We start from the raw sequence: 255,707 nt of genomic DNA, 5'->3' as shown, positions 1-255,707 counted from the left end.
GGACTGGAATCTCCATGTTATTCTCACAGAACCAACCACTTAGGTCCTTCTTCCACCTTGGACCAAGCTGACCAGGACCACCTGTCCAGTTGCAACACCAGAAAAAGTAGCATGGATGTAAGTCTCTGGCATCCATTCCAGGCCCATTGGTGCTTTCCTCTGCACAGAGAGAAACAAACAAAGCAAAGCCAGTTAGAGCATGTGGGAACCAACGAGCAAAGTTCAAGAAGCCATCTTCATATTCACAGGCAAACAAACTTGAGAAATTTCCTTTCGCACATTTAAAAATCCTGAGCACGTGGACATTAGACAGCAAAAGTCTCTGGGCTGCACCTCAGATTCTGGGATCAGTTCTGGGCCCCTCAGTCAAGAGAGACACTGAGGGGCTGGAGCATATGCAGGGAAGGGAATGGAGCTGGGGTAAGGTCTGGAGCAGCAGGAGCAGCTGAGGGAGCTGGAGGGGCTCAGCCTGGAGAAAAGGAGGTTCAGGGGGAACCTTCTCGCTCTCTGCAACTCCCTGACAGGAGCAGGGAGTGGAGGGAAGAGGGGATGTGTGTCAGGCTCTGCTCCACAAGGAATGGCCTCAGGTTGTGCCAGGAGAGGTTTAGATTGGATACTGGGAAAATTTCTTCACTGAAAGGGTTGTCAAGCCTTTGAACAGGTTGTCCAGGGTTGGGGTGGAGTCTCCATCCCTGGAGGGATTTAAAAGATGTTTGGAGACATGGTTTAGTGGCAGACTTGACAGTGCTGGGGTAGTGGTTGAACAGAATGATTTTCTAGGTCTTTTCCAAACCAAATGGAGACCTCACAACAGCTTCACATTTCTGAGAGTACAGGCAGAAGGGAAGAAATTATCTCATTGGAGGAGCAATTGCTCTGATTTCTTTTCCTGCTTTTATTTCTGCAGGGTCTTTTCATTTAGTATGCTGAGACATCATCACTTTCACTTTCCCTGTGTCTGCTAAACTGTTTGGCATTATGTCCACAATAGTGAAGGACAGTCATTGCCAATGTTTCCCCTACTTATCAGTTACTATTTACAGGAATCTTTCAAAAAAGGATGTTGTTTCAGCATAGAATGCCTAAATTCACTTCTACTGGGAAATGAGTATTCAGTATCAGTGTCCTTATATTCTAGGGGGAAAAAAATAGTATCTTACTCAGTGCCTTGATTCTGTCTTAAAAACATAAATGGCAATGTGAGACCTAGCTATGGAAGATCACTTCCTGGTTTATTGCTTTTTCTTGCCAGACTCTGTAACTCATACAGGGTGGAGTAGTATCCCCCCAAAATAAATGTCAACATTTCAATTTTAGAATCAGTACATTAACATACAGCATTTTTGAGGTAAAGAAAACCCTTACACCATCACTCGAAAATAGCAGAGGCCAGGATAGTGGGAGACCCTTTCCTGGGAGATACAAAAACCATGTGGATTAGAACTACACTTTTGACTCTTCCAGAAAGAGTAATGGTGTAGTAGGAAGGAGTCTGAAGTTCCCTGACTTGCTCATGATTTCTCTCCCACCAAAAAAAAAAAAAAACAAACAAAAAAACAACAAAACAAACCAACAACACGCATCTCAGATCCTTGCAGGGTTTTCAGCTGACAAGTGTTGCTGGCCATGCTGTCAGTAGGGTAGGGCCTGCCTCGAGAGATCAGTTTGCTCTGCAGCCTGTGATGGACAGTGTGACAGGGAAAGCTCAGCCCCTGCTGCAGCAGCTTTTCTGCTACCTTTGTGTAAAATGAGATCTGCCAGGAATGTTAGCACAGGGAAGCAGAAATGTCAGAACAACACTCTGCAGGAATACTGCTCATCCCTGTACTTCTGCTAGGATGTGGCTGGCCAGCGAGCCCTGGAGATGGTAAGAGCACCTTTTCCATGTTAAAGGGTTGTTTGTCAATTCAGTATTGCTCCATTAAGGTGTATGCTTCCAATATTATGTGCAGAACATGCTCGGTCCATAATTTTGGTGTGACATGGGTTTGGGAAATTTGCTATTAAACTAAGATTTCTGATAAATATGGCTGAAGGAATGGGCTGGGGGAATTTCTGGAAGCAATATATGATATTTCAGGAAGAACTACTGAGGACCATAACTAATGAGACTTAAAAGCTGAAGGCTGAGAAGCAGTGTGTGCCATCTATTCTTTACCATGGCAAATGTAAGTGAAAATTTCTTAGTCTAAATGTGAGCACCTGTGAAGACAAGCTGATGTCACAGGCTGGCCATGGAGGGGCTGTAATGGCCTTGCTGTCTTCTGCCCCTTCTGCTCTATTCAGATATTAATTTCTGCAGATCTCAATACAGGTGTGATTTACCTTCACTACATGTCAAGAAAAGTGAATGTTCCTGTCCTAGGGGGACCTTAAATGATAAATTTGTTTCTAATCAGCTTTCCACAGAGTGGTATCCTTGGAAGTCCTCAGAACGAGTTAACTGAACACGAGAGGTAAATACACCCCATAATCTGGGATTAGAGGCTGGGCAGCTTTCAAATGTGTACCACAGGTGCATGTTACTCACAATTCTCCTGTGTTCACAGCCAACGCCAGAAGAAGACGTGAGGGCAGGGGATTCAGCCAAGGAGATGACGCTTGGGATGCCCTTTCAATTTCCCAGCAAAGTTGCTGAGGGGCTCCTGTTACAGAGCTAGTGAGTGGGGTGGGCAGGCTGGCAGACAGCTGGGTGGACAAAGATAATTGAAGAATCAAGTGACTGTAAGAGGAGGCAGGAAGGGGAATGAAAGGAAAGTAAGGAAGGAGCATAGTAGTAACCCCTGCAGGAAACTGTATCGTAACCTAAAATAGGCTGTACTGAGATCAAAAGTCCACATAGCCCAACTTTGTGTCTTTCAAAGTGATGGCCAGAAAGAGGTATCAAGATAGAATGGCACTTCTCCAAAACTCTCCAAACTCCCAGGAACTTGTATTTATGGCGCCCCTGAGAAGAATGTAATGTCTGGGTATTTAACAGCTCATGGTGGATTTTTAACTGCTGAATTTGTCCAGGCACTTTTTGAACCCAGGAAGTGTTCTCTGAATATATGGCATGTTACTCTGACACTCCACTGACTGAAACTAACCCATACATCCACATATGCAGTTCAATTACCTTTGTTATTATCTTTGACAGGCTGTTACAAATATACATGTTTTATGCACTTCAGCCACGTGTGCATAAGAAGTCGTATGTTTGAGGAAGTAAAAATAGTAATTAAACTGCAGAGAGATCTCCCAGGTGCCAAGACAGTTGGTTCTATAGTTAATCAGAAGGACAGATTTATACTACAAGTATCATATTTTCAAGGAAATTTTCTTTCCAAACACTAAGGCTCTTGTCACTTCAGAGACTCCATCACAACGTTAGCAGATAGATTTCCCTGGTGGTCAGGCTAAACATTTGTTTGATTGCTCTCTGCATCCATCTCAGATGCCAAGAGAACAAAAGTCCCTGCTCCTCATGAAGGGCAAGTCAGTTGTGTAAAGCAGAACAGTTCCAGCAGAAGACAATGACAATGACACTGACATGACAGCCCACAGCCAAGGTGCCAAGGAATGGTGACCCCTGTGAGAGACTGGCAGCTGGGGATTCTAACAATGCTTACATCTCCTGTCCTGAGATTTCCTACCCACCTCACTAAAGCCAACCTGGACAGAACTTTCTCTCCATGTGGCTTGTCACAAAGTCCTTGGACATGTCTGACTTTATACCAAAGGAGAAGGGAATGCCTTGTCCAAAGGAGGAAGGTCATTTTTTCACATCTCCATCAGGATCATGACCTGAGAAAATGTCTCCCAAATCTGCTGTAGCTCCAGATGTAGTGCCCAACTTCACTTCATCACTGCTTAGCTGAGCAACACAGCCACTGCATCCCTCCCAAATCAGTCCCTCAGGTCCCTTAAAGTGCCCTTGCTCCCTGAGAATGCCTCCAGGTAGGCAGTATCTCACAGGGTGCAAGGTCTCACAGCAGAGCTCTGTCTCGACTGCACTGCTAAGCCCGAATTTCACCCCTTAGTGCCCCCAGTGTGTGTATGTTGTCCTCAGTCCTATCTGTGCTGAAACTCTGAATTCAAGAGAACTAAGGTCTGTAGAAATGGCAAGAAGTGAAGTACATCTGTGTACACTCTAGTCCTGGATATATGGCAGGTTCATTAGTAAATTCATGGTGACTTCAGCTCTTGAGTTTAATTTTACTTCCTCGACCTCTTTGTCAAGAAATTTTTTCCTTTAATACAGAACATTTTCAAAATATTGTGTAACTGGAATGGTCAGATGGGGAGATGCAGATGCCCCTCTATGCAGGAGTTCACAGGTCTGGGACATGTGTTCTGTTGGAACACAGGCACTGTATCTATTGTAAACTCTTGCCCTGGGATGGTCCTTTATGGCCACTTTGGAGCTGTGTTTCCCCAGGGGTCAGGCAGCACTTGGCAGCTGCCGGGCAGCCCAGCCCCATAGGGCGCCAGTGCCAAAGGCTCTCACCACTGAGTATGGCAGCAGCTATCCCAGAGGAAGGAATCTTTGCTTTCCCTCCCCTGCATATGTTATTTGGATCCTTATGACCTTCCCAAGTGAATGTTACAGTTAATTCAGCATCAAACAAAACCTGGTAATGCTGTTTTTTTCTGTATGTTCTCTGTATTTGTGATGGGTCATTTTTAAGCTGGAACATCACTATAGTTCATATTGTACCACTAGAGACATAAGGAATGCTGAAAAAAAGAAAATATCATAATAGACCCATAAAATTAACAGGAGTTCTCTTTTTTAAAGGGTGTTTATAGTATTTCTTAAGCTAAAAGCAAATTATTTATTTATCAATTTGGAAAAATCAATGTTTTAATATCCCTTAAAATGTATTCCCAAAACTAACATAATGTCCAGGCAAATTATCAGAACTCTCAAATGAGAACTCTTTACAACTGAAAAAGAAGCTTTTATTAGAGAAAGTCATATTTCAGATATTAGAAATCAAGATACAAGGAAGCCAGAGAGGGACCCTTCATCAGAAACTGCAGTGATAGGACAAGGGGCAATGCCTTCAAACTGACAGAGAGCAGGATTAGATTGGATATTAAGGAGAAAATCTTAGCTGTGAGGGTGGGCAGGCCCTGGCACAAGTTGCCCAGAGAAGCTGTGGCTGCCCCATCCCTGGAAGTATCCAAGGCCAGGTTGGATGGGGTTTGGAGTGACTTGGGCTAGTGGAAGGTGTCCGTGTGTATGGGAGTGAATGATCTTTAAGGTCCCTTCCAACCCAAACCACTCTGGGATTCTATTATTTTGTATTAACATGTCTAACAGTTTTCCTGGGTATTATGAGGCAAAGTGGGACATATAAACCTTCTCAGACTTTACAGCAGAATTAGTAACTATGAAATGTAAACATAAAAATAGACATGATGCTCATCACAGTTTCAGTTCCAAGAAAGTAACTGATATACTTGGAATTTTTCTATAGAAGTGCATATGACATGATCCATATCTCCACAGTCCTTGAGACATGCTTGTCTACACCAGATGCTCAGAAGTACAGTGTAAAGGAGATCCTGCAACATTACAGACACCCTGATTTACTGTACATTTTTTCTCACTCAAGTATTTCTTTAATATTAACTCCAAATCCTTTTCACTTCAAATTAAACAGTTTGTGTGCTGGTTTTACAACCCTCTTTGTATCTTAATGAAACTTATTTTCACATGACAAAGTTTTTTCATATACCCAAGACTTTACTTTGCTCATCTCTTGACTTATAAAACAAATTTCTATCAGTACCTTTTCCTAAGTCATATTCTTCATACTTGTCATTCTGGCTCCTCTCCCCCTTACTCTACAGGAATATTTTCCTTTTTTCAGAAGAGGGCTATGAAATGTTCTCTACTCAAAGTACTGTCAGCTGTTTCTAAGATAAGCCACTGCTAAAAGCAGCACACATTCATATCCTGCACCACAGAAAGAGTACTCGTGTTACTACTGTAAAAACTAGATTCAATTAACATAATAGAGTAATTAAGTAACTTTCACAAGTTAACATTGTTAATTGTGTAAAAACCTGTGACCCCCATTGCTTTTATCCCTGGCTCAGGCGACAAACCACATGGATTTCGCTGTCTGATTTCATCCTCGCAAAGAACTTTAATTCTCTTCATTAAATTTCGCCCTGAAATTACAGATATTTTCTGCAATTTTGCACATCTGCTTCCAACTTTGATCCCATTCCAGCCTGCCAAACTGCTTGGATGCGCCTTTTCGCAAGGAACACAACAGCAGCGCCCGCTCCTGTCAGCGCAGGGTGTTCCCTCCCAGCGCTGCTGCCCCGACCATTGCCCGCTGTCCGGGCCCTGCCCCGAGCCCGCAGTGACGCAGGGCCCTGCCCGGCCCAGCAGTGCCCGCGTCGGCTCCGGCTGCAGCCCCGGCACTGCCGGGGGCCGGGCGGGGAGGGACAGGGGACAATTCCGCCGTCTCTCCGCCGCCGGTCCCGCACGGTCTCGGCTCTACCTGAGTGACGGGGCCCGGGCCGAGGGTGCATCCGAAGGCCCTTGTGCCGCCAGGGCGGCAGCCCCAGGGCTGAGGCAACGGGCAGAGCCCTGTCCCGGCCGGGCCGGGCTCGGCACCCTCGGTGTGCGGCCCGCGGGGCTGTCCCGGCCGGGCCGGGCTGTGCCGAGCTCTGCAGGGCCCCGGGCGGTCCCACTGCGGGCAGGGCGGGGCAGGGCCGGCAACGCCACGGCCATGGCCACTGCCACTGCCTCCGCCACTGCCACCGCCACTGCCACTGCCACCGCCACTGCCACTGCCTCCGCCACTGTCACTGCCACCGCCACAGCCCGGCCGGAGCTGCTCGGGAAGCACCGACACTGCTGGGCCCCGCAGGGAGCCCGGGTCCAGCCCCGCAGCCTTCTCTCGGGCACGGCCCCAAAAGCACGGCTGGAGCAAAGCCCCCGCAGCGCTGCTGAGCCTCGGAGCGAGCGCTGCCCCTGCCTTCGCCCTCACCCGGACAGGCACTCCAGCGGGGCAGCTGGAAAATCCCGCACTTTGGGAGCTACAGCCCAGCCTGCCCTCTCCATGTGCTGGGTCACAGAGAGGGGATGCCCCTCGACCCCGGGGAGACCTGACTGAGGGCTGGAGGGCATGGAGAGCGCCCGGGGGCTGGGCTGGCACAGCCCCATGGCACGGGCTCCAGGGACCACTGTGGATCCACACTGACCAGGGAGAGCGCGCTCCAGCCTCATGCTGGTGTTAACCTTTCCACTGGGAATGGAGCTGTGCTGGAGCAAGTCTCTGGGTAAGAACACCACCTGCTGTCTTGGGACACAGCACAGTTGTCCAGCTCCTCCAGGGCAGCACGTTGCACTGCACAGGGAAGGCAGCCTACCCTCCCAGGAATGTCTTCAGGCACTATTAGTAGAAGTGAATCACGCCCACGGAAAGGCACGACCCTGAGCAGAGTTTTGTGAGAGCAGAGCTATTTTGGGCCTTTGACATTGAGGATGAAAGGAGACACATGATGTCTTCATGTACCTGCCTCCTTCATTTTCAACCCTGTCCATGAGAGCTGGGGAGATACCAGAGGGAATGTAACTGGGTGCAAGTGAAAGGGGCAGGAGGCTGGAGGAAGAAACAGTCTAAAGAAGGCTGTGCTAAGTCAGAACACACAGTTATACCCATGATGTGAGAGCTGCTTCCGCAGTGACTGTCCTTTCCCTCTGAGACAGTGCATTTGAACCAGTCATCAAAGGAACTGTGCAGGTGTCCCACTTGCCGGTAGGGCCAGGGCTCACTCCTCTTTTCCCTGTGCCTGGCTTTGCTGGCTGCATTCCTTCATCCTACTGACACATCCTCAAGCTTCCCCAGTGCAGGCAATGAGAGGCAAATCATGCTGTAGAGTTTGTAGAGCAGACTCTCCAAAGTTAGTGCTTGCACCATCCATTACAGCTAACAGGGATGCTGTGTGCCATCTAGACTGTGCCCAGCCCTGCCTGAAGCTTTGGAGATGCCTGCAGGTGGCACTGCCACCCAGGAGGAGCAGTCAGCTCACAGGTGGGCTTGGGCAGGCAAACGCTCAGGCCAAGAGGCTCTGGCTGTGGTGGCAGATCAGTGCATGCTGTGTCCTAGAGGACTAGCCTGGCCAGGTGTTGAGTGGCTTTCTTAAGGTGTTCGTGATTAAAAATCTGAGGTTTGCTCCTCCCGTTGCTCTCTGCAGAGATACAGCACTAACAGAAGTGCTGCTCACCAATGCCCACAAGTGACAGTACTGGGAGGAAAGAAAAGGAGGAGTACACTCATCTGTTTTCCTCTTTTCTCTTGTCTGAGCCAATGCCATGTGCAGCCTGTTGGGCAAAGGTGTTAAGGCTGACCTTTGAGGTGACATGTTGAGGAGGTGTGATGGTGCCATGTGCTGTGCAAGAGGTGGGTGCTGAGGGAGAGTCCCTGCAGCACATGGCCCCAGACAGGGCTTGGCTGTTTGCCCACTAAAAGGAAACTGGGAGCAGGTGGTGGCAGCAGCTGAAGGAATCCTGGGTAAGGGAGATGGCACAATGCAGGGACACTGCTGGTGTGCTGTAACCGTGCTCTTGGTGACTGAAATCGTCTCTATCAAGGAACTGTCAGTTCTTGATGGTGCAGTGCACTGTAACTTCTGATTACTTCTCAGGGACTGGTGTTCAGGGTTTGTGAGTGCAGCATCAGAAACACGGGCAAGGCAAGGGAAAAGGACAGGGATCACCCGTTCTTGCCTCTCATGGGGGAAGGAAGCTATGCTGAAAAGACAATGGGAGAAGCATTAAAAGCACATGAAGGCAGGAGCAGGACGAGAAGCTGCTGGAGGCAAAACCCAAAGAAAGCACTGGTCATGGTGTGCATGCAGAGGAATCTACTCTTTATTCACTAGACACTGAGATGGGTACAAAGACTAATTGCAGAAGGAAGCAACCCAGAGGCTCACATTTTGTGCAGCCCTCCGGTCACTTTGCTGCCTCATGACAATCTCACTCTTCCTCTTCTATCCTCCTGTGAAACTCCCGACTCTTGGCTCGGAGCTTGTTGACCTGCGACTCTGCAATGTCAGCCCGTTCCTCGGCTTCCTCCAGCTCGTGCTGGATCTTGCGGAACTTGGACAGGTTGACATTGGACAGCTGCTCCTGGGAGGGAGAAGGAGTCAGTGGGGAGGAGCTCAGGGCAATGATGTCACTGCTCCTGGGCCTTGGCCTGGGGGAAGGCACAAACCTTCATCCCCCACCCACCACTGCTTATACGTGAGTCTCACAGTCAGGTCCATGAGATCTCCTCAGTGTCCCTCTCACAAATCCCCTTAACTGAGTCCAGAAGCCTTTGTCTGGGCTGGACTGTTTGCCACAGTGAAGAAGCAATGTTCAGACAATTCAGGGGCTGCAGCACTTCCCTCAGTTCCTCTCTGAATGCTGCATGCCCAGAAACAGGCAAAGGTTTCTTGCACAATTCCAAAAGCAAAAGACAAAGTGCCTTGGAAGGGTACTCCCAACTCCTTCTCTGTCTGCTATCAAAATTCTGAAACTAAGTTATTGTCAAAATATCTTAATATATTGTACTGCTGTTATCATTAATAAGACTCCTTCTCACAGGCTGCTTTGTTGTTCTAATGCAAAAAATGTTGTACACATTTGCCCTCCTCATTAGTTTTCTAAGTGACTCATTGATTTCATTCTCTAAGGTGAGGCTGATTTAGGAGTGTTCCAGAGAACCTGAAGGACTTCATTACTGACATTTAAACTTTAGTGTATTTGTCTCCTCAATGGTCAAGCCCAACTTCTAGAAAAGTGGTTCTTGCCAAGTATTCAAAGTGATACTTACAGCCTCCTCAGACTGTCTCTTGTAGGATTTCACCTTCATTTGCAGCTTGTCCACCAGATCCTGCAGCCTGAGAATATTCTTCCTGTCTTCCTCAGACTAAAGCAGTGGGCAAACAGGACAAGGAGAGAAGTGGTTTCCCCATCTAGAAAATCAGGCGTGAACATTTTTACTTCCTGTGAGAGAGTGTCTGCCCACAGGGCCTTTACCTGGTAGGTGAGTTCCTTCACCCTCCTCTCGTACTTGCGCACACCCTTCACGGCTTCAGCGCTGCGCTTCTGCTCAGCATCCACCTCCCCTTCCAGCTCCCGCACCTGCAACAAGAAGCCCATCCCTGCAGCTTCCCTGGGGGTGTCTCTCCAAGGAACATGCTCACTCATGCACAGACACAGCCCTACACACCCTGGCCTCCAGCTTCTGGATTTGCTTCTTGCCTCCCTTCAGGGCCAACTGCTCAGCCTCTTCCAGACGAAGCTGCAGGTCCTTCACTGTCTGGTCCAGGTTCTTCTTCATCCTCTCCAGGTGGGCACTGGTGTCCTGCTCCTTCTTCAGCTCTTCTGCCATCATGGCCGCCTGAGCAGAGCAAAAGGTAAAAGGCATTGTGGGGCTGGAGACATTTTGAGGGGAATACAACCCCCATCAGCAATGAAAGAGCCCCCAGCTCACATCTGTGATGGCCTTCTTGGCCTTCTCTTCAGCATTGCGGGCCTCCTGGATCGTATCCTCCATTTCACTCTGAATCTGAGAGATGTCTGTCTCCAGCTTCTTCTTGGTGTTGATCAAGCTGGTGTTCTGTGAAAAAGGAAAGACATGATAAGATTTTTATTCTAAAACCTGCAATAGCAAGCCTACTGCCTGAGCCACGTCTTTCCTCTTCCAGCTTCAATCGTGAATGTGGAATTATTTGTACAGTCAATGTTAAGAAAATGTCAGTGGTGGGGTCATGCTGAACATGCCTTTCCTTATGGACAGCAGTAGAGAGGCCATTCTAGTACTGCCCGTCCTCTGGTATATTCCAGCCCTCTGGATTTGGTGTCAACACAGCTGCCTTTACTCCCTGCTCTCACCTGGGTATGGAGGAGCTGCACACGTTCACTGGCATCCAGAAGCTCCTGCTCAGCCACTTTCCTCAACCTCTCTGTCTGCTCCAGTGCTGCCCGAAGCTCCTCAATTTCAGCCTGCAGCAGGTTTGCTCTGCGCTCCACCATGGCCACCTGCTCCTTCAGGTCATCCTGGGTCCTGAGAGCATCATCCAAATGGATTTGTGTGTCCTGGTAAGAGGACAAGAAGAATTACAAGGAGTCAGTGTGCACATGAGTACCAGAAGTATCAGGGATCTCATTCCTCTTTCTGTAGCTTTGCTGAACAGACCTTGAGCACTCCCTGTGTGTTTCTCAGGTTCTTTTGTGCCTCGGCAGCCACACGGTTGGCATGGCTGAGCTGGATCTCCATTTCATTCAGGTCTCCCTCCATCTTCTTCTTCAGCCTCAGGGCTTCATTCCTGCTCCTGATCTCAGCATCCAGGCTGCTCTGCAAGGACTCCACGATTCGGAGGTGGTTCCTCTTCAGCTGGTCGATCTCCTCATCCTTCTCTGCTATCTTCCTGTCAATCTCAGACTTCACCTGGTTGAGCTCAAGCTGCAGGCGCAGGATCTTCCCCTCTTCATGTTCCAGGGAGGCCTGGACAAGTGGACAGAAACATTGATAACATCAATAAACATGCTGCTTCCATTCTAGGGAATTACACAATATTCCAGGAAATCTTAGCTGGCTGCACCTCCCAGCCAGAACAGAGGGGAACAAAGACCTTTTTAGCCCAATTTCTTCATTGCTCATGTATTTACTGCAGACATCAATGATTTTGGCCTTGTACCTCAGCTTCCTCCAGAGCAGCCTGGATTTCAGATTTCTCTTGCTCAATTTGCTTCTTGACTTTCTCCAGCTCATGAATTGCCTTTCCGCCCTCCGCAATCTGCTCCGTGAGGTCAGAAATCTCCTCTGTGGGAACAAAGACCAATGGCTTGCTCAGGCACTGAGCAGAATGGGAAGGGCCCTGTCCCACCAGGGGGACTGGCATCTTTGCACACCTGCAGGCCCAGAGCCCTGAGGAACGCTCAGCTTGTGAGAAAGCCCATCCAGCAGCAGAGGGCCAGGGACTTACGCTGCAAGTTCTTGTTCTCCCGCTTCATTGTTTCCAGGTGGTCCAAGGACTCCTCATAGGCATTCTTCATCTTGAACAGCTCCGTGCTGAGAGAGCGAGACTCCTTCTGGGAGGCCTCCAGCTCAGCCTGTGTTTCCTCATACTTCTGCTTCCATTCTGCCAGGATCTGAAGGGAAACGCAGAGTGAGTAGGGATGTGGCCATCCCAGAGGGATGCTCTGCCCAGCAGTGCCAGGGCTGGAGCCCCAGAGACCTTGTCAAAGTTCTTCTGCTTCTTGTCCAGAGCAGCACAGGCAGCATTGGATCGCTCCACATCAATCATCAGGTCCTCCACTTCATTCTGCAGCCTCTGCTTTGTCTTTTCCAGGGAGGCACATTTGGCATTGACAGCTTCGACGTGTTCCTCTGCATCCTGCAGGCGCTGGGCCAGCTTCTTCCTGGCAGATGGTAAGCAGAGCTCTTAATTGGAGATGAAAATGGGCGTTGATTTTTATATTCACCACAGCGCTGAGATACTTTTAGTCTTTGGTCCAAATGCACATCATGCAGAGCAAGTAATGTTTTTCCTGTTTCATTTCTCCGAGGTCTTCATAGACCCATAGAATCAGAATCATTTGTTTTGGAAGGGGCATTAAAAATCCACTACTTCCATGCCACGAGCAGGGTCACTTTCCACTAGACCATGTTACTCTGGCCCTGTCCAACCTGGTCTTGGACATTCCTGTAATGGGGCAGCCACAACTTCTCTGCAGTTTTGCTCTCCCTGCACACCTGCATTCTTTGTCACGTAACCAATTTTCATTGTGTTTCCCAAAACTGCACACCTTTTGGTAGATATTTCTATTTCACATATCTCCCCAACCTATTATTAGGATTTTTTCTTTCAATATCTCAGTGCTTTCTTCAAATTTCCATTCTTAGTCTCTGCCAGCCTTTCCCACCCTGCCCACATACTTGGCCTCCTCGAGCTCCTCCGTGCGCTGGATCGCGTCCGTCTCGTATTTGGTTCTCCACTGGGCCACTTCGCTGTTGGCCTTGGACAGGGCGCGCTGCAGCTCCCCCTTGGCTTCCTGCTCCTCCTCATATTGTTCCCGGAGCAAGTCACAGTCGTGGCGAGCGGACTGCAGGGCGTGGGCCAGGGCGTTCTTGGCCTAGTGATAAAAGTATTGCACTAATGAGTAGGTGCGTTCTGGGAAATTTTCTCTTATTATAACTTAGACACTGATATATATCCCACAGACATAGGAGTTAACTGGCTTTATGACAAAAATTTGTGCATCCTGCATTGACAGGGCCTAGCTTGAGTGACCTAAAATTGCGGTTTGAACTTTGAATTAATTACCATAATTTAATTAATAACATTTTGAAGTTTTCAACATTTTCCCAAAACTAACTTTGTGTCAAATATTTTTTAATATGTAAGATGAGTATCTGCACCTTTATCTCTTCTTCTAGTTGCCGCTTCAGTTCTTCAATCTGCTGAGTGAAAGCTTGTTTCCCTCTAGACAGCTGAGAAATTAAAGCATCTTTTTCCTCCACCTGCCGTCCATATTCACCTGAAAAAGTTTGTAATTGAGAAAACATTTCTGTAGCCCAGAGACCAATTTGTGGAGTTCTCCCATTTTCAAATTAGAGGTGGAAGTGCTGTACCAGATTCTGTCTGCAGACGAGCTCTTTGCGCACTAAGATCGCTGATCATGCGCTGATTCTGCTCCTCTTTTGTTTTATATTCACTCAGCTGGTCTTCCAGGGTGCGGCACATCTTCTCCAAGTTTGCCTAGAATTCAACCAGGCATAAGAAAATAGAGTAGTACATACCTTGATTCTGCCTTTTTACATAAGAAAAACCTGTCCAGAAGATGCAGTTTACATATTTGGGGAATACGTACATACACCCACAGTTCTGCACATTGGATTTGGACCAATCATATTATAACCTGATACTTGTTAAATTATATAAGATTCAAGAAAAACATCACGTTCCTTCCAAATTCCAAAAAAAAAAAAAATTGTGTACCTTGGCTTTGGAGACAGACTCTATGTTACTGGCCAAGTCATCAATCTCCATCTTCATCTCACTCTTCTCCTTCTCCAGCTTCTGCTTCACGCGTTGCAGGTTGTCGATCTGCTCCCCGAGCTCAGCCGTGCTGTCCGCGTGCTTCTTCCGCAGGGCGGCAGCCGTGGCTTCGTGCTGCAGCGTGGCCTCTTCCAGGTCCCGCCGCATCTTCTGGAACTCTGCCTCCCGCTTCTTGTTCATCTCCACCTGAGCTGCCGTCGCCCCTCCTGCTTCCTCCAGGCGCTCGCTGATCTCCTCCAGCTCCCTCGACAGGTCAGCGCGATGCTTCTCTGCTTTAGCGCGAGAGGTTCGCTCGGCCTCGATTTCCTCCTCCAGTTCCTCAATACGGGCCTGCAGAACACCAGAGACCCTTCACACCCTGCCCTCCTCCTACCTGCGCTGAGCCTGGCACAGGGAGGGTGAGGAGCAGAGACTTGCCTGCAGCTCCTTGATCTTCTTCTGGAATTGCATGCCCAGAAGTTGTTCATCCTCGATTTTGCTCTGGATCTGGCTGATTTCAAAGTCTTTCCTTTGGGCAAAGCAAACTGTATTAGAGCTCAAATAAAAAAGACAAGTGCTCCAGCCCAGCATGGAGGTGCCTCAGAGCCACACTTACTTCTTCAGTTTCTCTTCCAGCTGCTGCTTATCATTCTCCAGGTCCATGATGCTGTCCTGGGCCAGCTTCAGGTCTCCTTCCAGTTTCCTCTTGGCTCTCTCCAGGTCCATGCGCAGTTTCTTCTCTTGCTCCAGGGACCCTTCCAGCTGCACAGAACAAGGCCATCACTGCTCCAGCAGCCAGGTCGAACTCCATACCTGTCCTGTTCCTGCTGTGTGTTTGTGTGCTTACATCGTCCACTTGCTGTTCCAGCTTGATCTTGGCTTTGGTCAGTGTGTTGACTTTGTCCTCTTCTGCCTGTAGGTCATCCAGGGTCTGCTGATGGGCCTCTTGGAGGGCTTTCTTCTCTTTTGTCAGCTTGACAATGGTTTCATCCAGGGCTGCCATCTCCTCTGTGAGGTTTTTCACCTTTAGAAAGAAAGAAGCAAGTGCAGATAAAAAGTGGTGCATAAAAGTGTATTACAGAACAGTTATTTTCTGGAGTGTGAGTACATCTTTTGACTCATACCTTGTTTTCAGTGGCGTGTTTCTCCTTCTCCACCTTGGCCAGTGTTAGCTCAAGGTCATCAATATCTTTCTTCAGCTCTGAACATTCATCTTCCAGTTTCCTCTTCTTGGCTGTCAGCTCAGCATTGATTTCCTCCTCATCCTCAGCCCTTTCAGTTACTTCTTTGACTTTGGCTTCCAGCTGGATTTTGGTTTTGATGAGCTGGTCACACCTTTCCTCAGCATCAGCCAAAGCATCAGCTTCCTGGTGGGAAAATGGCATTTTTAGGGATATGCTTTTGGAGGGAATGTTGAGATATTTGCCCTTATAGTTTTTAGTCCTGGATAGCAGTTTTGCAGTTAAAAATTCAATACATCACTTATTATATAGAATTGATTTTATATTGTTAGTTTTGAAACAGACAGGTTTTAAAGCTAAAACCAAGTAAAATCCTTTTCGTTCTATCCTTTTCAATGTCTGAGTGTGTATATATTTGTGCAGGATATAGAGTCCAATATTATCCCACAATATCAGACATACTGCATAAATTCAGGTTTAAACAGGCATATCTCCCACGTTTATAAAATTCAGAGTGATGTCATATGCCAAGATGCCTATAAATATTAAAGACACAATTATCATCACATCATTCCTTCAATTCTCTTTTTCTGGAGCAACTGTTTCTGATTTATATTTTCATCACGAATGACCCCAAAATAGTCAGTATTTGTCAGCCTTGTCTCTTTTCTGTGAGACTGTCATCAGCAAAGCAGCAAAAGAGCTGCTGGAATATTTTCATCCAGGGGGTTTTGGTTGGTTATTTTTTTCAGCAGCAGACATCCTGTGATATTTGTTATATTTTGTTTCAAGCATCAGGCTAACAGATATAGTGTGAAAGAAAAATAATAATTTTAGCAGTGCATTGATTCTTTCATCTTTTTACATCTCAAGACTCTTTAAAAAGAGGGGCCTGTGGAATTTGCTGTATGTCACACATGCTGCATGGTATCACTTGGAGGATACCATCTTTTCTATTCTGTGAATGATTTAATTTAGAAAGCACAGCATTATAACACCATAGATGTACCACATGATTTTGAGTAAGGATTCTTAGTAATGTAGGAGGCAAGTGAGAACATTAAATTCTCTTTCATCTTAATTAGTTCAGTATTGTAACATAGTGAAGTCTGTTACATCCAAGCCACCCTCCAAAACAGGAAGAAAAAGTTATCATGTTTTACTGTCCAATAAAGTTGCACTAAGAATTCTTAACTATGTGTATATAAGGATAGATAAAGAGTTTTGGAGAGGTAGGAAAAAAAGTACTGGAAAAACAAACATTATACAAATAAAAGTAAAGTTTCTTTGTTGTTCTGATATAAACAGAAGGGTGATGAAGCTGGTGGAGGGGCTAGAAAACAAGTCCCATGAGGAGGAGAGGCTGAGGGAGGTGGGGTTGTTTAGCCTGGAGAAGAGGAGGGAACTTACTGCTCTCTACAACTGACTGAAAGGAGAGTGTAGTGAGGTGGGGTTGGTCTCTTCTGCCATGTCTCAAGCAAAATGGTGATTGGAAATGGCCTTAAGTAGTGCCAGGGGAGGCTCAGATTAGATAACAGAAAAAAAAATCCACTGAAACAACAGTCAGGCATTGGAGTAAGTTGCCCAGGGAGGTAGTAGAGTCACCATCTCTGGAAACATTCAAGAGGAGTCAAGAGGATGTGGCACTTGGGATTATGGTTTGGGGGTGATTATGGTGCTGGGTTGGTGATTGGAGTAGATGATACTGAAGGTCTCTTCCAGCCATGATGAGTCTGTGATTTTATGAAATGCTAGAGAGCTCATCATACACCATGGAAAAGTCTCACCCAGGTCATATCCTGACACTCTTTACTGAAGCTGGTTATACCTTTAAGAGCACCACTTGAAGAATTACAACTGAACTGAACTAAATTGTAGTTTCTATGTGTCCTTTGAAAATGCAGTTGTAAATATCAACCTGATAGTCACAGTAGTGTTGGGATAGAGCACATTGGTGATACTCACAGCCTGCACTTGGAGCTGCAGGTCGTTTTTCTCCTGCATCAGTTTCACCATTTTCTCCTCCAGTTCCTTCCTCTTTGCCTCAGACTTTGCAAGCTCTTCCTTGGTTTTCTCAAATTCTTGTTTCATGTTGGCCATTTCCTTCTCAGACTCTGCACTCTTCAGCAAGGGCTTGATCTTGAAGAACAGCTTCATCCAGGGCCAGTGTTTGACGTTCATGAATGCACGGATGTTGTACTGGATGCAGAAGATGGACTCTCTGAAAAGTAAGTCAAGTTATTATTCAATATTTATACCACGATGACACAATAAGCCAAGTACAGTGAACTTAATTTGCAGAAAAGCCTACCTCCTCTCCACCATTTTCTGGTACTCCACTCTCATCAGGTAACCTCTACACCTGGCCTGGGTGCGGGTAATGAGCTGTGCCAGCTTCTCATCCCTCATCTCCTCCAAGAGGCCCACAAGCCCAGCTTTGAAGAACACCTTAGGTAAGAACAGGAAAATAGGTGAAGTGTATGTGCTTGTTCAGGGTAACCTGGTGTCCTTCCCCCCATGACAGGAACTATGGGAAGTTAACAGAAATAGTAAAACCATGCAGAACATATGTAGTGCCAGACATTCTTTTGTAACTCGAAGCTTCTGGTTACCTGCTGTTGAAGAACTGTAATAGCCAGACATTTTGCCTTTACTTTTATTAATCCTTGATTCTTTTATTCTACAACTGTCTGAAATTAGGAACTCTTAATTAATTAAATCATCCTATGGCATCAAATTTCAGTTTTTATTCAAATGTTAAGTAAAGAAGTATTTGATTGATTCCTTTTCCACACACTATTGGATCATTTCACATACTGTCTGGAGTATCTGAGTGTCAGTCTCAAGCCATGCAAACCAAAAACACGTAGTACTTGAAGCAAGCAGATCTTGTACCTTAGTGTGACCAAATTTGTATTGAGTATGGTCTATATCAATTGATCCAAGAAGTTTCTCACAAGCCTTCTTGCTGTCAATGAACTGTCCCTCTGGGATAGCACTGGCATTTAATACTTTGTATCTGAGGAATAAAATGGAAGGACTTGTTTTGGACTCAATGATCTAAAGGGTCTCTTCCAACATAAGTGATTCTGTAATTCTGTGAATATGAAGAGGTCTATTGTTGAGACCAACTGGCTGGTACATGGCAACAAAGAATCACTTGAGAACATAACAGTACTTGTTAGACTGAAACTTTAGAGAAGGCATTAGGTGTGGGAGGGGAAAATTAAATTTCACAAGCTATTCAAAGTGATCCAGTAAGGTGATGAAGTCTGACCTCTGTTTAAAATCTGCATACAGGACTCTGTTGGGAAATCCTTTCCTGCAAATCCTGATCCCTTCCAACACGCCATTGCAGCGCAGCTGGTGCAGCACCAGCTCATGTTCCATGGCACCTGAGCAAAGCAGAGCACGAATACACCCACGTTCTGTCATACACAGGGAAAGAGCTGCACCATACTGAGAACATAGAATACACATTAAGTCTCTTACCAGGTGTTTTAGTCTCATTTGGGATGATGCAGCGCACAAAATGAGGGTGGGTGCTCCTCAAGTTGGTCATCAGCTTGTTTAAATTCTCCTGCAACAGTCATTAAGAAAAGTTTATACTAGCAGGTGTAATTTCTGCTGTAATCATCAAGCCCTCTGAAATGAGATATTGTACAAAAATGAGCAGAGCCCTGAACTGAAGCCCTTTGCATCAGGTTTTCTGACTTTCCACAGTTCCTGATTTTTTTTTAGTAATTTGCTGGAAATACTGTACTCTTAAGCATACAATTTTAATACTTTTCACTGACTCTAATATTCACCTTCCTCAGAAACGAGACCTATCTTCCACTGGATGTACCCAGAGAGATAAAGTAGCACCTCTGTGGGACAATGAGTGTGAAGCATTCTGCAGTAGGCATTTAAGTTGGGTCATATGGAGCACACTACATAGAACCTTTGTGTTCTCCCTACTAAAGACAGGAGGAGGAAAACCAACAAGCTTGAGTTTTGTATGTCTAGATTATACATTTGTCTTGTACAGTAAGGTCACATTAATCCCAGCCTTGTTTTGTAATTGATATTTGTATATTTATTTATACAAAATTGTTGCCTATAATTAGTGGAGGGAAGCAGGTGCTTCTAGAGTACATCTCAAAGCATGTAAATAAAGCAGGGAAAACATTAGGATGTATAAACACTAGCATGTCTAAACAAGAAGAATAGTGGAAGAAAATTTAAAAACATAACAGAAATGCAGCCTAAATGAATGAAACAACATTTCTCTTACAACATTACCTCCTAAAGTCTTATGACCTCTTTGCATTATTTTTAAATGATACAGGCACTACAGCTGTGATTATTCCCTCAGAAGGTGGTTGAGCACTGACCAGGGTTCCCAGTGCAGTGGGCACAGCCAGAAGGCTGACAGAGCTCCATGAGTGTTTGGACAATGCTCTCAGGGACAGGATGGGATTGTTGGGGTGTCCTGTGCAGGGCCAAGAGGTGGACTTGATGATCATGATGGGTCCCCTCCAACTCCAATATATTCTATGATTACATGATTATTTTTCTTGGGCCTTATACACACATTCCTATGTCCTGTTTCAGAGCACTGACTAGGGGCTATCAGGTGATGAAGAATCAGACAACAGCAGATCTGTAGAAGAAATTAAGCTATGTTGAGAAGGGAGGCCTACATGAAGGATGAAGAAAGTAATATCTCAAGAGACAGTAGGTATTTCCCCTGGCAGCAGTGAATGGAGCAGTCAGGCAGCAAGACTTAGTTATGACAAAGGACTGTCAAGTGTCTGACATCCTAAAATTCCACAACCCAAGGAATGATGGTATTTCAATGTAAGAAATTGAACCTTGAGTCAGGGTGGAAAACTAGAGCTACAAATGAAGCAAGCAGGTCAACAGTGGGCAAAATGTTGTAAAAGGGCAATAACAGGTTCTGAAGCCAGAGGTGTGCAGCTGGAGGAAATCTGGTAGATTTTAAGTATGTTTTAGACATTTTCTCTATGACATTCTTGTGTCTGGAAACATCATCCTAGGATAAGTGGACAACTAAGAAAGCTGTGCATTCAGTGGAATGGAGTATGTGAGATTACACTGGATTTATTCCTAGTAAAATGTGGCCCAGGATATTCAGGACCTTTTAACAGAACTAAGCCAAAAAAAGACAAGCAATAGTAATTGGTGGATTTACTCCTCATCTTAGGGGGAAATAGTGAAGTCTCTACTGTACCCGGAAAAGAGCTGAGACAGTCTGGAAAGAAGAACCCTTTTTCTTGGCGCCTTTCTTGCCACCACCACTGGCCTCAGCTACATTGAAAATAAATAGAACAGATTTTAGATTTTTTTTTGCCTATTATGATTCCTTTTTGTAAGCTGTAAATCAGTGAAAATATGGGATTCATAGAACTAACCTGTTTCTGCTCCACCATAGTTGGCAAAGAGTAAGGCCAGGGTCTTCACAGATGATTTCTGGTACAGCCCAATGACAGTTTCATTCAGGGGGTCCTTGTTCTTCTCCAGCCACCCAGAGATGTTGTAGTCCACTGTGCCAGCGTAGTGCACCAGGGAGAAGTGGGCCTCAACCTTGCCTTTGGTAGGTTTGGGCTTCTGGAAGTTGCTTGACTTGCCCAGGTGCTGGTCATAGAGCTTGTTCTTGAAAGAGATGTCAGTTGCCTTGGGGAACATGCACTCCTCTTCCAGGATGGAGAAGATGCCCATGGGCTGGGGGAAATCACAAGAGAGAGAGATTGCAATGTAGCTTTCAGGGCAATAATGAACTTCACGTAGGCACAGGATTGGAACACAGACTGAGATACATATCAGAAAATATTATTATTTAATTACCTTTTCTTCTAGAAAGCAAGATTGAATACATTGATATTTAATTTTTAATACAAAACTAATTATAAAGAATGATAGAAGTTAATTTAGTTTGTGTTGAGAATGTGCTCTATAAAATCCCTCTTACCCAGTGGGACTGAGAGCACACACAGATGTGTTAGACACATTGAACATGAGCCAACAGTACACCAGGGCAGCAAAGGCAGCCAACTCATCCTCAGCTACTCTGTGCTGCTCATGGGAGTCCATCCTTCCTGTCTACTCAGCTCGGATGAGAAACACCTGGAGTGCTGTTCTTGCTCTTGGCTACCCAGTACAAGAGAAACATTGACATGGTAGAGTGAGCCTAGTGACAGGCCACAAATATATTTAAATGACTGGAACATTTGACATACAGAAATAAGCTGAGAGAGATTTTACTGTCCTGCATGGACATGAGAAGGCTCTGGGGGATCTTATCAATCTATCTAAATACCTAAGGGAAGGATATAAACAAGAATGCTCAGTGGTGTCTAGTGACAGGACAATAAGAAAGAGGCATTAACTGAAATGCACTAATTTCCATTTAAAGAGAAGAAAAAAATCTTCTTTACTGTGAAGTTCATCAAGAGTTAGAACAAGTTCCCTAAAGTATCTGTGGAGTCTGCACCCTTGGAGATATTAACTGGACGCAACTGGGCATGGTCCTGACTAACCTTCTCTAGGCAACCCTGCCTTAAAGAAGTGGGTGGTTAAGTGGTGTCCAGGGCTGATTCTGGGATTCTAACTACTCATTATCTGCCAGCCACTGAACTTGTCATCTCACACGCAGCCCAACTGCCTTCATGTCATCAGTCAAGGAGGAACCTACAAGTGTGACTGTGCACTGACAATTATGTGTCCATCCTCTGTGTCCATTTGAAAAAGATCCAGGAATTCTGCTGTACAGTCACCCGTGTTGGCCATGAAAGGCGAAGAGGAGACACTAACCTGAAAATTGGCTGTAGTTCATTTGGAAGAACACTCTTCTTAGGAGTTAAACAACCGTTTTGCACTTGAAAAGATATCAGTACAGACTTGCTGCCACAAGTCTGCCACAATCTCCTTCATTTCCCCCTTAGCAGAAAAAGTAATCTACAGAGCAAGGTATTTTGAATAAGAAAAGCTGAATACTTGGACATGAACACAGAAGATTCCTTTGAACAATAGACCGAGTAATTACAGAGTTTCTGTGCATGTAACTCATTTGAAAGGAAGGATACCTTCTCAATGAGCTCAATGCAGGCAGCCAGGTCCATGCCAAAGTCAATGAAGGTCCATTCAATTCCCTCCTTCTTGTACTCCTCCTGCTCCAGCACGAACATGTGGTGGTTGAAGAACTGTTGCAGTTTCTCATTGGTGAAGTTGATGCACAGCTGCTCAAAGCTGTTGAACTAGAAATAAAATTAAAAAGACATGTGAAGATGCTGCAAAACCTCATCCTTTAAAACTAAGGAATGCATATATTTTGGCTTCATTGTCCATCCTGTACATTTCTTCAGCCTGCTTTGTGAATACATAGTGAAAAAGAGAAAGGCTTCCAATTAATTTTCTACAAAGAATTTTTTTTCACTAATAGAATTGTGAAGATTCCCATTATATTTCCCATATAAAGGGAGATTAAGTTACAAGAAGAAATCCAAGCTTAGGACTATCATGATGTACATATTTTTATACTGTCTTGTCCCTGACTATATAAGGAAGGATTTTTTCTGATTGGACCGTTCTATGCTTTTGAGTTTGCACATTTTGAAATATGTCCTTTGAAAAGTAATTTTTTAATTCAGAACAAAAAAGACATAACACTAACCATGTGATGATATTGTCTTCTTTAAAAATGTGTTTCAGATTGGTCATAACATTCAGTTGTCCCTTCCAAGTAGCTCTTACCAAATCTTACTTACGTCAAAGATCTCGAAGCCAGCAATGTCCAGGACACCAATGAAGTACTGCCTGGGCTGCTTCGTATCCAGCTGTTCATTGATGCGAATAACCATCCACAGGAACATCTTCTCATAGACAGCCTTTGCCAGGGCACCTACAGCATTGTGCACCTATAGGAAAAAATGAATGCCTGGAGTTGCCATACAGGGCAGAGGAGAATCAACAGGATATTCATTCTAAACATGCTTAGAGGTTACAACATGTCTCTTACCTGCTGTGCTGTTTGGCCCTTGGTCACATATTCATTCCCCACCTTGACTCGGGGGTAGCAGAGGGCCTTGAGCAGGTCTGCTGAGTTCAGACCCATTAGGTAGGCAGCCTTGTCAGCAACTGGAAAGCCAGAAGCAAAAGAAATACTTTAGTGTCCAACAGACTTTGAAATGTGCAACAGTCTTCCCAGCATTCAGCCTAAAGGCTACAGAGTTCAGATTTCTGTTCTTTGGAAACTTTTGATAGACTCCTATAGAGGGAACCTTGGTAACATCACACTTGTCATTATGCATATTGACCTTTTCTAAAACAATTTATGTTTCAAAATCTTCACAGGAGCATGTACAAAGTGATTAAGTTTTCAAAACTGTCCTGGCACTAAAGTGAGAAATGAAGCTTTTTAGTCTGAATGCACTACAGTGGTGCACACACCGCTCAGGAGGTGCAGTGACAACAACCAGGCACTGATCTTCATTCAGGTGATCAACACCCTACAATATTTAGGGTGGAACACAGATACAGTATCTCTGTTCTGTTTTATATCCACACCCTTTCTGAGCTTTTGTTTCTGATTTTCAATAAAACTCACTGGGCTTCATCCTGTTACCTGTGGTGCTCCCCACCTCCTGCCTTGTCCTTGAACAGGAGGAGGTGCTGCTCACAGAACTGGAGAGACATGTTATGGCTGCCTTCCCTGAGTGTCTGGTAGGGGAAGACCAATGAGAAGGTGGTTCCCTCTCATGTTAGAACTGTATTCCTGGGCTATTTCACAATTGCAAGCCTTATTCTAACAAAGGTATTACTAAAGGCACCTCCATGACTCCTGACTTCCTGAAAGTGGATAAAGACCAGTTTATACTACAAACTGTCATAGCATAAGGTACATAAATCCTGAGATAGGAGACTTCATGTACTGAGGACAAGGGACAGTGGTTATTCTCCTGGCTGACTGTTTTCCTTGGGATCCTAAAGTCCAACAATGAACAACTTTTGCTGTCTTACATGATGACTTACAGAGGGTTAATTAAAGGGTTTGTTAATACCTTCTGTGCCTTCAGGCTCTGCCTGCTCCTCTCTTGGTTTCTGCTTGAACTTCAGGTTCCCGTAGTGCATGACAGCCCCTGTCAGCTTGTAGATGGCTGTTTTCTCATCAGCACTGAAGCCCAGGATGTCAATGGCACTCTGGTAATAGAATCAACCAAGTGAAATATTTGCATGGTTTGTTATGTATGACCTGTGCCTGTTGACCTGATTTGTGCGTTACTCACATCTGTTGCCATCAACTCTTCCTTGTCATCAATGCTGGGAACAGTGATCTCCCCTTGACTCACAAAAGGGTAGTCAAATGGGTTGGTGGTGATGAGGAGCATTTCTGAAAATGAATGTGTATGTGTGTTAAATTAAATTCTTTTTGTAATGTGGGTAAATCTTTCTCAGAGATCTTCCACTAAAAAGTTCAGTGATGTCTCCTACCAATTAGCTCTGGCTTCTTGTTGGACATGATCTGATAAAAGATGTGGTAGCTTCTTTCCGCCTTGAGCTGGAAAGTGACTCTGGACTTCTCCAGCAAATCTGCCCAGGAAGGTAGAAAGAGTTAGGCACAGCATTGCACATGGAGGTGGGAATTTGGGAAGGGATGGATCCCGTCCAGGACAGTCTCTTACATGTTTCAATGTCAGCAGAAGCCAGTTTGCCTGTGGCACCAAAATGGATTCTGATGAATTTGCCCTGTTAAGGAGAAGCAGCAGCATTTCAGTCTGGATAGATTCTTCTGATATCTCCTTTACATGGAGAAATGCCCGGGCTTGACTTGTCTTGCCATGACAGGGAGTAATTTTGTCCAAAGCAACAACTTACAAAGCGTGAGGAGTTGTCGTTCCTCACAGTCTTGGCGTTTCCAAAGGCCTCCAGCAGTGGGTTGGCGCTGATGATTTGATCCTCAAGCGTTCCCTGCAGTGGGAAAATTATTCAGTGACTGTTTTGTCTACAGAGACAGGCCAAGTGTCCAGACTGTTCTTCCTCACTCACCTGCATTTTGCCTGATGTTTGATCCTCCTTTTTCTTCTCCCCACTGGCTGCAATCGTTGCAAAGTACTGGATGACACGCTTTGTGTTCACAGTCTTCCCAGCACCGGATTCTCCGCTGTCAGAGCAAGGAGAGAAGCAGAGAGTGTGTGGTCAGGCAGGAGGGGCCCTGGCCCTGGGCAGCCCCGCAGGGACCCGAGCAGGGGGTGTACGTACGTGATCAGGATCGACTGGTTCTCCCGATCTGTGGAAGAAGCACAACGAGAGCTGTGTTAGCAACTGAGCTGAGTAACATTGAACTGAACGAGAAGTAAAACTGTAAGTGGAAGTTGGGCATTCTTCAAAGATTCCAAGACTACCCAGTTCCCTTCTGGATCTTAACAGTATTAAGCATAAGCCCAAATGAATATGTTGAACAGTCAGAGGCATCTGGCCCTGAGATAAACTGTATATCAACTTGCCCTTGACAAAGTTCTCTTCCGAAAATGTAAGCAAACTGCCTACCCATGTTCAAAATCCTGGATTGTATGGAATAATAACTCCTTCTTTCCTATCAGTGAAAAAATGTAGAAAACTGAATCAAGTACTATTTCTGCAGTGGAAGAATGTAGAAATTTGTACAATGAAGTATAAATAGTACACTATTGTGAGTCCATGAGTGTTTCTGGGACATGTTCATTTGAAATTATTTGCTTCGTAACTTGATCATTTCACTATCATGCAGCTCTGTGGTGGTGTTAGCTGGCTTGTAACATGCTCCAGTGAGATCAGCAGGGCTTTTTTGGTTAGATTGTAGAGAATGATTGTGAAGGTCAAGCACTCACCAGTCAGCATGAACTGATAGGCATTGTCAGAGATGGAGAAGATGTGTGGAGGGGCCTCCTGACGCTTCTTGCCTCGATAGGCCAACACCACCTCCGGGTTGTACACGGGCAGCCACTTGTAGGGGTTGACAGTGACGCAGAAGAGACCCGAGTACGTCTGCGAGGAAGGGAGACAGCACGTTGGCTTCCCCTGGGCCTGGCAGAGCAGCTCCTGCAGCTGCCCAAAGGAAGCTGCTGTGCCACTTACGTAGATCATCCAGGCTGCGTAACGCTCTTTGAGGTTGTACAGCACAGCGGGCTCGTGCAGGTGGGTCATCATGGCCATGTCCTCGATTTTGTCATACTTGGGAGGGTTCATGGAATAGACCTGATCATCCTTCACAGTCAGGGTCTGTCAGAGGAAGAAGGCCATGCATGGATGTCAGCTCAGAGCCAGAGTGGGAAGAAATTGTTGTCCTTCAGCCTTGTTTTTCACTCACCTCTCCCCCTTCAGTCTTGACGGTGACTTTCCCTGATTCCCTGCTCTGGATTGTCCCTTTCACAAAGGATTCTTTAGGATGAGCCACAAAGACAGATGACTTGGCATCAAAAGGCTTGTTCTGGGCTGCAATTCTCTCCTTCTCAGACTTTCGCAGGTACGGAGCCGCCTCCCCAAAAACAGCCATCTCAGCATCTCCAGAGGCCATGGCTGCACTCTACTGGGGATATGTCAGCAGACAACTCTGAGGAAAAACAATATGGTATTGATTATTTTCATTTATTATATAAGATTTGGGAAAATTTTATGTCTTGTGCCTTGGTTTCTCTTCATACTCTGGGTATTTTAACATGAGATAACTATAAACTTCTTTTTATGTCAACTTAGAAAATAAGAGGCTTTTATGGATATAGTCTAAGTCTTCAAATGAATATTAATGATCTTTTGAGAACCATAGGTTTGGGTTTTTAATAATATTGTGCATTTAAGACAAGAGTGAATTTGTTGAGCAAGTTTCACTATCACTATTAGGAGAATTTGTTAGAAGGATGAACAGTGAAATAAAACTACTGAAAAACTCTAGTATAGGTGATCTACAATCTTGGAAAACATTCAATCTGTAGGACATTTACCTATGAGATGTAATGGTCATGGAAGGTAGTGCAAAATTAATGAATTTTGCTAATGAAGTTGTTAACTGAAAAAAACAAGCATGGCAGGCTTTGTGCCCTTTTAGTATTCTGCTACAATTTAATTTGCTCAATGCATTTGTCATCCTTCACTACAATACCTAAATAATTTCAGCCCTAAAGTTCTGACTTGGGTGAAATAAAATTCAAGGATTGAAATTGGAATTGCCAAAGCTGTATTAAGATCCAAAATAAATATTTACTGAAAAAATCTAGGAACAGGTGAGTTCTCAAATGTTGGAAAGAAAAAAAGTGGTACTTCCTCAGATAATTTTTTAAACATATATTTGCCTAAATTTAGCCAAGTGCACTTGAAAATGCTCTACCTACATTAGTAGAATTTATTCCCTCTTTATTCATTAGGTAATAAATATATTTTTTATCTGGAGTGAGAAAATGGGTATCTAAGAGTTCTGGCAGTTTACAGAGGTGATTAGAAAGTCGCTTTGCTCAAACGGTTTATTAATTAATATATTCTTTGGTTCAATACAGGATTTTGCACTTTTTCCCGCTGTGCTTATCTAGTCATGTTCTCCTGCTGCCATAGCAAAGATGGGAAAGCAGCACAGCACACCTTCATTTCTGTAAGGTCAATTAAGCAGAAGTGAAGAATGTCATGGGCATTTTCTGTTGTGTCATCAGTGGTCAGAGGCTTCAAACACAGCCTTGGCACCCCCTGCCCCTGGCTTTCTTCTGCAACCTCACCAGGTTTGTGCCTGGGGTGAACCGGTGAGCCTGCCAGCACCCCCACCCAAAGGGATCTGTCTCTGCCCTCCAAGAATCAGTAAATCAGGTTCTTACCTTCTGTGACACCAGATGGGTGGCTTGCAGGCTGGCAGCTGGTTAGTGCTGTAAAACAGAAATGGCAGTTTCCTAATTGCTGCTGCACAGAAATCCAGAGTGAAAACACACAGGTGTCTGAGAGCAGGTTTATACTGGAGTCCCCTCCAGGACAGGAGACAGGAGGCAGCAGGAATGTTGTGGCACATCCTTCCTGCCAGCCTGCAGACCCCCCCACACTTACCTTGGAGCTTTCCCTGGAGCCAGGGCAGACGTGTTGTGGGGACGATTTATACCATCTCATCTGCAGATGCTACAGATGCCTCCTCTTTCTTCGGTCAAAACATTTTTGGCAAACCTTCTTTGGTAAAGCATTGTCTGGCAAACTGAACTAAGGGCATAATTGTCATTTGACATGACTAGATATAATTAGAAAATTTTAATGTCTTACTGGCTATATGAATACATCTCCTATAAACAATCTCACAAGGGTGTTAAGGAGGGAATCTGGACTAGTCAAAGCACTTAGAGAACTTGGAGTCAGGACTTATGGATTCTATTGCTGGCTTTCCCACCGACTCACTGTATGACCCTGGGTGGATTGCTTGGTATGTCTGTCCCAGCTATCCCAGCTGTACAATAGACAAAACAGGATGTTAAAAGGTAAATTAGCATAATTAAAACCTTTTGGCAGTTTTGTTGGTAAAATCCTGAAGACAGAAGTGCAGATGTGTAAGGGCTGAGCAGGATGACAGGCAGAGCAGGATGGTCAGCCCAATACTGCAGCAGGGAGAGGCTGGGCTCTACCTGACAGATGTGTGAGGCAGCTTTGGGTATATCAGGAAGAGTGTGCACACACAAACACATATGGACACAGAGAGTGTGCCTCTTTGCACACACTTCAGATTGCAAATAAATGGGAGATTCTCCAAGAAATGTTGCTGTGAACTTTGTGAGGGGTTATACCTGCTGAAACTTCTGATCTGCATGTTCATGCCAGTGAGCAAGAGATGCTTCCTGATTTTCCTGGCAACTTCTTAGTTTATTCAGATGTTCTCATGCTTGTAACCCTAGGAAGGATAACTCTGATTTGGAATGCCTTCCACAGCTTTTTTTTCCTTATCTACAACTGGTAGAAAATCCCTCTATGCAATCATACTTACACAAATAATTGGACATATACACAAACACATCATCTCAGTATACAGTTCCAGATGCTGTCTACCTGATACATCCTCAGCCCAGCACTTCCATTTCATCAGAAATATCTTGGACATTTGTACAATCTGAAGCACCACCGTGGTCTTTACCTGAGCACGAGGGTGGCAAACATGCCCATTCAATGCTGATGGAGAGGGGGGGAAGAGGATTTGCTGGTAGTGCCAGAGAGAGGAATAGCACACAGTCATGTGAGATGTTTTAAGTCCTGTCAGATTTAGACTGAGGTACTTAATGCCTTCTTTGCCTCAGTTTTCAATAAGGAGTGGTTTTCCTCAGGGCAAACAGCCCCCTGAGCTGTAGACAGGAATGAGGAGCAGAATGGACTCCCCACAAACCAGGAGGAATTAGTGACCTGCTGACTCACAAGTCCATGGGGCCAGATGGGATTCTCCCAAGAGCACTGAGGGAGTGCCATTTTGCCCTGCCATTCTCCATCATTTATCATCAGTCCTGACTCACTGGGGAGGCCCCAGATGACTGGAGGTGCCAGTGTGATGCCCATCCACAGGAAAGGTTGGAAGGAGGATCTGGGGAACTACAGACCTGTCATCCTGACTCGGTGCTGAGGAAAGTTATGGAAGAGATCATCTTGAGTGTGATCACACTGCATGTACAGGACATCTACAGGACCAGGCCCAGCCTGGCTTTAAGAAAGGTAGATCCTGCCTTACCAACATGGTCATCTTCTATAACCAGGTGACCCACCTGGTGGGTGAGGGAAAGGCTGTGGATGTGTCTACCTGCACTCCCATAAAGCCTTTGACACCATCGCTCCAGCATTCCCCTGGACAAACTGACAGGTATAGCTTGGACATGGGGTGAAAAATGGGTTGATGGCTGGGCCCAGAGCCTGGGGGGGCCATGGGGTTATGTCCAGCTGGGGCCAGGCCAGTGGGGTTCCCCAGGACTCAGTACTGGGCCCAGTCCTGTTTCATATCTTTACCAATTATCTGGATAAGTGGATCAAAGGCACCCTCAACAAGTTCACAGATGACACCAAGGTTGGTGGGAATGTTGACCTGCTGGAGAACAGAAAGGCTCTTCAGAGGGATCTGGACAGGCTGGATCAGTGGGTGAGGTGCAACAAAGCCAAGTGCCAGGTCCTGCTCTTTGGCCACAACAACCCCTCTCAGCACTATGGACTGCAGAAAGAGTGTCTGGAAAGCTGCCCAGCAGGAAAGGACCTGGGAGCTCTGGTCAACAGCCCCTGAACATGAGCCAGGATGTGCCAGGTGGGCAAGAAGGCTGGTGTCATTCCAGCCTGTACAAAAACAGTGTGGCCAGAAGGAGCAGGGAAGTGACTGGGCTGGGCACTGGTGAGGCCACACCTCCAGTGCTGTGTCCAGTTCTGGGTGTCTCACTGCAAGAAAGACATTGAGGGGTTGGAGCATGTCCAGAGAAGGGAAATGAGCTGGGATAGGATCTGGAGAACCAGGAGCTGCTGAGAGAGCTAGTGGGGCTCAACCTGGAGAGAAGATGGTTCAGGGGGGACCTTCTTGCTCTCTGCAACTCCCTGACAGGAGAGGGGAGCCAGGTGGGGGTCAGGAGAACAAAAGGAAATGGCTGGAAGTTGCCCCAGGGAAGGTTCAGGCTGGACATCAGGAAGATTTTCTTCACTTGAAAGGGCTGTCAGACATTGGAAGGGGCTGCCCAGGGAGGTTTGGAGTCCCCATCCCTGGAGGTGTCCAAGGAACGCCTGGCTGTGGCACTCAGTGCTCTGGTCTGGGTGACAAGGTGGGCATCAGGCACAGGGTGGACTCAGTGATCTTGAAGGGCTGTTCCAACATAAAGGATTCTTTGACCCTGTTTAATATTCTATCTGGAGAATTTAGCTGAGAGTGCTAGGCTAGATCAACACCTGACTTTGGGGACTGAAAAATCTTTGCCTTCCCAGTGAATACTGACAAAGGCAGTGTAAATAGGGAGCTCTTCTGGGTTTCTGCTGTGGTGCTGTGCAGGATGTGGACCCATCCTTGTCAAGGACAAGAGTGCAGCACATGGCCAGGCAGCTCTGGGCAGGCTGAGGGAAGGTCTGGTTTGAACAGGAAGGTGCTCAGTGAGTTGAGGTGTCTCTGGGTGTTTACAATCACTCAGCAGTGCTTTGAAGATTGAATGCAGTGTCATAGTCCCCATAGGCCAGTGGTAGAAACAGAAAGTCTTTTTTTGAAAATAGTCCAAATCTCAGAAAAGGGTTGTGAAGCAGGACAAAGCAATGAAGGAGACACTTTAATCCAGATGGGTTTTGAATATCTCCAAAGATGGAGATTTCACAAGAGCTCTGAGAAACTTGTGCCAGTGCTCAGTGGCTCTCACAGGAAAAAAGTGTTTCCCAATTTTCACAGGGAAACTCCTGTGTGGCAAACTGTGCCCATTGCTTCTAGTCTTGTCACCAGGCACTGCTGAAAAGAACCTGGATTCATCCTCCGTGTACCTTCTCCTCAGGCATTTATATACATGGATAAGATTCACCTGAGCCTTCTCTTCTCCAGGCTGGAGTCTCAGCCCTCTCAGCCTTTCCTTAGGAGAAAGATGCTCCAGTCGCTCATTCATCCTACTTGCCCTTGCTGGAACCGCTCCAGTAGCTCTGCATCTCTTACACTGAGGAGCCCAGCGCTGGACACAGCGCTCCAGGTGGGGCCTTGGTGCTGAATCAAAGGCAAGGATCACCTCCACCTATTTGCTGGCAATACACCTCTTAATGCAGCCAGGACACCATTCACCTCCTTCAAAGAAAGGATGTGAACATGGCTCATGTTCAGCCTTGTGTCCCCCAGGCCCCCCAGGCACTTTCCAGGTGGTCACCACCCAGCATATCCTGGTGCCTGGGGTTGTTCCTCTCTGAGTTCAGAGCACTGCACTTGCTTTGCATTATTGGAGCCCAGACTGACCTCAGGGGTTTACCTCACCAGTACTCAACTGCACACTGTCCTTGACAGAGAAAACACCAATATTAAATGGGCCTCAAGAACTGTAGAATCACAAAGACTCAAATCTTACTGCCGTGTTTACTTATCTTGATAACTGAGTTAACTAAATCATGTGTGGGTTTCCAACTAAAGACATTAAAGCAAAGCAACTCAAGTGCACAGGTACCTCTACATTCCCCCAGTAAACTCCATGCTTTAGATGCAAACAGGATGAGATGGCTGTAGGTTCAGCAGAGTGCCCACAGAAACAAGAATATATATGCTGGTTTAGAAACCAAACCATTTCACATTTACTGCAGAGACTTGGCCTTCACTGTCTCAAAAATTGGGATATTCTAGTCCATGAAACTAGTCTCTGTTTGATCCTTGAAGAAGAATCTGGATGGTAGGACTACCAGCCAGCAGAATCCAGTTCCAGCAGTGGTTTTGGCCCATTCTGAATAAAGCTGTTCTCAATATCCTGCCACAACAGCTATGTGGAATAGGCAACCTGTGGGCTGAGGGGTAGGATCTTGTGACCCTGTTCAGTAGGAGAACTGTAGAATTAGCACCATTATCTTGAAGGTGTGTATCTGGCAGCTTTCCTATCACCAGAAAGAATCAGTACATTCCTTGGCACAAAAATGGCAGCTACTCCACTGAAATGGGAAGGTGCAGGTACCCTGTCCACAGAGTCAAAAGGGAAGTAACTCTCTGCCAGTCTATTCTCCCCAGTCTAAGACTGCAGCCCTTGAGCTCTGACAGCCAGGCACACTCTGGTGGCAGTCCCCTCCTCAGGAGGGAAAGGAGCCTTGTGTTCAGAAGAATGCTGCAGGATTCACACAGGGAACTCAGGAGACTGAATACAGTCACATCCTACAAGGCATGTTTGGAATGCTGCCTGATGGCCCAAGGTGTAGAGGGGCTGCAGGATATACTGTCCCACTTAACCCTGCATTGAATGTTGGAGGAGGTCCTACTTTGGCCGAGGGTTTCTGTGGGTATATGCAAATCCACAATGCTGGCTGAAATTCAGAGACTATTGTTGCTGTGGATCCCTAACTGGAATTTCTATGCCCACCAGAGCTATTGGCTTATGTCTTCATTAGTATCTCTGTGTGAGTAACTCAGTACTAGTAAAAAACCCAGCACTAACATAATGTGATTTTGGGTGTGTTTTGCTTTACTTGGTGCCTTAGAGTGAAATCCCTGAAAGATGTTTGGTATTAATCATTTGAGGATTGAAGGATTACTGAAATCTAGCAAAATTCTCCAAAGTGGTGTATATGGTGTATATGGAGATGTGGCCCTATGCAAAGAGTTCAGCTAACACTTAAAACCTTTACATTAAATAGTACTACTTCTCCCACCAGCAGCATTTCTGGATGACACTGAGTGTGTTGCTCATCTGTCAGTTGTACTGCAGGGCAGAAACGATTCTGGTGCCAGAGACCAGCCAGGGCCTGACTGAATTCAGTGTTAAAATTCAGTGTCAAATAGTCCAGTGCCATTCAGGTTGAATAGCAAGGCTATTCTAGCAACTCTTCTGGAAGAACCGGTATTAGACAAACTCTTTCAGACAGCCATAAAAAGAAGATAAAATGTTAAAACACTGAGGACTTTCACTTGAAAGCTCTAAATTCAGATCCATTTTCTTATTTCCTCTTTTGCTTTAACTAAACACAGAAAATAAGAACTTCTCCCTCAGTGTTTTCAGCTGATGTTTTAAAATACTTGTTTGAATGAAATTAGAGCTAAAGCAATGCCAGCTGTAAAAGCATGTGTTGTGAACACAGGTAGAATATGAAATCACAGGGGATGTTTAGAAGAGAAAGTAACCTGAATAAGTTTGTGGAGGTTGGAAGAGGAGGCAAGAGAAAGTGCAAAAAATGGTTGGGTAAATAACCCAGAATTCAGTGTTGTAGTGTAGGACATAAAGCTCACGAAAAGTGAAGTGTTTGGTTGGGTGTCATAAGCATGTCTGGACAACATTCTAAGCTTAATTTCAATTAAGTTTCATTTATACAGCTGATCTCTCTCACCCAGATATCATTTATGTGACACTGATATAGTGGTTTCTTACAAAGAAGTAGTCTCTAATCTGAAATGAACGATCCAGATTTCACTGTAGTTAATTTTGCAGATCCAAAAACATTACCTCAGGAAAAACTTTGCCATGTTTCCTATATCCAGGCACAGCAAAGAGAAATCTGTCCAGGAAGGAATCTGTTGAAAGAAGTGCAAGTGCCTCAATGGGAAAAAAAAGGATGCAGTGATTCCTGGGAGCCATTAATTTTCTGTCAATACTGTTTCCATCTCTGCAGGCCTTGACTTCACTGGGATGAGAAGCAAACCCAGTCAAGATGCAGGGGAAGAGGTAGCCTGAAATCCATGTCTGGACACAGAGTGTCCTGCACAGCCATGCGCTGTTCTGGAAGGCACATTCCCCTGGAGGAGAAAGGACTCAGTCATGCTGAAAATAGATCCTTCTGGAGACAGTTATAAGGCAGCTGCTCCCTTTATGCCAGACCTGAAGACCTGTATTTTCTTCTCCCCATCCCAATGTTTAGCTGGGAGACAGGCAGTGAGGAGGCACCTTTTAGGCAGGCAGCAGCCAGGCTGGAGGGAGGAAGGGGAAGTGCCTGCAGATGTTGTGTGTTGGCTCGTGGGAACCTCCCTCTCCTGCCTGTTCACAGTTATCAAGCTCAAGAACTGAAAATATAAGAATGTGCCTGTATGGCAGGAGGGTTTGCAGTAGAGAAAAGAATCTTTTCTTGTAGTCTGGTAATCCAAAATCTTTAACCCTGGGAGCTACTCTCAAGCCCTCTGCTCTGTGCTTCCCTAACTAGGAGGGAGGGCCCTCCAAGAGGAAGGACATTGGTGGATATGAATATGAATGCTCTCACTGCAGAGTCACAGAATCACACAATATTCTGAGTGGGAAGGGACCCACAAGGATTATTGAGTGAAGCATTAAGTGAATGGCCCTTACAGGGATCAAACCCACATCGGTGTTATTAGCACCATGTTCTAACTAAAACCAGGATGAAACAAGTACTGTGTGGTACTAAAGTGTGGTCAGTGGATCATAGGAAACTATTATCCATTCTGCTTGACACTGCTGAGTCCTCATCTGAAATTGTCTGTCCAGTTTTACGCTTCCCAGTTCCAGAGGGATGTGAACTAAAAGGAGAGGGTCCAGCATACAGCTGGCAAGGGAATGGAAAATTGTGCTATGAAGGGAGTTTGAGAGCATTGTTAGTTTGAGGGGAAAGGGCTAATTTGCTTGAGGGGCAGCTACAAAGACAATATGCCAAGCTTTTTTCATGAGCAGCAGACAATGCAGCAAGGGGCGATGACCACAAATTGTTGCTTGAAAGTTTCCACTTAGACATTAAAAAATTTCTTGAATATTGGGTAATGCAGAAATGGCACAGGCTACCACAGAGGTTGTGGGGCCTCTCTCTGAAAAGCTTAGCTCAGCAAGGCCATGACTAGTGGGACCAATGCCAACAACAGATGTGCTTGAAGAGGGAGACTGAACTAAAGACCTGCAGATGGCCCTTCACAACAGCAGCTCCATGGCTTTAATGTAGAGGTTCCCTCTATCATTCAAATCAGGCAATTGCTCAAAGCTAATCAGCGAAGGCATCTGTGCCTTCACTTCATCAGCTAAGAAGCCAAAATTATCCTGGGGTCCTGAAAAACAGTATTTCTCAAGTGGACAACTGGGCATGAATCTTTGATTCTTCTGCATTGATGGAAACAGTTAATTCCATGCAACTTGCCAAAGCAAATCCCTCCAGCACACCAATTCCATAATACTGCTTCTCTAGTACACCATCTGGAAACATCCTCAGCAGCAGAGGAGGCTTTGGTTGCTTTCAGTCCTTGAAGAGCAGCATGACATTCGAACAGAGTAAGAGAGCTGTGGAGCTCACTGGGGCAGCAAAATGCAGCCTATCACATCAGAAAGCAGTTCCACCAGGTCAGGAGCTGCAGGGCAGGCAGAGTACAGGAGTGTCCTCTTGTTACCACAGGCTGGACACATTCACGGTGGTAATTGTATTGTATGCTGGTAAGCATTTCCCCAGGCCCACCACAGGCCTTTAGGGATCTGTACAAACATTTCCTCATTCTAAATCACCAGATACCATTTGTCAGAAAGTAAGTGTATGATACAGTGAACAGCAGCTAACATCACCTCTGTGGGGTATTGCTGACTGTAACAAAACATTGAAAGAAATACGATTACCTGATGTCCTGTCCCATGGCAAGGGGTTTGACTAGATGGGCTTTAAAGGTCCCTTCAACCCAAACCCTTCTGTGATCCCTCTGATTCTGTGAATGGCAGATGCTCACATCCGAGACGTTTGTCATCATCCCGATCTCCCCAGACACCCACCCTCCACATGACATTCCACCCAGGTGATGATGCCTTCTACAGCACCTCAAGTTGGTGAAAAACGTCATGTGACTGGACCAAGAATCCACCAACTTACACACAGGAAACTGTGCTGAAAACAATGTATTCTCTGTGTCCCTGGCAGTAACGAGACACAGAAGCATAAGCACAGTCCTATTATCTCCATATGAAGCCTAAGCCTTTGGCCTTCTCAAGTCTCAGTCACCTACTTATACCCCCACATGGAGCCTGTAATGCTCACGGGACACAGCGGACATGACCTTCAACAGGGATCCCCTTGCACACGCTGCCTGTGAGCCCTGGGAGTTTGGAGCTCAGAGCTGCTCAGTTCTGCTGCAATAGGAAGCCTCCTGCTGTGGGGTGATGGCCTGGAGAGCAGGCACAGGTGCCTACAGCAATTGCAGTCTCTCCTGTGCCTGGGGACAGGTTACTTCAGCTCCTCCTCAGGTGATCAGGGTCCCTGATGGTCTGATCAGCAACTGAGAGGTGCTTGGGACCATGGGAGGCACCAGGAATGTCTGCATGGATGTGCTGCTCCTCTGAACACACTTCACAGGCAAAGTGAAAGGAAATCAGCCCTGCACGTGGTAGGTCCCTACTGGTGATTACTCTGCCCTACTTCCAGTGAATCAGCTTGCTGGGTGATTGGTCTTCAAGCCCTCATAAACCACAGTAGATATTCCATAACAGAGAATTTATATTCATCCGTTCATTTTTTAAAAACATGTCAATGTTTGGTGTGTTATCAACGGTTTCTTAACACTGTCACACAGTGGACAGGCTTGGTGACAAGCAGCTGTGCTTGGGCATGCCTCTGAAGTTGGGTTCCTCTCATTCATAGCAACCACATATGACCTAGTGTTGAGAAATTCAAAGATGTTTGTTCATCTGCTGCACCTGTTACTTATTTTCAGAGGAATTCGCATATTTTCCCTCAAAATCTCCAGAATGTCCTGCCTCGTCACTAGTACAAAAGAAATGGTTTGTACAGCAAACCACAAACACTAGTTTTGCTTTCAGTTCTTTGACAAAATACAGGTGGGTGTTATAGCACTAGGATGCTTCCTAATTAAAGACATTGTGATGTTCCTTCCCCCTTGCATTGCTACCTGTTATCAAAGGGGTTTTTCAGGAATTTTGATCCAAGCACTTGGACCAGCCTGTTCCCACAGCGGGAGGCAGAAAGTGGCTGAGCTTGAATCGGTAAGTGTAGGAAGATCTCACAGCTCACAGGTGGTAGGATATTTGGGGAAAAGCTGTGGCTGTGGTCTCTGGGAGCAGCACTGCCCACTGCTCCAGGATGCCTTCTCGCAGTGAGGATCCTGCCTTGCAGAGCTCTGGCACAGGCAAAGCCATTTTGGTGTGACCATTTTGTGATTACTATCTCCTGTACACTGAATGCTTGGTGAAAACTTAATTTCACTTCATCTGTACTATTTATAATATTATGTAAGAACACAATCTCACCACCTGGTCGTTCCTTTCACGAAGTGAAAGACCCCAGCTTGACTCTGCAGGCCTCCCATCAATTCCATCCTCCCTCTCTGTACCCTTCCTAACTGCATAGGCCGAACCTGCAGACAGCAGGTGGTCTGTGGGCCTGGTACAATGATTTCTGGTTTATTCTCAGTTGATCTTGATAATTCCTGATACTCCCTTTCTGTGGTCACCAGTGAGGACTGATGACATTTTCAGGCAGTGTCAATATGCTGATAGCCTTCTATTTCCTAATCCTGACCATCCTTTCAGAGATGTGGACAGAGAAGTTGAAGCTCTGTTTCTTCTGCCAAAAGGGTTTTTCTAACTGGTGATTATACATTCTGCCTCACAAGGACACCTTCCTCAGTGTCTTTCACCAAAATGGCAGTGAGTGAGACTCCAGAGTGGCACGGCCCAACTAACAGAACAGGGAGAGGGAAAGCAGAAAGCTTTTATTTGGGGTGAGAACTGAGTATCAGAGTTGTGCTGTTACTCAGACTCCTCATGTTCCCAGTAAACACCAGCGGAAGAGCTGGCCAAGGAGGTGACATTCAGGATGCCCTTTTTGTCACCCACCAAAGCAGCTGAGGAGCTCCTGTTACAGAACAGGGAGTGGGGTGGGCAAGCTAAGACGCCTCCGGGTAAGACAAAGTAAAAACAGAGCAAGTGGCACAGGGGGGAGGGAAGGAAAATCAGGATTAAGTGCATAATATTAGCACTAGCAGCAACTGTATCCTAAAAAAGACAGCAATGAGGTGAAACCTTCCTTGGCTGGCACTCATTTGTGACAGATGCACAAATCCCACTTCTGGGTAGATTTCAGTAAATGGAAATATACTGGTATGGAAATTCTCTAAATCTGCTCACTGTAAAAATTAGACTTTTCAAGATTAAGATGGCCCAGTGGATTACCAGAGAATTTTCTGAGTGATGGAATTTGCCAACAGGATACACAGCAGAATCTTCTAGTGACATTTTCTGAAGTAACTTCTTATGTTGCAGAAAAGTTCCTTTTGCATCCTGAGGAAATGTATCAACAGTCTCATTATTTTGTGTCGGCAAAGAGATGCCCCTGGGGGTCAGGCTGAACATTTCTTTAGTCACAGTCTGCATCCATCTGAAGTGCCAAGGGAAGGATGCAAGTCTCTGCTCTCCTGAAGGGCAAATCAGTTGTGCGAAACAGAACAGCTCCAGCAGAAGACAATGATGACAATGTGACACCAGACAGCCCCCAGCTGGGGTGTTTGATATCTCAATCAGCACTATGGCCTGAGAAAATGCATGTTAAATCTTCTACAGCTCAAGATGCTGTGCCAACTTCAGCACTGCTTTGCTGAGAAATAGTCTTGCAAAACAGTCCTTCAGGTCCCCCAAGTGTCTGCTGCTCCCTGACAAGTGTCTCCAGGTGAACAGTACCTGGTACGGTGCCTCCAAGAGTCTTACTGCAGACTCATGACATGACCCCACACTGTTGTTTGCCTCTGCCATTGGCTAAGTTTGGGCATTCCCTACCTGGGCTCTGATCCCAAAGTTTTCATATGTGCTGGACTCTGCCTCCCCAGCAGGGCTGTGCTGCTGGCACTGTGGTGGGGGGTGATGGGCTTGCAGGGCCTGTAAGAGCACAGCTGTGAGACCCTAACAGCAAGGTGCACAAGATAAGGAGGAACAGCTTCAAACTGGAAGAGGGTAGATTTAAATTAAATCTTGCAAAGTAACTCTTCCCTATGAGGCCCTGGCACAGGTTGCCCAGAGAAGCTGTGGCTGCCCCATCCCTGGAAGTGTCCAAGGCCAAGCTGGACAGGGCTTGGAGCAACCTGGGCTGGTGGAAGGTGTCCCTGCCCATGGCAGGGGGTGGAACTGAATGACCTTTACGGTCCCTTCCAAACCAAACTATTCTATGATTCCTCCTATCCTGGGGCTCCTGACAGAACCTTACACTGTGAACTGTGAATTTTCCTTTACCAATGAAAAGTTTCTGAAGAGGGATATTTTCAACCATCTTCTCTACTATTACTGGAATGCTGTGTTTAAGCTCAGGAGGTCTCTGGCCATCCATGTGGAACAGTTCTATATCAGCCCATCAGCTGCATTTATTTAAAATGTTTTTTCACATACATTCATTTATAGCCACTCTGAACGGATGTTTTTCTCAAGACCTTTGCACAAGCCCTTATCAGGTGGCAGGCAGCCTCACTCTACAGAGTGCCAATGCCAAATGATCCTCATTCCCCACAAAAGCAGTGAGGAATTCATCTTCTTTAAACTGGTGTCCCTCTTTGATCCTGGTAATCCAGCAGACTTCATAGCAGTTGCTGTCAGAGGTGATGTTTTTCTCAACCTCTGCTCTTCTGCATGCATCCTCCCCCAGCTCGGAGCAGTTAATTCGTTCCTTTCCCCATTACAGATCTACTCCCTCCTCCAGGATGGGCAAAAGGAGCTCTTACCTCTGAGACACTTGACTTCTGCTGCCAGCTCCACCTCCACTTCCAGGTTGTTTGTGTTTTTCCCTTGGATGATTCTTCATAAAACATATGTGTGGGTGGTGGCCGAAAACAGGGCTCACACAAGCCAGGTCCCTGTGAGCTGGGCCACAGCAGCAGCTCAAAACTTGCACCACTTTGCACCCTCCCCATGAACTCCCCTCTGTCAGAGAGAGCAGCAGCTCCTGGGGCCACTGGAGCCCAGGCTGGGCTGCCTGGGGGCAGGCTGGGGCAGCTGAGGGCCAGCCATGTCTGGGGCTTCCAGACTCCAGCCAGGGACTCTCAGTAGTCCCTGAATTCTTCAGCCCTCTGGGAACAACAGGCTGCTTCCTTTTACAGAATAAATACAGTAAATAATTTCTGCAAAACTAAAACTAAGTTTTATAAAGCATTTTAGAGGTGGGATAAAATTTAGTCATTTTCAGATTGTCATTGTAGTGTTTCCCAGCAGTTTTCCCTCAGATTTCTCCTGACCTTTCTTCCCCAGTCCAGATGCTGAGTTGTCATTTCTTCCACTTCCACATCCTCTTACCATCTTATCACTTATTTATTTTCCTCACACACATCCATCTTGCTTTCCTTCTCCCAGACACTCCCTGCACTCGCCAGCGTACTCTGACTCAGCACTGAGGTTACTCTTTCACACTCTCTCACTCAGCAGTTCACCATTTTTTCTGCAACAAGGGCCACAAAACATCAAGTTCAGTTGCCCTCACATGACGCATTGGAACACAGCTCTGTTAGATGTGAATGTGTTCAGGAGGCTGCTTCAGCTCCACTCAGATGAGAAAGGCCACAAGGCTTTCTGCAATGCTGCTGTTCCTGGAGCAAGCCCTGCATGGACCTTCCTCCCCAAGGAAAGGATTCATGGATTGAGGTCTCTTGCTGATCAGCACAGCAAAAGATGGGATTTCAGGGGCTTTTGTGTTATTTTTTCATTTACAAGACAGGGGATTCCCCCTTCCCTACAAATGAGACCCAACTGACCACTGGAAGTACCTGAGCATGGAGGAGGGCATGGAGAGCGCCCGGGGGCTGGGCTGGCACAGCCCCGTGGCACGGGCTCCAGGGACCACTGTGGATCCACACTGACCAGGGAGAGCGCGCTCCAGCCTCATGCTGGTGTTAACCTTTCCACTGGGAATGGAGCTGTGCTGGAGCAAGTCTCTGGGTAAGAATAGCACCTGCTGTCTTGGGACACAGCACAGTTGTCCAGCTCCTCCAGGGCAGCACATTGCACTGCACAGGGAAGGCAGCCTACCCTCCCAGGAATGTCTTCAGGCACTATTAGTGGAAGTGAATCATGCCCACAGGAAGGCACGACCCCGAGCAGAGTCTTGTGAGAGCAGAGCTATTTTGGGCCTTTGACATTGAGGATGAAAGGAGACACATGATGGCTTGATCCTCCTGGCACAGGCAACCTCCAAATCTCTCTGCAGCCTTGTCTCCTCCTCTAGGAATGGCTCTTGTGAAGGCTGAGGGGCACTTTGGTGGAATCTGGGAGTCTGGAAGCTGGGGGGGAGAGAGCTGTGAGTTTGAAGAGAGTTCAGGGCCAGCCTGCAGTGCCATCAGCAGTGCCCAAACCTCAGTGCCACCAGCAGTTCTTAAGGCAGGTCCTGTCTGAGGGTGTATACCTGACCCTGAGATTATTTTCATCCACATCCATGAGAATTAGAGATAGGAGAGGGGATATAACTGCATGCATTGAAACAAATCCTTTGCAACCAGGGGACTATTCACCTCTTTCCACCGGAAGTTCTCCATCTCTGGGTGGTTCTGCAGTATCTGGAATATTTGAGAGACCCCTTTTCCTCTTCCCAGATATCACAAATCCTCTCCCTATCTTATTCCCATCTTTTTAACATCCTCTTTCTTTTTCTGGTATGAATTTCTTTCAGTCCACTTTTTTATAGCTCTTTTTTTCCATTTTCATTGCTTTTTGAAAAGTTGCACATTAATCTGAAAAAATCCCCACTCTCCCAGAAGTTTTCCAGCTTGATCAACCACCCAAGTTGGTCTCCCTTGTGCCTCCACATTCAGCTGGAGTCACAGCAGCCGTGTTAGCAGGCAGGAACAAGTGGTCAGGGGATTGAGTGTACCTAAAGTGCTGCCACTATCTGCAATGCCACACCTCTGGGGGATCAGACTCATGGCAGCTCCTGAAGAGAGCCGCTTGGCACCATCCCAGGCTTCTAAGCCATTCCCAAGCATATCCAGCACTCCTGTGGATGAACACTCCATCGGTTCAGGTGGCAAACAAGAGGCACAGCTCCTCATTTCATGGGCAAGTTATTTTTTTCCAGCAGCCTAAAAAAATCAAACTGCCTCCTGCTACAACGCCCTCTGTCTGTCTTTGCCAGCACCTCTGTGCTCTCTGTGTCTCTCAGGACATGTGTGTGGGCACTGTGCACAGTCCCCCCTTGGCTGCTCACTGAAAGGTCAGGCTGGTGATAAAGACTTCCCCCCACACCACTGGGTGCCTTGTGATGTGGTTCAGGTTCTGGCAGAGGACCTGGTCAGGTGGAGATTCAACCAGGGCCTTAGCAGCTGGGCACTGGTGTGGCAGGCTCTGGGATGGGTTGTGTGCTTCTCTGAGTGACTCCAGCAGTGCAATGTTCATACTCGTGCTGCCCTGAACCATCATCATCATGGGCTAAACTTCATTGCAGTAACTTGAGCTGTGAAGGTTTGTGCCATGACCAATGCACTTCTTTGTTTGCTTTTTCCTTCTTGCATGCAATTGGCAGCATTCAAAGTGCACCACAGGTTTCCCACAGAGCTGCACTGCTGCCAAATGGCCCTGAGCCCAAAGCTGCTCTCAGAGTCCTCAATTCCAGACCAGCTAAACCTGCACATATGGCATGCTATGCCACCACAGGCACTGTGGTTCTGAATACAGTCAGCCTGGGGACTCAAGGTGCAGGTGGGAGAGACAGACTCTGGCAGTGCCTTCCAGCCAGCCCTGCTGTGAGTCAGAGCCCACACACTAAACCAAGAGCAAATTCCCCTTTATGAAATGGGAGAGCTCCACTGCCTGCAGAAAGCAGCTGGTTCAGTGAGGGTAGGGATTATCCTCCTAAAGTCACATCCCTGCAGAGCCTTGCAGGGATTGCTTGGGCTGCTGTGCTCTGCCCACTGTGGGGGTGGGTCTCAGAGGACCAGCAACTGTGGCAAGAGTAAACAACAGACTCAGTACCAAAAGCAGAAAGGAGGGTGTCCCAGTTCAGCAGGTGGGACCAGTTTATCCCTGTGTGGGTGTGACCAAAGCTGTGTATTCTAAACCCTCTATGTCATTTCTCATGAACTGTTCCCAATGGCCCATTGGCAGCAGCTGCCCAGGGCACAGCTGAGCCCTCAGGCTGGGAGCTGGCTGGGAAAGAAGCCTGGCAGAGGAGCTGGGAGAACTGCCCTGCAGGGACTCCTTGGCACCTCCACACCCACCTGAGGGTTCAGCTCTGCCCATGGGCCAGCAACCATTCCAAAATCTCCCCTGACTGCCAGAGTCAGATCCCCCAGTGTGGAACTCCCTGCCCTGGGGGAGGGACTGGGTGCTCCCACTTGGGGATTTGGGACCTCTGGGACCACTCGTTGGATCCAGAGGAGGAACAGACCCTCAGCAGGAGGAGCCCACCACTCTCACCCAGACTGTGACATCATTGGCACCAACAGGTTTTTCCCTTCCTTTTACTTTGGACTTGGAGGAACCACGTGGGGCTCAGCACAGGGGCCACCAAACCCCCCTGTGTTTGTGCCCCAGGGGGTGGGGTTATACTGCTGGGGTTTGTGGTTAAACCCAATTTCTCTTTGTGCCATTGCATTTATTGTAATATTTTTATTAAATTGTAACTCTGACTTACAATCTCTTTTGCATTGGGTTCATTTCTCCTGCCAGTTTACCTTTAAACCAGCACAGAGGGCTGGCATTTCATGATAATGCCATGCTGATGCCTGGACTCTCTGAAATTTGTAACACCAGTCTGATTAGGGTTGCTAGACTTGTCTAGCCATTAGTAATTTCCCATTGGTTTTGCATGGCTGCTCTTAAGCCAATTACAACTGTTTTTCTACAGGTCTAGGAAGTGGATTATTGCACTGGATAACCAGGCATTTGACATGGTGGACTATGGTCAGTGACATGGTCTAAGAGCAAAGCAGGACCTGGCATTGTATCCTGAAGCACAGCCCAGTGCCATGAGCTGCCGAGAACAAGGTACAGGCATTCCCGGGGCAAAGTGCTGCTTCCAGGCAACAGGAACTGAAACAGAAGTCATCCCTTGGGAAAGCAAAAGAGCAACACATCCAGATATGTCCCAATGGGTGTGAAAACTAAAATACAATTCTGATTTCCCAAAATCACAGGCACATAACAGTAGAAGGAAGTCCATCTTGAAATTATCATAGTGTGGGGATATTTTGGGGGGAAACTAATGGCTAGACCGACTGATGAGGTTTATTAAAGTTCCAGATGTCTCAGACAAACTGAAGATCTCACATCTCATCAATTCAATATTTTCAGTTATTTTCTGGGCAGTAATAGGAAAAGTTGGGCCATTGCATAATAATCATTATCACTCTTCAGGAAATGTAAAAAACTCAACTGTAACTAGGGCAGTGGTACACAGATGTCTGGAGAACAAGGTAAGAGGGGAAATCAGTAATCCCAAACCCTGCCTGACCTGGCAATAGAGCCATCCTGGCTCTGTGTCAATCAGTGTGAGTGCACTGGGTAAGGAGCACTGAAAAAAAAGGGTATCTGACAAGGAGCCATGGTGAAACCTTCAAATGTGTCATTGGAGGTAGAGGTGTCTGCTGGTTTTAGTAACCTCTTTGTAGCTGAAAACTGAGAAAGGGGTGACACCCATTGCTCTTTTTCAGACAGGAGTGACAAAACGTCTCGGGTTTCTCCTCTCCCATCCTTGTTACTGACAGTAGAAGCAGGCCAGACCCCTTCCTGAACACTACCTGGCTGTGTCCTGGAGACAGGTAAGGAGACACATTTTGATACACCTTTCCAAGGCACACAGTATGAAGCACTCTCCTAGAACTTCCCAACAGTGCAGCGTCCTGTTTGACCCAATGCCTAGTGCTGGGTACAAATTAATGCAACTTTTCAGAGCACAAGGATGCCTGTTCACATGTACCCCATTCCCTCTCCAGCCCTTCCTGTACTGACAGGAGTGTCTCCTCAGCATTCTTCTGAGTTTTCTCAGTAGCTGACATCCTGCAGTTTCAACTACACCACACATTCAGCACAAGGTAGCTGACCACGTGTTTGTCCTTGGAAAACATCAAGCAGAATTGTGGTATCCAGTGCCACTGGGGAGAGGAGCTTCAGGCAGCTGCTCAGACTTTGCTGCTAATGCCTGCAGAGCATTTGATAACTATTTCCATGGGAACAAGCACATAAGAGGTAAGTTCAAGTCCTGCTCTGCTCGAAGCTGCAACACGGGGTAGGTCAGAACTGGACCAACTTTCTGATAGGTGGTTTGACTACAAGGAGATTTTAAACACTGGGTTTGCAATGCACACAGATGGCTGTGGCTCACAGGCCACACCAGTCTCGTCCTCCCATGCAGAGATACAACAGTGTAACTGAGCATAAGCACTGCAGTTTTGTTCATGTTGCATGTTTGACATCCCACATCTGTTCATACAGTACTTTATTCTCACCTTCATTTAGCAAGGTCAGGATACCTGCTTCCAATCAGAAGCTGTCACATATCTAGGTTTTAAATTCAGGATAAAATTGGTCAAACTGATCAGAGCAGTAGTAACACTCAAACCCACAGTATTGACTATGCTTAACTTAGCAACACTCTCATTTGAACATCCACATTTGGAGCACCTGAAGTTGTAGATATCTATTTTATTGACACTGGTACAGCAGCAGTGACATAAAATGTTTGTCTTCATAAACAAATGGAAGATTACTTCCTACCAGTGTAGCTCTAGTTACTGCAAATCCATAGGTGGAAGTTGTGGAAGTTCTGGTTATCCCAAAGGAAGCTCATTTTTCACTTCCTAATACTACCTGGAAAGGAGAGACTTTGTTTAGCATACGTGTGTCCAGATGAGTCTTTGATCCATGAAATCATCCATCCCAATGCACCATCCAAGCAGGATGTGCAAGTGGAGCCCGGGTCAAAGGTGTGGTGTCTGTAACCCTTAAGACCACACATCACCACATGTGCTGTCGGACTGATGGGCTTAAATGCAGAAACACATCCTTTGGCTTTCCTGAAGTGCTACTTTAATTATGCAGTGCTTAAATAACCCCCACCCTCTGGGACAAGGAGTACTTCAGCATTTTCCAAAGTGAATGTAAAGCATAGAAGGGCTTAAAAGATTTAGACATTACAATGATTAAGTTTTAGGCCTCCCAGAGCAGAATCCAGAACTTGTGCCAGATGTCCAGGCTCAGTATGTACTGCACAGTATCAGGCATCTCCAAGCAGGATCTAAATCTACAGCATATTTGCAGAGGGTGACCCATAGTCAAGTCTGTTCAACCTGCCTTTACCTGGGCATATCCAACAGGAGATACCTGAAATTCTCCTGCTGGGCTTCCAATTAATTTAGAGATTGAGCTTTCCTTTTATAAAGTAATTTCTTGTCTAAAGACACCTGGACTCAGCCTTCCTAGTGTGTCTCCTGGGCTATTGGCAAGACAACCTGGCAAGCACTCATGCAGGCCATTAAGTGACTCCCTGAGAGCTGCAGAACAGCCTTTGGCAGAACCAACTGTCTGTTGAGTCTCAGGCCAGATCCTCCAGGAGAAAGCAGGTTCTCCACATCTTTTCCTGAGTGAAAATGCTGTGTGAGTAAGAGGATGCTGCAGAAGGCAGCCTGGAGCCAAGGTTCTCCATTTCCTGGATATGTACTCTAGCCAATAGCAATTTTATCAAAACATGCACTGAGGGGTTTTTACCTCCAGCCCCAAACGAAGCTGGACTAGTGCAGTCAAAAGATCACACTAGGAAAGTTAGCTTCAGACCTTGTGCCAGTCTTGGGCTGGAGATAGAGAACTGCCCAGGAAGTTCAGCAAAGACACAGAGCTGCTGTTCTTTTCTCAGTCAGAATTTTAATTCTGCCTAAGGCTCATAGAATAGCTGTTTTAGGAATGTTCCATTAGGCTGCCTCTCATTATTTTCCCTTTATGAGGCAGCTCCATAAATCTGAATCTAATGTGATGAAACCAGCCAGAAAAGCTCATGCTCAGCACCAGAGCCTGCAATGCCAGAGTCATGGAATCACAGTTCACAGAATGTTGTGAGCTGGGAGGAACCCTTAAAGATCATGTGGTCCAAAACCCCTGAGATGGACAAGGACATCTCTCACTAGACCAGGTTGCTCAGAGCCCCATCCAACCTGAGCCTGAACATTTCCAGGGATGGGGATCCACAACTTCTCAGGGCAACCTGTGTCAGTGTCTTGCCATTCTCATTGTGAAATCTTTCTTCCTTATGTTCAACATAAACATACCCCATTTCAGTTTAAAACCATCACCCCTTGCCCTGTCACTAAAGGTCCTTGTAAAGAGTCTTTCACTGTTTTTCTTCTAAGTCCCCTTTATATACTCAAAGGCCAGAATAAAGTCTCCTCAGAGCCTTCTCTTCTCAAGGCTGAACAACCCCAACCCTCTCAGCTTTTCTTCAAAGACCCCAGAGCTGTCCTTTTGACTGATGGCTGTACCCACTGCCAGGCACAAATCTGCTGCTTGACTTGCTTGAGCAAAGAGCACAACTGCACACCTGCCTCCTGCAGTGAAGCCTTACCTTTGTAGCAGGGCCTTCTCGGGCTTTAGCTCTTAGCTTGTTTATTTGGGTCTCAGCAATACCTGTCCTTTCCTCAGCCTCAACTATCTTATGCTGTGCTTTTCTCAATTTGGAGAGATTAACATTGGCTTGCTCATCCTGAAATTGCAAAACATAAAGAAAATAAAAACCATCTGGCAACATGCTGGGGCACAGAGCCAACTTTTAAACTGACAGTCCTATGAACTGGTAAATAAGTATTTGCTTCAGTTTAGTGACTCACAGCTTCCTCGGCTTGTCTTTTGTAGGATTTGATTTTCATCTGCAGTTTATCTACCAGATCTTGTAATCTCATCATGTTCTTCCTGTGTTCTTCGTTCTGAGGAAAGAGAATGTGCAATTAGAGGTCTTTGGGAGACAAAATACCAGAAGAATTTCTCTTTATTTTTCCCCACCTGGAGAGTGAGCTCTTTGACACACCGCTCATATTTGCGCATGTTTTTCATAGTCTCTGCAGATCGTTTATGTTCTTCTTCCAGCTCAGCTTCTAATTCTTGGATCTGGTGAATTAATCAACAATTGCCTTTAGCAGGACTCACACAGGACTTGGAGAAGAAAGGTGTCTGGCTTCCATGTCCAGTGCTGGTACCCACCCTGCCCTCCAGCTTCTGGATTTGCTTCCTGCCTCCCTTCAGGACCAACTGCTCAGCCTCTTCCAGACAGTCCTGCAGGTTCTTCACTGTCTGGTCCAGGTTCCTTTTTGTCCTCTCCAGGTGGGCACTGGTATCCTGCTCCTTCTTCAGCATTTCTGCCATCATGGCCACCTTGGCAGGGAGATGACACAAGAAACTGGAACAATGTGAAGGAACAGGGCATGTTGTGCATCAGCATTTACCCCTGTTTCCTGCTGACCATTTCTGCCACCCCATTTCCTGCTTCATTTTTCTTCCGTGGGATGATAGTGGCAGAAATATGATGGAAATAGCAGGAAAAAGGATAGGACAAGACTGCCTTGCTGCACACACAGAGCTGGAATGACAGAAAGGGTAAATGCTCTGTCCCACTGCATGGTCACACTCTGACATCCACTGACAGCTACATGTCACAGAATCACAGAATATGCCAAGTTGGAAGGGATCCATAAGGACCATCCAGTCCAACCCTCAGCCCTGCACAGGCCCATCCCCAAGAGTCACCCCCTGTGCCCCAGAGCATCATCCAAACACTCCTGCAGCTCTGGCAGCCTCGGAGCTGTGCCCACTGCCCTGGGGAGCCTGCTCAGTGCCCACCACCCTCTGGGGAAAGAGCCTTTCCCTGAGATCCAGCCTGACCCTGCCCTGACAAAGCTGCATGGATTGGGAAGAACAGAAATCAGAGGACCTGGAGAGGGGATTTTTCCATTTGGAGGCACAACTATTTTGGAGGGAACAACCAATTCTCTCCACCACAGCAACAGTGCATCAGGTTCTTTAATTCTGAAGCCTAAAGAGACTACAAGTGAATTCTGATGAAAGCAAGAAACAGCACTGGGAGTTAAGAATTGCTGCCCAGATGTCCATAGGAAAGGTTGAGGAAAGTCCTTGGCCACCAATCCAGGAAGCATCTCTGGACACAGGAGTTTGGGATTTCCTCAGTGCAAGCACTGAGAACTTGCTCACAGAAAAGAGACCCACTGAGCAGGGACTTACAGATGTCTCAGGTGGGATTAGCAGAGCAAACCTGGACTCATTTAAGCAAAATTTTCCTCAAAATGCCAGCAGAAATTAGGGAAGTGTCCAACTACTCCTTCTCCTGCACACAGGGCACACCTGGAGTCACAGCATGGCCTGGGAGCAGCCCAAAGGCTCCTGTGGAGTGTGGTGGGTGCTGTGCTGTAGTGAGCACCCTGTACTGCCACAGCAGCCGGGAGCGCTGCTGCCACAAGGCACAAAGGAGTTTAAAAGAATCTGTGCTATTAAAGACCAACCAGGATTTGTTTTGCTCTGAAACGTTGGATTCCTATACAATAAAATTAAGCTTTTCAGTGAAATATTGAGTGACATCACTTATAAATAATGTAAAATTCAACAATTTGCTTTGGCAGCAAAATACCTGAAAATATGAAAATTGAAAAATGCAAGAATAAAGTAATAGCACTAGAAATTTTATATATATATGTGTGTGTGTATATAATTCATTGTAATGTCCTATTTCTCTTTTATTCAAACAGAATAGAAGTTATTATAGCATGAGAAGTTCCACCTCAACGTGAAGAAAAATTTCTTTCCATAAAGGGTGGCACAGCACTGGAACAGCTGCCCAGGGAGGGCATGGAGTCTCCCTCTCTGGGGACACTCCAAAGGCACCTGGATGCATTCCTATGTCACCTACTGCAGGTGACCCTGCCTTGGCAGGGCATTGGACTGGATGATCTCCAGAGGTCCCTTCCAGTTCTAATGATATAAAAGTTCTGTGATTCTGTTTCAATTTTTTTTTCATTTTCATGAGCAAGTGGAAAAGTCTTTCTATTTTAACTCCAATTAATATATTTAAATGTTAAGATTTTAGCTCTTTCCTCTGCATCAAAAATCATTAGCAGGCTGAGTCCGATGACATACCAGCCCTATGTCCTGGCTGAGCTTCACAGGCCTTGCATGGGAGGATTTAGCACCAATTTTGAATGGAAATTTGCAATTCTCATTTGAAAAGTTGTTAAATAGGATATTGCAAAGACAACTGTACAAATACATTAGCTACTGTAGTAGTTTCAGTACTGCAGGATTTCTTTGTAGATTACATTTTCATGCAGCACTGCAGAAAGTTATTTGTTTTCAACTGACTAAAGTTGGTTTAGTTCTTTCTGAAGACAACAGCCCCAATAACTCATCTGTGAGCAGGACATGGTCCCTGGTGCTCTGATCCTTCGCTGACATGTAGCCTTTTCAACCAAGCCCACAGACTGGTGCTTGTCCAACATCTGACAAGAATATTTGCATTAACTCCCAACAGCAATAGCTCTGGAAACCCTGAACATTCACAGTAAACATCCTCACATGTGTCATTGCCTTCTTTGCTCTTTCTTCGGCACTTTTTGCTTCATTAGTAACATCCTCTCTCTCTCTTTGTATTTGTGCCATTTCAGTTTCAAGCTTCTTCTTTGTATTAAAAAGGCTGGTGTTCTGTGAGGGAGAAAAAGAGAGACTTTGAATGTTTGTCTTTGGTCTCTTAAACACAGAGACCAGGAATTACTATTCACTCTTACTCCATGGAACTCTGGACCCTAAAATATGTCAGTCTCAGCAAAGCAAACCACCTGGGTATGGAGGAGCTGCACACGTTCCGTGGCATCCAGAAGCTCCTGCTCAGCCACTTTCCTCGACCTCTCTGTCTGCTCCAGTGCTGCCCGAAGCTCCTCAACTTCAGCCTGCAGCAGGTTTGCTCTGCGCTCCACCATGGCCACCTGCTCCTTCAGGTCATCCTGGGTCCTGAGAGCATCATCCACGTGCAGCTGAGTGTCCTAAATTTGAAAAGCCAGTTTTTTCCTAACGAATTTCTCGAATACTGTGCTTAAAAATAAAAAAAACAGAAGGTAAACCAAGACCTTGAGAGCTCCGTGGATGCTGTGCAGGTGTTTCTGTGCCTCGGCAGCCTGGCGGTTGGCATGGCTGAGCTGGATCTCCATTTCATTCAGGTCTTCCTCCATCTTCTTCTTCAGCCTTAAAGATTCACTTTTGCTCCTGATCTCACCATCCAGAACACCCTGCATGGTCTCCACAGTCCTTTCATGGTTCTTTTTTAACTGGTTGATCTCCTCATCCTTGTCAGCAATCTTTCTGCTGATTTCTGACTTAATCTGAGTCAGTTCTTGGTTGACACGAAGGATTTTGACCTCTTCATGCTCAAGAGCTGCCTTTAAAAGCAAAAAGGGAAAAACAAGATTGAAGGTAACATTTCAGAGAACGTGATCATTGTGATGTTATTCGGTGACTCCACAGAAACTCCAAAAGTTTGTGGCAATCAACCTTGCACACAAGCACTGCCAGGAAAGAGAACAAAAAGCTGCTCACATGCTCTCTTACTTGTTCCAATAATATTTAAACTAACTCACCTCTGCCTCCTCCAGAGCTAATTGCAGCCCAGATTTTTCTACTTCAACTTGCTTTTTGACTTTCTCAAGGTCTCTGATCATTTTGCCATTTGCAGTAATTTGTTCTGTCAGATCAGCCACTTCCTCTGTGAGAGAAGAATGACATCAACCAGGGGAGCTGCTCTGTGGCAGCGTTCAGCACCTCTTTTGCATATATAGATATGTATACACATAAGTACATGTGTACACAGGGGTTTATTTGTCTGAAAATACATACAAATAAAAACAGACACAGCCAACCCCTGCAGGACAGGTGGGGCATTGGTGTGTTTTCACAGCCCTCCTTAGGGAAAGCCTGAAGGAGCCCTGCATTTGTTATATCTCTGCATAGCCCATCAGGGTCTAACACTACAGGTCCTGTCATTGTGTTCAGTGCATTTGTAAAACTGAATTTCACAAGTTGTTACAGCCTCCTGAGGTCACCACCTTTACTTGGGAATGGCACCACCATGTCTTTGCAGCAGACAGTGGAGAGCCAGGACATTTGCTCTATTACCTTTGTCACTTTACAAACCTGCTTGATGACTTTTAGGGAGACATGGATATTCTCCATCAAGATGGAGAGTACAGTAATGACAGAATCCTGTCCCTTAGTGCCCTCCTGCAGACAAGACTGTGCTCATGGAGTGCCTTGTTGTGGTAGGTCTTTGAACGGCTAATCCCAGAGTCACATAATGTGCTGAGCTGGAAGGGACCCACAAGGATCCTTGAGCCCAACCCTCAGCCCTGAACAGGATCATCCCCAAGAGTCACACCCTCTGCCCCAAAGCATCATCCAAATGCCCCTTGTGCTCTGGCAGCCTTGGGGCTGTGCCCACTGCCCTGGGGACCCTGTTCCAGCACCCAGTGGGACACCAAATCCAAACACATACGCTTGAGAGTGTTGTTCTCCCGTTTGACTGTTTCAAGCTGATCTAAAGTTTCCTCATAGGCATTTTTCACTTTGAAAATATCTGTGCTCAGTGAGCATGATTCTTTAGAGAGAGCTTCCCGTTCCAGCTGGCTCTCCTCATACTTCCCCTTCCATTCTGCTGTGACCTGAAAGACATCAGAGAATCATAGAATGGCTTGGGTTGGAAAAGACCTTAAAGATCATCTAGTTCCAACTTCCCTGCCATGGGCAGACACATTCCACTAACCCAGGTTGCTCAGAGCTTCATCCAACCTGGCCTTGAACACTTCCAGGGATGGAGCATCCACAGTTTCCCTGGGCAACCTGTGCCAGTGTCCTCATAGGGAAGAATTTATTCCCAATATTTCATCTAACTCTGCCTTTGGTCAGTTTGAAACCGTTGCTCCTTGCCCTGTCACTTCAGGCCCATGTAAATAGTCTTTCTCCATCTTTCTTGCCAGCTCCTTTCAGCCACAATTAGGTCACCTCAAAGCCTTCTCTTCTCCAGGCTGAACAATCCAAATTCTTTCAGCCTTTCCATATAGGTGAGGCTATTATTGTTTCATTTCCTGCTAGTACTGAAAACGTTATTTTATCTGTGACTGTATTTTGTATTAGATAAATACTGCAGTCTCTGGAAACAGGCCAAATTCCTATTGCCCTGCTCTAGAGCACTTACATCTGTTAGATTCACCTTGACTTCAGCACTGACTTGTGTAGGGAGTGTTAGTTTGGCCTTTTAGGAAGGATACACTTAAAAGATACTGTGCTCACTTATCACCTTATCAAAGTTCTGCTGTTTTCTGTCCAGGGCTGCTGCTGATATGTTGGCTCTCTCTACATCCAATGTCAGATCCTCCACCTGCCCCTGCAACTTCAGCTTCATCTTCTCCAAGGAGGCGCATTTGGAATTCACAGTCCCTGCCTGCTGTCCGGCTTCCTGGAGACGCTGAGAGAGCTTTTTCCTTAAGGAACATAAGTAAAACATGCATATGATTTAAAAAAATCATTGCATTATGTATGTAATTTTAATCAGTATTGTAAACCCCCAATAAAATAATTCAGGTGAGGCTACTAAAAGTAGATCTACATCCTGCACAATGCAGGTAACCACTGCACAGCTCAGCTCAGCTCAGCTCAGCTCATCTGTGGCGTACTTGGCCTCCTCGAGCTCCTCCGTGCGCTGGATCGCGTCCGTCTCGTATTTGGTTCTCCACTGGGCCACTTCGCTGTTGGCCTTGGACAGGGCGCGCTGCAGCTCCCCCTTGGCTTCCTGCTCCTCCTCATATTGTTCCCGGAGCAAGTCACAGTCGTGGCGAGCGGACTGCAGGGCGTGGGCCAGGGCGTTCTTGGCCTGAGCATTAATATCATGTATTTGTGTTAGCTGTGACCAGCAGGGCACCCCATGACCCTGCACACATCAAATGTGTCACTGCAGCTTAGGCAGAAGACAAAGGGCTTTATAAGTGTCCAGGCAGCTGCTGTCCCAGCTCTACCACTAGAAAAGATCAAGAGTGATGCCTTCACTTTGGCATATGCTGTAACTTTTCCTCCCTGAGACATGAACCATGGCTTTAAAATTTAAAAACATATGGAAAAATTCACCAAAAGTGAAATCACTTCAAGCATGCCAGAGTAACACCCAGCAAAGAATTCAAACACAGTGCTTACTATACACTTCCTGCCCAGGAGTAATTCTATAGTGTTACACTGAGGGCAATACTAAAAAAACTTCCAAAAGTGTTTTTTAGGTGAACTGAGATCCTTACATATTTTGAAGCCTCAGCATGTGCTCAGTAGCTCACACTACCTTAATCTCTTCCTCTAACTGCCTCTTGAGTTCCTCTATTTGCTGTGCAAATGCCTGTTTGCTTCTCAACAGCTGCAATGTTACAGTCTCTTTCTCTTTGAGCCGATGGCAAAGTTCACCTGTGACAAGAGAGGACAAATTTTCAGTTCTGTGCAGATTAAGCATCCCAATCTTTTTTTCTAAAGACAACTCGCTTTAGAAAATTTGCTTAATTGTTTCTTTTAAAGCCCAGTTTTCATGTTGAAGTAGTAGGATTTTATGCTAGCACACTGGCTGAACTGACAACTGCTTTATCAGCTTCCCATAATTGGTGATACAAATACTGCCATATAAGAGGTAAACCCCAAAGTCTCACTTCATAAGATTTACAGTAACTGAAAAACATTTGTTCCATATCACCCTCTGTTCTGTGGGCTGAAGTACCCCTCTCTCATTTCTTGGAGAGGTGTCTATATCTCATGGCATCATCTTTAGAATTACTGGGTTCTCCAATATTGTCTTTTTTAGATCTTTCCTCAGCCATCTTACATTTTTCCCAAGTTTTCAGTTTTGTTCTAAAGTTCCCCTTGAGCACTATGCTCAATGACCTTACAACAAACAGGTCATGGAACACAGAATCATCTTGCAAGCACGACCACTTCCAGAAGATCACTCAGAAGAAAACAAGAACGAATTTGATTATGGGCTGTGTATTCCCACATGACATCTGCAAGTGTTGTATATTCCCTTTTCCCTGAGAAGGGAAGGAGATGGGGGAGACACAGATCACATCTGGTATTTTTTTGAACACCTTTTGTTCATTAATTTTCTACGGTTATTAGTCTTGAGCTGCTATTATTATTGCCAGGCAACTCTGAGCACAGCTCATCCACGTGTGTCTCCACAGCTCACTCACACTCATACACACACCCATCTCTCCCTGGAAGGGGCAGCACCTGAAGGCCAACCCCAGTTCTTGGCTCAGCAGCAGCAGATCGTGCTGAGGGGCCCGTCAGGAAGACTCTTGGGTTCCTGTTTTCATCAGGTGGGATTTGAGATGTCTGACCATGCAGTCAACCAGACAAAGGAGAGTTCACACTCGTCACTCACACAATTGCAAGGAGCCTGTTTGGGAGCAGCATCAAGCTCTCTGAGGGGAGCACACACAGATGCTGCACACACAGTAAACATGTGCACTGTGGGCACTTCTAACAGGTTGCTCAAATAATTTTGGACTGTCCCAAATTTGCAGTTCCCCTGCATGGAATCAGTGTCACATCATTCTGGGAAATATCGACCTAAGCAACTAATGCTTGCAACTGGCACATGAACTTCAAAGTGTCACTCATGAACTCATTTCTTTTGTTCTATTTCTCATGTTACCTGGGCCTGTACCAATGAACAATTAGATCTCACTTGAAGCCTAAGGATTTTGGTATATTTTTTGTAGATTTTTGGGATTATATAGGTTACATGGATTTTCCCGTGTTGCTCACGCATTAGGTGGCATCATCAGAAGTTGCTACAACATTTTCTCATACGTTCTTAAGCTCTCCCAAGGACATGCTGTTTGGAAGAAGCCACCTGCAAGAGAGCTTGGAGACAAAACACAAGAAGGCCTAGAGGTCCTGAGCTTTTCCAAGGGGCAATTCTGAAGACCTCTATGGGTGGAGCACCAGAGGAAATGAGAATCATGGCTGGTCATGGATATCTCATATGTTAATTGCTGGAGAGGTTATAAAAACTGAAACATCCCCGGTCACGAGTGTACACGTTCATGTGTGTGTGTGTGTGCATGTGCATGTAGGTGCATGTGCACCTTGAATGCTTTCAATAAAGATATACCATCTCTCTTTCTCCATTAATATTGTTTCTGAGTGTCTATTTTCACAGGAACTTAGGAAACAGGCAACACACTCATGGCACATGTTGAAGAATCTCTTTGTTACTGAAGGGAAAAAGTATCCTGTTATCTTTGTGCCTTCCTTACCGGACTCTGTCTGGAGCTGGGCTTTTTGAATCAGCATCTCATTCAAATTCCTCTGGTTCTCCTCAAATTTAGCTTTCATCTCACTCATCTGGTCTTCCAGGGTGTGGTATCTTTTTTCCAGATTAGCCTGAAAGAGAATAAGAAAGTGAAATCTGTGGAGGTGTGTTTGTATGACATTAAAATCCCAGCAGACAGAAATATTGGCAATTCAAGTATTTAACTTATAAAGAAACACCTTGGACTTAGTGATGGCCTCTGTGCTCCTGGCCAAGTCATCAATCTCCATCTTCATCTCACTCTTCTCCTTCTCCAGCTTCTGCTTCACGCGTTGCAGGTTGTCGATCTGCTCCCCGAGCTCAGCCGTGCTGTCCGCGTGCTTCTTCCGCAGGGCGGCAGCCGTGGCTTCGTGCTGCAGCGTGGCCTCTTCCAGGTCCCGCCGCATCTTCTGGAACTCTGCCTCCCGCTTCTTGTTCATCTCCACCTGAGCTGCCGTCGCCCCTCCTGCCTCTCCAAGACTTCCCCTGATGTGCTCGAGTTCCTGAGCCAGCTCACCACGATGCTTCTCTGCTTTGGCCCGTGTTGCTCTCTCATTCATAGTCTCCTCCTCCAGCTCTGCCACACAAGCCTGGATAGTGGGGGAACAGCACAGCAGGAACTAAACAGGGAGCAGGTAATTCAGTGCTGAGGTTCATGGGTATTTGTCACAGTAGAACACCAAGCCTCTTGTTTTGGAAGCTATAAGCAAAACAAACTCCCTTCACATTTCACTCTTTTGGCAATGCAGACAAAGAGTTACTACCAGGAAAGGACCTATGGATCCACTCCTGGTGACTTTAGATCACAACTCCCTGTTGTTGCATGGGACTTGCGTGGCCAGGCTTTGGTAGTGGGGGGAAACAGGGGAGGCTTCTGTGAGAAGCTGCTTCTCCAAGTCCGATGGAGCCAATGCCAAACCATGGACAAGCATTGCTCAGGGTACTGCAGTTTAAACAAGTAATAATAATGATTAAACAGTTAATAAAGTCTCTTGCCTGCAATTCTCTGATCTTCTTCTGCAATTGAGTGTCTGCATTTTGCTGTTCCACAATTTTCTTTTGCTTCTCGTTAAAAGCAAAGTCTTTTCTGTGAAGGAAATGTTCTTTTAATAAAAAAAATATGCCCAGTTAAAAAAAAAAGAATAAATTTTTCACTAATTTTTTTTCTCATACTTTCTTAATTTTTCATCTAATTGTTGTCTCTCATTCTCCAGATCCACTATGGTTTCCTGTGCAAGTTTCAAGTCTCCCTCAAGCTTTCTCTTTGCTCGTTCAAGGTCTGTACACACTTTTCTTTCCAGTTCTAAAGATCCTTTGACCTGTAACATAAACATATGTAAACATGATATGGCAGAACAACTGAAGAATATGCCCATTTTACCTGTGTAGAACATGCTCACATGGTTCACTTGCTGCTCCAGCTTGGTCCTGGCTTTGGTGAGGGTATTGACTTTGTCCTCCTCAATTTGAAGGTCATCCAGTGCCTGTTGCTGGGCTTCTTGCAGAGCCTTCTTCTCCTTGACTAACTTTGCAACAGTCTCATCCAAACCTATCACTATTTCAGTCAGATTTTTCACCTATTGTAAGGCAAAACAATGGAAGGTCACTAATAATTATGGCCTTTACATAATCAGTGAACACTGGCAATGAACCCGTTGTAAGATTGCCAAAGAGACTTCATTCCTTGCATTATATGGTCAAACTATGCCATCTTTCTGCTTATATATGAACCCTTCAGAAGTCACAAAGCAATGCTGAACTTCCATTTGAATGCATTTTTGGATGCTCTTGGGTTGGTTTGGTGACCAAATTCAACACTAGGTCCATAGATCACCTTATGCAACACTGAGTTCAAGCTGACTAAGCCTTTACAGCCTGCACACAGACAGAGCAACTGTTATTAAACACACAAAGAGCAGAAATAAAAAGCACCTTGTTTTCTGTGGCATGCTTTTCCTTTTCAGCCTTGACCAGTGTTAACTCAAGGTCATCAATGTCTTTCTTCAGCTCAGAGCATTCATCCTCCAGTTTCCTTTTTCTGGCTGCCATATCAGCATTTATCTCTTCTTCATCCTCCAGCTTTTCTGTTACCTCCTTTATTCTTGCTTCCAGTTGAAATTTTGCTTTGATCAGCTGGTCACATCTTTCTTCAGCATCAGCCAAATTTTCATTTTCCTTTTTACAGAAAACAGAAATGTGTTTCATAGTCACACATTGGCACTGACACTTGCAGAAATCATCTGCTCATTAAGCAGCTGGAACATGAAATAACAGAATTCCATTTCAGCCCTTTCCTGAACACTCAGACAAAACTGATGTAATCTAAAGAGCCAAAAATCATTTAAATTACATACAGTCTGTACTTGCAGCTGCAGGTCCTTTTTCTCTTGCACCAGAGTCACCATTTTCTCTTCCAGTTCTTTTGTCTTGGTTTCTGATTTGGCCAGTTCTTCTTTTGTTTTCTCAAACTCTTCCTTCATCATGGCCATTTCTTTCTCACTTTCCACACTTTTTAAGAGGGGTTTTAACTTGAAGTACAGCTTCATCCAGGGCCACTGCTTGACCCTCATGAATGCACGGATGTTGTACTGGATGCAGAAGATGGACTCTCTGAAACCAAAGTGCTCCATCAATACTGTGAGTAAAGCCCATCTTTGAGCAACCAGACCTGACAGAGGACACACACCTTCGGTCAAACATCCTTTTCAGCTCGAGTCTCCTGAGGTATCCCCTGCACAAAGCCTGGGTCCGTGTGATCAGCTGTCCTAAGCAATCATCTCGCATCTCTTCCAGGACTCCCAGCAAACCTGCCTTGAAGAACACCTGCAGCCAAGGCAGAGAGATCACTCATTGCTGGACTTGCAATTTAATGCAACGAATGATTTCTTATTGCATGGAAAAATGAAACATTTACCTTAGTGTGTCCAAATTTGTACTGAGTATGATCGATCTCAATAGAAGACAGCAACTTCTCACACGCCTTCTTGCTGTCAATAAACTTCCCCTCTGGAATGACACTGGCATTCAGGAGGCGGTATCTGACAAAATAAAGGAAAAAGGCTCACCCATGGGTATCATTTCAGTGCACAGGATGCCACAGGAACAGCTGTCTGTCTGCAGATACAGAGGAAGACTGAGTCTGACTGACACCTCCAGCCTCAAATAGCAAAGCAGTAAGAAAAGCAGCAAACAGGAGCAGATCAGTTCAGTAGGATCCAAGGGTGTGTCACAGCCCTCCCTGAGACTGAGAGCATGCATGGTTGGTTCTCTGGACCTGAGAGACTCTACTCATGTGTGTCACTGTCATTATCACTAATCTATGAGGTCAGCTCACTAGATTAGCTGTAAATTTAAAAAATGAATGGATTTGAGGAACAGGGCAACTGCTGCAGTTAATCGGACTCCCCATATAACCCACACACAGAGCCCTCCCAGGGCCTTGCTCACCCAGCCCTCTCATGATTAAACTAGCATGTATTTAGGAAAAAAAAAAAAGAAAAAAAGACATTTCAATCTTATATGAAGCTTTCAAACCTTGAGAGTGTCCCAGGTAAACTATTCACCCACACTGTGGAAAAGGTATACTTCACTTCTACCTTGACAACATCCTTTTTCAGATCCTGTCTTTGGACAGTTTCTTTAAGTTAGTCTTTTAGCAGACAGCTTCCTTCACGTTCAGAAATCTTTACATTTGTAGGTTATCTACACCACAAACAAATTCAATTCACGTTCAAATTCATGACTTAAAACAGAATCACAGAATGGTTTGGGTTGGAAGGTACCTTAAAAATCATCCAGTCCCACCCCTGCCATGGGCAGGGACACCTTCCACCAGCCCAGGTTGCTCCAAGCCCCATCCAACCTGGCCTTGGACACTTCCAGGGATGGGGCAGCCACAGCTTCTCTGGGCACCTGTGCCAGGGCCTCACCAGCATGGTTTGATTTAAATCTCTCCCTGCACTTGAGTTCCCATTTTTCCTGTGGCTCTTTTCTGAACTATATCCAGCTTCTCACATTGCTCCTGAAGCATGGAACCCAGAATTAGATACAATACTCAGCAATGGACTTCCTAATCCTACACTGAGAGGTTATTGCACCCCTATAGTTTTCACAAATCTGCCCACCCACATCACCCCCCTTGTCTTCAGTTAGTGCCCAAAATACCACTTTAGCCCTTGCCAATGTCCTGCTCTCCAGCACAACCTGCCCACTGCTGTAAGGGGGTGATTTCTTTGTTCTTAGAGATCTGACCCTGCATTTGTCTCTGCTCAGATATGAGCAGGTGACCCCAGCTGGGCTGTCCTGAACCGAGCAACCCTTTATAAATGTCTTATTTGCACAGCAGTTCCCAAGTTCAGATTGTTTCATCATGGGGTTTTTATTTATAAATTAATGTTCTAATGCTCTAGAAATGTTAGCCAAGTACACAATCAGAGGGCCATGTGGAACTAACTGAGATGTCCTGATCAAGTCTCTTTTATTGCTGCAGCTCTATTGGTCAGTCAAACCTGGCATTTCATCAAAATGTGGTGTTGGGTGTAACAACTTCCTCTCAGTGAAACCATTCCAGTTAGAATTATTTAAATGACATCCTTCAAACCCCTACTAGACAGTTGTTAAATAGGGCAAAGAACACCCTCCATATTTTTTTCGAAACAAGCTTTTGTCACATTTGAGAATTAAAGCAAAGAATACCCAAACATTCAGATGAACACGAATGAACTGAAAATAGGTTTTGGTGTACAGTGTTCAGGAGGGCATTTGGGTGGGCACTGCCCACACAACCCATGCTGTTAGATATGTCTTCATGCTTTCCATACTTGCTAAATATTAAAATAGTTTTTCCCAACAACTATATCATGGACTGGTTTAGCAAGACACTTCTCTCAAAAGAATTGGGCTTGATGTGAACACAAGGACGCGATTATAGACCTTTGTTTAAAATCCCCATATGGAATCCTGTTGGGAAATCCTTTCCTGCAGATCCGAATGCCTTCCAGGACACCGTTACAGCGCAGCTGGTGCAGGACAAGCCTGTGATCCATGAGGCCTGTGACAGAGCAGCATGGGGCTGTATTAGGGGCTCCAGCACTGGCTGATGGCTCTTCCTGCCCCTTTCCAACCTGTGCTTGATGCCCTACCTGGGGTCTTTGTTTCGTTGGGGATGATGCAACGCACAAAGTGAGGGTGAGTTGTTCGCAAGTTGGACATCAGTTTATTCAGATTTTCCTGTAAAACAGAGATCATTTGCAATCTTTGTATTACTTCAGTTCTGAATGTGATTTGTCTCTGATGAAAATAAAAATTTAGAAGTTTTTCCTTACTCCTCTAGTGAATATTTTACAATCCTGTGTGGCATCAGCAAAGTAAATGGCTGCTAGGAATGGATACAAAAGAAGAACTGTCCTCCTGTCTTAAAATGAAAATTTGTCCTTCAATGGTTCAAGGCTGATTGTAAGAGCTCTTAAAAAGGATTAGGATGGAAAAAAATGAATTATATTCTGGAATACCATATATATATGTATATGGTCTTGATCAAAAGAAGTTTTGATCAAATGAATAAATTAATTACTTGCTTTTATTACTTAGATAAATTAGTTATACAGATTTAAAAGATAATTGAGCTACAAAATCAATGTTTGTCTATGACATCATAAGTCACCTGTTCTGTAGGGTAGTGCAATGCCTTAATCATCTCATGCAATAATGACACACTCTGAGTATGGCCCCCATCTCAGCAGGGGATGCTGCACATCTCATCCTGCCAGGAAGGGACCAATCTGTTCCTGGCCTCAGGTATAGTTGCATCACAGCAGCATCAGGGCTGTAACACGTAACCTGTGTTGCCCTCACCCTCTGCAAGGCACTGGCTGCCACATAGTATTCTCAGAGGGACACATGCTGGAAGAAGCCAGTGACAGCCAAAGAAGGGAAGGACGCTGAGAGCACCAAACGGCAAAGCCAAGGCAGCAACTTGCCAAAGCACAACCTCTCTCCTCCACCACCATCCCACTGGACCTCAGCAGCAAAGCAGAACTCAGCCTGTACCAGATCTCAAAGGTAACTTGCCACAGGGTGGCCACAGAGAAAGAGGTGCTGGTGAGCCTGTGCAGCCAGGCCAGGGCTGTCAGCACTGCCCTCCCACAGAGAACACACCTACCCGAAAGAGCACAGAGACAGTCTGAAAGGAAGAGCCCTTTTTCTTCATTCCTTTCTTCTTTCCACCACCTTCAGCTGGAAAATGAGATGACAGTCCAGCTGAAGAGCTGCTGCAGATCCCTTTGACAGTGTTATAACTCTGCATCTGACACAGCACGTGAGCACTGGCTCAACACTGATTTGTCAGGTGAGAGATGCAGAAGGAAACAAACATAATCCTCTGATCTTACCTTCATCTATGGAAGCAAAGGTGGCATAAAGATGGCATAAAACTTTCACAGATGATTTCTGATACAGTCCCACGACAGTTTCATTCAGAGGGTCCTTGTTCTTCTCCAGCCACCCAGAGATGTTGTAGTCCACTGTGCCAGCGTAGTGCACCAGGGAGAAGTGGGCCTCAGCCTTGCCTTTGGCAGGTTTGGGCTTCTGGAAGTTGTTGGACTTGCCCAGGTGCTGGTCATAGAGCTTGTTCTTGAAAGAGGTGTCAGTTGCCTTGGGGAACATGCACTCCTCTTCCAGGATGGAGAAGATGCCCATGGGCTGTATAGAAAAGGCGTGTTTTTAAATAAGATTTATCCCAAGTTATAATAATACAGAGTGAAAGAAATGCTAAAATGGAAGTACTGAAGGTATTTTATAGAGAATTAGCTTGGGAGGACACGCAAGCAAGATTTTTTGTGAACAGTTCGCAAGATGTTCAAAGGCACTCAAAAGATATTCATAAATAGTTTTGAACTACACAGGCAGTGTCTGGAAAACAAAAGAAGCCAAGGGGAAACTGTGCAGTAACTTCTTGGAACACATTAGTGACTTTTCCTGACCCAGAAGAATCAAAAAGCAAGCAGATATGAGGCTTTGAATGTAACTGAGAAGGAAACCCAAGGAGGAACTAATACACAGAGGACAAGTGGGGTAAAGATGACAATGAAAAATGACAGTTTATAACAGAAAGGAGGAAGGGGAGGAAGGGAAGGGAAGGGAAGGGAAGGGAAGGGAAGGGAAGGGAAGGGAAGGGAAGGGAAGGGAAGGGAAGGGAAGGGAAGGGAAGGGAAGGGAAGGGAAGGGAAGGGAAGGGAAGGGAAGGGAAGGGAAGGGAAGGGAAGGGAAGGGAAGGGAAGGGAAGGGAAGGGAAGGGAAGGGAAGGGAAGGGAAGGGAAGGGAAGGGAAGGGAAGGGAAGGGAAGGGAAGGGAAGGGAAGGGAAGGGAAGGGAAGGGAAGGGAAGGGAAGGGAAGGGAAGGGAAGGGAAGGGAAGGGAAGGGAAGGGAAGGGAAGGGAAGGGAAGGGAAGGGAAGGGAAGGGAAGGGAAGGAAGGAAGGAAGGAAGGAAGGAAGGAAGGAAGGAAGGAAGGAAGGAAGGAAGGAAGGAAGGAAGGAAGGAAGGAAGGAAGGAAGGAAGGAAGGAAGGATCGTCTTAGAGGACAAAATACATTCCTAGTCAGTAGATAATTAATCATGAAAATGATTTTTAAAGGAACAGATAAGGTGAGACCTGAAAGCTTCACAAGGAGCCTTTATTGAAGGAACTCATTGCAATCACTCTCAAGAACCCCTTCCAGATCCAATTTGTGTGATTGCCCAAGATGCTTAAGAAACTCACCTTCTCAATGAGCTCAATGCAGGCAGACAGGTCCATGCCAAAGTCAATGAACTCCCATTCAATTCCCTCCTTCTTGTACTCCTCCTGCTCCAGCACAAACATGTGGTGGTTGAAGAACTGTTGCAGTTTCTCATTGGTGAAGTTGATGCACAGCTGCTCCAGGCTGTTGAACTAATATTTGAGTAAGTGTGTTAATAACATTAAACTGCCTCCAACTGATTTATTTCAGAGATATCATGGCAAGGTCACCCAGACTGTCCCAGAACGGTTTTGGTACAGCATAAAAATATACCATGGGTGGTCCAGGCTTACAGAAAAGGTGTGCTGTGGCAGCACACAGTTGCTGTAGCCTGCACTATTTCTGTGAGGCCCTAATGTCACTAAATGCAGATTCTGTGGGGAGGGGGTCAGCCACTTCATGCCTATTCTCCTGCCATGTCTTCTCTTACAAAATGGGTGATGGATCTACAAAGGCAGAAGCAGCTTCAGAGAGATTTGCCCTGTTCTCAAGGGCTGTACTGGGGTGAGGAGGAAGAAAGGTCAGAGAAGTCAAACAAAATGAAAAAGCATTTAAAGACAGCCAGAAGTATGTAAAATCAAACCTCAAAGATCTCAAAGCCAGCAATGTCTAAGACCCCAATAAAGTGCTGCCTTGGCAGCTTCGTATCCAGCTGTTGGTTGATGCGCATCACCATCCACAGGAAGAGTTTCTCATAGACTGACTTGGCAATGGCATTCACTGCCTGGTGCACCTGCAGGGAGAGGGTTCACACACCTGTGTCAGGGCACTGCTAGTGCATCATCAGAACAGCCCACACAGTGCACTAACAGCCCTTAATGGTCCTGATCATTCTCAACTGTGACCTACGTTTTACATTCCTGTCCCATAGGGAGAGGACCCATTCCTGTCCCTTAGGAGAGAATGGTCCCTGCCCTCCTTGACACTCACCTGATCCACTGTTTGGCCCTTCAAGACATATTCATTTCCCACTTTCACACGGGGATAGCACAAAGCTTTCAGCAAGTCTGCTGAGTTCAGGCCCATCAGATATGCTGCTTTGTCAGCCTCTGAAAAAACAAAATGATAAGCTGAAATACTTCCTTCTTAGCTTTGATGTACAGAGTGCATTGGAGCCAGCCAGAGCTCACTCTGAAACCTGTAACCTGTTTGGCTTTACTCCATCCACAAATCTCGACTAACATTCTTGTTTACTCTTCTGAACAGCCTTGTACAAGGCTGATCCTTATTGAGTGGCTATGACAGCCCCAAGAGATGTGGTGAAACCTGTGAGTGCACTGGCCATGGGACAACAGAGTAGTTTTCCCTTCGAGCCACTTCTCCACAATGTCGCCCAAGCAGAACAGGTCTGGATGTGTAACCAGAAACTGGTGAACACTACAGTAATACTGTGTTCCAGGCACAAGGTCCTGCAGCAGTCATCAGGAATAAAGTGGATACAGAAAGTGACTCTACTAGAGTTGGTAAATTGAAAGTTAAACCTTTTTATGTTCATCACGGAACAACTGCACCTCTCCTGGAAGACTCTCTCCTCCATTGCTAGTGAAAAATGGTATGGAAACATTTGGAAATAGTTCTCTCCCAGCCATGAAGGTATTACCTTCTGTGCCATCTGGCTCTGCCTGCTCCTCACGTGGTTTCTGCTTGAATTTCATGTTCCCATAGTGCAGGATTGCCCCTGTCAGCTTATAAATCCCCATTCTCTCCTCAGGGCTGAAGCCCAAAGTGTCAATGGCTGCCTGCACACCAGATGGATCAGCTGGTTAAAACAGTGGTGAGAGTAAGAGTGAGACTGTCTCTCAGCATTAACTGTACTCACATCTGTGGCAACAAGCTCCTCCTGGTCATCAATGCTGGCCACAGAGACTTGCCCTTGGCTGATGAAGGGGTAGTCATGTGGGTTGGTTGTGATGAGGAGCATCTCTGAAAGGCAAACACAGGAGTGAGAGCCAGAGCCTGGCAGAGAAAATGGAACATTAGCTCAGCAAGGTTTCACAGTCTCCTTCCTTTGGCATCTCTGACTCTTGGTTTGCTATTAAGAGACAAGAGGAAAGCCATTCATCTGCCTTCCCCTGGATAAGCAGTCCTTCCAGTTTAGTATGTTGTGCACTGGGAGTTGAGCACTCAGCACTGGCAGGCATGGAACATGGGCCATCCACACAAACAGCTTTTGGGAAACATGTTTTTAGGTAAGACTCGTGTGTGCTTGTCCTCATCCATGACACACGCTAATCCATCCTGAACGTCCTTGCACCCACTGGGGCTGTGTGTTGGGCCACACAACTAACACATGAGTGTGTTCATCTCCGTCTACCAGAGGCCAATCCCCAACTCATTTTCAGTCTTGAATCCAATGGCAGAGTAGGAGAAGGGAAAGTGTGCAGCTGTGCAGAGCTGTGTGCAGGAGAGGAAGCCTCAGTACACTGAGGGTAAATCTGTGTTCTTGTATGGATCTGAAGTCCCTAGCACACCACAGTCTCACTGGGAAGGGAAGACCAAGGTGATTAATGGTGGGAGGGCACAGAGTGGGAGGATGGGATCAGGAGCTCCACCTTGGGAAATGTTCTGCAAACAGTTGGGAGGGATGGGCAGAGTAGACCGAGGGTGAGAGCAGTAGCAAAAGGGCTTGGGACAGATGTGGGGCATGGGTGGGGAATGCCATGGCAGTGGGAAGAGGGAAAAGGCCAGAGGAACTATACTGGAGACAAAGAATAACTTTTGCCCATATGACAAAGAGCTCAGATAAATAGTTTGTAGATCAGGATATCTGACCATCCTGCACCCAGAACTGTTTACCTTTCTATTGAAGATTATTCACAGGATCTGGCCCATCTAAGTCAGAATTTTCACACTAACAAGAACAGCAAGGTGCAAGGCAGAGGAAATTGGCCTTCCCTGTACCTCACCTGCACACAGTTTATATTAGAACTCATCCGGGGAGGATTAATGGGAGGTGGAGCAACCCCAAGGGTGTCACACAGAGACACAAGTGCTGTGCACAGCAGGTGCCTCAGCCTGGCTGATGCTGCAATGCCGAGGATGGAAATATAAACACATGATCAGCGTGTCCCTGCTCTGCACAGCCTGAGACACTGCCCAAGGGACACCTGGGGGCATGTGACACGTGGCACCAGGCCAGCAGGTGCTACTGGACCCTCTGTCACTGAGCTGGCATGTAGAGGGAAATGTTTCCCAAAGTGACTTTACTCAATGTCACCAGGTGGTGGCTGTCCTTACCAAGCAGTTCAGGCTTCTTATTGGAGAGGATCTGGTAGAAGATATGGTAGCTTCTCTCAGCTTTCAGCTGGAAAGTGACTCTTGACTTTTCCAGCAAGTCTGCAATATGTATGCACATAGGAATTTTTCAGGCTCTTTACCTCCTGGTAGAGCAGTCAGCCCCCCTGAGTCACTCACAGGTCTCAATGTCACCAGAGGCCAGTTTTCCAGAGGTTCCAAAGTGGATACGAATGAATTTACCCTGGCAAGCAGACAAAAGGGAGTGATCAGTGCAGCAATCTCAGCGTTTTTCTCTCTGGGGTCTCAGTGACAGCACCTCCAAATCAATCTGAATTAGCTTGGATACTCAAAGCTAGATGAAGTTTGCTGCTGCTCACACAGATGTGAGCATGAAACAGCTGCAAACACATTGGCATCTCACAAACAACCACGAAATTGCTCATCAAGAACATTTTTCCCAGCCCAGGGGCTCCCAGTTGCAACCAGCAAGCAGGTAAAAAGCATTAGAAATGCAGGAGGGCAGAGACAGACACAAGATGACTCACAAAGCGTGAGGAGTTGTCATTTCTCACTGTCTTGGCATTCCCAAAGGCCTCCAGCAGTGGGTTGGCACTGAGGATTTGATCCTTGAGCGCACCCTGCGGGAATAATTGAATAATATTGAAAACCACCAGGAGCTACATGGTAGGAAGTGACTCTATGTCATGATTCCATGTGCAGCCACGTGCCCTTCAGCTGTGCAGTGCCACAGTAGCACCTTCTCAACTCCAGGGCCAAGAACCAACACTAGGGGGAAATTATCAATAACACATTTTTCTCTATTCAGAATTTCTCCCATGGTCAAAGTTCTCAGGTCTCAGCCCCAGGGACAGATTGATTCATGTGAAGAAGCCTCTGATTCTTCCTGGACACCTATCCCACAGATCTGGTTTCAGATCAGGGAAAGCTATAGCTGGGCAGTGTCAGGGGCAGCTCTGGTGCCTTGTATTTGTCGTGGCCCCACCTGCACATCAGCCCCTGGTGCTGCTGCCTTTTGAGAGAGTGAGTGAACCTAATAAAAGACATCTTGAGGGAAATGCTTGTCACCAGTGCTGCCCATAGCCACGAGTGGACATCCTGAACTGCACCTTGCCAACCCTTCCTGCTCACACCTTCATCCCAGACTCCTTCGGGGACGGGTCCCCGCTGGCTGCAATAGTTGCATAGTATTGGATGACACGTTTTGTATTCACTGTCTTCCCAGCACCAGATTCTCCACTGTTGAAAGAAAGCACAGAGTGAAGAAAAATCTGCTCCCTTTTTGCTGGAGACAAAGCCCAAAATGACAGATGTACTTACGTGATCAGGATAGACTGGTTTTCATGATCTGTCAAGGGGAGAAATGTCTAGTCAGAGAACATGCAGGGGAAAGTGCTGGTTCTCAGGTAACTGTGACCTGGTGTTCATCAGAGGGAATGAAACAACTCTCTGCAGGCAAAACTGAAAAGTGCATGGTCTCCTCCTCTCTTCCCTTCCCTATACTCCACTTTTTGTCTTCTCTCCTCCACCTTTGCTCCATCCTGCACTCTTTCTTGCTTCTGTCTTTATCATTCTTTATTGCTATTTAATATGGGACAGGAATTTATTCAAACCAAACCCACATATTTTGGTGAAAATATTTCTACCAGCTCTGTTCTGAATCTACCTGCTGTTGCTTGAAGCCACATTCAGGTATGCTGACCAGGGACTTCCCAGGTAGTGTGTCCTATCCAACTGCAACTACCCTTTGCAGAGGTGCTTGATATGGTATTTAGCTTAGTACTTAGACTAAGAATGCAGATAAATATGCAGAACAATAGCAGAGTGCTTCAAAAATAAAAAAATAATTCAGGAGACAGGAAAAGCTGTCTGGAGCTGGCTTTGCATCACTGAGAGATAAAACAGTTCCACAGTAGCTGGAGACCAAGCAGATAATCTACACCATGACACAGACCAAGCTGCTGGGGTAGCACACTGCAAAGGTGATGGAGCCCGTGGCAGGTATGGAATGGAACTGGGCAGAAGTAATGCTTCTGGCACAGTTTTTCCTATCACTGTGGTCAAAACTCACCAGTCAGCATGGACTGATAGGCATTGTCAGAGATGGAGAAGATGTGTGGAGGGGCCTCCTGGCGCTTCTTGCCTCGGTAGGCCAACACCACCTCCGGGTTGTACACGGGCAGCCACTTGTAGGGGTTGACAGTGACGCAGAAGAGACCCGAGTAGGTCTGCAGGGAAAGAATTGGAACAGAAGAGTCACTGAAGTTCAGCTCCTGCAGCTGTATTTTCGCCTTTTCCAGAAGAGAGAACTTACATAGATCATCCAGGAGCTGTAGCGCTCCTTGAGGTTGTACAGGACAGCAGGTTCATGCAGGTGGGTCAACATGGCCACATCCTCAACTCTGTCAAACTTTGGTGGATTCATGGCATACACATCATCAGGTTTGACAGCAACAGTCTGTAATTCAGAGAGAAAGATGAACCTTGAGTCAGCAGCTCTCAGCACTCCTTTCGTAAGTACACACTGGGACACAAACACAGAGAGGTAATAACATCTGTAAAGCTGCTCAGATTCATATTTTTCTTTCTGTTTAACTGTGCAAAACAAGATATGGCTATTCCAGAGCAAACACTGCTGCCAGCCAGGAGCTCTGAAGCACTGGCAAAATGACAGAATGTAAATTTACTGTCCTGGAATTGCTACAGCAACAAAGACAGGATTTGTACTGGACCAGATCTTTCTACACATTAGTGCTGCTTATGAACTGCAGGTCTTCAGCACAAGATTCATCAACAGCAAATCCTTCTTTGGGATAGACTTGTTCCACTCCTGCCTGTGGCCATTCCTCATTAAAAAAAGGCTCTCTCTCTAACAAATAGCACTGTTTGCTGGGCTCAGACTGTGGGTGACCATTCCCTCACACAGCCAGAGCCCATGGAGGTGCTGGGAGAGCAGCAGATGAACAGGAAAGCAGATGTTCACAGCTGGCAGCAGCTTATCTCAGCCACTCTGAACTATGAAAAAGCTTGAAAACCCTGCTGTAATTTATTCAACTTACTTTTCCTATTGCTTTTTCCATTGCTGAAATTGCTGCTCCCATGGACTGGTCCAAGCTGACTAGTCCAAGCAAGGAGGAAATAGTGTGGAATCATGTTTGATTCAGACAGACTGAACCCAATTTCCTATCTCAAGTCCTGACTTTGAATTGTGGACTCCTTTGAGAAAGCAAGAATTACAGGCACAGTTTTCAAAAGCAGCTTTGTGATATATATCTCCAAATACCTTTCTAAAGCAGTCAAACACCTGATCAAATAGGACTCACAGGAAGTCTTCATATAGAACAAGAGATTGTGCATTAACATCTCCTCACAGCACATATCTGGGAATCACTACTAACACAATATCCGCTCAGACAAGGCAGGAAGCTGTAAAATATTAGGAATTTTTAGAAAGGAAAGGGAGAAGAGTGTGTTATGTTGGATGTGTCCATCAGTTCATCCACACTTTCATTACTGATCACACCTCTTAGAAGGGATAGAATTGTACTAGAAATGCTCCAGAGTAGAGAAATAAAGATGGTCATAGATACGAAACAGCTTTTCTATGAGGAAAGTACAACTTGATAGGGTTTGAGGGTGAAAAGGAGGCACTTTTGAAGCTTGCAATGTCAGGTATAGCAGAGAAAACCATGGCCATAGCAAGGAAGAATTATTGCCTTTTACTACTTGTGAAAAAAAAATAAGGCTGAATACAGAAGAGAAAAGGAAGAACTTTACACTTACTCCAATTTTCAACTGTGGAAATCTTTCCTGCAGTCCACTACAGGGGGAAAAATCTCAAATGGACATAAAGCAGTCAGGCCCTATGAAAGCAGGACCTTGTGCACAGCAGCCTGGGGCAGCCTCAGTCACTTCCCTGAGACTGCTGAGGATCACTGGCTATCCTTTACTTGCTTTCTCAAAATCCTGTAGCACCTACTGCCAAGATGTTGGTCGAGGTGGTTCTTTGAGCCTCTGCAGTTACTCTCACAAAAGTTGTCAGGACATAACCTGCTAAGACATTTCAGCATTTTTGGAAGATTATCACCTTGGGGCCTCCGCTGGGAAACTGCAGCCAGTGACACTGACAAGTTCAAATGCAAAGGGGACTTTCAAAGCACCTGCCTGCTCTGCTACCAGGAAAGGAAAGAATTTATCAGGGGATACAACAGCATTAGCTGAGAAGGTGCTAAAAGCAGTGTCTGAGGAACACCACGACTGGCCAAAACTCAAAATGGTTTAGAGCATTACCTGCTCTTTAAAGTCTAAACCAAGAATAATTATCCACTGAATACCTTTATTCCAGCATCCAGAGCTATACTTTCCACTGGAGGCTGTGCCAGTCTCAGTTGGAGAGCAGGGCAGGGCACATTTCTTGCCTGAGCCAGCCTTGTGCTTCCTGTGTTCCTTGCCCTCCCCTGTGGTCCCCCTGGGTCCCTCAGCAAGGCCAGGAGAGGGCCCAGGAGAAATGCACTTACTCTGCCATCCTCTGTCTCAACAGTTATCTTCCCATCCTGTGCAGCCTTGATTTTCCCTTTGGTGTACTCCACCTCAGGGTCAGCCACAAAGCAGTAGGTCCTGGCGTCGAAGGGCTGGTTCTGGGCTTCTATCCTCTCCTTCTCTGACTTGCGCAGGAACGGTGCAGCCTCCCCAAAAACCTCCATGCCAGCGTCTGCTCGTGGCTGCAGCTGAAACACAGACCCTGTGCACGTCCCCGTGCCAACCTCAGAGCAGAGGGAGCTGAACATCCACCACCCTGCCCAGCTGGCTGCTCTGAGCTCAGCCCTTCCTGCTCTCACCTGCTCAGAGGTCTTGAGGGAGATGTTTGCTTTCCAAAGCTGGAATGTACAAACGTAGTGAAGAGGAGCTGCCACCCTTCATGGCCCCAGGGAAAGGAGATCCATGCCTGAAGGAGCAGGATGGCTCCCCAGGGTAAGTGTGGCAAAAGGGAGGGACGTCTGAAGGATTAACAGTCCTTCGAACATGTGAAGGCCTGAAGACTGTTTTTCTTGTTTTTTCATTTATGACTTCCCCTGCTCCCTATTAACACAGAGCCTGTCCTAGTCCTCTGGTGGCAGCCACAGTGGGCGGGAATGGACACAAGAAGATCATGTGGAGGAAAGAACAGGGACCTGTCCATGGTGAGTGCAAGGCAAAAGCCAGCTCACCCCAGTCTGGGCAAGATATTAGCTTTCATGCATTAAATTCTCACCTTACCAATCAGTCAATAGAAGGCAGGGGGGCACAGGCTGACATCTCGGATCTCTGCAAGAGAAAAAGTGGAAGGTCAGACTTCAGCCAAGCTACAGCCCCTGCAAAGGTCCAACAGCCCTCACTTACTGTGAGCAGCCACGCCCATTGAGGCCAGCAAAGTTCACTGCAGACACCAGCCCTTCCCTGCCCAAGGAATGGCCCAGCAGGCAAGCCACAGCAGAATTCCCACTGCAGTGCTACAGCCTTGTGAAGCTCCGAGCACAGAGACTGGACCTGTGGCAGGAGCCCTCTGCCCCTCTGCAGATCAGTCACAGCATGGCCAGGACATCAGGAGCTACCAGCAAGGGCTTTCTCCCTGACTGCTTTTATAAGCTCATCTTGGTCCCTCTCGTTCAGCCCCTTTCCTATATTTGGAAGGAAGGGATAGACACTCCTGCCTGCTCACAATCTATGTTTGTTTTCTGCCATATACAGTGTGTAAAGAGAGGAGCTGCTCTTTTCCCCAGTTTTAGTAACTCCAGGACCTATCAGTGGTTTGCAGACTTTTTGTTGTAAGAATTTCCTCTACTGGGCACACGCTCTTCTGCCAGCTACGACCACAGCCAGCACTTCCTTCTGCTCTCACCTCCATGTTAAAAAAAATCATAGTGCAGAAGGGACCTGTCTCCTTGCTCCTGTTCATAGGATGTGTAGGCAGAGTGGCACAGCAGTGAGGGAACCAAAAGGAGTTCTGTGTGGGGCAGAGAACAAGGCCACAGGAAGGAAAAAAGGTGATAGGGATTCATGTAGGAACAGTTATGGCAATTCTTGTAGCTTCCCATCACTGCCCAGGTTAGAGAGGGTGGGACAAGAGGCCATGACTGAAGTATGATGCGACAAACCATGGCAAAATAGAGACTAATCAGAAAGAACAACACCCAAATCTAGCCAGAGATGGACAGCTCATGAATGCCAAACCACACATATGTTACAGAAATTTAGTTCCAAATACAACTGTAGCTGCCCAAGGCTGCCAAAACGAGCTGCAGAAGCATTGTCACATCATGCTAAGAAGGTTCTTAGACATGGATGATTGCAATTTCCATGTGAGAAAGATTTTGGTAAGGGGACATAGTAGCCACAAAACCACTGGGCACTAGCCCCCTTTGCAAGCCTGCTAGGACAGCACAGCTCTGCTCAATCCTGAGCACTTGTGACCCAGAGCAGCACTTCATCTGAATCCTCAGGCTGCAGGTTTGGCCATGCCTGGGGAAGGCAGAGCTGTGTCTAAGAAGAAGAAAGCAGAGCCGTGTCTAAGAAGAAGAAAGCAGAGCTGTGTCTAGGAGAAGCAGGCTGTGAAGGATACACTGAATCTACACAACACACGCAGTCTGGGCAGCACAGACTGAGGACTGGCAGCAAGGCCTGGCCACAAACTCAGGCATTCTTCTCCAGAGCAAGGCTGTGCCAGAGGCTTCTCAGAACACACTGCCAAAACACCCTCAAATCCACTTTTAGCCTATGTGTGTAACCTGAAAAGCATGGGAAAGAAGTGGGAATTATCATGGAGAAAAATAAAAGTGCAGCAAGACTTCCCAGCTCTGCAGAAGAGGCTGGGGGACTGGAAGGACTTGAAACTGAGCCCTCCCATCTCAGGGCAGCAAAGCCTGGCTGCTGCTGAGTTACTGCCTTCCTTGCCCGAAACCCTGTGATCCCAGGTGCACATTTCCAGTGAGATCAGACCTTCACTGACTCTTGCAAAACCAGCAAAGCTGACTCACACACTCTTGAAAAGGGGCTATGAGTCCCCTGGAGCCAGGGTGGGCTTTGAAGGGATGTCTCCCAGTCCTCAAAGCATTGTTTGGTTGGCACAGAGCAGCCAGGCAGTGGCTGGCAGGGAGCAGCTGGGAGCCTTCATGAACAGATAGAGTGAGCTCCTGGTGCAGAAGATGGATCTCTGTTCTGGTCATCTGCTGTCACTGTAGTAACCTCCAATTTCCCTCTGTTCTGCATGGATGCTTATTCAAGGCTGCAGCACCAGCCTCCCCTCAGCAGAATGAAGCCTACAGGACATGAGTGAAGCCAGAAGCCCACCCCAAATAGCTCCTGCCACCTCCCAAAGCACCACTGAGCTGGAGTACCCTGGGACACTTGCACTGCTCCACAGGAGACATCACCTTTGTCTGTAGGACACAGTGACTGACCCTGCTTGTTTTCCTGATGAGAGCCGCCCCTGTGGGCTTGCACCAGAGTCAGTGTTTTGACAAACATGTTCCATGTTGCCTTTCATTTCATTTAAGGTCACTAAAAATGGACACCCTAGCCACATATCTCATGAACCATGAATTCCTAGAATCCCCCTAAGCCCAGAGGATGAGGGAAAGCTTTTTTTAGCACTCGTCCCTTGTGATTGTCCCTTTGAACTCTGCACAGTGGATGTACTGAGAGCAAAAAGCTGACACACCAGACCAATGAGCAGTTTGGGATTTTGTCCTGATACCAAATTGCCAGTGTGATTCAGACAGGGCATTTTCTGCTCCCAGGCATGTCCAAAGCAAGGGGAATGGACCCCACCCACAGAATCATTAAGGCTGGAAAAGCCCTCCAGTATCACTGAGTCCACCCTGTGCCCGATGCCCACCTTGTCCCCTAGCCCAGAGCACTGAGTGCCACGGCCAGTCCTGCCTTGGACACCTCCAGGGGTAGGGACTCCAAACCTCCCTGGGCAGCCCCATCCTATGCCTGACCACCCTTTCCATGAAAAAATTCTCCCTGATGTCCAGCCTGACCCTCTCCTGGGGCAGCTTGAAGCCATTTGCCCTTGTTCTGCCACTTGTTACCTGGGAGCAGAGCCCGACCCCCATCTGGCTCCACCCTGCTGTCCCCCTTTTCTCCAGGCTGAGCCTCCCCAGCCACTTCTCATTCTCCAGATTTTTCCCCAGCTCCATTCCCTTCCCTGCACATGGTCCAGCCCTTCAATGTCTTTCTTGTTGTGAGAGGCCCAAAACCAGTCACAAGACTCCAGGTCCCTCAGCAGTGCCCAGCACAGGTGATGGGCACTGCTGTGTCTTCCTGCCACAGCGTGGCTGGTACAAGCCAGGATGTCACTGGCCTTCTTGGCCACCTGGGCACACGCTGCAAACTCCCCACACCCAGCTGTGGAAGCAAAGAGCACCCGCAAGCAGTGAGAGCCATCTCCAGGTTTTCTCTGGCTGGTTCAGGTGCCCAGATGGGAACAGAGTGCAGGAAAACAACTGACCCTGAGCAATCCCCCATGGGGAGCCCCTGATGCCAGCTGGTCACAGCTGATGCCAGGTGGTCACAGGTGTGTGCTGAGCTCTGCAGAGAACATCCCCATTGGTCTCAAATCTCTAACTCAGGGCCAGCTGGTACAGCCATGAGCTGAGGGATCCTTTCATGTTCTCCCTGGCCTAGCAAGGGTTAGTAGCCGAAAAAAATACACATTAATTACTTTCAGATCTCTAATTCTGATCCCTGAACTACATAACCAGCTATGACAGCTTTGCTGTTCCATGCCCACTGTTGGAAAGGCCCCACTTTGCATTACAATAATCACACTCTGATTTCATGCTGTTCTCCATAATGGTCAAGATAAGAGTTGCTGTAAAACCTTATCAGAAGGTAGCCTGGAGCAAGGGCTGAGGTACAAAACTGCTCCTGTCACACTGTCAGGAGACTTGGGGAGTGCAGGTGAATCTGCACATCTAGATTTTTGGGGCTTTTTTTCTTTGCTATTAAAGGCATGCATTAGATTTTCCTGTCTCAAGAAATAAGTGTACAAACCTTTTTATGTCTTGACTTGCCTGTGCTTCAGAGCTCCCGAAAGACTGACAAGCTGTATAATTTGGGATGACAGCTTCATGAAATTGAACATTGGAGAGTCCCACAATAGATAGAAAACTTACATCTCCCTTATAAATGACAGTAGTTGAATGAGTGGGACACTGCATGTCTTTCAAGCCAGTCAAGAAAGTTCCAAAATTTCAGCATGCTGAAGAAGGATTACTGTTGTTATTCTGTGTGTCTGGAGTTTTCCAGAGAGAAGCTGCTTTAAAAACACTGTATTTCTCTCTGGGAAGGTAGCTGGTCTTTCCACTGTGGAGGGGAGATCACACAGGAATGATTTGTCCTTTCTACAGACAAGGGGCTGGGCTAGACTTAAAACACACTGTGGACACCTGGGTTCCAGCTTCTGAATATGGGATTTCAGGGGGACATCCAGTCCCCAAGGGCTTGACATGAAAGTCCTTGGGCTACGAAGGGGAATGTTAAGCACCCCAGAGCGACAAATCACAAGCTCTGCTAAAAAAGGGGAGATGTGCTTAGCCTGACCTAAGTGACTTTGCTGAGCACCCAAGTGGGGGTGGGTGCCTGCCACACTTTGGAGTGACTGGGCTGGTTCCAGTCAATCCCAGTAGGACCAGCAGCCAGGAAACAGGAGACCTGATATCTAACCTTCTCTTAGCCTTGTTCAGAGCAATGGCCCTCCCTTAAGAGATCTTTTCAAACGGCAACAAAATACACTAAAAATACAAACTAAGGCAAGAAACGCTGGTGCAAAGGGAGAGATCAGTGGGTGAGGTCTATTGGGGGGGGGGGGGTTCACTCAGAAATAGAAATTACCCAGAAATAAGCACTCCAAGAAAGCCTGAGGTGTGTCACAGCCCTTCTGCACTGCAGCTCTGCATTACAGCTGCTATTTCAAAAGTCCAGGGTACTAAAACCAGCTGGAGTAAAGTACACAGACATCATGCATCAAATCACACCTAAAGCTAAATTATTACTGCAGCTAAGTGTCTTCTGACACAAGGAATGGTGATCCTTGATACATTCTTCCTAATGTTCACCAGCTTCGGGTTACACTTCCTTTCAGCTTTCTGGAATACCAAATGCCTCAGCTGTCCTTCCTGCCAGATGTCTCCAATAAAAGCTTTCAAGAAAAGCTCAGCAAAACACATCTATGATTTCTGAGCCTGGGGCTTGGAGCGTGTGTGCCACAGGGAGCTGCAGTGGGCACATACACTGCAAGAGCAGGCCCGGATCTGTTCAACATGGACCCAAAACCCAAAAGAAGTGCCAGTGCCAGACTGGGCCACGCTGATCCCCCTGCAAACCCCTTCTCTTTGATTTGGTCCCTAAGATCACCCAACCCGGAGCACTAACCTGGAGAACAAATGGGGAAAAAACGGGGACCAAATGCCCTGATGATCACCCAGTCCTTCCCCATAGACCCCACCATGCCCTGGGCTTGCCCCTCTTTTCCAGAGACTCCTCCCAGGCTGATGGGGGGCTCTTGTGCCTAACTTCACAGACCTGGATCTGGGAGGAGGGGGTAGGTGTCTCACACCCCTGAGTCAGGAGGACTCCCCAGAACAGCTCTCCATGCATGGGGTGTGAGAAGGAATGGTGCCAGGTCCCCTCTGCCCTGCAGTCAGCAGCATCTGGCCAGGCAAGAGGCTCATCCACTGCCTGAGCCTGAAGCCAAGAGTCATGGCTGGCAGTGAGGCACCTGCTGCCTCCGTCCCAGCAACTGGTGAAAGCCCCAGAAAGGCCTGCAGGCACCACAGCTCACTGGAGGCCCTGCAGCAGTGCCTGCCCAGGGTGCTGCTTACTGCAATGTGCCTGCAGGAGTTACAGAAAACGAAAGAAACAAATGCCAGCAAATTAACCCTCAAGCTCCACAGTTACAGTATGAGGCTCCCACGTAACCCTGACCATGACAAAGTGTCTAAGCACATACGGGCCATTTCAGGGGACATGGGACCAAAGGAATTACACAGACTGGGCAACATCCCTTCCCAATATTTTCTTCTAAAAGCAAAAGATACTTATTTCTTTCCCTCACAAGAGCCTGATAGGGAGAAGCAGTCTCCTTGTTTTACTTGCTGAGTACCTGGATAGCTCAAAGCTCTGCAGCCCTGCTTCTCTGGACTCGCTCATGCTGAGGGCCACCATGCCTCTCTCCCCACCCACACAGCCAGAGGCAGTGCCACCAGGCTGCTCCCACGGACAGGTCAGCTGCATGTGGGGTTGGGACAAGGGGGCTGAGGCTCACAAGGTACAAGATTGACCCTTAGCACCATCCCACACCAGCCAGGACTGCTACAAGCTCTGCTGCTCGGGGTTTGGGTGGGCACGAAATGATGTTCTTGGAAAAGAGTTATGGTGAGTCCCAGGCCAGCAACACCCTCCTTTAGCTTCTCACTGAGGCATAGGACAGTGAATCACCTTCTTTTGCCACCAAAACCTTCCTAAGAGTAGTTCAGAAAGGCCCAGGGCAGACATGTAGATGCACATGTACTCACAAACAGCCCAGGGAACAGCAGCTGCAGGTACATCTGTTGCTCTGTGGTGCCAACATCATTGCAGACACAGAGCTGTCCTGAGGTGAAGGTCACAAGGGTGCTGTCACCACAAGCCACATTGCCTTGCAAGGCTCGACCTGATGCTGCCAGGGAGCTTTTAGTGCTGCCCAGCATTCAGAAAAGGGCACTCATAATTCAACATACCCCTATAAATTAAAGGTGGATTTACTGGTTGGTGTCTATCTATTTTTGCACAAAGAACTTCGGGAGAACAAGGAGGTTTTGTAAGCTGCAGCTGAGTAAGTTCCCTGGCATGCTGAAGGAACCTGCTTTATTAAACTAGTAATACACAGCTTAAAACATGGAATGAGCTGGCTCTTGCACAGAGGAGTGACTTGCAACCATTTCTGCCCAGGTCTCCCCAGAACAGACCTTCATACTCCCAGCGACATGTACAACTGATGTAGAGCCATTAGAAGTCAGGGGCTAGACACTACTACCAGCAAAGTTTCCTTCAAAAAAATCAGTTTCCATTTGAAACAAACCAAATCCTCTAAATTCTCGTCTAGGGGGCAAATAGTCAGCTTTTTGCTCTTACTTTTAGACTACCAAACCTAAGGGCAATCCAGTAAAACTGACCTACTTGGCAGTTCACATCTAACAGCAAGGACTCTGGCCGTTCCCCCTGTAGCACAGACAAGTGTATCTGCTTCATTCAGTATAGACTCACTGCCTCATGGCTGGGGAGCTCCTGAGAAGCCCCAGCACACGCTGTTCTGGAGCCACAGCTACTCCAGCAGCTGGGACTGGAAAGCACTGGCTGCAAACAGCAACCTCATTGCATCGGGACAGGCTTCTTTTACCTGAATGAAACACATCCAGAAACACAAGAGGGTGCAGAGCCCAGCTCAGTGCTCAGCCTCCAGCTCCATCCTGTAGCTCACCAAAGAGCACGTGAGACCTCTCACTGGGGCCAAATGGGAGCACATCTTCAGAATGCAGGGTCAGTGCTGGGACCATGCAAGTCTGATCAAGTGAGAAAAAGCTCATCAAATGCAGATATCTGCAAAGGCAATGAGAAAGGAAGAAAGAATGACAGTATATCCAACCACACATGGCCTTGACCTGAGGTGGGGATGAAGATGACTTGGTTTCCTCCTCAGCTTGTGAACAAGCTGCAAGGATGAAGTGGCTCTGAGTGGCTGCAGGAGGAGACTGAGTTTCAGCTTCCATCACCGGCCAGGAAACTTTGTCACTGAAGTTCAGTGCCACTAGCTGCAGTTTCTGAAGAACTCCCACAACAGCTCCACTACCCCACACCTGCAGTGCTCTGTGGGATGCACCAATAATGCTACTCAGTCTATCAGCGAAAATGTCACCAAGCAGGGCTGGCTGTGGCATTTCCATCTGCACTAAGGAGCCTGAACCCTGAGCCTGTACCAGCTGAACCCCTGTGTGAGCAGCACAGCACTGCTTACCCCAGGGGAGGGGACCAGGGAAAAACAACAGGGCTGGGAAGAGCCTGGAGGGATGCAGGGTCTGTGGCAGCCACAGTGGAGGAGACACAAGCAGAATGACAGCCACATGACCAGGTGTCAGCTCAGGTGCACACCTCACTCTTCCAGGCACCCACGGTTGCCCCCAAGTCTGTCCCATCCCGTGGCCTCATGCTAGGTGTTTTGGTGCTCTGCACAATCTGCCCTGGCCTGTATTTAAACCAGCTGTGCCTGCAGAAAACTCCTCTGCTGCCTCCCTGTACTCCCAACACCCAGGAACAGGGAGCTGAGACACAAAGTCAGCCTCCAATCCAGAAGCCCCTGCACCAGGCACAGCAGAGCTGTCTTGAGCTCTGCCCCCTTCCCTGCCCTCTCACTGGCTCTGCAGCTTGCCCCTGAGTCAGCCTGGCCTGTTTATGCTTTGGAGTGGCTTGGAATTGCTCTGAGGCTGTTTCTGTCTCAAAGAAGGTGCTGGTACAAAACTGTACCTAGTGGAACATGACTGGTGACAGCTGGGCCAGCAACCCAGGAGCACCCATGAGCCCAGGAAGGACCCAGTAAGCCCTGGGAGCCCAGGGGCCCAGCTGGCACTGGCAGGAATGCAAGCTTGTTTGGAGGCAGCAGGTAAATCCAGCACTGTGGGGAATACCTGCCCTGAAATCGTCCTGGACAGTCCCTCCAGGGCACAGCAGGATGCTTTGGCTGGGGACAGCCCCCCTGAGGCTGCAGTGAACCCCCACAGGCAGGGCAGCCCTCCCTGCCCCAGCACAAGGCATGGGTTGCAGCAGCCCTGCTCCAAAAGCAGCTCCAGCTCCACCTCAGTACAGAGGGCAGGACATTCCACAGCTCATGGGCAAAACAACCTCCTTTGGTGTGAATGCTGAGGACCAGCCCCAGACCAGACCAGGACAGGCAGCCACAGCCCCTGCTCTGGGCACAGGGGAGCTCGGCGTCTGCACGGGGAGCAGATACATTCCTGTGCCACAGGCCTTTTGATCCAGGTCAATCTCCTTAAGATCAAAACTGGATTTGGGCTGAGCTCTTTTGGCTATCCCTGCAGGCACAGAGTATTTTCACACTGGGAATACACGTGATAGAGTATGGAAAAATAAAACCTGATTTGGATTTTGCCCAGCTGACAGTGACACAAAGCCCAGCCTTGGCTCCTGCACCCTCTCAGGAGACACCAGCTTGCTTTCCTGACAGGTTTCTTCTTTAGACAAAAAAGAATGAAGAGGGGGTAAAATACACTTAGCAATGTGTTTGGAACACATCTCTGGGACACAACAGAGAAGGTGACTGGGAAGAGTCAGTGTGCATGGATCATGAAGTAAATCACATCTGCCCACCCCAATCGCCTTTTGTGATGAAGTGACCAGATCTGTGGATATGGAGAGAACAGCGGGCACTGACCAACCTCAGCTCCCAAACGACCTGCCCCAACACTTGTGCCCAAGAGAGAAGTTCTTGGCCTGGATGGGTGGGCATCTAGATGGGCAAAGAATCTGTCTGGGCAGTAAGAGAGGACAGTTGTTGATGGGCCACATGCCTGGGGCAGCCCATTTGTCAATCACCTGGCAGAGGAAACACCACACTGACTAATCTTGCTTTGCAGAGGACAACATGGGGAGGGACAGCTAATACCTCTGGGTCAGAGCTGCCATCCAGAGGGATCCAGGCAGGCCAGAGGGATGTGATGACAGGAACTTTATGAAGCTCAGCAAGAACTAATGCAAAATCCTGCACCCAGTAAGGAAAACATCCTTACAAAACCCATGCTGGGACAGGGCAGGGAACAGTTTGAGGAGAATCTGAGGTGAAGATGGTCAGTGGCCTTGAGCTGGTCAACACATTCAACACAAAGAGAGGATGAGGGAACAGGGCATGCCCAGACTGGGAAGGAGAAGACTTCAGAAGACCCTAACAGCAGCCTTCCAATACCTCTTAGAAGGCTGTCAAGAAGATGGAATCGGGCTTTTCACCCTGGTGAAGTTAAAACACCAGCTGAAATGAGAAATTCAAACTGGATATAAAGAAAAATATGTGCTTTAACAGGAAACATTATTTTACCCATCTAGACAGGTTGTGTAGCCTCCATCCTTGGAGGCTTTCGTGCTGTAGCTGTTTAAAACCTTGAGCAACCTGCTCTGATCCAGTAGCTGCCCCTGCTGTGAGCAGGAGGTTGGACTACAAACCTCCCAAGGGTTCTTCCTACCTGAGTTATTCTATGATCTGGACTGAAAATGCAACACAAGGCTTTTCAGATGTTTAAAGCCACAGTCTCTGTACCTCCTCAGTCCTTAGCTTTGCCCATGCTAGTCCCGGGAACATTCCTAGAACAGTCAGCTTCACCTGAGTGGCTTAAGCATCACTCAGCAGTTGAGCTCCTCCATGGCATGACGAATGTGTTGCCTTCCTTGGGTAGACGAATTCCTCATTCCTCAGGTATCTTGTAACTAGTCCCCAGCCTGGGGTGGCACCAGTGTTATGGATGTCAGCCACTCAGAAGAGAGGCTGTTTTCCATTGGTATTTTCATAGAATCATAGAATCAATTGGGTTGGAAAAGACCTTCGAGATCATCAAGTCCAACCCTTGGTCCAACTCCAGTCCCTTTACCAGATCATGGCACTCAGTGTCACGGCCAATCTGCATTTAAAAATCTCCAGGGATGGTGAATCCACCACCTCTCTGGGCAGCCCATTCCAATGCCTGAGCACTCTCTCTGCAAAGAATTTTTTTCTGATATCCAACTTAAATTTCCCCTGGCAGAGCTTGAGCCCATCGTGCCCCCTTGTCCTGTTGCTGAGTGCCTGGGAGAAGAGACCAACCCCCACCTGGCCAGAACTTCCCTTCAGGCAGTTCCAGACAGTGCTGAGGTCACCTCTGAGCCTCCTCTTCTCCAGGCTGAACACCCCCAGCTCCCTCAGCCTCTCCCCACAGCACTTGTGCTCCAGTCCCTTCTCCAGCCTTGTTGCTCTTCTCTGGCCCCGCTCCAGCCCCTCAATCTCTTTCCTGAACTGAGGGGCCCAGAACTGAACACAACATTCAAGGCGTGGCCTCCCCAAGGCAGAGTCCAGGGGAAGGGTCACTGCCCTGGGCCTGCTGGCCATGCTATCTTTGATCCAGGACAGGATCCCCTTGGCCTTCTTGGCCCCCTGGGCACACTGGTGGCTCCTGCTGAGCTTCCTGTCACTCAGTCCCCCCAGGTCCCTCTGCCTGGCTGCTCTCCAGCCACTCTGTGCTCAGCCTGGAGCGCTGCAGGGGGTTGTTGTGGCCAAAGGGCAGGACCCGACACTTGGCCTTGTTGAACTTCATCCCATTGGAATCCGCCCATCTCTCAAGTCTATCCAGATCCCTCTGCAGAGCCCTCCTGCCTTCCAGCAGGTCGACACTCCCTCCCAACTTGGTGTCATCAGCAGATTTGCTGATGATGGACTCAATCCCCTCATCTAAATCATCAATAAAGATGTTAAACAGGACTGGACCCAATACAGACCCCTGGGGAACACCACTAGTGACCGGGCACCAGCTGGATGCAGCTCCATTCACCAGCACTCTCTGGGCCCGGCCCTCCAGCCAGCTCCTAACCCAGCAGAGGGTACACCTGTCCAAGCCATGGGCTACCAGCTTTTCCAGGAGTATATTATGGGAGACAGTGTCAAAGGCCTTGCTGAAGTCCAGATAGACACATCCACAGCCTTCCCCTCATCCACCAGGTGGGTCACCTGATCGTAAAAAGAGATCAGGTTGCTCAGACAGGACCTGCCCCTCCTAAACCCCATGCTGGCTGGGTCTGATCCCTTGTCCATCCTGAAGGTGCTGTGTGATTGCACTCATCTGCTCCATAACCCTGCCAGGCATTGAGGTCAGGCTGACAGGCCTGGAGTTGTCCAGGTCAGCCTTGCAGCCCTTTTTGTGGATTGGGGTGACATTGGCCAACCTCCAATCATCTGGGACCTCCCCAGAGAGCCAGGACTGTTGGAAGATGATGGAGAGCAGTTTGGCAAGCTCTTCTGCCAGCTCCCTCATCACCCTGGGATGGATCCCATCTGGTCCCATAGACTTGTGAGGATCCAGCTGGCTCAGTAAGTCACTATTTCCTCCTGGAATACAAGAGGGCTGTTGAGCTCCCTCTCTCTCTACCAGCTCCAGAGGCCAGTTGTCTTGAGGGCCACCTGTCTTACTGATAAAAACTGAGGCAAAGTAGGTGTTAAGTACCTCAGCCTTCTCCTCATCTTTGTTAACTGTATTTCCCTCCAAGTCCAACAGAGAATGGAGGTTTTCCTTGCCCCTCCTTTTGTTATTAATGTATTTATAGAAGGACTTTTTGTTATCCCTAACAGAATTAGCCAAATTAACTTCAAATTGCACTTTTCTTTCCCTAACTTTTTTCCTGCATGACCCAGCTGTCTTTGTAAATTCTTCCTAAGTAGCCAGCCCTTTTTTCCACAGTCGGTAAACTTTCTTTTTATCCCTGATTTCTTTCAGAATCTCCCTATTTAACCAAGCCAGCTGTTCTTCCCCTCCGGCTGGCCTTTGGGCACACTGGGACAGTCTGTTGCTGTGCACTCAAAATTGCCTGCTTGAAACATGTCCAACCCTCCTGGACCCCCGTGTTCTCAAGGGTTGTTTCCCAGGGTATGCTCTGAATTAGGTTTTTGAATAGGCCAAAATCTGCCCTCTGGAAGTCCAGGGTAGAAGTTTTAATGGTGACTCTCCTTGCATCCCTGAGGATTGAAAATTCTATTATTTCATGGTCACTGTGCCCCAGGCGGCCTCCAACCACTACATCTCCCACCAGCCCCTCTCTGTTTGTAAACAGTAGGTCTAGCGGGGCCTTACCCCTGGTAGGCTCATTTACCAGTTGATGAAGGAAATTGTCCTCTATACACTCCAGGAACCTCCTTGACTGCCTCTTCTCTGCAGTATGAAGCTCCCAGCAGATATCTGGCAGGTTAAAGCCACCCACAAGAACAAGGGCTGGAGATTTTGAGACATCTGCCAGCTGCTTGTAGAATAATTCATCTCCTTCATCATCCTGGTTGGGCGGTGTGTAACAGACACCCACAAGGGTGTCAGCCTTGTTGGCCTTGCCCCTGATTCTGGTCCACAGGCACTCAACCTTGTCACTGCTGACCTCAAGTTCAACAGTCAAGAGACTCTCTAACATATAAAGTCACCCCTTCACCTCTCCTACCCTGCCTGTCCTTTCTGAAGAGCTTGTAGTCCCCCATAGCAGCACTCCAGTCGTGTGAGTCATCCTACCATGTTTCTGTCACAGCAACTACATCATAGTTTTCCTGTTGCTCTGTGGCTTCCAGCTCCTCTTGTTTCCCACACTGCATGCATTGGTGTACATGCACTTCAGCTGGGCCATTAATTTTACTCTCAACTCAGGCTCTGCATCCTTAGGCTTATCTCTGGAGAGCCCAGTTTCAGTCCCTTCCCCCTTCAAACCCAGTTTAAAGCCCTCCTAACCAACCCTGCCAACTTATGGGCTACAGTTCTTTTGCCCTTCCTAGATAGATGAAGCCCATCGGGTTTGAGGAGACTGGGCAACATGGAGTTTGCCCCATGATCAAAAAACCCAAAATTTTGATGATAGCACCATCCCCTAAGCCACCTCTTGGTAAGCTGGGCTTTCCTAAACCTCTCCTCACTTACCTTCTCATTCATCCCAGCTAGCACAGGAACTGAGGCAATTACTACCTGTGCTCCTGTTCCATGAAGTGATCAGGTCAGTGCCTTAAAATCTTTTTTAATTACCCTGGTACTCCTTTTATTAATGACATCACTTCCAGCCTGGACAATCAAGAGCAGGTAATAGTCTGAGGGTTCAACAAGCTTAGGAAGTCTCTTAGTAATATCCCTCACCCTGGCCCCGGGAAGGCAGCAAACCTCCCTGTGGGATGGGTCTGGTCGACATAGAAGGCCCTCAGTTCCCCTTAAAAGGGAGTCACTGATTACAACAACCCTTCTCTTTTTCCTCTTATCTGTGCTTGTAACCCTTTCGGTAGACTGGGGGTAACCAGAAGACCTTGTAGACAGATCTTCCTCCTGACTGTCCTCCATCAGACTTTCTGAGTCCAGGGCCATATACCTGTTTTTTAAGGGCACCCTGGCAGGTGAAAGGGGTCGAGAGGGGGTGTTTTTGCCTCTACAACCAGGCACCTGTTTCCATTCCTCCCCATCCACATGATTCGTTCTGTCTGCCTGATGGCAGGAGGGGTTGGGCTTCACCACCTCCTGCTGGGCTTCCTTAGGAGTCGAAAGGGTGTGACTCCACCAGTCAATTTCCCTTTCACTCTCCCTTATGCTTCTGAGCCTTTCCACCTCTTCCTTTAGCTCTGCCACCAGACACAGCAAATGGTTCACCTGCTCACATCGCATGCAGGTGCTTCTCACACTGTCCGCCGGTAGCAGTTCCAGGCTCAGTCTGTGCAGTCAGAGGCCTGAGTGGCTGCATCCTTTTTAGAGGGTTCTGTCTGTATTGACACCCCTCTACTGGTAACAGGAGCAACAGCTTTCATTTTTTTGGAAGGCATGACTGACTTGAGTTGTGGGGAAAGGTTAAAAACAAACAAACAAACAAACAAGCTGCAAAAATACCTAGGCTTATGCCCTGCCTGTTCGCCCTGCCTGTGGGAACTGCCGTGCCACGCCCCTGTTTGCCTGCTCCTGTTCGTGGGCTCCAGGTCGCTTGGGCTCCCTAGAGATGTTTCTAAAGCCTTCTCAATCTCCTGCTAACGAGCAAGCCACACCTCCAACTCACCTCTGAGTCACTTGATGACAGTTGAAGAAGCAGCAAATAAAGACTGGCAGGAAATGTAGGACATGTAGGCTGGGGCCAGGTGTGCCTTGGGCACACACAGCAGAGCTCTGAGGACTGGCTCCAGTCAGAACTGTGCTCTGTCTTCCTCTGTCCATGGGGCACCCATGGGTCTCCCTTTGCCCCAGGTAACACAGATTCACCTTGCATAGCACCAGGCTACAACAAATTTGGTTCCCAAGTGAAAGGTGTTGTCCCACAGTTCCCAAAGGGGAGACTCACTTAGGGAGCCCAGCACACCCCAGCCCTGGGCCAGAGCCCCGCACAGCCCTGTCACAAACCTGCCCCTGCCCTGTTGGCCAGCCACTGCAGTCAGGGCTACAGGGAATGTGGGTACAATGAGTACAGAGGGCGTTTGCTCTATTTCTAATACTGGACTGGAGAAATACTGAACATCCACTGACAAAGCATCTCCAGGCACCCACAGCACGATCCCTATCCCAGCTCTGCCTTTCCCCACTGAGCAGGGGACAGAGCTGTGTTTCCTGCTGTCCCCGAGGCAGGGCAGTGAAACCCTAACAACTGCCTAAGGAACATTTCTGTTGTTTTTAACAAACAAACCAATACCAAACAACACCAACAAAACCCCACAAACACAACTACAAAAAAACTGCCTCACTTCTAAACAAAGCTACCCTCCTGGGAAAGGCCAAGGAAAAAAGTGATGGTCATGGTCAACATGAGATGCAGAAAGAAGCAGGACATGAGTTGCTCCCACTGTCAGGAGGCAAGGGACACGTCCCTCTGTCCTACATCTCTCTGGGCTTTTTCCACACAACCCCAGTCTGCCATGAGCTTCCTGGGGCAGCTGGCTCTGCCTTTCGGGGCACAGAAAAACAAGGTCAATGACAACACTTCTGCCAAAACATTTGAGAGAAGACAGGAACCCTGCACTTGAATCTGTAGCAGGATTCAGCTGTAAGTGAGCTTTAGGGAAATCAGTGTAGATGGGGTGACCCTTCCCAGACTGCAGCCCACTAGCTGAGTTTGCAAAGCCTCAGTACAGGGGCTCGCCTTGTCCAAATCCTGCTTTAACTTGGCTCATCTGTAACACCAATTCTGTCTTCCGAGGAGGTGCTTTGGGCTAATGTGTTTTATTTTTACTTATCACAGCTTCATACAATTCTGATTTTACACAGACTCTGTGTTGAATAAGGTATTTGGAACTAACACACTGCTGCAACATCTAAAATACAAGCAGAGACCTCGAGAAGGGCAGGCAAAGGTTACTGTGCAGAGCACAGCCACCAGATGGTAAGAGGTGGGGCAGGGACTTGGCCCTGAAGTCTCCACAAACAACTCCCAAGGGGTTGAATAAATACAGACCTGATGGTGCTGCGCATTAAAGAGACCCAATGTATGTGAAAATGCATGAGAGATGTCACATGGAGTCACACAACAGAAAAAGGAGCATTTTCAGGACTGACTTCATTAGAGAGCCAGTTCTTGTTGCAGATACAAGAGGGGCAGTAGCTGTTTAACAGCAATTTACCATTATCCAGCAATCCTTCAGGAACTACAGTCAATTTTCACTATTTCTTTCCTGTTGCCAGTAACAACTGACCAGAACCTACAGCAGACCACTATGCTGAGCAGTCCATCTGCTGACATTTTTGCATTAATGTCTCCTTTCCATCAGCTAAACCTCTTCCCTTTAGACCCCTCCTGCTGCAGAACCTGCAGGTGCCCCTTTGTGTTTCCATGACATGCAAACCACCAGCAGCCCAGGGGAGAAATCCCCACATGGCACAAAGGCAATGCTGGCACGTCAGTACCAGCTGCTGAGGGAGATCCCCACCCTGCCACAAGAGACAGGACCCCAGGCCATGCCCTGTGCCTGGAACTGGCTACCTTACCTCAAACTCAAACCACTCCTCTACTGAGCGATCAGTTCCGTAAAATGGCTTTTAAATAAATATACCCTCTCTCTCCCTTAGCCTTACCATTAACACTCTGGACCTTTAGCTTTGGAATAGTCTGTTCCCATTCCTTTTAGAAGACAGAGATGACTGAAAAACAACTATTATGAGTCTTTCCAGTCCCTAAAGAGTCAAACTACAGTATTGAAAATAATCTTTTCGCTAAAGGGCATCTTAAGTGCTCAGGAATAATCAACAGAAGTACCTCTTTTAAAGAGGCAAACAAAGTGTCATCTCAGATTAGCTGCTCCATTTCTTGGTCCCATTCCCACCACATCTCCCACATCAGTATTTGATGCACACTGGTTGACAGGAAGCTCAACATTCCTACCTGAGATGCTACACCTACCAATGTGCACTGGCAGCCAGAAAGCCAACCATATCCTAGGGTGCATCAAGGGAAGCTTGGCCAGAAGGTCGAGGGAGGGGTTTCTGTCCCTTTGCTCTACTCTGGTGGAGGTCCAGAGGACTCCAGCCCAGCTTCCCAAGTACTATCAGCAGCAGATCAAACCATGGCCTACATTGTTTCAAAATAAGCAGCCACTTGCACAAGGAAATATAGAGACAAGAGGTGCCAAAAGTCAGCCCTCTAAGGGAAGCTTTGAAAATTAATTACCTCCAGGATTGTGGGGGAAAAAATGGCAAGGAAAGGCTCTTCTGAAACAATGAAAATCCTCTGTAAAAATACAATCATTATTGCCAGGGTACCACTTCTCACAGACAGACACTAATACCATTGATAGCAGATTGGACTTGGCACAGTGTGAAACTTCCTTTGGAACCACTCGAATTGCCTACTGCAATCAACCCATCACAAAGAAGGAAAAAACCCTAATTTCCTTTTCAGCTGTTGAGGTTAATTCTACTAGCACACTTTTTAACACTCCCACTGTAAACAGATACAAAAAATTCTTGCTTTGAAAGAGAAAAATAACCCGTTCTCTAAACTATATATTATTTGAGAGGCAAAATAAAAAAAAAAACAACAGTATCTTGGAACTTCAGGAACCTTCCTTCAGAGAGAGAGCTCTATCAGAAGAATTCAGTGTGAGACATGCTCTGTCACAGTAACCTTACCATCCTCAGGAGGCACCACAGTACAGGGCAGTTGATGTGGTTTAAAACTGCCCTAGAACAGGTGAAGTTTACTGTTTTTCACAATTTTGGAAAGACAGAAGTATTCCATAGACTTCGGACCTTCCCTCAGACAGGAACATTCTCTTCTAACTCCCACACTCAGGGGAACACCAGTGCTACCTGCAGAAACACTTGTGTTCAGTCTCAGACACTCTGGGACACACACAAAGAACTCTTCTGGTTTGTCTCCTGTGGGCCTTTCTCTGGGGTTCAGCTGCCTTAAAAAAGCACATTCAGCTTCTGGTGTGCACAACTAGAAATAAATACTGTTTTCTAAAAAGAGGGAAAGCAGAGCAAGAATATGAATCTGGAACACCATGCAAAGTTCTGATGATATTCTAGTGAAACCTAACTAAGGAAAGGAAAATATGTATTGCCTGTACAAAGCAATCTTTATTTTCAAATGCTGCACTGCATAAAACCCAACTGATTGTCAGCCCTGTGAATGGACACAGCTTCACTCCCCCCTTCCTGCCCAGCACAATCAGAGCAACTATGCACACCATCATTTACACCACAAGAAAAACCTATTTGCAATTCATTTCTCTTTTCCTTATAAGTGAACAGTGTTCACCTGGAAAAATCACCCCATTTCATTTCTGCATTCAGACAAAGAGATCAGGCACCCCACAGGGCTGGTCCCATGTGCAGGAGCTGCCGGCGACTTTCTGCTCTTCACCTGCTTAACCTGGATGAAGGAGCACTCTTCAGCCTCTCCTGCTTGTCCCAGTGCAACTGCCTCTCCCAGAAGGCAAAACAGTGCAGAAAAACCAGAAGGCAAAGCTCCTCTGAGATCACCATGGCCCTGTGGCTTTCCATCAAGCAATCCTCCTGCAGTGACTGTCCTTTGCTGATGTCTTGCCAGGAGACACCAGTTTATTTTACCAGTGATATACATGTTTTTACCACATGTCTTTTGCTCCCATTAATGTTTCAGAGAGGTCCCAAATTTCATTTGGCACTCCAGGTCTTGCTGAAAATAATATCCATGAGGAAGGCTCTGTAGAGATTTTTGGTAGTGGTAATTTGCAGAAGCATAACTGCCCTTCTTGTTTGAAGGAAAAGAGGCATGTTGTGACAGGATGTTACATTTGTGTGCTTCTGCTTTAATTCCAGTGCACAATCCCAGCCAAACCCACAGATGATGTTCACAGCAATCTTTAAAGACGTTGTGTTTTAGGATCTGTATTTTCTCATGTGTGCAGCAATAGAAGCTGAAATCTCAGCACTCTTCTTGTTCTGGCCATAATAGTCCACAAAGTCCCCATCAGGCCCGAGGAGGTACATTATTATTGTGTGATCCACCTGCAAGGGAGCATAACACAGCTTGGTAAGAGAGATCACAGAATCACACACACCAGGTCAGAAGGGTCCTCATGGATCAACTGGTCCAACTTCCCTTGGAAAATATATGATCTGGACAAAATGGCCCAGGATCCTGTCCAGTCAAACTTTAAATGTATTCAACATTGAGAAAACCAGCACTTCCCTGGGAAAATTATTCTAATGGCTAATTTTTCTCATTGTGAACATTTTTCCTCTTCTATCCAACTGGAGTCTCCCCAGAAGTCACTTGTACCCATTACACCTTGTCTTTTATCACATGACTCCCTGAAAGAAGGGATCTTCCATCTACTTTGTAGCCACCCTTTATTTATTGGAACATCCTGCACATCTGTCAGCATGAACAGTGTTTGGTTCAGTCTTTGGCATCTGCAAACTTCTCCCCAGGAAGCTAAAGCAACACAAGGCATCACTGCTTCTCTTATCTCAGACACATGATTGTTGGGGTGCCTGTGCAGGGCCAGGAGTTGGACTTGCTGATCCTTGTGAGCCCCTTCCAGCTCAGCATATTCCATGATCCTGTGATAACCTCAGTGACCTCTGCTAGTTTGACCCAAGAAAATAAACAGTGAAAACTCATTGCACACTCAGAAGGTGTGGAAATACTTCCAGCAGACAAGTCTTGTCTAAGCTGGGGGCCCTATCCTGCAAAACTGAAGGATGGTGGTTTTCCCCCTCACCTTCCCCGTTTCCCTCTACTTATCATGATGTTCTATGACACCCACAAGGTATTCAAGCTCCTGCTGGTAACAGGATGCAAATGTAATATAAACAGGGGTACTTCATAGCACCAAGCTCACTGTCAGGGCAAACAGTGGGATCCAGCACCTCACTGAGATGCAGGAGTGGCGGCCGCAGGATACAGGGAAAAGTGGGGCGGGAACACCCCCTGGCGGCCCCTCAGAAAAACTCACAAATGCACATCTGGGTATGCCCATTGCATTTATATCATAATTACAGAATATGCTGAGCTGGGAGGGACCCACGAGGACCATCCAGTCCAACCCTCAGCCCTGCACAGGCCCAGCCCCAAGAGTCACCCCCTGAGCCCCAGAGCATCATCCAAACACTCCTGCAGCTCTGGCAGCCTTGGGGCTGTGCCCACTGCCCTGGGGAGCCTGGGCAGTGCCCACCACCCTCTGGGGGAAGAGCCTTTCCCCGAGATCCAACCTGACCCTGCCCTGGCACAGCTCCAGCCATTCCCTGGGTGCTGTCCCTGGTCCCCACAGAGCAGAGCTCAGGGCCTGCCCCTCCTCTGCCCCTGCCCAGGAAGTTGGACCTGCACTGAAGTCTCCCCTCAGTCTCCTCTGGTGCAGCTGAACACACCAAGTGCCCTCATTAACTCCACTGCACATTTATTTAAATGCCACTGCAAGGACTGTCTGCACCCAATTGTGACACTTCTGTCAGCAAAGACACGTGATGGAGGCCATGAACCTGCAATTGCTGGGGACTGAAACACATCTGTGCACAGAGTTCAGCCGTGTTTGAAATGAGAAATCACAGGAACATTTCCAGGACCACAAGCTAAAAGGATACATTCAACTTAATGGCATTTCTTCCACTGAAATAATGATTCTTATCATTTTACTGAAGTGGGTTTAATTCAGATATTTTACTACAGTTTCAAATTTTCAAGGTAAGATCACAAAATCAAGTTGTAGGAGACAATTTTTCTTAAGCAAGCTGAATCACAATTTAGACCTTTCAATTGGAAACTATCATTAAAAAAATTTAAAAATCAGGTTGCCTGCTCAAAACATCCTGGGCTGTGGAAATTAAATAGTCAGAATGGATGCAGTTTGGGTGCAAAAGAGAGTTTTTCAAGCTGTGCCTGCCTGAAGCCTGCACTGTTCCCACTGCATGCCCTAAAGATCATGATTTGAGTTTCAATGCAACCTTGTAAATCCCAGAATAAAACAAGTAAATTGGATATTTTAGTACTAAGAATTATAGAATGGAGATTATTAAATAGGAACTCATAATATTCAAGCAATACTTGAAAAATTTCAAATAGGTGTTTAGAAATTATTTATAATTTGAGTATAAATAAATGCTCATCTTAATTCTCTTTTCAAGTCAAAACAAGCAAAGGCTTTAGTGACTTTGTTCCTCGTCTCCACCCCACGGCAGAGGAAATAGATCCCACTACTGCACAGATATCAGACTCCATCTCCAACTGGGAACACAAGTCCAGGCAAGACATAATGGGAGAAAAATCTTACTGGAACAACCGACAGAGTAGAACTTAACTGGATTTGTCTCAGGTAGGCACATGAGCAGCCTCCAGCTCTCCCTCCCAGGCCTGCAGTTGGTGCTATCCTGTTTCCACTCTGTTCCTGAGTCCTGTGTCCCCTACCCTCCCTGCCCTGAGCACACAGGGCTCGCTGCCTCCCCAGCCCAAGAGCCTGCGATGGATCCTGAGGGGATGCAAGTACCCTGTTCCTCCTTGGCACCACATCTGGGGCTCCCAGGCTGCTCTCCTGCTCCCAATTCACTGGCCTTTCTTCTTTGCCTCCCTTCCCTCCCCTCAGACTCACAATCCTAACACAGAGCAGTGGTCCCCTCCTGGATCCTGAATCCCTTCTGCTATGTCCAGTGTCACCCTCCAGCCTCCCGCCAAGCTTCTGTCATCCATGGAGTTATTTTCCTTGGCTAAACCCCTGAACTGTCCCTTTCACAGCCATGCCAGGATCCAGGTCCAAGTGTGCTTCATTAGAATCCACATCCCTTCCTAAGGAGCAGCACTCCTTCAACTTTTCCAGCCTCTTTCCATCATCTCAACTTCAGTTCACTCATTTAATGTCAGGTTCTGTGGAGTGCTTTTCCTCTCCTGAGCAGGAATCCTTTGCCAATCCTGTTCCTATAACCTATTACTGCAACCCCACCAGCTCCCTTCTAAAAATCTGGTCTTAGGCAGTATCTTTTCATGTATTTCAGATTGTTTTACATTGGTGTTCAGTTTCCTCATTCAAACACAGTATATCTTAGTCACAGACTTCTGTATCTTTCCAGTTGCCACTTCAAGCAAAACTAAGTTCTTGATCTCCCACCTCACAGCCTTTTTAGTGATGTAGAGCAGTGCACATCACCAGTGATTCCCTGAGATCATGTGCAGCTCATGTGCTCTAATCTTTTCAGATAATTTATTTACAGGAGTCAGGTGGTTTTAAACCAGATTTTTTTAAAACAGATTAGGAATCAACAATACTGGATTAGACCAAACCCAATCTGCCTCAGCATCCCACCTCAAATAGTGGCCAACAACAGTCATTTGAAAGAACAGTATAAAACCAGCACCAAAAAAGGGTTTCTGCCTCTATTCCCTACCAGTTTCCAAACATTTTCAGCTCACAGACTTCCTGACCTAGGCAAGATTTCGTGCATGTCATAACCCTCAACAAATTGTTTCTTCCAAAGACTAAGAACAAATCCCCCTGTGGACTCCCATAAACTTCCACAATTTGCATCTGTAGCAAGGAATTCCACTCCTCACATGCCCACTGCAACAAGAACCATGACCTTTCCCTTTGAACCTGTTTTTAGTTTCTTTTGATGTCCTTAGTTCTTTTAACCAAGTTGAAGATCATGCAATGCATATGCTCACTCATCCTATCACCAGTACTGCTTTACTCTCCCAGCCATGGCAAGGCAGGGAAGCCTTGACAGCAGCTCAGAGCCCTAAAATCAGTCCTGTCACTTTCAGGGAGTAAGATTTTGACTGCCCAGTTCAGCCTCACTTAAACCTCATTTTCCTCATTCCCATTCTATCACTTCACGTATTTTATTCCCACTTAATTTAGCATTAATTAACATGCTCTCTCCTGCAGGTCGGTCACAGGAAGAGGATCCCCAGAGTATTTGCAGGCAGATATCCAAGTCTCTTGCCAGGAAGACCCCACTCCTTGGAGTCATTTTGGCAGGGAATGAGTTGTTACTCACACTTAATTCTCATTTCTCCCTCTTCCTATTGCCTTAATTTCCCAGTTACATTTTCACTTTGGAGCACACAGGAAAGCAGCCAGTGAAATACTATTACAGATCAGAGAGAAGTCTGACTTACTGCCAGACTTGCCAGTTCCTGGGCTACTGTCTGCAGGCCTGGGCTGGGACGTGTTTAGAACACACTTCAGAGAGGTTCTGAGAAGGCACTTTGGTTCTGATTGAGACCTCTCAAACAGTTTATACAGATCAGTGCAACAAGAGCTCTGTCATGTGGGACTTCAGCACAGACCCAACAGCTGATTTAAAAATGGATATGCTGCTCTTACCCACAGCCTTTCAGTAGACAAAGGCCCTACTTTGACTTACTATGTAGTCATTGTCCTCGTCCTTGGGGCCTTCGCTGTAGTACACACGGTAAGCTTTAGCCACTTGGTCAATCTGTGCCCTGGTACCAGTCAACCCAATTAGCTTCGGAGAAAATTCTGGATAGAAACAAGACATTTACATATTTGAGTGAAAATCCCTTCCAGAGGCTCCTTTCCAGCACTCTGCATTACATGCTACGAGACACAGGGGCTGAAAGCAGCAATACCTTTAACGTATCTGGCAACGGCTTCCTGGTTGTCCCGCTCAGGATCGATGGTGATGAACAGTGGGGTCAGATTAGGCAAAGATGGAATTCCATCTGTGACATTAACCATAATTACTTATTTTACAAAACCAGAAATAATTTCTCAACTCCCTTCAAACAGCTCACAGCCAAGTAACGTCAATTCAAGCCCATGCTAAGTGACTAAAAAAAGGCCATTTTGTGCAGTTCAATCTATGTAATTTGGGAATGAAGCAAATGCAATGAGAAGCAATGCTCAGTGTCTGTGCTTGGAGCTTCCAGCCCCCCCAGCCCAAGCCCCTGCCCTGCTCAGGAGATGAGAGACTGGCTGTGCTGCAGAGGACACCTCAGTGTGCTGCACGTGTGGGAACACAGTGGCTCACACAAGGAAAGTGTGCCAGGAGGCTGGAGCAGAAGGAAACGTGAAGACAAAATTCCGACTCCTTCCCTCATGTTCCAGCCAAAGCTTTCACTGTATTTCCTTTGCTTTGGCCCCCTTTCCCACTTGCTGGGTTACTATTAACCCTACTCCATAATTCTTCAAGGCCTGCAGGCTGAGAAAACACCTAACACACAGCCTTCCCCCTCCCTCCACTTCACAGAACAGCCACCACTTCAGGAGAGTCCCCTCACAGAGATTTGTTCTCAGGATGAAGAAAATAGAGGGAGAAAAGTCCTAACACACCTCACAGTCTCTTCTTGGCAAAAATACAATGCAATGCATTCCCTGTAAGCTGCCACGCTCATATTTTATGCCCAAGTTCCCTGTTTCGGAAAGATCAGTGCTGTCACATCAGACTCTAGTGACAGGCAAATTGATCTATAGATCCCTTCACAATTAATTTAATTACTGAAATCAGCCAACAGCGTTTTTTAAAAAAGATCATCAGTCATTACCATTTGTGACAATTTGACAGAATAAACCTGACCCTCCCATAAACAGGGCCACTACTACACCAACCGAATTCCCTGAATTCCCATACCAATTTCATCTACCACTGCAATCATTTTCTCCAGTTCATCAGGACAGACGTCAGGGCAGTGAGTGAAGCCAAAGTAGATCAGCACCCACTGGCCAAGGTAGTCCTGGCTGCTCCTGGGCTGTCCCTCGTGGCTCACAAGTGAGAAGGGCCCTCCCAGCAGCGGCTTCCCAATGCCTCGGTTCCGTTCCTTCTCCAGCTCTGCAAACACAGAATGGGAACAAACACACACAAGAGGGGATCAAACACATCCTGCCACAAGCCCTGCTGCTTCCCAGCTGAGTCAGGCACCACGCCGGGGCACAGGGAGGGCACTGCCGGCTCAAGATCCACCAACGCCTGTCATGTGGAAACCCAGCACGCACAGAGCTTCCAGAGAGCATTCCTTTTGGACACAACCAACTATATCACTAATTCCCAGGAACATGATATTTTTCATTGTTATCCAATTGCTTTTTGTTTAAAGAGAAAGGGGAAAAAAAGGAGACAGAGAGATACCTGGCCTGGTGTGAAAGAGAAAAATCAGCATCCTTTGCAAACTGATCATACCCTAAGAGCTGTAACATCTCTGCTTCCAACAGCAAACCCCTGGGAAGGGAAAGTGTGGGCACTCCTGCAGGAGAGGGCAAAGCTCAGGGGCAGCACAGAGGGACCCACCGTGCCCACACACCCTGCCCGTGTCTGCGCTGCACAGCACGCTCGGCCAAACACACCTATTCCAACCTAACAGCTGCTAAACGCGAATCGAATTCTTTGTAACTATTCAGAATTTCCTAAGGCAGTTCCATACACACAGGCACGAAGCAGCCCTGTGCAAAGCTGCAATGCCCAAGCGCATAAAATACACCCGCAAACAAAAAAAACCCACATCATCTGACTACGAAAAATACTTCGTCTGAAAATAAGAAATGCTTCGTCTGAGCGCGAAACGCGGCGGCTCCCTCGGCCCGCACTCACCCTGCTCCTTGCGGCGCTTCAGCACCTTCATGGCGCCCAGCAGGGCCCCGCCGAGCACGGCCGTGGCCGCCAGGGACCGCCAGGACACGAGCTGCGGGACAGGGGTCAGCGCGGCGGGCAGGGCGGGCCCGCTCCATCCCCGCTCCCTCCATCCCTCCCTCACTCACTCACCCGCCTCTGGCCGCCCGCCCGGCGGCCGCTGCCCGGCGGCAGCTGCGACAAGGGCCGGCTGTGGGGCGCGGGTAGCACGGCGGGCAGCGGGCACAGCCTGGCCCCGCAGAGCCCCCCAAGCCCGGCCCGGCCCGGCCCGGCCCCGCAGAGACCCCCGAGCCCGGCCCGGCCCGGCCCGGCCCCGCAGAGCCCCCCGAGCCCAGCCCGGCCCGGCCCGGCCCCGAGCAACCGCCCCAGCCCCAGCCCCAGCCCCAGCCCCGCCGCCGCCATGCTGAGGCGCTGCCCGCACCGCCCCTTCCGGCCCGGCCGCCATGCAGCCGGCGCCGCGCGTCGCCTTCGGGGTCATCGCCGACATCCAGTTCGCGGACGCGGAGGACGGGCACGACTTCGGCGGCACCCGGCGGCGCTACTACCGGCACAGCCTGCGCCTGCTGCGGGACGCCGTGCGGGAGTGGGCCGCCGAGAGGCCGCCGGTCGGCTTCGTGCTGCAGCTGGGCGACAGCATCGACGGGCTGAACGCGCGGCGCGGCGAGGCCGAGGCCGAGGCCGCCCTGCGGCGGGTGCTGGAGGCGCTGGCGGTGCTGCCGGTGCCGGTGCACCACGCCTGGGGCAACCACGAGCTCTACAACTTCAGCCGGGTGCAGCTGGCGCGGTCCGGGCTGCGCAGCCGCCCCGCGGGGGGCTCGGCCGGGCCCCCCGACCCGCTGTGCCACGCCTATCACTGCAGCCCGGCCGCGGGGCTCCGCCTCGTCGTGCTCGACGCCTACGACCTGAGCCCGCTGGGCAGGGAGCCCGGCAGTGCCCTGCGCGAGGAGGCCCTGCGGCTGCTGCGGGACAAGAACCACAACGAGGACCTCAACAACCCCGCAGGTACCCCCAGCTGGGCGGCCGAGGCTGCGCTGCCCCGAGCACGGACGCAGCTCCCGGCGCTGGCAGCGCTGAGCCAGGGGCCAGGCAGCTGCCCCAGTGCTGCCCGTACCCTCCTCCTGCTCCCTGCGGCCAGCGCGGCCCTGGTCGGGCACAGGCGATGCTCCCCCATCCCCGTGGGCTGGATCAGTGCTGTGTTCTGTGCGCTGCAGTGTTACAACACCAGGCAGCTGTTGGAGAAGTGGCTGTTGCAGAGCACCGAGTTGTGCCCACCATATCCCATGCTGGGGGGGGATACTCAAGGGTGAAAACGCTGTGCATGCAGTGTGACCAAAATTCCTGAAAACCAACAAATACTCTTCCTGATTGTCCAAGGAGGCTGGAGTTTTGATCCAAGAAATGCAAGAAAAAACTCTCATAGTAAACCATCTATTGTAAAGCAGATTTACATAAGGCAAATAGAGGAACCGTGGGAGGTGGATGCACCTGTGCCTAACCTCCTTCTTCATTGCAGGGCTCAACGAACCTCATTTTGTAGCGTTTAATGGAGGATTTAGCCAAGCCCAGCTGGACTGGTTCAGTGATGTCCTCAAGTTCTCTGATGAAAACCAAGAAAAAGTTATAGTTATGGGTAAGTGGATATATGGGGGATAAATAATAAAATCACAGAATGGCTTGCTTGGAAGGGCCCTTAAAGATCACCTAGGTCCAACCCATCTATTTGAAGGGGGTATATATTCCCATGGGAATATATGCCAGAAAAAGCTTACTAGCTAGTGTGAGTTGAGGAAACATGTAGCAGCTTTGTAGCTCCCGTGAGGTAACCTGTGAAGCAGCAGAACAGCAACCCCGGGGGCAGCTTTCTGCACACAATTGAATGGCTGAGCTTCCCCGCAATGAGGCACATTTTGCTACACTTTAACTCTCCTCTTTCTTTCCCTCCTGCCTGCAGGTCACCTGCCCATTCATCCCTATGCTTCCAACGGGGTTTGCCTGGCTTGGAATTACGAGGCTGCCCTGGCAGTCATCCACTCGCACCGGTGTGTGGTCTGTGTCCTCGCGGGGCACCTGCACGATGGCGCCTATTGCCTGGACTCCCATGGAGTTCATCACCTGACTTTGGAGGGGGTGGTTGAAACGCCCCCAGAAAGCAATGCTTTTGGCACAATGTATGTCTATGAAGATAAACTGATACTAAAGGGAAGGGGCAGAATTGCAGACAGAGTTATGCATTTCTGAAATGCCAGACAGATTGCTCTTAAGGAAGGACTCATGTAAAACCAGTGCATTCAGCTTACTGTTTGCTTGCAGAAAGGTGCACAGCTGATCCTTATTGCTTTAGCTCAGGCATTTTTCTCTTGGACACAGAATTTTAGAAATTATGTTTCTATAAAGAAACAGACCCAGTTTCTTTGTGAAGAATAGGGAAAGGCCAGTACTTGAAATAAATATACTGAATGTTGACTTGAAACATCCAATCCAGACTGGATTGTTATTGTGAAAAGATGCAAACCATATAATGGATTCTGTCAAAAAAACTACCCACTGTTACTGTGTGAGCATTAAAGCGTGCAGAGTTGTACCTGCCCAGCCCATTGCACCGTGTTTATTTTCTGTGAACAGGCAGTAATGTCTCATGTCTGGCAGAATACATCCACCCTGTAGCCTAATGCAGTCTTCCAACACTGCTTTAAAAGACTAGAGGAATCCCCAGAAGAGGCTAAGCCTAAGGAGAATGGAGACCATCTGTGCTACAGCAGGGAATGGTGCAGATACACAAGCAGGGAACCTGTGTGTGCACAGCTGTGATCTGCAGCAGAGCTAAGCAAAGAAGCTCTGACATGGGTCTAAAGGTGTTGCTGTGCTGCACCTGGACCTGTCCTGGCTCTGTCCCAGCCAGCTCATGTGTCCAGTGTATCCACCTGTGCTTCCTTCTTCAGGATGAGCAGTGGGACATGCCTCCTGCTGCTGAGCTGCTGCATGTGTCCTGCTTTCCAGGAAAAATCCAGTGAACAGAGTTGTGACAGTGCTCATATCTGCTGGTGGTAGACTCAAGTACACATATCCTGAAGCATAAATGATACAGAGGTTTTTGTTGAGTATTCTTTAGAAAAATAGTGTTTATTACTCTGTAAAATTAGTGATATTCAATTAAAGATAATAGCAAAAATAATTTTCCAGATAAATTCTACATATCATTTTAGCATATGAATAGAAATATAGACTGCTCAATTTCTCAGTTAATCTCAAATGGATTATCCAGGGAGATATTTGGAAGTTCTATGGCTGTGAATAGTCATTTATTGAAACTGTTTTCTTTAATTGTCCCTTATGTTACAGAACAGTAGATTTCCCAAAGTACCAGGTGGTTGGAGAATGATCCAGGGATGCCAGAATATCTTGAATATACCATTGGAACACATTAGATCAACAGAGCTTTGTAAATTTAGGAAGCAGCCAGCTGAACAGTTTCCACAGAAAAATTCCCCACTCAGATTTGACAGTGTTCCTCAACTTTTTACCAGTCTCACATGGCACTGCTGGAAGCAGCCAGGCATTCCTGGGTCCTGTCAAACTGACAATAAGCTTTCATTAAGCACCAAAGGCAAGTATGGTCAGAACATTTACTCCAGACTTTCTCCCAGCAGTTAAATGACTGTTTTGCAGTGCCTTGGCCAAGCCGCTCGCAGCTCTGTGTTCACGTAGATGTACAGCCATGACGCAAAGGGGAAGAGCGCGGCCACAACTGCAGCGGCCAAACGAGCTCCTCCCAGGGCCCTCCTGCACAGGAACAAGTGCAACAGAGCTATTTCAAATCATGGAACTGTTACGGCTGGAAAAGATCTCCAGGGTCATTAAATCTAACCACATACCACTATGCCCACTAAACCCTATCATGAAGTGCCAGCCAGTTTTTTAACAGCTCCAGGGATGGTAACTCCTTAGGCAGCCCTTTCCAATGCCTGACCACTCTTCCAGAGAAGGAATTTTTCCTAATACACAACCTTAACCTCCCCTGGCACAGCCTGAGGCTGCTCCCTCTCCTCCTGTCCCTGTGCCCTGGAGCAGAGCCCGACCCGCCCCGGCTCCCCCCTCGTGGCAGGGATTGCAGAGCCAGAAGGTGCCCCCTGAGCCTCCTTTTCTCCAGGCTGAGCCTCCCCAGCTTCCTCAGCTGCAGCTGGTGCTCTGGACCCTTCCCCACCTCTGTTCCCTTCCCTGGACACGCTCCAACCCCTCAATGTCTCTCTTGTCTGAAGGGCCCAGAACTGCCCCCAGGGCTGGAGGTGTCTCAGCAGTCCCAGCACAGGGACAGTCCCTGCCCTGGTCCTGCTGCCACGCTATGGCCAGTACAAGCCAGGATGCCCTTGGCCTTTGTGGCCACTGCTACAATTGCTATGAAACATTCACATCTGCCTGCAGCTGGAAAGACAGCAAGGAGCTTTTGGCCACTTAAATGTGGCTCCTAAGGATGCATCAGCAGAGTCCTTCACTGGAAAGGCAATGTGCCAGCAGAAAAAAATTTTCTGACAACTCAGGCTACAAAAACTAGTTGCAATAAAAACAGTGTCTCATGCAAAGGGAAGACGTCTCCAGTATGGCAGGGGAGCAGAAAAAATGTTTCATGTACCCTTAAATTTCCACCTGCCCTAACTTTTTATCTGTGCAAGATCCTCCAGGCTGTAGCACCAGCTGCTACTGCTTGGGCATCTGAAAGGTTCAGAGGGTGACATGAAACAGAAGAACAAGCTGCCAAATCAACTGTGTGTTTTCAAGGAGCTAGTCACTAAGTGTGAACATAGGAATGGATTAAAAAAAGGAGGAAATGAAACTTACTTTGCTGAACTGCGACAAAGACTCATCCATATTGTAATAATCACCAGACCAAACAACTCTCTGAAAAGCCAAATGAAAAACAGATCAGAAAATAATACAAGCAGAGAATACATTCAGAGAATACAAATTTTGCCTCCAAAACAAGTGGAGTAGTGGCTGCTTCTTTGGAAAACTTCAATATATTTTACTAGGATTATAATTATAAAGGTATTTACAAGGAGTAACTGCTTCACATCACAAATCTACAGACATGACCCAGCTAAACAGCTGCAGAAATTCCTGCCTCCACTTCTTGCTCCACTGCTAGACTTAAATTCCAGCACATTCCTCTAACATAGAGCAAACAGCAACCCAGTTTACCAGACCATGAACAGCTGCCAGGGCTTCACCTCAATATTGTACAAGCACCTACTTTAGGCAACACCCAAGGTTCAGGTAAGAAATCCTACCTCCTCCTCAATCCCTGGCAGTTTGGAGGATTCAGCAGCCTGTGCCAGATAAACATGCATGTGGTATCACCTCAAGAGTTTTTAAAACATTAATTACCATTCCTACAGCCCCAACAAGAGAGCACAGAGCTGTTTCACTGTTCTTATGTTCTGGTCTTTGAAAGCCAGAACTGCCCCAGATAAATCTACCTGCCACAGTCAGGCAAGCAATGACTGTTCACTCTCCCCATGTCCAGGGAATCACCAGTTTGGAGCACTGTGGTCCCTCCTCTTTGGTCTGATTCCTTTGGACCAACAGCACTCACTGCAACAGCCCAGCAAATAAAGTTTTGGAAGGCAACACTTGGAGGAGATGGCCTGGTAAGCTGGATTTGGGCAGGGGCAAATAAAACCCACTGTTTACCTGCCTTCCTCTTCATGAAAAATGTTTCCTTGAGCATAAGCAAACAAAGAGCAAGCCAAGGCAATGATCCCAACAACACAGCCAACAGAATGAAGGTCACAGAGGCTCCTCCAAACACCATTATCTGAGGAGAAAAATAGACTGTCAGCAACTACCATGAAGCATGAAGTAAACCCTATAAATCCAAAAGCATCTGGGTCGCTCAAAAAGGTGCCTCCAGCAAACACACACACCTTAGGCAGGATGATGTCATTATGGCCAACACCTTCATGACCAGGGTGATCTGCTCAAAAGTGCTCTGAAGAATAAATACTACTGGGCCGGGGCCTGGGGCTTGCTTTTCTAGGAATGCAACTTCTTGACAACAGAATCTCTATGAAAACTTTCCTATTCTTTGCAGAAAACAACAGGCTCCAGCAGTCAACGTGCATGGAAAAAAAATCACAAGGTGTATTACCAATGGAAGTTCTCCTGAGAAGGAGGAATGGCCTTTCTGGTGCTCACAGCCAAAACCAGGAGCTCAGCACGACCCTAGGAGAGCTCAGGGGAGTCCCAGCCCTCTGGCAGACACCACTGTGTGGAGCATCTGCCCTCACATTCCCTGAGGGGGCTCTGCCTTGTGTGTTGGCTGTGATGATGAGCAAAACTGATGACATCTCTGCCTGGGGACTGATGTTTTTAAACAGATGATGTGAACTATCTGAATGGCCCACAGGTTCTTTTGGTTTTCCATGTCCATTCCCAGGGGCTCATGAGGGGGAGCTAAGAAATGACACTGGCAGTTCTCCGTCATCTCAGCAATGTCAACAGCAAAAAACCCTAAAGTTAAAAGCAGATTTTTCTGGGCATTGACCCCTCCAGGCTAGCATTAAAGGTGATGAGCTGCAAGATTCAAGAGCTCAGCACGACCCAACGCTGTAATCAATTCCCCTTTTGGCTGAACTTACTGCAGTTCAGCATAGGCAGAATCTGGGTCTTCCACAGACCTGAATGGCCAATATCCCTTGGTGAATTTACATAAATCTCCAGTTATACAATAGTTGTGCCATTATAATCTTTATTTTCTACAGACCTTCACACAAGTAAAAATCTACTTGTTAGTTTAACATGCAGATTGTATTGCCCAGCCAAATGCCATTACGTTGAAGCTACAACTATCACACACATAAACCTGCCTTGAAATGTTCAAACCTACAAACAACCAACACTCAAAGGTTCTGGCATTATGAATGCTTCCACTTCATATGCTTAAGGTAACTCAAAAGCCAAGAGACTGCAATGGTGCCATTTGTGACAACAGCATGCACTCCAGAAGGTTTCCTATTTTGGTATTAAGTGTGATTTTAATTCACTCCGAGTAAGTATTGATCCAGAACAGGTACAATATACAAAACCATGTACACAAAATGGCCTCATTTTGAAATTATTTCTGCTGAATGAAAATACAGAAAAAAATTAACTATGTTCTGGAGTCCTGAAACAAATCTGATCTGACTGATTCTCTGAATGTGTGAACTGGCATTTGCCCCTGTAGTAGACACCCTTGGAAACACAGCCTTTGGACATTGCCCCTGCTGCCTCTGTGCCCTGTGGGGCAGCTGCAATTCCTGGCACTGAACAAGACTTTTAGTGCTTTCACAGGACTATGCAGAGCTCAGCTGCTCTTGCATGAAGTAGATAAGTGAAAACACAGATTTACAACAAGGAAATAAAATTAATTCATGTGCTAAGGTCAACACCAGGGGAAGGCTTAGAGCACGCTCCCAGGCTTCTGCTCCCCTTGGGTTTGGGCTGGAATTGGGGTGCCTGGGCAGCCCCATCCCAGACTTCCTGCAGGGCTCCTCTCTTTGCCTGCAGCACATTCAGCCACCAGCACTAAACCAATGACCAGCTTTTGTAGAACCAGGTCCCATAACTTTTTGCCCTCAAAGATGCAGGACATGTTTCCACATGGCCTGATTTCAATCAGGTTCAATTAAAAATAAACAGAAAACTTTTCTGGGGCAAAATCTGAGCACGGGCCCTACTTTGCACACCAGTATCGTACCTGTTACTGAAGGGTTGATGCTGACAAGCAGTGTCAGGGCAGCTGGCACTAAGTAGACAACCTGTTAATGACATATAAATCTACCCTGCAGCAAAAATTAGCAAGGTCAGGAAGCAGAAGTGCCCACCCACAACAGCCCCTCTCCCCTTCCCAGCAGTTTGCCAGAGGCACAGAGCAGCTCCCGGTGCCTCTCCCTCTGCACTGTTACTGTTTGTCCTCACTATCACCACCCAAAATCCATCCCGGGCCATCGACCGAGGCCCAGCCTTGTTTCTCAGCTTCTGAGGTACCAAATGCTGGCCCTGAGCAGCCACTGCAGGGCCCCTCCCCGAACCCCAACACCCAGGGACGGCTCTGGCGGCACAGGGGTTTGCCCTCGCCGTGGCACCCTGCCCTGCCCTGCCCTGCCCTGCCCTGCCCTGCCCTGCACGGCCAGCAGCTCCGACACACACACAGACACACAGTCACACAGAGATGGTGCCTGCGCAGCAGCTCCGACACACACACAGACACACACACAGACACACGCAAACAGACACACACACACACAGACACAGACATGGACACAGACACACACACACACAGACACACACACAGACACACGCAAACAGACACACACACACACAGACACAGACATGGACACAGACACACACACACACAGACACACACACAGACAGTCACACACACGGTCACAGAGTCACACACAAACACAGTCACACAGAGTCACACACACACACAGAGTCACAAAGAGTCACACACACAGTCACAGACACACACACACACAGTCACACACACAGTCACAGACACAGTCACACACACACAGTCACACACACACAGTCACACACACAGTCACACACACACACACAGTCACACACACACAGTCACACACACACAGTCACACACACACAGTCACACACACACAGTCACAGTCACACACACACAGTCACACACACACACAGTCACACACACACACAGTCACACACACACACACACAGTCACACACACAGTCACACACACACACACAGTCTCACACACACACAGAGTCACACACACAGTCACACACACACACACAGTCACACACACACAGTCACACACACACACACAGTCACACAGAGTCACACACACAGTCACACACACACAGTCACACACACACACAGTCACACACACACACAGTCACACACACACACACACACAGAGTCACACACACAGTCACACACACACAGAGTCACACACACACACACAGTCACACACACACACACACAGAGTCACACACACAGTCACACACACACAGAGTCACACACACACACACAGTCACACACACACACACACACAGAGTCACACACACAGTCACACACACACACAGTCACACACACACACACAGTCACACACACACACACACACACAGAGTCACACACACAGTCACACACACACACACACAGTCACACACACACACACAGTCACACACACACACACACTGTCACACACACACGATCCCCGCGCACAGGACGGCAGGGTCGGGGCGCTGCCCCAGCCCCGACCGAGCAGGAGTCGGCACAGGCGACGGGGGTGCCGGGCAGGGGGACGGGAGTGGGGAAGCGCTGCTCTGCGGGGACAGGTGCAGATCTGAAGTGGAACAAGGCAGGTCCTGGGAGCACGGGCGGGTTCCAGCCGTCGCTGCAGCAGAGGCACCGTTTTCCCGGCGCTCGCTCGCTTCTCAGCCGGGAGCCGGGGGCAGTTCTGCGGCGGCGGGCCCGGCCCGGGCGGAGGGAGGGGAAGGGCGGCCCAAACTCACCGTCCACAGCGCCGCGTCGGGGTCGTTCACCTGCGGCGGGAGGAGCGGCTGAGACCCCGCAGGAGGGGAGGGTCGGGCCCGATCGGAGCGGGGCCCTGCCCCGGCCTCACCTGCACGGCGGCCGCCAGCCCGAAGAAGGAGGCCATGAGGAGGTTGCAGAGCCGCCACAGCCGCGCCGCCATGGCCGGGGCGGGACACAGCACCGGCCCCGCCCTTGCCCTTCCCTTCTCTTCCCTTCCATTCCCTGCCCTTCCCCTCCCCGATCCCCATCCCGATCCCTATCGCGATCGCGGAGGTCGGTGCTTCCCGGGGTCGGTGCATCCCGGCAGCAGCTGCATCCCGGCTGTACGCGTGCAGCCTAAAGGAGTTCCAGGAGAACTGGAGAGGGACTTGGGACAAGGGATGGAGGGACAAGATGAGGGGGAATGGCTTCAACTTCAAGATTGGATTTAGATGAGATATTAGGAAGAAATTCCTCCTTTTGAGGGTGGGCAGGCCCTGGCACAGGGTGCCCAGGGAAGCTGTGGCTGCCGCATCCCTGGAAGTGTCCAAGGCCAGCCTGGATGGGGCTTGGAGCAACCTGGGACAGTGGAATGTGTCCCTGCCCATGCCAGGAGGTGGAATGTGATGAGCTTTAAGGCCCCTTCCAACACAAACTATGCTGGGATTCATTGCTCCTGATTTGTGGTGGGGATTGGAAAATGCCTGTGGTCTACCTGGAGCCGCAGCAGAGCCGCGTGGCACTGCCCAGTGTGCTGTCCCGGCACTGCCCGGTGTGCCATCCTGGCACTGCCCGGTGTGCCGTCCTGGCACTGCCCGGTGTGCTGTCCCTGCACTGCCCGGTGTGCCGTCCTGGCACTGCCCGGTGTGCCGTCCTGGCACTGCCCGGTGTGCTGTCCCTGCACTGCCCGGTGTGCCGTCCTGGCACTGCCCGGTGTGCTGTCCTGGCACTGCAGGGTGTGCTGTCCCTGCACTGCCCGGTGTGCTGTCCCGGCACTGCCCGGTGTGTTGTTCTGGCACTGCCCGGTGTGCCGTCCCGGCACTGCCCGGTGTGCCGTCCAGGCACTGCAGCGCTGCCGGTGCTGTCCCTGCTCCTCGCCGGCTGCACCACTGACCACACACATCAGCCTCACGGAGCCTCTGCAGCGAGTAAGTCCAAGTCCCTTCCCCTCACCTCAGAAGGAGCAGAGCTATAGTAACGAATCACCTTAGTGCCTTGTTTCCACATCCAGCACAAGCCCTTGAATGTATTTTCTAAGAGAGGAGAGGTTGTTTTAGGCTAGAAAATGGAAATGTCAAGGGTTAAAAAGCAACAGTGATGTTAAAGTAAGAAGAATGTAACAGACAGCATGTCTTTCATTAGGGTAATTTATATGATATGATAGCTGTGATGAGCTCTTTGACTAATTTGTCTGGTCACAAGCTATTGGGCAAAGTTGCACAGCCCACCTGGTTTCTGTCACGCTCAGGCTGCTCCTTGCCACCTCATGGTGAAAACTGGGAGAAATTCGTGGATACTGTGAGGGAAGCAGAGGAACAGCTGGACAGACACAGACAGGGCCCTGCATGGGGTGGGATTGGGCTCTGCTGAGGGGAAGAGGTGGCTGGGCTGGCAAAAAGCAGCTTCCATGGGCACTTGGGAGGGATGCCATGAAAGGTTTGGCAAGACTGTGAGTGAGCAAAGTTCAGTGTCACAAGAGTAAGAGAGGCAAAAGGTCCCACTGTCCCTCCTGAGGGTAGGTGGGAAGGAGAGGATTAGTTTACCAGCTGTGGAACCTGAGTCTGCCTCAGACTTTGCTTCTCTAACTCAAAAGCAATCGGGTTGTAGCGTGCCTTAGAAATAAAACCATCTTTCAATGTTTGTTGTGCTTAGTGCAAAGAAAAGGTCGAGGCTGTTCACTTTAAATCTTTACCAACCATCCCGAGCACTTCTCTAACCATCCTGCTCCAAGGCCCGGGACTGCCGCAGTGTCCCCAGCAGTACTGTCTTCTCCCATGAGAGGGAAGCCAAGAACCTTTTGTACCCCTGAACAGAACTTGAGCTACTTGTTTCTCGGATTAGGCAAAACATTTCCCACCTTATGTTTCTCTGGATCTGCTCCTTACCCCATAGCAGTCCAAGCTTATCTTCAGTGTGGCAACTCCACCTGTAAGGGACAGGGGCTGCAGGGATGGGCCCAGCAGCCAAGCTGTGGCAGTCAGAGCCAGGCTGTTTCTCAAGAGCCTGGACCAGAGATGCTACTGAACACACTGCCATGGTCACCCACCCCAGTGACCTGCTCCATAAGGGCCCTCATTCTTCTGCCATGAATGATCATACATTGATTTAGATTGGATCAAAACTGGTGAAAAGGTTCTAGGTGAAGAGTTGAAGGGTTCAGAAGCTTTGGTGTGTTCCTGACCCCACAAGCCGGACTGCAGTTCCAATAGGGACATCTGGGAATAAATACATGGTCACAGCTGATAGCATTAAACGGGCTCTGGGTTTAGTTTCCCTGACTGGTGGGTCAGGTGCCAGGAGCAGGGAAGGATGGAGACCACCTTACTGAGAAGGGGAGCCACCCCATGTTCCCTGATTGACCAGCTTCAGGTGACACATGTCTGAAGTGTTCAATAGATTGACCTTCCTCTTGTCCTTATTATAATCCTACATTAACAACCTTCTTCCTACCTCATTAGTTTTATAGACCTCACCCAAACTGATGTTTGTTATGCTTTGTCAGCTTTTTTCTTTAGTCCTAATTTAAAGTCCTTCTCAATTCCCAGAAAAGTTCTGGAACAACTTGTTACACAAGTCCCTTGTATGCACTAAGAGTATGGCCATGGGATGGACAACAGCCTCTGAGAACTCATCAGGAACAAATGCTGACAAACCACTCTGATGTTCTGCTGTGGCACAATATTTTAGGCATAAAGTGAAAAGTAACAGATGTCACATATGTTGACTTTAGGAAGGCTTTTAACACTGGTTGTACTGACCCCTTCTTAACAAGATATAAGGGCATGGTGAGTGCAAAATTGATGAGATCATTGTACCTCAAGTGCTAATTATCAGTGTTTGTCAAAATGGAAGGACATAGTGAAGGGATTTTTGCAGGGGTCCATTCTGATGCCAGATCTTTTTAATTACTTCAGTTAACAGCCTGGATGATTAACACCCATGAGTGCCTTATTAAGCTTGCTAATTCCTCCAGGCTGTGAAGGACAGCAAAAGCAACAGGATTTAGCACTAGATGGAGACATGGGTTGCAACCTATAGGGCAATATTTAACAGGTACAACTTCAATCATTACTTTTATGAGCAGGTTTAAGTGAGGGAACTGGGTGCATGCAGTTTTCAAAAAAAAAAAAAGAAAGAAAGAAAAAAGAGCTCAATGTATATGGGAGAGCAAACTGAACACCAGCAATGGAAAGCAAGGCAAAGACTATCCTGGAGCATGTGAACTGTAACCTCCAAGGCAAACTGGAGTAATATGCCTAGCTAGAGGTTCTGTGCTTCAAAAAATGCAGCTGGACAGAAAAAATCATCAAAGAAGGTTAGCGAGGATTCTGGGAGGCAGAGAAACATGAAGAAAGGCTAACAGAAATGAGTTGATGTAGTGTGTAGAATTGAAAGCTGAGGCAAGGAGAGGAAGGGAAATACTGCAGGTCATCCTTGCACTTCATCAGGTGTCTAAGGTGTCACTTTGAGGAAGGCCATGGCCATAGCAAACAGTGAAGGATATAAAGGGTTTCAGATCAAACTAAAAATTTTGAAGTTAGACTTTCAAATAACATTGGGACCGAAGTGTGCTAGAACAGGTTGTTGTGGGATGGCACAATCTTCTTCACTGGAGGCCTTTAAGGAAAGGTTTCACAAATGTGTCAGAACAGGTATTGTTGATCCTCCAGATTTGCAGTGGGGGGGAAGTATGATTTTGTAAGCAAACCACGTGCAAGTGGCACAAAGCAGAGGTGGAAATCATCTATCAGCTTGTGCCAGTGTTTGCCAGCAGTCACTGGGTTTCTCTATCACAGCCTGTAGGATGCCAACCTTGGACCTATGCTCAGGGTTACCACAGAAGACAAGGCTTAAGCAAAACAGAGAAGAGAAAGGAAAGATGTGAAATTGGTGGGAGGATGTCTTTTGTGTCAGGGCCTGGACAGCACACCACTCCTCAGAAATTTAAATCTCAGCATTTAAGGCTAGGTTGCCAGTAAGAACAAGCAATTCAAGCATCACCAGGTGTCTTTGCAGCACTTTGAAAAAGAAAGAAGCTTGAGAGGGATGTGTACGTGTAGAAACCACTTTTCACTCTTTCCTCTGAGAGCTGTTTTTAGCCAAAGCTTTTACTTTGGTTCTCACCTGGGCTGTGTCACTGTCCTCAGACTGTGAGCCAGAGCAGCTCCTGGGGACTTGATTTCAGTCCTGCCCAACTGCAATAGACTTGTCTGGCATCCAGACCAAGACTGGTCACTGCCATGGGACTGCCCTTCTCAGGTCTGGCCTCTGGCTGTGAAGGCTGCTGCCCATCCACCACATTACACTCTGCTCCACAGCGTTGTGCAGGTGAAGGTGTAGGGTTGGGATCCTGCTTTGTGCCAGGCAGCAAAGTGTCCAAAATGGGAGCATGGGGGGAGAGGATAAGGGCACACCTTCACCTGGACGTGTGTGCTGTGTGCCATGGGGTCTGTGGTCTCTGCTTACAGGCTCTGCCTCGTGCTGGCACTGACGGTTACCATCGGTGGTGCCCATGCAAACCACACTCAGGAAGGGCTGCTCCTGTGGGAAGCTCTGAATACAAGTGCATCCTCTTCCTCTCCAACCAAAGCCGTGGAGGGGACAGACGGGAAGCAGTTTTGGAAGAGTCAGCAACGTCTCCAGAAAGGGCAGAGGCCACAGTGGGATAGTGTAGGGCAGCCTAAGGTCAAACCCAGCACAGAGGTTACTGGAATCTTGGTCCCTGTGAAAGGGGTGATGGTGTTCCTTAAAGCGAAGGAAAGCTGCATCCTTGACAGGGAGGGAAGTGATTTTGCTTGACTAGCAGGAGTTGGGAGCAGAAATAGGGAGATGGTCAGGATCAGCTCTGACCTCTTCTTCCTGACAAAGGTAAGCTCGGCAGAATGGGAGCTGGGCTTGGATGGAAGGCTGATCTCCTGTGCCCCAGGCACCACTCCAGCCTGTCTTCCTGATGGCCTGTGCAGCTGAGCAGGGAAACCAGAAGACTCTAGGATGGGAGAAGATGCTTTCCCAAGTTCAAAGCATATGAGGAAAGAAAATTTTTGGCCTTAGCACAGGGTGAGACAAATCAATACGAGCTGAGCTGGGGGAGGAAGAAGGAAAAATAAAGGCCAGAGGGGAGGCAGCTTCTGCCCCAGCCTCCTCCCCCACTGCACTTGCACAAAGGGTGATGGCTGGCAACTCCTGGAGGCACTTCCAGTGTATGTTCAGGGCTTCAGGTGTTCTCTGTATCACCACTTTCATGGTGGTCTGGGCAATGGAGAAGCAGGGAAAGAGTCCTCATGCTTCTGTTTAACACTTGGACATCCAGCTCTCTCCTCAGCAGATCTTGACTCATAAAGGGGGTCAGTATTATTTCTGTTACAAAGATGAGGAGATGGAGTCCTGTAGGTGCAGGGACTCACCCCTGTCATGCTGGAGCTGGAGAGAGTCCATGGCTCTGGGGAAACCATTCCACTGCTTGAGTTCCCAGCACGTGCTGTCCCTACGACTGGGACTGCAGATTTGCTGCAGTTGAGAGGATGGGTCAGAAACCATGTGGTGGCACGAACAGCGGTGGCCAAGGACAGAAAGAAACGCAGGGGAACGCTGATGGTGGCAGGAAGGGGATGATGCTCCGAGATCAGTCGTGCCCTGTGATCTCGGGGTGTGTGTGTGTGTCAGGAGAAGTTTGCAAGTGGCAGCTTGAGCGGGAGAAGCTGTAACCCTGTGGAGATGAGAAATGTGATAAAGCTGCTGAGGCCGACACCGGCCCCGAGGGGCCTCGGCGGGCACGGGGCGAGGGATGCGGCCCCCGGCCGAGGGAGCTCGGGGGGCTGCGGACGATGGCGAGGGGAGCCCGGGGGGCTGTGGGCAATGCCCCCGGTCGAAGCAGTGGGAGCGTCCGGGCCGGGCCGGAGGTGCTCGGGGGGACTGCGGGCGATGGGCAGCGAGAACGCTGCGGAGTGGCCGGGCCCGGGGTGCCCCCGCCCCGCGGCAGGCGCAGGGCCCGGCGGGGAGGGGTTTGCGGCCCCAGCCGGGGGCGGACGGGCGGCGGGGCCGCGTGTCCTGCCCTGCCGGGGAGGTCCCTGCGCAGCGCCGCCGCCGCTGCTCCCGCTCCGCGCACAATGGCGACTCCCAGCCCCAGCGGCGGCTCCGGCGGGAGCGGGCCCGGGCCGGGCGCCGCGGGCAGCGGCAGCAGCAGCATGCAGGGTAAGCACCGCTGGGCCGGGCCGGGCCTGGCCGGGGCCACCGCGGGTCTCGCCGGGCCGCGGGGCCCCCCGTGCGCCGCCGGGCCGGGATCCCGAGCGGCGCTACCCGCAGGAGCCCCGGCCCGGCCCCGGTCCCGCTCCGGGCCTGCCCCGCTGGCGGCCTGGCCGCGCCCCGCGCTCGGCGGCAGGAAACGCGGCCCCGGCCCCGGGCCTGCCCGCCAGGCCTGCCCCGCTCGGCCCCGCCGCCGCCACAAAGGCCGCGCCGGCCGCGCTCCGGCTTCTCCCGGCCCGGGGAGCCGCACAGGCCGCGGCGAAAGCGCCGTCCCAGGGCCGGGCCGGGCCGGGCGGGTCTGCCCCAGCCATCCGCCCCGGGGGTGCTGGTCTCAGGGCAGATGTTTGAGTAAAATCTGTTACACGCGAACTTGTGGTTCAGTTTGGTTCCGTTCCGGTGGAAATTTACGGTGCTGCAGCGGGGTCGTGTTGGTTCCCACCGGCACTTGTTGATGGTTGGGCAGCCTTGCCAAAACGGTGGATATTTATTGTTTAGAAAGGCCTCAGCAAACACCCGTTGAGTTTCTTCTTTAAAGTTAGACCATTGGAGAATAGTCTCTGCTTGAGCAACATTTTAGGCCTTCTTAGGCCGAGGTGGCACAGTGCTGGTTTGTTTTTTTTTCAAATTAAGTACAGGGATGGTAATACCAAAGAAGCTGTTCACCCTGTTTTGGGAACAGGAAGAGGGAAAGATCCCTCTCCTTGTGACAGAGGTGCAGGTACTGTCAGCAGATAGTGTTTGTCACGGTTGTTTGCTGTGTCCTCGGACAGACTGTGCTGAAACTGAGGAGAATTTGTTTGGGCAGAACCGATGGTTAAACTGGAGAGTTTGGTATATGTAGAATAAAAAGATGAATTCTGGCTGTTTGTTGCTTGCACCTTGCAAAGGATTGGGTACCCACTGGGCCTTGTTAAGGTGATGTTATCCACCTTTCAAAAATCAGAATCCCAGACATTGTGAATTAAATGAACATGTTAAAAGCTTGACCAAAGCTGTTGTGATTAAACAAGAACTAGCCTTGTTGCAGCACTGTTACAACCCTCCATGTGCTCCCTTGTGTTTCCGCCTGACCCATTTTTCATATTTGAGTCGTTCTTCTGAATCCCCTGTGTCTGTAGGGCTTGAGAGCTGGTTTGGCACTGAACCTGCGATGCCCTGTGAGCTCGTGGCAATGTGGCATCTGCACCCAGGTGGAGGGAGGGCAGTTGTGTCTGTTGTAGCTGGTCTAAGTGGCTGTTTAAACACTGACTCAGGACAACAGGCCAGCTGATGGTACCCGAATGCTGGTAGGGAAAGCCGGTGTTTGAGTGGCAGCAGGTGAGTGTTGGGTGCCCTCAGAGGAGCTGAGTGTGGGATCCTGGGTGGGCTCTGGAGCTGCAGGTCACTGTGGTGGTGTTAGTTCCTGGAACCTGCAAGAAACTGTTCCAGGAGGACAGAGATGCCTCTGCTGCCATGCCACCTGCGTGGGCTGAGGGTGGAATGGGAAGGTGCTGGACGTGGCTGCAGGTGGTCTGCAGGCTGCTGGGGCAGGTCTGGCTGCCCTCTGAGTGCTCTGTGGCCTTGCACACCATACGTGTCCCTGCTGATGCCAAGGCAGGCTGAGCTGAACAAAGCACACCCCCCAAAGGTGCAGTCAAGATGTGCCGTGTGTGCCTGTGCTGGGGCTGGGCAGGCGCCGGAGCAAGGGAGGTGCAGGAATGCATTGCTGGGTGGGGAGAAGAGTAGGTAGGACTGCGTCAGTGTTGATTTAATTGGCTTAAACAGCATGACGAGGTGGAGCAGGGAAGTCATTAAGTTGGGAACAAGTAATTATATATATAAAATAAAGTTTTGCTCAGTTGATTTTCAGCCAGGAACACTCCGACCTGGCTTATGCAACTGCTGTTGGGAGGGAGGTTGGAAGCGGGAGAGGGTGGGACAACTCCTGTGCCAGCGGCTGTGGCGCTGCTCCTCTGGACAGCAGTCTTTGCTTTCGGAGAGCCTGTCCACAGGACATGGGCTTGGGCAAGCTGGCCTGAGGTGAGAGTCCCTGACTGGGAGTTTCTGTTGCCATGTGAGGGCTGGCAGTGTCAGGAGGAGCATCTGCTGTGGGGTGTTTGGCAGGGGCTGCATCTGGGGAAGTGTTGGAGGGTGGTGGTACAGGGGAGAAGCCTTCATGGAAATTGAGGCCCATCACACTGATATCTGGGGCTAGAACAGCAGATCCAAAAGGTGTCTACAGGCCACCTTGCTTTGTTTTCATTTTGATATCCTAAAGCATTTTTGATGCACACAGGCTTAAAGCCCTCCAGGTGACAGTAAGGAGATGAAGGGACCCTGCTGGTGTCGTGCTGGGCTCACTGTGCAGCCATGGCCCTCAGGCCTCACGGCTGAGCAAGGGTTTGCTTCAGCTCTTCTCACCCTTAGTGTTCTGTGGGCCCCAGTTTCATGCTTGTGCCTTCTCTTGACTACTTGGATTAGCTGCCCATGCCAAAGGACTTGGAGCTTCATTTCCTCCCACGTGGTCTCTTGGCCAGTGCACTCCCTGATGCTGTGGTCAAGGCACAGCTCTGAGGCAAAGGAAACCTGGAATTCTGAGTATTAAAATAGATCCTATTCGATAATTTTTTAGATGTTTGTTGCGTGCACGCAGAGGTCTGTCTGTGTGCTGGTGACTGGTGGTGTAAAGAGTTGTCCTTCTTACTTATCTGTAATGTTAAAGCTCAGGAACGGTCCCAAATATTTAGTGTCTGGATGTTTTCTGGAGAAAACAGATTCTGTGGTAAGTAGGATACCATGCTTTGACAGTGATTTAAGAAAAAAATAACACTCAAACTGTAATTGAAGCAATTTGGTGTTTCTCTCATTCCCAAAATTAGTAATAGTCTTTACTGCTGACATTATGAAGAAAATGATCATTGGAAGAAATGATGGCATGAAATCTAGAAATGTAATTAATTCCAAGGCATTGGGAGAATTTTGATTCCAATGACAACCTGTGGAGTCACTTGTTCTCCTTCCACTGCCAAACAGAAGCTGGAGCCACTTATAACAGGCTATTATTATGGACTCAGCTCCTGCACTGGGCATTTGGGAAGACTGAAAGCAATGGGGGCTTCTCCAAATCCTTGCTGAGTGGTTTGCTCCAGTGTCTTTTAAAAGCCAAGCAGAGCTACTGTTTATGTCTTCTCAGAGTGTGCATGGTGGCTCAGTTGTATTGGGTGGGAATTCTGACCCATTCAGTGGGAATTCGGGATTCTCAGTTCCCTTCACGTGTGTCTGTGGTCCTGTCTATGCCCTCATTGCTGTCTTTGCCTTCTCCACCTGACTCCAGCCATAACCTTTCTATTTTAGCAAAAATCAGAGATCTGTCTCTGGTGAGGGAGTCCTCTGTGAATGCAAGGCAAGGAGCCTGGGCAGGGAGGTTGCCAAGGGGTATCTGTGGGTGCATGAGGAGGTGAACTAAAGTCCCTGTGTCACCTTTGGGTGCCATTCAGGACATCAGTGACTTACTGGAGTTGGGTGATCTGTTTGTGCCTATTTACAAGGAAGCTCTGCCCTGTGCCTTTCTCTGCCTGGCAGAAAAGAGCTGCTGGGAGGCTTTTTAAGGTGCAGGAGTTGTTCATGTTTGGCAGGTGATGGAACTGGTGAGCACTGTGATGGACTCTGGCAGTCCCCTGGTCAGGTGGATTTGGTGTGAGTGTGTGACTGCACCGTGTCACTGAGGTGGTTATGGCTCCTGTGGGCAGCACTGGCACAGTCAGAATCTTGCTTGCTTGAAGCTGTTTGTGGGCAGCTCTGTGACCTGCGGGATCCTCAGTACAGGAATTCAGTAGGAGATGCTGATTCCTCCTCTGCTGTGTTGCTGCCTTGCTGAGGGCATGGAGTGACTGGAGTAGCTTCCCTGGAAGGTGCTCCTGAACCCAGGTCTGGCAGGAGGAGAGGAGTGAGATGTTGGATCTGCTGGGATACAGAGCGGGCACTTTCAAAAGGTTGGTAGGGGGACTTGCCTCTCTGAGCCAAAGGGTGTGGTGGGTGGATAAAGTGAGAGGAGTCAGCAGTGTGAACATGGCAGTTTGCTTAGGGAACCTCAGAGGGGAATTTGGGGAGCAAGAAGTCTGAGGGGAGGTGCAGGAGTTTTGAAGGAGCAGCAAGTGAGCAGCAGGTTAGGTATGAAGCAGTGTGTGAGTGGCCAGGTAAAATGAAATGTATGATGTAGAAATGAAAACGAAGAAGATAGAAAAGACGAAAAAGGGGACTGGAGGGGATAATTAACACCTGTCTTCTGTAGGTTGTAAAATAAATGTTGTCTGTCCCTGTGTATTAACTACCTGTACTTATGCTAATACAGGCCAACTGAGTTGTATCTTTGGCAGGTGGGAACTGTTTGAGTACCATCAGAAGGCACCTGCACTCCTCTTCCCCTCCGTGGAATTATCAGACTGGAGTGTGTTAGCAGACAGCACTGGTGCAGGCTGACACTGGCAGACTGATGGGTTTATGTCCATCTGGACAGGTTTGCATTTGTTGTGGAAGGTAAAGGGAGCTGTGTGGTGAGCAAACCAATGTATTTCAGTTCATTTGTGCCCCCAGTTTATTCCTCTATGGATCCTGTGGCCGTGTCTGGATTGTGTTTGAGTCTTTGCATACACTTGCACATGCAGGACTGTGTTGGCATGCGGGGCATATGGTTTGGCATTTGGCTTTCGGTTTTAGCTTAATTGTAATTGACTGAGATTCTTGATCTGTCTGTTTTCCTGGTAAAGGGGCAGCCCAAATGTAGTAGGTAGTTTCCTCAGACCCTGTGTCTCAGTTTGAGGGGCAAAAACCGAAATGTTTACCCACAAGTGGAGGAGGGGGTTTCCTCCACAATAATCACGCCACTCTTTATCAAATTTAAGAAAAGGAACTTTAATCAGACAACGGATACAAGAAGGATAACTGTTCTTGACCGATATATATATATATATATATGTAAGTATAGATATAACTCTAAACAGACCAGACCAAACTGCTTCCCCCAACACCACAAGAAAAAAAAACAACAACCAAACCAGTAAGTTTCTTCCTGAAGAAAAGTTACAGGCAGTGTCTGTGTCACAACCCGGCTGGCTGCAGGGTGAGTTCCCAGTTGAATTCTGTCTCTCCCTCTGTGTCTCTTGTCCCAAATGAAGAAGGAAAACTGGAGTGGGGAACCGCCGCGTGTCCTGGAAAGCAGCTGCAAACTCCTCTCTGCCGGCGGGCAGGCCGTGACGGCGCAGGTGGCGGTGAGAGCGGAGCAGAGACTGGGACCCCCAAATGCAGAAACCAGGAGAACAGCCGTGGCGAGGAGAAAAGAAGCGGCTCAGCAAGAGGCAGCAGCAGGAGGAAAACAGCTTCCCTCCTCGGCAGCACACACACACCCACCGCTCCTGCTTCCGCCGAGCTAAGAATGAAATAAATGTCCTCAAAACCAAAAGACAACAACCTGCCCCCACCCAAGCGATCGAGAAGAAGACGGTAGCAGTTAACTACTTCTTTTTGTTAAGTAATGGCATGGGCAGTTAGTGGCAGAGGAGAGAATTTACATAATAATTCCAAACTACAGCACCCTGGGAGGCTTTTTTGGTTGTTTTATGCTGTTTTCTGGAAGCCAAGATGCATGGAGTCACACTGTTGTCTGTGAAAATGAGGGTCATCCTGTAAGAGAAAGATGAGTGTTTTGAAAAGCAGAAAAAGGCCAAAATGTGTACGTTCCAAACTTGATGTTGTTGAGGAGTCCCCCTAATTAAACTTGTGTATATGCAGTGAAGCATTGCTTACAGAAATCTCGTGTAACCACACCAAGCTCTGCCTGTATCAAACACATACAAATACCTTGTTTGTGTCATACAGCGGGGACCTGATCACTGTTTTGAAGTCAGGTGTCTTCTATTGGGTTTAGGCTTGGTAAGACTTTATATGAAACTAAGAATGGAGGTCTGCTTCCCAACTGAGGAATAGCTGCTGTAGCCTGTGGAGATGGGAAGGCATAACTGCCTGAGGGGAAAAGGCCACACGGGGTGGTTGTGTAGTGCTCTGCCCCACGAGGCCTGAACCTGGAGGAAATGTCCATCAGGCTTCACTGAAGGGATGTTTATAAAGAATTAACAGTCTCTGAATGGATGCGATGCTTCTGGCATCCTCTCAAAGGCAAAGGCTGGAGTGCACTGATCTGGGACCAGCTTTGCAAAGGTGCTGGTGATGTTCCCACTTCTCATGTACCTCATTTAGAATGGGCTCATTGTATTGAAATGCCTCCTTAAGTGTGGGCGTGAGTGTTGCCCTTCTGCCACATGCTGAGACAGCAGCACCCAACTCAGGGAGGTGGGGATTGCTGTGCTGCAGCAGCAGACTGAGGGGAACCTGCCTGGTTTTGGGGCTGACCCTTTTCATCTGGTTCAGGAGGTGTCGCCTTGAGCTATGGGCTTTTTCATGGATATTATGGTCAGGATGGATTATTATTATTATTATTGTACATTCTGCTGGATTTGGAGTGGTGAAAATTGGAGATTTCTGTTGTTGATCCTGGTCACTTATAGTTGTTGGGCTATAATGTCTCTTCTGCAATGAGAAATTAAGTCCCTCTGATGATACCAATTCAAAAGAATCTGTGTCTTTAAGTCATTTGATCCAGTTGTTACTGCATTTTTAGGCTGGTTTTATATAGGTTTGATCAGCTTCTGTTTTTTGGTTCTCCCTGTTGAATTCTGCTGCTCCCTTGGCCAAAGCCCTCAGTAATGTGATTTTTGCACCATGTTATTCCAGCCTGCTGGCATTCCCTGCCAAGGCCTTTTGTCTGTCTTCTGGGTACTCAGACCTGTCTTCTGGGTACTCAGGTTTCTTTTCATGTTGTGGACTTGTATGATTGCAAAGGGATGTGTGAGCAGTGGTTAAATGATAGTGCTGTGTCTGCTGAGTATGGAAAAATGTCTTCCTTTCAAATAAGTGTCTTCCTACATCTGGATCACTTAATGTGGGGCAGTTACTCAAGGTAAATCCTTGGTGAGAGACACTTCACCTGTGTCTCTTCAGTTCACCTCCCAGATAACTTGGATACTGTGCCTGTGCTGGGCTGAGGGTGGATCAGCTGCTGCACGTTCGTTTTTCCTTCATCCGCACGTTCCCCTCTGGTGGTGCCAGCGCTTGTGTTTGGAGGGTTTCTGGAACCACGAGTGTGAGGATCACCCATTGCAGTTGGCACTCACTTGGGTGTTTAGGGGGCTGTTAAAATATTGAAATACTTGATTATCAAAATCAATGAGAAGGAAAGTGCTGAGTTATCCTGAAGGTGCCAAGGGGTTAAGCATGCAATTGCAGCTAGGGTGGGTTACGTCTTGTGCTCCTGGGATGCAGTTGTAGGATTTGTGCAGCCTTGGAGCCCTCTGTGGTTTTCACTTGTGGTTTTCTGGTTGTCTGAACAAGACAAAGTATTTTTGCTGTGACTCTGCACCCTGTTTTCTACCCCCACCCCAGCTCCTTGAGCTACTGCTGAATTGATGGACAGGCTATGTCTGTTACAGGTCTCTTGCTGAGATTTGCTGGGTGCACTTACATAATCTGTGTACAAGATGCTGGAAAAAACTGCCACACTGCAGGTGACACCTCTTGTGACCCTGTGCTGCCAGCTTTGAACTGAGTGCGAGTGCTCGTGCAGATGTACCTTTTACATACATGTACCTTTAACATGTGCAGCCCTTCTGTTCACCTTGAAGGCATCTCCCTCGTTGGGGCCGTGTCTGTGCCCTCACCCCGTGAGCAGCCCCTGCTCAGGCCCTGCCTTTCCCTCACAGGGGAGGGGGTAGGACGGTGTTGCTGAGGGTGGCAGGAGGAGGAGGAACCCCACCTTTCTGGACCGGGCCGGAACATGGTGGCTTGGCTCCATCACTTGTCAAACCATGCTGGTATGGCATAGGGGTGGATGCTTGTCTTAAATCCTGTGCCCACTGAGCTGACCTAAGCCTGAGTCAGTTGGTCCCTTTGCAGGCTCCCTGGGATGCTGACACTGTGTCACCAGCCCTCATAGCTGGCATTGCTGGCAGGGCAGAGGTGTGTGTGCTGCTTGGGACAGTCTGATGCTTCTGACTCACCGAGGAGCTACTCTGCTGCTGCCAAAATAATTTGTGTGGCCTCCCCAGACGCTGTTTTTCAATCTTTAGTGTGGGGGTGGGCTTGAGTAGTTCATCTGGCTTCTGGTTTTCTGTTCGGTTTTGGGTTCTTTTTGTGTGTGTTTTTGCCTGTCGGGGATCAAGCGGATTTCCCCAGGTGCATTGGGCTGGGAAGCTGCAAGTGTAAGAAGCAGCACTCTGGTATACAGTGACCTTTAGAGGTAGAAGAGCAGCATATTGGGGCTCATTAGCTTAATTCTTGCCTTTGGTCTCAGTGTTTATACCTCTTGGGAACTGTGCCTTTGTGAGTTTGGCTTTTTCCAGGGCCCCTTCCTGAAACTGAAGGGAAGGACAGACTGCAGGGAGGTTTGCAGTGGGACAGACTTGAACTAATTCCTGTGATCTCATGTGGTAAACCCAGAGCACCCAGAGAACAGCAGGGATGTGTTTTAAGCCAAAGCATGTAAAAGAAGACTGATAAACTTTGGCAGCCAAATACATTTGAAAATAATGTTAAAGGGTGGAAGGGAGAATTGCAAACTTGCTCTGTCTCAGCCACAGCAGTAAAACTTTGTGTCAGCCTTAGCATTTCAGGAGCTGTCATTCTGAATAGGCTGTGGCACTGATTTCAGGTCTAAACTTTTCATTCCACTTTATTTTAGGTTAGGTTAATCTGGTTTTTATGGACATCTGCAATCTTACTGGGTTTTCTTTTGTTTGAGGGGCAGCTTTAGATCCTGAAGATCCCTGTGATCTGTGGTTTTTGGTCTGCTTAGGTGGTTGTTTCTTCAAAATTAGTCCTGCAGGTGCAACGTGTCTGTGCCTCCTCATGGTTAGGTGGAAAGGTGGAAGTGTGATTTTTATCAGATGTCATAGGTTTGTTTAAGTTCCCGTGCATGGTCTGTGAATGTTTCAGGAGACCAGGCTGGGCAAGCACAGGTCCCACTGAGCTCTCTGCAGCGCTCTGGGTGCCTGATCCTCGCCTGCACAGACCTTGCACAGGGCCTGTGAGATATTGTTGGCCTGGATTTGCGTCAGGAGCATCATGTGATGCTGCAGAGCATCTTCCAAAATGTGTGACCTTGACTCCCCAGGCTGTAGCCCTCCGTGGCTGGATCTCTGCTGTTGCTGTTAGTGGGGAAATGCACCATGGTGTTGCAGAGCATCCACTGCTCTCCCTCCCGGCTCTCCTTCCAGGTGAGCTGAACTGCCGTGCCAGGTGGGTGGGGCAGCGACTGTGCTTAGCAGATAAGGCCCATTAACTTCTGCATGAGCGTCAAGGGAGCCATGAGTAGGTATATTGCACAAATTGTGTATTTATTAGCTGCTAAATTGATTTCATCTTGTGCAAATCAAAGCCTTTCCTGGAGGCAGGGCCAGCTCTCCAGGAGGCAGACAGCTCTGCTGGTCCTGGAGCAAACAAAGAGTCCAAGCAGGAATTGGTCTGTGTTTTGAATAATTTATCTGGTCTTTCTGAAATGCTTCAGGAGATGCCCTGGGGCGTAAGGACAGCTGTTGGAAGCAGCCAACTGAGCTGAATGGGAGTTCATCCTTTATCTGGTTTTGTCTAGGCTTATTTTTTTCTGTGGGCCAAAAGGGTTGTCTGGTTAGCTTTGGACCTAATTCTCAGAACTGAATTAGCCATGACTTTGCTTTTGGACTAGAGAGCAAAGTGTTTGTACTTTGAAGAGGTTTGTGGACAGAGATAAAACAGTTTCCTTTAAAAACGTATGGCTGTGTTGTTTGACCTGGGGAGGGTTGTGGACTAAGACAAAAGCAACGGGTTTGGAAATCCCTTCTGTGGAGTGATGGGACCATGTCTTGAGTTTTCTTGTAAAGACCCGTTACTCTCCTGAACAGCATCAGTTAAGAATCTGGTCGCCAGCCAAATGCTGGAAACCTTGTCCTGTCTTTGATGTCCTCTTCTTTCCTCTTGTCCAAGTCAGAAACCTGGACAGGCAGAGGATAGGAAAGGGGAAGATGGTCAGAATGGCTCTGTGTAATGCTGGCCAAGACTTGTGGCCCAGAGTCGAGGAGATTTGGTCCCTTCTCCGAGGTGCTTTTTATCTTGGGTAGCGCGAATCGTCAGCGTGTGCAAACGGGGTTGTTTGGATGTCAGCTTTAAAGGTTTCCTTTGTGATTTGGTGAAAAGGAGAGGTCAGCTTTCTGCTTTCAGACGTGATACAGTCCAGATGTTGTCACTAGAAAGCATGACATTGTGGTATACGTTTACATGCAAGTTTACACAAAAGAATTGTCAATGAGCTCGGACTTCTGTTGGAAGAAGAAAGGGTTGGACATAGAGGTTTGGAGATGTGCTGCTTTAGGCAGCAGCTTGGCAGCTGAGCTCTTCCTGCACTGGGCCACATGATTTGGGTTATCTGAACAAGCCTGCCAGTGTTTTCTGGAAATCCAAAATCTATTTTAAAATATATTTCTAATTAATTTATTTCTTTTTGAGAAGAGTTAGAGTACTATCCTGGAGCCTATCCACCCAGCTGGTTATGCCAGAGTGGTGGCAGGATTCATTTCCTTGGGGTGGGTTGAGCTTTGCCACGGTGTATCAGGGCTAGATATCCTCGGGGCTGGGAACTGCCTGGCCTGTTAGGCTGGATTTATCCCTGCTGATGAAGATTGCAGCAGAGCAAATGGGAGAAGGATCTTCTCAGCAAGTGTGCAAGTGACAAAGGTTGAGACAGGAGTGAGTGGTGGGAGCTGGTGTGTCCATGGCCTATGTGTGCGTGTCTGTGTCTGTGTGGGAGGGCTTGTCTGGCTTCCCCCTCAGACATGATTTGAGATCTCCTGTGACTTGAAGAAATTCCAAGTCTGATTTGTCAGGATGGCTGCTTTTTCCTGCCCTACAAAAAATATGGTAGGTGAAGAATGGGTGAATGCAGGGTTTATTCCAGCCAAGTCCTGGAATGTTTCTGGCCAGTCATTTGTTTTAATATAGACAGGCCTTAGTGAGGGCTGACTTGAACAGTAGCCTGGAACTGAACTGACAGCAGGTAACCTGCTTCATTGCTGAGCTGCCAAAGGTCTGAGCTGCACCCTGCCCTGTGCCAAGGCACTGTGCTGCTCTCACAGCACCTGGGGCACAGGCCAGGACCTGCTTGTCCACAGTGTGACTTCCATTTAGTAAATAGAAGCTTTCTGGGAAGGTTTGTGTTGGGTTTCCCTCTCAAATCTGAGTGATTCTCTGACTCTGGCAGCAGAACTCTGACTGCCCAGTGTTCATGCTCTCAGAATAATCCTGTGCTGGCATGTCCTCAGTCTCTGAGACTCAAACCAAACAAGGGTGATGCTCTGCGATGATGCTCAATGGGTTGATGTCCACACTGTGGAGCAGTGAACGAAGGGAGGATGTAGTAATACATCTTGCTGTCTGTTCAGGTGTTTTGTTCAAGAGTTGTGGGTTTAGCAGCCAGCACTTGCTGCTCCATGGTGGCTGAACTGTGGTAAAGGAGAAGGTTGGGTCATCTTCATGCAGACTGGCAGGAGTTGCTGCTGCTTTACTGCCCAGCAGGAACATTGACTCGTGCCAGGAAAACAAGGGACTGCTCAGTCAGGGTTGCAGCAGGGTGGCTAACCCGAGTGTCTCCATTCTCTGTGTGTTCCAGCATTCTCTGCATTTGCAGCAGGCTCACAGCAATATATTTTTTCTTCCAAGTTTTTACCCCTAGCTAAAGTATAAAATGCCAGCTTGTGATACAGAGGCTATTCCCAGTGCTTTGGATGTTGCTCAAATGGTAATTGTGAGCAGAACTTCAGAGTAATCCTGTGAAGTACAGAGTAACACTGTGCTTCAGAGGAACAAGGCCCCTCACTTTGAAAAGGACATGGAGATACAGGAACATTCCAGTGAAAGGCAAGAAGGCTCTGAAAAGTCTAGGAAACATGAGGAATGGCTGAGAGAGCTGGGTTTGTTTAGTCTTGAGGAGGCTCAGGTGGGACCTCATCACTGTCTACAACTCCCTGAGAGGAGGTTGTAGCGAGATGGGGGCCTGTTTCTTTTGCTGTGCCTCCAGTGAGAGGACCAGAGAAAATATCCTCCCGCTGAGGGGAGATTCAGATTAGATACTGGAATAAAGGAATAAAAGTTTTCACTGTTGGGGTGGCCAGGCATTGAAACAGTTGCCCAAGGAGGTGGTGGAGTCACCATCCCTGGAAGTGTTTTAAGAGGTGTCTGGATCTGGTGCTGGATGATGTGGTGTAATGGTTTAGGGATTATAGTAGCAGTGCTGGGTTGATGATTGGACTTGATAATCTCAAAGGTCTCTTCCTGCCTTGATGATGCTTTGATTTGATGACAACCAGGTTATGGTAAAAGTTTCCTCGGTCTCAAGTATGGCAGTTTTAGATGACTATGGCTTGATATGTCCTGGTCCATGTTACGACTCAAAGAAATACAAAGAAATGTCTTTGAAAATAAAAGAAAAATAATTGCAGATAGAAACGCAGTGAAAGAATTGAGTCTGCACTGCTGGTGCACACACCCCCTGCCGTGATCAGCCAGAGCCCAGCCACTGCTCTTCCACCCCCCTGAAGGGGGAACTGGCAAGCTGGGTGCTTGGGGAATTCTGCCCTAAGTTTCATGTTTTATCTCCACTAGTTACCCCTTTCTACCTCATGCATAAGCATATCAAGCTCCTCTTAAAAAATAGTTTGGACTCTTGGCTTTCAGGAGACAGTTTCATTAGCTGTGGATGTTCTTCCTGTTGCCAGACTGTGGTGACTTCATGACACCTGTGTGGCTGTTAGTGTGGTATCTTCAATATGCACGTGCTGCTCCCTCTGTAATGCCTGTTTCTTGGAGATGTTTCAAGGTGTGGTGGTATTCCTTCCTTGGAGTGCCTTGGGCTAGGCAAAGAAGCAGTCTCTGCTCTCCTTTCCAGCATATGGATGCTCTGCTCCTGCTGATGGGAAGTTATTTGGCAGTAACTTCAGAGCTGGCATTGTCTCTGGAGTTTGCTGACAGCCTTGCATGGAGCAGAAAACATGGGCAGCATGGCCAGGCTGATACCTCAGCTTCTCCCTTGCCCAGATGCCTCCAAGGGCAGCAGCACCACAAGCAGCCCCAAGTTGTGCTGGTGCTACAAGTAGAAATGAATGAGCTTTGCATTGCTGAGACAGGGTCATGCAGCTCTCACCTTCTCAGCAAAAAATTGTTAGTCCTGGTGTTGTGGAGAAATTGCAGCATCGTAAACCAGGGCTCTGCAGGTCAGTTTGCTGTGGGGCAGGTGGGCAGCAGTGCTGGCTCTGGCCACTGTCTCTGCACAGCTGGAAAACTTCCCTTTGTGGGGCTCTGACACCTGCAGGAGCAGGGGGAACCCTTTGGGCTTTTGTGTGGGACGGTTGGTTTGTGTGTGGGGCTGGTGCCTTCCCTGTACTAGGGAGAAGGAGTTAATGGGGACAAGGGCAAGGGAAGAAGATCGCTGGATCTGGTTGGGGATACTGGCTGATATTTTTGCACCAGTCTTCTATTACCCAGCATGAGACTGTGGGGATTAGCTGGGCAGACTCTCAGGCTCCTTCCGTATTGAGGGCCCGCCTGCTCTCTGCTCCAGCAGTGGAGCTTCATGCCAAGGACTTTCAAAATCCACTGCACTTGGGGATTTTTTATTCAAAGACTCTATGGTTCTTGTTTCTTTAGCAGAAAAAGTTTGTACTTGACCTCAGTTATTTACCCTAATAAAGGGGTCAGAAACAGCAAGCTTGCTGCTTCCTCAGAGTGTGGCAGTGCCAAATTCCCGTGCACGAGGCTTTAGTGCCTGCCCCACCAGAGCCTGCTGGATCACACCTGCCTCTTCTTCACTGCTTAAGGAGCTGGAGCTTTGCCATGATCTGCCCCTTATGTCGAGCAATGGATGTGTACCCAGGTCTGCAGTGTGGTTATCTGGTGTGATCCCTCTGTGATTAGGAGGGAATTCTTTACTTAGGATGAAGTTTTTCCCTGTGAGGGGGGGTGAGGCCCTGGCATGGGTTGCCCCATCCCTGGAAGTGTCCAAGGCCAGGTTGGATGGGGCTTGGAGCAACACAGGCTGGTGGAAGCTGTCCCTGCCCATGGCAGGGGGTGGCACTGGATGATCTTTAAGGTCCTTTCCCACCCAAGGCGCTCTGGGGTTCTGCGAGCCTGGGTGTGAGCAGCTGAACCATCTGATTTAAAATACTGCTAAATATGGGCAGATTTACTGCAAAGCTTCAGTTTCCTGTGGACAAAACAGTCTCTTCAGTCTCAGAGTTTGTTGTCTGTTCCTTTTTTGCCAGGTACCAGTCCCCTTGCTGGTCTATTGAGCTGTGCCACCTCTAAAAGTTGATGTATAAAATAATGAATCCTGACATGATGGGATTACTCTCTGCCCAAAACAGCACAGTCTAAAGTTTGGTCTAAAAGATCTGGATTGCAGAAATCTTATGACTCTGCATTTCTTTCAATTTACATAAAGATTTTTTTGTTTGTACTCAATTTGTGGATTTGTTACAGCAAGTCTAATATCTGAAGAGATAATTGTTAATTTTTTTAAACATTTAGTATCTTTGGGGTTTTTCTTAGTATATTTTGGGACTGCTGTTCAGAGTCGTTTCTTCAGAGATATTATATATAGAAAATTGTTGGCCATAACTTTTCACAGACTGATGCTTTTGTGTCTTGGAAGAGCTGAGGAGGATGTATACTTCAGTGAGCATGTTGGAATTACTCTCCTAGGATGGGGTTGGAAAGCACCTATTTGTTCTCAGCTAATAGAAAGCTATTAGAGGATATCCAGATATTTAGGAAACTCGATGTTTGAAGCAGGAATTTCAAACTTCCTTAGCAAGCTAGAGCTCTGTGGCAGGATTGGAGTTGGATTTGTAGACCTTTCTGGTGAATATGTGAGAGGCCAGTGACTGAGATGTGATGAGCTGTAAGGGAAGTGTCTGCCCCCGGGAGCTGTGCCTGGAGGCATCTGGATGGGGGAGCTGTGGTGAGACTCTGCAGGTGAGACTGAATGAGAGATGGGACTTGCTGGGAACAGCTGGCACCCAATGGTTCATATGAACCATGGCTGCTTCAGAAGATTGATTAATATTTATAAAGGAAAGTGGCTTGCTTTTGTGTCAGTCTTTTTTCCAATTCCCAGTTGTCTATGTTAAGAAGACTGTAGATGCTTCTGCAGGGGTTGAGTTACTTCCCCAGCAGTACTTTTCAGCTGCAACTGGGGTCTTCTGTCAGGCATAGACAGTCTGTGTGTGTTGGAGGGTTTGAAATCTGCTGCAAAAGTCATGAATAAATATGTATTTCAGGAAAAAAAAAGAAAAGGTTTTGTCATCAGAGGGTTTTTCACTATAATGAGGTTTTCCAGAGCTTGGCAGCTGAGTCTAATGGTAGGTAGCCCCTAAAGCAAATGGGTAATGAATAATATCTTAGGGAAGGGAATTTGTTATTTCCCATTGCAGGAGCAAAGGGGCTTCAAGGCTGCTGCAGCTGCCCACCAGTAACCAGTGAGCCCTTTCTGACCAGCTCCGTTCACTCTGCTGGCTGTCTGGAAATGCAGGAAAACATGGGAACTGCTTTGCTGGTGGCAGGACACTGCACAGCACAGCTGCTGGCAGCACAGGGCAGGGCTGCTGCTGAAGGGCTCCTGGAGAGCAGGGGACAACAAACCCTCCAGCGTCACTGTGGCTTTCTGACCTTGGGAGTTCTGCAGTGAAAATGTGTGTTTCCAGCTCCAGAATCCTCAGTGCATCCTGTCCTGCTGGTGGTTTGTCACTTGCTGTGCCATGAGGCTCATGGCTGGTAAGGCTATAAAATGCTTCCATTAAAATAGTTTTGATTCTGATGTCTGGGGGCAGGAATGGAGGCTGAAAGACATTAAACCCCTGCCCCCAAACCAATATTTCAGCACCTCTGCCACAGAGGAGCTGCCACCAGAGCACCACAGTGTGCCTTAAAAATGCAGAAGATACACAAGAGCAGCTGAAAAAACAGGGTTGTGCCCGCAATGCTTTCACTGCTGGGGAGCTCCTGGTGTGTTGCTTAGTGGAGGTCTTCATCCCCAGGAGGTGTGATGGAAATGACATATGTTTCTGTAGCAGCAGCTGCTGTTCATTTGAACCCAGGTCATCTTGGTTTGAACACCCAGAGGTGCTCATTGCCTGAGTTTTATTCCAGGGAAGCTTTTATGTCTCGCTAAGGGAGAAGAAGAAGTGGCTGCTCACAAGATGTGGGATTACTGGCCTGGTTCACCTGGTGCTTTGGGAATCTGCAAAACATGGTCAGTTGGCTGTTCCCCACAGTTAGTATTGAATCATAGAAAAGTATGGGTTGGAAGGGACCTCAAAGCTCATCTTGTCCCACCCCCTGCCGTGGGCAGAGACACCTCCCACCAGCCCAGGTTGCCCCGTCGAACCTGGCCTTGGGTGCCTCCAGGGATGGGCCAGCCACAGCTTCTCTGGGCCACCTGTGCCAGGGCCTGCCAACCCTCATCACTGAACGTTTCTTCCTCATGTCCATGCTAATCCTGCCCTCTGAGAGCTGAAAACCCTTGAAGGTAAAGATGACATTTCCTTGGCAGGAAGCTGAAGCCAATAGGTGAGGTGGTGGGAAGGGGCTTGTTCTGCCTGTTGGGTGGGACTGGGGGCAGCTTGTGATGAGCTGCAGGGGCTGGATCTGGGATCTTCCTGCTAATGGAGCTGCAGCTGGAGAGCTGCTGAGAGTGACTGGGGACTCATTTCCCTGTAGACTTTAACCAGGTGAATTGAGAAGTGAGTTATTAGGAAAGCACTCAAGGACATTCTTTTGACAGAACAAACCCCATTTGTTCCTGGCAAAAGTCATTAACAGCAAAGACAGATTTTGATGTTGAGTATTCTTCATTAAAAGTACTGTTGACTGATACATAGTGACAGTGTGTTTGCTTCAATTACCCCAGAGTATATTTTAATTGTAGTTTTCTATTTAAACCTCTTTTTAAGCTCCTGGGAGTGTATTTACAGACTCTATGCATGTTCTGTGCAAATGTCACATGTATTTTGAAGGAAAGGATGGCAGGAGCATGAATGCCTTTGTGTAATCTTCTACTCATTTAACAGCTTCTGTTTTGCAGGCAATTTCTGTAGGTCATATTTGCCAGCTATTAATGACAATGGCAGGAGTTATTCGGTTTTAGTTAATTTATTTTTTCAAGTCCTCTGTCAGTGCTCAGTAACATGGTGGGGAAACTGTTGGCACTTGCAGTGAGCAGGAAGCTTGACCTGGCATGGAACTGTTGTCCTCTCACATGAAGTGATGATTTCTGCTGTGCATCCACTCCTTTTTGTTCCAGAACATGTTTAATCTGAAGGGTTTTTTAGTTCTGAGAAGGAAAAGGCATTTGTTTTTCTCCATACTGGAAGATCAAATGTGTTTAGTGGAGAGGGATGCTTTGCAGATCCTCTGCTTATTGTAAAGGAAAGGAGTGTATAACAGGTGTCTGAATTTCCCTTGTAAGTCATTGGGAAGTGGCAGGATATCTCCTTGAGGGCCAAACAGCAGCAAGTGTCTCAGTTCAGGGTAGCAGCTTTGCCTCAGTGAATAATTAGGCAAAACTGCTGTCAGCTGAGACACGAGGTGTGTTTCTGTTCTGTTAACCTGGATTTGAGGGACCCTGGCATGAACTGGTCGGTGTGTTAAGAAACTGTGAAATGAGGGGGAGGGTTTGCAGTACAACTGGCTTCCCACTGTTCCAGAGGGAGCTGCTTTGTGCTCGCAGCTCCTGTGGATGCAGCTCCAAAGGCAGTGGGACACGGTGCCGACCCTCCCGTGGCACAGGGCCCTGTTCCATGGCAGAGCTCCATCTCCTGTGCCTGAGCCTGTGTCTGTCCCATGGCATTTCTTGCCCAGGCACCAGCCCAAGATGTTCTCTGTGTCAGAGCTGGGGTCCTGCCTGCACCCGGCTCTGCCCTCTCTGGGGACAGGGCTGTTCTCAGGGGTACTTCTTTCCCATTCGTTTTTTGCTGACAAGTCTGTATAGCAAAAATGAAAGGGTCAAGGTCTTTTCTCTTTCGTGGTTTTTCACTGTTTCTATCAGGGTTGCAAACATCCAGACTGTTTGAAGTGCATTCCCCAGACTTTGATGTGAAGATCCCTTCCTAATGTAATTCCATTTCTCCTCCTAAGAAGTTGTGTAGTGTTAAAGGAACAGCATGAAGACATGAACAAGTGCATTTTCACAGGATCATTGTTTTGGTGCTTTGGCTACTTTAAAAAAAGTACTTTGCATATGTGCAGTGAAGCTTTTTGGAATGACAGCCATTGTATTTCCATGGCAGCAAGAGCAGGGCTATTATTAGACTTCCCTTCAGCTCCCTCCTCTGGTTTTGTTTTTTGTCACTTTTTGTGCCCTCATGCACCCACTTTCTGACCTGGTATTTACCAAACTGTGGGGTGGGTAGAAAGTGCCCATCAAGGAACACATGACCTAAACAGGGAATAAAACATTGTTGTGTAAAAGCAATGTTAGTGAGCACAGAATGCAGCTTACAGCCACCATGTGCTTGTCAGGTTGTATTTAGGGGCTCAGTGGGTGCAGTGTGAGTTACTCAAGAGTCACAGAATGTGATGGAAGGGACCCACAAGGGTCACTGAGTCCAACGCTCAGCCCTGCACAGGCCCATCCCCAAGAGTCACCCCCTGTGCCCCAGAGCATCATCCAAACACTCCTGCAGCTCTGGCAGCCTTGGGGCTGTGCCCACTGCCCTGGGGAGCCTGGGCAGTGCCCACCACCCTCTGGGGGAAGAGTCTTTCCCTGAGATCCAACCTGAGCCTGCCCTGGCACAGCTCCAGCCATTCCCTGGGTGCTGTCCCTGGTCCCCACAGAACAGAGCTCAGGGCCTGCCCCTCCTCTGCCCCTGCCCAGGAAGTTGTCCCTGCACTGAGGTCTCCCCTCAGTCTCCTCTTGTGCAGCTGAACACACCAAGTGCCCTCAGTGTCCTCACACGCTGCCCCTCCAGGCCCTCAACCATCTTTGCTGCCTCCTTTGGACACTCTCCAGTGGCTTCATATATTTCTTATCTTGTGGTGCCCAAAACTGCCCCAGTATTCAAGGTGAGGCTGCCCCAGTGCAGAGCAGAGTATTTGGAATAAAAGAGGAGGGCAGCCTGCTCCCAGGAAGATGGAGCAGACAAAGGAAAGGGCACAGGGGCAGTGAGCAGGTGGGTCAGGTGTGTTCCCAAGGGCTCCCTTTGGTGGCTGAGCTGTGCTCTGTCTGCGGTGGGGACCAGCACTGAGCTCCCAGAGCTGGTTCATGTCTCTGGCCCTTTTGCTGATGAGAAACCAGAACTCACATTGAACCATCTCAGTGATGATTCTCATAGCACCTATAAATGAGGGCAGTTCCAGCTTTCATGGACCTGTGCCAGAAGATATTTTCTTTAGTAGCATATATCAGAACAGACTTTTCAGGATGCCAGCTCTGGCCTTTTATATCAATAATTTTCTCTTATGCAGTGAATCTTAACATACAGGACACCAGACAGTAAGGTGCATGGGATTTTCCCTGTGTTGTAGCCAATATGTAAAGCTAAAAGAATTCTGCTTTATGCTTTTAATTGCTCGTGAAATTGCTGTCTGATTGAATAAATTTGGGCACAATAAGCAATGGGAGCAGTCCAATTATCATATAAGGAATTAAAAAGAAAATTAAATAGAATCAAGAACAACTCAAAGAGGAGACTTATGAAATGAGCTTGATAAACAGTGTTAAAACTGACTTACTTGAGTCCAATATCCTTTCAATTTTAGACGAATATTTTGTACTTCAGGGGTAAGTTCTCTGCTTTAACAGTAAAATTGAGAGCTGATGAAGTTTCAGAGTGAGCATTTGAATATGTGGAACAGTGTAATACAAGAATATCTGCCTATTTGATTATGTGGAGCAGTTGGATGACATTGTTCCCTTTATCTGCTGGTGTAAGATTTGAAATTCAGTAGGTTAAACTAGAAAGGAGGCGAGTTAAAAACCAACCAGCTCACAGGGAAGTGGCGCTTTGTGCACTGGGTAGTTGAGCTGTGGAAGCTGTGGAGTGCAGTGATGTGGGTGTTGCTAATGGAGAGGTGATGAAGGTTGGCCTGGGCACATTCCATGTGCAGGGAGCACCTCTGGGGGAGGGGGCAGGGGGTGTGTGGCTGAGAGGGTGCTGAGGAGTGGGGTGTGCTCTTTCCATGGTGGTATGTGGTGCCCTAAACCCTCCCATAGGCCATGGGAGGCTCAGCAGTGAGGGGGGACATTTGCTCTGTCAGAGTGTGGTAGAGTGGAGAGAGCATTGCTCACCCCATGGCATCCAGGGAGGAAGGGACAGCCATACCCACAGAGCTGGGTATGTGCCACCTGCCCTGGCGTGGAGCCTGGTGACAGGCCACATCCCAAATGTGCTTCAGGTGAGGGGTGTGATTAAATCCTGGTTGGATTGGGTGTGTGCTTTGCTGGCAGCCTGTGAGCTGGGATGCTGTTGATGGATGGAGGCGAGTCCCTCAGTGGCTACTAGATCCTAATGGCTGTAAAAATGATGGCACTGGAAGGTGGGAGTGCTGGATGGCATACCAAATTCTGCTTTCTGTTAGTGAACATAAACTGTTGTTTCAGTTCTTAATTGATTTTATTATTTTTAACCTAAGCACAAAGTAGTGGAGTCTGTGATTTTAGTTCAATAGGGAACTTCAGTGCAATTATTGTGTTCCTCAGTGAGATTAAATTTACTCTTTATTGTCATTCATTCACATATTTGGAACTTTTAGTTAATTATCTTCTTTCTCTCAGTCTTCAGAGGTGTCAGCAGTAACTAAGAATATATATTTTTTAGGGAAAATGGCATGTTTCAATATAACATGGCTCATTTGTGGATGTGACAGGACCTGAAGCTGGAGGCAAAGCCTGAACAGTCTGTGCTGGATGTCTCGTGGGAAAGGGCTCACCTGAAAGGTGGAAACAGTTCACTGGAGATGTGTCTCAGGGTTTCTCAAGCAGCATCCGAATAAAGCTGATGGGATTCTTGCCAGCTTTTGTCCATAAATTAGAAACTTGAATTACTTGCTGTGATTTATAACTCTTGTTCAGATTGTGTTTCCTGGCCAAAAGCCTTGGAAGCGGTTTCAGTAGAGAGGATACCCAGAAGTGGCCATGACTTGCACAGGTAGATGTTACTTCTGACAGGCACTGGCTGCTTCTTGTGAGATGTTCAAAAGAGAGGAATAAAAATTAGAATGGCTCTACTTTTCCATAGAGATTCCTGCTCCTCCCAAGGAGTTTGGTCCTGCATGGAGTCATTCACAGCCATGAAACTTGTAGGCACGTGTTAATTCAGAAACAGCCTGTGGCCATGGCTTGTCCCCCACTGGGGATTTATGAAATTCCTGGCAAGTTTTGCTCTGCTGGAGAGGGAAGCCATGGGAATTACCAGCTGGAGGGAGCTGTGACTCCAGAGCCTTTTTGTTTCTCCAGGGTGGCTGAACGTTTGCACTCTGAGCAGTTGGGATTGTGGGTGCTGAGCAGCAGCCACTTGCTGTAGTGCTGTCCTGTGTGCTCTCAAGGGCCTTGGGGATTAAGGGTGTGTCCAGCCCAGTTCAGGACAGTCTGGGAAGTGGTGGCTGTGTCAGTTTGGTTTTGGTGGGATGCTCAGGGTGTATTCCCATGGACATACTGAGGCGTTCCTGGAGCAATGAGCTTTCAGGGTCATGGGCTGTGTGATCAGTGCCAGGGGCAGCCCAGCACTAGGAAACTGCAAGGGGGGGGAAAAGTCTTAAAGGAATGGTAAAGTGAAAGGAGATCTTGCAGAGGCAGGTGGTTTGGTGGGTTACAGAGTCAATGCTCTGGTACCCCAGGGTGATGGAAAAATGGCAGCATGGCTGAAGGAGGCAGAGGTGCTTTTTTTACCCTTCCCATGCTCACTGTTGTGAAAACAGCTGGCAGGAGGGTGCTTGAGGCAGCAATCCAGCCTAAAACTAACCAGGCGAGAAAGGCAGGATTGAGCACCTGTGTGGAAAGGCAGGGCTGCTGTGTGTGGGGTACCCTGGGTGGGAAGGGGCTGGAGATCCTGCTGTGCTGGTTCTCTGGGATGGCAGGTCTCCCATCAGTGTGACATTACAGCAGGACCCCAGTCTCGGGGTCAAGGCTTGCAGATAGTGCTGCAGGATAAGCAGAGTATTAAAAAGCACGTGGGGTTTTTTCAGTTATAAAAAGTATAGCAATGAAAAGGCAACTTGCTGTCACTGGAGTTCCTGCAGTGGGGAAGGAATGGGTTTGTCTTTTCTTTGGGCGAGCAGAACGCTTTGAGATGGGTGGTGGAACAAGACCAGAGTCCTCCACAGAAGTTTCCCCTCCTGACTGTGATCCATGTGCTGGAGCCCAGCTCTGCAGAGACTTGGGTTTGCCCTGACTGGGAACACTGGAATTTTACTTATCTAGAACCACACAGAAAAGGAAAACCACAAACCCCTGAACCTCCTGCTCTGCACGTAACGTGATTGCAGCTCCTCATTTCTGTATATTTTGTGCTCAGTGTTTGCTTGCATTAGGAATGGCTGCATTAAGATCTTTAGTTATAATTTTTTGTGTCCCATTTTCCCTATACTGGCAGAATACAAATTCTTTGTTTAAAGTTGCATTAGCTGATGTACCAAAGCCCCCCAGTCTGTTCGGTGCTGCAGAAGTGTCTTGCTGCAGATCCCTTGGCTGTTGGTTTGGAGTCAGTGTCCATCTATCCAGTTCTTCCTTTCAGGAAGAAGTTTAAAAGTCATAACACTTCAGTCTGTATTATCTTTGCTAGCAAGAAAGTGAAGTTTTCTGCCACATGAGTAAATAAATACAACAATGATGAGATGTCAGCTGTTAAAGACACTTTCAGCTCTCTGACAAGCTCCTGAAGGCAGCAGTGCTGTGCCCAAGTCCCTGCTTGACTCCAGCCTCCAGCTGAGACAGGAAGAGGCTCGGTACCTGCTGCCTTCAGTCCTGCCAGCACAGCACCAAAGCAGTGCAGCTCATTCCTGGCATCCAGGTGTTCTGTCAGTTGAATGACAATGTTGGGCAAGAGCACCATCACCATGTGTCTTTCTGAAGAGAGTTTGATGCTGCATGGCTGTTAAAGTTGCAAGTTTTGTTGGAAGCACCAGTCATTAAACAATGCCTGGCATGTCCTGGTAATGGGAATCGTGGGCTCCTTGCTATGCTTATTCTGCCACAGCATGTTGCTAATTCATAGTGAATGCCTCACAAGACAGTACAAAGTCAGAATTTTTATGACTGTACAAGACTTTTTTTTTTCTTGTAAGAAAAACATCAGTCCACAAGCTGATGTTGACAGAGCTGTGGTGTGATGATCAGCAAAGCCTCGGAGTGATCGGTGTTGCCTGACTGATCCTGTGCCAAAACTACTTGCAGAAAAGCAGCACTGTGTGGGGCAGTGTCCTCCACATAGGTGACAGCAGACTCCAAAAGTGCTCACTTGATTTAACAAGCTTAATAGGGAGGGATAAAAATTAAGCCTTCCATGCCACGGGGATGTGGAGCAAAATGTTCTGCAGTTCTGGGAAGCAGCAGTGGGACTAGCAAGGAGCTGGGAGGGGGAAGGCAGGGACAGGGAGGCTCAAGGTCCTTTCAGAGCTTGTTTCTTCCTGAGGTAGCAAATGACAACCTGGTGAGCCCAGGCCTGGACACCTTCCCTACAACATCCTTGTGAGCAGAGCAAGAGAGGGAGATGTGTGTGGGAGAAGTCAGACACTTTCCTCATTTCTGTTGGGCATTTTGAGGAATTTTGCTTAAATGAGTCCAGGTTTGCTCTGCTAATCCCACCTGAGACATCTGTAAGTCCCTGCTCAGTGGGTCTCTTTTCTGTGAGCAAGTTCTCAGTGCTTGCACTGAGGAAATCCCAAGCTCCTGTGTCTGGAGATGCTTCCTGGATTGGTGGCCAAGGACTTTCCTCAACCTTTCCTATGGACATCTGGGCAGCAATTCTTAACTCCCAGTGCTGTTTCTTGCTTTCATCAGAATTCACTTGTAGCCTCTTTAGTCTTCAGAATTAAAGAACCTGATGCACTGTTGCTGTGGTGGAGAGAATTGGTTGTTCCCTCCAAAACAGTTGTGCCTCCAAATGGAAAAATCCCCTCTCCAGGTCCTCTGATTTCTGTTCTTCCCAATCCATGCAGCTTTGTCAGGGCAGGATCAGGCTGGATCTCAGGAAAAGGTTCTTCCCCCAGAGGGTGGTGGGCACTGAGCAGGCTCCCCAGGGCAGTGGGCACAGCCCCAAGGCTGCCAGAGCTGCAGGAGTGTTTGGGTGACACTCTAAGGGACAGGGTGGGATTGTTGGGGTGTCTGTGCAGGGCCAGAGTTGGACTGGATGAGCCTTGGGAGTCCCTTCCAACTCAGGATACTCTGATTCTGTGACTGTAGGACTCCTGGTGGGTGGATCCAGGGTGTTTGTCAGAGCTGGTGGCTTACAGGCTGTGATTGATGTTGCCCTTTGCCGGCCTAAGGTGCCTAGAGGGGTGATGGAAACATGCTTGCTGCTTTATCCGGGGAAACTAAATCCTTTCTATTGACCTTAACCAAAGGCCTCAAGGGCAGTTTTCTCCCTTGCCTTTAGTTCAAGTACAGGCTCCTAAAATTGAAATGTGAAAAAATAAAATCAACCAACTCCCCCCCAGCCCTCCTCCCCGTGTTATATTTTATAATTGTTGCTGTGCTATTTCATAATAAAAAAGTGCCTAACACGGCCCTTTGCATAATTTATTATAGTTGTCCCATCAGCTGCAGCTCCAGGTGCCTCACAATAAATTTCCCAGGGCAGTGGCACCCTTTCTTTCTGGCAGCTACTCCGTGACAGGCTCCACAGGGTTATGCCTCAGACATAGGTCTCAGGAGTATTTTGTGAGTGAAGCAAAGTGCTGCTGTCAGAGCAGGTGCAGACACCTCCTGCCTGGGCAGCCAGACCCTCCAGGTTCTCTTCAGAGGTGTTTCACCAGGCCTGGCACTGGGCTGTGACCAGGGGTGACGTGTTAAATGCTGCTTTCCAGATAGAAATGGCCTGAACTCTGGTTTGGAGTGGAAGCTGCTGTTTCACGTGAGTGCTGTGCTCCCCTCTGAGCAGGGAGCTGCCTCCTGGGCCGGGGCGTCCACGCCCCTGTCCCCCCTCCCCAGGCCAGGGTGTCCCCCCCACTGGGCCGGGGCATCCACAGGCAGCACCTGCCCAGGCACAGACTGAAGTTTCTTTAATGCAGTTGGTCTGTTCCCAAAACTTGGGTAGTTTTAATTCTGTTCATACAAATGGTGTTTCTATGCAGGGTGGCATCAGGGCTAATAAATATTGATGGCTAATGGTGGATTCTGGAGGGTCCAGAGACTTCATTCCCAGGTTTTAACTGCTGGGAGTTTGCAGTCCAAGGGAACTAATCTTAATCTGATTGCAGTTTCTTCCACTCTAAGCCTCACCTACTTTGGCCAGGCCGTGGTGTTGGTATTTATAGATGGCGCTGCCGGTGCCGGTGGGTGTAGCGCGAGTCAGAGGTTGTGTTTGCTGGGGCAGCTCTGAGCCACTTCCCGGCCCCACAGCACCCCGAGGTCTTGCTGTGGAGTGAGTTCCTGAAGGCAATGGCCAGTAACTCTTCCAGAGTCCTGACTGCTCTGGCTTGGGTATTTATGCTCCTTGGGACTAAGGGAATCGTGGATAAATCCTCTTCCTAATGAGGTGATTCCTAAAAATGAGCATGCTTAGCTCATTCCTGCAGTGCAAAATTGTTATCTCAGATTTAAATGCTGACTCTTGGATTATACTAAATTGTAGAATAATATACTGAAGGACACTAAGTATCAGGAAAAAACAGATACACTGAAAATACTTGTAGCCTTCGAAGTGACTTTCTGTAGTTGCATTTCTTAAAATAGTACCTCAAACCCAAGGCCTCTTCTTTCATCCAGACTCCTCAAATAGAACTACACGGTGATATGCTGAAGTTCTTCAGGTTTTGTTTCAAAATTTGACTATTTTTTCATTGAAAAAACTGGAAATCTAATTGAATCTCAAATTATTTGTGCTGTGTTGGAGTAGATCCACAAGCAAGACTGGAAAGGAAGGAGATACAGCTGCGGGGTGGTAGTTTGGGTAGGGTCTGTGGATGGGCAGAGCTGTGCTGGTAGAGCAGGGAGAACCAGCTGGGAATCCTGGGAACATTCCAGGTGTCAGCAGCTGTGGGGCTGCAGCTCTGAACGCAGGTAAATGTTCTCTGCTGTCTCTGCATCAAAGCAGGCATTTTGTTAGCAGACAAGGTACAACAGTTTGGTTATTTAAAGCTGTTGGAAGAGCAGAGATCTGTGTTGCTGGAGCTTTTTTCTGTCAGGTGAGAGTTGGCACTAGCTTTGCTTGGAGTTGCCCTGGAAGAAATCAGACCTGATAGTTTCCTCTTAAGAAAATAACCTCAAGCTTTCAGCTCTGTTGCCAAATGGAAGAAAACCATTCCTTCCTCTTCATTTTCTCTGTCTTTTTGTTGATGTGTTTTAATTTTACAAGGGAGAGGTAAAAAGCTTGCAGGGTTCATTGCAAATCCACTGATTTTCCTCCTGCTGTTTGCTGTCACAGCTCATGATCTGGTGGTTGTATCTCTGTTTTTCCTGGTTATACCAGAGTAAGGAAATAGAGTGCAGACTTGATTCCTGGGGTATTCCAGGGGAAATTCGAGGAAGAATTTAGGATTGCTTTCTCCAATAGGAGTTGACTTAGAGACTTGAAGAAATGGCAAAGAAGGCTAAGGGTATCTTGGTTTGTACCAGCCAGAGAGTATCCAGCAGGGCCAGGGCAGTGCCCATCCCCTGTGCTGGCACTGCTGAGGCACCTCCACCCTCGGGGGCAATTCTGGGCTTCTCAGAACAAGAGAGATATTGATGGGCTGGAGCATGTCCAGGGAAGGGTCTGAAGCACCAGGAACCAGCTGAGGGAGCTGGAAGGGCTCAGCCTGGAGAAAAACAGTCTCAGGGGGAACCTTCTCACTCTCTCCAGCCCTCTGACAGGAGAGAGGAGCCAGGTGGGGGGTCAGGCTCTGCTCCCCAGAAACAAGAGAAAATAGCAAAAATAGTAGTACCCAGTCTAACTTTTGGCCTACACATGACCTGCTAGACAGCTGTTCTGGTTGTGTGAGGACTGGTTGGCTGTGGTGGTGGTAAAGGGGCCTCAGAAGGAGTGATGAGAACTTAATTGCAGATCCAAGTGCTTGGATTAATTCTGGTGATGGGTAGCAGCACATAAATAATTCTCTGCTTGGCCTGGCACCCATTCACCAGTGCAGCAAGTGCTGCTGTGAGCCAGAGTCTTCTGGGGCTGTTGTGTGGGGTTTCCAGTGCTCCCAGATGCTTCTCCCAGTGTCCGTTTTGGCTGTGGGCAATGGAATGCCAAGGCATGTGCATGTGGGGAGGTGCAGAACTCAAGGCATCACTTCCTTACCTCTGACCCACACACAGGCCTGGTGCTAGAAGGACAACATCATTTACAGGTGATTGAGAGGATACCACCACCATGTCTTTAAGGCTGTCATGTTTGGAAATCAGTATTGCTGTTCTTATGAATAGAAGATGAACTTACAGTCAGAAAGCTATTGTGGGTTGTCTTTTTACTTCTTGGAGAGCAGCATAACTTAGGATACAATCCTGGTTAGATTCCCTGAAAAAAGTCAATGCTTCTTTTGCCATTCAGCTCAGCCAAAGCCCAGGCCATGCTGCTTTCAAATACGGTCTGGACTTGTTACAACCATTAACATGCAGCTGAACAAACCCACGAGTCACAATTGGGAAGACTGTATGTCAAAGAACTTCATGATTTCAGATCTGGTGTTGAGAATTAACCTAATTTATGAAAAAAGAATCTGTTCTAAAGTTAGTTTTGGTTTCTTCCAAATCATTCCTTCTCACACAGTCTTTATTATAACAGTTTTCAGAGGAGTAGATGTCAAAGGGGTTGATGGTTAGAATTATGTATGAAGTTAGCAGAAACTTTAAAAGACATTTGATTTGTGTAAGGTGGATATTTCTGCAGCACATTTTCAGCCAGTTTTGGTCACCCAGCCTTGGTGGTGACAGACATTAGTGAATTCCAAAGCACCATTAGCCCCAGGCCTCTGCTGTAGTGGGCCATGGTGGAACTGTGTTGGATCTGTGCACAGCAAAATGACAGCAAAACTCTTGCATATGAAGAGGCTCCTTTGCCTCCAGTTAGAATGATGTGTCTGCAAGGAATAGAAACATGGAGTTGTCAAACGTCTTTTAGGATGAAACTCAAGGCTTGGAGTCCATAGCTGAAGCACTTGGGTTTTGGGAGGCTGCTGGGGAACACAACTTGCTTTGCCTCTCCTCAGACTTCTGGTCTATTTGAGTATGTGTTTCATTTATAGTATGTGTTTCCATGTGATCTGTGCTGGATGGAAATTCCTGGCATTTCTTGGGATGTTCAGTTCTCCCTGGTCACATTCTTTGTATGTTCTTTGCTGAGCAGAAGCAAACCATCCTATTTGCTTCCAAGGGGTAGCTTATGCTTCTGTATTTGTTGGATTTGTAGAAAATCGAGCTCCAGATTGTGGATGGGCATCATTGAAACTATTCTTAGAAACCAGCTGAGATAGAAATCAATAGACCAGTGTTTAACTGTGATAAAAAAAAACATTCTGTCCCAGTGTGAAAACAAGAGGAAACTTGGTGTATAAAATTTGCAAGTAGCAAGAGGAGGAGCAGGCTGTAAGAAGAGATTTTCTGATTGGAGTTCATAGTTAATTGTGTCAATTTTAGTGTTGGGCTGCTTCAAGTCCAATGTTCTCCTGAGCTGTATAAACATTGCTGTGAGAAAGGGAGAATCTTGTGACACGATGTTATTGCCCTCGACAGAGTGCTGGGGTTTGTGGGAGGTGAATGAAACATCCTCAAAGAATGATGGACCCAGTCCATCCCTGGACCCAGTCTGAGAGCCGGTGACGCTGCTGACAGGAGCAGTGAGCAAGTGTTTGACCGTTCCCTGCAGGTCTCTGCCCAGCACCACCCCCTGTGCCTGGGCACACCTGGGCACACCTGGGCGGAGCAGGCGAGCAGGGAGAGGTTTCAGGGGTAAGTGTCAGCATCCTGCAGGTCCTTGGCAGCCATGAACTCCCTCTAGTTTAGCTCTGTGTGGGAAGAGAGGTGCCCTCAGGGAGGCAGTCAGAAGAGCTGTGGGAGGGCAGTCAGGCGATGGTGGGTGTTGTGACAGGCCTTGCACTCGCAGAGGGCCCTGCCAGGAGCCCTCTGGTTCCTTGGTGCTGCAGCCTGCCCTCAGCTGTGTGCTTTGTTCAGAGCACCAGTGTGAGTACAGAGTGTTCTGCTGGCTGACAGTGGCCATAGTGTCAGCCTGGAACAGATTGTCACAGTGGGAGTGGTGAGACTGGCCCAAGGAAGCTGTGGATGCCCCATCACAAAGTGAGCTTTGACAGGGCTTTGATCAGCCTGACTTAGTGAAGGTGTCCCTGCCCATGGCAGGGGTTGGAGTGAGTTGATCTTTAAGATCCTTTCCAACTCAAACCATTCCATGATTCTGTGATTCTTTTAAGTGAGAATTAAATGTCACTTCACCTGGCACTCTTAGAACCAGCATGTTGTTTCTCTGTCAGTACCTCCTTCTCGCTGGCTTTGTTGGCTTCCCATTGCCCTGCCTGCACCAGGAAACTTTGGAGTGGCCAAGTCCAAGAAGGAGAGAAGACTTGCTTATCCTCCTGACAGTGCTGTGTATAGATGCTGTCACCTGGCACAAAGTTAGGAATTGTTTTGTGTGCATGTAAATGACATGAATAAGATGCTCCTCATGCTGCATGGCTCAGGGGAGGGCAGGGACAGAGGTCTGGCAGGACTTGGAGGCCTTTCCTCTGAGCTGGGAGGAGGGATCCTGCAGCCCCAACTAGGTGTTCTTCAGAAGAATAAATGATGTGTAATAAACATGGGAAAAAACTGCTTTATAGGAAAAAGCTTAAATAAAGTTTTGAAAAATGCATTGTTGAAAGGTGGAACCTCATGCTGGGAAGTTAGTTTGCCTGGCAAGGTGGTTAATGGATATTTTGGGCATTATTGCATTTGCTAATCTGTGTTGTTTTTTTTTTTTTAACAAAACAAAGCAAAATGACAGAGTGCTGCTAAGGGAAAAGTACCCCAAAGTAGACCAGCTTTCATCATCAGCAGGGGCCTTTTTCCTTATTGTGGCCATTTACTTACCAGTTTCACTGGATGATCCTTGTGGCTCCCTTCCAACTCAGAATATTCTGTGGTTCTTGAAACTATGTCAAATCAGAGATTTGTGCTTTTACTCTTGACAGGAGCAAGCCAGTCATGGTTAACTTGTTGCAATGTGCTCAGGATTTTTAACAAGTATTTTACGGTCTCCTTGTAATGCTTCTGTTGAGTCCATACAGTGCCATCTCTGTTTGGGTAACACACTCAGCAAGGACCTGGGGGGCTGTTGAGTTCTGTGCTGCAACAGCCCTTGCCCAGCAGGCTGTCCCCCCTCCTGCCCCCAGGCCAAGGCTGTTCCTCCACCCAGGCCGGGCTGTCCTCCCTGGCTGGGCATCCTCGCCTTGGTTCTGCTCCACTGTCCTTAGTGATGACAAGCCCCGTATCACCAATTGGGACCTTACGAAAATCTGCTGGGGAATTGTCACCAGGAAATGGGGATTTTTTGCTTTGGGTCATTGATGCAAAACATTGGAGAGTTCGTTTCCTGCTGTTGGATTTTGTACAAGTTTCCTGTGTAGTCTTTATGTGTAACAAACTCGGTTATTTTTGTCAAATGCAACATGTGTGCTGGTATTCCTGGATTATGATGTTGCAGCAGGATTAAAACTGAAGTTATCTACCAGTGATCTAAAAGTAAAAGGTTGATAGAGGAAATAGGTGTATCTGTGTGGCAGTCAGAGAGGGAGTGGTTGGAGCTGTGCCGTGGGGCTCCCAGTGCCCGGGGAGTGGGCTCCCAGTGCCCAGGGGGCAGTGCCACCAGCAGCACTGCCCACCTCCTGCAGTGGGGCCTCCAGGCACAACAACCCCAACAGGCTGAGCTTGGTCCCAGCTGAGCTGCCGTAGGGTGACAGGTGTTGAGAAGCCTCAGCTGGGTGTGGATGGGTGTCCATGGGCCACAAGCTTTCCTGGCCTCCCAGTTTGTAGGGTGGGTGTATTTCTTTTGAGGGAATGCTTAATTCTGAGGTGTGTTGGGTTTGTCAGACTGGTTTTAGATGTATGTTGCCATGATGATCTTAATAGTCCTTTCCATCCTAGAGGTTCTGTGATTCTGTTAGCAAGGTGGGTCTCTCCCAAAAACAAGTGATAGGACAGGAGGAAATGTCCTCAAACTCTGCTGGGGAGGTGTGGGTTAGGGATTAGGCAAGATTCCTTCACCCAAAGGATTGTCAAATCCTGGCACAGACTGCCCAGCGCAGTGGATGAGTCACCATCCCTGGAGGAATTTAAAACAGGTGTGGATGTCGTACTTGGAACTTTAGTGGTGGTTTTGGCAGTGCTGGGGGAAGGGTTAGTCCTTTTCACCCTGATTCTGTAATTCTCAGGTCTTTGTAGTATTTCATGGCCTGAAATTGCTTTAAGTGCTTTGACCCGTTTTTGCCCTCCTTTTTGTATGGACTTGGAGTTACCCAGAACACCTCTTTGTGCAGGGTAGAGGAATGCTGGGGAGCAGAATGGTGCCTTTTGGCTTTTCACAGGCAGGTTGTGGGATGGTGAGGAATATGACTCCCACTGCGGAGTGCAGGTGAAGGAAGGAAGGTTGTTGGAGGAGTCCAGGTGTTGTGCCAGCTTAGGGTGTCACCTGGGATGAGCAGTAGTGAGTGGTTAAGGCATCTCCCAGGTGGTGGGAAGCCAGGGGGGTTCAGTTCGAGGCTCCTGGGAAGGGGGGGCTGGAAGAGACCTTGTCTCAGGTGTTTTGGGGGAGAGGGATGCAGGTTTCCTGCAGGCAAACCAGAACAAGACAGGGTCTTCTGCACCCAAGTGAGAGGGCTGGGAAAGGACAGCTGTGTTTGTAGTCCCTGACCCTGCTGTTGCTTGAGCAGATCATCTGAATTTCAAGTGGAAAATACAGAGCCAGTGGCTAGTGCAGTGATCAGGACCTCTCCCACAGTACTGTTGATTTATTTTTTGTTTCTCTGTGCTTCCTCCATTGGCTGCACCCCTCAGATGGGCTGAATTTTGCTCTTTGGTTGGCAGCCCACTTTGCAGGAGGAGGACACAGACCTCCATCCTCCCTCAAGCCTGGCCATCTCCATTTGCTGGTAGCCTGAGGAGAGTCAGGACTGTGTCAGCCATCCTTGGTTGAGATGTTGCATAAAAGACATCCCAAGGTGCCCTTTCCCTTTGCAGTGCTGGGCAGGCCGGGTCCGTTGTGCCCTTGGGTGTGCATGGAGGATGCTCTGGGTCATGGTGAGGAGGTGCCCTGTGGCTGGAGCCTTGGCAGGTGCTGCTGGTGCTCCACCTGTCACAGGAGGTGCTGTGGATACCTCATTTTGGTGACTGCCTTGGAATGAGCCAGGGAACACCTTGGGGTGTGAGCTGACTCTGTGTCTCTATCCCCATGTCCCTGAAACGAGCAGTGCTAATATTGTGGTGAAATGCATTTTTGTCTCCTTAGAGTATGTAATTTTTCTGTTTATTTCCAGATGCTCTCAATATTTTGTTGCTGACAAAAAGTTTCCTTTATGTTCATTGTCTCCCAGGTAAACGCAAAGCGCTGAAGTTAAATTTTGCAAATCCACCTTTCAAGTCCACAGCAAGATTTACTCTAAATACTTCTGGAGTTCCTTTCCAAAATCCACACATGTGAGTATAAAGCCAATGGCACAACTAGTGGAACAACTTTGAAATGGTTTAGCCAACACCCAGTGTTAGTTAAATGCAGTTTGATTACTCCAGTTATTTGTAGGTTGTTTAAATCTCTCAGTTTGAGTCACTGTAGAAGATTTTTTATTCCAGAATTAAAATAAAAGGTAAATTTTGGATCTTGCTGTTTTACACTGGAGCTAATTAATGCCTTCCAGAATTGATTGACTCAAGGTATTATAGCTGTTAATGCTAGATGCACCTGTAGTTAATTTCCAGAATGATTCACTGTCATTTTCCTATCTCCTTATTCAGCTTATTACTTTTTTGTTAGAATTTCTTGTTTCTGTGTTACTTGTGAAAGCCATAACTGTGATAGAATTGTTTGCAGCACTAAAACAGACAAAAGTGGAGTATTATAGTTTTACCAACAGGGCGATGTCGGGGAGTTACACAGAGATCAGGTCTCAGGGAGTTTTCTAGCCAGCTTAGCTCCAGGATATCCCTTTCAAGAGCCTGAGTGCAAGTGTGGCACAGAGTTGTTCCTGACACTTGTAAATACCAGAGTACACTAGTGTGGGAAAGAGCAGCTTTGTATTCTCAGTTCCACCAGTCTGTTTGGTGGTCCCACCACCACAGCCGCCCCATGGGGCAGATGCAGCACAAACACACAAAGATGCCCCACATTTTTCTTCTCTAAGTTCTCAGGAGTTTTGTCAGTGTCAAGTCTCAGAAAGTGCACCTGTAGCCTCCCTGCTGCCGGGGCTCTCCAAGATGTCCCTGTCATAGGCTGCTCCTGCTTGGCTCTGCATGTTGCTGCCTCTCTCCTGGAGCTCAGTGCCTTCTGCTTCCCCAGGGAATACCCACTGGGCTCTGTTCCTGCGAGTTTCTTTATGCTGGGGATTTTCATACAAGCCTTTATGAAGTCAGAAACATGTTTCTGATGAGCTACAGATGGTAATTGCAGCATCGAGGAATTTTATAGAGTGCTTTAGATGATTCTTCTTAAAATCCTGAGTGACCTTTCCAGCAAGTCCTCCTCTTTCCTTCTCTTCTCTTTTTACTAGAGTATTCTTACTGATTTTAGAGCTCATGTTTAGATATTTACTTTTTGTGTCTCATTACATCATCAAACCCTTGTAATGATTTTCTGCAGAACCCCTTCTGGAGCTCTTTCCTCTCTCTGACCTCACTAGTCCATTAAATAACGGACTTAGTCTCAGTGAGTTCCCACCATCAGCCGTCTATAGGGATTTGACTTTTCTGTGTTTATCTGTGTGGATTTCTGTCTCAGATTCACTGGAAATCAGAGTGGCTCCTGTCTAGCACGGAAGAACTTTCACTGTTAGTCGGTGACATTTCAAGTTTCCTGTTTGTTCAAGTGACTGTCAGCACTGTCCAGGAAGAAGGTGCTGCTTTGTCTCTGTGGGAGTTGCAGTTGTTGGCAGGGGTTGGATTCTGAGCTCGTTAATGGTGTTTCTGATTCTGAAGGCTTGGAAATGTTGTGGGTTGGATATGACAGCTGCTCAAGTGCTAAAATTTATGGTGATGTGTCTGTGTCAAAGCTCTTTTGGGAGGCTGTGAGCTGTAGTGGCTGTTTCTGTTTGAAAGAGGTGGATGCTGTTGGTTGGGTTGCTCTTCTGTGGTGAGCTTGTCTGAGCTTGGATACAGCAAATTGTCCTCCTGTCCTTTGTGTGTCCATAGCAGATGCTGTTCCTCAAAAGCAGTGTTGTTGTCTCCTGGTTGCACGCTTCTGTCAAGTGTTTGTCTCACAGCTCATGTATCTCCATCTCCCCCTTCTTCCCAGAGATGCTGGAAAGGATTTTTCCTCAGTTGACTAGAAACCTTTTCTAGACTTTGACTTTGACCTGGATATTCCGGACCTCCTGGTCCAGACATGTTCCTGACATGAAGTGTGATTTTGTTCACCAAGTCACTTCTTTTCGTCAACCTGGTGGAGGGAGATGACCTGGGAACCCTCCCAAAGTGAGTGCTGGCTCCACACTGCTGGGGGCTGCCCTGAACACACCTTGTTGGTCCAGATGGGGGGATCTGAAGATACAGAGAGGACAATTTTTCACATGAAATTTGGAGTTCTGTGACTTGGATCCACTGATCTGGAGGTGTCCTGTTGCTTCTGCCTCCAGGAGGACAGAGGGTCCTGTTTGCCTATGCTGAATTTTGGTTGGGGCACAAGAGGAGGCAGACTGGGTTCACTTGCAGCTGCCAGGAGGTGGCAATGGCCTATTAGCTGTATTTTATTTGATTAGCACATTTTGATTGGGGAACTGCTTGGGCTGAATTGGTGGATATTCAGGTTAGAGTGTGTTTTCTTGCTGCATAGACAGTAAAGGAGCAAACAGGACTCCTTGTGCAGTGTGTGTGTCAGGGGGGAAGAAGCCTCAGTAAAGCTGCGTCACTGGACAGATGTGGCTCTCAAAGAGGGGAGGCACGTCCTGCCACAAGTGGCCTTCCAAATTCCAGTGTGTAGCTGTGCTCCTTCTCAGTGGCAAGGCTCTGTCCCTGGATAAAATGGGCATGGACCCCATGTACCCTGCCAGGGTGTGAGTTCAGTTTTCTTTTGAGGGTTTGTTTCATGGTCTGAGAGATCTTCAGAGGTGTTGGAAAAGTTAGGGAGTGTGGTGGGAATCACTGTAAGCCAGGGTGGAGTTTAGTTCCGGTGACCAGGGGTGATGCACACACAGGCTGGAGGGGACTTGCTTTGATTTCTCCAGGGAGGTTTCCCAGGTGATTTGTGTGGGATTTCTGACTCCATTCGTTCATGTTAGTTCCTTGGTTTTCATGACGTTACCTGGAGGAACAATTTCAAGGTCATGGAATCTCAATTGCAAAACATGGCCTTACTAGAACTCTGCCCAGTGCTTCCCAGTTGCCTTGTCTCCTGTGGCACAGAGACCCTCTGTTCCTACTGTGCTTCTGCCTAGAGACTGTTCCCAGAGCTTCACTGCTCTCATGGGTAGAGGCTTTTTGCTTATACATAGGCTGAGCCCTGGAGTTACGTGTCCAGGAGGGGACAGTATAGGTTAAACACTGCTGAATGTAGAAAGTTGAGAGAAATCTTTGGCCTGCCCCTCGTTGTCTTTTCTTTCCCATCTGTGGAGGTTTTGAGCCATGTATATGGTTTGGATCGGAGTCAGGGCTTTATCCCTCCAGGCTGTATGAGAGTGTGGCCGTGGGAGCCAGGGCAGGATACAGGGCAGAATGGAGCAATGTGGGACCACGTGCAGGAACAGGAGGAGCTGGTGAGGGGTTGGGACCTCTGAGGTTTGCTGTGCCATCTCTCTGGGGTCCTTGGATCTGAGAGCTGGTGAGGGCTGCAGTGGCCAGATGGCAGTGGGTGGCTTGGCCTCACTGCTCCTGTCCTATCCCTGTACAGCCCATGTCACCCCAAACCCCTGCCCAGGACACTGTCCTCCTTCACCCTTCCCAGTACATCCACCACCAGCTGCATTGGGATGTATTGAAGGAGATCACCTCTGTCACAGGTGACCAGGAAACCAGGTGAGGAGGAAATGAGCAGAGACTGCAGCTGCTCAGACTGGTGCCAGGGACAGGACCCCTCACATCTCCAGTGCTGTGAGGGGTTTGCCATAAGTATTTTCTGAATTAGAGCGTGTTATAATCAGGGGGGTTTGAAGTGACCACCTTTAAATAGGAGATTGACTTAATTTGACTTTGAATGACATGAGAAACTGGAGGTACCTTTCTCGTAGTAGACTTTGGGCTGTGGCTCCCTGAAATCTCCTTTCCTGGTGATGCTGGAGGATGAAATATCCCTTATTCCAACTTAAAGATGCTGTGGATGGCTTTCCAGGGCAGATCCTGTGGGGCAGGTGAGCAGAGGCCTGGGAGGACGTGGTGAGCAGCAGAAATCGAGGTAGGGGTTTGGAAAGAAGGTCCATTCTGGTTCTGTGACTGCATGTGGTGGAGGATGTCTTGTTTGGTTCAGCTGGGACTGCTGACACCAAATCCTCTCTAGAAGTGCAAAGGTATTTTGTGTAGGTATGACATGTACTCTGGCTCTCTGTAGGGCGTTTGGCACAGTTGTAAACAGAATCTTACATGGGACCTGTGCAGAGTAAGGCAGAGTAGAGCTGAAATTACACGGAGTAGTTGGGGAATATTATTCATACTTGAAAGGATGCAGCCTAGGGAGGATGTGAGTGTTTTCCTGATGGCTGGTGTCCCAGTGCTGGGTCAGTCAGTGAGGCTGGGAGCAACTGCTGTTCTGTGCAGCCTGGGGAGCAACTGAGGCTGTGGAGGCCTGCCAGGTGAGCCTGTGGTGCTTGTGAGGTCAGGCTGATTTTCTGCCTTAGACCAGTTTAACAACTGCTCACTTTATTTTCCCTGCAGCAGACGTTGCAGAGGCTGGAGGACACAAGCCATGGTTGTAGGGTGAGCTCTTCAAATTCCAAGCCATTGTACTGACTGGAAAGTATCCCACCTTTTACCTCATCTGTGCTGTGTCCAAGTAGGATTTAGGTCACAAACAAAATTAGATTACTCCGTTGTCTGTGTGGAAGCTCTACACAGTTGCTTGTAGCTGGTGGCCTTTGCTGAAAGGAGATTCAGAGCACACATCAGGGGAATGATGTGGCTGTGCACAGCAGGGTGCCTGGCTGGGCTGTGCTGCCTGTCACTCTCGAACCAAGTTCAGCTGGCTATAGATGAGGTTTTTTGGTTTTCTCAAAAGCATTGTATTCTTCTGGTGCAACGGTGTCTGGATGTTGACGTAGAGGTTTTAGATCCACCTGCTAAGAAATGAGCGCACACAGAGAGTGTTGTTTGGCATCTGGTTCACAGCACGTTGCTGATGGAGTGTGCTGTCTGTCACCTGGGAGGTCTCTTGACTGTCAGAGGTGTCACCTCCTGAGAACTGGATCACCAGAGCATTGCAGTCTCACCTGGAAAGGTGACAAAGTGAAATGACCTCTCCTAAGGTTCAGACTTGGTGTTTGAAGTGTCTGGTGTCCATTTGAACTCCAGCCTCCCTATAGCATGGGAGTGTCTTCATGGATTCGTTGGGACTTTTAACTTCCAGAGGTGTCCTGTGTGGACCTTCTCCCTGTGACACCTGGGAGAGTCACACACTTTCCAGGAGCTGCCCCAGGAGCGTGTTGGATGTTTTAGTGAGCTGTCAGGGCTGGATTCCTCAAAAGCCAGTGGAGGTCTAGTTGCATGTCAGACTCTGCTGCTTCCTCCTTTTCTGTATAGTTCAGAAACTGTTGTTACTCCTGGAGAGGCTTTTTTGCTGCCTGTTCCAAAGTCTCTCTGAGGTGGCTGCTGCTCTGTTAATCTCCTCTTACACTTTTCCATACCCTTCTGGTGTGTGGTGTCAGGCTCTGTAGGGACACAGCCTGCAGCTGGCAGAGTTTTTGAGAAAGTAACCTGAGAGAGTTTCTACCATTTTTGTCAAAAAATACTAAGCTCCAAAATGGAATGTCCTAAATTGGCATGTTCACAATGACTGGTGTGGATTTTCCTGTAAATATTTCTCTGTCTCTTCACCATTTCTATCACTCTTATTTCACATCTTTATTGTCACTGATTTCTAGTACCTTCATGGCATGTGATGGCCTCCCATGGCAGGAGGTGCTGCCTGGAAGCCTTGGTGGAGAAAGGGTCAAAAGTACCAAGAATTAGGGTTGTTTTTTCCTGGGACGGATCTGTCACGTTTCCTGAAAGTTGCAGTCTCTGAATGTAACCACTTGTATTTTCAAGTCAACACAAGCAGAGTGGAACCTCCAAGGGCTCAGCAGAGACATTTCAGTGTTTGAGGGAGCCTGTGGTGATCAGGCTTTCACTTCTCATGCAAACATCACTGTTGGTTCAGTGCTGGAACAATGTTTCTTCTGCAGTTTTTTCAGGAGTGTTTTTGACAAATTGGTGATGTTTTCATTGTATTTAACCTTCCTCTTTTTTCCAAAAGTTTACAAGTTCTTTTGGCCAGTGATCTCTGAAGCCTAGAGCACAAAGACATGATGTGGCCTGTAAAACACCCAAATTGAGTATCTCAGGCTTTGAGGAGATCACATCTTCAGAGAAGGTGCTGCCAGAGTCAGTGTGAGATTTTGACTAAATGTGCTGCATTAAGGTCTTTTTTTTTCTTTCTTTCCTTAAGCTTTTAAGTTTTGGTGTGTCTTAGGTGCAAAGCATCTGCAGAGGAGCTTTTTACTGTCCACTGCTTCCAAAATAAGTTTCTCTATCATTTCCATGTCCCTTGGAGTTTCACTGCCCTAGGAGGACTGTTCTCTTCTTTTTGTGAGAGTTTAATATCCCAGCACTTTGCTTCTGGCTTTAGACCTTTCATGTCTGGAACCAAAATTTGGACCTCATGTATCTCCATTCAGCTAATTCACATGGATTTTCCAAGGGTGCTGAGCACCTGCCTTCCTGCCACACTGCTGGGGCCTGGGATCCTCAGAACTTCTGGAAACTAATCCTGTACCCTTTGGTGTCTGAATCAAATCCAGCCTGATACCATGTACTGACCTGACTCCCGTGTGTTCCCGGGGCTTCACCTGTGCTGAGTGATGTAGCTTTGCAATCCTAAATGGTTGCACAGATCTGTGTTCCCTGTTCTGCAGCTGGGAAGCTGAGACATGCTGTCATTTGGCAGAGGGGAAGGTTAGGCCAGCAGCTTGTGGCAGGGCAGAGTGTTCAACAGGGATCTCTGATGAGCTGTGTTCCCTGTCCCATCGCAGTGTGGTGGGAGCTGCTGTCCCTGTTCTTGCTGTACACACAGCTGTGGGCAGAGCTGCTCATTTGGGAGCAGCATCTGAACCCCTCAGCCTTAACCCTCCTGGTGTGGTGTGTAATGGGACCTCCCTGAGACGTGAGGGAGGCCTGTCCCCTCCATGGTGAGGGGATGGTCATGGTGTCAGTCACCTTCCAAAGCACCAGGACCTGGCTTGTCCTGCCCAGACAAGGGACAGTAGCTGGGTGCTGGGAGTGGAGAAGGAGCTGTGGTGGCAGGGGCGTTTATCCAAGACAGGGGAGCCTGGAGGCTTCTGCGCCTGCCAAGAACCACCTGGATCCCCCCTGTCCCTTGGTATCACACAGGGTCTCAGTTGTCCTTGGCCACTGTGCTGGGACAGGGATGTCTGACACACTGAGCTGTGAGTGTGCTGCACTTCCCGGGTCAATGTGTGAGGGCTGATGCTTGTGCTGCCTCCCTGGGACTGTGTTCCCTGGCAGGTTGGGCAAGGGAAGGTGGGGTTGGGGTTGGGGTAGTGGCAGAGCTGTGTTACCTGTGAAGGTATTTTTAGCAATGTTGCCCCCAGTTTTCCTCTCCAGAGACATTGAGGTTGTGTCTGGGGTGAGTCCCTGAAGAGCAGTGGTTTTGAGTTGACTACCAGGAGTTTTTCTGCTGACTGGGATGGTGTGGAGAGAGGTGAAGCGTTCTGGGTCGGTGGGAATGAGAAAGGTAGAAATGTTCATTTTCAAACTGAACTTGACTTCATTCACTATGAAATCTCTGTCAGTGTGGCTGCCTGATGGGACACAGAGAGGCTGAACAGAGGAGCAAAGCTGGTTGTGTCTCCTTTGCATACGAGTGTCCATAGACTTTCCTTCTCGTGCCTGGCTTTTGGTGAGCTGTGTTGCCTCCCCTTTATGTGGTAACATGGCTCCGTGGGTGGCCTGTGATTGGCCAGATCCTTCCCTGAGACACATAAGAGGCACCATCCTTGACTCTATCCATGCTCATGTCAAAAGCCTGGTATCTGCAGCCTGTGCAGGACCACGTTTCTGCTTTGGGGGTGCCTGTCCTGCTCCAGAGCCTGGAGGAGAGACAGTGGGTTACCCTTTTTCTTAGTTAGTCAGCTTGATTCCAAAAGCCCAGGCTTGTAAACCTTGAATACAAGGTCAGTGCTTTGGATTATACGTTGTGTGCTCTGCTGAGGAAGATGATTTAGGAAGGTCTGTTGTTCTGCCTATGGAGAGTTGGAACTTCCCCCATTGTCCTTTCTGTGTCTGAAATGGGGGACAGTGCTGCCCTTGTTTGAAAGTGGTTTAGGGTTTTGGGCTCCAGAGGGTTTAGCCTGATGTAAGAATTTCGGGTTTTTGGAATTGTGCTGGCTGTGTCCCGATGGTTCCAGGGGAGCTGTGGGTGTGGCAGGAGCAGAGCTGTGTGTCACTGTGCAGCAGAGACCAGGCACTCCCAGTGTTCACACACTGGGGCACGCTGGTCCTGGCACAGCTGTGTCACTCACCCTGAGATGTAACTACTGCAGTGCTTGTTTGGGAGCAGGGAAAGTATGTCAAGTAGTTTCAGAGCTGCTCTCAGCTCTTCCCTTCGTACTGTTGAGTAACAGAAGCAAAATTTTCTGTCTTCCGTTCCTTTTCTTTCGAGGTGCTGCATCCTCAGCAAGGACAGCTGTGTACATGCTCATGTGCAGGCTGGGTCTGAGTCTTGGTGTGTGGAGACTTTCAAAGCACTCAGGACACCAAAATACCCCAGGCTTCTCTGGAGGGTTAGTGAGAAAGTGAGAGACCACAGCTCCATTTGCTCTGGGCTTTTCTGTAACATCTGAATCTGTTGATGTTTTCAGAGTATTTTAAGACCCATGTGTCTGTACTTTACCATTTTGTCTGGTAAATTCTATAAGCTGTTCTAAAACTTGCATTTCATACTTAGAAAAAGTGAGATGTGTTTCCATCTCTGAGCCTTCAAATGGTCTGATTGTCTACATTCACCAGTAAGTTTTTATGATTAAGAAGTGTGAGTCAGAATTCCATTTGGCAACTGGAAGTTGTACTGCCATGAGCAGTCTTTGGGACTTGAGGTTTTTGATCAAAATGATCCTGTGGCACCTGTCTGTGTGTTTCCTCCTGGGTGCCCAGGGATCTTTGAGCTGACCCCATCACTCCTAAGGGGGGACCACTGAGCATCCCCATGTCTGAGCTCAGCAGTTCACAAAGCAGGCTCTGAAAACCCATCAGATGGAACTGATTGCCACTAAAATTTATCCAGGGAGCAAGAGATGCTGTTTCACGTCTTTATAAATCATCTTGAGAGCATGAACTGCCCTTTTGGCTGTTCTGTAGTTTCTTTTCTTCTACACCATAAATTTGCTTTCTGAGCTTTTTTTTTGATCCAAGGTCAATGGAGCAGTAAATGTCCCATCCTCCCATCCTGTGTGTCTTAGGGACTGGTGTCCTGGGAATGGATGAGGCCCTGAGGCTGAAGGGATCCCATGTCCCAATATTCCTTCCTCTTCCTTGGGCCAGAAACTGCTGTCTTCATATGCAAAATCTGCTGGTGTTGGGAGAAGAAAATGGGATGAAGCAGTTTATTATATTTAACATCTCTGAATATATGTGTATAAATATTTATGTGCATACATAGGTTTGGTCTCTACCCATTTTCTGCATAAATGTATTGTTCATTAATTATTTACAAGTAGCAAAATAGGCTATGGCTTAAGCATTGGGCTGAGCTTGGTGCCTGTGTGTCTGTGCTGTGCTGTACAGATGGTAGAGCTGAGTTCTCACTCTGAGGGGATGTCCACTGTCACTGTTGGACTCCAGTTAATCTGAGAGGGTCAGGCACAGATTTTTTTTTTTATTTATGTGACATACAGAAATGTCAGAAAGGATTTTATGTATGGACCACCACAATTCATATCTGTGATTGGACTCTAACCCTTTGTCTCAAGATGTGAACCTTGCAGGCCACGTTCCTTCAGGAAACCCTGATAAACAGCTGCCACTGCCAGCTCTGGGAATAAACTCTGCTCTTTGCTACTCTCTCTACTCGGGACCTCACAGCACATCATCAGTGCAGGAGCACATCCTGTGTCTCTTCAGACTTTAATCACCACCTCACAGTAAAATACCTTGCATTGTGTCCTGGCTATGGAGAAATGAGCCAACGCTTCTGCTTTGTGGGTTCAAACTGAAGGAAGCAGTCAACTACTTTTGTCTTCTGTACATGGTGAGGAATGGAGAATAAAGAGAGGAGAGTCTACAGTCTCAGAGACTGCTTTGACCCCAGAGGTCATTGTTGACAACTTCTGTTCTCATCCTTTGCACAAATGAGTGACTTCCAGCATGTGCTGTGACTTCCGTCTGGCCTGAATGGACAGGACACACCCTGGGAAGTCATCTGCTCTACAAAGTGCTCATGGAAAGGACATTGTGGTAGACTGGGTGGAGGTGATGGAGGTGGGGGTTGGCCTGCAGGGCTGAATTGTTTTTGCTATTCTGCTTGTTTGAGGAACAGACTTCTGAAATGGACTTAGATTATCTGGGTTTGTGGTGTATTCTTTCTATGAAAGCTGCATACATCATCCTGGAGATTCAGGTGGATGTTCTTGCCTCATACCACAAAGACGTCTCTGTTTTGGGAAACCTCAGTAAAGGAGCTGAGAATCATAAAATCACAAAATATCCTGAGTTGGAAGGGACCTGTCAGGATTATTGAGTCCAACTCCTGCCCTGCACAGGCCCACCCCCAGGAGGCACATGCTGTGCCCCAGAGCATCATCCAAACACTCCTGCAGCTTTGGCAGCCTTGGGGCTGTGCCCGCTGCCCTGGGGAGCCTGCTCAGTGCCCACCACCCTCTGGGGGAAGAACTTTTTCCTGTTATCTAACCTAAACCTAAATGGCCAAGCCAGTCTACAGTGGATTATGGCAACCCTGAACTTTGTTCTTTGTTGAGCCTATTTTAATTCCCTCCTTCCCAAGATATGCTTAAAATAAATCCAGAGAAGCAACTGGTCCTTCATGCCTGATGTAATTGATGCCTTTGCAGAGACAAGTGTGGATCAGCTGGAATTGATTGGTTTTGGTATCTCTTGCTCCTGCAGTGTGAAGGTTGTTGTCCTCTTCGAGGAGCTGTGGGGGCTTTGCTTTAATGCAGCTTGGGTTGTTTTTTCTCTGATATTGTAGGTGGGTATTTCATACCAGTGAAAGATGGGAAAGGTGATTCTCTGGAAACATTGGCCTAACTCCTTCCAGCGCCCTTAGTTTTCTGTAAACATCATCTCAGAGCTTACAGAAAAGCACCTTTTGGCTCTGGAGGGTCAGTGGAGAGCACCGTGTCCCACCCAGCCATCACAGAGGAGACCAACAGGGAAAATGTCATCATGCTGTGGGACCCTGGGAACCTTCACCAGGCAGCTGCTTTCACTGGCCTGCACAAGTCTTGGATCTTAGAGAAGGGACACTTTAAAATACAAGTCAAATTTGGTCTCCTTGGTCTTGTTACGAGCTCTCTTTTGGTCACCATGTTGAAGATGACTGTGCCACTGAAAAAGCAATCTCTGTCTTGCAGTCAGGTGGTTTCTGTGTCTCGTATCTGTCCTTGTCTGCCACAGAAAGAAATCATTCTTGGCTCTGAATGTCACATTATTTCAGGCTGTGATGCAGCCCAAAGTTTGTGAGATTTTGTTGGGCTGTGTTTTTTTTAATCCCAAGTAGAAAATAAATCTCAAAGGAGAGGCTGGATATTCCCAGACTGGGATTGGAATTTTATGACCTACAGAAGTTTAAATTAGAAAAATCACTTGTTTAAGAGGGTTTGAAATAAAACCATTTCTGGTAGTTGAATTAGCAGTGCTGTTATCTGCCCCCTCCCACCAGGAGTTGAGTGGAGACACTGGAGTCCTTTGCAGTGACTGTCCATGGCCATTAGTCATTGGTACAAGTGCTCCAGGGCTTGTTCTCCACACAGGACTTGGCAGCAACCCATCTCACCTGAGCTCCTTGAACTGCTCTGAGATAACAGGTCCTTGTGTCAGGAAAGATTTCCAGAGCTTGAGGGACTTGGAGATCCAGAACCCAATATTTTTTTCCTGGAGAAGTCTTGTAGTGCAGAGTGGTCATTAACCCCTGTGACTTGTGGGGCTCTGGAGAGAAGAAGTAAAGATGTAGTTGTTCAAGGTGTTCAGAGTTATTTGGGAGAGGGGATCTGATGAATGGTAAACCCTCCTGGGAGAGAGCAGCAGTTCTAGATGGATTCAGGATGAAAGCTCAATTTCCCCCCTCCCCCTTTTTTTTAAATTTTTTTTACAGAAAAAAAATGTTAGTTCTGCTTTAGAGAGCACAAGAAAAGCAGAGCAGGAAAGGTCAGTGTACCTTGAGGAAGCTGCATGTCACTAACATACAGGTATTTGACTAATAAGCTAATGCATGTTTCTAATCATAGTAATAATACAGTTGGAAACAATAATTGCCACTGCTGTAAGAAAACAAATTGCTTATGACTTAATATGTTAAAACGAGTACAAGTCATCAGTTGCTTCTTTGCTCCCAAGGAGGGGAAATTCCTTAGGTGAAAATCAGAAGAAAAATGTACAGCTCATGAATTTGTGATGCTGAGCACTCAGTGGGCAGTGACAAGCTGAGTATTGTGTTGTATGTTATTGTGTCATGTGATAACAGCACCGTGTTTTCCTGTCATTTGCACACCTTTTCCTGGCTGAAGTGACACCCAAGCAACCCTGGGTAGTAATCACATTGTCCCGTTCAGTTTCCAAAGGAGAGAAGTGGACCTCCTCCAGAAACTTTCCAGCAGGCTACAGTAAGCTTTCCTGTCTGTCAGCCATTGTCAAATCTCCATCCTGCAAAAATGGCATCTCCTAAAGGCATGGAATTGTCTCAGAAATAGTGTCATTCCATCGAGTGGTTGCTGTGCAGTGATAATGATTTTGCATCTCAGCATCATTTTGCAAACCATTTAGTGTGTGTTTGGGTTCTTTTGTTGATTTTTATGGCTGTGCTGGTGTCTCTGTTTTCTGTTCTCTCTCAGGGAGCTGCCCAGGAGAGGGAATGGTTCAGAAAAAGAGCCAGCACTCTCAGAAGGGATGTTTAGATTAATTAGCTCAGGGTTTTCCAGTATTATCCTGAAATTCTTGAATCCAGTGTAAGCTCTGAGATCCTGGCCATGACTGTGCTGCAGTCTGGCTCGTGGCCAAGTCAGAATGAGTTCGAGGTCAGTGTGCCCAGTTAAATTCAGCACAGGCTTCACCACGATGAGTGGAGGGGTTTGCTCCATGTCAGGAGCAGGGTTAATCAAAATTCTTTGTAACTCAGTACTTTGCTAGGGGAGCTTAATACAAAATATTGACATTTTAAAAGCCTAAGCCAAGCCCCATTGAAGGCAGGGAGCCTTTGCAGCCTTGAATATGTGCTGGAGACATGAGGGCTGTGGAAGGGCTGTGCAACCTTCTGCTCTTTGTTATTATGTTTATTTTATAATTTTGGGAAGCATAAAAAACCAGAGCCAGTAGTAGGGATCGTGCTTTGCTTTAGTCTGAGTAGGTCAGAGGTGGAAAACTATTTCCTTCCTTTGCCACGTTTTCTGTATTTCCACATTTAGGAATTTGCTGTTGAATGTAACAAAGCCTCAGGACATCTTACATGGGTCAGAGCAAACTCTAGTTCTGCCCCTCTTGCAAGGATGCTGTTTGCTTATCAGAAGTAAAAATTTCTTTTCTTGAGAGCATGAAAGATTTGTGAGAACATCAATGTTTCCAGCCCTCTAGAAAAAGAAATGGGACAAAGCTTCTGGAACGTTTTTCCAGTGAAATTTAAACTAGGGTTAATACTGTACTAGGAATAGCCTGCAGGGCCTGCAAACTGTTTTAGAAGTGACACGGACATTGAGACAGAAACATCACAGCTCTCCAGCAGCTCTCCAGGCTGTTGGAAAGTCTTGGTAGGGACATGTCAGCCCCAGTGCTAAGCAGTGTTTGAACTTATGGACATGGCACAGTGTCATTCACACCCTGCAGTTTGCCTGGAAGGCTTTTTGTTGGGATTTACCTTTTAGCTTTGACTGATGGGCCACAAATCTGGTTTTAAAATGCCATTGTGTTGAGCAGCTTTTTTACCAAACTTGCAGAGAATTAGAATATATTATTGTTAACTGTGGTGTAAGTGGGAGCTTTAATGAGAGACTTCTGAGCAGAATCCAGCACCAGGCTGGCTTGGGAAGCACAGCTGGTTTGCTTGGATCTTTTTGCCTCTGCAGATTTTATTCACGTCAGCTTAGCATTGAATACGTCAACTTTTGGGCTTTGAATTCTGAGGAGGTCTCGAGAAAGTGAAGCAAAGAGGATATAGGTAGCTACCTCCAGCATCTTTCTGGGCTTGCTTCATGTGTGATAAGTTCCAATTTTGCTTAAAAAAATCTACCAACTTTCCACTGCTTCTCTCAGTGGTCCTCTTTTTCATGCCAAAAAAGTGCTTGTTTTAAAAAGTGTTGGCCTCCCTGCAGAGGGGTGTTAGCAGCAGGGCCCAGGGAGCTGACACAGCCTGGCTGGGAGCTTCCAAGGTTTCTGTGGGTGTCTGCAGGAGGTTTTGAGGAGGCAGATCCTCCTGTGCAGGTGGAGCTCTCAGTGAGTCGCTCGTGCCTGGTGCCTGCCCAGCGATGGTGCCCGGTGCCAGTCCAACACCGTGCCTGTACCCAGTGCCCGCCTGGTGGCTGTGCCTGTACCGGTGCCAGCCCAACACCGTGCCTGTACCCAGTGCCCGCCTGGTGGCTGTGCCTGTACCGGTGCCAGTCCAACACTGTGCCTGTACCCAGTGCCCGCCTGGTGGCTGTGCCTGTACCCAGTGCCTGCCTGGTGGCTGTGCCTGTACCGGTGCCAGTCCAACACCGTGCCTGTACCCAGTGCCCTCCGGGTGGCTGTGCCTGTACCGGTGCCAGTCCAACACTGTGCCTGTACCCAGTGCCCTCCGGGTGGCTGTGCCTGTACCGGTGCCAGTCCAACACCGTGCCTGTACCCAGTGCCCGCCTGGTGGCTGTGCCTGTACTGGTGCCAACCCAACACTGTGCCTGTACCCAGTGTCAGCCTGGTGGCTGTGCCTGTACCGGTGCCAACCCAACACTGTGCCTGTACCCAGTGCCAGCCCAACACCGTGCCTGTACCCAGTGCCCTCCTGGTGGCTGTGCCTGTACCAGTGCCAGCCCAACACCGTGCCTGTACCCAGTGCCAGCCCAACACCGTGCCTGTACCCAGTGCCCTCCTGGTGGCTGTGCCTGTACCCAGTGCCAGCCCAACACCGTGGCTGTACCCAGTGCCAGCCCAACACCGTGCCTGTACCCAGTGCCAGCCCAACACCGTGCCTGTACCCAGTGCCCTCCTGGTGGCTGTGCCTGTACCCGGTGCCAGCCCGACGCCGTGCCTGGTGCCCGCACTGCTCCTGCCAGGCTGGGCCCGCAGCATCAGCTCTGACAAAGGGCATCTGTTCAGCAATTGTTGTCTTGCTTGGTGCTCCCAATCCCAATCCCTTCTGTGCCAAGCACAGTAACCACCCGCAGTGAGACCCACACCCTGGCACCAGGGGCAGGGAGCACACCCACCTCCTGAGCCCCTGCTTTGCTTCTTGCCTTGCAAAAAATTTCAAAAGCAAAATGGGGAGTTGGAAGCTCAAGTCCTGGACAAGTTGCATTTGGTGCATTTCAAAATGCTCCTTTTTAACTGTTAGAGGAGTATTTAGCCCACTTTAGCTATTTATATTATTTTTTTAAATCACGTATGAAGAGGCCCCACAAGTCCATCTTACACATCCTGAGCATTTGGAGAATATGTGTCCAATTGTGCCCAACATTCCCAGCCTTAAGAGAAGGTTGGATTGCACAGCTTCAAAATGGAACTGGAAGAGGAGGCACATGTCTGCTCACATCTGTGCAAACTGATTGCACTAATCACAGGGGCTGGGCACTGAGTACTTTTTACCTTCACTGGATGCTGTGTGGTTGCTCTGCCATTCTCTGCAGGAAACTGCTGTAGTATCCAGAGTACCAGAATGTAGTGTAGGGTTTAGGCAGGTTTTTGCATTTGGAGGCATAGCCACCCTATGGATTTATGTCCTCATCCATCTGCAGCAGTGCAAACCTAGGAATAGGTGTCCTGCACTGGTGATTTAGTTGTTTTTATTGCCTCACTCAGATTTACCTCAGAAAATTCCAAGTTTAGATCAGTGCAGAGTCTGTGTTCTAGATTTGCATTTTTGAGCTGCTTTCTTGACATGAAAATCCCTTTGGATTTTGATATACACTGAAAAATTCCTGCTACAAAGCATAGTTTTTTGACGTTAAAAGCAATCATTGCATTCCAGTTGCAACTCTTCAGGTGAGCTGTGTTGCTTAACAAAAAACTGCCCTGCTGAATGAGCAAATGAGCAAAACCTGCATTCAGATTTCTGTCACTCTGTCAAATTTGTCCTTCAGGTAGTTGCCCATTTCCCTGGGTATTTGGGAAGAGCCAGGCAGGAGCTGTGGCTGCAAGACAGGGCAGATGGCATCATAAATACATAATGGCAATGAAGCCAAGCTCCTAGAAGGGAGGGTTTGGGGTGGGTGGTGATGGTGCATCTCTGCCCAAGGCCCTGTGGAGCTGCAGAGCCCTCGGTGCAGCCCCAGGAGGGGGATATTCCCTGCTCCCACCTTCTTTCCGGCAGCTCCAGCCACCATCCCGCAGCTGCCGAACAGTGGCACAGATCGGCTTTCACTCACAGCTGGGGACACACAGGCTGCTTGTGTGGTGGACATAATGAATTCCAAATCGCTTTCTCTTCTGGTGCAGGGTCAGAAAAGCAGAGTTCCCTGGGCAGAAATACAGAGGGGAGAGCAGAGAAGGGTTTAAATGCTTTATTTGAATAAACTATGTCGATGTTTAAATTTTTTAACTCCAAGAGAACTTTGATACAAAATGTTTCCAAAGAAGAGCTGGAAAAAGGGTTTGCTCAAAAAAATCAAAAGTCAACATTTCACCCTCTGTTAAATGTCACCTCTGTGCTATTTTTCCTTTGCCTTTTTGAAGGGGATTTAGCTCCCTGATCATGCCCACCAGCTGGCAGGAGGTGAGGCAGGAAATGCCCCCTTGCCGGTGCCTCCTCAGTGCAGTGCTTCTCACCTCCCTTCCTCCCTCAAAACAAGAGCTATTTTTATGGCACTGACAAAACAGGATGGTGGAGCAGTTAGACAGTAACTGGTTCAGGAGCTCCCAACAGAAGCTGCCTGTGAGACACCTGGCATGTTTGGAGTTCATGTTTCTTTTCATTTTTTTTCTTTTCTTTTCTCCTCTGTTCTTTTCTTTTTTTGTCATTTTGCTGCCTTATTTTCATTCCTTGCTTTCTCCTAAGTACCTTCCATGGAGAACCCCACTCAATGCAGTGTTTGTTATGCACAGAAGCTCCGAGATAGGTGTGTCCATCCCACCTGTGCTGTGCTGTAGCACTATCGTCAGGTTTCCAGAATTACTCCCAAGCACAGTGTAGGGACACTGTAGGGAGCAGCAGACTAAAAATCTCGAGCTGGGCAGGTTGGGGAGCAGGAAACACCAGGGCAGGCACAGCCCAGAAGGCAGGAGAGGAGCTGCTCCCCAGGGCTTTCATCAGACAGGCCAAGGGTTCAGGACATGCAGCTGCTCCCAACACAGGCAGCACTAACCCAAAACAGCACAGGAGAGGCTGAAGTGCAGCAGGTGAAGCCATTTGAACTGTGGCTGCTCCAGTCAATTGGCCTTTTGCCTTCATGAAACCTGGGATCCAAATGAGACCCTGGGGAGGTCATGATTGGGTGGTGTTGGCAGCTGCTGGTGGCCAGGGTGGGCTTTCTCAGTGTGGGATCAGCCACCACCAGTTTATTTCTTGGCTGAGGAACTCGATAAGCTCCTTGTGCTTGGTGGGATCCTCCATGTGTGTTCTGCTCCTTGGGCTGGACCCTGGACAGGCAAGTGGGGGCTGGATCAAAAGCCCAGGAGACAGGGTGGGCACAGGTACCCGTGTGCTTTATTGGTGTGCCCTGCAGTGGGAACTGTCTACAGTGCTCTTGATGCATCTTGAAAGTTGGAAACAAGGGGTTTTGGCTTACTTTATGACCCAAGAAGTGAGATTCAGCTAATTAATTAATGGAAACCTGAAATTTTGCATGACATTTTAAGATGAAAAGTGTTGCAAACACTTGTGCATTTCCTACTAATTCAGTGATAGCATTGATGCATTTGAATGAGCCATTAGGGGCACCTTCAAACAAACTCTGAACTAGTCTGTTTACACATTTTGGACACTGATCTTCTTACCTGGGCAAATTCTGGTGGCTTCAGGAGAAGCAGAGTTTACTTCAGAAAGTTAATTTAGGTGTTTGGTGAAGACACACATGAACAGGCAGTTTTTTGTTTTCATGTCACAAAGAAGTTGTCTTGCTTTTTATGAATTCTTGGCTCTTTATTTGGTTTTGAATAAATTAAATGATTATCTAAATGTATTGGGTTTGAGGGTTTTTTTTAGTTGTTTTTTGTTTTAATTGCCATTTTCCATTAAGAGCAAACTTTTCCTGAAGTCCCCCTAGTTCACCCAGAAGAACTTTGCCTGTGTTTGTTCACATCCCAGCTGGAAGGGAGACAGGTGCTGGGATGTGGTGGTAGAGCAGCAGGAGCTTTGGGGAGATGTGGCTGGGAGTGCTCTTCAGGCTCTTGGTGCTGCATGTTCCCATATCCTGCTCTCAGCCTGAAGCATTTTGTGTAAATAAGTGCTTAGAATGACTCTATGAGACACATTGAATTTTATGCTGCAGCTGGATAAACTTGTCTTTATTGAAGCTGTGGGCAAGTGTATGTCATTTTTGATTTAACATTTTCCCTCACCCCCTGTACCCCCCACCCCAACCAAAATCCCTCGTGGAGTCAGATTGTTGCTGTAGCTTTGTGAACCCCTCTCTTCTAATGTTTAATCAAGTGCTGAAAAGAGATATTTACAGACTATTTAAAATGTGGAAAAATTGCTTCCCAATATTTTTGACAGAGAGAGACTGAGAACACACAGCATTGAATCATCAGGAAAATTGAAGATTTCCCCAGAGCAACATTGGGATTTTACAGCAGAGGACTTGAAAGACCTTGGAGAAATTGGACGAGGCGCTTATGGTTCTGTCAACAAAATGGTCCACAAACCAAGTGGGCAAATTATGGCAGTTAAAGTAGGTGATGCCCATCCTTACATTTGTACTTCAGTCCGTTGGGATGCAATTGATGGAGAATTAAGGTTCTACCATCCAGCACCCATCTACTGCTCTGTTCTGTTTATTTCTGGTGTAAAGGCTGCTGTTTGCTGAAAATAGTGTTTAATGGGCATGTTTTCAAGTGATTTGTGAAGTTCTCATGATTGCTGTGCCCTTTTGAAAATGTCTGTCAGGAACCTGCTGTTCTGAGGGGATCACAAGTCTCTGGAGACTGATGATGGGGCATGAGCCTTTCACCTCTGGGTCACTGGTTCAGGTACAGCCTAGGCTGGTGGTAGGCACCACTTGTCATCTCACAGCTTCTTGGTGTCTTTTGTGAACTAAAGTAGTGGCTTAAAAATAGCTGTTTCTGTCAGCGTGTGCCATGGTGTGGCCTCACCAGGAGGAGCTGGAATGGAGTGGTTGTGTTCTAGGGAGTGTTGCGCTCTTGCTGATGTGTGATGGTGGAGCATCTGCTTTGTGCTTGCCATGTCAGACCTGTTCTGGAGATGGAAAGCTTTCTGGACTGTCCATTTTCTACTTTATGCTACTCAAAAACTTAAAACCAGAAACAATACTCAGCCTCCTCTCCCAGCTGGGCATTATGGAGTTAATCTGTCTTGCCACAGCAGGGCTACTCACTGGGCATCTCTGAGGAGCTGCTTGTCCATGGAGGTGAGCAGCACCCGTTTTCTCTCTCTTTGGTCCTTTCCTTTGCTCACTGCAGGTAGCAAATGACATTCCTCTTTTAACTCTCTCAATGAGATCAAATCTGAGTGCTCTCATGGCTCCCAGGAAAGAGCAGAAGTGACCTTAGGTAGGAGTCTATGTTGCTGTCTTTTCCAACTCTCTCTGTCCTCTTTGGAATATTCCCTGATCTAATCTGCAAACATTTGCCCCTGCTGCGCTCATGTGCCAGACAGACATATCCCAGCCCCAGCTCCAGCTGCTGAGAGTGTAATTCATACCTGTCTCCAGTGTGTCAGGTTACTGGAGTAACCCCCAGCCTTTGATCTGCTCCAGTACATACTGACTTCCTCACAGCAGTGGGATCACTGCTTAGGTCTCTGAGTGTTTCGCAGTGCTGTTTCTACTTGGTTTTGAATCCCTAAAGGTCTCCAGTGGAGCTGGAGGTTGCCTGTAGCTAAAGGCTGGTTTCTTTCAGTTGCCTTTGTGTTTCTGTAGTCAAGTGCTGCCTGGGCACCTCCAGCTTCTCAGCCCCAGGGGGTGTGACCTGGCACCTGTGGGTTTGCTGCTCTGACCGTGGTGGCCACGGGGGATGAGGGAGGCACACACCCACAGCGGGGTGGTGCTGTCTGGAGCTCTGCAGCGGGTACAGCCCTGCGGAGAGGGGCACTCTGCTGGATTAGCTCACGTCAGGGAGGAGAGATGCGTCTGCTGGCACAGAGATTATGTTGTCCCAGACTGCACAAGGGCTTCTCAGCATAGTAGGTGAATCTTGTTGGTGTTGAGGGCCTGTGATGAGATACAGCTCCCATCTGGGAGGCAGAAGGCACCAGGTCTGTGTCCCTGAAGCACACAGGGTGACGTGTCACAGCATGTTGAGCTGGCTTACCCCAGGGAGGAGAGGTATTCTGAGCCTCAGGGAAGTGCTGGGCTTGGGGTGCACTTTTAAACAAATATAACCTGATTGTGACTCAACTGTGAAATGTCCAAGCTGTGGGCTGGGCTGGTGCCAACTTCTTTTCTCTGACCCCACATGGGCGTGGCAGGGGAAGGAAGGTTGGAGGCTCTGGGCAACAGCATAATTTCTAAAATGGTAGAGGTAAGAGACTGTTCTGTTTGTCCCAGCGGGAATAAAACACAAAACTGTGCAAAGGAAGACCTGTGGGTGGAACAGTCAGTGAGGTCTCCAAAGCAGCAGCTGCAATTTCTTTGAGATAAAGTTTCAGGATGGGGCTGAGCTTGGACTAGTGACTGGTTCATCCCACACTCCTCAGACTTTTTCTTTCTCAGATTGCTGATGCTTTTGGGGCAGCCAATGGCCTCCTTGCTCCTGCTCTCAGTCTGCCCTAGGGGCCGTCTGTGTTTGGGGCTGTTCTCCTCCTGCTCTCTCTGTTGCTCTCAAGCCTGTGGTCTCTTCACAGCAGAACTGTTGCCTTCAGCCATATGTTCTACTTCAGCATAACGCTTGTCTGTAAGAGAAGGTTGACAAGGGGATTGGTGTTTTGTGAAAACGTGCCAGTTTAGTGATTTGAGGTCTTGGCTGTGAACTCAGTGCCACCTCCATGGCGTGGCACCGTGCTGTGACAGGCACTGGGAACGCTGCCCTTCTCAGCTGGATTGTGAGCCATGTCTGGTTATTTGCTTGAGCTGCTGTCCCTGCTGTGCTTCCCTAAGAGCAGCACCAGTGCAGCAGCCCAAGCACCCTTGAAAAGACATTCAACAGGAAGAAACAGCTTTATGGAGACCACAAGCCAAAAGTTTGCTGTTCTGTACTCCTAATTAAATGCAGAGAAAATTGGTGCCAGAGCCTGTCCCAACTGCCCCCATCCTTCTCCAGCACTCCCCAAATTGCCACTACCATTGCTGCAAATTTCCAGCACAGTCAGAAAATTCCTCCCCCACTTCTGGAAGGGCCAAGTCCTGTTTGCAGCTACCATAACCAGGCTTGTCACCCCCTTCTGCCCCAGATAGATTCAAATTCTCTTTGTTCTACAGCTGTGAAGCATTGCTCGTGTCCCTATGATGGAGTTTGCTCTGGCTGACGGCAGCTCCTGCTGTGCCAGCTGGGCACCTCTGGGCACTCGTCCTGCTCCCCTCAGCCTACACAGGTGTGGCTGCCATTGTGTACTTTCAAATCCTGTTCTCAGCTCCTTCCTCTGCCTTTTTGTAGGCTCTCATGCCTTTGCATAAGGTACAATTCCCTGAAGCTTTTCCCCCTGCTTGGTGTGTGTGGCACCAGTGCTGGGCACTGCTGGCTCCTGTGCCCTGAGGCTCCCCCAGCACGGCCTTTTTGCTGCACATCCTGGCAGTATTTCTTACCACTGCAGGAGAATAATTCCTGAGTGCTGAAATGTCATGACAATAACTTGAGATCTGCAGATATAGCACTGTTTTCTTTCATTTTTCCTTTTTATACATTTTGGTCTCATCAGCCTGTGGGTCCTGGCAGATGCAGTGTGAGTGTCTGGCATGGGCAGGGCTGCCAGACCCTGGATGAGTCAGAAAGCTTTCATCTGTGCTCCAAAGTCAGTGGCAAAGGAGGAAAATCAGCCTGGTTGTGTTGGTGGCTGGAACCACTGCAGCAAAGCTTCAGCTGGCAGATCATGGCTGGAATGGTGAACTCTTGTCCCCAGTCCTGCTCCTCCCTCTCCTTTAGCCTTTGTCATTCTGTCTCTTTGTGAATACCTATTTTAATGATAAAAAGACATCCTGTACCTCTGTGGCAACAGGCTGGAGGTTGGAGTGGTTGCAGTGTCCTGGTGCTCCTGAGGCTCTCACCTGCAATTGCTTGTGCATCCCTTACCCTTTCAGCCATAGAGAGCCTCTTTGTAGAGCCATCAAGGAGAGAGGGAGAGGATAAGAAGAATCCAGCTCAAGAGGATTTGTGTCCAAACCTTTCTCGTTTTTGCCCCTGGAAAATGTTGTATTATGTTCTCCAAATCTTCCAAGCATTTATTTCCAAATAAAAAAGAATCCTGTCATTCATTATGTCCCTTCCTCTTAGATCTTCCTGGAGATGCACAGTCCCTGTTTGCCCTGGGTCAGCTGCCATCACAGTCTTCCTGGCACTGAAAACACCCTTTTCATTTTCTTGAGGATTTACTAGCATTTGAGGTCAAGACTTGCAGGTGCAGAAGAGAACAGTCTGGGTTTATCCAGAGCCAGCTCTGGCTATGTGAATTCATAATTGCAAGATGAGCTGGTGTGCTGAATCCTCACCTCCTTGAGAGATTTCTCTTCCTGGCTCTTCATTTTCCTGGAAGAAGTCTCTTTTGCCTGCCCCACCAGCACCAGCTCTCTGTGATGTTGCATATTTACCCAGTATCCTTTAATTTTGCTTCTGGTTTCTTGTTCTCATGTTAGTCTGGTTTTCCCCAGTCTGTGTCAGTTCATAAGTGACTTGTCACTGCTGTCCTGGGCTTCTTCACTCTGCAGAGGGCCCTGCTCCCTCCTCAGGATCTGCTCCAATGCTGCCACTCCTGGTTTTATCCCAGAGGCTTCACAGGATGTGCAGTTCTGCAGCCCCTTTTATGTTTGCCCTCCAGCATCACCAGTGGTGCTGTCCCAGCTGCTTCAGGGACTGGACATCTTGTTCCATGAGGGTACCAGCACATTGGAGGAACCACAGAAAAGCTGCATTTTATTTGGATGAAATGGTTTTGTTGGGAAGCTCCTCCATCTGCTGGGGGCTTCGTTTCTGGCCTGAGGTTTCCCTCTGGCCCTGGTGATAGTTCACACAGAAAAGATGCTTTGAGAAAATCCTTGGAATGCAGACGTAAAAATACATAAATTTAAAAAAACTTACCAAACTGGAATGAAAGATGGGGAGTGTTCTCCCAGCTGGAGCAGGATGCTCTGCTTTTGCACTGAAAGACTGTACACAGGGTGGGTTTTATTAGCCAGGGTAATTCCCAAGGCCTCTGGAAGGCTGGGAAAGCTTCTTGTTTGAGGAGGTCATAAAATAAATCAGAAAATATTTAGAATAGCCAATCTTTGATGTGTTGACTGGCTCCTGTGCAAGTCAGGAACTTGAGCTCAGCAGTGGTCTCCTGAGCCTCCATGGGTGTCCCTGGCAGTGATGTCCTGACCCTCAGACAGGAGATCTTTGCCTCCTGCTCCTCTCCTCAGTCCCCTCACCCCTTTTGCCCACAGCAGGGAATGCCTGGGTTATCTGGGGTTCACTACCAGCAGCTTCTGCCACTTCAGCTGACTGAGAGGTGCATCACCAGGAGACAAGTAGAGTGGTCTGTGCTTTGGTTGACCTTCAAGCTTCTTATCACAGCCCCATGGAACCATCTTGCACCTCTTTTTAATTGAATTATTTTTCTGTAGGAAATGGTTACAGCTGGGAGAGTAACCCAGCTGGGGAAATGGTATTTTTTCCACAGCAGTCAGTTTTTCCTCATCCCCAAAGAAAGTGATTTTCCTCTCTGTGCCAGACTTTTTCTTATCTTTCATTACCTGTTTTATAACCAGCCTGACTGATTTAGTTCCCCTCTGCAGTTCCAGCCAGTGTCCTCAGCCATTGTTGCTGGTTTCCTGTTTTCTCTTTAGTCTAGCAATACTTTTTTGACCTGCTCTGCTTCTGCTCTAAACTTGTCCTAAGAGAATCAGAAGCACTTTCAATATCAGTTGGGTAATAGAAGATGTCCAACCTGTGGGTTGTCCATAAAAGATTCCTGTTTTTCCTGGAGGAGGCAGTAAGCCATGGACACATTTCTCCTTAAGAGCACAGTCTCTTGTATGTTATTTTACCCTTAGTCAGTTCTTGTTCTGTCATCCACAACTTTAAATCAGAAGTTCTTGTCTGACTTTCACAGGTTTTCTCTAATGGCAATCTCAGAGCTGAAAGAGGTTGCTAAGTATCAAATATCCCTGAGAGTAGAAATTTAACACTTACACCTGCACAATCCCTCCATCCTTACCTGGATGCTGATAGCCCATAAAAGCCCATCAAAATGACTCATTAGTGTATTAAGCTCCATCAAGGGGCAAATCTCTCTGCCTTTCTGATGTCCCATATGAATTCTGAAGGAGCTTTATTGCAAACCATCATTTTCATTCTTTGCACAATTGGATGCCCTCTCGCAGATTGACACCTTCAGAATTTCTGTGTCTTCTCTTTTGGTGTGCTGGCTGAGTCAGGAAAACCAGTGCTCCCAGCCCTGCTGGGCTGAAAGGTGAGAGTGTGAGAACCTCATCACAGGAGGTGAGAAACTAGTTGGGATGTACTACAGTCAGCACTAAATGTGTTTCAGATGGGTCAGCAGATACTCTCATCCCCAGCAGTGGCTGGGCAAACCCCCTTTTCTCTGCTGGTTTGGTGTCTCCAGTCCCTGCCATCCCCTGGGAGCACTGCCATGCACTGCTGTGCTGAGCTTTCTGCTGACTTGGTCTGGTGTTTATAGGGTTGGGGTTTTTTTTGTTAAGCTAGTCACTTCTTGTGACACCTGAATCTTTCTGTGTGAGAATTGGGCTGGGTGATCTCTCTTCTGTTTTGGGTCCAGTTTCTGGGATCTACCTGGTTTTGGGTTTCAGAGGGGCACAACACACAGCAAACATTATACTTTTGCTGTTGATGCTGCTCAGAGCTCTTGTTCCTGGTGTTGTAAGGCTTTGTCCTAACCTGTGTTTGCATTAAAGGGGCTGGGGAATTTTCTCCTGGAGGATTTGATCCAGTTTAAATTTGAGGCCAACAAGGAATTGTTTAAAAAGAGACTTTCCATAGGCCTCTACTACAAACCCCACTTCTTCCATCTGTGACTTATTTTGGCCATGGGGTCACTTGTCAGTGGCTTGTCAGGGACTGCCCACAGGAGAGTGACCAGGCTGAGCAGTGCAAGGCCTGGTGCAAAGTCAGACCCTGCCCATCCCTGCCTTAAATGCTGCCTTCAAGGAGCTGCCTCTCCTCACCTGCCATGTCCCATGTTCTTGGTGGAGTGTGTCTGTGGGAGCTGCTGCAGTGCCTCACACTTTTCCTTGGGTTCAGGTGGCCTGTTGATTCTTGGCTTTCTTACTATTTGGGCAGTGACTGCTGTTGACTTCACTCACCTTTTGCTGTTGCTTTCCTGTTCCACTGGTGAACGCTGGTTGCTCAGCTGGAGGACTGGGCTTGCTGGGCTGCTGCATGCCCCCTGGCACACTGCAGATGAACAAAGCCATCTTCCTAGCCTGGACTGACCCCAGCTTGGTGCTGTGCTGCTCCTCAGAGTCCTCCCTTCCTCTGGAGTTTGCCAGTCTCCAGCACTACAGCACTTGTATGAGAACTTCCAATCTTGTATCATATCATTCTCTTCACTTCCTGAAATAATACTTGTTGGAGTGTCCTTGTTGGTTTCTCAAGGTGTCCTTTGGCTCTCGTCTGCCTGGACCTCTGACCTACAGCTGACCCACTGTCTATGTCCGGGTTCTCTGCCTGCCCTTTCTCCCTGGGCAGATTGTGTTTAGGAAGAGCAATGTTTGGGTTCACTGTCACTCTGGAGTGCCATTAAAATCTCCTCCACTGTTCAGTGAATACTTCACATGCTTTCCACAATTGAAGAAGTAACAGCAGAGAAGGAATGTCAGAGGTGGAAGGAGGTGCTTTAGGGGGAAGTTGTGGAATTTGAGTAGGATACTGTGGGGATGGCTGTGACAGGACTGTGCAGGTGCAAGGGGAACACAGAGCAGGGCTGGGCAGACTCCTGGAGGACCAGGAAAGAGGCTTTGTGGAGACAGATAGGGAGTGAGCACAGAAAGGGAATGCAAGTTACAATATGGAGAAAAGCTCCTTTTGGTATTGTTCCTCACCAAACTGCACCCAACAAGTTGCCTCCAGCCCAAAGGACTGAGCTGTTCCTCAGAGGTCTCACCACGGTGCCTTTGGCATCCATCATCTTCTGTTGAGGTCAGAGCGAGGGCATTTTCATTTCACACAGTGTGGATGGTTTGTCACCTGGAGAGAGAGAGATTCAGTCTGGTCAGTCTTCAGAGTGTGGGGGATCACAGAGCTTTGTGATGAGGGCAAGGGAACAGACTCCTCTGGCTTTCCTCAGTGAGGTGTATGAACTCGTGTGAAGCAGACCTGAACCAGTGACCCAGAGGTGAATGTTTCAGTTCCATCCTGGCCCATTGCTTCTGTCTTCTTGCTCTATTGGTGGCCACAGTATCCCACCCACCACCTGCCTGTGGCACAATGGGGTGTGGGTGTGACAGACTGTGTGTGCTGGGCAAGTCTCCTGACAGTTTCCCCAGGAATTCTAGAATTAGTGGGGTGGGAAAAGGGCTGTATGAATATAGCAATTACTGGTCTAGGCCAAATTAGAGCTACTATAACATTAAGAATGAGTGGTAAAATACGAAAATATGATGATACACCAAAGGTAAGGAAAACTATAGTGTTAATACTGTCCTCGTTTTGTGTGGGTCATCACAGAATAGTCCTAAAGTACATAATCATGCACTGTTTCACATATGGTTCTATATGAATGGCCAACCTTGAAAGTACCTTCATAACCTGGCCTTGTGCTGGCCGATGTGTGTGGTTCTGATACCAGAGGCAGTTGCCCACAGGACCCGTACTATCCGTGAAATGGGTGCTGGTATCTTGCAGATTTTTTTCACAACCTTGAATAATTTTTCTTTCTTGGATAACCACCTAGTTTTTGTCCTCAGGGAGGGTCCAGGCTGCTTCTCTTGCTTCGGACTTCTGCCAAATATTTTTTCTTGGGTTTTTGTATGTTTTTTCAACATGAGTCCCAGCTTCAGGATCATGATTTCCTCACCTGTGGTTCAGGCAATGCATTAATTAGAGCAAGATGTTAAATATACCTGTCAAATCACATGAAAAACTGTGGATGGTCTTCTCCATCCTCATTGAACCAGCTTCATGTTCGAACATACGGTTTTCCATTTTCAAACATGCATTGTTCTTTCAAACCAAAATGAGACTTTTCTATATAGTGTATATATAAAGTATAGTATGTGTATACATATATATATATGTAATTTATATACACATGGACTATATGTATAAAGTACCTTTTATATGCTGTTAATGTTCCTTAGGCCTGTACTAGGTAAAGAATTGTTAGTTTGATGAGAAGAGTTCCCAGGACTGCTGCCCACCATGAACATTACCAGAGCAATGTGTCCCCTGGGTTATGTGACAATCCTTTCTCCCCGTGCCAGCTGTGGTGGGGCCTGTGGAAGGAGCCTTTTTGGCTTCTGTGCTTAGAAATTTTAAACATAATGTTTCTTGGTTAAATTTCAAACCAGCCTTCAAGCCCCATCCAATGTGGCTAAGAGCTGTGTGGGAATTTGTTTTGAAATGAAAGCCTGGCTGTGGTGTTTTGCTGTAGTTTTCAATGAAATCTCAGCTCTTTAATTTTCTTCTGACATTTCATCTGAAAATGTTGAAGCTCATGTGAGGACTGAGGATTTATAGTCTGATTAAACAGCTTTAGGTGTATTCAGTTATATTTCTTATTTGAGAACACAGCTTAATGCTCTGGGGAGTGTTTGAGCATGCTGGGGGATTGCCTGCTCTGCCTGGGTCTGGGGTCCCTGGCACGTGTCTGCATCAGCAGGGCTGAGGGCACAGTAATGGCATACAAGTGATCAAGTCTCTGCCACTCTTCCTCTTTCAGAGAATTCGGTCAACAGTGGATGAGAAAGAACAGAAGCAGCTTCTGATGGACCTTGATGTGGTGATGCGAAGCAGTGACTGCCCCTATATTGTTCAGTTCTATGGCGCACTCTTCAGAGAGGTGGGCACCCAAACTCCTCCCTTTGGAGCACAGTTTGGGGTTTTCTTTCCCTTTACAGATTACAGCTTGTGCTAAGAAGGAGAAGGTTTATTTATATTAGATTTCTTGGCTCTCCACTTTTACTCAAGGGTGTTTAACCTGGAGCCCCAGATGTGTGGGTACTGCAGAGCACACACATGCTGTTCCCATGTGCTGTGTTTCTGCATATTCCAGTCTTTGCTTCTCTCCTGATGACCTCCAGGTTGTGGCTCCCTCACACAGTGTGTGCTGCTGGGCTGTGCTCTGGGGCACAGCACTTGGACATGGCTGTGATCTGTGTTGTGACTGTGAGACGTGACTCTGGGGAGGGCCTGCACCCCTGTGAGATGTGGTTGCTGTGATGGTGCTCCCAACCCTCCTTTCCTGGTGGATGTTTGTGCATGTCCAGGCTGTGTCACACTCTCTCTGTGGATGTGCAGCTGCCTTGAGCTTTTGTATCTACAGGCACATAAGGAAACAAGGGCAGGTGTGCCAGGTCAGACCAAACTCCTGGCTGGGTGTTCTGTCCCTGGCAGTCGCCCACAGGATTTGCTTGTGTGATATTTCAGTTCAGCCTCATATGCAGCTGCGTGTCTTCTGATCAACACGTGCCATTTGTGTGCTTAGTGACTCTTACTGGATTTCTTTTCTGTTAAAAGTGTTCAGTTGCCCCTTAAATATACGTACAGTTTGCACCCATGGTTCTCCTTGAAAGGCACTTCTCTTGTTTATCCACCTCTTGTTTGAATGTCCATCATGTCAGTTAGAATTGGGAAATTTTAGGTTGGAAGAAAACCTCGTAAAATCACTGAGTCCAGCTGTAAACCTAACACTGCCATGTCTGACACAGTGTTACATCTACATGTCTTTTAAATGCCTCCAGGGATAGTGCTTCCACCACTGCCCTGGGCAGCCCATTCCAGTGCTTGATAACTCTTTTGGTGAAGAAATTTTCCCTAATATCCAACCTGAACCTCCCCTGGCACAGCTTGAGGTCCTTTCTTCTCCTCCTGTCCTTGTTCCCTGGAGTAGAGCCTGACCCACCCTGGCTCCCCCCTCCTGTCAGGGAGTTGCAGAGCCAGAAGGTGCCCCCCGAGACTTCTTTTCTCCAGGCTGAGTCCCCCCAGCTGCTCCTGCTGCTCCAGACCCTTCCCAGCTCCATTTCCTTCTCTGGACACACTCCAGCTCCTCAGTGTCTCTCAGAAAGCTATTCACAAACAGCAGGTCCAGTGGGGCACCTCCTGGTTCTCTCCCCCACTGCCTGTGTCAGGAAGTTCTCTGCCACACACTGCAGGAACTTCTGGACAGTTTCCTCTCTGCTGCATTGTACCAACAGACATCTGGTAAGTTGAAGCCCCCCAGTGAGAACAAGGGCCAGTGATTTCAAGACTTCTTCCAACTGCTTATGGAGTATTTTGTCTCTCTCTTCATCCTGGTTGGGTGATCTATAACAGACTTCCACCAGGATAATCTGCCTTGTTGCCCTTCTCCCTATCCTTATTCACATACACTCAACCCTGTTATGACCACCCTTCTGGTCCAGACAGTCAAATGGCTCCTCACACACAGGGCCATCCCAGCACCTCTCCTTCCCTGCCCATCCCTTCTGAAGAGTTTGCAGCCGTCCATTGCAGCACTCCAGCTGTGCCAGTCATCCCACCATGTCTCCCTGATGGCAGCTGTGTCATGGTTCTCTTGCTGTGAAATGACTTCCAGCCTCTCTAGTTTGTGGAATGGTGTTGAATTTTCATCCTGCTGTTTTGAGTGCTCCTTCTGAGCTTTGAATGAACAGTAAAAGCAATTGGGAAGCTGGTCCTGTCTATGCAGCCTGGCCAGTGTCACACTGTGGTTGGAGGTCAGATATCAGGCTGTGCTGAGTCTGTTCAGTTCAGGCAGGAGAAGAGCCATAGAGTTCTGCTGAGCAAGCATCTGATCCCTTTGCAAGAACAGGACTTTTGAAGAAGATGAATGTCCAAACCTGACTGCTGCCTCTCCTTCCTCCTGCCGCTCTTCTGCAGGCTTGGATTGTCCCTACTCCTGTAATTGCTCCAGTGTTGAAGCTGCCACAGTATAGGGGATTAGACATGAAACCCTTGCCTGTTTTCCACTGCTTCAACACAAACCCAATATCTCTGCTCAAAGGAAGAAGGTAAATAGAGACCTAATGGCTGCTGGTCGTCTTTGGGGATTACCAGATGTACCAGCCTGTGCAGAGTCTTGTGGGGCTTTACTGAGGAACTGTTAGAGAAGGTCAGTGTTGTAGTTAAAGCCCAAAACTGGGGATGAATATTCGATTACTGCTTCTGAAGAGTCTGTCTCTGTAATTCTGCCAGGTCACTTCTCTGCCTTTAAGTCTCAGTCTCTGAAGTAAGGATGATAATCTTTCCTTTCCTCATGCTCACCTTTTGTGATCTATTTGAATATAGAGCCATTTGGGGCCAGTGTGCATTGTCCATGTTTACACAATACCAGCTCCTGTCAAGTGTGGAGACAGCCTGGATGGAAATTTCCAGCTGTGCTGAGATACCAATGGCAAGGCTGTCAGCTGCTGTGAGGAAAGGTCTGCAGGCAAGACAGTGTCCTGCCAGGTGCTGATGAGCAGCAAGTTCAGAGCTGTGCAAGCCCTGCAGCTCTGGGCACATCCCAGGATGTAAATGTAAAAGCATGAATAATATAAAACTGTACCTTGATCAGCACCCAGATGTCAGCCTGGCTGCACTCCTGTCCAGAAATCCTGTCCTGCAGCCAGACAGGGCTCCTTGCATGCTCTGTCTGGGAGAGGTGTTATTGAGGTTGCTCTTGGTGGAATGGAATCCCCATTTCTCCCCTACAACATAAGAGATGTTTGCTTTGGAGGTGAAAGCAGCTGTCCCCTGTCTTTGGACCCTTACTGCGAACATGATGTTTCAAGTCATGTACCTCGGTGTTCCACAAGTGAGCTGGTAAGCTTGGATGAGTTTTTCTGTCTTGTCATGTTAATTACATATTCCAATACTAATTAAAATCTTAATCTTTTAAAGATAGGAAAGTAGGGCAGCACAGAAGGGGAAAAAATAATTTCACCAGGATGTTTGGATCTCTCACCCCCCTCTCTGCTTATCAGATATATTCCCAAATAACTGAATGATCCAGGTCCCTGCTGCACCATCCCCTGTTGTGCAAGAGCTCATGGGACATTGCTAAAGACTGAAATTCTCTCAGTAAGTCCTCAGCAAACCATGTAAAACAAAACTCTTTGTTCCAGCATTTCAAGGTGAAAAGTAAGGAAATCCATTCCAAAAGGCAAATTCTTTGGGGATTCAGATTCTCTGGGTATGGATGGAGCTACAGACCACAAATCTTTTGCCTGCTCCTGAAAGGTAAAGGACTTCCATTGGAGCCTTTTTGGAGGAGCTCACATGCTGAGCAGGCAGCTCCTGCAGTCAGATGGTTGGCAGGATACAAGCAGCTGGGATGGAGCCTTCCACACAGTGAGCATTCGATATGGAGAGGCAGATCTAAGCTCTTGGGTCCCAACAGTTTGAGAATACTAAACCAAATTGCACAAAACTGTGCGAGGTCTTGCTGTGCAACTTGCCAAGTGTCCCAGCCTGCAGTCTCTGAATCACAGAATCACAGAACATGCCAAGTTACAAGTGACCCACAAGGATCATCAAGTCCAACTCCTGGCCCTGCACAGGCCCATTCCCAAGAGTCACCCCCTGTGCCCCAGAGCATCATCCAAATACTCCTGCAGCTCTGGCAGCCTTGGGGCTGTGCCCACTGCCCTGGGGAGCCTGCTCAGTGCCCACCACCCTCTGGGGAAGAGCCTTTCCCTGAGATCCAACCTGACCCTGCCCTGGCACAGCTCCAGCCATTCCCTGGGTGCTGTCCCTGGTCCCCACAGAGCAGAGCTCAGGGCCTGCCCCTCCTCTGCCCCTGCCCAGGAAGTTGGACCTGCACTGAGGTCTCCCCTCAGTCTCCTCTTGTGCAGCTGAACACACCAAGTGCCCTCAGTGTCCTCACACACTGCCCCTCCAAGCCCTGAACCATCTTTGCTGCCTCCTTTGGACACTCTCCAGTGGCTCAATCTCTCCCTTCCATTGTGTCCCCCCAAACTGCCCCCCCATTGCAGGTGAGGCTGCCCCAGTGCAGAGCAGAGCGGGACAATCCCCTCCCTGTCCTGGCCATGCTGGGCCTGATGCCCCCAGGGCAGGGATGTCCCTCCTGGCTCCAGGGCACTGCTGACTCATGTTCAGTTTTCCAGGGTTGGGAAAGTAGCTGTGAATACGAGTTCCTCTGGCAGCCTCTGTGAGTACCAAAAGCTTGATTTGGAAAGGCAGAAAATACTACACAAATATTTCTCCCTGTAAGTTTTTCTGTCTAGCTTGTTCTGGAGTTTCTGATAGGGAAAGTCTTCTCTGGGTCCTGCTTGTCTCTCAGCAGGCAGCACCTGAATCCTTATCATTTGCTTCTTGTTCTCCAGTCAAAGGGACATTTCTGTTACCCTATGTCTGTGCATGTGATGTAACATGTAATATTGCAAAAATGACAAGCTGGTTTCTGTGTATGGGACTTTGCTTAAGTTCATTGTCACCCACTAGATAAGGTTAAATACCCTTTGAATCAAACAGAAAAAAGCTTAAAAAATAGAAGACAGTGTTTCAGCCTTTGCATGGAGTCAGGGGCTTCAGTGCACCATGCCCAGGACACCGCTCGCTTTTTGGGCTGCAAGCACATTATCTCCTCATGTCCCATTTTTCATCCACTGGTACCTCCCAGCCCTTCTCCTCAGGGCTGCTCTCAATTCTGTCATCATTTACAGTGTTGAATGCCCTGACCCATGTGCAGGATCTCATACTTGGCCTTGTTGAACTTCATGAGGTCCACACTGGTCCGATGAGGATTTTCCATCCTGCACCTGCGAGAGCCTGGACTCCTGGCAGTGCACACAGAGCTGTCCCCCTCAGCCAGTAGAGATGCTCATTGGAGAGGATCTGGCTGCTTGTGTCTCTGTGCTTCCTCTCAAGGCTGTGCTTGCTTGGTGGGGGGAAATAAAAAAGATGATTGCTGGGGGTTCTGCAAAGGTTTCACATGAATTTCTTCTAGTGGGAAGAGAGGAGCTTTGAGCTGACCATGGAGCTGTGCTGGGAACCACAAGACTTTGGCCCTGAGTGTTGCTGTTTAGAGGGTTTTTAGGTCTGAAAAAAAACCCCAATCTCCTTTTCTGACATGTCTGCCAAAAGCTTTGCAGCTACTCCATTTTGAGGCAGTACCTGTAAGGCTGGAAGTGTTTGGGTACTTACATAACCACACTAATGGCACTTCAAAGTACCTGTTCCTGTTGCTTTTCCTCTCAAGAGGAGGAGAGGAAAAAGCCTTGTCTGACTTGGAATCTCAGGGGTGACTCCTACACAGTGCGAGTCTAGCCAAGCCAAGTTTAAACCAACAAATTCAATACTTGATAAAACTGTTAAATGAAAAATTCATTGCAAGTTGCAAAAGTGCCTGAGAAGCTGTAAATCAGCCCGTGAGGAACTTCTGCTGGTGGGAGAGAAGAGCTGGGAGGGATGTGTTGGTAGCACAGCACTGGTGCTGGTGTGAATTGTGGACATAGCCTTACTCAGTTGTTTGATCTCTTTGCTATTGCTTCTATGGAAATCCTTGGCTGTGTTGCCATTACTCAATATATCTGTCCCTGTGGTCAGTCCCTGGTCTATAGAAAAAGTGTCCTGTGTTAAGAATATGTCGTGGTGACATTCTTCAGTCTCTCTCAATAGTGCAGGGAGGACTTGCATAGAGCGTGCTGCTCCTTGCAGTGTGTAGATGGGTTAAACCTTCAGCATTTTATCATAGAGTGGTGGGTGTTGGAAAGAACCTCTGAGGTCACCTTGTCCAACCCCATGATCAAGCAGGGCCACCAAGGGCCGCTTGGCCAGGACTGTGTCCAAATGGCTTTTGGATATCTCCAGTGATGGAGACTCTGCAGTTTCCTGGGACAACCTGTACCAGTGATCAGTCACCCTCACCAAAAGTGTTTCCTTGTCTTCAGAACCTCCAGGTTGTGCCTTGGGCATGTCAGTGGGCACCAGTGAGAAGAGTTTGGCTCCATTCTCTGTGACTTCCTCTCAGGTCCTATAAGAACCTGAGACATGGATGAAATTTCCCTGAGTCTCCTCCAGGCTGAACAGTCCTGGCTCTCTCAGCCTTTCCTCATGGGAGAAATGCTCCTGTCTCAGTCATCTTAACGGCCCTTTGCTGGAGTCTCTCATTACTGGGGAGCCCAGCACTGGTCACAGCATTCCAGCTATGGCCTCACCAGTGCTGGATCGAGGGAAAGTATCACCCCCTCAACCTTCTGGGGATGCTTTGCCTGATGCAGCTCAGAGTGCTGTGGTCCTTCTGCAGAGCACGGGCACATTGCTGGCTTATGTTCAACTCAGTGTCCACCCCAGATTGTTTTCTGGCCAGCTGTACTTCCGTGACATCTCTGAGACATCTCTGTGACACCTGCTCAGGTGTTGATTGGAAACCTGGGACTCTGCATTGAGAAGCTGAAGCATTCCCACTGCTGGTGAAGCAGCTTTTGTGTCTGTCCTGGTCAGGGATATCTTGAACTAAATGCACATGGTGTTCCTGGACACTTTCTGGAATGCCTACAAGTTGTGCATTAGCATCTGGTGATTTAGTACCCAGTAAGGGCTAAAATACATTCTTTGGGAGAGTAGCTCTAGCAGGAAGAGAAAATTAAAATATCTCTTTTGTCATTTAATAACTGGAAATCACCCTGACCTAAGAGCAAAAATTGAAGAGAAGCTTTGATTAGGATGGTTTTGTCCTCACAGTTCACAATGGAGCAGGACTTGCCCATGCACATCAGCACTTCTTGGCATTTGGAAAGGGAGGGGCTGGGTGCCCAATGCCCACCCATCCCTGCCAAGTCTTCGTTTCTCTTTGCAGTAGAATTCAGAGCTTACCAACAGGTAAGACTTTCCAAGTCCAAGGAAGAGTTAACCTGTAGAGTTTCGAATTTTGCCACCAGCTTTAATGAAGCTACATAATGAAAAAGGTCTGTTGTCTTTTTCCTTTGATCTTGCTGCCATGAGTTCAGGTTGCTTAGTTAGATGTTTATATTACCAGATTGGTAAATGCCCACATCCAGGATTTCTGTATGGTACATACCTCACGAGATGAGTAAACCACCAGATCTTTCCTTTGGTGCTTTTGATCATATACGGGGGGGGATATGCTTAGAAATCAACACTGGGTAGAAATCTGTTGTACTTATTTGAGGTTTCAGTTCAACCATCCCAACCCCGCGGATGCACAGAGTACACATGGAGTTTTTGTTACAATGTTGGCTCTGCTCAGGCTGCTGCTTGTTCCACTTGGTGGGTTTTGCTGTCCAAACTCCAGCTGTTATAACCTGGGCAACTGAAGTCACTCACAGTATTGGTGCATTTGGACATAAATGCAGGGCTGCAGGTGGTCAGTGATATTCTGCACTCCAGAACCAGTCCTGTCCCTGCAGTCTCAGTGCAATAACAGGGAATACAGTCCAGTCCCAGTTTTTTGTATAAAGCTGGTCAAAACAGAAGCAGTGTTTGAATGATCCTGTGGCCAGTAGGACCAGTCCACATCTGGTCTCACTCCAGAGGCTTTGTAAGGCTCTGCTGGGGTTCCAGTCTCACTTATGTGTGCCCATCACCAGCACTGGAGTTACTTGCCCTGAGCCATTCTCTGTTATATGGAAGTGCCTCAAATGCACTTTGCCCATGTTGCTAGTGCTGAAAAGAAAAAATTTCTACATGCATTGTCCTGTTTCACTTCTGTAGTTTAAATTTGAATGGTTCCTTAGCCAAATTCACCCATAGCTAATCTTTTGGTCTCTAGCAGCCTGAGTTCACCTTTCTCCAGGTGTTCTGAAGTGCTGGATCATCCCCTTTTCCTGCTGTGCTGGTCTTGCCACTCAGTTTGATGTCTCTGCTTCCATGTCTGGCACAGCAGCTATTCCATCAGTCCCTACTGCTTTCTTTTGGGTGAAATTAGTGTTTTCTGGGCTCAGGCTTCTAGCAGCCATTTCCTTTGGGTGGGTAATGCCAGCTTCTGCTCTACCTTGTGCTGATGTGAAAAGCCTGGTGCCAAAAGAGCCGTGTCAAATGGAGCTACCCATGGCTCTGACCCCATGATCTTCCCCAGGCAGCCCACCAGTGGCTCAGCCCTTCCCAGGAAAGCAGATCTTCTCTTCTCAGAAGGGAGAGGCTGTCCTGTGGAATCAGCTTTGGCAGGAGGGGTGGGGGATTTGCTGTCACTGCAGCAGCAGCACCTGCAATGCTTGTGGCATGTGCACCCTTTCTGTCAGGTTGCTGTTTGTGTGGCTGAAAAGAGCCTGGGAGGCACCACTGCCTCTGCCCATACCTGCATGTGGTGTTTGGCAACCCCTTTGCTGGATTCTTCTGTTCCCACTGTGCCAAACCTTTGGGCTGAAAGCAACTTGATGGGTGCAGTTCCTTGGCTTGTGTTTCACAGGAGGACATTCTGAGTGGCAGAAAAGCCCTTTTTGGCCTTAAAACCTGCATTTCTACAAGTTTTTCCACCAGATAAATTTAATTGGAGAATTTCTCCTGACTCTCCTGAGATCGAGAGGAAGTGGTTTGGGTGTGCAGGATGGAGCAGAGGCCTTTGCCCTCCTCCAGCGTGCCCATACCCAGGGTTTTTTTCCTTATTTCATTTCCATGTATTAATACAGACTTGAGTTGGTTTGTGTTTTCTTTGGTCAGGAAAAATCTGCCTTCTGTAGGATAATAACTTGGGGAATTTCTCTGTTTGTTGCTTCTTGTACCACAGGAGTGTACAGCTTGTCCTAAGCAGAGCGTTGTCCCGTGCCCTGGTGTGCCCCCAGCCCTGGGCAGCACTGCCTGCACAAGCTGCTGCCCCTCACACAGGTGTTGTGGGGGCTGTTCAGCCAGGATGAGACACCCACACTGTTCTGCACGTAGCTTTTGACAGCTGGTGCAGTTTGGACACCCACTGTGGCACAGTCTGTAGGAGATGGGTGTGAAGATATCATTTCTGATGATGGCTGGTCTAGATCCATTGGTTTAGTATTTCTGCAGCAAAGAGTTTGCTCAAGTGCATGAGAGTCTACAGAAACACCTCATGGAAAGCCTCCTGTCCTCCTCAGTGGGACTAAAATCTTCCAGAAAATGGCAATAGATCAGTGCATGGCTAAGCTGACTGTCCCCATGGGGCAGATGCTGAAGCTGAAGTCCTCCTGTGGTGTGGGGATCCATTTATCACCCCCAGAAGGGTCAATTTAGAGATCCCAGGAGAGTTTGATGGAAAAACATGTTAATGGCAGTTCAGCTTGGTTTGGTTTAACACATATTCTGGTATGTTTTTAATTTTCTGCACTTAAGTTGTTTAGCTGTAAAATGCAAATCAACAACCACCCCCCTTGTCTGGGTTTATTTTCATTTTCTCTCCCTTAGATGGTATCTCTGAATGGTGTGTGAAATGTCTTTTTTCCTCTGCAGGGCAGCCATAAACTGGGGGATATTTTTTAGTCTTGCAATGCCTACTAGTGTTTTACTGTGCCTGCAGCCTTCTGGAGAGCCAACAGTGTGTGAGCCTTGGATTCATTCAGGTTCAGGCATCTAAACTGTAATGTCAGGTGTGAGCTGGGCCTCTGCAGTGGATGGAGTTGGGGCAAGTCTTTCATTACTAAAAATAATCAAGGTGAATTCCATCCTTCCTGTTGAATGAACATTACTGTTAATTTTCATTTGGATTTAAGAGATCTCTCTATGCTCTCTGAATTTGCATTTCTCATGTTTATCTTGGCAGTAATGCAGATTATTGTCTCTTTCCAGGGTGACTGTTGGATCTGTATGGAGCTCATGTCTACCTCGTTTGATAAGTTTTACAAATATGTATATAGTGTATTAGATGATGTTATTCCAGAAGAAATTCTAGGCAAAATCACTTTAGCTGTGAGTATTTTGTTACACCTTTTTGTTGAAGTTAATGTGAATAGTTCAGATCTCTGACTCCATGTGAAAAGCTGATTGGTCTGTGCAGCAGAACTGCGGCTGCTGTTGGCACCACACTGTGAGTGGCCCTTGAGGGTGCTTGTGACTTTTCCATAGCATATTGCACGGTGGAAAAGCAGGCCCTGGGATGAGTGATCAGCTCACAAAGAGCCCCAGGACCACCTTCCTGCTCTGTCTGCTTGACTGTTGGCACCAGCAGCACAGACACCAGCCCTGTCCCCAGGGATGGCTTCATGTGCACAGGGGAGTCATCGCTGGGAGCTGGTCGAGGTCTCAGCCCAGGGAAGAAGGCCTAAAATAGATGAGCTTGTCTGTAAAGGGAACAAGGAATCGGACATTTCTACCCAGAACAGGTGAACCCCACCAGGCTCTGGCCTCAGTGAGTTGCTCACCCTCACTGGAGACACTGTGGACAGGTTGGTGCCTCTGTGTATGAGCTGCGTCCCATCTCATGGTGCCTGAGTTGGTGAAGGGAGAGGAATCCCACCCAAGGTATCCAGGTGCAGCCCTGCTACACAGAGCCCCCCTTCTTCCTTTAAGGATCCCTGTAGAATTCCTCTTGACTGTGCCAAAGTGACCCCTTGGTTGGCTGAACACGAGGGCAAGGTCTGGCCCTGTAAAACAAACATGTAGTTTGAGTCTGTGTTGAAGGCTCTCCTGAAATCTCTGTTTTGCTGCTGCCTTTAAAAATCTGTCAGGTCCACTGGATTTCTGCAGGGGATGCTGAGCCCCTCCAGTCCAGGGAAGCCTCTGTCACCCCCATGCAAAGGCTCCCCAAAGCACAGGAGAGTCTTCAGCAGGTGGAGAAGGTGGATGATGTTTTCAAGTCCTGGCCCAATAAAACGTCAAGGAATTGGAACATCTGTTACCTGCTGAAAAAGTTATTGCTCACAGTAATTAATATCACAGATTGTTTTGACCTCAGCCCTTGCTCCCCTCTCCCAGAGTGGGATCTTTCCAGGTCACTGAGTGTGTGTTTTCACTTAAGCACATCCCCTCTCTTATATCAGCTTCTGTTTTCAGGAGAGGTTCAGAGAAAAATGCTTTTATTACATGACATACTACAGCATTGATATCTCAACATATTAAATGTTTTTTCCCCCTGTTCTTGGAGCTCCAAAAATTTAATAATCCCAGAACTATTAGGACATCTACTTATCTTTCATCTGTTTTTCTTTCCTAGACTGTGAAAGCACTAAACCACTTAAAAGAAAACTTGAAAATTATTCACAGAGGTGAGTTCATGTCTTTTCTTCTTGTCTATGAAAATAATGCCAAGAATTGTAAGCAGCCTTTGCTTCAGTCAAAGTGTCAATAAGTGGCACAAGTACTGCTGTGAGTCTGAGTGCAGCTTTTGCACAGGTGTCTCCAGTGCCTGTTCTGTTGCCCCTTCAGCCTGTGCTTTTTCCATATAAGTGTGATTTCAGGGTGGTTTGGCATCTGCCTCTGCCCCTGGGCATGAGACATTTCTGGGGCTGACTCCATGTCCTTGGGCTCTGTCTCCTTGTGCTCAGGATCCCCCAGTGAGCACAAAGGGCAGCACCTCGACCCTCTGCAGCTGCTGTTCCTGAACCGAAACCTCCAGCTGTGACTTAACTGCTTTACATTTCTCTCCTCTGCAGACATCAAACCTTCCAATATTCTTCTGGACAGAAATGGGAATATTAAACTCTGTGACTTTGGCATTAGTGGGCAGCTGGTGGACTCCATTGCCAAAACGCGGGACGCCGGATGCCGGCCCTACATGGCGGTGAGTGGCACGAGCTGCTGTGGTGGGATCTGCAGGACTTTACCCCCTCCCGAGCCTGGCTCAGCGTGGCCCTGCCTGTCAGCAGCCTGCTCCCATGGGACAAGTATCCCCATCCCAAACTGTGGATCTGGCAGTGCCAGCAGAGACATCCAGGCTGGGGCAAAGTGACCACATTCCCATTTTTTTGCTGGACTCTGCTGCTGCCAGGGCTGTGGTGCTGGAGGGGAGGGTTGTTCTGTGCCTTCCAGCAGCTCCAAAAAAACAGCCCTTGGGGGGAGCAGTGCTGTTGCAGGGCAGGTTTGCCTTGGTCTGCAAGAAATCCATTTGCTCTAGTAAGATTGTCACAGGAGTTAGTGCAGAGCAGAATTACAGTGATTTTTGCAAACCACTTGAATGCCAAAGTGTGCCAGAACTTAATTCCAGGGGAATGTTATTCTGGAGAGCGGCAGTAGCAGAGCAGCTGTGTGGAAATTGCTGGGGCTGAGTCGTGGCTCCTGGGAGTCTGTGCTGCTTGTTTGCTGCCCTCCCCCTCCCAGGGAGAGAAGCTGTGGTGGTGAATTTGGAAGCTGTCTGAGAGTTTTAAACACTTCTGTGCTTCAGGCTGATTTGGAAATTTAATTCTGCTCTCACGTGAGCCAAGGCTACCTTATGTAGGGAGCTGTGTGCCTGCTGCTCTCCATGTAACTTTAATTTCAGTGCCTGTGTTTATTTTTGTTACTGATTTATGGCTCTGTATGCTGAAAAATGCTGTTTTCTGAACTCTTTTTATCTACCACCAAGAAGAAAAAAGGAAAATGTCTGTCTTTTAAGGTACAGTGCCCATTTGGCCCAGGTCACAGCTCTCAGATGGCTTTCATCTGACTTGGTGTGTGTCCAAAGCAAAACTTGTGTGTCCTGATTCTGATCTGTGCAACACCGAGTCTGCATTTCAGAGTATTTGACCATTTCCTCTCACTGGCCTCCTAGCAGAGGTAGTTACTCATTGAGCTGAACAGGATAGTGCAGATGAGATCCATTCTTGGAGACCAGTGCTGTGGTACAGCAAGGTCTGTGCAAGCATCAGATCCATGAAACATGGTGAAAGAGGGCAGTTTGTTAAATAAAGACCTTGTGAGGCTGGAGAGGGGCCAGAGCTGTGTCTGCTGTCAACACTCTCGGCAAGTGTGTGGAACTCCCTGCAGGGAAGAGGCTGGGTCAGAGCAGCCCAGTTTGGGGTTGGTGGTGGTGTGTGGGATGCTGAGTGCAGCACCAGAGAGGGGTGCCCAGGAGGGGTGGGAGCCAGGGCAGTGTGAGCTGCTCTGCTCCGAGGCTGTTTTTGCATCCCACATTGCAGGCACTTGGGTAGTGTCGCTCTGTGGCGCTCAGGCTGTTACTGCCTTTCCCCTTCACCTTGGGGTGTTCAGCTCTTAGAAAGTTGCTGTCACCTTTTCCCTTCCCAAGTTCAGGGGCCGATAATTACAGGAATTAATGTTGCCCCCTTTTCTTAGAGCCGTGGGTAGGTTATTGTGTCTGCTCAGACTGTTGGTGTAGTTACACCATGACAATTCCTGTCACGTCTCTAAATGGCTGCACTGCCTGCTCTCCCCTGGGTTTTGGGTGGGTGAGTGCTTCCATAGCCCCTTGGTTTTCTATCTCCTGTCTGTCTGTCCATATGCACTCTGCTCTTTGTGCAGCTCCATCACCAGCTCCACACTTGGGTGGACTTTTAAATGAGCAAAAGTGTTCCAGTTCGGTTTGTGTTTTTCAGACCTTGGCATGGCACAGGGTTTGTGGGACAGCCAGCAGCTGGCAAGCAGTGTGGCAGACCACTGGCTGCTCCCCTGCTGCTCTCCAGCCTCAGTGACTCCTTTCCAAGTACATGAGCATTTCCACGTACCAGGGAGCCTGGGAAACGGAGAGGTGTCTCCAGCATGCAGGCACATCTGCCAGCTGCTTCTCCAAGCCAGCAGAGGCTGATGTCTGTAGGGATGTTGTGATCAAAGCTGGGAAGGGGTCAGGCCACCACACTCCTCTCAAAAGGAAAATACTAATTTTTGTAGTGTAGAATGGGCCAAGAGCAGTAGCTGTGTTCAGCCAGGGAGGCTCTGCTAAGGGCTGCTGGATGCTTCTTCCTGATGAGGTGTCTTGTTTTGCAAGGCCCACCAACCCTATGGCACTTGCAGGAATTCCTGCAGCATGAACACTTCCCCCTGGAGGGACCTGTGACACCCTGTTCACTGGGGCTGGTCCCCTGAGAGTGCCGGTATCGATAATGGTGGATTTTGGCCAATCTGAGAGTGGCCTGAGCAGACAGCAGGAGCCATGTCCAGCTGCCAAGCAAGTGCTGTGGGCTTGAACCAAAGTTGTTGGAACTGTCACAGCAGGTGGTGTCTCGGCCTTGGAGCTGCAGTGCTGGGGAGGTTGTTTACGTTTGGCTCTCAGTGCCCCTGTGATTGTTACAATGAGCAAAGGCCTATTGGTACCTCGTGTTCTCTGAAAGAAATAAAGGCAGCTTTGAGTCCCCAGGCAGCTGCTGGCCCTTGAGCAGCCCCCGGGCCATTCTGAACCCTCCTCACCCAAATTTGCCCTGTGCTGGGATTTACTGCAGGTGAGTTTGGGGTGAGGTTGCTCCTGGCCAGCCCCAGGCACTCCTCACGTGCTGCTCCCTGTGATCGCTGCCTTGCTCTGTCTGTGTGGGTGCTGCTGCTGAGAGTGGGCTCTGTGTGCCACTCAAGCTGGTGACCTTTGTGACATAACTGCTTTTTGCCTTCTAAACACTCCAGTGACCCCAGTGTCTGTGTCATGGAGGAGGGGTGAGGCTGGTCATTTGGGGAGGGCTGGACCCATCCAGCACGAGGACAGATGTCCTGCCCTGCCCCGCTCCTTTAGGACCTCCAGGGTCAGAGTTTGAAGGTGTCACCAGTGTCCTTGTTCACTCAGGTCCCTTTCCCAGGTCACCTGGGAGCTGCTGGCTGCAAACTGTGGCTGTGCCCAGGTCAGTGCTCTGAGCCTTCCCCCCTCCCTGGGATTGCTGGCTGGGTTCTTCCTGAGGGGGTGGGCAAGGGATGTGTGGTGCTGGGGGTAAACAGCAGCCTTCTTGATGCCAGTGCATTACCCATGGCCCAGTGAGCACAGTCTGTTTCTGCCTGTGCAGGAGCAGGGGCCAGTGCACAGCCCTGTCTGTGCCCAGGATGTTTTCCCACTCCTATCTCCTCCCTGGAGAAGGTGGGCAGTCGCTTACGGCATCAGTGTCAGGACAGGCTGGGGATCCTGTCCCTGTGTTTGGGTGGCTTGGGCAGAGATCAGGACATGCACAGAACAGGAAAATTACTCAAGGCAGTTGACAGCTCTGTCCTCTCTCTCCCTGTGCCTGTGGAGGGGAAGGCTGTAGGGATGCAGGAGTTCTCTGGATCCTTTTCCCAAGCGGAGTCACAGCAAGAGCCTGTTTCAGCTTCACATTCCTGACCTAATGCCCAGGTTTTCATCCGGCCCAATCAGTCATTTATCTGCACATACAGGCTGTGAGTTTGAATTCATGCAACTAAAATCCTCTTGGATGCTCCTAAATATTACTGTGTATTGGACTTTTTCCTCTTTCCTCTGAAACTTGGCATTTTTAATGACTGAAAAAAACAGTTTTGGGAGGAGACTGGGAGATAGGGTTCTGTCCCTCTGTGAGCAGGGTGGACTGGATCAGGACTCTGCTACCTGTGACATAATGAATGCTGGGGAGGTGCCTGAGCTGTGAGCACAGCTGGCCCTGCTCAGTGCTGCTGCTGTCACCCGTGCTGCTGCTGCTGTCACCCGTGCTGCTGCTGCTGTCACCCGTGCTGCTGCTGCTGCCACCTGTGCTCTTGCTGTCACTCGTGCTGGTGCTGCTGCCCACCTGCCTTCAGCTCCAAAAACAATCTCTGCTTACTCATCCACTGGCAAAAATCAGCTCTGAGATTTTCCCTGCGTGGGACTTCTGTCCAGACTTGGCCCCTGCCATCATGCGGTGCGAGCCTGTGCTGAGCCTGGGTCTGTGCTGTGGCATTTGCGCCCTCCTCCTGCCAGGGACACAGCAGGATGGGGCTTTCCTCCTTGCCTGTTCAATCCTTGGCTGCACAGGCAGTTTTTATCAACCTGGAGAAGTGTGGCAGTAGCCACCTGTGTAAGCTGATGGCTTGCCCAGCAGTATTGCAGGCAGACATGGTGTTTGTGGAGGAGAGTGCTAAAAGTGGGGAAAAAAGTAATTTCAGCCACAAAGAGTTAAGTGGGAAGTACCAAAAGTCAGGTCTAGAAGATAGTTGCACTCAGGGGGCATTGCTTGTTCAGCTGGAAGCAGCTCTTGGCTGCCACAGGTTTGCTCTGCCTGGTTGGCTGTGCTGGGGGAGCCCAAGGTTGGCCCCTGCAGCTCTGGTTCTCTCCCAGGAGGCTGATTGGAGGCCACAGGCAGCAGAATGGAACCATCTGGGCAGCAAAGATGCTGAGAAGGGCTGGGCAGGGTCGGGTGTGGGCAGAGGGAGTGAAGGGCTGAGCAGATCCCAGGTGTGCAGGTTCCAGGTGTGTGTTGGTCGTCCCAAACTCCTGGAGCCTGTTTGGCCCTTAACAGTGGAGCAGGCAGGGCACAGCACCTGCTTTGGGAGTGTTCATGGACTGCAAAAGCTTCTGTTTCCCTTACTATGGGAAGGATTAGAGTCAGGACTGGATCTGGGGCTGAGGTCTGCACTTTTCAGGTGCAGCCTTTCACAGGTGATGAGGCCAGAAGGAGAGACAGCGGAACACAGCAGGGGAAGCCCTTGATCATGCACACAGGCCAACAGCTTCTAGTGGAACAGAAGAGATCTTTGAGAAAAGAAACCAGACTTTAGAGCTCACACTGCTGGTGACTGCAGCCTGGCCTTGCGTGAGCTGCCACACCTTCGCTGATGGCCACTGCATGTCATGTTTGATGTCTGGTTAGGATGTGTATCACTTCATCTATAGACACCTTTTTAGTTCCTTTCTCTGCTGCATCACAGAGTCCTCTGTGATGAGAAGTGGTTCCCTTGCTCTGCCTCTATCTGGGCTCCTTTCGGTGTGTGTTTGAAAGTTGACCTGTTGGTCAGGATTTATGGCTGTGCAAGTGTTTGATTCAGTAACGACTTCAGGGACTTGCAGAGCATCCCCACCAAAACTCTGGGCCCTTGGTGAGATTCTGTGAGAAAGTTCCTTGGCAAGGCTGAAGTACCTGACAGCCCCCTGGAGCTGTTGCTTTGCCAGAGCTTGGCTGTTCATCTGACACAGCTCTTGGAAGGAGCAGGGGGGATGGTGTTGGTGTGCCAAGCTCTGGGGTACTGGCCTTCCCAAATGAGGCCAGACAGGGAAGGTCTCCAAAGTCCTGCATTAAAGGTACCTCTTCAGGTGCTGGAGAATGCCACAGTGCCCAAAAAGTTGTCTTGATCATTAATTACACTCCTCATACTGTTTAATACAAGTAAGTCCTGTATCAATGGCTGACTGTGGGCTCTGGTTTCTCCTCTGTTTGCAGAGTTAAGGAGCCCTGTCCTTGGTACACCCTCTTGCCCCAGAATGTGCTTTCTGACTGTGATGTAGTCACCTCTTGAGCTTTTCTAGGAGATTAGGGACTGAGCAGCTTATTCCCTTAAGGCAGATTGGCTTGTGTCTTATGGCTGGGAGGTAACCTCCTGCTTTTTTCAACATCCTTTTACAAATGTGGACCCTGAGACTGTGTGAACTCCATGTGTTTGTCTGACCTGTGGTGTCAGTAACAAGAGCAGCAGTTCCAGAGCATTGCTCCAGCCACACACCTGAAATCATGATGCTCCTCCAGGATTTCCTGTTCTGTCCTAGGGATCCCTGTCACCCCAGAGAGGGTATTGGACTGTTTTTTAGCTCTTTACTCTGAAACTTGGCACCCAGGCATATTTTATGACTGAAAAAAACAGATTCAGGAGGAGATTGGGAGATTGGTTCTGTCCCTCTGTGTCCCTCTGTCACCCCAGAGAGAGAGGGTGACAGAGACCTTCTCCGTGTCTGCTCCAGTGAGTCAGCAGCAGCCAGAGCCCAACTTGGCAAACACTCCAATCACACTGCTTTCTCCACGAGCCCTTATGTGCCACACCAGCAATAGTTTTTGTAATAGGCAAAGTTTAGCAACGGTAATTTTATATTTTTGTGGATGTTGTAAGCAGCAGGCTAAGGAAGGCCACCTTTGAGGTCCCAATATAAATCTTTCCCACTCAACACACAACAGTTACTCTGAACTCCATCAGTGAAGCATTCACTGATACAAATTACTGATGTTTGAGTTAGTGGAGGTTCAGACCATGTCCTGTACTAGTCCAGCTTTAGTACAGCCACGTTCAACTTTTCTAACAAGACAGATAAGGTCATTGAGAATGTGCTTAGCCAAGCCCAAGGTTGTCTTCAATAATGTTACTGTCAACCTTCCTGTGCCTGGTGTCCCCTGTCCACCAGTCCATCACTGTCCTGCTGTTGAGTTTGAGGAATTCAGGTGTGGCCAGGAAAGGCAGCTGGAGGAGATGGTGATCCCTTGTGAACAGAAACTGGCATCTCCACCTGGAAAACGCTGCTGGAGCAGGTTTTAAATGAAACATTCTCTCACAGTAAAAATGTAAAGGAAATAGGAGGGGAGGAAAGGCCATTCTCCAGAAATATGATCTCTGCTGATAATCTCTGGGCAGCCACGGGCTTCGGGACTGGTCTGGGCAAGGGGGAGGGACAGGAAATCAAAGAACAGAGAGGATTTTGGAAGGAACATCTGAATTCAGCATCCAAGCAGGGATGAATATTTTGGCTGAAGTATTTTTCGAGGATACCACTTTGCTCTCCTGTAGGTGCAGAGGTGTTGCACCCAGAGCTGGTGTCACTGCTGCTGTCCTGCCAGTGCAGTGGGGCTGAGGAGCTGGGGACAGGGCAGGTCCAGCCAGGAGAGGCAGAAGAACTTGTGTGCTTCACTGCCCTGTCAGATCTTCTGCCATGACACCTTGTGTCCCTTGCTCTGCTGTGCCACTCCCTGGCTGAGGGGCTGAGTCTCCTCCTGTGGCCAGGACAGGCTGTGGCACAGGATCCTGTGTGACCCCTGGAGTGACTGGCACTGCCATACAGACCCAGAGGGAGCACAGTGTTCAGAGCTTTGCCCTTGGTCACGTGGTACTGGAGAGGAGAAAAGATTTTGCCCAGCACAGTGAGTGTGATGCCTCAGTTGCTCGTGTGAGTGACTCACATCTGTGCTCTTAGACCGAGGCTCTTGCAGCAATGAGGTCACCTTCTGTGAGGTCCTACGTGCCCAGGGAGAGATCCAAAGCTTATTAGGGTTCACTGCACATAAAAATCAAGATCCACATGAAATCCTCACCTCTAGCAGCCAGCAGAAGAATTAGTTGTTACCAAAGAGAGATTGCTGTCATCTAAGGGAGATCAGTGTCACCTGTGGGAGAGCTTGGGAAATGTCCTGCAGAACAGTAACACTGGCCTGGAGGATGGATGGATGGATGTTCACCTTTGTTTGAACTCCAGCACCTACTGTAGAGCTGTGTCTTGCAAATGGAGTTCTGCTCAAGAACCAGCACTGTGAGTCCCCCCGGGGACCATCCCCTCACACTGCAGGACTGTATCTTTGGGAATACTGTGTACAATTGTTACGGATCCCCTGGAGCAAGTTCAGAGCAGGCCACGAAGTTAAGAGGACTGGAGCACCTCCCCCATGCACACGGACAGAAAGTTGGGACTGTTCAGCCTGGAGAAAAGATGGTTGTGTGGAGACCTCAGAGCATTTCCCACGATCTGAAGGGGCCTACAAGGAGGCTGGAGAGGAACTGTTCACTGGAGTGACAGACCAAGAGGGAATGACTTCAAATTGACAGAGAGTAGTTTTATATTAGATATTAGGAAGAAATTCTTCCCTGTGAGGGTGGGGAGGCCCTGGCACAGGTTGCCCAGAGAAGCTGTGGTTGCCCCATCCCCAGAAGTGTCCAAGGCCAGGTTGGATGGAGCTTTGATCAACCTGGGCTAGTGGAGAGTGTCCCTGCCCATGGCAGAGGTTTAGAACGAGGTGGTCTTTAAGGTCCCTTTAAACCCAAACCATTCTGTGATTTTCTGGGAGATGATGGTCATGTCCACAGGGCTGATGTGAGCATCTCCTGACTAGGAGAGTGCTCAGGCTCCTACTCAGCCTTCCAGGGTCTGAACTGCCAGCCCAGCCCAGCCCAGCCCAGCAGGGCAGTCAGGGAAGGGGCTCACAGGAGTAAATCATTTGGAGGTCTCAGTGAGCAGATGAAGGGAGATGCAGGGGACAGCCCTGAAGGATGAACAACTTGCTTTTCACTGTGGGAATATCCTCAAGAAATATAGCAATATGAAAAGTGAGTGACATTTTCCTTACTGAACAGCAGAACTTCCCAAACTAGTTACTGACAGTCCAAAGGGTGGTTCCCATTGCTGCTGCAGCACCCTGGACTTGGTTTCACACGTGTTTTGGTGTGAAAATTTAGTCTTCACTGGAGGCTGACAGGTTCCATCTCATATCTTTCTGTTCCCATGGTTGGAGCAGAGGGAGAGTTTGTTCATGTAGAAGTTTTCTGCTTTTTGTATTGCAAAAATGTAGCACTTTCTCATAATTCTTTGCTCCTAGTAGGCATTTACTCTCTTTGAGTTCAGGGATGCATTGGCCTAAGGTAGTGAAGAAGAGTTTGTTGTGTACATTTTAATGCCATGTAGGCAGTTTGGAATTTGTGGTGCATGTGGGATAAAATTCCCTGATTATATAACCAGTGAAAACCCAGATCCAACCTTCAAGAATTAGGTTTTCTCAGAAATGCTACTTAAGCAACATGAAACAGCTCAGGGCTACCAAGAGTCCTGTGTGCGTCTGTCCTCGTGTCACACTCCAAGCTGCAGGTGTTTGTGTAACTGGAGTTTGGAGGAGAGGGAGGATCACGTGTGTTTGCTTGGCTGGGGTTTGGAGGGCAGTGAGGATCTGTCCTGCCCACTGCTCATTTTCCAGTTGAGATGCTGATGCTCAGGTGGCACTGAACTAGAGAGAAGCCCCTTGGCAGCCTGTACCCTTCTCTGATGGATCCATGCCCTGTCCTGTCCTATCACCCATGAGCTCATGCAGGAGTGGGTCTCCACCTCAGCCATTTCATTTCCTGCTTTCCTGCAGGACACCTGGCCTGACCCAGGCTATGTCTGCAGCCCTCGCTTCAGGTCCCTGCAGTGTGACATGGTGACTTTTCCTTCCTTGGTGTTAATTGCTCCTGTGTCAATTCTCAGGATTCTTCTTGCTCTGTATTCAGATGGGATTTATTTTGGTCTGTCTGCTTTCCCTCTAACTGTGCCACCATGCTCCAGTCCAAGTGGGGCCAAGTCCCCATTGCTCTGCTCAGTGGAAGTAGCAGGCTATCTCTCATGGGTGACTGGCGTGACCAGCTCTGTCTTGCCAGAGCCACCTATCCCACCAGTCCCTTTGAGCAGTTGGACCATGCCAGAGCAGCTGCTCTCTGTGCACTCCCCTCCTTCACTGTGCTGTGTGGAGAATGAGTCCTTTGTCTGCAGCTGGGAACTGCTCTGCTGTGGCAGTCCCCGTGGATCTGTGGTGTGGGGCGTCCCAGCACTGGCAGGGCCAGCAGCCCCATAACTTGGTGTGGCCCTGTGCTGGCTGGTCCCTGGTGGCAGTCTGTAGACATGGTGGTGTGTCCCCAGCAGTGCTCAGGGCAGGGCCACCCACAGCCCCTGTGGCACACCAGCATCTGTCACATGGGGTGTGGCACTAAGGAGACAGGCTTTGGTCACAAGGTGGTCCTTGTGTTCCTGCAAGGTGACTCTGATGTGCATGGTGGGAAAGGTACCTGCCAGCTGTGGAATCCCTCTTCTGTTGCCCTTATGGGCAGTGGCCATGAGCCCCAAGAGCTGCCTCACAGGGTGGGGACAGTGGTACATGGTGTCCTGCAGCACAGGGAGCATACATAGAACCATAGAACTCAGAATGGTTTGGGTCGAAAGGGACTTTGAAAGATTACCTGGTCCAACACCCCCTGCTACTCACTAGCCCAGATTGCTCCAAGCCCTGTCCAACCTGGCCTTGGACACTTCCAGGGATGGGGCAACCTGTGCCAAGGCCTCACCACCCTCATTGTGAACAGTGTCTTCCTTAAATGTGATCTAAACCTACTCTCAGTGTAAAACCATCACCCTTTGTCCTGTCTTTCCAGGCCCTGGTAAAAAGTCCTCTTGACTTTCTTATAAGTCCACTTTATTTATTGAAAGGCCAAAACGAGATGTCCCCAGAGCCTTCTTTTCTCCAGGCTGAACAGCCCCAACTCTCTCAGCATGTTCCTAGCAGAGGGGCTCTAGCCTTTGGATCATTTTTGTGCCCTCGTTTGGACTCACTCCTGCAGTTCCATGTCCTTTCTGTGCTGGAGACTCTGGAGCTGGAGGCAGTACTGCAGGTGGGGTCTCTCACCTGAGCAGGGCAGACAGGGATGATCCCTTCCCTTCGCCTGCTGCCTGAGGGACTGGGAAGGGGTAGCTCCATGTGCCCCACACCCACGCTTGCTGCTGGAGCCAGGAGGGCAGGAGGAGCCCTTGGCACATGGCAGAAGGGGTTGGAGGTGAGAGGCTGTGGTGAGAGCTCTGCTCCAAGGGAAGCCAGGATGTTACAGGGCTGCAGGTGCAACAGAACAGTACTGGGAGAACCAGAGGGCTGTTCTGGGCCCTGAGTCCCAGGAATCCTGGAGGGGCTGTGTGGGGCCGTAGGCAAACAGGGCTGCTGGGGATTGCAGGTCCATAGTGCTGCCTGTGGCACTGGGACCAAGCATCACTCATGGTGACAGTCCCTGAAAGCTGCTCTTCAGCCTGTGACAGGGCACGGGGAAGTGCCTGCCAGGCCATGGCCAGTGCTGGTCAGTTGTTAATGCCATGTTTTCCTTTCCACCTCCCTGCTGCTGCCATCTTCTGTTTGGTTTCTCCTTGACATTTTGGACTGTTAGCAGGAAGACATCACTGAGAGCATTTTGACTTTTTTTATACCCAGGAGGTGAAGTTATTCTGTGTGTTACCTCAGAGCACAGCTTTGATTTCTAAGTATGAGCTCCTCTTGCCCTTCCTGAGCTGGAGTGTGAGCCAGTCTCACCCAAGGGCTCCTCTCTGAGATGTTTTGCTTCTTACTGAGATGTCCAGTAGCCTCCTGAACATCCAAGAACATCCACATCCTAAGTGTTTGCTGGTTACCAAACCATCCTCCCCTCAAATAAACAAGTAGTGGGGATTGGGAATGCACATTTCCATTCAGATCCTCCTGCAGAGTTGTGGAGAAGTTGTCATTGCATTTCTGTTCCCCATATTTAAAGAAATGGATGCTCTGTTAGCTATTGATTCATTCCCAGCTGCTCTGGCAGTCTGTTGTGCCCAGTATGGGAAGTCTGGACTCCCCAGGAAGGGCAGGAGTTGGCTGTGAGGAGGCAGCAGCACAGGGGGACCTGCAGTGCGGGTGTGGTTGTGGTAGGTTTTGGCTGAGCTCCAAGAAGAGCATGTGAAGGGCTGATGATTGGATTTGGAGAGTTGAAATTTAGTAACTTTATTATTTTGCCCTCCTACCAGGAGTATTGGAACATCCATCCAAGTCATGAGAGGAATACCTAATGTATGAGTTTAAGCTGAAGGGAAACCACAATCAAAGGCTAAGAGCAAAGCAAAGGGCAGAGCTTGGAGGGTGGGATGGGCAGCATGTTCTGGCTGTGGCCTTGGAAGCCAACCTCATTTAACAAGGTACTGTAACTGAAAGGGAGTGTGACAAAATGTGTTAGTGGCCCTGGGAAGGTTATAACCCGTGTACTGAGGAGCAGGGGGCACAGGGAGGCTGTAGGAGAATCCACTTGCAGAACCACTGAAGCTTGGCAGAAACTTCTCTCTCCTGTCTCTGTGTGTGCGTGACCTGGGCAAGTTTCCTTGGAGCAAGTGCTGGTGGCTGAGGAAAAGGGAGTGGTCTCAAAGCAGTCACAGCTGGGACAACCACATGTGGGTAGTGGCTGCAAAGAGGAGAGCTGGCAGCATGGCAGAGCAATCAGGAGTGCCATGGGGCATTCCCATGGGGACTGGGGAGTGTCCTGGGAACATAGTAGTGTGCTCATATCCACTGGAATGTTCAGGTTGCACTGAAGGACTTGGTTCATTGCCTGGCACTCTTCAGCTGCATCTGCTATGACATTGTATTAAAATGTAGCTTACAAAGCAACCAGGGGCTTCCAGAGTGTTTCCTATACCCCATAATTTAGAATTTATTGCAACTTGGGTATCTTTATTATTGTTGTAGTAAAAACTTAATAAGACCTTTTGACATTTTAATTACTACATTTTTGACTAAAGAAGGCAGACTGGGGTTTTTCATAAAGATGACATGCAAGGCATAAAGATGATTTTTTTGCTGGTTCAGCTCTCAGGAGATTCACCTCTTGCTTTTAGGTGCAAATCTGGCTTAATACTGTTCTCTATGAAAGATGTTTTGGATGTCTGAAGACCTTGTAACATCACAGTTGCATTCCTAGGGATGACCAAAATCTTGTAAAGAGCTGTTCTTACAAAATGCATTGTTTTTAATACTTGTTGAGATTTGGCAACCAGCATCCAGGGAGAAGAGTTCTGGTGGGTGCTGTTAAGCCTCAGGATGGTGGATGAGATGTTGATTACAGTGCTTATGATCCCTTAGGAACAACTTGCCTGTGAAAACGGAGAAAGTGAGCCTTTGTGTTAAAGAGATCCCAAAGTTGAACTAAATAAACAGACAGTCAAAATTATTCAAGGTGCTTGTGCAAAAGGGAAGAAAAACCCCACAAAGAATTAGACACTGATAAATGGCCATTTCCCATCACCTTTTCCACTATACCTCCATAAAATCAGTGTTTTAAGCAATTCCTGAAGATGTTGCTCTGCTTGGGGTTGCAATTCTGCCCTGTCCAAAAGTTTGCCTGTGGAGCTGTGCCAGACTCTGACTTGGTGGGACAGTCTGGGAGTTTTTTCTGAGTTTGCAGATGTTTTCATTGCTTCCTGCATGGCCCAGTGTGTGACTGCTCCTTCTCGCTGTTGCAGCCGGAGAGGATAGATCCCAGCGCGTCCCGGCAAGGCTACGACGTCCGCTCAGATGTCTGGAGCTTGGGGATTACATTGGTGAGTGAGGGGGTTTGAGCTCTTTCCTGGGTGGGGAACCTTGGTGCCCTTTGCAGTGTGATGGGGTCACACAGGGGAAGCCCAGCCCAGCCCCAGGCACAGCCCAGCACGTTGGCATGTTGTGATTGAAGTGGACACTGCCTGGGCTAGGAACAATATCAATCCCTTCCAGGCCGATGGTTCTCTGGAACTCCTGTGGGTATGTTTGGCTGCAGCTGTGTTTTGCAGAGAACAAGAAGTGAGCAGGGAAGAGGTGATGAGTAAATGAGTTTTGTGTTCAGAACCTGAGCTGAGGTGGGTGGTGAGTGTGGTGGTGCAGAGCAGAGCCCTCAGCCTGGGTGAACAGGCACCTGCCAGCCCTGGCAGCTGTGACGCTTTGGCTGCACAGAGACTTTCGTTGTTAATCCTGCATTCTGGGATTCTGATTCCTTGGTGGCCTCATCACAGCACTGCATGCTGCACACACTGATACAGTGAGAAGCTTTTACCTTCTCGGGGTGGTGAAGCAGAAGAGAAAGAGCAGAAGCAATAAGTATGAACCAGTAGCTTTTGTCTTCCCTGCTGATGCTTCAAAATGCTCATGTCCGTTGTCCTGTTAGGAGTAGAGAGTTGTACTTGGTGATCCCTGTGGGTGCTCTCCAACTTGAGATAACCTATGATTGTGTGGTTCTCATTATCCATTTTAGTCTAGTGGTTCTTAAGATGCTTGGAAAGGGACTGGAGGATTTCACTCTCCTACACTGGTGTGTTGTAGAGTCAGTGGAGGAGCAGACATTGGCCAGCAGCAGCACTTACTGGTGGGTAGAACTTCCCTCCTCTTAGAACCATACAGGGAATAGGATGTAGAATCTCATCTCAGTCTTCCTTTTGGGGGATTCAGAGTCCTTGCAGTTGTTTTCTTGCCCTGGGTGCACTTACCTCGTGTAACCTGCCTGGTGCTGTTGCTGTTTCCCTGCAGTATGAGCTGGCCACGGGGCGATTCCCTTACCCCAAGTGGAACAGTGTGTTTGACCAGTTGACACAAGTAGTGAAAGGAGACCCACCACAGCTGAGCAACTCAGAGGAAAGGGAGTTCTCCCCCAGTTTCATCAACTTCGTCAACTTGTGGTAAGTGTGTCCTGCCGAGAGAGAGCACTTTTGGACTTGGCTTTTTTTGTCCTTGCTGGATATTGGGCAAGGATCGTGTGCCCAGCGTGAGTGTGAGGACCTCTCACATTTCAATGGTTTGGAGAGGTGATGGGGGTACTTGTCCAGGTGGCAACTGATGGGCAGACCTTGGCAACTGTTCTTCAGGGACATGATGAGGAGAAAACCTCTGAGAGGCTGTGCTAGGGAGAGGCACAGTAAGACCCATGGCAGGAGGTTTGTGTGACCAGGTAAGGGCGTGGCCTGCACATCCTGTTCTTGTTGCCACACAGCCTTGGGACAGATCTGCTGTTTGCCCTTTCTTCTGCAGTTTGAAGCAATAGACACTTGTCAGCATTGTGCTGTAATTGGACAGAGAGGATCTGTACTGTCCTGCTCTTTGCCTGGCGAGGCTGGGAGCCTTCCTGCCCAGTTCTGGGGCTGGGCTCAGCATGGTGACTGCCAGGACTTGTGGCCATGGCTTGTTGGTTTGTTGGCTTCATATCTTGTGTTAATTGTATGTGAAGATCAAGACTGGAGATGTTTTTTTGCAGGCAGGGCCTCTGCAGCCCCAGGTGGAGGGTCTGTGATGCTGCTCAGGGGGGCTCAGGGTGTTCCCCCACCTGCCACAGGTGTGGGGTCCTGTTCAGGGTAAGGACTGATTGGGGATTTTCTGGTGAAGCATTTTTCTATCCAAATGTGAAAGGTGGTCAATATAATTTTCTTAAGCTAATAGCAAAGCATAGATGAGATCCGTCAGTGTGACCTGCTTTTGTCTTCTGGGACCTCCTGCCCTGGGCAGACCAGGTGATGACCATCCCCAGCACAGAGGTGGCCACTCAAAGCTCTGTGACTCAGGAAGGCTCAGCACTAGACACTTGCAATGCTCAAGAGGTTTTGTTTCAGAGTTTTCCATCCTGTGGAGATGATTTTGGGGTTTGATTGTACAATCTGTGAGAATTACAATTTTTTAAGGAGTCCAGGTTCCACTTCCTGGCTCCCTGTAAGAAAAGTCTGGTTATTGTCTTGGGGCTGCAGAAAACTGAGCATCAAAATGGTTTGCTGGTCAAAAGAAGTTTCCATTTTTCAGTGTAGTATTTGCTTTGATCAGAATTGCTTTCCCCATGTACAGAAAAAGCACAACTTTGTTTCCACATAGCTCTCCATGGAGATGCCATAATATGAGTTTGCAAAGCCAGGAACTTGGGTCCTGCCTTGTGAGTTTGGCTCCAGATCATCCAGCAGAGGAGGCTGTGCAGCATCTCCCTTAAACAGCCATGTCTTTGGCCCACAGAACCACAGAATGGTTTGGGTTGGAAGGGACCTAAAGCTCCTCCAGTCCCACCCCCTGCCATGGGCACCAGCCCAGGTTGCTCCAAGCCCTGTCCAACCTGGCCTTGGACACTTCCAGGGATGGGGTAGCCACAGCTTCTCTGGGCAACCTGTGCCAGGGCCTGCCCACCCTTACAGGAAAGAATTTCTTCCTAATAACAAATCTAAAACTGCTATCTTTCACCTCAAGGCCATTCCCCCATGTCCTGTCACTTCATGCCCTTGTACAATGTCCCTCTCCAGCCTTCCTGTGGGTCCCCTTTAGAGCCTGGAAGAGGGTCTATGATGTCTCCAGAGCTTTCTCTTCCCCAGGCTGATCAAGTCAGTTTGTAGTTCCAGCCCCTTTCCCCTTTCTGGGGCCACTGCTCTGGAATAGCCACAGCACACAGAGCCCAGGACAGGTTTCGGTCTAATCCTGGGTTTTGTTTAACCTGGTTTTGTAAATAATCTGACTTCTGCCTGGAGTATTTATAGTGTCTTCATAGCAACACTATAATAAACGTTTCTCTTAATAACCTTTAGTTAATTACAAGCAGTGATCTGTGGGGTTACTAAGCCAGCAGGTGAGGCTCCCCAAGGCTCTGTGGGATGGCATAAACATCCCACAGATGTGGATCTAAGAATCTTCTGGGTTTGTGCATTCCAGAGTCACGAAAAATGTCTAAAGAGAGTCTAGATAAATCAGTGAGGAAAGGATATTGTCATAGAATCATGGAATCACAGAATGGGTTGGGTTGGAAGAGATCTTAACGCTCACCTGGTTCAACTCCCTGCCATGGGCAGGGACACCTTCCACCAGCCCAGGTTGCTCCAAGCCCCATCCAGCCTGGCCTTGGACACTTCCAGGGACAGGGCAGCCATGCTTCTCTGGACAAGAGACCTTTATTTAACATTTCAATAATGTTAAAGAGTTTCTGGTATCTCTTTCAGCACTATGAATGCCTGGGTGGAGCATTTTTCCCCTTTAGCCCCCTCCCTGCATTAGAGGCTTAGCTGGAGTCCCTCTCCTGGCACTGGTGCTTACAGTGGTTCAGTTTTCTGCTGTGGAGTCTCCAGTGCTGTGCCTGGATTAGCAGCTGAGTAGCCCTGAGCTCCTGAGGATCAGCATCCTGGGAAACTGTGTAGGACCTGTATGGCTCCTGGTGCTGCCAGTGGCCACTCCAGGCAGCTTCACACTGAACTGGAAAGATTTCTCAGAGTGCTTTAGGAAAGTGTGCATGAGCATTTCAGAGCAGAGCTTGGTCTTGGAGCTCAAGGGCTTTGTTGCCTTACAGGTGTTGGAGGAGCAGATTGGAGCCCCCAAAGAGCCTTGGTGGGGTCAGGCAAGGAATTGCTCTTGAGTGGCAGGTGCCTGGAGAGGGCTGTGTGTGCCCAGTCACCAGGTCTGTGCCCACTCTGCCCTACTGGCTCTGTGGGCTGGTCATGGGCAGGACAGTGCTGGTCTGATGGCTGGAGGCCACACTGTGGTGGTGCTGGAGCTGGAGAAAGGTCCAGCCAGGGCCCCTGGGGATGGACATGCAGCTGCTGGGAATTAGAGTGACGCCTTTTGTTTGAGAAAGGCGCCACATCCACCCATTCTCTTCGTGTTGCAGTTCTGGTTCCTGGGTCAGCAGGGACTGCGGTGTCACTTTTTGTCCTCTTTCCCTGCCATGTCCCCTATGGCAGGGCTTTGGTGGCCTTTGATGCCAATTGCTGTCCCTTGCCCAAACAGCTGAGATGGCTGTGAGGGAGGGAAGCAGTTCCTGTGGTCCCTCACAATGCAAGGATGGGTTTTCCAGGAAACCAAAGGCCGTAAGTCCCACCATGACAGCAGTGGGTTCAACAGCATGTCCTGTAAAAATTTGTATTTGATGTCTAACATTTTCCGCAATCCCACTGTCTCCTAATTCTCTCCCTGCTTTCTTTAGCCTTACAAAGGACGAGTCCAAAAGGCCAAAGTACAAAGAGCTTCTGGTGAGTGCCCAGTGTGTGTGTCTGTGCTGGCTCTGCTGCTCACACAGCAGGGCTGGCCCACGTCCCTGCTCTGCTCGGGTGTTCCAGCTCCATGGCTGGAGGAGGAGCACCACCTCCCTGCCCCTGTCAGGGCTGTCTGTACACCAGGGCAGGCCATCAGCAGGGGCAGCTGGGGCTGTGGACAGGCTGCCTTCGCTCGAGGTCCTGCAGTGCTGGAGCCCTGTCAGGTCACTGGGCAGCACTGTCACCTGTCAGTGCCTGCAGCACACAGGCCACACAGGGCTGGGAGTGCTCAGGCAGAAGTGACACCTGAAGTAGCACAGCCCCAAGGTGGACAGCAGCAGGGCCTGTCTGGGGTGGGGGGTGCTAAAGGAGAGAGGACAGTGATGCTTTGGGTTTGGATCAGTCACATGTGGCCACTGTGCACCTTCAAGGTGCTCTGGGCACCTGGAAGGCACCTCTTCAGGGCACATGGTTCCACAACCACAGCCTGACTCCCTGATGGGGTTTCAGATGCCCTGATGTGAAAGGGGTTTGCTTGGTGTCCTGGCCCAGGGTCCCCCTGGCCTTATGTCCCTGCTGCTCTGAGCTGGGTCCAGCCAGTGTGGCCTCCTGGGCAGAGCCGAGAGTCGGAGTTCAGGAGAACAGAGTTTGGGTTGGACCTCCACAAGCCACTCCCTGTCACTCCCCACATTGTGACAAAGCTGATGATGAAACCTCTCCTGAAAGGTATTTCAGTGATGTCCATGGTGATCCTGCACCCTCACTGCTTCCTGCCCATCAGCTCCTGATACTCTGCAGTCCTGTCCTCCATAACCTCCTACCTCCATAAACCCCCCACTGATTCTCAACCTGGAAAAGCCACAGACCAAGCAGTGTCCTGGTGTCCCACAGCCACCACCAAGCCCCATGTTCTTGTACCAGGCAAATTCACCTGCTCTGCTTTTATCTGGGGAGCCAACACATGACAGGAGGGTGACTGTAAACTTGTTTTTTGTCTGATTCCAGAAACATCCCTTCATCCTGATGTATGAGGAACGCACAGTGGATGTTGCATGCTATGTTTGTAAAATCCTGGATCAAATGCCAGCAACTCCCAGCTCTCCAATGTACGTGGATTGATATTGCTGCTACATCAAACTCTAGAAAAAGGGCTGAGAGAAAACAAGCTGTAAAGAATTTTCATCACATATTGCAGTGTTTTTAATGCTCGCCCAGACACCATGTGCAATAATATTGGTGTTACTTCCATCCTGTCTGTATACTGTTGTCACATATAAAGTGCATCCCTGTAATACCTGATCACACAGTGTTAGTGTTGGTCACAGAGAGACCTCATCTTGCTCTTTTGTGGACATATTCATGAAATGTGGAAATAAGTACATTTATTTGTTGACTGTGATTGGATAGCACCTAAAATTCATTTCTAGACTCAAAACTTGGAGACTTCTCAGCAGCTACTGGAAAGATATTTCTCTCAAACTCTTCCAATTGTTGTTTCAAGTAATAATAAAAAGCAAACAAACAAAAGTTAGGCGTTGTCTGTCTGAACATTAAGAGACTTTGCCTGGAGGGAGAAGAACTTGCTTAACCAACGAGATGCTTTGCCTTCTGGAGCTGGAAAGGCAAAGGAGAATTTTATTCTTCACAAAGTGCAATAGATTTACTGCTATGAAATTCTGTTGCTTTACAGTCGCAGTGTACTTTCTGGGGACAGTGTGCTCAGCTGAACTTCTTGTTAAAGAGAGATCGTGTTAAATATAGTGAATATGTCTTTACCAAAAATATGTTGCATTGAAAGAGGCTAACATTAAACTATTGAGATGGGACATAATGTATTCTTCCTCCTTTTACCAAGCCAGCCACTCTTCACTCTTAACTAGGTGTCCTGTAAATTGTTACCTGGTAAGATAAGACCTTTGACCTGAAGAATTATTAAACAACTTGATTGAATTTAACCTGCTTGTGACCTGGTTTATAGTGCACAGTGCTCACCACCCGCTGGCTTTGCTTTGCCTTCACCCAGTGCCGTCCACAGAGGCTGCAACTGCTTTAAAGGGCTGTGAGTTGTGGCCAGTGTTAGTCGAGTTCCTCCTGTCCCCAGCCCTGGGGGTCTTGCCTTTCCACTGGCCCAGCCCTCTCAGCCCAGTGCCCCTCATGAGCCCAACCCTCAGCTCTTCAGTCTTGCCACTGCTGGCAGGGTGCAGGGTGTCCCTGGGTGCCACAGGGCTCTGTGCCCATCACACTCTGCTGAGCTGCTGGAGATTGTTCACCACCTTCTGGCTATCAAACATCTTTTGTGACTCTCCATAACTCCTGTTGCTGCACTGCAGAGTGAACCTCCCTGAGACTCTTGGGTGCAGGAGATGAGATGGAGATGAGGGAGTGTCTAATGCCTTGAGGACTTTTAGCTGGCCCAGCAAGGCCAAGCTGTCACCTTCTGGCACATTCCTAAGTGAAACAGCACATCAGGCTTATTTCTGATTTTCATTGACATAATTTTCAAAGATTTATTTTTCCTGAAAACTTTTTTTTTCCCCCAAACATTGCAGTTTTCAGGTGTTCAGTAGCATACCAGGGATAAAATGGAGTCTGCAGAGTCTCTGCTTTCCATTTTGAGCTGTTTGGTTTAGGCACTTGGTAGGACTTCACCAGTATTAGAGCAACCTCCTGTGAGAGCTGTGCAGCAAAGTGGACCCAGGACACCACAGGAGTGAGCGCACGGCAGCGTGGAAGGCTCAAGGAAGCCCAAGGAAGGGCTTCAAACCAAAGCTACTGAGTGCAGAGCATCCTGATGCAGGAGCACTGAAGACCAGCACAGCCCAGTTGGGAAAGGAGAGCCGAGGCCATGCTCCTGGGACAGCTGGAGTTCTGTGCCACGGAGGTGACACCTTGCAGCACTGCACATCTCCCACTAGCACGGGCTGGTGTGAGCCCTTGGGATCCTTTAGTCCTGCCCTTCCTGGGTTGTCTTCCTCTGGGGCTGCTGCTCAGGCGAGGCAGTCACCAAAGTCTTCCCAAAACAAACAAAGAGCTTTCTGCAGTCACTGGTCGTTGCCGACAGCTCTGGTGCATCCCATGGAAGGATAAGTTGAACCTGTATGGAGCCTGTCTGAAGTGGTGATTCTGCCCTCAATCCTAGAGCCTTTCTCAGGCAAATCCTCATGGAGCTGTGATTCCTCTCGCCAGCCTTCAGCCCTCCAGAATGGACCATGGGCCCTCTGTGCCCCAGGGATGCTGGGGTGGGGCTGGAGACACCCAGACCCAGCAAGGGCAGCCACATGTTTGTGGGCTCTGCCCCACCCCTCTGGTATCTCCCCAGTGACAGGGAGCCCAGAAACCTTTCAGAGGGCCAGCACTGAGATGAATCCTCCAAATATGCAAGTGACTGCCATGCTCTGCCCTTTTGGGGTGGCTGGGCCTGTGCTCTGGTGCTGACCCATCTCAAGCAGCAGGACTAGTTTGCTGGGAATGGAAAGGCAAAGCTTTGAGCTGCCAGTGACAGTCAGGGGTGAGGTTCTTAGCCTGAGTGGCTGTACAGCACAGGTTTAGCCTATTCAACATAGATTATTATAAATGATTAAGGGTGCACCATTTATTGCAATGTATCTTTATTTAAAAAACAGAAAAGAAAAAAAGGTGTATAGTGTTCAGAAGCTGTGAAAATAGTGTAAGAACTGTACATTGTGAATTCTGGTTATTTTTTTTCATGTACCATAGACAAAAATGTATAAAAAATATCAAAAAGCTGATGTGCAGGGATGTTGCCTTATTGTCTGTAAAATGAAGCTCAGGAACATAACTGCTTCAAAGAGCTTCCGAATATTTTATCCGGTATCCTGGTTTGACTTCCTCCTCTATTTAAACTATTATACGTGGATCAAAGTGTTTATGTAATAGTTCTATCCTTTTGCCTGCAGGTCAGTTGTAATAAAACTAAGATGCGACTGTGATCTTGTTATTTTCCTTTTTGAGGTCAGACAAGAATGGGAAGGTTCACAAGAGCTGTGGGATCCCTTCCTCCAGGGCCTGTCCTCCAGGGGAAGGAGAGCAGCCTCCGAACCGCTTGTGCTTCATTAAAGAAATGTAGGGAGCTCCGGAGATCTCTCCCTGAAGGACTGCTGGGCCCTCTGTGTGATTCTGGTGCCTCTCAGGTGACCACTGTTTGCTCACAGGGGGGTTCTGCAGGCTCAGGACACCCTGTCCCTGTGAGGAGGGCAGGTGGCCATTCCCACACTCCAGGGGAAGGGCAGCCTTTGCTCCCAGCCTTGCAGGCTGCTCTATTTCTGCAGGACCAGCCAAGGTCTACAAAGCCCAGATGATCTCAGAGGCCCAGGCAATTCCTACTGCCTGGTGTTGGGATAAGTGTCTCTCCTGCCTGAAGCCATGGGGGGCAGGGCTTGGAATCTGCCCAGTCAAGTGGAGTCTACTGGGAAAGAATAGTGTTGGGGGAGAGGGCCCAGCCATGAGTGCCTGTTGTGCTCCAGCTGGAGGCATGGGATGGTCCCAGGAGTGCCCAGCTCAGAGAGGGGAGAGCCAGAGCATCCTGCAGGGGTCATTGGTCATGCCACAGTTCAGGATCAGGAGTACTTGGGAATGGGTGGATCACCTGGCATCAGCTCTTGCAGTGTCTCATCCCTTGGAGGTGACAGTTGCACCCAGAGAAGGGAAGGAGAAGACGGTGCTGGAGAAAGTCTTGCCGAGTAGAGACAGTGTGAAAGGGTCCCATGGCTGAAATCTCTCAGTTTGCCCAAATTTCATGTTTCCACCACACCAAGCCTTTTTCTGGAGCTTCTTGTTGCCAGCACAATGCTTTGTATGTTTTTGGATCACCTGCTGTCCTCACAGTTGGAACCCAACATCCCTCATTTGGTGAAGGCAGAAGACAAAATCCGAGTGTGCACCAGGGAAGGTCCTTCCCTGCTGGGCAGCCAGCAGAGATCCCAGCTCCTCAGCTTACAGTTCCATGGATTGGGGCTGCTCTGGGTTTCTGTTCCTTTGGCACTGCCACCTGCTTTTGCATCCTGGGATTTTTCCTGAGGAAACTGATAGATGAAGGAGCTGACAGAAGCTGGTTGCTGCATTTGGGTCTACCTGCCTGCTCCTGCATGGGATATCCCATGCTCTGCAGGAGGGAAAGGATCCAGCTCATGTCTGTTCCCCTGTGACTGTGCCATACAGGAGGGAATGTGTTTGCAGACATTGCAGTTCTTCTCAGCTGCTCCTTATTGAACTCATGCTTCATTTTGCCTCTGGACTCTTCCTGCCCATCTGTCCTTCAGTGCCATTGCTGAGGATCCCATTGTCACAGTGTCACTGCTGAGGTGGCACAGAAAACCTCCCACCACTTTGCAGATGCCTGTGGGGTCTCCCCAGGATCCATGCCTGCACAGTGTCACTGTTCCTGCTCCTGAGAGCCCTTGGATAATTCCAGCATTCCTTGCTTGAGTGGCATACAATGACTTTCTGTGACATACTGGCTGGGAGTCTTCCTGTAGGCGCCGTGGCCAGATCCACAGGGCTTCTCCTGTACCAGCACGTGGACCTTGAGGGTGCCCTGTTTTCCCTGCTCAGTGCCAGAACTGGAGGCACTGGCTCAGTGACCCGAACTGGTGTCTCACAGCGATTCCTTTGGACCCACTAGCATGGCTGAGGTGCTTCTCAGACCTTCACCAAGCATCATACAGCATCCAAGAAAGCACACTGTGCTCTGTTATGGTTATTATGTGTCTGGATTGCTCCAAGACCAGCTCTGAGGTTTGGATGACCTCAAACCCATCCCTGCCTGGGCCCAAGCAGGGTGAATGGAGATGTGCACCCCCACCTGTTCCTGTCAGGAGCACTTTGAGTTGTATGGCTATATTTTCACTAATATTCTGGCACAGCTTCTCCTTGCCTTCATCCCAGCCCTGTGTCTCCTTTGGTGGCCAGGTAAGTGTAAATGAAGGGCTCAGGCCTGTATTACAGAGAGTCACTGCCTTACCACCTCCAGTGCTGTGTCCAGTTTCAGGCTCCTCGTGACAAAAGACACTGAGGGGCTGGAGCGTGTCCAGGGAAGGGAACAGAGCTGAGGAAGAGTCTGGAGCAGCAGGAGTGGCTGAGAGAGCTGGGGGGGGGGCTCAGCCTGGAGAAAAGGAGGCTCAGAGGGGACCTTCTGGCTCTGCAATCCCTGCCAGGAGGGGGGAGCTGGGGAGGGGTCAGGCTCTGCTCCAGGGCACAGGGACAGGAGAGGGCACAGCCTCAGGCTGGGCCAGGGCAGGGGCAGGGGGCACAGCAGCAGGAATTTCTGCCTGGAAAGGGTGGTCAGGCATTGGAACTGCCCAGGGAGATTTGGAGTCCCCAGCCCTGGAGGTGCCCAAGGCAGGACTGGCCGTGGCACTCAGTGCTCTGGGCTGGGTGACAAGGTGGGCATCGGACACAGGGTGGGCTCCGTGGGCTGGGAGGGCTTTTCCAGCCTCAGCGATTCTGGGATTCTGTTAATATGACAGGTGCTGCTTTTTAACCCAACTCCACTTCCCCTTTGATTCCTGATACAGATCACACATGTGGCCATTGCTCTGAGCATGGGAAGGGGTGGAGGAAAGGAGTGGCTGCTCAGAGGAATAAGAAAACAGCCATTGAAGTCTTCCTTTTTGTTTAAAGCTGTGCAAGTGCTTGGAGAAGACGATGAAACACAAACTCCCTCTCCTGGAGATACAGAGCACTGTTGTAGTGGAAATAGAACAGCAGGGCTGCTCTGTGGGGCACCTGCCAGACAGTCTTTGTCTTTGCATAAATGCCAGATGAAAAGGCTGGACAGGCCCCACCATCAGGAGAACGTGGCATGTCCAAACAGCAAATCCCTGTCCAGCTGCAGCAGAAGAGTTGGGTGCAGGAGTGTCACTTTGAAGGTGCAGCTGTGCCAACAGCCCCCAAAGCACAGGCTTGGGAGGACTGGAAGGGGTTGGTGCGTGCAGGAAGGAGCTGCTCACACCTGAGGAGAAGTTCTGGCTTGCAAGGCTGTGTGTGGTACAGTCTGTGGTACCTGGGGAAGGTCTGGGCCTGTGCAGGTGTGGGTGCAGACACCAGAGCTACACTGAACACCAGTGAGTGGTTGTGTGAGCCCAGCACCTCGTTAGACACCAGACACCTGCTCTGGCTCCCTGGAAATTGTGTCCTGCTGTCCTGAGCAAAACACTTCTCTGTCCCTTCTTTTCCTAAATTTGGCCTGTATTCAACATGTTAGTTCTCTCAAATAGAAAGTCAAGAAGAAAACGAGGGCCAGCAAAATTCAGATGCCTCAATTCCCTCTGTGCCTCTGAAAAAAACGTTTGCTTTGCTGTCTGACACAGAGGCAGTTCTGTGCCTTGGCCACACAGGAGAGAGCAGCTCGTTGGATGAAGGTGGAGGCAGCCAATGTGCAATGCAGGTCATGTTCAGATTATTTGGAAAGAGGGGGAGATCCTGCCTGAGCTTCCAAGGACATCAGGTTTCCCACCGGGTTCAGAATGGACTGAGAACCCACGTGCTGCAGCACCCCAACAGCTCTGTGATGGGCTGATTCCAGGTGATTGGTCTGGAGAGGCTGTTGCAGGTTTCTGGAAAGAAAGAGCTTCCTCCTTAGGCCCTCCAGACATTGTCAGAAGTGGCTCATGAGCCATCTCTTTTGTGAGCAGCCTCTTGGCAGGAGCTGCAGACCCCAGTGAGGTCTCCCCTCAGTCTCCATTTCTTCCAGTTGAACAACCCCAGCTACCTCAGCCACTCCTCGTGTGACTTCCCCTCGAGACCCTTCATGCTTCTGAGCAGTGGGACTTCGTAGCCCAACCCCCCTGCACAGTGCAGCCCACAGCTTATCTCCTGGTTCCCTGCACCAGGATCCTGTGTTTCTTTTTCCCTCTGTACCTGGGCTTGAGCTGGAAAAGCAGGAGGGAGCTAAATAAGAAAGGAGAACAGAAGGATTCAGATCCTGGGACTGCACATCACAGTGATTTCCTGAAGGTATTTGAACCTGATCCCAATTACAAGAGGTTGGTGGGAATCACCTTGAAGTCCAGCCAATTCCTGGTTCCTGAAGAAATGTCAGTGCAGCTGAAGCCACCTTTTTGGTGGGGTCACAGCCAACAACGTGTGACCTGAATGTCAGGACATTTCCAGCGAGGGGGCCAGAGCCACCTGGCAGGTGCTGACTGAGGGGGGCACCAGGGAGGGGTTATTTGGGTGGGAGAGATTCAGGAGTCCCTGGAGAGCATGTGTTCCTCTCACCAGGTGAGCGGTGCAGGAGGTGCTGCTTGGCCTCCTCTGGGGTCCTGTGCTGCTGCAGCTTTGGAGCCCAGTAAGTGCATTGCTGCTGCTGCTGCTGCTGCTGCTGCTTTGGTATAAATTTTCCAACTCATAACCAGTAATACTGAGTAGTTCTGCTGTGTATAAATAACTCTGTGCTGCTGGAGTGAAATGGGCTGTAGAGGACAGGGCATGACAGCAGGGGCTGCAGGAACAGGCCCAGGGTGATGCCAGAGCCTCGGGGCTACAAATCCCTCAGCAGTGGCCAGTCACTGGTCACCAAAAGTTTGGGATTTGGGGGTAGAGTAAAACCAGCCTTAAAGACAATGAAAACAAGCCTCTGGCAGATGTAAGTCAGAGATGCAGCAATTCAGGTGTCATGTGGGGTTACAAGCAAAGGTGTAAAAACTACCCTGGTTTCCTCAGCCACTGCAGAGTGAGGAGGAAAACCCCATCCACATGGACATCTTTGCTTCTGGAAAAGGCTGAGGCTGCTGCTGTGTGCCATGGCACCCCACACCCTCCTCCAGCCTGAAAGCCCCAGAAAGGCAGTGAAAGGTGAGCAGAGCCCCCAGAAAAAAGGGAGCACAATTATGTCTGTGAGCAATGATTTTAATTGTATGTAGCACTTCTAGTCTATGTTAATTTCTAGTGGTCATTTGAGGTAAGTAAAACTAATTTTTTAGTTCAGCATTTAAGATATTAATGAAATTACCAATAAATTCATGGGGTTGTGTAAAAACGTGTTTCCTTTTGCATGCAAGAAAATGTTGAGAGTAAGGAATGGGTGGGAATACAAGGAACTTAGTTCCTAACTCACATGCATTGAGTTGGTAGAAATTTGAGGATGGGAGTGCTATGAGAAAAAACCCCAGGACTCTGTGAGGGTCACCTCATCCTCCTGCATTTGAGCCAAGATGTGCAGGCAGATCTGAGGATCTCAAAGCCCCTGGCCCTACATCTGGATCTCTGCCCGTGCTCCAGAGTGAATGAGGCTGGGCTTTAAAAGCAGAACATGCCTTTGCTGAAGCTTTCTGGGACCCTCTGCCCATCCTGCACAGCCACAGGTCCTGTTTCCTTGGTGGCCTCAGGTGCTGCAGATATGGGGGGACAGCAGGTTGGGGGTGCAGAGGTCTATGCATGGGTGAGGAGTGACCAGTGTGGTTCTGGGGGAGCTGCCAGGGATGAGCGGAGGCCCTGGGTGGGTGGAGGGAGGCAGAGTGCTCAGGAAGGGCTTCTCCATGCAGGATCTGTGTCTGGTGTCCTTCGGGGCCTGGGAGGAGACGTCAGGAGACCCTCTGATCCCTCCCTCTGCCCACAGCAGGGTCCTGGTCTGGACTCAGCCTCCCCAGATGCTCTGCCCCAAACCTTGGCACCTGATGGGCATCTTCCTGCACTTCAGAGCTGTGGCTCCTTGGAGCACAAACACTGCTCTTTGCCTTTGGCATGGGGGCACTGGCAGCACAGACTCCCAGCAGCTCTGCTGTGGGTGGGCAGCACAGGCAGGCTCCCCTCAGCTGGGCAGCACAGGCAGGCTCCCCTCAGCTGGGCAGCACAGGCAGGCTCCCCTCAGCTGGGCAGCACAGGCAGGCTCCCCTCAGCTGGGCAGCACAGGCAGGCTCCTCTCGGGTGGGCAGCACAGGCAGGCTCCCCTCAGCTGGGCAGCACAGGCAGGCTCCCCTCAGCGGGGCAGCACAGGCAGGCTCCCCTCGGGTGGGCAGCACAGGCAGGCTCCCCTCGGGTGGGCAGCACAGGCAGGCTCCCCTCAGCGGGGCAGCACAGGCAGGCTCCCCTCAGCTGGGCAGCACAGGCAGGCTCCCCTCAGCGGGGCAGCACAGGCAGGCTCCCCTCGGGTGGGCAGCACAGGCAGGCTCCTCTCAGGTGGGCAGCACAGGCAGGCTCTCCTCAGCTGGGCAGCACAGGCAGGCTCCCCTCGGGTGGGCAGCACAGGCAGGCTCCCCTCAGCGGGGCAGCACAGGCAGGCTCTCCTCAGCTGGGCAGCACAGGCAGGCTCCCCTCGGGTGGGCAGCACAGGCAGGCTCCCCTCAGCTGGGCAGCACAGGCAGGCTCCCCTCAGCTGGGCAGCACAGGCAGGCTCCCCTCAGCTGGGCAGCACAGGCAGGCTCTCCTCGGGTGGGCAGCACAGGCAGGCTCCCCTCGGGTGGGCAGCACAGGCAGGCTCCCCTCAGCTGGGCAGCACAGGCAGGCTCCCCTCGGGTGGGCAGCACAGGCAGGCTCCTCTCGGGTGGGCAGCACAGGCAGGCTCCCCTCGGGTGGGCAGCACAGGCAGGCTCTCCTCAGCTGGGCAGCACAGGCAGGCTCCCCTCGGGTGGGCAGCACAGGCAGGCTCCCCTCAGCTGGGCAGCACAGGCAGGCTCCCCTCAGCAGCCAGGGCAGTACTGCAGCCCATCAGTGTTCCTGAAACAATCCCAGGCTTAGGTTTGTCTCCTCATCCTGAGTAAACCATGACCTGTCTCAGCCCCGGCCGGGTGTGGGTTAGAGATTAAAAGATCTTCATTGGAACTGGTTATTTGTTCATCTACATCTTTTCATATTCACTTGGGCAGTGTCTCAGAACCATTTCATTGGGCAAATACCTGGGGAACCTTTTCTAATCAAAGGAAAGAGGCAATGGATCTGGAACAGACATTAAAGGGGAGAGGGGGGAAGGAGCCAAGGTCCTCCAGGGGAGAAGGAGTCAAGGTTCCCCTAAGGAGAGGTCCCAGCCTGCTCTGCCTGAGGGCAGTGGGATGTTCAGCTGCAGGCAGAGCTCTGCCTATGTCCCCATATGCCCTGTGACCACCACTCCAGAACTGTCAGAAATGTCAGTGGGCTTGGACAGCGTGCCAGCCACTTCCCTTTGAAGGGGACCCAAAGTCTGCAGGAGAACAGAGCCAACAGAAGAAAAAGATGGCAGAGACAGGTGTGTTCAGGAGTCTTCCAGGAAAAACTGCAGCCATGAAAGAAATACTTGTGCCCTTGAGGGACTGTAGCTGTCCAGGGCATGGAACTGGCACCAGATGGAGCCAGCTGGGATGGCTGTGGCTGTCCCAGTGGTGAAATCACAGAGCAAACCATGAGCAGACAGAGTGGCAAGTCAAGAGTTTTAATAATGAAGGTGTTGCTGGTAACATAGGTAAGGAAATGTGCTTGCTTACAGGTTTGAAGCTGACAGCATCCCTTTAAATAAGGAAATACATTTGCTGAGAGGAGAGAGTTACCTGGAAAGCCCTGTACAGACAAGGCTGCAGTGGAGCAGCTACCACTACTTTGGGTCAAGTGCTCTGAATATTCTCCACAGACTGGCTTTGAAAAATCTCTCACTTAGAAAAAGAAATTCTTAAAAAAATGGCAACCTGTGATTGTCTATCCTAGCAGTGCCCTGTGACATTTGTACAATAGAAAAGTGGTGCTTTAAATAGTGATTTGAAAGCTACTGCCACGTGCTTTACACAGCGTGCAACAACACCATGGACTGGGGACCCTGCCGGGGCTGCAGAGCCACTCTGGCAGCTCCAGCATCCCTGGGAAGTGCCACGGGAGCCATGGCCAGGCTGGACCTCCTCCCAGTGGCAGCATCTCCGTATGCTGTCCTTCCAGTAACACAAATATTAAATACACTCAGTCTGTAAATAGTTTAACAATCTTTGTCAGCAACAATATTTACTTTGGCAAACCAGAATTGCAAAGAACAGACGTGTCCATCACACAGTCTGCAGCAAGTTCTTTGGTGGAAGCCAAGAAGTGAAGCAAAGGCCCCTTCTTGCAAGAGCCCGAGGAAGAATATTGCACAGACTCAGAAGAGAAATGCTGGTGATTCCGAACGGGAGCGTCACTGCGGGAGAGCTCCCTCCTCTGCCGGCGCCAGGAGAACGCGCTCCTCCAGGCTCGGGGACTCACAGCTGTTCTCCGGTGCCTTGCTCTGGGCTGAGGGAGCAGAGATGATGGAGTGAACTCGGGAAGAGGGGGATTGAGGAGGAGTGGGCAGAAACAGTGGAGGCTCACACCAACCTGCAGCCACGCGAGGGCCGTTCGGCCCCACCCCACGTGCGTGTCCCTGTCCGGCTCCCCCTGCTCCGGATCATTCCAGGGGTGGAGGTCACCCTGCCCCGGCTGTGCAGAGAACAGCCCCTCCCGCCAAAGCTCAGCTCGTTCTTTCATACAATTTGCTCCTACCTTGGACCCAAACCACATCACACATCTCTGTGTGTCCCACGGATGTGGGAAACAGCCACTCTACAGGGATGGCACATCCCTGCGATACCTGCACCTGCATTCTGAACATCTGCCTCCAACATCCACAGCTCTCTGCTCCAAGGTCACAGGCTGCAGCCAGGACGGCTCCCGGGCTGTGCCGGGACTGGGCAATGAGGCTTTGGGGCAGAAGGGAAGCTAAAGCCTGGCTGTCTGGAGAACTGTGCTTGTCACCTGGCTGGGCAGAGCTCCTGCTCCACACCCACGGCCTGGGCATGGCCAAGATGAGGTCAGCAGGGTTGTCTGAAGGGTTGAGGAGAAGAGAGGAGAAGGGAGGGGAGAGCAAAGGAGAGGAGATAGGAGAGATTAAAGGGCAACGTGGGGCTCTCTGCTCCTTAATTTCCTGTTGCCACCCAGGTGAGGTCATCTCACCACACAGTCTTGTCATGAACTGCTCCAGTTCTTTTGAGAGTGACTGCTAAAACTGGGGTGGGGGGAAAGATTAAAGAAAGAAAACTGAAGTTCTTGTTAATCAAAGGAAGTGTTGTTTCAGGCACTGGTGTCCTCTGCTGGGGACATGGCAATGAAGGAAAACCAAAGTACCAGAGTTGTGCTGTCAATTTGCAGTGACTGGAAATTCCAATAAGTTTATATGCTGGGAAGATGACTCCAGTTTGCCCTGGATGAGGCACACTAGCCCTGCGTGTTCTCCAGCACGACAGAAACACTGCTGCCCGCTGCAGGCTCACGGCACTGCCCCCAGCGCCGCCCCTCACCACTGCTGCAGGTGCAGGTCCATGCTGGTGTTCAGGCTGAGGTCGGTAACATCCAGGAAATCGATGTTGAAGATGCTGGGACCCGCGGGGGTGAGAGAGCCGAAGCCGGTGGCGGAGCTGGGTGGGGTGAGGTCCAGCCACTCCATCGTTTCCCATGGAGACTCGGTGAAACTCATTTGTAAACCGGAGCCTTCAGCGGGGGATGGGGAGAGCTGCGTTTCCATGGGCGAGAGGGGAGTCTGTAAAATCTCCTGGGAGTTGAGCAGTTCATCTGCGGCTTTGCCAGAGAACCCCTCCATCATCCCTTCGAAGTGGGGCTCCTCTGCCCCCATCTTCAGCAGGGCCATGTCGCTGACCCTGCCCAGGGGGCTGTGGGCGTTCAACAGCACCTCGAGGTGGGCGTCGCTGCTGCCCGGGCAGTGCTCGAAGGGCAGTGGCGTGGGGGGGACCTGCTCGAACGGGGCTGGGGGCTTGGGGAGAGAGGCACTGGAGTTCCCTGGAGACACTGTTATCTGAGGTACTTTCTGAAGGCACGACCGATCTTCCTTGGCATTGGCTGGCATTTCTGTCAACAAATGAGAGAGGGATTTGAGGTGCTCTGGCAGTGCCCACCACTGCTGGGCACAGGGGCACAGCCCTCCAGCTGGACTCTCAGGCATCCCTGTGGAGACCTGCTCCCCACCCATTCTCCTTAGCACTGCTCACCCACCGTCCCTGAAGGAAGCCTCGTGCATTCCTGCTTTCTGACCTTCATCTCCTGGGTTTGGACACAGTCTCTAGGGAAGGAGCGCTGGCAGCTCTCCCCAGGGGGCTGGGAAAGGGCATAGGCAGCACTTTGCACAGAGGAGGGCACCAGCAGTGCTCTGCATGGGAGATGGCACTGGCAGCACTGGGAATGGTGGGAGACACTGAGGGCTCTGTGTGGGAAGGCAGCTGGCAGTGCTGAGCACAGGCTGCTGCCCTGCTGCCCCTTCCCTCTGCACAGTCTGCACAGGTGACAGCCAAGTCCAGTCCACGCCACTGGGACAGCACACGCAGGAACAGGCTACAGGAGGGCCAATATACTTTTCCATTCAATCTCAGTGGCTGCTGGCACAGAGAGGGCTGATGAAAGCTGTACTGAACTCAGACACCTCTGCTGGGACCCCGAGCCCCATGGACCAATGCTGGCTTGGAGGGGAAGCCCTGGACGGGAACAAGAAAGCAGTGCATACCTCCACTCTCAATCAGCACGTCCAGGAGCTCATCCATCTGCTGACTTCGTGTCATCTGCTGCAGCAAACGACAAAGAGGAGAGTAGAGGGCGTTAGGAGGACAGGCCCTCCAGCCACAAGCCAAGTCAATGGCTCTAGACTCCACAAATGGCTTCCTCCCTTGCAGGAGAGAGGCCACACCAAGTCAGGGCTGGCAGTGGCGTTAAGGTGGGCACTGCAGGGACCTGGGACAATCATGGTGGATCTGGGGACCAAGGGGCCCTGCCCTGCCACTGACCCTCTTCTCAGTGGCCATCACAGCCTGCCTGGTCCCAGGGCCATCAGGACACACTGACATTTTGGTCTCAGCACCTCACACTGGCATGTGCCTGCCTGCATCCCCTGCACTGCCCAGCCATCCTATTTTCACCACTGCCAGCAGCATCACTCTGCTTTCCTGAAGGCACTGTCATTACTGGCACTGAGACTGCTGTGAGATTCCAATGGAAGGGGCTCACGGAAGATGGACAGTCCTCCTGTGGGAATGGTGCTCCAGAGTTATGCTCAGGGGGCAGATGGAACTGAGCATGACATGTTGTTAATGGGCTGAAGAGTGAAGGTGAGTTTCCTGGTGACTTGGGAATGTTCAAGGGTTTATTCGTCACCTAGCACTGAACAACCCAGAGCACACTGGGGTGTTTGAGGGGTGTCAGGACCCCAGGGTTCACAGCAGACACTGTCCCACCTAGGCTGGTCTCTGATGTGGCTGCCAGTCAGCAGCTATCTTTCTAAAGTCCCATTCCTCTGGAAAAAGGCCTGTCCTACCCAGAGACCCCAGCACAGGTTGGAACTCCTGCAGCTGAGACCCACTATCCATAAAAGGGCAGCCTGGGCAGTCCTAGCTCTGTAGAAAACAAAAACTATGCAGTTGTCTGCTTCACTGCATCCTCATAGGGTGGAGGCTGCTTTACCTCTGACAGGGCTGGGCTTGACTTAAAAATCTTGGGGATGGAATAGAAAATTCTGACCTGCCTGTGCAACCATCTGCATGGGGAAATGCAGGGAAAGGGAGGCCCAGAGGGAGGCCCAGCTCTCCTCCCTGCTGAAGTCAGTCTGGTGCCAGGAAAAATAACTTGTGTGTCAAACAAACTCAGAAAAAATGCCTGGCCTTTGAGCAGGATAGAGGCAGGTAAAGCAGCTCCCTCCCCCTGGCTCTGACCCCAGGGCCAGGCTGGCCTCTGGGCATGGCCAGGGCACAGGAATTGTGTCACAGAGCATCCTGGTGCTCCGCCCAGACAGGGATGTGCAGGGCAAGGGGAACACAGAGGTGGACTGTTGGTGGTTGGCTGCCCTTGGCCAGTGATGTGGCATCTCCCCAGCTGCCTCCAAGCTCTTCTTCATCACTGCCTGTCCAGGGGCATCTAACAGAGAGCCAAGGCCAGGGAAGACAAGTGAAATGAGGGAAACCTCTGCCTGTGCCAAACACCTGCTTATGACTGCCAGGTTTTTGCCAGGCTCCCCTTCCAGGAGGGACCTCATCTGAAGACCCATCACCTCTAGGCCCTTGTGTGTCCTTCCCCACTGCCTGGCCTTGGCCTTGTCCCATGTGAGCCAGCACTAGGGGAAGCAGCATCTTCCCTGCAGGTGAGTTGGATCCAAGAGTGGATCCAGGACAGCAGTGAGGTCACTCAGCCACCCCTCTGTGAAGGGAACAGCACTCCAGTGCTGGGCACAGAGAATTTGTTCTTGCTGAAGAAGAACCTCACCCCTGGGAGTCCCTTGCATACAGCAGAGGAATGCCCAGGATGGGGGGTGTCACAGCTGGGACGAGCTGCAGGACACCATGGACCATGCCCTCCATACACCCCTTGCTCACAGGCTGGGAGGGAGAAGCTGGATATTCCCCCATGGTGCCACTGGTCCCTCCTGATGCTCACTGTCCAGCTGTCCAGAGCAGCCCCACTGCCTCTGGGATGTAACTTCACAGCATTGTGTCCCACTGCCTGTTGCCCCTGCAGCTCTGCCCCAGTGTCCAGTTCCCCTCTACAGACCCACTCTTGGGGTCACTCCCTGCATTCCCTGCTCTCTGCCCCCCACCCAGCTCATGTCAAGCATGGCTCCCCATAGCCCAGCTCACCAAATCAGTGTTCACATCACCCTCTTCACCTTTACAGCAGCCCCACTGCCTGCCTCACCCCAACCCCGCTGCCCTCCACGGGCATCCCACTGGTAGCTCTGTCTCTGCCACTCCTTGCCCTAAATTGCTGCCCATTCCCACCTCACTTGCTGTGCTGGTGCCAACTGCCCATGGCACTTCCCCGCCCCCGCTGGAGGGGTTGGGCCCAGTGCTGTGCCCATGTTGTGCCACCATGCAGGGCTGTCCCGCAATGCCTGCACCCCGTGGGACACAGCTGGGAGCGGCTCTGCTCCGGTGTGGGCTGCTCCTCAGCCGCTGTCCCGTGCTCAGCCTGCCCCTGCCATGCCCCTCCCTGAGCCCTGTGGCACCCTGGGCGTGGGGCAGGCCCATGTGAGAAGTGGTGCTGCTTCCTGGGGGGCCCTGTGAGGGCACTGGGTTGAACTGAGGCTTTGATCAGCAGAACTTTTTGTGTTGGCACACGTGCCCCTCCCCAAGCATTCACACCTGTCTGGAAGGCTGAGTAAGGTGTGGTGGCTGCTGAGACCAGTTCCTGCTGCGCTGTTGGCCTGGTGGGGAGGCACAAGCCCTGTCTGATTGCAGACCCCAATTGTAAGCCCTCCTTTAGCTTTCTGACAAAAGGCTTTCTGGGGTAACTGCTCTCCTCCAACCCAGTGGTGAAAATCCCTCACACACTACTGGGAGCCACAATGGCTGGGCAAGATGCTGGAAAGCCCTGCAACCCTCCAGGGGGGGTCTCCCAGGGGTGTAGGAACTGTGCCAAGGCTCTCCTAAGAGCTGAGGGATCCATGCTGCTGCTTCCCTGCTGTGTATAGAGCTGTTCCAGGGCTCCATGGGGCCCAGGCAGCTGTGCCAGGACTCCTCCTGAGGGGAAAAGGCAGCTGGGTTTGGGCTCCTTAGGGGAGAAGCAGCTGTGCCAATACTCCCCCAGGGAAGAAGTCCTTTGCCAGGACCCCTCCAGGAGCAGAGGGAGCCATGCCAGTGCTTAACCAGGGGCAGAGTGAGCTGTGCCAGGACTCCCTATGGCAGAAGGAGCTATTCCAGAGATCCCCAGGGCAGAAGGAGCTGTGCCAGGGCTCCGGGAGGCAGAGAGAGCTATGCCATGGCTCCCCAGAGCAGGGGGAGCTGCGCCAGGGCTTCATGGGGCACGGGAGCTGTGCTGTGTCCCCCCCAGCAGAGGCAGGGGTCCCTCAGAGATACCCTGCAAAGGACCTTGCAGCGTCATCAGCTTCCAACCTGCTCTCCCTTTGGGATACTCTCTGCCTTTCCAGGCAGCACCACGGACTGCCAACCCACCCTGGGCTGCAGCAGTCCCAGGCCAGCAGCGGGGTGTGCGTGCCCCAGCAGGGCTGGGCTCCCACTCACCGGAGCTGAGCGGAGGCAGGTGCTGCCCGCCGGGGACCCGCTGCGCCCGTCCGCCGGCACCGGGGACACCGGCAGCAGGTAGTGGCTGTTGGGGGACGGCGGGAGGCTGATGTGCTGCGGGCTCTTGGCAGCCCCGAGGGGAGAGTGCTGGGGGGAGCACTGAGGGCTCAGGAATGTCGAGGAGGTGATGGTGCTTTGCCCCGCAGGCTCCAAGCAGTGGCTATTTACAATGTGGGGCACCGGCGGCACCGCACAGTTATTGAGCTTATCCGAGCTGCCGGCCTGGCCTTTCACGGCTGCTTGTTTGGATGCAAACGGACAGCTGGACACGGCGTTCTCCTGCTTGATGGGGACACCAAAGAAATGCTGAGCAGGCTGCTGGCTCTCCTCAAGGCCACTGCTTCTCTTTCGCTTCTGGAGCTGCATCCGGAGCTCTTCCACCTGCCTCTGCTCTTGCTGCAGCTTCCATGTCAGTTCATTTATCACCTTCTGCTTCTCCACCAGCATCTTGTCTTTCTCTGTGTCAATTCCTTCCAGTTCCAGCTGGATGCTCCCTCCATTCATGCTGCTCATGAGGCTTTCCTCAGCACTGCCATGAACTGGAGATGGCTGGAGACCAAACTGTGGGGAAGACATGGGCCCATCGTTGAAAGTGTCAGGCAAAGAGCCGCTCACAGAGAGGTCGGAGGAGGCGGGTGAGATGGGTGGGGTGGAGCTGGTGCTGCCAAAGTGGTAGAAGCCATTTGATAACATGCTGGTGGAGGACTGGGACTGGTAACTTGACAGGGTGCTTGTTGGGGTGACTGGGAAGGTGACAGTGGTGATCTCACTGAAGTTGGGCACCACGGTGCTGCTGCACTCCTGGAAAGGCCGCAGCCGCTCCATCAGCGCTGTCTTGGTACCCGACACAGGCAGACCTCGTATTCGGAGCTGCTGCCTCAGCTCTGACACCTAGAAGGAAAGTCACTCCCCATCAGTCTCAATGGCACATGAGCCCTTTAGAAATCCAACACTTCTAACAAGCAGCCTCAGGTCACAGGCTCCCCACCTCCAGCTTTAAAGCTCTGCCCTCCCAGATGCTCACTGTCCCACACCCTCTGCAAGCCTGACCATTACACATCCTGCAGGACCTCAGTCTTTCCTAATAGGAGAACCTTCTTCCTCCAGGAACTGTGACTATTCTCTATGAACCAGCAGTGGCCCTTGGGCCGTGGAGGCAACTCAAGATTCCCTTCCTAGCAGAAAGTTTCTCCATAAGCAGAGGACTTTCACACAGACCAGAGGCCAGCTGACAGCTCAGAGAATGTGACCACATACCTTAGAACCACATACTCCACGTTCAGGAATCTCCACGATACAGTCACCTGGCTATTGTCAAACTCATTTCTATGTCTGACAATGAATGTTGTCCCCAGGTCTCTGCTCCTAGAAGCATTTGTCCTTCCCCGTGGCTGAGTATCCATTAACGAAGTATCAAAGTGATTCTCCCTTATGCCCTGTCTTGCCTACATGAGAGATGTTCAGGGAGTGCATGTAGCAGCAGATACCTGCTTGTGCAGAGGTGAGCTGGCCTGGCTGCAATGACCACTAAGTCACTAAGGGGAGACCATGCTGACTTTCCAGCTGGTCTGTTAGAGTATCCTGATGTCCACCATAAAACCACAGAAGGGATGGAGACAGGAGCTGCAGGAGCAGCAGCACAGATCATCCTTTACTCCTTGCCCTTGGCCTGCAGCCTCCCCAAGCTAGACCTAAGGTTTGCTGATACACACACTGGAGCAATGCACCCCCTCACCCGCTGCAAAGCAGAAAGCCCTCATGTTCAGGGGACCAAGCCCTGCCCCAGGGAGGTGTGCTGTACTCCTGGGCTGCTCAGATCACACTGGGTCGGGTGTGCTGAGCTGTGACTTGCTCACTGCCAGTCTGTGGTGCTCCTTTGCACAGCTCAGGCTGTGAGATTCTGCTCCTGCTGTGACAAAGTTTGCACTCACTTTGAGATCATCCAAGTTGGATGGCAGAGGGCCTGGCTTGATAGATGAGACACAAGTCTGGCCTGAAAAGGTGGTTTTCACTGGAGAAAGAGGAGTGTTGTTGACAGAAGTTGATGAAGAATTTGAACTTTTGACCATTTGCTCATTTGATTGCCTGAAATAACAAAGGAGATTTGAGGTAACTTGTCTGCCCCTCCAGGGCCTCTGTGCCCAGCATCCCATCCCTCTGTTCCCTTGGGACCTGTCTCCTCTATGAGGGTTATGGATGGCTAACATCAAGGAAAACCAGGCTGGGTTGTAGGAGATTGCTTGTCTCCCACGAACAGATTGCAGATGTCCTGGCCAGTGCACAAAGCCAGAATGGCTTGGAAGGAGTCTGTGGTGTTCCCAAGCTTTTATGTTTCACTGGCATGCCTCTATGCCCTTGCACTGGCATAAATGGGTACAGCAGGAGAAAGTCTGGAGAGAGGATTAAACCCTGCTGCTGGCACAGTGCCACTCACTTAGGCTGTCCTTGGTGCATCCCGGGGTAGCTGAAGTGCTGTTGCTGCTGCTGCTGCTGCTGGCTGAGGATCTGGAGCTGCAGGAAGAGCTGCTGCTGCTGGAGCAGTCTGGCATATGCAGAATCCATGGGTGGAGGGGACTTCTCTGCCTTCTGATCTGGAGGGATGTACTGATGGTACTTGAGCTTCTTCACTTTGGGCTTGGTGTCCTTAGGCTTTTTGTGGCGGTTCTTGCTATCAGTGGATGATTTGGACTGTTGATCCAAAAAGGATAGGAATTAGCTGTGGGAAGAGCTCCTGCCACCCCCATGGGACCTCAGAGGTCTGGGACAGAACAAGGGCAGTTTCTGCTGGCACCCTGACACTCCAGCTCCAAGAGCTGCTGAGCCTGGATGTGGGGCACTTCCTTGGCTTTGTCCCATCTCAGTTGTGCTGGAAAGCACATGAGGTGGAGAATGACCCTCCCTGCCTGAAAGGTATTCCAGCATTGCCTCATATTTCCTCCTGCTTCCAACACAGGGGATATTTCCAGTGGAGGGCTCAAGTGATTCCCTCCAGCAAAAGATGTATTGCTTTGCTTTGTACCATTTCCCAGTGAAGAAAATTACAGGTTTTGACATAAGGTTTGTCTGCCTGCATTAGTCAAAGCCTTTAAGGCCAGACCCCCAGACCTTCCACACAGGGGTGGTGCAGCACGGGGACACTTCAGGCTTGGGCACAGCCCCGTGCCTTGGGCTGGATGCTCTCCTGGGCAGCCCGGAGGCAGCAGAACTGATTTACCTTCACGGCAGAGGGCACGGGCAGTGTCGGGCTCTCCTGCCCCGCGATGTGCTTGGGGCTGGCACACTGGCTGCCCTGCCCCGTGGCTGTGTCTGGAGCGTGGCCGTCGGCACTGGGGGGCCGATCCTGTGAGAAAGAGGTGAGAGGGGCCGTGGGGCTGGTGCCAGGGGCTGCCCAGCCTGGACAGGGGCACCCGGTACCCCGTTTCTTCACCCCGTGATGTCCCAGGTCCCCACCGATGCTTTATGCCGACCCAATCCCCTCATGTCTATCCCACCTAACTATCCCCCCACGCCGAGGCCGTCACAGTCTTTTCCCACTCCACTGTCCTGCCAGTGCTGCTGGGTTTCCAAGCCCTCTCTATTTCTCCCGAGTCTCGTATCCTTGCTCCCTGCCCTGCTCTGTGCTGGCCCCGCAGTGTCCCCCAGACTAGCCCAGTCCTCTCAGTTGACGTGGGGATGGCCACAGTCTCTCCGGTCCTCCCAGCCTCCAGTTTGCCCCAGTTCTTCCCAGCCCTCCAGTCCCGTCCCTACCCCTCCAGTCTGCCCCACTCCATCCCAGTTCCCCCATTCCCCTCAGCCCTGCCCGTTCCCCCCGGCCTTCCCACTCTTCCAATTCCCCGCATGCCCTCATATTCTCCGATACCGCTCCAGTCCCACCAGTCCCACCAGTCCCCCCAGTCCCGCGCTTCATCTCGGCCCCGGCGCGCCCCGGTGACTGCAAAGCCCGCACTGGCCACCGGGGGGCGCGCCGGCCCCGCGTGCGCCCAGGAGAGTCCCCGGGAGGGACCCCTCGTGTCCCCTCACCGTGTCCCCCCCGTGTTCGCCCCCGGTGTCCCCTCCGAGTCCCTCCCGTGCCCCTCCCCCGTGCCTCCCCATGTCCCCGTCACCGTGTCTCTCCCGTCGCTCCGTGTCACACCCTGTGTCCGCTCCCCCGTGTCCCCTCCGCCGTGCCCCCCCTCTGTGTCTCCCCCTGTGCCCCCCACCACCCCGTGCCTCTCCATGTCCCCACACCGTGTCCCTCCCGTCCGTCCGTGTCACCCCCCCGTGTCCCTCGTCCCATTTCCCCCGTGTCCCACCGCCCCCGGACGGCTCTCCCTACCTGCGGGGCGGCGGTGGGGCCGGGGGGCGGCTCGGGGCCCGCGGGATTGGCGGGGGGCGGCTCGGAGGGCCCCGGGGAGCGGCTGCGGGGCCGCTCCGGGGACAGCCCGTCCGTGCTGCTGTCCTCCTCCTCGAAGGCGAAGGCGTCTGCCGGGCGGGGGAAGCTGCCCTGGGTGCCTGGGGGGCACAGGGGGCGGTCAGGGGGACTGGGGGGTTGGGTGAGTCCCCGGGGGTGCCCCCAGCCCCGGCGGTGGGCGAGGGGCACACGTTTGGCCCCGGCTGGGAGAGAGCAGGGACAGCAGCGCCTGGCCCGAGCCATGGCCCGGGGCACTCGGACGGGGGACAGGAGAGGTCTGAGCCGAGCCATGGACCATTTTCCTTGACAGGGAGGAGGGGTCTGAGGAGCTGGAATCGTGTCCCTTGGGAGAGGGAGAGAAGAAGGGTCAGAGCAGCCAGGCGCACCAGCACAGGAGGGTTGGTGCAGACAGGTGGCACTGGTGCAGGAGTGGCTCTGCCATCCTGCCCCACCGCTGGGCTGAGGTGGGGACAGGGGCCTTAGGGTCACCCTCCACCAACCAAGCACCTGCCTGGACACCCAACCCCACGTGGGACCCTGTCCTCAGCAGAAGAACTGAGGTTGAAACCAGGAGCAGGACCCCTCCTGTCACAGCACAGGAGCCACCATGGGGTGGACCCGACTCCAGGTGCACAGAAGGCTCCAGATCCTGTCTCTGTCCACAGGCTTCCCCCACAGGACATGGATCAAAACAATGGCCTTTGCCTTCCTGACAGCCCCAGCACAGCTGCTCCCCCTGCACAGCTCCTGCACCCTGTCTGCCAGTCAGATGGGCAAGGGCTCTTGACCCCTGGGTTTTGCTGATAAATAAAGTGCTGAGAAAAAAGAGGTCTCACGTGAGCCTGTGGAGTCTGCAGGTGGGGGTAGAGGAAGGAGCAGTGTGGCCACACTGGTAATCTCTTCGTGCTCAGGTCTGGCATTTGTCAGGCAGCTTGGCACGCTGATAGTGAGGTGACAAATGGGGAAATAGGAAGGGCCTGGGGACAAGCTTCCACCTGTCCCTGCTGCTGGTCTAGCAATGTGCACCTTCTCACTGACACACACCTCCTGCTCTGACCCCTGCCCCATCTGAGAGATAAGGGTTATCTCAGCTCCCTGTGGCTGCTGGTGCCAGGGTGGGTGAGGACAGAGCCCTGGCTCCCTGCCTGAGCTGCTGCCCAGCCACCACATGGGCTGGGGTTATGAAATCAGCCGTGCCCAACTTGCTTTCTTCCTGGGTCCCTGGAAATAGGGCCTGAGCCCTCTCCATCAGAAGCAGCACCCAAATAGGGTCTTCCCTGAGGAACTGTGGCACTGCATGACCCACATGGGCTGGGGGGGAGCTGCTTCCCATGCCTGCAGACCCACATGGGTATCCCCTCTTAGGAAAAAGACTCCAAGCAAGGGGGACTTGTGGATCTGCAAGGCTCCTGCTGGGCTGACATTTAATAAGTGTGCATTTAGAAGCGGTGCCATAGTCAGGAGCCCAAGGGACCTTCAGGACACAGTGACAGCCCAGAGCATGACAGGAATGTGCTGCATCCTGCTGTTGATACCACAGGCCTGTGCCGATGGGGAATGCTTCCCTTATCTGTCCTGCTCTCACCCAGCCCAGTCGGAGTGTTTTGTTTCTCTATCCCATGTCCCTGCTGTAATCTCAGGCAGGATGGTGTTTGCTCCAGGCTGTTTCTAATGCACTGGGTATTGTCCTCTTGAGCGCATTGGACAAAGTGATGACAAGGACCTGGTAAAAAAGGGTTCTTGTATCACTGCTCAGCTATGCAGGGCACTGGCAGCCTCCTGTCACTGGGACGTTTGGGCTTTCAACTGGGGTCTGGCACTTTCTGCTCACCCTGCCGGAGGTGATTAGAGGAACACGTCAGCTGAACTTTCCACTGTGTAAACAGTTGAGATTCCAAGGTTAAAGTAAAATGGTTCTAAACCCTGTCATCTTTCTGGTATTGCAAAAACAAAAGGCTTAACGTTCAGAAGTGCCAGTGCTCATCTCTGCTCTGTGTTCAGTCCCTCGCCCCAAACTGAGCATCACGAGGTGCCCCTGACTCCAAAAATCAGTTTTAGGATCCTTCAGCATGGGGCTCTCTTCTGCAGAAACCTGAGGGCTGGGATGGTGCTCCTGGTGCAGCTGCATCACCTGCTTCTCATGGCACCCAGTGGTACTAAGTAAGTTCTTGTTTGACCCTACTGTGCGGCATGTTTCACCGTAAATGGAATGTAGCTGGCTTGCAGGACATGTTTTTCCCCAGCAATCAGATGGAATGGCATAGCAAAAGCGAGAAATTTAAAACTGAATAAATAATTTTTAAGCCTGTCTTTTTGTTTTCAACAGTTTGGTCCCATAAATCTCTGTTTACCATGAACTCCTGAGAAGGCAGCTGGAGAGAAGCTCTGCTCAAGCTTTAAACTCACTTGCCCAGCCTCCAAACCTCAGCTCCAGGGGATAAAATCATGCTCAAACTGCCTCAAATGTTTATAAAAGGGGGATTTTTTTGAAACTTTTTTCCCACTGTTCTCTCCTTCGGTAAGAGGCTGGGGATATTTTACTTCAACTCTCCTTGAAAATTCCTCTTCAGGCACAGTCCTGGAATGCTTCACCTTCAAAGAGGAGAGTTGTGACATGCTGGAAGCTGAGCAGCTCCAGGGCCAGGCTGGAGAAGGTGCCGTACATACATTGCCTGCACTTCACAGCCCCAGAACCAAGAACAGGAACAGTTTTGGGGCAGGATAGAGTAGTATCTAAGCCTGGAATATTTCATGTCATTTATGATGGTTTCTGAGATGAAATGAAAGTCAAAGTGCTTCCTGCTTCAACTCTCAAGTTTTGGCGTCACTTCTGTCACTCAGAGACCCCTCCTGTCCCAGAGCCCTGCCACTGTTCCCAGCTTGCTCTCAGCTCCAGAACTGACACATGGGATTATGCCAATAAAAATGATCCCATGAACTGAGGAAGTGAGAGCAACAGAACAAGCAGTTTCTAGGGTCAGAGCTCCTCTCAGTGCCTCACTGGAGACCCGAGTGCCAATTTGGACATGTGGAGATGTCCCCAACCTTCAAAAATACAGGTTGGTGTCCTGTCACTGCAGGACCCTGCTGGCTTTCCTGCCCCTTTCTCTGCTTTCAGACCTCCCTGTCCTGGCACTGGGCCCTGGGGAAATTTGAGTCACCTTTTTACTCTACATCACCTCCTACACCAGCTTCCCTGTGGTGAAAATAATTGTTGAGGATTCTGCCTCCTTCCTCTGGGCAAGGGGACGTGATGGAGTAAAATCAAGCTTAGGCATAAGGCAAGTGTGGGTACTGGTTGGTAAAAGTGTCCCCTGCTTTGGGATGTAGGCTGCTTCCCATATTCCCCAGAAGCCCAGCTCCCCAGGAATGCTCTCACACCCCAGGGATGAAGCACCCTGCTCTGCTGGGCCTTGCATACCACTAGCATCAGTGGTGAAAAAAGGAACCACAGACTGCTGAACTGTGGCCACTTCACCCCCATTTACTGGGATGTCAGACCTTGGCATGGCACAAGAATCCAGACTGGCTTCCCCCCCACACCTCTGCACTCAGGGCGTCTCCCATGCCAGAGGGAGGAATGTCCTGTCTCAAACAGCAGCACTTCCATGCTCAAAGCCTTGTGGAGGGAAGAGGCGTGAGAAGGAAGGCTCTTTCTGAGGCGATGTGGCTGAGCAATCATGTGTGTTTCAGAGTCACTGCTCTAAGATGAGAGCTCTTGGCTCACAGGCTGGATAGGACAGTGCAGGCTGTGCTGCCCTGGGCTGCTTACTGTGAATATAGTGACATTTAAGCAATAGATGCAGCTCTCAGACCAGGTCAGTCCCTGTCCCTGTGGTCCCTCCTCACGCCCTCGCCAGCCCTTGCCCCGCTCCACACACACCCACAACACACACATCCCCTTTCACTACCTTTTATGGCCTCTTTCACAGCGGAGTCGACGGGAATAATATTCTTCTCCACCAGCTCCAATGGACCTGGCCTGAGAGCGATCTTTTCATTGAGATCATCTGCCAGTCGGGCTCTTTTCAGCTTCATCTGGGTGGACTGAATGGACCCCTCTGCAGCCGAGTCTGAAAGGCCAAGAAGGCATCAGGACCAGGGGGCACCTGTGGCACAGCACTCGGGCACAACGTGCTTCCCTTCAGGACAGCTCTGGGGGACTGTGGCCAAATCCTGAGCATGGCTCAGCACACTGAAGGAGCTGCTCTGCTGGACTGGATAGGCCTGGTGGGGTCTGGGACATGGGTCCTCCTTGGAGTCTTGGGCTCATCTTCTCCATTGCCAAAGAGGAGCCTCTGCCTCCCAGCCTAGGCTTGCAAACCCAGTCTGCAGCTGGACCCCCCTCTGCAAGTCCCAGGAGTGATCTGTGATGGAAACTTCATTAACAAGCTGCAACTAACGAGGGCCAAAGGGGTCTCCAACTTCTGCCTGCCAGGAACACATTGGCCCTTGTGGGGTAGTGCAGATGTGTCCCCACTTCTGGGGAACAGCTGCAGAAAAGAACCATTAGCAATGCTTGAAAACTGTAGTAAATGGCTTACACTGGAATTAAAAATACTGAGTCTTGGGCTATGGACTTTTGGAGGCGACATGACCACAGTGCTCCAGACCTTCAGGAAAGAATGAGCTGTAGAGGAGCACAGCAAAAGCAGGTAGATGTGGAAACTACAGCCCTACCAAAGCCAGCTGAGAAGTCCCCAGTTACTGAGTGATGACAGAAGAGTAGCCACAAAAAAGGAAAATTTCCTGAACAAAGCTGATCTTGCTCAAAAGCTGATCTGTGTCATATACTCATGGCACAGGCAAGAGTAGTGAGGGAGTGGGATTCTAAACTGGACCATTTCTACACCCTCAGGGGTCTAAAGTAAAAATGGCTGCATTGAGTTTGTGCTGTCTTCAAAGACTGGACACTCCTCTGGAAGAGATACTTGGCAACACAAGCTACAGCGCTTGATGCCTGTCGCAGGTTTGGCCCAGCTGTTGCCAACCCTGGACTGGCCCCCCTTCCCCCTCCCAGAACTTTCTCTGTAGGAGGCCAGGAGAGCTGGTCTAGGGCCACTTCTGACCTCAGATTATATAGACCAGTGAACACAAATGAGTTCCTTGAGGTGAACAGTAACAGAAGGTGTGTCTGTAAGGCACTTTGATGATGCGCAGTGTCTCACCTGGCCGACTTCAATCCTCTCTAGGTCCTGTTCTGAACAAAACGGACCTGTAAGCCCATGATGCCAAGGCACACCTCCACAGAATGCAGCACCCGATGGGCAAAGGTGTGAGCAGAGGCTGCAGCTCAGGAGGGTGTGGGGCAGTGCATGCAACTTGCTCAGGACACAGCCAGGCTCTGCTCCCACTCTGCCCTGGTTGGCTCTGCCTGGCCCTGTCCATGCCTGGGGCTTCAGCTGCCTCTGTGTCTGGTTTAGAGCCCCCAACCACAACTCCAGCCCATATTGCTTCTGTTATTTAAGCTAAGAGAGAGACACTTTCACCTCTTAAGCAATGCTGCCAGCTCCTTTTAGGGATGGAAACCCAAGGGCAAAGCAAGGCAGTGACACTGATCCGACATGGGACCCTAGCTCAGCCCTTCTGTCTGCCAGAGGGGAAGAGAAATATGGATTGCATCCATGCTGAGAGCAGAGGACAGCATTTACAGCTGCCAGAGAGTGATCTGCTGCTTCCAGGCAACTGACAGGGCTTGAAGAGGGAGGGAGGGAGACTGTACATCTTCTCTGTCTCTAAGGATCTTGTTATCTTTGGAGATTACGAGGCACACCATGGGGTTCTGCTGTCTGAGATGGGATGCAGCCATGCCAGGTCTCTGGCTGGGAGGGAACACCAGGATGGGAGAGGGAAGAGTTGCTGTGGCTCAGTGATAACAGAGCTTTTCATACAGCTGTGCTTGGGTCATTGACTGCATGAGCTGTCACACAGAATATCCCGAATTATGGCAGCATGAAAGATTTGCTTTGGGTGGGTGTTACAACGACCTGCTATAGGAGTTTCAGTGCCCTGGAGAACAAATGCCCTGGGTCTGCTTTTCATGGTCAGACATCAGCTCCTGTGTGAGGTCTCTCTCACAGCTGTTCTGTACCCACTGTTCTCTAAATCTCACACTGGTACCTGGCAGATAAGGGAGAAAGACTAGATGGCCTTGGGACTGCATCTTTCAGGGAATAAAAGTGTGTGCTACTTGAAGACCAGGCCTGGGCAGAATTCCATACAAACTGCATCCCATTTAAGCCTGCCTCTCATGAGCAGATGAGACAAGTTTAATTATGATGTGCCCTGAAGGAACACAAGTGGGGCAGGAGGGACGCGAGTCCCAGGGCAGGAGACACAAGGAGTATGTGGGGAAAAACTCGGGCAGTCTTACCTTGTAGAATGTGCATATTGACCAGGTCTGCTCGCTCAGGTCTGCTTCTGATCTTGTGCTTGAGATAATCTTCAGTCTGCAGAACAGAAAGGCAGAGAGTTACCTGGCTGAAGCAATAAGGTCCTGAGAGCACCTGCCCTGGTGCGATCTGATGGTTCTTTTGGATTTATTACAAGCTGGGTTGAGTGAGGTCCTAAATGGCATTTTTTGTCACTCAGGCACTGGTTTGTTCCTGGGCAGTTCTTCAGAAGGGGAACAATGTGCATGGAGCTGCTGACTGATCACTATACCCACTCCTGTGTCCTTTACAGTCACCAGTGGGCTGCCACTGCCTAAAGTATCATGAGACCTCATAGGAAGGGTGAGACCTATTCCCTGGGAGTGGTGCAGGTCCACCACCTTTGACCCCTGCACCAGGGCTGCTCCGGAGTGTCCTGTTAAGCAGTAGCTTCTGTGGGAAGCCTGGCACTCCAGGGTGGATATCAGGAGCAAGTCATGACGGTACTCAGACTTTCTACTCAGGTCAGCCATGAAGTTTAACCTTCTTGCAGTTCCTGTGCTCTGTGGGTCCTCACCCCAGCTATGACATGGCATTAGGAAAATCCATTTTGCAGATCACTGCAGCTGAACTTATGATGAACGTGGTCTTGGAGCCTTGTGCCAACTCCCTCATGGCTTCAGGAACAGGAGGACACACAGAGCTACAGTAACACCAGCCATGTGGGCCAAGGAAGTCAGCCTTGAGGACACCTGAACTCATGAATACAGATATAGGCTTGTCCCCAGGTGAAGAAAAGCTGGAGTGCAACTTAGACAAGATTAGCTGTTTGCTAAACTGAGCTGCAAGAAGAAATAGTACAAAAAATGTGCATAGTTCAAAGAGGTTAAAATCTTCAGAATAAATATGAAAGAATAGTACAAGCAGCTGGAGCAAAACTGGAAATCCCACAGTACAAAATGTATGGGATCAAGAGAAAAAAGGTCTTATGAGCACTTCTGCAGCCAGGATCAGGCAATGGAAAGTGCTGCCTGTGTTCCATAAATAGGGGGAATGATTTTGCATGTTGCTGAGATGGCCACAGGATTTAATGCCTTTTAAAATCATCCTCACTAGAAAGATAAATGGCTATTTATCAATCAGATGGCTAAGCCAAGAGCCTTCAGCAACAAAAGAGAAGAAGCTCCAGTTATCAGTTTGGAGAACAGGTTTAGAGGAGTTAAATGTCCCCAACCAGTTTGAGATACACAAGGCTAGAGTAACAGCAACCATCTGTGGTTCTTCAGGAAACTGGGCAAAGGAGAGCATAATTTCTTGCTTTAAAAGAGAGAAGAAACCAGGAAATTATAAAGCAGACAGCAAGATATTGGGTCAAGTAATCAAACAATCTATATAAGTGGATTTTGAAGATAGCAAGGAGGTGAGAAACAGCTAGGATGGATTTATCAAGAACAAACCACACCACACCAACCTGAATTCCTTCTATGGAGAGAAGACAGTTTTCTTTTACAGGAATAAACAATGAATGTCATGTAGCTTGACTTGAAACATGTTTTGACATTATCTCACATGGCTTTCTCATATGTAAGCCAAAGAAATTTGGTCTTGATAAGACTAACATAAAAAAGGAGCATAGCTGTGGATCACCAGAGGAATTAGGAATGGCTCACAGTCTAAACAGAAGAATATATAAAATCCTGTTATGCAGCAATTTTTCCTGCTAGTCAATGTATTAATTAATGCTTTGGATGGTAGAAGACATACTCCTTAACTCTGAATCATTCAAGGCTAACAGATTATGGTGCACTATGATTTAGTGCAATTGATGATCTGAAATACATGTGCTACACTTTCAAGAAGGACATTTGGGAATGACTGTGTTCAGGTCACAGTTAGCCATAGCTAAGCCATCTGATTAAGCACTGTGAGGGATGAAGACAATGCACCAGAGGTGCTTCTGAGGTGGGCACTGGACCCTGGCAGAAATTAGTTAATGCATGCAAACAAAAAGTATAAAAGGCTCTGGAGAATCTAATGAGCAGCTGACCCACAACCCCAAACCAACAGGGGAGACACAGCACAGGCTGTCACCTGCCCACTGCAGCCAGAGCAGGCTCCATTCTGTGCCCTGGATGTGAAAGGATCCATGGACAAGGACTGGACAACAGCTACAGACACAATAATTGAGTCAGAAATGGGATGAGGGAGGAGGGGCTGAAGGGAGGGGAGGTTGGTCAGGCCAGATGTGAGATTGCACGGGATGCAAATTAGCTTTTAAAATTGCTGCAAGAAAATAAAGATGTTTCTGTACGTGCATGCGCATAAGAGAACCAGCAATGTGCTCAACCTTCAGCAGAACAGGCTGAGCTGGGAATGAGAGGACATGCTCACAGCTGGGGAACGGGATGTCTGTGGCTGCTCACACGTCAGTCGGGCCTGGCTCAGGTGGGGCTGTTCTGCTCCTCTCTGCCACCCTTGCTGGGTGCTGGGTGAGTGCTCACACCATGCTGAGTCCAGGCTCAGGAAAGCCAGCCTGGCTCAGGAAAGCCAGCCTGCTCTCAGTGCTCCAACCCAGCAATCTATTCTAGGGCATCGACTTCAAAGTCTTCTGTGCTGGCCTGCTGCCAGCCTCTAACACAGCCAGTGACATGTTTAAACAAATAATAGCTATTTTATTTACTGAAGTCTTTACAACACCCTCCCCTTCGTATTTTTTCCCAGCTTACTTCCACCAACACAATCCCTTGCTTGGACCAAGTGTAGGTTTGCTTGGTTCCTGTGCCAGGTCAGAGAAAGCTGGTCTCTGCACCTGAGTGCAATTAAATTCATGTAATGTATTTCCAGCTAATCCTCAGATGAGGTTCTGACTTGGACTCAGCTCCAGTTGCTGTCCTACAGCTGTGGCTTTGCTCATGTGTCTGCTGTGACTTTAGTTCCTTTGGACCTTATCTGTTTATAAGCTGCCTTTGTGTCTCTGGGGTGCAAATGGAGAAAGAATTCAAATGTGGGTTTTTTCATCAGGTGACGATGAAGAACTTTCAGCACACATGATCAGTTAGTGTTATCTGCTTTCTGTTTGCACATCAGCTTGGAGAAACATCAGCTAAACAACAGCTGCCTTTGAGTAATTCTCTGGAAGCAGCTGCTGATCTTCCCTGCCCCAGGTCTAAGCAGGGCAGCATTGCAGGGGAATAATGTTTGTTATGGGCTGTGCTCAGTGTCTTCCTTAGGGTGCTCTGAAAACCCCTGAGGTTTGGGGTAGATTGGACCATCCTTCCCTGTTCCCCAGGCAACCTGCCAGCGGAGCTTTTGAAGACAAAGAGACACAAATGTATACTTAAACTGTAAAATATATGACTCTTCAAGGATACTTTGGATTGCTTGAAATTTTGTAAGCATACTAATTTTTCAGAGTCATATTGTGTTTCTTATGCTTGCCATTTATTACCACGGAAGACTCAGGGCAAGTGATTTGGAGTGTGTTTAAGTTCAAAAGAGCACTTCTCTGTGTTTCACAATCATCCTTCCTTGCAAGGGCCCTTTCCCATGTGACTGCAAGCACGTTTTGCAGATTAATGGAAGAAACTCTTGTGTTCAAGCAAAACCTGCATGACTGATTGTCTGATTTCTGTGGTCATCCCTCCAGCTTGGCCAACCACTGTGATTTCCCCCAAAATGATCAGTGCATCACAGGCTTTCAGTGTATTCTGGAAATGACTACTTACATTATCTCTGCCTCCAGCAGTACTTAGGGAAGCCTGATAATGAAGTGGGTGAACCTGGCCCACCTCCCCCTTGGTTGTTGTGTCCTAATAGCCAAGCTGCTCTGCTCAGAGCCAGGCTCCTGCCTGGGGACAAGGGTGAGCTCCCTGGGGATTTGCTCTGGGTGGCAGCTGCATTCCTCTTGCACAGGACCAGTTAGGTTCCTTCAGGCCAGTTTGGTGCTGGCCCTGCTCTAACCTGGCTGTAACAGGAGTGCAGAGCAGCCAGCACCTGCTGTGCATGTGGCCTGGAGGGAAAGCAGCAGTTCCAGGCATTGGACACTACTGGAAGTGCTGCCAATGCCATGCTGAACTGGGCCCTGCCCATGGTCTCTTGCAAACCCTGGGGCTGCTGTAAAGCCCCCAGCTCAGGGCACAGATGCCCCTCTGACCTTTAACTCTTTCCTGCTTGGAGAAGGATGCTCCAGAACATTTGTGAGCACACAGGGAGATGCCCTGAGCCTGGCCCTTGGCCACGGGGCCTGCATGGAGGATGCCAGAAGAGGGGCTGGTGGTGGAAGGTGCTTTCAAACCCTGTGAGTCATGCAAAGCAAGCCCACGTGTTCCCTCATCAGCATGGCTGCAGGAGTTACCTTGGCTCGCTCCAGACTTTTTCTCTGTTCATGGAATGCAGATGGGCTTTTCAGTGCTGCAACAGGAAAGAAAGAGGAGCAGTCAGCACAGGAGTGGAAGCAAGCAGCTACCAGGATATTCAGCAACAGCATTTTAATGAGTGCTATAAAAATAGCAACACAAACGAGCCGTTGTCTTTATTGCACTGCCTAAAAATAACTCAGGAAAAGCTCTGGGAAATCCCATGCTCTCGGCCAGTCCATGGCAGGAGAGCAGGGGCCACAGAGAGCATGGGGAGAGCAGAAGGCACGTGGACAGGGAGGAGGTGCAGGCTTTGAAACACAGTGCTCTGTGGGATATGTCAAAGAGCAGCTATGACTTTTCCCTGGAATGTTCCCTGCAAGTCATGGAAGATACCACAGCTCCAGAAGACAGCTCTGGGAAGACCAAACACCTGTGAGGGACCTCACCTGAAAGTAAAACCTGCAGGTGACTGAGGCTTGAGGTCAGCAGGAGAACTAAGACCTGCCTCACCTCTTGGGGTCTGTGGGCACAGCTTCCAGTGAGGGCATTGCAGAGCAAGGCCCCTGAACTGTGGTCCTTTGTCCCTCTTCCAACACTGACTGTCCCTCCCCTTTTGACTGGACATTTGTCCTGTCTCCAGCCCAGAGGCATCTGTGTGACATGGGACCTCCCTGGCCCAGCCAGGCACTGGGCAGCAGACCATGTCCTCAGCATGGAGGATTAACTCAGAGGGGCTCCCAGAAAAAGGGCAATGATCCCTGGCTCTGGGACTAAGAATACCAGTCCCATGAGCAGCCTGTACTTGAGTCATGGAGAACCTTGCACATTTCCTTGTTTACTAGGGTTCAGTAGAAATTGAGGTATAATTTGCATGGTGTAGGGGTTAATACTCCTCACATCCTACAAAAATTCCTTTCAGGCTGTGTTAAGAAGGAAAAACTAACTGTTCCCACTGGGACAAGGAAGGGAGAGGTGTCCTGACCCACAAAGACAGTCTGCTGCAACTCTGTTTGGCAACAGAAAGTCTCTTTCCATCTTCTGAATGGGATCCAATAAAGACAGAAGCTATTTTCACACAGGATATGTTATCCTCTATCAGTCTAGGGGAGGATGAAGAGAAGACTGAGGAGAAATAGGGAAAGGTTTAGGGGCCCTCTGAACTGGCTTTTGGTAGGCAACAGCCAGGCAACCCCTGGGAACTCCAGCGAATCACAGGAAAACACAGAAGGCACATTCCTACTCCTGACAGTTGGAAAGCAGGTGGACAGACAAGCGTTGCTGTGCCATGCTCTGGTGAGCAGCCACGAGGACTGGTGACAGCTGGTTTAATGGGAAGCAAGATCCAACAGTGCACATGAGAAATGAAGGTAGCAAGAGATGACTTTTCCAGCCCTGCTCACTGTGAGGTACTGAAGTTGGCAGTGTGCTGTGGGCACTGTCCAAGCACCATGCTACTCAAGAGGAAAATGTTGCAGAGCTCAGTAATTTACCAAGATTTTTGGAGGAGTTATGTGGATGCTGCAGCTTGTATTAGTCTGCAAAACAAATAAAGACATGGCTAGCACTGGTTGTTCAGAGGATGAACTCTCAGCGTGAAATGGCTGTCTGGAGGCAGCAGGGTTGCTGTGTCTTGTGTCCATAACCCTGGGACTGTTGATCTAAGGTTTCAGCAAGAGGATGAGGTGGTGGCTGTGTACAGCAGGAGGGTCTTCAAGAGCAGCTATTTTTGCATTTCATCACAGTCAGGGCAACCTTGTCTTGAGGAACCCTTGATCCTACAATCTGCCACCTCCTGCTTTTAGGCAGGTGAGCAGGATCTGGCCCAGGGCAGATATTTGGGCAGGTCTAGGGAGAGGGTTTATCCTTGCTCAGCCCTATAGTTTCCTTTTTGCAAGTGACCCCACAGGCTCTTGATAGAAAATGCTCTTTCTGGCTCTGTTTCACCAGGACAATTCATGACATGTGCTGGTGCAGGAACCGGGAACTCACAGCTCACTGAGACTCAGGAACAGGGCAGGCTCTGCACTCCTGTGCAGCAGGAGCATGGCTCTGTCCCAGCAAATCTGCAGCTCGCCTTCCTTTCAGAGGATCCTCCATGCCCAGAGCCACAGGGCTGAACGATTCAGGGACTGCTTTTGCCTAACAGTCTGTGCCTGTCTTTATTTGTACTGCCTTCTGCAGTAGTGCTGTTTGTTTTGCCAGCCAGTTGTTCCATTTACAGCCTGACAACATCTGAGTGCAGCTTTGAACACAAGTCTTGTGCACTGCCTCTGCTTCTCAGCATCCTCTTTTAGGCAGTGTCCTGCCTTCTCCAGTGATGGAGCCATCTGAGCCTTCACATTTCTCAAAGGAACATCCAAGGAAGAGTGAACAAAGCTCGGATATGCATTGACATCTCCTTCCAGAAGAGATTCTCTTTTCTCTTTCCAGAAGGTTCTCAACCCCTGTGGGTTATAGCCATATGGGCTTGTTTCTTGCTCTCCTGCAATAACTTTGAACTGAGATCCTGTCCCGCTGCACCTTCTGGAGGCCACCTCACCTGTGGGTCCTCAGACCCAACAGGGCATGGGAAGTATGGTTAACAAAGACTTATATTCCCTAAGGAATGACTACACATGCTCAGGCCATGGGGAAGCTGGCTGGGGATTCCAGATATTACTGCTAACATCTGACACTTCCTCCTGAGGTCTAATTCAGCAGTTAAATTCTGTATGTTTGTTTTTATAATGGCAAAAATGCCTTTTCTTCTATTACTTTCAGTGACTGAACTGTGCTCAAGTTTCCCAAAATGGTCTTGGACAGAAACCAGAGTGCAAAATGTCAACCTAGAAGTTGGGAGTGCAAAGAAACTGTACGTAACAGGAAAACACTCTTCAGTTGCCATCAAATAAATTTTGGCTTAATGCATGGTCTGCAATGTGTAAGGCTTGAGCTGTTGGTGCCACGTGTGCCAGCTCAGCCCCACAGAGAAGTGCCAGGTGTGCAAACCTCTCAGTAGGCACTGCTGCTCTGTGCATGTGCAATGGGGGTATCCTGCACCTTGTCCAAGTGTCTCCACCTTTACAGAGAGAACTTTGTAATGTGGGAGATGTTAGACATCTTTTTGGCCACTGACTATATTCCTGGTTCTTGCAGTACTCTAACAAATTTTGTTTAAGGCTGAATTCAGCTCCTAGAGTCTTGTCATTAATGTGCTTGCCTGGTGGTGGCAGGTGGCATAAAATCTGAATATTTAAAGAATAAAACAGGTGAAAAACGGAAAAAAACCATGCACTTATCAGGCTTAAAAGCACTGATCATTTTGGCAATCATGATTTTTGTCATCCTGCTCAAGTTTTCTTATTGCTTGATGCTGTCAATAATGTCCTGAGCAGGTGTCTGCTGTTGACTCCCTTGGCACAATCCTTCAGGAGGGCAGAGGGATGAGCAGGGTGCAGCAAGCAGTGCCAGAACCATACACTCAGTCAGATGTTCTGCTTTTGAGGTAAGAGCTGCATCACAGTCATCAGGGTCAACCAGAGAGGCAGAAGTGACACAGCTTTTAGAAAATTGTGATCTTAGCAGTGAACCCAGAGAGGGGGTCCTTGATGAGACAGAAAGGACAATCCTCTCCCTAGGTCCCAGGTAACCACAGATAATGCACATGGAGCCTGAGCTAGGTCAGGATAGAGCATTCCACCAAGGACGGCTGAGCTCCCAACATCCTTTCTCCAGTGGTGCTACAGGTTTCAGGATGCACCTGCAGGTGCAGAAGGGGATTTTTCTTATTCACCGACTTGTTGGGCTCTGGCAAGTGACTTTCTGCTGCTGCCTGATTGCATGCTAATGCTGTCCTGGAGCTTGTCCCTCAGCCTCAAATGCCAGGTGCACAGGGATGAGTGGGGTCAGAGAGGGAACACGTTTGTCACTCTGCCACAAACAGCCTGGGTGGGTTTCACTGACCTCAGGTGTACCCCGAGAGCCCTGCTCTGTGGGGTCCTGGCTGGGAACAGGCATGGATCTGGATACAGCTCACTCCTCCAGGGATTACTTTCAGCTCTGGGGCCAAGGCAGTTGTCCATGTCTGCCTTCCTCCACAGCCTCCTGGAATGGGCCCTCTCTATCTCTTCCTTGTCCTGCCATAGGGATTCCCTGGCTTTTACAGGAGGACAGGAGATTATCTGCTCTTACCTATGTGAAGAGCTTTGTGAGTTTTCTGCTTAAGTTGGATATGCTTGTCCTGCTACAGTGACCTCTGGGACAGGGAACTCTGCAGATCAATTTTTGGATGGTGTAAGGTAACATCTCTCCTGACTTCAGTTTGAGCCAGGGGCATTATGGTCTGTGTCACAAATGCTGGGCACCTCTGTGCAGCATCAGGGACCATCATATTTCTGTAGGGCAGGAAGCAAAGTCCCCCTGGAAGCACTTTGCTCTGAGCTGTGTGAGCCTGAGCAGGCAGCTGGTGCCACACAGTGCCCCAGCAGTGCCCAGGATGAACACAGCCCTGCTGAGCCAGGAGTGGGAGAAGGCAGAGGAAGATACTCACGTGGCATGATGCCTTGGTCTGCCAGCTGCTCACGGGTCCTTCTCTGCTGGAGTCGTAGCTGCAAAACTGTGAGAGAGAGAGTGTCAGGGAAAGGTGCAGGATCGTGCTGAGATGCTAATACAGAGTGGGAGTTCTGTGTGTGGCGCTGAGGTCTGGCACTGATCCCTGCTACTGCTGGAAGAGCCTTGTGAATACAGTGCTCCAAGACAAAGGGGTTGCCAGGGAGGAGCCGAGAGACTGCACCCTCACAGTCCTCCCTTCTGCAGAGGTGAGCAGGGCCAGGCTGCTCTGGCACAGGCAGTACCTCGTGCCTGGGACAGGCTGAGCCCTGCCTGGCACCTGGAATAGCAGCGTCAGTAGTTGCTGAGCTCTGAACTCTGAACCTGTGAGGTTCTCCCTCGTCCCAGCACTGGGGAATGAGTAGAACTTTCCAACTCCACCACCCTTTCTGAGGGCCTGGCAGCATATTTCCAGCTCTGCAAGGGGGATGCAGATAATGTGGTGAGGAGCAAACAGTGCCAGCTGTACTGCTCCAAGGACTTCAAATCCCCCATATAACTTCCTTTTAGAAGTAACATGCTGACAGATGGAAATGACCCACTGTGTAGTTTAGTGCCATGGCCTCAGCTACAGAGCATCAGTGTGGCATCCAACAAATAAGCACCTCTCACTATTTACATTATGTAATGACAGCCCACCTGCAGGCTGCCTTGTGCAAGGCTACAGACCCAGGGCTGCACAGGGTCATTCATCCCACCTGTCAGGTAACCATGTCTGTACTTTGACTTAGTATCATTTTCTACACCTTTGGTTTTGCAGATGTGTCTTCAAGAAGTCATCTGTATCACAAGGTGGAACGTACTCACTTCCATGCTTTCCTGCTGGAAGCTCAGTACAACTTGCTACGAGGACATGCATCTTTCAGCAGTCACAACACAACTGCACACACATCCCCTGCCCGCCAGCACAGCCCGAGGCTGCGTCCCCTGAGCTGACCAGAGCATGCCAGCACTGGAAGGAGAAGAAAGGCAACAACAGCTTTTTTGTCCTTGGGAGCAACCTGCTGAACTCTGCCAATAGCTCATGTCAACAATGTAGCTTCCCTGGGATGAGGGAGGGAGCTTAATACTAATCCTTTCCAGAGCAGTGTCCAGAGCACAAGGCTCCCTGAGATACCACTGCTTGTGACTTTCCCCCGTCCTCTGTACAAACCATGTCTCACATTCAAAGCAAATATTCAGTGAAAGCCTCATGTGGGACAATATTCTCCTGCCAAATATCAGCACTTCTTAGGACACCAAAGATAGAGTCTTGCTGTGAGAGAAAAATGTAGCCTTGAGTATTTGGTAAAGTCTGAACGTGTGCTGCTCTCCATAGTCAGAGTGAAGCTGGTGGCTCTGTGTCAAGGGCAACCCTTGCTGCCAGGGCAGTCTGTAGCCCACTATTATCCCATGCCATCATCCCAGGCTGGTGCTGGTTCTGCCCACAGACACGGATTTAGACCCTCATACCCTGGGTACCTACATTGGATCCAGTTATCTGCACCCACTTTGCAGAAGTCAAACCCCTTGGGGCCCTCAAAACCAAAGGACACAGTCCATCCTTTGGGAATGCTCCCCCTTCCTCATGGAATGTAGAGGCAGTTTAAAGGTAACCAGCTGGTGGCAGGTATCTTACACAGCATGAGCTGTACTCCAGTTTCTCTGTGCAGCACATTCTCTGTGACTCTCACAATGCTGAAGAACTGTGCAGAATTTGGAACTTTCCTAGAGGAAGAAATGGATCTTTATGAAATAAGTGAGCTAAGGGAGGTCAGGGACTGTCCAAAAATAAAAGCAAGTTGTGGCTCACCCGAGAATGGTTCTTTACTCTCGTTGTCCTGGTCAAATGTTCTGGGCATTAGAGCATCCTGCCTTCCACTGAGGCAATTTACACACAATATCACATCATCAATAGGAGTCAGAGACAGCAAGGCCTTCCAGAGTCACATATACCACCTGACAAGGACACAGCAGCCTGCCCCATCTAGCTGTAAAATATCCCAAGGGAGGATGCTCCATCACTTCCCTTCACAGCTCCCACAGGTGCCAAGTTATTTGCACGATTTCACTTCAGCTTCCGACGCAGCCAGACCAGAAGTTGTTCCACATCCACACTGGCAAGGGGGATTCTAATGTCAGATGACTGTGCATTCAAGGCCTACATTCTCTGCTGGTTCTGCCTATTTCATAGCCCTTCCTAGCACACAAATCTCAGGGAGCAGTCAGCTGTCAGCCAGGCTGGTGAGGAGGAAAAGGAGATGGTACAAATTCCCTTGGAGCATATCTTGGAAGATGATGATGATGATTTCCAGTGTGGTGGGTATAAAATTCATCATCTGCCTTGATGCAAGAAGTGCTGAAAATGTGTAGGTTTCACTGCCATAGCTCTGCTGCTGCTTGGCTGAAGAGCAGCACTTGGAAATCCAGATTTCCCAGAACCCATGACCTTTCAGAAAGCAGGGCACAGTCCAGGGGATCCCACACCACTGCAGGTGGTCCATGCTCCAGCTGACAGCCTCTCCTTTGCCTCCTGCACTGAGCACTGCAGACAGACTGTCACAGAGGGGATCTGGAACTATTTAATGATAATTTTGTGCAAGGAGAAAAGGTCTCCAATTTGTTTTTCACACTGGCAGACAAAAAGGCTGTGACCCAGCAATGCCATTCACTGCTCTGAGCATTTCCATGGAAGGTCATGAAACCACCCCAGACATGGAGTTCATCACAGGCCATGCCCAGCTTACAAACTTCCTTAAGTCTGGGCCACTCTTAAGCCACGGGGGAAGGAGGAAAAGTTTATCCAGCCTTGTCTGTTCAGGGCATGCTGTCAAAAAATGTGAGAGCAGGCAAGTGCAAGTGCTGGCCATTTTCAGCAGCAGCACAAGCTCGACAGTTGAAACGGTTATTTCAACCACCAAATACTCATCCAAATCTGGACCTCCTCATGCAGTAGGATGCATGACTTGACTCCCACATCTCTCTGTGCACTTCCAAAGGCTGTTTCAAACCATCTGAAGAAAAGCAGTGGATAGTGTCAGACAATATGCTGAACATCCCTGCGGCAAGAGGGAAAGCAGCCTCTGAGGCAGTGCTGCAGCGTGGTGGATGCCAGTTCAGGGTTTGCACGTTTCCCTTATGACTAAGAGTGCTTAGAAACCAGGCTTGAGGAGCCCCTTGCACCAACCAAACCACCACCACTTAGCTGCTTCTTTCTTTGGAATCTGTTGAGGCTGTGTCTCACCCCAGCTGCATTCCTGCCCTCACCCTTTGCTGGAGGCCAGACCTCTGAGCGCCATCACCCTCAGTGTATGGGAATTAATTTTTCATGAATATTATGTCAGAGCCATTCCAGTGATTTTGCTCATGGACTTTTTCTGTTAGAAATACTCCTCCCTTCTATGCTAGCACCAAGTCCCATTTACTGATAACAGCTTTCAGAAATGTCCTCTGCAGCCGGGCTGTGTCATTGGTGCAGACAAGACCTCCTGGTGTCAGACACAGCTGCCTCTGGTGGCCCAAGCTCTGAACACTTCCCATGACTTGTAGTCCTGAGTCACACTCCTCTCCAGGACTTGACCTCAGAGCTTTAGGAAGCTAAGATGACAGCTTGGGTCTTGACTGGCCTGGTGATGCACAGAAAAGACGTGTTCAAATCTTCTCTCCACACCAGGAGCAGGCAGGGCAGGTCATCTGCTTCGGTCTGTCAAATGCTCAGCAGACACGCAGGGTGGGATGGGGCTTTTATCACCTGCATCAGAGCACCCCTCACACTGGGGTATTGCCAGAGCACTCCCACCACCATCTGTTCTTGGGGAATTGCCTTTAGCAGCACAGGAGGCTGAGCAGCACTGAGGCACACAGAGGGAGTGGAGCTGCCCTCCTGACAGCGTTCAGGACTAGGACAGGAAGGCAACACCATTGCTGATCTGACCTAGTGTTGAGGACAGTCTTTCTCCAAGAGGGAGGATGGATCAGAGCCTGTCCCTTCCCACCAACACTTACACAGTGGCCAGAGCAGCTTCCCTGGAAACTCTGTGTTGTAGTTTGGGATTATTATGTAAATTCTCTCCCCTGCCACTTAACTGCCCAGGCCAGCGGTTAACAAAAGAAGCAGTTAACTGTGATCGCTGGGGTGGGGGCAGGTTTGTCTCTTTTGGTTTTTTTTTTTTTTTTTTTTTTTTTTGGATATTCTCCTCAGTCTTGGCTCGGCGGAAGGGGGGAGTGGGGACTCCAAGGAGGCAGGCTGCCCTGCTGGTTACTGCTGGGGTTTTTTCCCTGGCTGTCTTGCCGCTGCCTACTTCGGACCACCTTTTCCTGCCGTGCTGCTGCCTGCCTTGGATTTGCTGCTGGTTGCTCGTACCTTTTCTGCTTCTTGGACGGGGAACACAGGGGGAAGAGACTGAGTCCATCTGAAAGCCCACTGCTCGTCTGTTTCGCTGGAGAGGGACTGAAACTCACTCTGCAGCCAGCCGAGCTGTGACAAGGACACTTAAGTATAACCTTTTCTCCCGGAGGAAAACCTGCTGGGTTTTGTTGTTGTTTTTTTTTTCTCTTATGGTGTTGGGGAAGTGGGTTGCACTAGTCTGTTTACATATATATATATATATATATAGCAGTTATCCTTCTTGTATTAAAATTCCTTTTCTTAAATTTGATAAAGAGTGGTGTGATTATTGTGGAGGAGGCCCCTCCCCTGCTTGTGGGTAAAACATTTTGGTTTTTCCCCTCAAACCGAGACACTCTGAGGCTGTACAAGGCTGTCCCAACCTTCAGCCTTGCAGCTGAGAAGAGTTGCCCAGGTGGAGATGCAGATCTATTGCTGCTTCTTGACTTCTGACCCAGACCTGCCCCTATCTCTGACAGACCCTCTGACACTGGGAGTGACTGAGGCACTGTCCTTACTGCTTCAGCTTTTCCCAGTTTTCTTACATGGCTTCAAGTGAAATCCCAGTAATTCACAGAATCACTTAGGTTGGAAAGGACCTTTAAGATCATTGAGTCCAACCGTTAACCCAGCATCGCCAAGCCCACCACTAACCCATGTCCCCGAGCACCACGTCCATTTTAGTCACCTGTGCTGCACCAGCACCTTTGCTCTGATAAGGAACCGTGTTCACAAACAACGGCATTGCTGTGCTCTCATCTGCCTCTGGAATGAGTCACTGCTGCTGCCAGAACTGGTGGTGGGGCAGTTACCTGCTCCTCCCTGCACCCTGTGCTGCACCAGCCAGTGCTCCTGGGCAATGGGCACTGGCAGAGGCACCACGGTCTGCCAGCCAGACCCGAGTGCATGACTGTGATGGGAGCCAGCAGTCTGACAAACAGCTGAAGCTGATACTCCCACTGAAAAAGCAGCAGCAGATCACCGACTGTCCCCTCTGCCAGCCACCCCACTAGCTCATTCCTACTCCCCATGGCTCAGAGCTGGGCTTTGGGGAGGGCAGCTCAGTGATGGACTGGATGGGGATGTCCCTGCTGGGGCAGGGGGTGAGTTGGCAACAAATTGGGAATGGGGAGGAGGGACTCCTGTTTGCAACAGCAGCAGTTCTGCTGCCTGTCAAACAGCAGCTGAGCAAAAATAAAACATGGGTTTGTCCATGGCCATGGTGTGTTCCAGAGCAACCTGGTGACCTGCGCCTGCTCGCATTCTGGCAGAAAGCAGTCCTGGAATTATAGAATATCCAGAGCTGGAAGGGACTCACAAGGGTTATCGAGTCCAGCTCCTGGCCCTGTTTCGGAGTCAGCCTCCCCTGAAGGGCAGAACTGCTGCAGGCTTTGAGACTGGCTTTGGATGTAATGCCTGAGGGACCATGGGAGCATGGTGGTGGAGAGAAACTGCCCCACGGGGTTGTCTGATTGTTCCAAGGTCCCAGCAGGGCAGAAGCAGGGCTGGCACACTGGCAGGCTCCAGTCATGTTGTTCATGACCTTCCCAGGGCTGTGTCTGTTTCTTGCAACTGTGTCAGTAGCAGGAGCCTGTACCCATAGCAGGGTGCCCTAGGGGCAGGGCTGCCAGGAGCAGTGGGCTCTGCTCCAGCTGAGCAGAAGGCTGGCAGCAAGCCCCTGATGTGGGGCTAGACATGGGTGAGCTCTCCCTGAGCTACGTGACAAACCAGACAACCTCCAGGGTGCTGAAACCAGCAGATCATCATACAACTTGTTTTTCTGAAGCTGCTGTTCCACAGAACACTTTGGCCAAGCTCTGTCCTGAGCCCCTCCAGGGCTCTCAGCCCCTGTGTTCTGCCGATAGCCATGAGCCACAAAGTGATTTCTCAGTAGCATCACATCTCCAGGCCCATGCTGTCCTCTGACAACATGGCTTGTATGGGACCTATGTGAGCAGAGATGAACCTCAGGCAGCTGGAAATGGCACTTTCAGGACAACCATGAAATGTCCTAATCTGTCCTTTCCCAGGTGGGCACTGTTTTATCTCTTCCTGTGATGTCACTTCAGAGGTGGGAACATTTTACCTTCTCCCAGGCAGATGTGCCAGCAATGTGTGTGTTACTTGGGGGACTGAACTGGAAATCCCATCAACGTTCATAAGAACTACATTTCTAACCCCAAGTCCAGGCCTTCAGGAGCTTTGGAAGCGACACAGGACCACACCTGGCTAGCAAGGAGCCCAGACCATGAAATGGGGACTACCAGCTGTGAAACCCTCCTAAGGGCTGTGTCCCTTATAACACGCAACCCCAACCTCACCATGAGTCTGAAAACAGGCTCTCACCTTGGAGTCTTCCCTTCAGCCTCCCTGTGAGCAGCCCGGACAGACATTTCCTGAAGCACAGTGAGGAAGCTTCAATCTGTGCTACAACACACACCTGACTGACAGAGAAACATACAACTGTCCACTAAAACACCAAGTCATAAGGTGTCAGAAAAACAAAAAGCAAGCCCAAACCCAACTACATCAAGCCAGTGTTTTACACAAACTTCACACAACAGTTTCATCATTACAGCGAGGCCATGGTTTGAACACACACACTGATTGCGACTGTATGAGTTCATGATCTGAGAGGAAACACAGGCTCATGTTTTATCTTTGGACACCAGGAAAATCAAAATAAAGGTTCTGCCAAAATGCCTGGCCTAACACCCTACCAAGACCTCCTCTCTTCTGTGTCTATTGACTCGCTGATTTTTTTCCAAATCACTCTAGCCACCAGAGGCAGACAGAATAATGAATTCCTCTCCTATCTCAGCTTCATTCAAGCACTATATGTAAGCATGAATCCTTTTGCCCACAGAGCCAGGCAAGGCTTTTCTGCAAACCCACACCCATGTGACCACAATTAGGCCTTGGGACCTCATGCCAAGCCATGCAGAGCCTCGTAGTGTTAAACTTTCACTTCTCACCAGTTACGTGAACTAATACTGAGGTTAGGCAGATGTTGGCCTTGGAAGCTCTTTCCATGCCATTGTACGAAAAGCTCAGGGTTAAGGTTAGATCTGCATTTATCATTGTTGATTGTTTAGTCTGATGCTGCTGCTGGAGAACAATTGGTTTGTATTCAAAGTAAAAGATTACAGAAATGATTGTCTCTGGGAAGAGTTAAATGTGTTTCTGGAACAGCACTTAGATGTCCTAATTGATTTAGTGCAATCCCATTGATAGTTGGAGCACATGGGATAGCATGGCAGACTTGAAGAATCATCATTCCCACAAAATTTGTCAGGATGACCTCAGGTCGGAATATTTATCTTTGGCAAAACAGACAAAATAAACAGGCACACAAATCCTCGAGGAAGGGGAGGGGGACCCTGCAGGGCTGCAGCAGGGTGGTTTTCTCCCTCTCCTCTGGAGTTGTTCCTGGTGCCTGGTACTGGGGTAGCTGCTGCGTCACCACATGGCATGGCTGTGCTGGTCCTTCACTTGGACCACTGGAGAGACAAGAAGAGGAGAAATCACTGTGGAACCCAGGGAGGATTGCTGGGCATGCTGTAAAGAGCTGCTACTTTTCCACAACCACACCAGCCTTTCCTAGACAAGCTTTCTTTTCCCTGCAACTTACACTGCCAGAATGAAGCGAGAAAGCGCAGAGCTGACCCTTAAGCCACACCTACATGCACCACCTTCTCGTTGCCACCTCCTCACTCCACGTTCTGCCTGATGCACGACACAGAGATTAAAGGGTTTCTGGGATGAGGAAACAAGTAATGTATCTCTAGAACCATTTAATGGGCTCACATAGCTCCTTCAGCTGCTCGGCATGCACAGGCCATGGAGAGACAGCAAAAGCTGAGTTAGTAAGATTTACTTCAGCCCTCATTAATATTGTCCTGGAATCCTTCAAAAGGGATTCAGACTCATCATGAGTCATGGAGCACAGCTAATCCTTCCCAAACCTGGGGAGCAAACAAAGCCTCACACCTGCCTGCACGAGATCATTTCCAAAGAGATGGTGCATCATCCAGCTTGGCTCCTTGGTGCTTGGCATTTTGGGGCTGATCCCTCCCTGCTCCAGGCACCCGACACAGCTCCCTGAAACTGCTGCTGTCCTGTGTCATGTCCCCTGAGCCAGGCAGGATGGTATGGGGCAGGGTGATGAGTTGTTTGAGACTTTCATCCCTCTTTCTAGGGAATGGAGGATGGTAAATCAGAGCTCTGCACCTCCTGCCATCCTTGTGGGGCTTTACAGCTGACAAACCCTGCACGCAGAGCAGGGACACCAGAGGAAACTGTTCCACAGACACTTTGCACATAAAAGAGATTCTATTAAATGTTAGCTTTTTCTTCTCTGCTCCTCATGTTATTAAAAATCCAGCACAAACTGAAAGCAGCATTATTGATTTATTTGTGTTTCTCAGCATCCCACTATCCTCCCCCTTCTCACACACTGCAACAACCAGAGTTGTGCTGTGGCCACATCCCACGTCACCTGCAGTTGTCCCAGCCGTGGTGACAGCGAAGTGCAGACATGCATTTGGGATTTTGGCAAGCCCAACTCCAACAAAATAAATAGTCAGAGAAATTCTTTCAAATGAAAAGCCTGTCTTTCACCAGGCCACAGCGAGGGATGGCAGTTGTGGGAATAAGTCATGAACCAAAGAATGCCCCACAAATTGACTGTCCTAGAAATTCTGAGAGGCTAGAGAATTTATGGATGCAAAGACCCACAAAGTTTACTTTTTCTGGAGAATCATTCAAAAAATATGTTTAGAGAGCCCACTGTTGGTTCCATAATAAAGCCAGCTTACAAATAAACCAGAAATGAGCCTTAAAAACAATCCTGGTTCATTTGAAAAGAATGCAGGGACAATGCACAGCCCATCCTCTGCTCCTCAGGGAGGTGGCAGTGTTGCTTTGTACATGCTGGAGGAATTGTTACAGACTGAGGGGTTTTTTTCAAATGAACAGCAGTGTACCATAATATACCAACGAAATTTAAGGAATGACTTAATCTAATGAAATGTAAGATCAGAGTGATATGGAAACCACACCAAAGATCTGGACCAAAGCTTTGTATAATTGAGCCAGACTAGGACACTTGTGTTTGCACACACACTCTGGGGTTTTCAACCAACTGCCAACTTTGTATTTGCTGAGAAAACAAAGTTTAAGTTGACCACCCAGCTATCTAAGAGATCCTGATAACACCACTCATGTCTCCCATCAGTGTTATAAATCTCCAATTTCATTATCTACAATGCATAAGGAGGCAAAAACACACACAGTGTGGGTGACATGCCAGACCGGGTGCATGTTCCAACGTGACCGCCCTGTCCAGCTTTAAAGCATCTCGTGCACGCAGCTGATTTGTCCGAACATCCTCACAGGTAATACTCCCAGGGAGAACTTCACCTCCGGAGAGCTCAGAGAAAGTACACTGAGAACCTTTTTATAATTACTGTTAAAATTGCAGTAGAAAAACTACATGTCAGGACACCCACTCCCAAACAGACCATACTCACTACAGACACAGCCGGTGACTAAAGGCATGAACATCCAGCAGAGGGGCTGGTCTAGAGGCGACCGTCCCATAGTTCACCTTCACTCACCTTCGCTCCCGCGAACCGTCCCCGGCGCAGCCCCGGAGCGGAGCCTGCCCGCTCTGAGGAGCCGCAGGCATGTTTGACTCGCAAACCCTCCGCGAGTGGCAATCAATTGTGTGGCTCTGGTTTTATTTCTCTGATGATGTCACTTTAAATACTTTTCATGTTCCATTTGTTATTTTTACTTCTAAAAATGACGCATTTCTTCAAATTCATTTTTCTCCAGTTAGTCACAACTTAATGGAAGCAGCTCTGCCGCCTGCCTGTCAGAGCCAGGGTCGGGCCCATTGTCACACACAGACCCGCGGAGCACCTGGAATGAGCACACGGGCGGCGCTGGGCACCTCGTTTAGCCCAGATGCCCTTTTGGCTGCCTGCCCAAATCTTTTGCAGCAGGGCCAGAGCAGGAGAACCAGCAACTGCAATTTTACCCAAATAAACCACAGACATAAATCAAAGACAGTGAAAAAACAGGAGGGAAAAGCAGCAGAGAGGAAGGAAGATGCCTCTCCCCACTCGTGGGACAGTCTCGGGAAGAGCAAAGCCGTGACAACTCTACAACCCCTCGAATCTCCTGTTTCATGCTGCTTCCAAACATTTAATGCAGAACAGCCTGTGGCTACGGCTTGCCAGAGAGAGAAGTTTTAAGAGAAATCTCAAGGTTTTCCCTACCTGATCTGAACTTGCTCCGAATCAGCAAAGAGTGCTCAGACCCCAGGAGTGTCATGGTGACTCGGGGACCAGCTCCAGACGCCCCTCACTTAAACCATTAACTTCCTCCACAGGGAAAAGCCGCCCAGCCCGTGACTGGTGCTCAGGATTCATCCAGCCCTCCTGGACGCTCGGGGTGCTTTTACGGCAGGCTGGCAAGAAGCAGCAAGTGGCTTTGGAAGATTTGGTCCCATCCAGCACTGACCCTGCACAGACACCAACTGCTCCCCCTGGGCTGTGTTGGACTAATTAACGTGGAGCCAGCGGGAGCCTCCTCCCGCCCGGAGTTTACTACCAGCAGCTGGGTGTCCTGGCTGATGTCATCGTCTAGCGGGGAGCAGCGACTATCGCAGAGGGTCTTAGCAAAGACAGAAGTTTGATATCTGATACTAATTACTACCGGCCGCGCGCAGCCAATCCGGGCGCTCCCCGTTCCAGCGACTTTGGGAGCCGCTGGAAATACCAACAGAGCCGCGGCTTAACTCTTTGCAGCGTGGTGTGAGACACGGCCCGGGGCTGTGGGTGCTGGAGACAGGGACGGGCTGGGCTCGAGACAAGTGCCCTGAGCGAGGGGACGGCTGAGTGGCGGTGCCACCTTGGATACCCTTCCCGCCGGGAAGCCTGAGGATGTGGCTGTGGCTCCGGCTGCCCCTCGCCCGCACAGAGGGCTGTGCCCTGGGCTCACTAATCCTGCAAGTCGGGTGTGAGCACAGGTGTGCTCAGGTGTTTTACCTGTGCTTCACAGAACCACAGACTATACTGAGTTGGAGGGGACAACACAAAGATCATCGAGCCCAACCCTCAGCCCTGAACAGGCCCATCCCCAAGAGTCCCAGAGCATCATCCAAACACTCCTGGAGCTCTGGCAGCCTTGGGGCTGTGCCCACTGCCCTGGGCAGCCTGTTCAGTGCCCACCACCCTCTGGGGGAAGAACCTTTTCTTGCTACCCAGCCTGACCCCTCCTGCAGCGCAGGTGTGCCCCAAGCTGCTCAGCACGCACCTTTGGCAGTGTGTGGCTTTATCCATGGGATTATTCACCTGAGATGCTCCCATGAGCTCTGGCTCAGGTGGCAGATGCTGCAGAAACCCAGAATGTGTCCTCTGGTGCTGTGGCACAGGCACTCAGGGTATATGAGGCAGGGCTAAACCTTGGCTCCAAGTTTCCTGTGCTCCAGCTGAATGCAGCAATCCCGAGGAGGGTGGGAGCAGCGTGTGACTGCCTCAGCTGTGATGGAGAATGCTTCCCACCTACCAAACATGCTCTCGAAGAAGAAAAACACCTTGCAAACGTGCAGAAAAAGAAAAAAAAAAGAGTAACAGATCCTTTGGGGCTTCCCCTCCTCTAGTCCCTATCTCTTTCACTTGAGGTAGAGGAAGAAAAGGAACTAGTGGCAGCTTTGACTGTGTAATGCAAGTGGTACAAGCCAGGTTAAGTCAAGGACAAGTCTCAGCTTCCCTGACGCATGAGTCTCACCTGGGAAGGTGCCTGAATTCCCTCTAGATCATAAATACCCACCTGAAAACTCCCTCAGAACTGGTTTGAGGTTTTGTTGGATGTGGGGGTTTTTGTTTGGTTGAGGTTTCTTGTGGGGGATGGAGTTGGGGGTTTTGGTTTGTTTGTTTATTTTCATTTTAGTTTATATTAATCCTGTGGC

At 49.0% G+C, this 255,707-nt stretch overlaps 7 protein-coding genes across 17 annotated transcripts; 2 read left to right on the top strand and 5 right to left on the bottom strand.

Moving 5' to 3' along the window:
• Positions 1–8,908: 8,908 nt before the first annotated feature.
• Positions 8,909–26,778, bottom strand: LOC139680653 (myosin heavy chain, skeletal muscle, adult-like). 2 transcript variants are annotated; one of them, XM_071573491.1, is made up of 38 exons: positions 26,572–26,778; positions 26,340–26,483; positions 26,093–26,249; positions 25,485–25,512; positions 25,272–25,386; positions 25,101–25,193; positions 24,908–24,971; positions 24,717–24,815; positions 24,512–24,615; positions 24,287–24,425; positions 23,245–23,363; positions 22,994–23,143; positions 22,313–22,483; positions 20,638–20,951; positions 20,461–20,527; positions 18,717–18,804; positions 18,502–18,619; positions 18,120–18,243; positions 17,536–17,672; positions 17,190–17,445; positions 15,168–15,410; positions 14,891–15,067; positions 14,660–14,805; positions 14,482–14,572; positions 14,005–14,394; positions 13,638–13,764; positions 13,425–13,543; positions 12,942–13,138; positions 12,241–12,424; positions 11,989–12,154; positions 11,701–11,825; positions 11,199–11,507; positions 10,895–11,098; positions 10,494–10,619; positions 10,230–10,400; positions 10,037–10,141; positions 9,831–9,926; positions 8,909–9,142 (listed from the first exon to the last, which is right to left on the bottom strand). In XM_071573491.1, exons 1-38 carry the CDS (start codon positions 26,776–26,778, stop codon positions 8,990–8,992), a joined length of 5,823 nt encoding a protein of 1,940 aa, XP_071429592.1. In that variant the 3' UTR covers positions 8,909–8,989. The 2 variants fall into 2 exon arrangements, with proteins under 2 accessions (XP_071429592.1, XP_071429591.1); XM_071573490.1 differs by having other exon boundaries at positions 20,461–20,537; positions 20,642–20,951.
• A 19,624-nt stretch (positions 26,779–46,402) lies between these two features.
• LOC139680650 (myosin-3-like) lies at positions 46,403–73,474 on the bottom strand. 4 transcript variants are annotated; one of them, XM_071573486.1, is made up of 40 exons: positions 73,419–73,474; positions 72,685–72,894; positions 70,482–70,625; positions 70,239–70,395; positions 69,488–69,515; positions 69,301–69,406; positions 68,695–68,787; positions 68,327–68,390; positions 68,150–68,248; positions 66,732–66,835; positions 66,513–66,651; positions 65,843–65,961; positions 65,496–65,645; positions 64,894–65,064; positions 63,527–63,836; positions 63,298–63,371; positions 62,279–62,366; positions 62,070–62,187; positions 60,052–60,175; positions 59,824–59,960; positions 59,492–59,747; positions 59,070–59,312; positions 58,538–58,714; positions 58,311–58,456; positions 58,134–58,224; positions 57,338–57,727; positions 57,103–57,229; positions 55,134–55,252; positions 54,481–54,677; positions 54,105–54,288; positions 53,304–53,469; positions 52,393–52,517; positions 51,886–52,194; positions 51,598–51,801; positions 51,338–51,463; positions 48,959–49,129; positions 48,761–48,865; positions 48,589–48,684; positions 48,327–48,464; positions 46,403–46,582 (listed from the first exon to the last, which is right to left on the bottom strand). In XM_071573486.1, the coding sequence occupies exons 2-40, from the start codon at positions 72,868–72,870 to the stop codon at positions 46,559–46,561; spliced, it is 5,805 nt and encodes a 1,934-aa protein (XP_071429587.1). In that variant the 5' UTR covers positions 72,871–72,894; positions 73,419–73,474; the 3' UTR covers positions 46,403–46,558. The 4 variants fall into 4 exon arrangements, 3 of the variants coding, with proteins under 3 accessions (XP_071429587.1, XP_071429586.1, XP_071429588.1); XM_071573485.1 differs by lacking the exon at positions 73,419–73,474 and having other exon boundaries at positions 72,685–73,028; XR_011699384.1 differs by lacking the exons at positions 46,403–46,582; positions 73,419–73,474 and having other exon boundaries at positions 48,375–48,464; positions 48,786–48,865; positions 72,685–73,028.
• Positions 73,475–89,158: 15,684 nt separating this feature from the next.
• SCO1 (synthesis of cytochrome C oxidase 1) lies at positions 89,159–99,812 on the bottom strand. Of its 2 annotated transcripts, none has more exons than XM_071573310.1 (6): positions 99,404–99,812; positions 98,944–99,034; positions 97,990–98,187; positions 96,989–97,081; positions 96,763–96,878; positions 89,159–92,412 (listed from the first exon to the last, which is right to left on the bottom strand). In XM_071573310.1, exons 1-6 carry the CDS (start codon positions 99,467–99,469, stop codon positions 92,284–92,286), a joined length of 693 nt encoding a protein of 230 aa, XP_071429411.1. In that variant the 5' UTR covers positions 99,470–99,812; the 3' UTR covers positions 89,159–92,283. The 2 variants fall into 2 exon arrangements, with proteins under 2 accessions (XP_071429411.1, XP_071429412.1); XM_071573311.1 differs by lacking the exon at positions 99,404–99,812 and adding an exon at positions 99,115–99,356 and having other exon boundaries at positions 89,160–92,412.
• On the top strand, positions 99,401–101,563 carry ADPRM (ADP-ribose/CDP-alcohol diphosphatase, manganese dependent). Its single transcript, XM_071573317.1, has 3 exons — positions 99,401–99,984; positions 100,496–100,612; positions 100,934–101,563. Exons 1-3 carry the CDS (start codon positions 99,426–99,428, stop codon positions 101,218–101,220), a joined length of 963 nt encoding a protein of 320 aa, XP_071429418.1. The 5' UTR covers positions 99,401–99,425; the 3' UTR covers positions 101,221–101,563.
• On the bottom strand, positions 100,492–108,699 carry TMEM220 (transmembrane protein 220). Of its 6 annotated transcripts, none has more exons than XR_011699375.1 (7): positions 108,617–108,699; positions 108,507–108,536; positions 106,715–106,775; positions 104,668–104,791; positions 103,816–103,875; positions 101,852–102,047; positions 100,492–100,579 (listed from the first exon to the last, which is right to left on the bottom strand). XR_011699375.1 is itself a non-coding variant. In XM_071573315.1 (7 exons), the coding sequence occupies exons 1-6, from the start codon at positions 108,686–108,688 to the stop codon at positions 101,918–101,920; spliced, it is 477 nt and encodes a 158-aa protein (XP_071429416.1). In that variant the 5' UTR covers positions 108,689–108,699; the 3' UTR covers positions 100,492–100,579; positions 101,904–101,917. The 6 variants fall into 6 exon arrangements, 5 of the variants coding, with proteins under 5 accessions (XP_071429416.1, XP_071429414.1, XP_071429413.1 ...); XM_071573315.1 differs by having other exon boundaries at positions 101,904–102,047; XM_071573313.1 differs by lacking the exons at positions 100,492–100,579; positions 101,852–102,047 and adding an exon at positions 102,082–102,556.
• A 6,054-nt stretch (positions 108,700–114,753) lies between these two features.
• Positions 114,754–209,608, top strand: MAP2K4 (mitogen-activated protein kinase kinase 4). The gene is made up of 11 exons (XM_071573592.1): positions 114,754–114,918; positions 147,790–147,892; positions 166,671–166,845; positions 176,181–176,300; positions 186,170–186,289; positions 187,533–187,584; positions 187,972–188,099; positions 201,168–201,245; positions 202,204–202,352; positions 205,610–205,655; positions 206,664–209,608. Exons 1-11 carry the CDS (start codon positions 114,834–114,836, stop codon positions 206,775–206,777), a joined length of 1,170 nt encoding a protein of 389 aa, XP_071429693.1. The 5' UTR covers positions 114,754–114,833; the 3' UTR covers positions 206,778–209,608.
• An 8,382-nt stretch (positions 209,609–217,990) lies between these two features.
• MYOCD (myocardin) lies at positions 217,991–238,828 on the bottom strand. Its single transcript, XM_071573568.1, is given in 12 exon segments — positions 217,991–219,449; positions 220,099–220,156; positions 221,004–221,094; positions 221,096–221,121; positions 223,598–224,548; positions 225,589–225,742; positions 226,092–226,345; positions 226,872–226,997; positions 227,973–228,148; positions 231,959–232,120; positions 234,421–234,496; positions 238,773–238,828. Coding segments are annotated over 11 exon segments (2,583 nt in total). The 5' UTR covers positions 234,437–234,496; positions 238,773–238,828; the 3' UTR covers positions 217,991–218,880.
• Positions 238,829–255,707: the final 16,879 nt, after the last annotated feature.

This window comes from Pithys albifrons, chromosome 19, assembly GCF_047495875.1.
Source record: "Pithys albifrons albifrons isolate INPA30051 chromosome 19, PitAlb_v1, whole genome shotgun sequence".
Lineage (NCBI taxonomy): Eukaryota > Metazoa > Chordata > Aves > Passeriformes > Thamnophilidae > Pithys > Pithys albifrons.
This window is presented reverse-complemented; position numbering and strand designations above follow the sequence as displayed.

Bases quoted from the DNA above. Each gene is read 5' to 3' on its own strand.
- LOC139680653 (XM_071573490.1), bottom strand. From the start codon at position 26,778: ATGGCCTCTGGAGATGCTGAGATGGCTGTTTTTGGGGAGGCGGCTCCG. The intron at 18,805-20,460 runs GTACAGTAGAGA...TGACTGTTGCAG, and splicing joins CTGTCTCAGCTCTTTTCCGG to GAGAATTTAAACAAGCTGAT. The intron at 9,927-10,036 runs GTAAAGGCCCTG...CCACTGCTTTAG, and splicing joins TGAAGGAACTCACCTACCAG to TCTGAGGAAGACAGGAAGAA.
- LOC139680650 (XM_071573485.1), bottom strand. From the start codon at position 72,954: ATGTTCAGCTCCCTCTGCTCTGAGGTTGGCACGGGGACGTGCACAGGG. The intron at 70,626-72,684 runs GTAAGTGCATTT...TCTGAATTACAG, and splicing joins TTGAGACAGAGGATGGCAGA to ACTGTTGCTGTCAAACCTGA. The intron at 52,195-52,392 runs GTGAGTTAGTTT...TTGCTTTTAAAG, and splicing joins TAGCTCTGGAGGAGGCAGAG to GCAGCTCTTGAGCATGAAGA.
- ADPRM (XM_071573317.1), top strand. From the start codon at position 99,426: ATGCAGCCGGCGCCGCGCGTCGCCTTCGGGGTCATCGCCGACATCCAG. The intron at 99,985-100,495 runs GTACCCCCAGCT...TCTTCATTGCAG, and splicing joins GGACCTCAACAACCCCGCAG to GGCTCAACGAACCTCATTTT. The intron at 100,613-100,933 runs GTAAGTGGATAT...TCCTGCCTGCAG, and splicing joins AGAAAAAGTTATAGTTATGG to GTCACCTGCCCATTCATCCC.
- SCO1 (XM_071573310.1), bottom strand. From the start codon at position 99,469: ATGTCGGCGATGACCCCGAAGGCGACGCGCGGCGCCGGCTGCATGGCG. The intron at 99,035-99,403 runs GTGCGGGCAGCG...CCTGTCCCGCAG, and splicing joins CGGCCGGGCCGGAAGGGGCG to CTCGTGTCCTGGCGGTCCCT. The intron at 98,188-98,943 runs GTGAGTGCGGGC...CTGTGTTTGCAG, and splicing joins GAAGCGCCGCAAGGAGCAGG to AGCTGGAGAAGGAACGGAAC.
- TMEM220 (XM_071573312.1), bottom strand. From the start codon at position 108,688: ATGGCGGCGCGGCTGTGGCGGCTCTGCAACCTCCTCATGGCCTCCTTC. The intron at 108,537-108,616 runs GTGAGGCCGGGG...CTCCCGCCGCAG, and splicing joins GGCTGGCGGCCGCCGTGCAG to GTGAACGACCCCGACGCGGC. The intron at 102,788-103,815 runs GTAAGTTTCATT...GATTTGAAATAG, and splicing joins CTTTGTCGCAGTTCAGCAAA to CTCTGTTGCACTTGTTCCTG.
- MAP2K4 (XM_071573592.1), top strand. From the start codon at position 114,834: ATGGCGACTCCCAGCCCCAGCGGCGGCTCCGGCGGGAGCGGGCCCGGG. The intron at 147,893-166,670 runs GTGAGTATAAAG...TATTTTTGACAG, and splicing joins CCTTTCCAAAATCCACACAT to AGAGAGACTGAGAACACACA. The intron at 205,656-206,663 runs GTGAGTGCCCAG...GTCTGATTCCAG, and splicing joins CAAAGTACAAAGAGCTTCTG to AAACATCCCTTCATCCTGAT.